Source organism: Hemibagrus wyckioides, linkage group LG02 (assembly GCF_019097595.1).
Source record: "Hemibagrus wyckioides isolate EC202008001 linkage group LG02, SWU_Hwy_1.0, whole genome shotgun sequence".
Lineage (NCBI taxonomy): Eukaryota > Metazoa > Chordata > Actinopteri > Siluriformes > Bagridae > Hemibagrus > Hemibagrus wyckioides.
In genome coordinates, this window is record NC_080711.1 from 26,260,645 (window position 1) to 26,508,201 (window position 247,557).

General features: G+C 37.9%; 2 protein-coding genes, 1 long non-coding RNA gene, 5 pseudogenes and 31 gene segments (V, D, J or C); all 39 read right to left on the reverse strand.

Moving 5' to 3' along the window:
• Positions 1 to 6,241: 6,241 nt before the first annotated feature.
• LOC131364714 (immunoglobulin heavy variable 3-66-like) lies at positions 6,242 to 7,481 on the reverse strand. The segment is given in 3 exon segments: positions 6,242 to 6,561; positions 7,243 to 7,377; positions 7,469 to 7,481. Coding segments are annotated over 3 exon segments (468 nt in total).
• Positions 7,482 to 9,557: 2,076 nt separating this feature from the next.
• Positions 9,558 to 9,942, reverse strand: LOC131342224 (immunoglobulin heavy variable 3-11-like). The segment is given in 2 exon segments: positions 9,558 to 9,778; positions 9,900 to 9,942. Coding segments are annotated over 2 exon segments (264 nt in total).
• Positions 9,943 to 17,478: 7,536 nt separating this feature from the next.
• Positions 17,479 to 18,078, reverse strand: LOC131342786 (Ig heavy chain V region PJ14-like). The segment is given in 2 exon segments: positions 17,479 to 17,786; positions 17,880 to 18,078. Coding segments are annotated over 2 exon segments (408 nt in total).
• Positions 18,079 to 19,984: 1,906 nt separating this feature from the next.
• Positions 19,985 to 21,812, reverse strand: LOC131364724 (immunoglobulin heavy variable 1-3-like; annotated as a pseudogene).
• A 637-nt stretch (positions 21,813 to 22,449) lies between these two features.
• LOC131344393 (immunoglobulin heavy variable 1-46-like) lies at positions 22,450 to 22,929 on the reverse strand (the record flags this gene model as incomplete). The annotated part of the segment is given in 2 exon segments: positions 22,450 to 22,745; positions 22,831 to 22,929. Coding segments are annotated over 2 exon segments (336 nt in total), but the record flags the coding sequence as incomplete, so codon positions are not given.
• Positions 22,930 to 24,217: 1,288 nt separating this feature from the next.
• On the reverse strand, positions 24,218 to 24,723 carry LOC131364730 (immunoglobulin heavy variable 4-61-like). The segment is given in 2 exon segments: positions 24,218 to 24,597; positions 24,681 to 24,723. Coding segments are annotated over 2 exon segments (423 nt in total).
• Positions 24,724 to 33,112: 8,389 nt separating this feature from the next.
• On the reverse strand, positions 33,113 to 33,687 carry LOC131342870 (immunoglobulin heavy variable 3-30-like). The segment is given in 2 exon segments: positions 33,113 to 33,420; positions 33,514 to 33,687. Coding segments are annotated over 2 exon segments (408 nt in total).
• A 399-nt stretch (positions 33,688 to 34,086) lies between these two features.
• On the reverse strand, positions 34,087 to 36,424 carry LOC131364735 (immunoglobulin heavy variable 2-5-like). The segment is given in 3 exon segments: positions 34,087 to 34,094; positions 35,987 to 36,298; positions 36,382 to 36,424. Coding segments are annotated over 3 exon segments (363 nt in total).
• A 4,895-nt stretch (positions 36,425 to 41,319) lies between these two features.
• On the reverse strand, positions 41,320 to 41,825 carry LOC131364744 (Ig heavy chain V region 914-like). The segment is given in 2 exon segments: positions 41,320 to 41,636; positions 41,735 to 41,825. Coding segments are annotated over 2 exon segments (360 nt in total).
• Positions 41,826 to 70,724: 28,899 nt separating this feature from the next.
• On the reverse strand, positions 70,725 to 71,187 carry LOC131364749 (Ig heavy chain V region 914-like; annotated as a pseudogene).
• Positions 71,188 to 74,200: 3,013 nt separating this feature from the next.
• On the reverse strand, positions 74,201 to 77,447 carry LOC131364754 (Ig heavy chain V region 36-65-like). The segment is given in 5 exon segments: positions 74,201 to 74,277; positions 74,673 to 74,763; positions 76,122 to 76,282; positions 76,989 to 77,318; positions 77,405 to 77,447. Coding segments are annotated over 5 exon segments (702 nt in total).
• Positions 77,448 to 82,025: 4,578 nt separating this feature from the next.
• LOC131344262 (immunoglobulin heavy variable 3-30-3-like) lies at positions 82,026 to 82,465 on the reverse strand (the record flags this gene model as incomplete). The annotated part of the segment is given in 2 exon segments: positions 82,026 to 82,330; positions 82,420 to 82,465. Coding segments are annotated over 2 exon segments (351 nt in total), but the record flags the coding sequence as incomplete, so codon positions are not given.
• Positions 82,466 to 87,356: 4,891 nt separating this feature from the next.
• Positions 87,357 to 88,014, reverse strand: LOC131343597 (uncharacterized). The gene is made up of 3 exons (XR_009203154.1): positions 87,877 to 88,014; positions 87,616 to 87,733; positions 87,357 to 87,492 (listed from the first exon to the last, which is right to left on the reverse strand). It is a non-coding gene; the product is annotated as an uncharacterized LOC131343597 (long non-coding RNA).
• Positions 88,015 to 98,485: 10,471 nt separating this feature from the next.
• LOC131364759 (Ig heavy chain V region 914-like) lies at positions 98,486 to 98,950 on the reverse strand. The segment is given in 2 exon segments: positions 98,486 to 98,805; positions 98,911 to 98,950. Coding segments are annotated over 2 exon segments (360 nt in total).
• A 4,633-nt stretch (positions 98,951 to 103,583) lies between these two features.
• LOC131343536 (Ig heavy chain V region 914-like) lies at positions 103,584 to 104,144 on the reverse strand. The segment is given in 2 exon segments: positions 103,584 to 103,917; positions 104,011 to 104,144. Coding segments are annotated over 2 exon segments (408 nt in total).
• Positions 104,145 to 107,915: 3,771 nt separating this feature from the next.
• LOC131370855 (Ig heavy chain V region 914-like) lies at positions 107,916 to 108,369 on the reverse strand. The segment is given in 2 exon segments: positions 107,916 to 108,232; positions 108,322 to 108,369. Coding segments are annotated over 2 exon segments (363 nt in total).
• Positions 108,370 to 117,152: 8,783 nt separating this feature from the next.
• On the reverse strand, positions 117,153 to 117,750 carry LOC131342423 (Ig heavy chain V region 914-like). The segment is given in 2 exon segments: positions 117,153 to 117,479; positions 117,573 to 117,750. Coding segments are annotated over 2 exon segments (408 nt in total).
• A 3,845-nt stretch (positions 117,751 to 121,595) lies between these two features.
• On the reverse strand, positions 121,596 to 122,495 carry LOC131344541 (Ig heavy chain V region MC101-like). The segment is given in 2 exon segments: positions 121,596 to 122,304; positions 122,403 to 122,495. Coding segments are annotated over 2 exon segments (360 nt in total).
• An 818-nt stretch (positions 122,496 to 123,313) lies between these two features.
• On the reverse strand, positions 123,314 to 125,474 carry LOC131364763 (uncharacterized). The gene is made up of 3 exons (XM_058408093.1): positions 125,376 to 125,474; positions 124,992 to 125,290; positions 123,314 to 123,661 (listed from the first exon to the last, which is right to left on the reverse strand). The coding sequence occupies exons 1-3, from the start codon at positions 125,413 to 125,415 to the stop codon at positions 123,314 to 123,316; spliced, it is 687 nt and encodes a 228-aa protein (XP_058264076.1). The 5' UTR covers positions 125,416 to 125,474.
• Positions 125,475 to 128,562: 3,088 nt separating this feature from the next.
• On the reverse strand, positions 128,563 to 129,538 carry LOC131342431 (Ig heavy chain V region 5A-like). The segment is given in 2 exon segments: positions 128,563 to 129,152; positions 129,246 to 129,538. Coding segments are annotated over 2 exon segments (534 nt in total).
• A 6,548-nt stretch (positions 129,539 to 136,086) lies between these two features.
• On the reverse strand, positions 136,087 to 136,650 carry LOC131363486 (Ig heavy chain V region 5A-like). The segment is given in 2 exon segments: positions 136,087 to 136,388; positions 136,482 to 136,650. Coding segments are annotated over 2 exon segments (402 nt in total).
• Positions 136,651 to 136,967: 317 nt separating this feature from the next.
• LOC131364767 (immunoglobulin heavy variable 3-7-like) lies at positions 136,968 to 138,014 on the reverse strand. The segment is given in 3 exon segments: positions 136,968 to 137,036; positions 137,587 to 137,882; positions 137,963 to 138,014. Coding segments are annotated over 3 exon segments (417 nt in total).
• A 298-nt stretch (positions 138,015 to 138,312) lies between these two features.
• LOC131364773 (Ig heavy chain V region 5A-like) lies at positions 138,313 to 139,365 on the reverse strand (annotated as a pseudogene).
• Positions 139,366 to 139,404: 39 nt separating this feature from the next.
• On the reverse strand, positions 139,405 to 140,820 carry LOC131364779 (immunoglobulin heavy variable 1-69-2-like). The segment is given in 3 exon segments: positions 139,405 to 139,491; positions 140,352 to 140,692; positions 140,769 to 140,820. Coding segments are annotated over 3 exon segments (480 nt in total).
• A 4,817-nt stretch (positions 140,821 to 145,637) lies between these two features.
• On the reverse strand, positions 145,638 to 146,073 carry LOC131363806 (Ig heavy chain V region 914-like; the record flags this gene model as incomplete). The annotated part of the segment is given in 2 exon segments: positions 145,638 to 145,930; positions 146,022 to 146,073. Coding segments are annotated over 2 exon segments (345 nt in total), but the record flags the coding sequence as incomplete, so codon positions are not given.
• Positions 146,074 to 147,193: 1,120 nt separating this feature from the next.
• Positions 147,194 to 147,871, reverse strand: LOC131343422 (Ig heavy chain V region 5A-like). The segment is given in 2 exon segments: positions 147,194 to 147,569; positions 147,663 to 147,871. Coding segments are annotated over 2 exon segments (408 nt in total).
• Positions 147,872 to 155,189: 7,318 nt separating this feature from the next.
• Positions 155,190 to 155,687, reverse strand: LOC131343039 (Ig heavy chain V region 5A-like). The segment is given in 2 exon segments: positions 155,190 to 155,497; positions 155,591 to 155,687. Coding segments are annotated over 2 exon segments (351 nt in total).
• Positions 155,688 to 156,726: 1,039 nt separating this feature from the next.
• LOC131342189 (immunoglobulin heavy variable 3-7-like) lies at positions 156,727 to 157,169 on the reverse strand (annotated as a pseudogene).
• Positions 157,170 to 158,080: 911 nt separating this feature from the next.
• Positions 158,081 to 158,517, reverse strand: LOC131344568 (immunoglobulin heavy variable 4-39-like; the record flags this gene model as incomplete). The annotated part of the segment is given in 2 exon segments: positions 158,081 to 158,391; positions 158,475 to 158,517. Coding segments are annotated over 2 exon segments (354 nt in total), but the record flags the coding sequence as incomplete, so codon positions are not given.
• Positions 158,518 to 158,811: 294 nt separating this feature from the next.
• LOC131364785 (immunoglobulin heavy variable 1-3-like) lies at positions 158,812 to 160,014 on the reverse strand. The segment is given in 3 exon segments: positions 158,812 to 158,829; positions 159,531 to 159,871; positions 159,963 to 160,014. Coding segments are annotated over 3 exon segments (411 nt in total).
• A 1,757-nt stretch (positions 160,015 to 161,771) lies between these two features.
• On the reverse strand, positions 161,772 to 164,119 carry LOC131364791 (Ig heavy chain V region AC38 15.3-like). The segment is given in 3 exon segments: positions 161,772 to 162,111; positions 163,652 to 163,967; positions 164,051 to 164,119. Coding segments are annotated over 3 exon segments (708 nt in total).
• A 2,924-nt stretch (positions 164,120 to 167,043) lies between these two features.
• On the reverse strand, positions 167,044 to 167,483 carry LOC131342625 (immunoglobulin heavy variable 3-74-like; annotated as a pseudogene).
• A 2,578-nt stretch (positions 167,484 to 170,061) lies between these two features.
• Positions 170,062 to 175,581, reverse strand: LOC131364797 (uncharacterized; the record flags this gene model as incomplete). Its single annotated transcript, XM_058408167.1, has 4 exons — positions 175,531 to 175,581; positions 175,122 to 175,441; positions 173,500 to 173,869; positions 170,062 to 170,354 (listed from the first exon to the last, which is right to left on the reverse strand). Coding segments are annotated over exons 1-4 (1,029 nt in total), but the record flags the coding sequence as incomplete, so codon positions are not given.
• Positions 175,582 to 190,393: 14,812 nt separating this feature from the next.
• LOC131371034 (Ig heavy chain V region 914-like) lies at positions 190,394 to 193,105 on the reverse strand. The segment is given in 3 exon segments: positions 190,394 to 190,798; positions 190,892 to 191,068; positions 193,039 to 193,105. Coding segments are annotated over 2 exon segments (408 nt in total).
• A 15,723-nt stretch (positions 193,106 to 208,828) lies between these two features.
• On the reverse strand, positions 208,829 to 209,493 carry LOC131344611 (Ig heavy chain V region 5A-like). The segment is given in 2 exon segments: positions 208,829 to 209,207; positions 209,301 to 209,493. Coding segments are annotated over 2 exon segments (408 nt in total).
• Positions 209,494 to 212,336: 2,843 nt separating this feature from the next.
• On the reverse strand, positions 212,337 to 212,782 carry LOC131343828 (Ig heavy chain V region 3-6-like; the record flags this gene model as incomplete). The annotated part of the segment is given in 2 exon segments: positions 212,337 to 212,641; positions 212,731 to 212,782. Coding segments are annotated over 2 exon segments (351 nt in total), but the record flags the coding sequence as incomplete, so codon positions are not given.
• A 22,581-nt stretch (positions 212,783 to 235,363) lies between these two features.
• Positions 235,364 to 236,029, reverse strand: LOC131343162 (immunoglobulin heavy variable 1-69-2-like). The segment is given in 2 exon segments: positions 235,364 to 235,735; positions 235,829 to 236,029. Coding segments are annotated over 2 exon segments (408 nt in total).
• Positions 236,030 to 236,487: 458 nt separating this feature from the next.
• LOC131364806 (immunoglobulin heavy variable 2-26-like) lies at positions 236,488 to 240,312 on the reverse strand. The segment is given in 4 exon segments: positions 236,488 to 236,525; positions 237,074 to 237,241; positions 239,862 to 240,185; positions 240,270 to 240,312. Coding segments are annotated over 4 exon segments (573 nt in total).
• A 292-nt stretch (positions 240,313 to 240,604) lies between these two features.
• LOC131364811 (immunoglobulin heavy variable 1-3-like) lies at positions 240,605 to 241,815 on the reverse strand. The segment is given in 3 exon segments: positions 240,605 to 240,622; positions 241,347 to 241,687; positions 241,764 to 241,815. Coding segments are annotated over 3 exon segments (411 nt in total).
• Between the last annotated feature and the right edge of the window lie 5,742 nt (positions 241,816 to 247,557).

Consider the following 247,557-nt stretch of genomic DNA (forward strand, 5'->3'; position numbering starts at 1 on the left):
CGCCCTTTAACTGACCGCACTATCGCTGATCTGCATCAGTCAAGTTCTTGTGTTTCTCTGCGTGTTTAGTTGCATAGTCGTAATTCAAAATGTAATTAAAAACAGCAATCTGTATTTCATCTGACTTCAGTAAATAAATACTTAGGAGTCCTTAACTTGTTACATGAGCTGACATTTTTGAGGGCTAACAGCTAACTCAGCATCTGTGAAGGTGTGTAGACACACATGTACATAAATTAAATAAATGATCAGTTGCCTTAAAAATAATAGCAATGCAGCTGTATGGTAAATGGGATTTCTGTGATTGCAATAGTTTTTAAGCAAATGAATCAGTGGTCATTTAAGTAATTTATAACCATGTCTTTATGATGGAGGTTGTTGTCACACAACAGCCTGGGCCAGAACACCAGAGGGAGCCCTCGCCCGAATATTAACTATCTCTGGCCACTTCCGGTACAGAGGCATATTTAAGCAGCGCGCCACCTCAGCCTCATTGCGAAGCATTGTTTCCGTTTGTGTCACTTGCCAAGCCTTTATTCAGTTATTGTCTAGTTACCTCGTGTATGACCTTGCCTGTTTATTTCTTGACTTCGAGTTTCGGATTTGTGTTTTGGATTAGTTTTCTGAGTGTTAGCCTTCTGGTATTTGACCCTTTGCTTACGTTATCTTGACCATGATTTCTGCCTACCGTCCTTTACTAAATCTGCACATGGACTCTAACACTCCCCCGCCTGACGAGGCGTTACAGAATGCTTTGCCAGAAATGAGTCCAGCGGATATGCGAGCGGCGTTATGGCGACAACGAGCCCTCCTTCGTGCTTATCAGGAAGAGGTTGACTCGCTGAAAGCCGCAAATCAACAACTTCAGCAACAGCCGCAAGAACAAGCAGCCGCCACGGCGTCGGCATTCCATGTACGCAGCGAACTTCCTCGTTTTGCCTTACCCGAAAAGTTCGATGGATCCGCCGATCGCTGCAGGGGTTTCCTTCGTCAATGTGATAACTATTTCGCTCATCAGCCAGAGGCATACAGCGACGAGAGAACCAGGTGCGCCTTTATATTATCTCTGCTAACCGGAAGAGCGCTAGATTGGGCTGCAGCGGTTTGGGACTCAGACCCCCAAGTCAAAGCGTCCGCGGATTATTTCGCCAAGGGAGGGACACGGCCGCGGATTATGCCATTAAATTCCGTACGTTGGCCGCTCGGTCTGGATGGAATGCGACAGCTCTCATGGCGGTGTTCCGTGAGGGACTCAACCCAGAATTACAAGCGGAAATGGCCTGCCGCGACACCAGCATGACGCTATCCCAATACATCTCCACCGCCATTCGTCTAGACAACCTGCACCGTCAACACCGTCCTGCAGCCACCAGTTCACGTGCCATGCCACGACGCATGATGGATGTCCAGCAACACACAGAGGATCTAACCGAACCGATGCTACAACCCAGGTAGAGAATATTGAGCATTTATCCAAGGTTTCTCTTCCTGCTTTCTTGCTCATTGCTAATTCAAAATTCTGTGTCACAGCGCTGATTGACTCGGGCTCGGCGGTTAACCTCATAGACGCTAATCTGGTGCACGAACTTCACATCCCCACGGTCCCATGCGTGCCCCCGCTCCATGTGACCGCCATTAACGACCAACCCATCGGAGGGGGCCTCATTTCTCATCACACACAACCCATAGACTTCCAACTCGGGTTATTCCATCGTGAGCGATTATCATTCTTTGTCATCTCTTCCCCACCTAACCCCATAGTATTGGGCTTCCCCTGGCTGCAGCTTCATGACCCCGATATCTCCTGGAAGAACGGTGACATCTGCAGGTGGGCCCCTTCCTGTATAAAAAACTGCTTTCAGGAACACACTCCTCGTCCATGCCTCGCTACGTCCATAGAAAGCCCAGGTTCAACCAGTCTAATATTGCTCCCTCAGGAATATTCCGACCTGCAGGAGGTATTCAGTAAAGAGAACACGACCAGGCTCCCGCCACACAGACCATGGGATTGTACCATAGAACTCCTGCCTAACACCACACCACCCAAGAGTTGAGTTTACCCTCTTTCCATCCCTGAGAAAAAGGCCATGGAGGACTACATCGAAGAGGCCCTCACTGCCGGATATATCCGACCCTCTACATCGCCGGCAGCTGCGGGTTTCTTCTTTGTGGAAAAAAAGGATGGAGGGCTCCGGCCATGCATTGATTATCACGGTTTGAATGCCATCACTGTGCCTTACCCCTATCCACTCCCTTTAGTCCCGGCTGCCCTCGAACAGCTACAAGGAGCGAAAATATTCACTAAGCTCGATCTGCGCAGTGCTTACAATCTGATTCAGATACGGGAAGGAGATGAATGGAAGACAGCCTTTCACACCACGAACGGACACTACGAGTACTTAGTCATGCCATATGGACTCACCAACACCAAAGCGGTTTTCCAATCCATGATAAATGAAGTGTTCAGAGACATGCTCCACAGTCACATTATAGCTTACATAGACGACATACTGATTTATTCATCCAACTATGAGCAACACGTTTCCCACGTTCGTGACGTACTTCACCGTCTAGCAGCCCACAACCTCTTCGTAAAATTGGAAAAGTGTGAGTTCCATCGTTCCTCCATAACGTTCCTGGGCTATGTGATATCTCACAAGGGAATAGAAATGGATCAGTCCAAGGTATCAGCGATCACATCCTGGCCGGAGCCCACCAACATTAAGGGCTTACAGCGATTTCTGGGGTTTGCTAACTTTTATCGTCGATTCATTCGGAACTATAGCACCATAGCCGGTCCCTTGACCTCGTTACTAAAGGGGAAGCCACGTAAACTCAGATGGACTGACCAAGCCAGCAATGCCTTCAGTAAGCTCAAGCAAAGCTTCTCGTCTGCCCCCATACTCCGGCACCCCCGACCAGACTTACCGTTCACAGTAGAGGTGGATGCCTCTAACAGCGGCCTCAGGGCGGTGCTCTCTCAACGCCAGCCAGAGTCAGGCAAATTACACCCATGCGCCTTCTTCTCTCGTAAGCTAACCCCGACGGAAATGAACTATGACGTGGGTAACAAGGAACTACTGGCCATGAAGGCTGCTCTGGAGGAGTGGAGACATTGGCTGGAGGGGGCAGTTCACCCATTCCTAATTCTCACAGATCACCGTAACCTAGCCTATCTACGGGAGGCCAAGTGTCTGAACTCACGCCAAGCCAGGTGGGCATTGTTTTTCTCGCGATTCAAATTCACGGTCACCTATCGTCCTGGGTCCAAAAACGGAAAAGCAGATGCGCTCTCTAGAATTCATGAAGTCTGCGAATCCTCCGTTCACCCGGACACCATCCTTCCGCCTTCTGTGCTGGTTGCTCCCATACGTTGGGATTTCATGAGTGAGATCGAACGGGCCTGCACCTCCGAGGCACCCCCCCCAAACTGTCCACCCTCCAAGCGGTTTGTGCCCACGACACTCCGTCACAGACTGATTAAGTGGACCCACGAGAGCCCCAGCACCGGCCACCCAGGTATGCACCGCACTACTCAGCTACTGTGCCGGACCTTTTGGTGGCCCTCTCTAAATCAGGATGTTGAGGGGTTTGTACGTTCCTGTCCCGTGTGCACCCAGTCTCAAACCGACCGCCATTTGCCTGAGGGCCTGTTGGAACCTCTACCCGTCCCACGACGCCCCTGGTCGCACCTCTCTATAGACTTTCTCACAGACCTCCTCGAGTCGCAGAGCTTCACCACGATCATGGTCGTCATAGACCGGTTCTCGAAGGGGTGTAAACTCATCCCTATGAAAGGCCTACCCACGTCTATGGAAACCGCCGTAGCTATTTTTCATAACGTGTTCCGAAATTTTGGCATCCCTGAGGACATAGTATCAGACCGAGGGCCACAGTTTACCTCTAGAGTATGGCAGGAGTTCTGTAAGCAATTGAGGATCAACATCAGTCTGAGCTCGGGGTACCATCCCCAGTCCAACGGACAAGCCGAATGCCTGAATCAAGAGCTGGGGAGGTTCCTGCGAGTATACTGCAGCAAGGAGCAACATAGATGGAGTGAGTTCCTCTCGTGGGCCGAATATGCCCAGAACTCCTTAACCCATTCCTCTACGGGGCTGACGCCGTTCCAATGTGTACTAGGCTATCAACCACCTTTATTCCCATGGACCGACGAACCCTCTGATGTCCCCGCAGTGGACGACTGGGCTAGACGTAGCCAAGAGACTTGGGAGCGAGCCCATGTCCGACTTCAAAGGGCAGTACGAAGACAGGTAATTCAGGCCAATCGCCGACGTCAGCCTCACCCAGCCTACCAGGTGGGTCAGAGAGTTTGGCTATCCACGCGTAATTTGAAACTCAAACCACCCTGTCGCAAACTCAGCCCCAAATTCATCGGTCCCTTCAAGATCGTTCGTCAGGTTAATCCTGTCTCATATCGCCTGGAACTGCCTGCCTCTTATCGTATCTCGCCCACTTTTCATGTATCTCTGCTCAAGCCCTATCATGAACCTCAAACCGCGCGCTCTGATACCCATGAACCACCTCCTCCCCTGGACATCGACGGCTCCCTCGCTTATCGTGTTTGCACCATTCTCAACTCACGTCGACAGGGTGGCCGCCTCCAATACTTGGTGGACTGGGAGGGGTATGGCCCGGAGGAGCGCTGCTGGGTCAATAGGCAGGACATCCTGGACCCTGCACTCATCGAAGAATTTCACCTGAACTTTCCCCACAGACCGGCCCCTCGCCCGAGGGGGCGCCCACGGCGAACACCTGGAGGTGTCCCTAGATGGGGGGGTTCTGTCACACAACAGCCTGGGCCAGAACACCAGAGGGAGCCCTCGCCCGAATATTAACTATCTCTGGCCACTTCCGGTACAGAGGCATATTTAAGCAGCGCGCCACCTCAGCCTCATTGCGAAGCATTGTTTCCGTTTGTGTCACTTGCCAAGCCTTTATTCAGTTATTGTCTAGTTACCTCGTGTATGACCTTGCCTGTTTATTTCTTGACTTCAAGTTTCGGATTTGTGTTTTGGATTAGTTTTCTGAGTGTTAGCCTTCTGGTATTTGACCCTTTGCTTACGTTATCTTGACCACGATTTCTGCCTACCGTCCTTTACTAAATCTGCACATGGACTCTAACACTCCCCCGCCTGACGAGGCATCAGTGTCCAACTCTAAAGTCATCTGAAGAAAAAAATTAAGACTGTAAAGATATATGAAGTTAATAAATTCACGTACTTATTAAAATGTTCTTTGGTGCTTAAATTAGTTTGTATTTATTTAAGACTGAATATCTACTGTAAGTTCAATTTAGTAAGTAAATGCTGTTTAATTGTGAACTCTGAGAAAATGTTTTTCAGTCTTAATGTTTTTTAATACAAATATGTAGATTATGAAAATATGAGTTCAGTGTATGATTACAGTACACATGTGTTTTTGTAATGACACTTAAGTGTGGCCAGGTAGCAAAATTGAACACTATGTCTGGTGTATGTATAATTAAATAAATTGTGTGTCCCCCCTTTAAGAGGTTTCTGTGTACGTGCGTGACACTGTTCATGTGTGTTGCATGTGCACAAATATTTTACCTGTGTAGAAAGAGCTCCGTGTGTAACGCTCGCGGTAACCAAAATTTCGCAGGTGGAAACGTTGTTCTTCTTGGTAAGATTTCTTTATCTCCTTTAATATGTACTACTAAGTTGTGTAATGGAGTCTTAAAGAATATTTGGTATATAAATTTTGGCAGATGCAGTGGAATCACGTGGCAACGAGTGGGCCTAGGGGATAAAGCTAACTGATTGGGTATGTAAGTTTTGTGATTAAACTGTTCAATACTGTGTTTGAGATAATTGATGTCTATCGTTGATTTTGTCTAATATATTTGTTAAGTGACTGATGTACATGTGATAAATTTTTCATGTGATAAATTTTTCATGTGATAAATTTGAAACTCATGGTTCACATGGAGAGCATATGTACAGTGTCTTTGTTAATATGCTTTTTATTCTTCTTTGTACCTTAGCCACTGCTGTATTCCAGTAGTTGTTGTTTTTTTTTATTTCTGTTCTGAGTAATTTGTTTTTTATACAGTTGGATTGTACTTAACTCCACTAGATTTGAGTTAAACAAGATGTCAGTTTCCAAAAACAGCCGTCAGATTAAAACCCAGCTAAAAAGAAACATACTTGTGTTCTGGTGTATTCTTCCCTGTGTACACCCAGCTACATAAGGAAATGCATCAGTGTGGTCTCCGTGCACAGTAATACACAGCTGTGTCTTCAGTCTGCATGTTCTGTCCTCTCAGAGTCACCGTGCTGCTGGAGGCATCTTTAGAAATACTGAACTTGCTTTTTAGAGACTCTTTATGATACATGCTTCCACCCCCCCAAATGTGGTTTATCCATTCCAGAGTTTTCCCTGCAGGTTGTCGAATCCAAGCTGTGGCGTAGCTGTTATCAGTAACTGAGTAACCGGATACTTTACAGCTGAGGGTTAAAGAATCTCCAGGCTTTAACATCACTGAGGTGTCCTGAGTGAGCTCTACTGCACATTCCACATCTGAAAAAAAGAGATGTCACAGTTTCAGTAAAAATGTATGTACAGTAGGTTATAACTGCAGTAATTTACTAGCAGCTCTGAGTTCATTACTGAAGTGAAACTCACAGGATGAAGCTGCCAGCAGCAGCAGAACTGGAAGGAACATCTTTTATCTAAAAGCAGTGCTAAACTCTCCAGAGCCCACAGTGACCGTGGCTGATATTTCTCTATATGTAGCTGTAAGGAGAACATTTTGCATATTCATTTACATATTGTTATGATGGTGTTCTGCAGGTTTTAATAATCATAGTGGAAATGTTCTTTGGTGTTTAAATTTGTTTATATTTTTTTACAACTGAATGTATAAGATAAATGTTAGTGTATAGTATGTAAATGACTTTTATCCTCTGATTTTAAATGTTTCCATAGTTCTCACTCTGTCACACTGTGAAATATTTCTGTGATTAAAACAGATTATAGGGAAAAATTTTATACTGTCTGGATCTCATGTTGTGTTTGTTGTGTTATATTTTCTTCGACTAAATTCAGAAGTGAAATGTCACTGTGGATCACGGGCGCAGTAATAAACTGCAGTGTCTTCTGTCCTCATGTTGCTCATCTGCAGATACACCTGCTTCTTACTGTTGTCTCTGGAGATGGTGAAGCGGCCCTGAAAATCACTGGAATTATATTTGCTACTACTGTGGATTCTTGCAACCCATTCCTGTCCTTTTCCAAACACCTGTCTGATCCAAGCCATGTAATGGCTACTAAAGTCAAATCCATCAGGCTTGATGATCACTGGATCAGACTCGATCAGTATCTGACTGCAGGAATCTGCAAGATCACACAAAGATAGGTGTTAAAGTTAAAAAAGAAAGTAAGAAATATCCTTAAAATATTTTGTGAAATAAATAATAATACTAACATTGAATAAACATTTCGAGAGTAAAGTAACTCAAAACACTGCCTAGTCCCATCTCAAAGAATTAAAATGATTCCTGCTGCTGTAAATGAACACAAACTGCTGGTATGTTGTTGGGCTGAATGTTTCAGCATAAATGGTTCAAATGCAGGATTTCATTTGCATGACACGCCCACTAGAGATATAAAAACATTCACAGAGGAACAGCTGAGATGAGAAAAAGCTTCCTGTAAGACTCTGGGTGTGTTTCATGCTGTCAGGTTCATCACTGCTCTTTACTCATTGGATCTCACTTTAAAGTCCATCACTATGTATCACTGTAATACCCAAAAGAACATTCAGCTCTGTTCAGAACCTGCCTTTTTCATCTGTATGTCTTATAAAAAGTGTAATTAATTAAAGAAATAATTCAGGTCACAAATCATCACTGATTCATTCAGTCAAGGGCTCATGCCAACAATTTGTCTGTTAAATCTTTGTGAATGATGGAATAATTTAAAGCATATGCTTGTTGAGATGAGCTGAGATGAGAAAAAGCTTCCTGTAAGACTCTGGGTGTGTTTCATGCTGTCAGGTTCATCACTGCTCTTTACTCATTAGATCTCATGACTTTTTAGTCCATCACTGTGTATCACTGTAACACCCAGAAGAACGTTCTGGTCTGTTTCGAAACTCGAGTCATTTTTCATGTGTGTGTCTAATAGAAACTGAATTTAATTTAATTAATAATTAATAATTCAAGTCACAAATCATCACTGATACATTTAGTCAGGAGCTCATGCCAACAACTTGTCTGTTGTAAATTTTTTGTGAGTAATGGAATAATTTTTCACTTAATAAATCTGCAAATCTCAAACCTAGCAGAGGTTTAATATATAACACAAATTCTCCTAAAGGATGAAAAATAAATCAGATATTTGTCCAATAGTGAGTGATACTGAATGAATCTCATACAGAATGCAGTTTTTCAATTCACTTTTTGAATTTTTTTTTCATCTCTTTTGTCTTTTATCTTGGATTTGTTTATCTGCTGATGATGGGAGGAGAATATATCTGATATGTATTTAAATCATGAGGAGAAGATTCATCTGATGGAGGATGTGTGGGTTTATAAAGGGGAAAAAACTCTTTTGTCTAATAAAAGTCTTCTATATGAACTTTATAAACCCCACTAACAAAAATATTTTATATTTGGAACTTTCTCTTTTTCCCACAATGTTCATGTCCACAGTAATTCACCTAAAACTGTGATTTTATTTGTTAGTTTATTCAACCATCCATTATATGTTCTCAAACAGTATATAATGTGATTAGAAAGGATGGATCTCTTCAAAGTACAGTATAAACTGTAAAGATTGAACTTAGAATAAATATCACACATATGTTTAGTGATGTGGCTAAACTCTTATATGGTTAAAATGTCAGTCAAGGTCATTTCCTTACACAGCAATGGCACACTGTGATCAAGTGTTTGGATAGTTACATAGCAATAGTTACATAGTCCTAGTGAACACACCAGCTTAATCAGTTCAGTTTGTAATCTTATACTGGATGTCAAATTGTCTGCGATGCTTCTGCACCATAATCAGAATGAAATCTTGAAAAACTAGAACTTTATTTGAGGTTGAGAGACATAGAACATACTTCAGGAAAGGAAAGTCTGTATTTTTCAGATTTATTTATACTAGAGAAAGTTGACCACATGAAATCTTGTCCAGGTCAACACACATTTATTTAAATGTAATAATAAATAAACTGCAAACGTAAATTTAGTAGAATGACTGTGAGCTAAGTAGCATGTTATGTATCACTTGTGCAGGATCTATACTGTATGTGTTCGGATATACAGAATTTCAATTTTATTTTATTTCCTGGTAAATCAAGCAACCACGCAAAGGTTTAAAATACAATGGTCAATCTTCAGTCAGGTCTTTGTCCAATGTTATTTATAGGATATGTCTAAATGCAGACTAAAGGGAGCTCCACACAGTATGACCCTGGTTTTTGTACAGCTGCACCAGTACTCTGAATGACTGTGGCTCTCGTGTGCAGTAATACACAGCTGTGTCCTCCGTCTGAAAGTTTTGCCCCTTTAAACAGAGAAACTGATTTTGTTCTTGAGTGAGTCCTTTACATTCGAGCTGCTGCTACACACATATCCAATATATTCCAAAGTCTTGGATGGTGTTTGTCGAATCCAATTCGGACAGTAGCTGGATATTGAAAACCCAGAGAATTTACAGGAGATTGTAAACACCTCTCCAGGTCGTACCACTATATTATCTGACTGAGTAAATTCAACTGAATCCACACCTGTAAAGAGCAACACAAGATCAAATGCTGTATTTTATAATACAGTCAATACTTTTTCATATCTGTAAGAGATGCAGAATGAAACAGAAAAGTCATTTCAGTGAGTGAGAACTGCACTTACAGGACACAGCTGTCAGAAACAGCAGGAGACAGATGGAGCTCATGGTGATATGTCTCAGTTCTTCAGACTTGATGTGAAAAAGGGAGGAGACTCAGAGTAACATGCAAATTTCACATAATATATTTTAGAGGTTTGGGCAGTTTGGCGTGTACTCCATACATACCTGATAAAACTGATAGAGCATTTTTAGAGTCTTCAGCTTCTTAGTAGCAACGGTATGTCTTGTTTCGTTCCATGATACTTTTTGGGACGCAGGTCTTTCTATTATTATCATATAATTATTATAGTTTTTAGACACATATATATGAAACTTCATGAGTGCATGAGGCAAACACTTTCTATGAAACAGTTTTCACGAATTTGGAAATCTGGTTAACTGCTTAACAAATATTGCAACCGTTATACTCTATAAATAACAAGTACATCATTTCCCTGTGTATATCCCATCATCTGTTAGATAGCAGCACTTTTCTTGTGCAAGTAAAGTAATAGTGAACATACTGAGAGCTTACACATTCAAAGTCCAAAGAAATTCAGAAACATCAACATTTACAGCAAATCAATGAAAATGTCTAAATATAAATAATTTTAATAATTTTAATTGTATGATGATTTTAAAGAATAGATCATGTTTAATAAAGTCAAGACAAATCAGGAATAAATTCTTTTAATGTCATTAAACTGAAAGGGTTTAATAGTGAAATGCTTAACTATATACTAATTTATCATTTCCTATAATTATGTAAAAGTCAATCCCACTGGACAAGGAACAATGATTCAGAGGCCTGCAGGACAGTAATATGGTCATGATCCAATCTGAATCATAACTCACTTATAATGAGATGTAGATATTATGCTTTATTTAGTAGATTTTAGCCGGTGTTTTCTTCTCACACTTCTGAGAAACGTAGAAGGTAAAACATGGACATAAGACACTGTTTCTGCCTCTAACAGTCTTCTGTTCTGGGCGTCTTTGTTGATTTGTCTCACTGTGAGTTACAAACACAGTAATACACAGCTGTGTCCTCTGTCTGAAAGTTGTCCTGTCTTGCCCAATCAGCGGTAAAAATTCCATTCACAAAATATACCTACCATTTCCATTTTGTCTGATTTGTTATTGGGTTTTCTGATTTATTTTGTTTTGCACTTCTCAGCCACCGTACTGTATACTTTGGATGTGTCAGGGAGTTACTGCTACAAACCTGAAGATTATTATTTTCCAATATTCAATGCCACTAATTATAATCACTGTTCCTTTTATACAGCAGCAGTCTGTGAACGGTTACGATTTATTTGTTAATTAAAGAAGAATGCAGTGAACTCATGCAGTGTTTGTTTAAAGTTAACAGTTAATATTGTGGAACTTTTGTGAAATGTATGTATTCATTCAAGTCGGCAATTTTTCTGTGAATGTCATTTTTTTCTCTTTTTGTATCTCTGTAGGAATTTGACTTTAAGAGACAGTCTCAGTTTTCAGTGTCTCACAAAAACACATAGAAATTGTGTAGTATCTAGCCCTGACTGAGGATATGAGAATATGTTGTACTTATGACCACTTTAAAGTAACCTACAATATAACAATAAATTTGTTAAGCTCTAGCGCCACCTGCAGATCTTGTGAAAATGCCCTGTATATTGAATGCACTTTTCTCTTTTACCACATCTGTGGGAGGATTTTGGACGGCTGATTAAGATGTTTGACACAGAGTCCTGTGTACTCAAACCAGTCAGCTGCAGATGCACCATGTTTCTGGAGCTGTCTCTGGTAATTTCCAACGTCCCTCAGTGTTTGTCATAAAGTGGGTAAAATAAGTATTGAACAGGTCAGATTTTTTCTCAGTAAATATATCTCTAAATGTGCTATTGACATGGATTTTTCAGTAGATGTTGGTAACAACCCATGTAATCAACAGATGCAAAGAAGCAAAATCAAACCATAGATGTCCATAAATTAAGATATGTGTAATAATGTGAAATAACACAGCGAAACTATTGAACGCTTACTGATATTTAATACTTAGCACAAAAGCCTTTGTTGGTAATGACAGCTTCAACACGCCTCCTGTATGGAAAAACTAGTTGCATGCATTGCTCAGGTCTGATTTTGGCCAATTCTTCCACACAAACAGTCTTCAAATATTTTATGAACTCTTCTGTGGGCCTTTTTCTATGATGTTTAGATCTTTCCATAGGTTTTCATTTGGATTCAAGTCAGGTGATTGGCTGGGCCATTCTAGCAGCTTCATTTTCTTTCTCTGAAACCAGTTGACAGTTTCCTTGGCTGTGTGTTTGGCATTGTCTTGCTGAAATGTCCACCCTCGTTTCATCTTCATTATCCTGGTGGATGGCAGCAGATTTTTACACTGTGCTCACTGGAATATTCAGAAATTTTGAAATCCTTCTTTATCAAATGCCATCAGTTTTGCAGCAATAAGGTTGCGAATGTCTTGAGAGAGCTGTTTGCTTTTACCCATCATGAGATGTTTCTTATGTGACACCTTGGTAATATGTCACATTTTTATAGGCCATCAGTTGGGACTGAAGCAGCTGATGTTAATTTGCATTGATAAGAGGCAAGATGTCTTTCTAATTACTGATAGATTGATTTCAGCTGGTGTCTTGGCTTTCAATGTCTTTTCGCACCTACCTTTCTTCATATTTTCAATATGTGGTGCCAAAGGGGGGTGGGTGACTGACTCAAGTGTAGATGAGGTAGTTTATTACCAAGCCAACCTCCAACTGGAATCAATTTAGTTACAGATGAGAAACAACCTTAAATTGCCGACTACGCCACTTGGGCACTGCCTAAGAAAATAAACTGATCCCAACAAGGCTCACACAGGTTCACTTGTCACACAGGGTCAGAAGCAGTGGGTTCCCATATAAAAATAAATTTTCATTCATTCATTCATTCACCCTACGCACCCAAACATCTAAGAGTGCATCTCTTAATAATTAGTTAGACAAGGACAGGCTCTTGTTTTCAAGTAGGATAGGACAATTCACTTTCTGTAATTCACCCAGTGCACTCACACAACCGTCTCCCAAGGAGCACGACAACCGTGAAGGGAGCACTGCACCAAGGAAGAGCCTTGGTTCCTGCCAACACAAGAGATATCACTTAAAACAAAATAAAACAAAGAAAATCAAAACAGTTCCAGCTTGTGGATTCCAATTAGTTGTCCACCCCAAAATTAACTAATAACAGGAAATGAACAAAAACCAAAGTTCAGTTAATAACTCAAAATAAACCAACAATGAAAAAAGATACAATATATATATATATATATATATATATATACACTATATTGCCAAAAGTATTCGCTCACCTGCCTTGACTTGCATATGAACTTAAGTGACATCCCATTCCTAATCCATAGGGTTCAATATGACGTCGGTCCACCCTTTGCAGCTATAACAGCTTCAACTCTTCTGGGAAGGCTGTCCACAAGGTTTAGGAGTGTGTTCATGGGAATTTTTGACCATTCTTCCAGAAGCGCATTTGTGAGGTCACACACTGATGTTGGACGAGAAGGCCTGGCTCTCGGTCTCCGCTCTAATTCATCCCAAAGGTGTTCTATCGGGTTGAGGTCAGGACTCTGTGCAGGCCAGTCAAGTTCATCCACACCAGACTCTGTCGTCCATGTCTTTATGGACCTTGCTTTGTGCACTGGTGCACAGTCATGTAGGAAGAGGAAGGGGCCAGCTCCAAACTGTTCCCACAAAGTTGGGAGCATGGAATTGTCCAAAATGTCTTGGTATGCTGAAGCATTCAGAGTTCCTTTCACTGGAACTAAGGGGCCAAGCCCAGCTCCTGAAAAACAACCCCACACCATAATCCCCCCTCCACCAAACTTTACACTTGGCACAATGCAGTCAGACAAGTACCGTTCTCCTGGCAACCGCCAAACCCAGACTCGTCCATCAGATTGCCAGATGGAGAAGCGCGATTCGTCACTCCAGAGAACGCGTCTCCACTGCTCTAGAGTCCAGTGGCGGCGTGCTTTACACCACTGCATCCGACGCTTTGCATTGCACTTGGTGATGTATGGCTTGGATGCAGCTGCTCGGCCATGGAAACCCATTCCATGAAGCTCTCTGCGCACTGTTCTTGAAGTAATCTGAAGGCCACATGAAGTTTGGAGGTCTGTAGCGATTGACTCTGCAGAAAGTTGGCGACCTCTTCGCACTATGCGCCTCAGCATCCGCTGACCCCGCTCCGTCAGTTTACGTGGCCTACCACTTCGTGGCTGAGTTGCTGTCATTCCCAAACACTTCCACGTTCTTATAATACAGCTGACAGTTGACTGTGGAATATTTAGGAGCGAGGAAATTTCACGACTGGATTTGTTGCACAGGTGGCATCCTATCACAGTTCCACGCTGGAATTCACTGAGCTCCTGAGAGCGACCCATTCTTTCACAAATGTTTGTAAAAACAGTCTGCATGCCTAGGTGCTTGATTTTATACACCTGTGGCCATGGAAGTGATTGGAACACCTGATTCTGATTATTTGGATGGGTGAGCAAATACTTTTGGCAATATAGTGTATATATATATATATATATATAACTGAATTTGTCTACAAAGAGACACCCCCCCCCAAAAAAAAAAGAGAAACACAGAATATAAGTTCAAAGAAAAATAATTAACACAATCTTAACCATGAAAATAACAAAAGGAAAGAAATATGTAGAGCAATCAACACACTGGAAATAAAAGCACATTAAAAGAATGTTAAAACTTGTTAAAGCTACTAGTTATTAAAGATAAGACAAACAGACTGAGTTCGCTTTTTAAAGCTGATGTGCTAATTCACATTTGTTTATCGAGAACGTTAAATTTGAAGATCATACTCAATCAGAGAGTCAGTTAGATAGCAATGCTTGTACTAACTTCTAAACACTTCTAAAGAACGCTCAGAACACTGGTGTAGAACCCTTATGTAGAATCTAGAATGCAGAACATAGAATGCAAAATGTAGAACGCAGAACGTAGAACACAAAGCGTTAGAACGCAGGACATACAAGCCCCCTAAAATAAAATAAAATGAGCATGCAGTAAGCATCTGATTAATTTAATTTGAAAGGGGGAAACCACAGCACAGTGCCATAATGTCTCTCGTGTCAACCAGCGATTTCCAGTACAATAACTATATGATGACATCACGGTCCACCAATAATAACGCATATGAAGCCACATATGCTTCCAGTTTTTATACCCTCCAATGCATCTTTGGATTGGATAAACTTAACAAGGAGAGTAGTCACCTCTCCTGCCCTGTGTCATTCCACATTATTACACATAACTTAATTTATGGACATCTCTGGTTTGATTTCTTGATTTTGTGTTCAATACTTATTTTACCCACTGTATATTGTTTTACTGGCATCAAACTAGATAACCCCAATCCATTCCAGAGCTTTTCCAGCTTGTTGTCTGAGTTAAACCCAGATCTTTTACAGAAAAGACTCAGAGTTTCTCCAGTTTTTTTTCATCACTGTACCAATGGGAATAGACTCAAGAGTTTGACCATGAATACCTGCCACATAAAATAGAAGACATTAGTTTATTAAAAAAAATAATAAAAAAAAATAATGTAAAATATATTTGAGATTCAGCATTAGAACTCATCGATGAGGCTGCACAAATGACCTGAAGGGGAAAGCCTCTAACCAGAGCCCCTAGTGGAGTGAGCCCTAACACACAGAGGTGAGGCTATACTGCGTGCCTCATAGGCCTGGGTGATAGCCACCACTACCCTGTGCACAAGGTGCTGCTTGGAGACTAGATTGCCTTTGTTCCGGCTCCCAAAGCAGACAAATAGGAAAGAGGACTCATGTCACGAGCTCAAGTGGTCAAAGCCCTAACTGGGCAACCTCTCCTGTTCCACCAACTCATGGGGCGGAGGACAGAGAGCCAGCAGAATGAATATACAACTGGCCATCATGGGCATGGGGTGAAGTATAGCCTTTGTCATACCTGGTGCAAACTCTAAGCAGGTGGAGGGTGATTGTCAGAGACTGCAGATCTCCTACATTTTTTAGGGAGGCCAACACTAAAATTAGAGCCATAAACTTCTCAAAGGCTGACTCCATAGGCTCAAAGGCAGTTTAAAGTAACCCCTCCAGGACCACTGAGAGGTCCCAGGAGGGGTATCATGGCATGCATGACCATAGGGTGCCTCCCCAAGGAGTCCCTGAGAACAGGTACCTGGATTGCAGTAATGATGGCTGTGTAGACCTTTAATGTAAAGGGAGACAGAGCCTCAGAAAGCATTGTGCTGACTGGGCAGTGAACTGGGTGCTGATGGTGCCAGCCACACCAAAGGCTAAAGAGCTTTCACTTCAGGGCATACAACCTTCTAGTGGAAGCCTTAGCATTCAAAAGAGTCTGATCCCTCTCCAGGGCCTGACCCATAGCCTCCATTATGGCTGGGTGAGAGAAGGAGAACCACAGGGGACAGTGAGTTAACTCCTCTGAGGCAAACAGGTCCACTTTCACCTGTGCGAAAATCTGGCAAATGTGTTCCAACATCTATGGGTGAAGGCGCCATTTGCAGGGTCTCAGCACCTGCCTTTACAGGAAGTCTGCTTCCTGATTTACACACTTTAGAACAACATCTTTAGAGCCTGATTCAGACAACATCATATCCTTATCCAGGTCAGGAGAAGTCTCAGAACGAGCTCTCAAAACTGAAACGGGGAAATCGAACCCTGTCAGACATCTAATCCTGTCTTCTTCATGTAGAGGACAAAAAGGGGATCACCAGTCTCTTGTTCCTCTTCTGCTAACTCAACCTGCGACCTGACAGGAATTGTCCTAGTAATTCCTGACATGTGTCCACTATAAAAGTAATTAACAAAATGCAATATTGCAAATATTATGCTCCATAAATAATATGTACACCACTTTCCTGCGTACATCATATCACCCGTTAGATAGCAGGATTTTTCTTAGGCATGTTAGTAATAGTGAACATACTGAGAATTTACACATTACAGGAGACATGAAGAATTCGACAGTCTAAAGTTCAATAAAAAGGCATTCAAAAACCTCAACATTAAATCAATGGAAACATCTAAATAATAATAATGGTAATAGTTTAATTTTATGACACTTAATAAAGAATAAATCCAATTTAACAATGTCAATACAAATCAAGCCAAAACTTTGATTTTACTAAACTGAAACATTTAATAATGAAATGCATATCTATATACCAATTTATCATCTCCTACAATTATGTAAAAGTAAATCCCACTCGTAAAGAACAATGATCCAGTGTACTACAGGACAGTAATATGGTCATGATCCATCTGAATCATAACTCATTTACAATGTGATGCAGAGATGTCATGATTTATTTAGTACATTCAAAAGTATACATTTAAAATATATTTGTAGTCTGAAAGTTAACACTACAATCTCATCAAATCAACTGACTGAAAGCTAGCTGACGTCATCTTCTCATACTTCTGAGAAACTTAAAAGGTAAAACGTTTAGATAAGATACTGTTTCTGACTCTAATAGTCTTCTTTACTGGGTGTTTTTGTACAGTGTCTTTGTTGATCTGTCTCACTGTGAGTTACTAGCGCAGTAATACACAGCTGTGTCTTCAGTCTGCATGTTTTGTCCTCCAATTGTTATTGTGTTAGTAGAAGTGTCTCTGGAGATGCTGAACTTATTTTTCAGTTTGTCACTGTAAGCTGTATCCCCATCAGAATAGATGTATCCAATCCACTCCAGAGCTTTTCCTGCAGATTGTCTGATCCAAGCTGTTCCATAGCTTGTAACTGAATATGAAACCTTGCAGTGGATGGAGAGACTCTGGCCTGGCTGGACTGTCATGGAAGCAGGCTGAGTCAGTTCCACACCATGTACATCTGTGGAGGAAAACACATGGTGATATCTCACACAATATCTGCTGCACCTTTATTCTTCATCTAGTAAATGAATGAATTTGATAAAGCACTCACAAGAAGCAGCTGCCAGCAGGAGCAGTAGAGATGTAGAGAACATGGTGTGTGTTGTTTGTACTGGAGTCTTCTCTGTTCTCCAAAGTTTAACAGACACCATCACATCATATAAATAGAGTGAGATCCAGCTCTGATGCTTGGATTTGCTTATCTGCTGATGATGGGAGGAGAATGTATCTGAAATGTATTTAAATCATGAGGAGGAGATTCATCTGATGAAGGATATGTGGGTTTATAATAGAATAGAATCTTCTTCATCAAATACTTTACTTTCCTTCTCAAAAAACTAAGCATATAGTATCAAAAAACTGATACTATAAAGTATCAGTGAAATAGGCAACACATATTTATATAAATATTTAATACATCAAAATAATTGTTCTGTATACTTGAGAATCCTGGGATTATGAAAATTGATATGTATAAACTATAAATTAATCAAAAGTTTAATGAGGTATTTATTTGTATAAAATTAGACAACTGATTGTCTCACTTGTTTGACTTCATATGAATTTTCCACAGAAATCAGTGTTTCTATAACTAAGAACCTTATTTACTGATCAGTACAAAACAAGTCAGTAAGAGGCTTTATGTAGTTGAGTTTAATCTGAGTGTCATGATGGTGGAGTCATAACAGAATGTGAAAAGAGAGATTGCCTAAATGTACAGATGGAAACACATTGAGATGGTTGAGTTTGTACAGACTGCCGTCTAGAGGCACAAAAGACCTGTTTCCAAATGATCCAGATCTAGAAAGAGTCATTTAGGAGAAAAAGATTATAATTTTCTTACTTTAAAAAAAGTCTCACATGGAGCAACAATTAAAATGATTAAAGATGGGTTAAAAGAAAGAAAGCGCTCAGATACAGTATCAGTGGTAAAGTAAATCTAGTGGTTTAACCAATAAGTTAATTGAGAAATCAACATTAATCACAATGATTATGGTACTGAGCTCAATTTCCTAGCTTTGTGAACAACAGCTTTCATAGTTCTCTGTCTGTGACATTGTGAATTTATGCAATATATATTACATATGTTCAAAGAATAAAAAAAATATTACATCAGGATAAATGTCCAGAAACTGTGAGCTTCTCATGTGACTATAGCAAGTATGTGTTTTTGTACTGATGTCTAAGCGGATGTATCCCTGTGTGTTCTTCAGGCGCAGTAATAAACTGCAGTGTCTTCTGTCCTCATGCTGTTCATCTGCAGATACACCTGCTTCTTACTGTTGTCTCTGGAGATGGTGAAGCGGCCCTGAACTGCACTGGAGTAAAACTTTCTAACACTATTATACTTGATAACTGCAACAAATTCCAGTCCTTTTCCAGGCGCCTGTCTGATCCAAGCCATCCAGTAGCTACTAAAGTCTAATCCAGAGGCTGTGCAGGTCAGTTTATGAGACTGATCAGGTTTGATGATCACTGGATCAGACTCGATCAGTGTCTGACTGCAGGAATCTGAAATAGAAGAATACAAAAAGACAGGTGTTAAGTTAAATAAAAAAAGAAATAATAAAAGAAGATATTTTTGATAAAACTATGTAACAAATAATAAAACATTGAACGAAGATTACTAGAGTAAAGTAACTAAAACCATCTCAAAGAAAGGAAAAAAAGGTTTCCTGCTGCTGTAAATGAACACAAACTGCTGGTATGTTGTTGGGCTGAATGTTTCAGCATAAATGGTTCAAATACAGGACTTCATTTGCATGACACGCCCACTAGAGATTATTTAATTAAAGAAGTGAATAGTGATGAGGTTTTTGTGCAGCACTGCAGCTTGTCGTGTCACTGTGTGGATCACGAGCGCAGTAATACACAGCTGTGTCTTCAGTCTGCATGTTCTGTCCCCGTAAGGTCACTGTGTGGCCTTCCAATAACACTGGATAACAATAACAACAATAACACTGTGTGTTATTGGAAGTGTCTCGAGAGATGACAAACTTGTCTTTAAGTGAATATTTCCATCATAATAAATGGTGTTGATCCATTCTAAAGCTTTTCCTGCAGGTTGTCAAATACAAGCTGTTCCATAGTGGCTGCTGCTATCAGTGATAGAAGCTCCAGACACTTTACAGGTGATGGTTAAAGTCTCTCCTGGCTTTATAAGCAGTGAGTCTGGCTGGATGAGCTCAGTAGCACAGAACACATCTGTGAAAAGAGAAAAAGAAAAGGTTGACATGTCGAACTGAAAGGATCAGATAAAATAATGAAGCTTCCATTCCAGAGAGGCTGTGTAGAGTGCAGCTCTGCAGCTGTTAATCACACTCACACCCCATTTTGTCTTAATATGAATTTAATGTGGAAAATAATTCTGTTGTTTCTTCTTATTGTAGATAGAAATTACTTCACATGATACATAATTAATACTATCTATTAATTAAATTATTATTAATAAATTAACAAAAGCTTTAATTACGCATGGCATATGTATATTTAAGAAGAAGTTAGAATAACTGGGGCACGTAGCCAAGTAAGAAACAAGTACCACATTTCATTTCATACAGAGATTTGTTGAGGGTCCCTAAAATACTGCTTCCAAATGTCTGTCTAATGTCCGAATATCAAACTAACTTCATCGCGGTCATAAATAAAATCTATGGACATTAACAAAAAAATACTCATTTTAACGTAAGAGATATAAAAGGAAACGATAAATCCAAATGTAGGCCTCTGTTCAGTTAACTTCATCTGTTGCGATTTGAGTCTCCAGCTGATGACGTAGCTTCGACGGAGGCCTGCTTACCACGCCCCAATACCTTGATTCCACCCCCACGTCAAAAACAGTGCCAGAAAGTCAAACGCAAAGAAACGTGAAGCGCAAAGAAAAAACGGAATCGCAAACTCACATTTCACTGAAACGCTAAATAAAAGCAGGGTCACAAATAAATTTAAGTCAATTTTTTATTTTTGTTTTGCAAAACGTATTTTTTCTCTCGCATATTTCATTTTTTCGTTTGCAAAACCTTATTTTCTTTTGCAATGCATGAATTCTTTTGCGAATATATGTGGCATTGAATTGACTCCATAGTAATCTCTAGTGAGCAGAAGGCAAAGCTGAAAACTAATATTTATCAACAGCTAGACATTAAAATGATTCACTTCCAATAATGAAATCAGGAGTGAAGCAGGTGACTCCTCCTCTTCTCTAAATTGCCCCTAGGTGTGAATAAGTGTGTGAATGTGTAACATATCCAGACTGTACACTCAGTGTTCCTGAAATGGACTCTAGAGCCAGCACTCTGACCCGAATACAAAATAAGTAAAAAAAAAACGAAAACATTAAATAATACACATTCAATTATTTCTGGATTGTAATATAATCAAGTGTAAACAAAATATAATTGAGGTTTTTAATAACTATAGAACATAATAGATAAATGATAACAATACATGTGACTTGTTCAAAATAAACACAGTGTAAAAATATGTGTCTGGTTTTAGTACAGCTGCTTCCTCAGATCCAGTCACTGTGGCTCTTCGGGTGCAGTAATAAACTGCAGTGTCTTCTGTCCTCAGAGTCTTGGTCTCTAAGTACTGTGTGCTTGCTGAGACGTCTTCTGTTAAGGTGAGCTGGTTCTTCACAGATTCTGCATAGGTTCATCGATTATTTCCTGTACTCATGAAGCCAAGCCATTCCAAAGCTTTCCCTGGTTTCTGTCGTATCCAGTGTAGGTTGCGGCTTGTCATTGAATATCCACTTATCTTACAAGAGATCTTCACAGTTTCTCCAGGTCTCTTTACCACAGCAGGAGACTGGTCCAGTCTGATCTCATCACTGCTGACACCTAGCAGATAAAACATAACAATCAAAGATCATCATCAACACAGTCAAGATATTCTGATTGAAGAAATATACAGTAAAGAAGTCTCGGGTACCTTTGGTTAACATTATAACAAAGATGTAGTACTGAGTGACCCTCAGCTCCATCATCAAGCTCTTTGATTCAGTCGTGTGAAATGAACTTGGGGTAAGTATGATTTTATTTTATATAGCAGGGTAAATTTGCATAAAAAAATCCTTCAGCTGTTAGATTTCATAGTTTCATGAATCCTTCTTGAAAACAAGTGTGCTGCTGCCCCCTACAGATGATTTTTATATTTAGGAGTTTGTAGTAAGGATGCTGCAGAAAACATGTACATTTTGTTGGATCTCTTGTCAGATGCTGTTCTGCTGAACAGACTCTGTGTTTCTAACTTCAGGAAATTAATCATTCACCTGTAGTTTTCTTGCAGCTGGTTTCACAAATAAGAGGAATGAAAGCATGATTTGTACAGTATATAGTCACAACAGAATCATTGTTCTAGAGCTGATTTGCCTCGAGTCAAATATGTAAAGACATCATAATGTAATTGTGATACATAACATAGGGATTCTTATTATTAATATTAATAACTGCTAGAAGATATATAAAGATGAATAGAGAGGAAGAGTAGAGTGCTGAGTTTGAATGGAATATAATAAACATCTCTGGGGTATAGCTTCCTGAGGGAATATTTACAGCTCATGAGGACGTGCTTGAGTAAGTTTTTGTACAGCTCTGGAGTCTGTTGTGTCAGTGTGAGTCTCGTGCACAGTAATAAACTGCCGTGTCTTCAGCTTTCAGACTCTTCACTTCTAGGTACAGCATGTTTTTATTGGTGTCTTTAGTGATGGAGAACTGGCCCTGCAGTGACTGAGCGAATCTAGTGCCAGTGGCACTATAAATGTATCCGATCCACTCCAGTCCTTGTCCTGGTTTCTGACGGATCCAGTGCATGTTATAGCTCATTGAGAATCCGGATACAGTACAGGACAGAGTGACCGACTCTCCAGGTCTCTTCACCACAGAAGCAGAGGAAGTCAGGGACTGTCCATAAGAATCTGCAAGAGACAAATAGAACTATGTAATGTTATCTTATAATGATTATAATACTAATAATCTTTACATGAAAAAACATAAACTTACATGAAATAAGTACCAGTAAAATACACTGTCCTAAAATCATCCTTCTCTGAGTTCTGCTTCACCCAGATTTAAAGTGTATGGGAGTGTTATCTATCACAGAGCTCACTGGAAACTAGAGCAGTCAAGAACATGCTGTTTATACACGACTCTATTTGAATAGGGAGTGTCCATGACCACTATGGAGGTGTTCAATCCACAACCACATGCTGCTCACTGTATAGATGTGTGGATGATAAGGTACTTGGTAAATCCCTACAACAGAATGTTTCTCTATCAGAAAGGGAACCAAGTCAAATCATTTTTAGAAGATGCCTTACTTATATAATGAACACATTAGGAAACATTCAAGAACCTGTTTTACTAAATGAAGATTTTATAACACAGAGAGAATGAGGAGCAGCTTCATCCTGCAGGTCATTCAGGCCCTCAACCAGGAGAACACCTAGAGCCTGGACTATTCCCAACAGTCTATTCTCTACATTTCATAGCTTTTCTATTGGTTGCGCTGCTTCCAGTAGTGTATCTTTATGATAAGAGTATTTATCCAATCATATTTCAACCAGTGGCTGACATCATGTGTTGCCAGGGTGAAAGAAATCTGCCTTAAGGCCTTCAGAATCAATAATGCAGGCGCCCGTAGCTTAAAATAAGTGGCAATGAATCTGTTCCATTAACCAATCAGATTTCAAGTTGGCGTCACTGGGGCCATCCAGCAGGCATACGATTACGTCAGCAATTTCCCATCTTTTGATTGGATAATTGGAGTAGTCAGAGGCAGCGAACCGCACAAACTAAATAAAATATATATATTTTAACTCACAATGGCTGACAGAGGAGAAGAAATCGATTTGGTTGTGGACTTTCTTACAAATGCATTTTCAAGGCGGACTTTTCAAGAAAATCATTTTGATTCTTCAGAATAGTTGGTAAGCTTTTTCAAGAACCATTTATACTTTTGGGTTTTCTTTTTCATAAAACAAACAGTTTGCCTTTATTCCAGATCCCTGGGGTGGATTGTGGGTTATTTTTTTTTTTTATTTTTTTTTTTGCTGCAGTGAAAGGAAACTTGTGAGACTGAATTGTGTTAATTTGTTTTTTTTTGCTATATGTAATGTAAATTTATTCATGTTCTCTACAAGAGCCTGTGACACAGCGCACTGTTATACAGTGTTTCTATATTCACTGTGTCTCATTTCGGATGCTGCGTCCTGCAGATGGAATGTTAACTGGACATTCAGATGCTTTTCAGTTCAAACAGCAAAATATTCTTCATAACAATGAACTGAGTAAATTTTGTTTTAGTTTTTGTTAAATAATTATCTAAGCATTTAGACTGTAAGTGTTTGTAATGTGGGGATCAGTTACTTGGGAAGATGTGTTTGTTTAATTAAAGAAGTGAATAGTGATGAGGTTTTTGTGCAGCACTGCAGCTTGTCGTGTCACTGTGTGGATCACGAGCGCAGTAATACACAGCTGTGTCTTCAGTCTGCATGTTCTGTCCCCGTAAGGTCACAGTGTTACTGGAAGTGTCTCGAGAGACAACAAACTTGTCTTTAAGTGAATCTTTCTTATGAATACCCCCATCATAATAAATGCTGTTGATCCATTCTAAAGCTTTTCCTGCAGGTTGTCGAATCCAAGCTGTTCCATAGTGGCTGCTGCTATCAGTGATAGAAGCTCCAGACACTTTACAGGTGATGGTTAAAGTCTCTCCTGGCTTTATAAGCAGTGAGTCTGGCTGGATGAGCTCAGTAGCACAGAACACATCTGTGAAAAGAGAAAAAGAAAAGGTTGACATGTCAAACTGAAAGGATCAGATGAAATAATAAAGCTTCAATCCAAACACTCACAGGGGGCGAGAGCCAGCAGCAGCAGTGGAGCTGAAGCTAACATGTTTGTGTTGAAGGAAGACTAATGAGAAGTGTTTCCTCTCTAGATCAGCACGCTGCTAATATTACAAGAGGAGATGCAGATTTGCATAAACATTCCAGAGAGGCTGTGTTGAGTGCAGCTCTGCAGCTGTTAATCACACACACACTGTTTTAATCAATATCAATTTAATGTGGAAAATAATTAATTTGTTTGTTATTATTATTAATGATATGAAAGTTCTGTGATGTAATTAACAGTTCCTGTGATGATCAGAATGAAAACTGATCTATTTCCAGTTACCTCAAATTTATCTGGCTCTCCACCATAATACATAAAATAATAATAATTAGATAAACAATCCTTTATGTCATTATCAGTCATGTGAAGGTGTTGAAATAACTGCTGTGAATAACTGACATGGTGACATGGTGTGAATAAATGACATGGTGAAATACTGCAGTGTTTTCTGAACAGCATGAATTATATTTAACATTATAATCAAACAGAACATGATGATCATTCTTTAACTGATGAATCCAGTTTTGTTTTGTTTTCAATTTTTTGTCTTTATATCAATTTAATGAGGAAAATAATTCAGTTCTTTGTTATTATTACTAATGATATGAATGTTCTGTGATATACAGTAATAAATGGTTCATGTGACGGTCACAATGTAAACTGAACTATTTCTAGCTCAATTAAAATAACAACAATTAGATAAACAGTCCTTTATGTAATTATTAGTCATGTGTAGGCTGTCTACCTGGTGTAGAGCCATCAACCTCTCCCTGAACGTCGACAAGACTAAAAAGATGGTTGTTGGCTTCAGGAGAGCACAGAGTAGCCATTCTCCGCTGTTCATCGACGGATCCTCTGTGGAGATCATCAAGAGCACCAAATTCCTTGGTGTTCATCTGGTGGAGAACTTCACCTGGTCACTCAACACCAGCTCAATCAGTAAGAAAGCCCAGCAGCACCTCTACTTCCTGAGGAGGCTGAGGAAAGCCCATCTCCCTTCCCCCATCCTGACTGTGTTCTACAGACGGACCATCGAGAGCGTCCTGAGCAGCTGCATCACTGCCTGGTTTGGGAACTGCACCATCTCGGATAGCAAGACCCTTCAGCGGATAGTGAGGACAGCTGAGAAGATCATCGGAGTCTCTCTCCCCTCTATCACTGACATTTACTCTACACATTGCATCTGCAAAGCTAACAGCATTGTGGCTGACCCCACACACCCCTCACACACACTCTTCACCCTCCTGCCATCTAGAAAGAGGTACCAGAGCATTCGGGCCCTCACAACCAGACTGTGTAACAGTTTCTTTCCTCAAGCCATCAGGCTCCTCAACACCCAGGACTGAACTGTTCTACACTCTCTCACACACACACACACACACTCTTTCTTTCATCTACGTGGACACACACACACACACACACATAACTTATAATGTTTACTACTTATTACTTATTGCACTACCTCAACTCTTTTAATACTTCATTCCGCTGCTATGGTTATATTTATGTTTATGTTTATGTTTATGTTTATTTCTATTTGCACTACCTCAACCGCTGCTACTGTATTTTTGCACATTATGTGTTGTCAGACATATGTGTTGTAATAACATATATATATATATATATATAAATATATATATATATATATATATATATATATATATATATATATATATATATATATATATATATATATACATATATATTATATATAGAGGCAAATAGAGTACCTGGTTTTTCTACTGTTTCTCAAGCTGCACATCATTTCATTTTATTTTAGTTCATTGCACATGATCTTTTTCTTTTTCGGCGCTAAGTGTCCAGTTTTTTGTGTTGTCTTTTTGTACGTATTTTTTTTTGCACTGTTTGCACCTAGCTGCACACTCTGCACTTTATGTGGCTAGGACAAAAACTTTGGTCCTAGCTCTGTGTTGTTGTTTTTTTGTATTTGATCTTAATGTTGTATGTTTATGTAGCACCAGGTCCTGGAGAAATGTTGTTTCATTTCACTATGTACTGCGTCAGCTATATGTGGTTGAAATGACACTAAAGCTTCTTGAATCTTGAATCTTGAAATACTGCAGTGTTTTCTGAACAGTATGAACTACATTTAACATTATAATCAAACCGTTCAATAGAACATGATGTTCATTCTGGTATAGTCTGCACTCTAGAGGCTTTAACTGATGAATCCAGAGAGAAATAGCTGAGAAGATTCTAGATCAGGTGTTTTTAAATTCTGAAGAAGAATTGTAATCTCTAGTGAGCAGAAGGCAAAGCTGAAATCTAATATCTATCAACAACTCAACAGTGAAACTATTCTCTATACTTCATCTACTTTATTATTCAAAAGTTTAAAATGATCTTCTTCAGGAAATTGAATCAGGAATCAAGGGGGTGACTTGTCTTCTATAAATTTCCCCTAGGTGTAAATGAGCATGTGAATATGTAACATGTGTACGCTCAGTGTTCCCGAAATGGACTCTGGATCCAGCACTCTGACTCGAATAAAATACTTCCTAAAGATGAACGAGTGACACATTATAGTGAGTAGAATATAATGATTATTGTCTCATGATATTAAGCAATTAGATTTTTATTTACAGTATATATATCCTTACACCTCTAATTCCTGTAGTTTTGGTTCTCTATTTATGAGAGCACAGACATTTGTTCTCTTGTGGACTCCTGAACACATAAAACCTGCAGATGCAGACGGAGAAATTTAGCTGCAATTTATTTAGTGTCATTTAGAGAACCAGAAAATGAACATTGTTGAAGCTGTTAAAGCCAAACTTACAGTATAAAAGTACAGATATAATGGGTGATCAGAAATGGTATCACTTGATCTTTAGGAAGTCTGAATGCTGTGCTAAGATTTTCAACATTTCAAGAAAACATTAAAGTGTTAAAAAATATAACTGAGCTCTTTAATTAAAGCATAGAAAATAATAGATAAATGATAACAGTACATGTGACGTGTTTAAAATAAATGTTGTGTGAAAATGTGTCCACTCGAGTCACTGTGACTTATCGGGCGCAGTAATAAACTGCAGTGTCCTCTGTCCTCAGACGCTTGGCCTCTAAGTACTGTGTGCTTGCTGAGACGTCTTCTGTAAAGGTGAGCTGCTTCTTGACAGATTCTGCATGTGTTCTTCGATCATTGCCTGTACTCATCTCTGTCGTATCCAGTGTATGTTGTGGCTTGTCATTGAATATCCACTTATCTTATAAGAGATCTTCACAGTTTCTCCAGGTTTCTTTACCACAGCAGGAGACTGGTCCAGTCTGATCTCATCACTGCTGACACCTAGCAGATAAAACATAACATAACGACCCTCAGCTCCATCATCAAGCTCATTGATTCAGTCGTGTGACACAAACTTCCGGAGGCTGATTTTATATATAACTGGATGAATTTGCATAAAAATCCTTCAGCTGTTAGATTTTAATAGTTTCATGAATCCTTCTTGAAAACAAGTGTGCTGCTGCCCCCTACAGATGATATTTATATTTAGGATCTAATAGTAATGATGCTGCAGAAAACATGTACATTTTGTTTGATCTCTTGTCAGATTCAGGAAATAACCATCGATCTGTAGTGTTCTTGCAGCTGGTATCACAAATAGGAGAAATAAAAGCATGAATAGTACAGTATATAGTCACAACTAGTCATCAGAAACTTTGTCCTAGAGCTGATTGGCCTTGAGTTAAATAAGTAAAGACATCATAATGTAAATGTGATACATAACATGGGGATTATTATGAGTCTGTTGTGTCAGTGTGACTGTGTGACTCTGTTAGGTACAGCATGTTTTTATTGGTGTCTTTAGTGATGGAGAACTGGCCCTGCAGTGACTGAGCAAATATAGTACATGTACCATCATCAATACACCTGATCCACTCCAGTCCTTCTCCTAGTTTCTGATGGATCTAATGCATGCAGTAGATTCCAACTGAGAATCCAGAGACAGTACAAGACAGAGTGACCGACTCTCCAGGTCTGTTCACCACAGAAGCAGAGGAGGTCAGAGACTGTCCATAAGAATCTTGAAGAGAAGAGTAGAACTAGGTAATGTTATCTTATAATGATTATAATGATAATAATCATAACATAAAAAACATAAACTTACATGAAATGAGAAGCAATAAAATAAACTTTCCTAAATCATCTTTCTCTGAGTTCTGCTTTACCCAGATTTAAAGTGTATGGGAGTGTTAGGAGAGCAGGGGAGCAACATCATCCAAACACCTTAGCTTAGCACCAAAACACTCTATGCCAATGAACCCTTCAAATCTGCTCCTTTACCTAAGAAAAACTATTCATGAAAAGCATGACTTAATAAATGTGTTTTCAGCATGGACACTGAACACTAAGACTGTGTCTGAGTCTGGAACAATAATTGGAAGGCTGTTCCATAACTGCAGGGCTTTGTAAGAAAAAGCTCTGCTGCCTGCTATGACTCTGCTCTCTGAGGTACCAACAAATAGCCTGCACCTTTTGATTGAAGTAGGTGCTGCTGCAGTACTGTGGCACGAGATCATTCAGTGATTTATTGGTCGGTAATAGTCTTTTAATAATCAATGTGATTTGACTGGAAGCCAATGCAGTGTAAATAAAATAGGAGTGATATATTCATATTTTCTGGTTCTAGATTGTTGCTGCCTTCTGGACGTATCTCTCTGGAATATCCAGACAGTAGGATATTAAAATAATCTGACCTAGAGGTCTCAAAAGAATAAAATAGTATTTCTGCACCACTGTACTGACATTATATTTCTTATCTTAGGAATATTTCTGATATAAGAAAGGCTACCTTAGTTATGTTATCTACATGAGCTTCAAATGGTCTTTACTTTACTGAAGGTCTTTTACTGCTACACATGATGAAACAGAAAGGCCATCCAGAGTTAGTCTGTAATCAGAAAGCTTACTTCATATATATACATATAACTGTTTGTCACCAGAATAACAGTGGAAGTAAATACCATGTTTAAACGTAACCATAGTATACATGGAGAAGTCACAGTTTATATCTACAAACTGATAACAATCTGTCAAATATGACCTGAGCAAGGAAGGGCCTGTGCCCTTAAAACCAGTACCATTTTGTAGCCTATCAAGTAAAATAGTGTGATCAGTGGTGTCAGAAGCAGCACTAGGGTCAAGCAAAACCAGCAATTAGACACAACCCTGATCAGAGGCCAGTAGTAGGTTATTTACCACTTTAACCAGTGCTATCTCTGTGCTATGATGAGGCCTAAATCCTGACTGAAACACTTCATGGATGTTATTTCTATGTACGTAGGAGCATAACTGCTGTGCTACAACCTTTTCTAGAGCCTTGGAGATAAAGGGGATGTTCAGTATTGGCCTATAGATGGACCGATGACAGGGGTCAAGAACATTTTGATGAAGAAATTACATTGGTCATTTAAAGGTGAGTGAAACAAGCACTGATCTGATATAGCGTAATATTGTAATAGTAATATGGTTATTTGCCTGATATTCTCAATTTTGCTTTTGAAATAGTTCATGAAGTCAACGCTGCTGCATATTGATGGAGTGCATTTTTCTACAGTGGTTTTATTTCTAGTTAATTTTGCTAGAGTATTAATTAAAAATTGTACAGATCTTTACAGTTATCATAAATTAGGGTGGAGAAATACAATGATCTAGCAGCACTAAGAGAATTTCAGTAGATCAGGAGGCTTCCCTTCCATGCTACTTGAAATGCGTTCAATTTATTTTGATGCCAGTCATGTTTTAATTACCTAGTGGTCTACTTTATGGTGCATGTGTGGTCATTATATCATGGTGCTAGTTTTTTTCTCTCTAATATTTTTCTTCTACGTGAGCTACAGTACCTAGGGTGGATTATCTAGGGTTCATTTCAACCAGTTAAACAAGATAATATATATTTTATATATTACTTTTTAACTAACCTTTATACTATTTTTTGCTAAATGCCAATCAAGGTGTCAATGCTGAAGTGTTTGTAATGTGGGGAGTAGTTACTCAGTAAAATGTAGTTTGTCTGCTGATTCTCAGTGGACTCTCAGAGCCGGGTCATAGACTGATTCAGCTGATTCTCAGTGGACTCTCAGAGCCGGGTCATAGACTGATTCAGCTGATTCTCAGTGGACTCGTGGAGCCGGGTCATAGACTGATTCAGCTGATTCTCAGTGGACTCACAGAGCCGGGTCATAGACTGATTCAGCTGATTCTCAGTGGACTCTCAGAGCCGGGTCATAGACTGATTCAGCTGATTCTCAGTGGACTCGCGGAGCCGGGTCATAGACTGATTCAGCTGATTCTCAGTGGACTCGCGGAGCCGGGTCATAGACTGATTCAGCTGATTCTCAGTGGACTCACAGAGCCGGGTCATAGACTGATTCAGCTGATTCTCAGTGGACTCTCAGAGCCGGGTCATAGACTGATTCAGCTGATTCTCAGTGGACTCGCGGAGCCGGGTCATAGACTGATTCAGCTGATTCTCAGTGGACTCTCAGAGCCGGGTCATAGACTGATTCAGCTGATTCTCAGTGGACTCTCAGAGCCGGGTCATAGACTGATTCAGCTGATTCTCAGTGGACTCTCAGAGCCGGGTCATAGACTGATTCAGCTGATTCTCAGTGGACTCTCAGAGCCGGGTCATAGACTGATTCAGCTGATTCTCAGTGGACTCGCGGAGCCGGGTCACATAGAGAAGCTTACGTTTAGTCTCAGCACCTCCAAAGTGCGTGAGCTGACCTTCTTAAATGCCAATTTATAGGCAAAGCACTTTATGTATATAGTTATACTTTTTGCACATTTTGCATTTTTATTCAGTTTGGTTGTTTTATTTATTATTTAAGATACTCATTTTTATTCCATTTGAATACTTTTACATTTAACATTTTTGGTTAACATTACTGATTTAAACATTTTTCTGATTTGCTGATTTTCATTTTTATATTTGTGTGTGTGTGTGTGTGTTTGTGTGTGTGTTTGTGTGTGTGTGTGTATTTGTGTGTGTTTGTGTGTGTGTGTGTGTGTGTATTTGTGTGTGTGTGTGTGTGTGTGTTTGTGTGTGTGTATTTGTGTGTGTTTGTGTGTGTGTGTAATTTTGTGTGTGTGTGTGTGTGTGTGTATTTGTGTGTGTTTGTGTGTGTGTTTGTGTGTGTGTGTGTATTTGTGTGTGTTTGTGTGTGTGTGTGTGTGTGTATTTGTGTGTGTGTGTATTTGTGTGTGTGTGTGTGTGTGTTTGTGTGTGTGTATTTGTGTGTGTTTGTGTGTGTGTGTAATTTTGTGTGTGTGTGTGTGTGTGTGTGTGTGTGTGTGTATTTGTGTGTGTGTGTGTTTGTGTGTGTGTGTGTGTGTGTGTGGATTTTTGTTGCACTGGTATGGTAAGTCTTGATTCTTGTTAATTTACACAGGGACATGTTTATTGCCCCTGTCAGTGGGGGAACAAGCGCACATCGCACCCTGGGGCAAACATGAACGTTCGGTTGGTTACCCATCATGCAATAGTCAAAGATTTTCTAAAAACTTGCATTTACTATTACATACACGCCATAACACAACAGTACATAACTATACTCATTAAATTATTATAGCGTATAATCACCTGCATTAATCCCACCATTCAATTATTATAGGGTGAAAAAATCCACCACTATTTCCCAACATGATTAGAGTTTGTACAGGAAACGAGGGCTATAAAAGAATCACTGACTCGCTGACTCAAAAGGAATCACTGACTCGATTCATTTCAGTGAGTGACTCAACGAAACCTGACTCTTTAAAAAGAATCGTTTTTACCATCACTGGCTTAAACGCAGTCACAAACCCCGGAAGTGTTCCTCATGGGTGGTGTCAAAACTGGGTCGAGGGCTCCCTCTGGCGGACAGATGCCGGTAGTAACGCTACACGTTTTCACAGCCACACGAGGAGGAACCGCTAAAAAACATTGCGGATAAACCATCAACAAAATTATAAAGTTGGGTGCAGAAGGGGACAAGAAAATTCCTACCTTATAACCCAAAAGCTTTACCCCTTAGCCTCAACATTTGAACGTTTGAACAGCCCCAAACCATACCTGCTACAAAGGCCTTAGTGATTTGATTATAATAATGCTTATAATTTACAGCAATGTTAGAGCAATGTAAATATTTTTAAAAATGTATTTAATTAAACTCTTTGTTGTCATTTGTGTAATTCGTTTTTCTTCTACTATTTCTTCTCCTTCTTCTTCTTCTTCTTCTTCTTCTTCTTCTTCTTCTTCTTCTTCTTCTTCTTATTATTATTATTATTATTATTATTATTATTATTATTTTTAAGAATTGTGGACATTCTATTGTAATGAACACTGGATGAGGAGTTTTTGTACAGGGATGTTGTTTATTTGTCTCACTGTGGTTCCCGAGCGCAGTAATACACAGCTGTGTCTTCAGTCTGCATGTTCTGTCCTCTTAATGTCACTGTGTTGCTGGACGTGTCTCTGGAAACCTGAAACCTGCTTTTCAGTTTCTCACTGTAGTAAGTGTTACCATCATAACCCATAAGTGAGACCCACTCCAGAGCTTTTCCTGCAGGTTGTCGGATCCAAGCTGTACCATAGCTCGTAACTGAATATGAAACCTTGCAGTGGATGGAGAGACTCTGGCCTGGCTGGACTGTCATGGAAGCAGGCTGAGTCAGTTCCACACCATGTACATCTGTGGAGGAAAACACATGGTGATATCTCACACAATATCTGCTGCACCTTTATTCTTCATCTAGTAAATGAATGAATTTGATAAAGCACTCACAAGAAGCAGCTGCCAGCAGGAGCAGTAGAGATGTAGAGAACATGGTGTGTGTTGTTTGTACTGGAGTCTTCTCTGTTCTCCAAAGTTTAACAGACACCATCACATCATATAAATAGAGTGAGATCCAGCTCTGACGCTTGGATTTGCTTATCTGCTGATGATGGGAGGAGAATGTATCTGAAATGTATTTAAATCATGAGGAGGAGATGCATCTGATGAAGGATATGTGGGTTTATAATAGAATAGAAGCTTCATCAAATACTTTACTTTTCTTCTCAGAAACTCAAAGTCTCAGTGAAATAGGCAACAAGGAATAAATATTAAATACATCATAATAATTGTTATGTATTCTTGAGGATCCTGGGATTATGAAAATTGACATGTGTAAGCTATAAATTAATCAAAAGTTTAATGAGGTATTTATTTGTATACAATTAGATAATCGATTGTCTCACTTGTTTGACTTCATATGAATTTTCCACAGAAATCAGTGTTTCTATAACTAAGAACCTTATTTACTGATCAATACAAAAGTCAGTAAAACACTTTATGTAATTGAGTTTAATCTGAGTGTCATGATGCTGGAGTCATAACAGAATGTGAAAAGAGAGATTGCCCAAATGTACAGATGGAAACACATTGAGATGGTTGAGTTTGTACAGACTGCCCTCTAGAGGCACAAAAGACCTGTTTCCAAATGATCCAGATCTAGAAAGAGCTTTAAAAAAAAAAGAGAGTCTCACATGGAGCAACAATAAAAATGACTAAAGATGGGTCAAAAGAGAGAAAGCTCTCAGATACAGTATCAGTGAAAAAAATTTAAATCTAGTGGTTAAATCAAAAGTAATCAATTGAGAAATCAATCTTATTCTCAATGATTATGGTACTGAGCTTAATTTCATAGATTTGTGAACAACAGCTTCCATAGTTCTCTGTCTGTGGGTGAATTTATGCAATATATATTACATATGTTCAGGGAAACAAAAAAAAAAAAATTACATCAGGATAAATGTCCAGAAACTGTGAGCTTCTCATGTGACTATAGCAAGTATGTGTTTTTGTACTGATGTCTAAGGGGAAGTATCACTGTGTGTAGTATCCACCTCGAGCGCAGTAATAAACTGCAGTGTCTTCTGTCCTCATGCTGTTCATCTGCAGATACACCTGCTTCTTACTGTTGTCTCTGGAGATGGTGAAGCGGCCCTGAACTGCACTGGAGTAAAACTTTCTAACACTATCATACTCTATAGTTGCAACAAATTCCAGTCCTTTTCCAGGCGCCTGTCTGATCCAAGCCATCCAGTAGTCACCAAAGTTAAATCCAGAGGCTGTGCAGGTCAGTTTATGAGACTGATCAGGTTTGATGATCACTGGATCAGACTCGATCAGTGTCTGACTGCAGGAATCTACAAGAACACACAAAGATAGGTATTAAAGGTAAAAAAGAAGAAAATAAATGCATAAAATGTTTATCTGTATGAAATAAATAATTATACTAACATTGAATGAAGATTGCTAGAGTAAAGTAACTCAAAACACTGCCTAGTCCCATCTCAAAGAATTAAAATGATTCCTGCTGCTGTAAATGAACACAAACTGCTGGTATGTTGTTGGGCTGAATGTTTCAGCATAAATGGTTCAAATGCAGGATTTCATTTGCATGACACGCCCACTAGAGATATAAAAACATTCACAGAGGAACAGCTGAGATGAGAAAAAGCTTCCTGTAAGACTCTGGGTGTGTTTCATGCTGTCAGGTTCATCACTGCTCTTTACTCATTACATCTCATGTCTTTTTAATCCATCACTGTGTATCACTGTAACTCAAGCTGAATGTGTATTAATGAGCAGTTAAAGATGGTTTCATTCACACAGACTGTCCTCTCAAGGCTTTTCAGTAACTTGGTCCTGTATTGAGGATAATTTCACAGTTCTGCTAAAAGACATGAAGACCTGGACCTTACATACAACAGAATCAGAAGAGCGCAGAGAGAGATTGAGAAGGAATAAAACATAGGGAGGCATGATATTACAGGAAAATAATAGGACAGGGTGATGGTATTACAGTAGCATGTGTGGATGTGTTTTGTTCCTCTAATACCTCTCTCTGTGTCGTGTATTGAATCAAAATTATTGGAGGAATTATTGTGAGTATCATTTGAACTCAGTTATCTGAAGTAAAAACTGCTTCCAAACATGTGAAACAGGTGGAATGTTAACTGGACATTCAGGTGCAACATATTCACAATAATTCTGAAATGAGTCAATGTTTATAATAGTTTTTGTTAAATAATTATCTATACATTTAGGCTGAAGTGTTTGTAATTTTTGGATTAGTTAATCAGTAAAATGTAGTTGTTATTTAATTAGAAAAGTGAATTGCAATGAGGCTTTTGTGCAGCACTACAGCTTGTTGTGAGGATGTGTGTAACATGTCAAGAGGAATCCACTATTCTGTCTCACTGTGAGTCACGAGCGCAGTAATACACAGCTGTGTCTTCAGTCTGCATGTTCTGTCCCCCTAAGGTCACAGTGTTACTGGAAGTGTCTCGAGAGATGACAAACTTGTCTTTAAGTGAATCTTTTTGACGAATATTTCCATCATAATAAATTATATTGATCCATTCTAAAGCTTTTCCTGCAGGTTGTCGAATCCAAGCTGTTCCATGGTGGCTGCTGCTATCAGTGATAGAAGCTCCAGACACTTTACAGGTGATGGTTAAAGTCTCTCCTGGCTTTATAAGCAGTGAGTCTGGCTGGATGAGCTCAGTAGCACAGAACACATCTGTGAAAAGAGAAAAAGAAAAGGTTGACATGTTGAACTGAAAGGATCAGATAAAATAATAAAGCTTCAATCCAAACACTCACAGGGGGCGAGAGCCAGCAGCAGCAGTGGAGCTGAAGCTAACATGTTTGTGTTGAAGGAAGACTAATGAGAAGTGTTTCCTCTCTAGATCAGCACACTGCTAATATTACAATATTAATCAATATCAATTTAATGTGGAAAATAATTCAGTTGTTTCTTCTTATTATTAATGATGTTTTGTGATGTAATTAACAGTTCCTGTGATGGTCAGATTGAAAACTGATCTATTTCCAGTTCAGTCAAATTAATCTGAATCTAAGGTTAAATACATGAAAATAATAATAATTCAAAAAACAATCCTTTATGTCATTATCAGTCATGTGTAAGCTGCACTCTCGAGAATTACATTAACACAGAAATGATTCTCTTGTCATATTTGACCCTCACATGGTGAAATACTGCAGTGTTTTCTGAACAGCATGAACTACATTTAACATTATAAATAAACTGTGCAAAGGAACATGATGATCATTTTGGTATAGTCTGCCCTCTAGAGGCTTTAACTGAGGCACAGGCTCCCCGTGACCTGAGGAGAGATCGGATAAGTGATACAGACAATGAAATGGAAAAAAATAATAGCTGAAAAGATTCTAGATCAGGTGTTTTTAAATTCTGAAGAAGAATTGTAATCTCTAGTGAGCAGAAGGCAAAGCTGAAATCTAATATCTATCAACAACTCAACAGTGAAACTATTTTCAATACCTCTCCTTCTTCTTTCTTGAAGATCTTCTTTAAGAAGATCAGGAATAAACCAGGTGACTTGTCCCCTGTAAATTGCCCCTAGGTGTGAATGCGAGTGTGAATGTGCAACATGTGTGTGCTTAGTGTTCCTGAAATGGACTCTGGATCCAGCACTCTGACCCGAATAACACACTTCCTGAAGATGAACGAGTGACTGAATACATTATCATGATTATTGTCTCATGATATTAAGAAAGTAGATTTTTATTTACAGTATAAACATCCTTACACCTCTAATTCCAGTAGTTTTGGTTCTCTATTTATGAGAACACAGACATTTGTTCTCTTGCGGACTCCTGAACACATAAAACCTGCAGATGCAGATGGAGAAATTTAGCTGCAATTTATTTAGAGTCATTTAGAGAACCAGAATATGAACATTGTTGAAGCTGTTAAAGCCAAACTTACAGTATAAAAGTACAGATATAATGGGTGATCAGAAATGGTATCACAGTCTTAATGCTGCAGCAAAGGTTGCGGCTTGTCATTGTATATCCACTTATCTTTCAAGAGATCTTCACAGTTTCTCCAGGTCTCTTCACCACAGCAGAAGACTGGTCCAGTCTCATCTCAGCACCTGCCATATAGAATGATAAAAGATAGTCATTAATGCATTAAATCTTACACTGAGTGGGTGTATGATTAAGTCTCAGATACCTTGTGTTAAAAGGAGTATAAAATGCACTGCTGAATGACAATGAGCCCCAAAACTTGGTGATAGTTCTGTAATTTACTTGGGTGATTATGAGCTTCAGCTGAGCAACAAGCCCAGATTTTTTGTATAGACATCCTTTTAACCAATAGACTCAGGTGTGTATTTTGGACATTTACAGGCTGGTTTTGGAGGAGCTGAGGATGAAAACACTGTCACATTTTTACAGTTTGCCAGGTCAGCTTAGTGGCTGTGTTTAATAACTGGTGTACATTCAAAATCAATTCAATTCAAAATTTATTTATATAGTACCTAACAACTACCATGTAGAACCTAGGTGCTGAACAAAGTGCAAATGTGCAAATTGCAAATTATAGTAATAAATTTAGAGATAACATAAAAAGTAGAAAATAAAAAGAAAACACTAAAAAGCAGGAAACAGGAGACTAAGCAGACCCTCTACTACAAAACAAAGGCTTTGGTGAATAAATATGTCTTTAGTTTAGATTTGAAGTTCAAGAAATCCCTTTCAGAAGTAAGATCAGGAGGGAGGGAATTCCAAAGATTAGGAGCTGCCACAGAGAAAGCAGTCGCCACATGATTTTGATCGATCTTGTTCTGGGCACTTGGAGAAGTACATGATTAGAGGACCTCAGAGTTCGGCCATGGGTGTGCAGTTGGATAAGTTCATTTAAATAGGATGGGGCCATACCAGACAGAGATTTAAAAACAAATATCAAGATTTTATATTGAATTTTGTAAGGTACTGGGAGCCAGTGGAGAGAAGAAAGGACCGGGGTGATGTGTGCACGCTTATTGGTACCAGTTAAAAGCCATGCTGCAGCGTTCTGAACCAGTTGTAGGCGATGAAGGCTAGGTAATGCCTAAATAAAGAGCGTTACAGTAATCCAATCTGGAGCTTATAAAAGCGTGAATGGCTTTTTCCATGTCTTTCATCGAAACAAAAGGTTTCACCTTTGATAATAAATGGAGCTGAAAGAAGCTTGTTTTGACCACTGAAGTTACTTACTTCGCAAAATGCAAAATGTTGTCAAATATGACACCCAGGTTGCAAACCTCGTTTTTAAAATCAAGATCCCTAAGGTTAAGATTGGACTGCTCATGCGAACCAAATAATATGCATATTTCATTTTAATTCTTATCATTAAGAAAATTACTAGCCAGCCAGTGTTTAATGTCAGATAAACAGCTGGGCAAGGACTGGACTGCACTAAGTGAATCTGGTTTTAAAGGAACATATTATTGGATGTCATCAGCATAGAAGTAAAATGAAATATCATATTTCCGGATGATATTACCAAGAGGTAGCATATATAGAGAGAACAACACCTGGCCAAGTATCAATCCCTGAGGTACACCATAGATTTGAGGGATGCTCGAAGATCATATGTCACCCCATCTCACAGAAAAACTCCTGTTTGACATGTAAGACTTGAACCAATCAAGCACTGTACCCCGGATTCCAACCAGGTTATTTAGATGGGGTTTTTTTAAGAGTGTAGTGACAATAGCATGTTTAAAAGCATTAGGCACATGACCCAACCTAAGACAATCATTAAAAAAGGCTACTAGGCAAGGACCCATGCAACAAAAAACCTCTTTTAGTAGTCTGGTCAGTACTACATCTAGAGGGGATGATGTCGGCCTTAAGGAGAAACCAATGTCAGAGAGAGTGGAGAGAGAAACGGGATCGAAATGTTCAAAAACAGCTGAGTACAGAGGAGCCTCGGAGCTCTCAGGGATCTGTCCTATGAGGCCCTGTCTCACTGATGCTATTTTGTCATTTATGCTATTTATGAAAATATTTCATAAATGTTTCACAAGAATCTTGGAAATCATGGCAGGACGAGTTAGTTGAGGGTGAATTACAGAACTTATTACATTGAAAAGCACTTGTGGGCGGTGACAGTTACAGTTGATCATTGTCGACAAACACTCAGATTTTGCTGTTTTTACGGCGTACAAAGAATTCCGAAGCATTTACGTTCTGCTTTCCTGCAGTGTCTCCTTAGGGTGCGAAGATTGTCATTCATCCATGGGGCATGTGATGATCTCTTTGTCTTTAATTTCATGGGTGCAATTTTGTCCAGAATGTTAGAGCATGTAGAGTAAAATAACGATATAAAATCATCTGGATTCAAGAACAAATCCAAGTTAGTGTAATGAGCCAAAGAGTTGTTCATAAAGGCGTCTGAGAAACCACCTGGAAGTTGTGATGAAATAATACGGCCATACTGAGCAGATAGAGTCGAAATGCTGGGTGAAGAGTGAGAAATGACATCGAACAGAACTGGGAAATGGTCCGAAAAGCATGAATCACCCACATCCCTGATAATGGGAAGGAGGCCTAATGAAATCACTAGGTCCAAGGTGTGTCCCATTAAGTATGTTGGCACTTTAACTGACTACTTTCTAAAGTTGAAAGAGTCCAATAAATTATTAAAATCAACAGAAAAGCTATTATTCGGACAGCATGCATGAATGAAATCAGAGGAATATTTAGGCGCCCGGTAAATGAGAGCAAGAAAAATCATTAATGACAGAAACTAACAGCTCAAAGCTCACATACACACGACTCATGGTTGCTGTACCACATTTGTAGCCACTTTTTCGCCCACTGTGTCAATCCACCTGGAAGCTGTGTTAGAGGGCAGAGCGATGAGGATGATCTCAGGTAAGATTTTAGTCTTACCAATACTCCTCCTCGCTTGCCTTGGCGGTGATGTCGTCTCCTCCTTAGATCAACTGCAGACAGATGCAAGGGGTGAACCGGCAGGTTCGTGAATAGTGGCAGCGGTGTTCCTGAACACATATGTGTGAGAGCCGGTGGAAAATGCTCTATGGTAGAGCGAATATTTAGCAGGGTTAGCCAATCGTATGTTATTAGAGAGTCTAGTAGATGAATAAAAAGAAAAAGAAGTGTAGGGAGCAGCAACGCGAGGAAAAACAAACACAGACGCAGGTATAGACGGCAGGCTTGATGCAGTGGCGCCATCTTGGAATCCATGATCACCTTTTTCACATGCAAGCAAGAGTTGAGAGTTCTTATAACTTAGTCATTAATGATGGATATTAATTATTAATGAACATAAAGTATTTTATTTAATGAATAAATCAATGAATGAATAACCTCAGAATGTTTGGTTGAACACTTTTTTATTCCACATGGGAATGCTTAATATAAATGATCCAATTTGCCAGATTTTTTTTTGCTCAGTTTTACTTCAGTAGAAGTGAACTGCTGCCCTCAATAGGTGCAAACAATATTTTTACACGTTGTTTCTCTTTTTTCGTTTCTCTTTTTTCTTCTATCACTGATACCAACATCCACTTCAACAACCTGCACAACTGGATTGGTGTAGTATTAATGATGGATAAACTGTGTATTCACTTTATCTCAACAATACATTAAATTATTGTTAATTAAGATGGGTCTTAGCTCTGCTCGCTCATATGTACCACAGTCCCTGGGGACAAGTGTACAGAAGAGAAAGGAAAATGAGCAGGGATGTTTTTGTACAGGGCTTCAATGACTTTGTAGTGTTGTGTCTCTGGCACAGTAATACACAGCCGTGTCCTCGACCTGAAAGTTTTGTCCTCTTAAATAAACCGTGCTGATGGATTTGTCCTGGCTGAGACTGATCTTGCTCTTCATTGTGTCTTTGAGATCAGTGCTACCACCACTACAGAGATACCCGAGCCATTCCAGAGCTTTTCCAGCAGGTTGCCGTATCCAGGTAATACAATAACTGGATTCTGAGATCTTACAAGAGATGGAGAACGACTCTCCAGGCTTCACTAGCACAGAGGCTGTCTGAGTGAGCTCCACACCGCCAACACCACCTGTAAAAAACAACAACAGAACATCATCAAAAGTCATCAAGTCATTTTCACAAACATGGAATAAAATCTAAATTCATTCAGCTAACAAGGAGACTTACAGAACGAAGCTGAAAGCAGCAGCAGCACCGATAATGAGAGCATTGTTGTTTGAAAGTGAAGTGAAGTAAAATGCTCAGCTGCTCTCCTTCTCCTCACCACACACACTCACACACACACACAGACCTCTCTAATGTAAGAGAGATGAGTGGAGGATTTGCATAAAATGTGGGCTTTTTTCCACTGTTTCCAGGAGCAAAGTGATAGTTTTCATGTATATTCTTAAGAAACAATTCTAGTTAAGGCCACACCTACTTTAGGGTTATATCCAGATACATTTTTTATCTGTTTTATTTAATGTTTCTGTAGTGTTTTAGGTCATGAGACTATTCCAGCAAACTTTAAGTAATTTTCCAAGGGAACTGATTATACTTATTTTAATTATATTTTTGTTTGTTTGTGTATATTGCTGTTGATGTTATTATAATATTGTGGGTAATTGTATTTTTGTTTTAAAATAATACATTGAGTTTTATATTTGAGTGATGTCTCAGGTGCCTTTGGTTATCATTATAACAAATATGTAGTACTGAGCGACCCTCAGCTCCATCATCAAACTCTTTGACTCTACGACTCTCATTGTCGTACAGCTGATTTGCCTCGAGTCAAATAAGTAAAGACATCATAATGTAAATGTGATACATAACATGGGGATTATTAATATTAATAACTGCTAAAAAACATTGTAATAAAGAGGAAGATCTGAGTGCTGAGTGTGAATGGATGTTGTTCTTTATAATAAATGTCTCTGGGGTGCAGCTTCCTGCTGAGGGAATATTTACAGTTCATGAGGACGTGCTTGTGTAAGTTTTTGTACAGCTCTGGAGTCTGTTGTGTCAGTGTGAGTCTCGTGCACAGTAATAAACTGCCGTGTCTTCAGCTTTCAGACTCTCTCAAAAGTCAAATGATTGATATGTAATTAAAAAGTAATTAAAAAGTAATTAGCAAAAAGGTCAAAGATCAATGACTAATGAGTGTGTAATGACTTCTACATGGTGGTCAACACAGTGGTCAACAAAAGTGCTACGGAATCAGGAAACAAATATAACTTGAATACCCCCAATACAGAGACACCTAATGATTAATGATATGTCATTAAAAGTCTGAACAGTGGTCATATAATCAAATAATAATCCGGATTTCCGGTTAAAAGTCATAGAGGTCTTAAGTCATTACTTTAATTGATTTTACAGCCAAACACACATACACACATACACATACACACACACACACACACAGAGAGAGACAGACAGACACACACACACACAGACACACATACACATACACACACACAGACACACACACACACAAAATTTGAAAAATAAAGACACACCCACCATTTTTCCCTTGAAATACTCTGTCTCTACTTGTGAAATATTGGTGGGTTTTTTTGAGCACAACTATGGCCACTTGTCCTGATGCACCAAAGAAGCTGAAATCTACTTTGGGGAGATTTGCAAATATTTTACAGCATAAACATATTCAGTATTGGTCATTGTCAAACGGTTGTACAGGTTTTTTTTCAATGTGGAATCAGCAGACGTAGCGCTTTTCAGGTTATCTGAACCGGGGCACATCCACTGGAGGAGCGCTACTGAAATCGTAACTTTTGATCAGTGTGACTGGGAAAAGTTTCGTAAATGGTGTAAGGACTTTGAGTACATTATTAGAATGGATTTCTTTTCACCAGAGGCCTACAAACGGAAATGGACAAACAGTACATCTCCGCAACAGATGTACCTCATCAGATCAACAAATTTCTCCAAGGACCAGGTTTTACTGCATATTTCCACTTCTACTACCAGCGACTGCCCGCCTGATAACAGATAAGAGAACTGCGGAGTGAGATATGATCGGGTCAGCTGGCATGATCTACAATGTTACTTTAAACAAATCGATGAATTATTCCAAGAAGTGAAAGGAACGGATGAAATAAGAGTAAAACTAGAAGATCTCTTTTGACATTATGTTTTACTAATCTTTCAAGACTGAGCAGAAACCATACCTTCTCCCCGACTCCACCCAAACGGTGTATATATGAGACAGACTACATATCTGAGTTAAAACATTCTGAGCATCGACAAACATTATGTCGGCAAGCAATAAGTAATACAAGCCTTATTTTTACAGCTCGGTCGCTACCACGGATAAAGATGCGACCTGTTCTGTATGTAAAGATGATGAAAACACTGGTGAATCCCTAGGAAAAAGAAATCTGACCTATCTGCCTATGAATGAAGAAGTTGATGGATGCATATCAAACACCATGCTAACTATCATCCGTGCTGTGACGGGAGAACTGCTGGACAGAATCATTGATCAAGTTGTCTCAAAGACAACTGCAACGGGTGTGCGATTGATCACCTGAGTCAACTCCAACACTCGTGCTTATTCAATCCCGATGAGTACTATCTGCACATGAACTCCTACAGATTGATGAAAAAGCTATTTAAACCGTGGTTGAAATACACGGTGGCTAGAGGACTGAAAATGTGCGGTATCAAGCAAACTCCATCCTTGGAAAAAATTCAGGCATTCGCCGAGGCAGCTGTTTGTGATTGGAAAGATGAGCCTTACATCAAAACTGTTCTGAGTGAGGCTAAAGAGTAAACGAAGGAAATCTGCGGTGACCAGGTGTACGAAGATGTTGTGGACAATTGACCTTTCGTTCATCTCTGGAACCCCCTGACCCGGCACATACATGGGAAACCTCAAAGCACACCACGTCGATTCTGACCCCAAGAAAGATCAAAAGAGTGAGATCGTCTCTGCTCTCCAACAAATCGTTGAACTGAGAGTCAATGACTCAAGAATTTTTACTAACCATCTTCCCGTCGATAAAGAAGTTGTTTTTCGACTAGAAATGTTCATGAATAAAGTGCAAGATTTTAGTAAAAATTGGGAATCTTTGTGTGACATAAATACTGTTGTTCCTTTCTACACTCATGTGCAAGGATTTTTATCCGCTATGTTTGCTGAACCATTCGATTGTAAAACTAGTCATGTATTATGCATCTTAACCTATGTATCAGATATTTGTGTTTTATAATTGCTTAGAAAGGAAAATGTTGATATAGTAAAAGTCTTTGGTTATCTGATTGAATATTTGATGTGTAAAAATGTAAACCTTACTCACGTGATAAGTGTCCTGAAATAAAATCAATAATCCATATCTGTCAGGAACTGCTGGACTGTTCCCTGCCAGGCCTGAGGAAGGCGCTGGCAGGAGAACCCGACAAGCCTGCTTGTTTGTGTGTCTTGTGATTACCTGTCCTATTGTTCTCTCCCCTGATTGTCTTATCTGTACCCAGTTTACCTTAATGTCTAGACCTATAAATAGGGATCCTTTTGTGCCTGTCTTTGTCCATGATTGTTTACTGTTATTCGTTCCATGGTTCCAGTCTGTCTATGCTCCTGAGTTGATCTTGTTACCTGTTCCGTCTTTATTTTCCTTTTTTTAACCATGCCATGTCTCATATCCTGTTTGTCTTCCTATGTCGTGTCTTTGTGTGAATAAAAGCAGCACTTCGCTGAATCCTGTGTCTGGGTCTGCATTCAGCTGTGTGCTGGCGTGGGCACACACACCACGGACGGCCGGGTTCGAGCCCCGCCTAGGGCGAGGGTCCTGGCCATGACAGAATCACGGACCGCCAATGAGACCCAGAAGGATTCCCAGCTAGTTCCTGTGTCTGGTGAGGATCAGCAGTCTGCAGGCTCGAGCCCTGACTACCGGTGGATGGCATCCGGCGACCCCTTCTCCATCCCTCCAGGGAGATGTCCCCATCTTCTTCTTCTTCTCGGTCGAGGACATCGCTCCTGCTCTGTATCTCCGCTGAGGACATCGCTCGACACCAACCCGGGGGGCACTCCCTTTTTATCTGTCCCACTGGAAGCGGGCTTCCACCATTCTCTGGCCGAGGACGTCGCTCCACGATGAAGGTTCCGTGGAGGACGTCGCTCGGCATCGCCAGGTGGAAGGTGCTTCCCCCCCGTCTTCTTTCAGGCCGGATGTCGTTGAACCCCAGTGACCTGGGGCATGGCCACAGACTGCAGTCGTGGATGTTGGGCGCTTTGGGAGCCACGCCGTGGAGAGGGGGGTTCTGTCAGGAACTGCTGGACTGTTCCCTGCCAGGCCTGAGGAAGGCGCTGGCAGGTGAACCCGAGAAGCCTGCTTGTTCGTGTGTCTTGTGATTACCTGTCCTATTCTCTCCCCTGATTGGCTCACCTGTACCCAGTTTACCCTAATGTCTAGCCCTATAAATAGGGATCCTTTTGTGCCTGTCTTTGTCCGTGATTGATTGCTGTTATTGCTGGTTCCAGTCCGTCTATTGAGAGTTTGCAAAGAGCTATCGTTCAGTCATTTTGGAGTAACGGAACAAAAATGGTCAAATGCAGATACGGATTATTGATTTTATTTCAGGACACTTAATTATATATTATGATTATGATGCTAGTACTTATCAAATAAACATACTTGAAATGAGTAGTAATAAAATACACTGTCCTAAAATCATCCTTCTCTGAGTTCTGCTTCACCCAGATTTAAAGTGTATGGGAGTGTTATCTATCACAGAGCTCACTGGAAACTAGAGCAGCCAAGAACATGCTGTTTATACATGACTCTATTTGAATAGGGAGTGTCCATGACCACTATGGAGGTGTTCAATCCACAACCACATGCTGCTCACTGTATAGATGAGTGGATGATAAGGTACTTTGTAAATCCCTACAACAGAATTTTTCTTCATCAGAAAGGGAACCAAGTCAAATAATTTTTTGACTTTTGTATTTCTTTATTCCAATTTTCCACCATATTTATCCTATATATTTCCTATATGCCCTGTATGTTCTACTTTATTTTATTTTATCTTATTTGAGTATTATTTGTATTCTTTTAATCTAGTGTTAATTGTCTCTATTTTTATATCAAAGACAGTCATAAAAAGCATTTCACTTCGTGTCATAATGTGTATGATTGTGTATGTGACAAATAAAATTAAAATTTAATGGTTTATTTAAGAGTGTGTTTGTGTCCTGCGATGGGTTGGCACTCCGTCCAGGTTGTATCCTGCCATGATGCCCGATGACGTTTGAGATAGGCACAGGCTCCCCGTGACCTATAGATTAGATGAGCGGTACAGACAAGAAAAAAAAAAATAGTTTATTCACTCAGACTGCCTTCTCGTGGTTCTGTATTAAGAATAAATTGCTGTTACTTACTTTGAGCTTTACATAAACAAACACAAGCAAAGCTCAGTGCCAGTAAATAAGGAATACTGTAAAACATTGGGGAGGTTTTGTTATAGAGAAATAATCAACAATGAATCAAAGCAGAGTTCCAGGTTTCACCAAAGGTTTCCATACAAGTCCTGAAGTCTTTTATGTATCAGCACTAACCATTTTCCTTTTTTATTATTATTATTTTCTATTTTATTTTATATAATCTTCTAATTACATTTTCACAACAGTGAAATGATGTCTACTTTTTATAATAAAAAATAATTTGTAATTTAAATTAGCAATTATTTGAGATAATATTTGAAATGATGTATGAAGTAAAAAAAAATAATAATCATATTTTATTATTAACTTTGAACTAAATAATTGTATTATATTTTGGTAAATGCTTTATTGTAATGTGGGGATTAGTTATTGTGTAAAATGTAATTGTTATTTCATCAAAGAAGTGAACTGTGAAGATGAGGTTTTTGTGCAGCACTGCAGCTTGTTGTGTCACTGTGTGGTATACGAGCACAGTAATACACAGCTGTGTCTTCAGTCTGCATGTTCTGTCCTCTCAGAGTCACCGTGCTGCTGGAGGCATCTTTAGAAATACTGAACTTGCTTTTTAGAGACTCTTTATAACGTATGGTTCCACCCCCCCAAATGTGGTTTATCCATTCCAGAGTTTTCCCTGCAGGTTCTCGAATCCAACCTGTGGCATAGCTGTTATCAGTAACTGAGTAACCGGATACTTTACAGCTGAGAGTTAAAGAATCTCCAGGCTTTAACATCACTGAGGTGTCCTGAGTGAGCTCTACTGCACATTCCACATCTGAAAAAAAGAGATGTCACAATTTCAGTAAAAATGTATGTACAGTAGGTTATAACTGCAGTAATTTACTAGCAGCTCTGAGTTCATTACTGAAGTGAAACTCACAGGATGAAGCTGCCAGCAGCAGCAGAACTGGAAGGAACATCTTTTATCTAAAAGCAGTGCTAAACTCTCCAGAGCCCACAGTGACCGTGGCTGATATTTCTCTATATGTAGCTGTAAGGAGAACATTTTGCATATTCATTTACATATTGTTTTGATGGTGTTCTACAGGTTTTAATAATCACAGTGGAAATGGTCTTCTGGGTTTAAATTAGTTTGCATTTCTTTAAGAATGAATATGTGAGATAAATGTTAGTGAATAGTATGTAAATGACTTTCAACATATGATTTTAAAATGTTTTCATAGTTTTCACTCCATCACACTGTGAAATATTTCTGTTTGAAAAAATATGTAGTGAAAAATTTTATACTGACTGAATCTCATTACACAGACTCCTGAAGGAGTGTAGGAAAGTCACACTGTTGTGTGTGTAAGTCAGAGACACTGTAAATAGTTTGGTTCTTTGACCTCGATGAATCTGAAAATGTGGGTTTGTCATGTGACTATAGCAAGTATGTGTTTTTGTACTGATGTCTAAGGGGAAGTATCACTGTGGTCCACGGGCACAGTAATAAACTGCAGTGTCGTCTGTCCTCATGCTGTTCATCTGCAGATACACCTGCTTCTTACTGTTGTCTCTGGAGATGGTGAAGCGGCCCTTAATAGCGCTGGAGTAATATATGCTACTACCGTGGATAGTTGCAAGAAATTCCAGCCCTTTTCCAAAAAGGGCGCCTGTCTGATCCAAGCCATGTAATAGCTACTAAAGTCAAATCCAGAGGCTGTGCAGGTCAGTTTATGAGACTGATGTTTGTTTGACTGTTTGATGATCACTGGATCAGACTCGATCAGTGTCTGACTGCAGGAATCTGCAATAACACACAAAGATATGTTTTAAAGTGATCAAAAATGTATGAGAAATCTTTAAAATGTTCTCAGTATGAAATAAATAATAGAAAACATGGTGTGTGTTCTTTGTACTGGAGTCTTCTCTGTTCTCCAAAGTTTAACAGACACCATCGCATCATATAAACAGAGTGAGATCCAGCTCTGACGCTTGAATTTGCTTATCTGCTGATGATGGGAGGAGAATGTATCTGAATGTATAGTTTATTCATCTGATGGAGAATATGTAGGTTTATAATGGGGAGAAAACTCTTTTGTTTGACAAAAGCCACTTTTATAAACTTTATAAAGCTCATTATCAAAAAAGATTTTATATTTGGAACATTGTCTGAAATGTACCTGAAATGTATTCAAATCATGAGGAGGAGCTTCATCTGATGGAGGTTATGTGAGTTTATAATGGAACAGAAGCCTCTTCATCAAATACTTTTTCTAAAAAAAAAATCTTTTTCTAGTCTCAGTGAAGCCAGCTATGTAACACAAATATTGTGTAGGAAATTTTGCATAATAATTATTATGCATGCTTGAGGATCCTGGGATTATGATAAATTATATGTGTAAGATCTAAATAAAAAATGTAATTGTTTTCATTTGTATAGACAAGCAATGTCTCACTCAAGAATTTTCCATGAAATCAGGTTTTCCATAATAAAAGAGCTTTATTTCCAGATCAACACAACACAGGTCGCTAAGATACTTTATGCAATTGAGTATAATTCAAGTGTCATGATGCTGGATGCATTCAGAGCAGAATGTGAAAAGAGAGATCTACAGATGGAAACAAATTGAGATGGTTGTGTTTGTACAGACTGCCCTCTAGAGGCACAAAATACTTCTTTTAAAATGATCCAGACCTAGAATCTATGAGAAAAAGATAATAATTTTCTTGATGTTAATAAAAAAAGTCCCACATGGAGCATTTCTCTCAGCATGGTTTACAGTATCAGGGGTAAAATAGTAAACCAAGTGGTTTAACCAATCAATTTCCCAGCTTTGTGAACACTGCTTCCATAGTTCTCAGTCTGTCACATCATGAATATATGCAATATACATTAATCAGGCATAACATTATGACCACCTGCCTAATATTGGGTTGGCCCCACTTTTGCTCCCAAAACAGCACTGACACGTTGATGCATGGACTCCACTAGATCCCTGAAGGTGTACTGTTGTATCTGGCACCAAGATGTTAGCAGCAGATCCTTTAAGTCCTGTAAGTTGCGAGGTGGGGCCTAAGTGGATCGGACTTGTTTGTCCAGCACATCCCACAGATGCTTCATTGGATTGAGATCTGTGGAATTTGGAGGCCAAGTCAACACCACAAACTCATTGTTGTGCTCATCAAACCATTCCAGAACCATTTTTGTGGAAGGGCTTTATTCTGCTGAATGAGGTCACAGCCATCAGGGAATACCATTTCCGTGAAAGAGTATACATGGTCTGGAACAATCCTTAGATAGGTACGTGTCAAAGTAACATCCATACGGATGTCCACACAAGGTTTCCTTGCAGAACATTGCCCCAAGCATGACACTGCCTCCACTGCCTGGCCTTCTTTCGACGCATCCTGATGTCTAAGGGGAAGTATCACTGTGGTTCAGCTAATGAGCTGAGCTAATTTAATGAATCAACCATCTCCTTTTTTTCTTTTCATCCATGATGACATTAAAGTCATCTGTTGCCGTGATACCTGTTCATTACACCTTTCAGTGAGAGAGTGTTAGAGTGTGCACTTGATGTTCTTGGACGCGGACACGCGCATCGACACAAACAGACTGTGAGTACTCTGAGTACTACTGCTCCTCCGTGGCGACGACGGCGCGCTTAAAAAATCATAACAAACAAATTTAAAAAGTATGTGTGGGGGGGTGGGGGGCAGGAGGGGCACAAACAGGATTTTGAAAAGTGTGGGGGGGGCATGTCCCTCCTGTCCCCAGTGGACATTACGCCCCTGGCTGAATGACACTGAGCCCCAAAACTTGGTGATAGTTCTGTAATTTACTTGGGTGATTATGAGCTTCAGCTGAGCAACAAGCTGATTTTATGCAGAACAAAAAGACATCCTTTGCATAGACATCCTTTTAACCAATAGACTCAGGTCTGTATTTTGGACATTCACAGGCTGATTTTGGAGGAGCTGAGGATGAAAGTGGTGTCGCATTTTTACAGTTTGCCAGTTCAGCTTAGTGGCTGTGTTTAATAACTGGTGTACATGTGTGGTGAGAGAGAGTTCATTGTGTGCTCACCTTTACATTTCCAGTCATGCTCCTGGTACTCATTATTGGGCATTAGTTTTTTTGGGGGGTGCCTCTGTTCACGAAGTGTGGTGTGGAGTGGTACTACATTTTACTGGTGTGTGATTTGGTGCATGTTTGAGTACTTAATTTTTACAGGCATTATTGCAGCCTTGTACCTAGCCTGTCTCTCTATTGGTATGCCCCAGCTCCACTTGCTTTGTTGTTTGTTCTCTCTTTCTGGCCATTTTTAATGGTGATTTTAAATTGTTGCCTTGATAACATTTTGTCTATTGATTATTGCATTGGATAATTGTCTTGGTGTAATAAAGATTTATAAATATTTTTGTTATAAAATATCCACGCCTCTTTGTCCTTGTTGGGAGAATTCAAACCTGTGTGTCTTGGTCTTTTCCCGGGTAATCAATCCCGGGTGGCATAGTCGGTATTTGCTATAAGTTCTTTAAGGTTTATTAAGGGAAAATTTTAATATTTCCCGCATGGCAAAAAATAAACCACACCACCCCTCCACACATGCAAGCAAGATTTGAGAGTTCTTGTAACTTAGTCATTTGCGTCACTTTAATAATGGATATTAATTATTAATAAGCACAAAGTATTTTATTTAATAAATAAATGAATGAATGAATAACCTCAGAATGTTTTGTTGAATACTTTTTCATTCCACATGGGGATGCTTATTATAAATGATCCAATTTGCTCAGATTTTTTAAGGCACCTTCTGCAGTCACTGTTTTTCTGAACACAAATGATTTTTCTGTACCTTAACTAGAAAGCAGCCTAATTTTTCCCCCCCAAAGGCCCCTACATTACATTTTTTCACTTTTATTAAAGAGAACATACAGCATTGTCACCAGGGAAATTTTACTAAACTAAACTGTGTTCTTGTAATTACGTCTCATTTAATTCATTCTATTGATTGTAATGTTACAGGTGATGATACTAATCAATTCAATTCAAGAGCTTTATTGTCATATGTACTGGTACAATGAAATTCTTACTTTGTGGTGATAAATTGTCCGTGTAAAGTCTAGTGTTTAAATTGTCCATGATTATCCGTTATGAGTGCATGATGGTTCAGCAGGTAAAGTGCCACTGAACAGACTGAACTGACCCTGATGATACAGGTGGAAGTGGCAGTGGGTTTGGACTATTTATCAATCTAATGGTCTGATGATATAAACTGTTCTGGAGTCTGGATGTTCTGGCCGCAGTGCTCCGGTACCGCTTGCTAGACTTCATTAAGGTGAGGAAATTGTGGATGGGATGGGTGGTGTCCTTGATGATGTTTCAAGCCCATTTCCTTTTATTGTAGATGTCATGCAGTGAGGGGAGATCTGTCCCTGGGATTTTCTGGATCAGCTTGATCACCCTCTGTAATGCCTTTCTGTCATGTCAGATTCGTAGCATCTGAAATGGATTTAGTAAGGAATATAATTCTGTAAATCAGAGACTCATGTAAATAACGCAGTATCATGAATCTAAGCAGTGTTTCTGCCACTACTGTTTACTTCACATTCATTTAACATCATTTCACTTCAGTACAAAAAGATCAGTATTTGTGTTTGAAGATGGCGTCATGTACAAATCCACTGTTAAATATTAGGTTCTAGTATATAACACAGAGATGGAGTTAAACACCGTATTGCCATAGGGGACAGGAGGCTCTATATGAGATTGATTTAATTTTCATCATGTTGACTATGAACTCAATGTTTCTTTAATAGATTTTTGTTTTAATCTAAATAAAGTGTTAATTCCACAGTCAGTAGAAAACAAGTCTTTCTTTTCTAGGAGGAAAAAGTCTCAGATTGTTTCTAGTTACATTTCAACCCCAACATTCATCAGAAACATTCAGAAAAACTGGGAATGATCACAAAAACCTCAAATATGAGAAATTTTTATTAGGATTTAATTAAAATATAATAAATAGAACTACAATAAAAGATGTAAAAGGTTATTAATAAAAAGTATAATGAACAGATAAATCTATTAAAAATACAAAAATTAAACAAAATCTTAAATGTCTAATAAATAGTAAAATACAGAAAAATCTTAAACCTATAATAAAGATAAATGTCTTAATGAGTAATGTATATAATAAAAAGTTAAACTAAAGATGGAGACGCTTATCGGAGCTGCAGATGTTGATGTGGTCCGTTGGTCAGAGGGCACTAACAGGTGTTGATGTTAGAGGTCAGTGATGTTGTGTCCAGCTGCTCAGGGAGAGAAGAAAAGCAAGACAGGTTTAAATCTGCAGAAAATAAAAGACAGTAATAAGTATTTTTCTTGAGCAAGTGGAGAGAGAAAGAAAGGGAAAGAAAAGAGATGTGTTTAAAGTATGACCAGGACATTTATTATTTTATTCAAATTTTGGGGGTTGCTTAATCTTATAAATTAGTTACAAGTAATCTATCATCAAACAAAATGGAGAGCAAAAGCAGTTCTACAAATGAATGGGCAAAAGTGCAGAGTTTAATCTTAGTTTTATATTCTAATGACCACTGAATAGCCAACAATAGATTTCCTAAAATGTCCTGATCACTCTAAGTTGGCTGAGATAGAGAGGTGTGTGTGTGTGTGTGCGTGTTAGAGGAGTGTTGCTCAGACTCCCTCCATGGCCTTCAGCATCTCCTGGACATGCTCCTTCATGAGGCGTAACACAACAGTGGACATCCAAATGGCTAAATAAGAAAAAAACGGAACATTTATTCAACAATATATTTGTTTATATATACAGATTTGTTTATTTATTTCTTCCTTTCTTTATGTAAGTGAGGGTGAGAGTCTTCAACAGATCCACCTACACTCAGATCCTTCACTCAGGTCCACCAGATGTAAACCACTGATGGCTGAGGATTTCTTCAAACGTGGGCCGACATTCAGGTTCCGGGTCCAGACACCAATTGATCAGATTGTGGCAACCTGTGTGTGCAGCGATGAGATATTATAGATAGTGCTTTGACATTTCAGATATATATTAATATTATTAAAAAATCTATTAATCTTGTAATGCCAGTTTTACATCTTCAGCTGTTCTAAATGGTGATGCTTCTACATTTTCTCACCTTCAGACAGGCCGGGAGCGAAGTCCATCTTCCTGTAAACGATCTCATCCTCATTACAGAAGGGCAAGTGTCCACAGACAAGATGAAACAGGAGAACTCCCAGACCCCACATGGTGGCAGGAAAACCCAAATACTCTCCATCACACACCCACTCAGGTGGAGAGAAACACCAAGTGCCTGAGCAAAAGAGAGAAGGAGCACCATCAGCACTGTTGCAAAAAAAACCTCCAATGCAGTGTCTTTGATTCTGTCTGGTACCTATTATACACTTACCTTCATATTCTGTATAGGGTGTGTCAGAGAGCAAATCTCCACAGCCGAAGTCAATTAGCTTAACTTCCAGTGTGTCAGGGTTGATTAGAAGGTTCTCCGCCTTGATGTCACAATGAAGAACACCGGCGTTACAGCAGTGGTGAGCAGCTTTAACCACCTGGCTCATGATTTTTTGAGCCAGTGCTTCTGACAGTCGGCCGTCGTGATGGTCAAGGAACTGCTGGACGTCCATACAGGGGCTGGGTCGCTCCAGGACCAAGATGAAGCAATCGGTCATCTCAAAGCATTGGAGCATCTCCAACACGTTCTCACAAAGAAGTGGCTTGGAAACCATCTTCATCAGTGCCACCTCTACAGGAAGGCTCTGTGTCTCTCCAGGCTGAAATACGAACAGATACAGTTAGCCCTGGATTGGAGTGAATTCTTCTAAACTACTGGATCACAGATGATACAATACGAAGTTTTGAACTGGTAATGATTCAGATATCGATTATGGATGATAGGGAATACAATCTAAATGTGAACTCTAATTTGAAGGTAAATTGTTTAGGATTATTTTAGTAGGACTGAGTAAATGGACACATCATTTGATCTATCAGGTGGTTGTTATTTGGACCCTATGTCTTCTCTGCAGAATCTCAGAAGTAGAAGTTTACTTACAATGGTGATGAATCTATCGTCTGGAGTTTTCCCCACATATTTGAGTGCAACCTGTTCAGATATAAAACACATGAACATTCTTATTGTAAAACATGAACAGAGCATATACAATTCATAATTTGTACACAGTTATGATCAGAAATAAAATGAAACTATTTCATTGGGGAATAAGGCTTCAGACTTGCTTAGCCTCATACTCCCATTCTGGGAAGAATTAGACCAATTTTCAGCATTTGGTGAAGATTAAACATTAAAATAAATCAGAGTGATATCAATTACATTGTTCAGTTACTAAACAGTTCCCTGCAAAAACTATGATTTTTCATTCTGCTGTTCTGACATAGCGTTTTCCTTTGCCCCAAATAATCAGGCAAGTGTTATTGCTTAACCCTGTGATTGTACCTCAGGGACATTGATCATTTTTAATGCTTTACAATTCCTGCATTTTGTTACTAAGTGTAAATGACCTGTAGATGTCGTGTGCAGTCATATGACCTGCTTGCCATCAGCATTACAGACTCCTGCACAGACTGTCCCGAAGCCTCCTTCACCCAGCAGCTCTCCCGGAGTGTACAGTGACTCAAACACCGCTGTTAAACAGACAGACAATCATTCATATCAAGCTGAAATAAGAAAATCCACAGTACATTTTTACCAAGTTATACATTCACTAGCAACACATTACAGCAACATTTTTGGAAATGGTGGATTCTAACATACCCCATGGTGTAATGATGCTCTCCAGAAGAGGACACTGAGGAGCAGGTGCCTCAGTATTTGCTGGGTTCTGTACATAAGTATTGTACATAATTAATTCACATGTCATTAATATGATTTATTATCATACTGGATATGCCTAATGTTTGACTACATGTAATGCAAGCACATCTTCAGAAATGAATTAAATATAAACAGCCTTCACTTCACAAACAGAAATGTTCCAGTACAAAGGCTTGGATTAGTAATGACTTAGGAGTCTATTAGGAATTCATTATTATGTTAACAGAAACAATTCAACTGACACATAATTCTACACATAACTTCTGTGCAAAATCTCAGAAGTGAAGGAAGTTGTGACATTAATACAGTGCACACACACACACACACACACACACACACCTGTTAGAAATGAACAGCTAATATATTTTAAATTGTTGTATATAGTATTTTATCTGTACTACTTTTTACTGACACATACCTCTGTGACTACTGTAACTTCACGAATAAAAAAGTGATACAAGCTGATTAAATGGTTCATATCATGAGATATGAGTTCATAGTGTTCACTGCATGTGAGAGTTAAATGTAAATTACTGTAAACTAACTCAAACATTCTGAGTGGCTACAAGCGTCGTCTTTAAAAGAAATTCCCAAGAGGAGGATTATCCAGCGAGAATTACTTCATATTTGGATTTACAAGCATGGACAGTGACAAGGCCAAACAAAAACAAAAACAAAAACAAAAAGGTCGGGAAACATTTCACTGAAAAATGTCTGAAATATAAAATTACCAGAATGACAGCTGACTTCTGAGGGTCAAGGCTGGTGCTCCGGAGCTGGATATTTATCTCAGTGACCTGAATAAAGCACAAAGATTAAAATTTGCTGTTTCAACCAAAAGCACCTAAAGAATACACTAAAAATAACAGAAATATAAAATTACCAGGGCATCAGCTGACATCTGAGGGTCGTGTTCAGAGCAAAGGAGCTGGACGCTTGGATCAGTGACCTTAATACACACACACACACACACACCAGTTAAAAATGAAAAACTAATATATTTGATATTGTAGTATATAATATATTAATCCTAGTCCTTTTTTCCTGACACATACCTCGGTGGTCTCGGCTTCCTCCACATCATCAACAACAGATCCTGGAAAACATTTGACACATTTAACCACATCAGTATGTCACGGAGATGACAAATTTCATCAGTGGAAACTGACATTCATGTAGGAAAGAAAATATTTCAAGAAGACACACTCTCATCCCCTTCATGTCTTTAATCAGAGTGTTATATTAGTGATCAGTAAGGAGAAACGAGTCTTATTGAAGAGGAAGGGAAATAAAAAGGCGAGTTGGTGAGGGACTGACTCTTTACAGCTGCTACAATGATGCGCTAACAGGAACTCACTCATTACCACAACATTCACTCTAACTATTAACACATCAGAAGAAACAATGCCGAGACCAAGAAGAGAAATAAAACACTTCAACGAGAATAATAATAATAATAATAATAATAATAATAATAATAATAATAATAATAATCCCGGTGCTAACAGTAACTCCGCTTCATGTCAGGCTTCGTGACTCCGCCCTGTACTTGATTATTTTCCTAAAACTTCAAGACTATTTCTAAAAGTCATGATGTTGTGCCTCGAAATGTTTTAATCCACACAATTATCACTTTTATACTTTAAAATGCTCTTGATATGAGCCATGTAGCATCGCCGGCTAATGTTAGCTCAGTCACGCGCCTTAGCTTTCGGCTAGCTCTGTTAGCTAAACTACACAGGAGATTTGATCCTGTTTGTCCTCTGTACCGATTAAAGTCATTCATTTTCCACACACACTCTCTTTGTAAGTTCTAAAGCGATTAGAAACACACAGACTGAGTAAAAAGTGAGCTTTTCTCACCGTGAGCAGCTTGAAGTTCAGCAGCTTGAAGATCGCTGCTCCTCTTCAGCCAGCGATACGCGCAGTATCCCGCGGAGGTGAGCGCGAGCATCCCGGCGGCGCAGGCCAGGCCCCGGCCTGTCCATCTACCTAGGAAGGGAAGATACTTACCTAAATCCATCATTTCTCTCCAAGAAAATCTGCTGTTTATCCTTGAAATATCTCCAGGTAATCCGCAGTGTCGCTGTCTCCGTCGTTTTCTTTTGAAATCTCTTTTAAAAGCCTTCTAGATGACGCAAGCACGCGCTCTGGACTTTTAAATGAAAACCACAAAAGGCGCGGGACTTTCAAAAAACAACAACATGGCGCGTTATATTTTTTATATACATTTCTTAATATTCTATTTAAGCATTAATTAAGGCTATAATGCATGATGATTATGTTTCAATAAAATCTGATAATAAATGGTTAATAAATACACTTTCCTGTCATAACAGCTTGTCATATTCACTTATATCAGGAGGCAGTAGAGGGCGCCGCTGTGATATTATACAGACACGTCAATTCCTCCGCCATGTTGGAAAGGTCGACGTTCTGTTGGAAACCAGCAGAGGTTTTATATGCAGTATATGGTCGACCCTCATAAAATTATGCTGTAACTCGCTCTGTTTTTAGATTAGTTTTTCCTTTAACAGCTTGGTTTTAATTACAGCAGGATTTATCTACTTAGTTATTTTAGCTGTCAGACTTCTTACAGGCCTGAGCCCAACCACTAAAAAACAACACCAAAACCATTTGAAGGGGTGTCCCAGAACTTTTGGCAATATTGTGTATTTCATACAAGAGTGAGGTCAGCTTCCCAAAAAGAAAGTTGCACGTTTAATGTAACTTAATTCCACAATATATTTTTTTAAATCGTCATTTAAATAGTTTAAAGTAGCTCCCACACTGTAAAAAATGTATGTGAAAATTACAGTAAAATACTGTGAAATAGCAACGGTAAAAGACTGTAAAGTCAAAAATAGTATATCACCGTAGTACATACATCAGATTACCGTAAAAAAAGAAACAGTATGTACTTTCATTTTTACTGTCCTAATATGTAAAAAATACACATTGTTACTGTGAAAATAGAAAATTTTGGTAAAATTAACGGTAAAGTGCTGTAACTTCATAAACAAGTAATTACCCTAAAATCAAAGGTATTACTCTGTCTAAATTACAGATTTTGCTGATATGTTTATTTAAATTTATGATATAAAACCTTTCCCCATTCAGCAAAAATATACCTTCATTTCTACAGAAACAAGATGTTAAAAATATGGAATGTGTTTGTTAAATTAGGTTGATTTTAAATTAAAATATGTTTAAATATGGGTTGAATCTGATAATTAATGTGCTATATCCAATGAAAATGATTATAGGCTGTAATTGTTTGGGTGTTTGTGGTTGTTTTGTGTTTATTTGGGTCTGATTTTGCCCAGGTTTATTTTTATTGCTGCAACTTGTACTTCATTGAAGGCTTCACAGAAATGAACCACATTGTTGATTTAAGTGTTTTGGAGATGGTTACAAACATATCTTGTAGATATCTATCGTTTAATGCCCATTAAAGCCTGAGTTTATTTAAGGAAGTGTTAGGTGAAATGCTCTATTATCTTTTAAAGTGCTAGTTGAAGTTGTTTCCCACCCGGTGAATGGAGCAGAATCACAATCAGTGGCGGCTGTTAACAATCTGCTGAGTACTAATGAGACTCGTTGAGAATGCTCCAATCACATGAGAGGCCAAATATATAAAAACAAACTTGATTCGCTAACGACACTGGGAGGGTTCAAGGACGATTTAAAACAAGCCAATCGGAGCGCAGCCTCAAGTCACGTGCTTTTCAAAATTTCACGGACCAAAACACTCGTTTGTCCGGTGTCGCGCGCGCACACACGTCAACGGAACATAGTTTTGTTTTTTTATTTTAAAGAAGTTGTTAAAATAAAAAGAATTTGAAGTATTTCATTTCTGCAACATTTCATGTATACATTTAAACTCCTGAGCGGTTATAGAGTTGGAGGAAACAACGTGCTGCCCGCTGTGATGACCAGGAACATGGTGAGATTCTAAACTCTTTATACAAGAAGCAAACCATTTTTATTTATTTTTTTTGGCATTTTTGTTTTTTTGGCCAGTGGCAGTAAAAACACAGTGGAGAGAGATGGGATGATTTGCAGCAAAGGGCTGGATCTGATGCTTGACTGCCTGAATAACAGTACAGTATGAGGTACGTGTTCTACCAGGTGAGGCACTTGATTAGCCATTTATTTATTTAATATAGTTATTTGATTGTAGTTTACACCCTACATCGATATGCTTGAGATGATTTTACTTTCAATTAAGGCGATATATTTCTTACTGTCTTTGTTGCTCTCATCTGCCAGCAGTTGTTCTTGAAATGGACCTCATCAATCTCTTTCCTGTTCTCCAAATCATCCCTTTTGATCAGATGCTGGTCTTGTCCAGGATAAAATGGTTGTACATTTGACAGGTTACTGGTCAGTGTTTGGAGTAAATTCGATTACTTCAGTGGAGGCAACTGTGTTTAGACTTCATGTCAACAGACAAAATAAATGCTTATGATGACTTGTATGAAATGTTTATGAAATGAGAACTTTCTCCTTGAGACCATCAGTTATAAAAATGACCTGTAAAACTAATAAATATTGCCTTCGTTAATGTATAATTCATTGGAGCAAAGTTGAACATATTTGCACCACTTATTGGACAACTAAGGCTGTTTCTCTGTATAGGCATCATGCTCAAACACTGCATCAATCTAACCTTTGCTTTGTGTATGTTTTCTGTCTGCAGAGAGGATCATGTTGGCCCACAGTGGACAACATGCAAGTCCTCAAGCTGAACTAGTGACCGTACATGCTGTAGCTTCCAGTTTCTTGAATATCATGTCCAAGTCTGTCCCATGTCTTCACACAAGTCTGGACTCGGAGACTTATTCCTCTTGTTCAGCCAGGGCAAGTAAGCCCTGATACATAATGTTTTTCACCATGGATTATCCATCATATGGACATGTGCTGTTTTTTCAAGATTTCATTACTAATTTGTGAGTATTGGACAAGGTATTTGATCAATTTAAACTGTTTACAACACTGAATATGTACATGTCTTGCTTTAGTCTGACAATATTTGTGCCTTGGTTTACAGTGGACCTTATTCACTTAGTAATTTATCATAAGTTGTTGACAGTAAAATCTAAGCAAACCAACTGTAATGCATTGTGTTGTACTGTGTTTTTATGGTAAAATTCCAGCATCCACAGCTGCCAGTAATTTACTGTAAATTTGAACTTTACAATAAAATACCATATGATTATATGGTTGTGGTTTTTATCTGAGACTGTAATTAGGTTTACAGTATTTATTTTACAGTAGTTTACCGTAAACAGGTTTACAATCTGTCTCTTTTTTTTAAACAGTAATTTGTTGTAAAAGTTCTCAACTGTGAATACACGAATTAAGCATACTGATCCTGAACAAATGTCAGCTCTGAGCTCATTACTGAAGTGAAACTCACAGGATGAAGCTGCCAGCAGCAGCAGAACTGGACGGAACATTTTATCTAAAAGCAGTGCTAAACTCTCAGTGACAGTGGCTGATATTTCTCTATATGTAGCTGTAAGGGAAACATTTTGCATATTCACTTACATATTATGATGGTGTTCTACAGGTTTTAATAATCACATTGAAAATAATCACAATGTTCTTTGGTGCTTAAGTTACTTTTTATTAAGTTTTTTATTTGTTATATATATATATATATATATATATATATATATATATATATATATATATATATATATATATATATATATATATATATATATATATTTAAAACTAAATAGGTAAGTTAAATTTTGTATATAAATGACAACTGTCTAATAGAAACTGAAATTAATTAAAGAAATAATTCAGGTCACAAATTATCACTGATTCATTTAGTCAGGATCTCATGCCAACAACATGTCTGTTATTAAATCTTTGTGAATGATGGAATAAGCATCTGCTTCTCTTTTTTTTTTTTTTTTTTACCTATGTTTTCAATATTCCAAAAGGAGCAAAACCCTTTATCCAGTAGACTTTGACAGGATTTCTCTGTTTTGGCCTTCAATGTTTCAAATAAACCCATAATATGAAATGTCAACATTTAACACCTGCAAAAGAAATTAAAGTATTCACATAATCAATTAATCTGTAAAACTCAAATCTAGCAGAGGTTTCACATCATGATAATGAACAGAGGAGGATAGAATGTATTTTTTTTATTCTGTTTTTATAAAATACTTCATATCTAGTGTAAATATGGTAATATGTAGCACAAATTATCCTAAATTATGAAAGATAAATCAATACTTGTCTGATGAGTGATAGTGAATGAGTCTCATACAGAATGCAGTTTGTGGATTCACTATTTCCACTTTATTTGTTAAACTCTGCTGCCTCCTTCAGTTGTTTCAATTATTGCACCTCACACTGTGAGAACAGACTGTGTGTTAAACAACACACTGCTGGAAACATGCTGTATTATTCCTGAATCCACTCAGTAAACACTGATTTGAAATATTGGGGATTAATTATAGTTCAGAATAAACTATAAAATCTTTTAATAATGTTTTCTTTTTTATTTAAAAATGACTGTGTGACTGTGTTTAAAATGCTGCAAACTATTATGACTTCATTCCAATGGAAGAAAATGAAAGTGTGACTGAGATGCCCAGACAATGTTCACAACATTTGTGAATAAATTGTAACAAGTGGTAACATGTAAGTCAAAGAGAACTGAAATATTTTCTTTCTTTCACCTCCATGTATCCACTGCTTCTGAAAAACTGGGTTTGTCATGTGATTGTAGTAAATATGTGTTTTTGAATTGATGTCTAATGGAAGTATCATTGTGGTGTGTAGCAGTGTCTTCTGTCCTCATGCTGGTCATCTGCAGATACACCTGCTCTTTACTGTTGTCTTTGGAGATGGTGACCCGGCCCTGAACTGCACTGGAGTAATATTTGCTACCACTGTCATGTGTTATAGTTGCAATCCATTCCAGCCCTTTTCCAGGAGCCTGTCTGATCCAAGAGGCACCAAAATTAATTTCAGAGGTTGTGCAGGTCAGTTTATGAGAGTGATCAGGTTCACTCTCAGGGATCTGTATTAATAAACAGTTAAAGATCACACAGACTGCCCTCTAAAGGCTTGTAGACATCAGTAACTTGGTCTTGTATTGATAATAATTCAACATTTCTGCTAAAAGTCATGAAGACCTGGACCTTTATCTAAAATACAACAGAATCAGAAGAGTTCAGTGACCGACTGAGAAGGAATAAAACACATGGAGGCATGGTGTTATAGGAAAATAATCAAGGACAGGGTGATGGGATACAGTAGCATGTGTGGATGTGTTTTGTTCCTCTAATACCTCTCTCTGTGTTTTGTTGTTTATTGACTCAACATTATTGGAGGAATTATTGTGAGTATCATTTGAACTCAGTTATGTGAAGTATAAACTGCTTCCAAACATGTGAAACAGGTGGAATGTTAACTGGACATTCAAACGCTTTTCAATTCTAACAGCAACATATTCATAATAATTACACTATGTAACAATTTTTTTACTTATTTCTTGTTCCTGGGAAATAAGTGTTATTTCCCCATTCTTTGTAACCCATAATGAGAAAAATCCTATCTTAGCCATGAAAGTTTTGGTTTGAACCCTGGGCAATGGGATTCTCAAATTCTCATATTTCTCTAAACATGTGAAGAGCTAAATTATACTTTCCAAAAAACCTCTTGAATTGCAATGAAATTTTAAATGTACTATAACTACCTTTATAATGAGGTAAAACTCTATGGAATGTTTCTGATAGCCACCCATTTTTCTAGAATCATCCATTGAAGTTCTTGGAATAAACAAGAAATTTCCTTTTTCTGGAATATTCTAGAACTTTGTGGCATGTTTTTAGAGCAATTTAGATTTTTCAAGAACTTTCTAAATTATTTGGAATGTTCTGGACAGAATATTCCAGAATTTTCTATTAATTTCTGTAACTTGGGCTAATGGGCTAATTTTGAGGTTTTCGTTCTCTTAAAAGCCCAAACCCAAACTTCAAGGGGCTTAATGGCTATTTTTTTTATTATTATTATTATTTTCCATGAAGCTGTAATTGGAAAATGTCATTCACTACCCAGGAACAAAAATTGTTACATAGTGTTATGAATTGAGTAAACTTGTATTTGTTTTTTGTTTAATTATCATCTAAACTTAGTTTAGACTGTAAAGTTTAGACTGTAAGTGTTTGTAAGGTGAGGATTAGTTACTTGGTAAAATGTTTGTTATTTAATTAAAGAAATGAATAGTGATGAGGTTTTTGTGCAGCACTGCAGCTTGTCGTGTCACTGTGTGTAACGAGTGCAGTAATACACAGCTGTGTCTTCAGTCTGCATGTTCTGTCCCCGTAAGGTCACAGTGTTACTGGAAGTGTCTCAAGAGACAACAAACTTGTCTTTAAGTGAATCTTTCTTCTCAATATTTCCATCATAATAAATGCTGTTGATCCATTCTAAAGCTTTTCCTGCAGGTTGTCGAATCCAAGCTGTTCCAAAGTGGCTGCTGCCATCAGTGATAGAAGCTCCAGACACTTTACAGGTGATGGTTAAAGTCTCTCCTGGCTTTATAAGCAGTGAGTCTGGCTGGATGAGCTCAGTAGCACAGAACACATCTGTGAAAAGAGAAAAAGAAAAGGTTGACATGTCGAACTGAAAGGATCAGATGAAATAATAAAGCTTCAATCCAAACACTCACAGGGGGCGAGAGCCAGCAGCAGCAGTGGAGCTGAAGCTAACATGTTTGTGTTGAAGGAAGACTAATGAGAAGTGTTTCCTCTCTAGATCAGCACGCTGCTAATATTACAAGAGGAGATGCAGATTTGCATAAACATTCCAGAGAGGCTGTGTTGAGTGCAGCTCTGCAGCTGTTAATCACACTCACACCCTGTTTTAAACAATATCAATTTAATGTGGAAAATAATTCAGTTTTTTCTTTGTATTATTAATGATATGGATGTTTTGTGATGTAATTAACAGTTCCTGTGATGGTCAGAATGAAAACTGATCTATTTCCAGTTCATTCAAATTAATCTGAATCTGTGCCATAATACATGAAAATAATAATTAGAAAAACAATCCTTTATGTCATTATCAGTCATGTGTAGGCTGCACTCTATAGAATAACATTAACACAGAAATGATTCTCAGGTCAAATTTAACTCTCCCATGGTGAAATATTGCAGTGTTTTCTGAACAGCATGAACTACATTTAACATTATAATCAAACATTATAATCAAACCGTTCAACAGAACATGATGTTCAGAACCAAAAAACTTCCTAAAGCTGAACAAGTGACTGAATACATTATCATGATTGTCTCATATCAAGCAATTAGATTATTATTTACAGTATATATATCCTTACACCTCTAATTCCAGTAGTTTTGGTTCTCTATTTATGAGAACACAGACATTTGTTCTCTTGTGGACTCCTGAACACATAAAACCTGCAGATGCAGACGGAGAAATTTAGCTGCAATTTATTTAGAGTCATTTAGAGAACCCAAATATGAACATTGTTGAAGCTGTTAAAGCCAAACTTACAGTATAAAAGTACAGATATAATGGGTGATCAGAAATGGTATCACAGTCTGAATGCTGCAGCAAAGATTGCGGCTTGTCATTGTATATCCACTTATCATACAAGAGATCTTCACAGTTTCTCCAGGTCTCTTCACCACAGCAGAAGACTGGTCCAGTCTCATCTCAGCACCTGCCATATAGAATGATAAAAAATAGCCATTAATGCATTAAATCTTACACTGAGTGGGTGTATGAGTAAGTCTCAGATACCTTGTGTTAAAAGGAGTATAAAATGCACTGCTGAATGACACTGAGCCCCAAAACCTGGTGATAGTTCTGTAATTTTCTTAGGTGATTAAGAGCTTCAGCTGAGCAAGAAGCTGATTTTTATGCAGAACAAATAGACATCCTTTTAACCCATAGACTCAGGTCTGTATTTTGGACATCCACAGGCTGATTTTGCATGAGCTGAGGAGCTTAGTGGCTGTGTTTAATAACTGGTGTACATTCCAAATCAATTCAATTCAAAATGTATTATATAGTACCTAACAACTACCATGTGCTGAACAAAGTGCAAATTCCAAATTACAGTAATAAATTTTCAGATAACAAAAGTAGTAAATAAAAAGAAAGCACTAAAAAGCAGGAAACAGGAGACTAAGTAGACCCTCTACTACAAAACAAAGGCTTTGGTGAATAAATATGTCTTTAGTTTAGATTTGAAGTTCAAGAAATCCCTTTCAGAAGTAAGAGCAGGAGGGAGGGAATTCCAAAGATTAGGAGCTGCCACAGAGAAAGCAGTCGCCCCACGATTCAAGATTTTATATTGAATTCTGTAAGGTACTGGGAGCCAGTGGAGAGAAGAAAGGACCGGGGTGATGTGTGCACGCTTATTGGTACCAGTTAAAAGCCGTGCTGCAGCATTCTGAACCAGTTGTAGGCGATGAAGGCTAGGTAATGTGTAAATAAAGAGCGTTACAGTAATCCAATCTGGAGCTTATAAAAGTGTGAAGAAGCTTGTTTTGACAACTGAGGTTACTTGCTTCACAAAATGCAAATTGTTGTCAAATATGACACCCAGGTTGTGAAAGGTTAAGATTGGACTGCTCATGCGAACCAAATAATATGCATTCATTCATACTTATTCTCATTAAGACTTAGAAAATTACTAACCAGCTAATATTTAATGTCAGATAAACAGCTGGACAAGGACTGGACTGCACTAAGTGAATCTGGTTTTAAAGGGACATAATTGGATGTCATCAGCATAGAAGTGAAATGAAATATTGTATTTCCTGATGATATTACCAAGAGGTAGCATATATAGAGAGAACAACACCGGGCCAAGTATCGATCCCTGAGGTACACCATAGAGTTGAGGGATGCTCAAAGATTATATGTCACCCCATCTCACAGAAAAACTCCTGTTTGAAGTGTAAGACCTGAACCAATGAAGCCCTGAACCCCGGATTCCAACCAGGTTATTTACTGTAGATGGGGTTATTTAGAGGTTATCAAGATGGGTTTTTTTAAGAGTGTAGTGACAATAGCATGTTTAAAAGCATCAGGCACATCACCCAACCTAAGACAATCATTAAAAAAGCCTACAAGGCAAGGATCCATGCAACGAAGAACCTCTTTTATTAGTCTGGACAGTAAAACATCTAAAGGGGATGATGTCGGCCTTAAGGAGGAAACAATGTCAGAGAGAGTGGAGAGAGAAACGAGATCGAAATGTTCAAAAACAGCTGAGTACAGAGGAGCCTTGGAGCTCTCAGGGACCTGTCCTATGAGGCCCTTTCTCACTGATGCTATTTTGTCAACAAAATATTTCATAAATGTTCACGAGAATCTTTGGAAATCATGGCAGGACGAGTTAGTTGAGGATGAATTACAGAACTTCTTTAAATTGAAAAGAACTTGTGGGCGGTGACAGTTACAGTTGATCATTGTCGACAAATACTCAGATTTTGCTGTTTTTACGGCATCCTGGTACTGTGCCAAAGTGAGAAATGACATCGAACAGAACTGGGAAATGGTCCGAAAAGCAGGAATCACCCACATCCCCACACCGACGTCACTAGGTCTAAGGTGTGTCCCATTACGTATGTTGGCACTTTAACAGACTGAGTTAGTGTAACAGGCATGCCAGCCCCAGCAGCACTTTCCCGCTCTCAGTCACCTGACTATTAAGCGTGCCACCTGCACCCAATCTTCCCGGCGTCTATTTAAAGCCCTCACCCGCCAGTGGTCAGCGGCGAGCATTAAGACTGTTAGACGTATGCGCCGTAAGTCAGTTTCTTGCCTTTGCGAAACGGCACATTTTGCCTGGCTGCATTAGTTTTGTCTTTGCCTGAGTTACGTTCTACCTTCTGCCTGCGTTGTCTTAATGAAGTGGCTTTTGATTTTCTCTCTGCCTACCGAGTGCTTCCCTTACAGTAAGGTTGAAAGAGTCCAATAAATTATTAAAATCAACAGAAAAGCTATTATTCGGACAGCATACAAGAATATTAAAATCCCCACAGATAATCAGTTTATCATAATTTATAGTTGCATTAGATCAAAAATCAACAAACTCCTGAATGAAATCGGAGGAATATTTAGGCGGCCGGTAAATGAGAGCAAGAAGAATCATTAATGACAGAAACTAACAGCTCAAAGCTCACATACTCACGACTCACGGTTGCTGTACCACTTTTGTAGTCACAGCGGAAGCGCATCCGAGTCACTCAGCACAGGCTAAAGACAACGATAGCTACAGCCTAGGGATGAGGGGTGAATGAATTTCTCCCACTGTATCAATCCACCTGGAAGCTGTGTTAGAGGGCAGAGCGATGAGGACGATCTCGGGTAAGATTTTAGTCTTACCAGCACTCTTCCTCGCTTGCCTCGGCGGTGATGTCGTCTCCTCCTTAGATCAACTGGGAAGAGAGTTTCAGCCTGCATAATTGTTTAATTAATTCCCACCCTCACTCGGAACAGCTTTGGACATGAGCGAGGCAGGTATGTTGCAAATGGGTTCTGTAGTAAAGTGCTAAAATGTAGCAGATTAAGTTAAGGTTTTGGTTAATATCTGTGGACAACATGTTTTTATGTTGGACTAAGTCACATAATGTGCTTAATTGTTGCTAGTTGTATGTATATTTAGAGTTTAGTGTTAATGAGCTGTATTAATTCTACACCAGTTGCCGCAGGTATATTTGTCGCAACCTGACAGATGTAACGGCAGATCCGTGACTGTGTGAAAGTCCCCAGGTGGCTCTGTCCACGGCTGTCTCCTGGTCACAGGCTGTCCACACAAATCCATCCACAGCATCCACAGTGAGCAACACCAAGCAATGAGACTCAGACCAGGGGTAGAGCCAGTGGTCACACTGGAACTTGGAACACTTGGAGCTCGGGAGTGGGACATATAGCTCAACAGAGAAAGACAAAGAAGTTTCAGGTACTTTTGGTTATCATTATTACAAAGATGTGGTACTGAGTGACCCTCAGCTCCATCAAATTCTTTGATTCAGTCGTGTGTGACACACTTCTGGTGAGCAAGAAACCGATAGCAGGGTAAATTTGCATAAACATCCTTCAGCTGTTAGATTTCATAGTATCATGAATCCTACTTGAAAACAAGTGTGCTGCTGCCCCCTACAGATGATTTTTATATTTAGGAGTTTGTAGTAGAGATGCTGCAGAATGCATGTTACATTTCGTTTGATCTCTTGTCAGGTTCTGTGCTACTGAACAGACTCTGTGTTTCTAAATTCAGGAATTAACCATTGACCTGTAGTGTTCCTGCAGCTGGTATCACTTATAGGAGGAGTAAAAGCATGAATAGTACAGTATATAGTCACAACTAGTCATCAGAATCATTGTCCTAGAGCTGATTTGCCTCGAGTCAAATAAGTAAAGACATCATAATGTGATGTATAACATGGGGATTATTAATTAATAACTGCTAGAAAAATTGAAATAAAGAGGAAGATCTGAGTGTGAAAAGATATTCTTCATAATAAATGTCTCTGGGGTGCAGCTTCCTGCTGAGGGAATATTTACAGCTCATGAGGACGTGCTTGTGTAAGTTTTTGTACAGCTCTGGAGTCTGTTGTGTCAGTGTGAGTCTCGTGCACAGTAATAAACTGCCGTGTCTTCAGCTTTCAGACTCTTCACTTCTAGGTACAGCATGTTTTTACTGGTGTCTTTAGTGATGGAGAACTGGCCCTGCAGTGACTGAGCGAATGTAGTGCCAGAGCCAGTGTCAATGTATCCGATCCACTCCAGTCCTTGTCCTGGTTTCTGACGGATCCAGTGCATGTAGTAGCTGCTCATTGAGAATCCAGACACAGTACATGACAGTGACCGACTCTCCAGGTTTCTTTACCACAGAAGCTGAGGACGTCAGGGACTGTACATAGGAATCTGGAAGAAAAGAGCACAACTAGGTAATGTTATCTTGTAATGATTCTAATGCTAGTAATCGTCACATGAAAAAACAAACTTACATGAAATGAGTATCAATAAAATCATCCTTCTCTGAGTTCTGCTTCACCCAGATTTAAAGTGTATGGGAGTGTTATCTATCACAGAGCTCACTGGAAACTAGAGCAGCCAAGAACATGCTGTTTATACACGACTCTATTTGAATAGGGAGTGTCCATGACCACTATGGAGGTGTTCAATCCACAACCACACACTGCTCACTGTATAGCTGAACTATATTATATTTAAGTCTGCATTTTGATTTTTCTTTCCAGAAAATTATAGCAAACAGGGTTTAGATGATGGCAAACAAGGGCTAGATTATGGCCGCCCTTTAACTGACCGCACTATCGCTGATCTGCATCAGTCAAGCTCTTGTTTCTCTGCATGTTTAGTTGCATTGTCACAATTCAAAATGTAATTTATAAAAACAGCAATCTGTATTTCACAAACAAAGCACAGTGCTTTACATCTGACTTCAGTAAATAAATGCTTAGGAGTCCTTAACTTATGTGAGCTGACACTTTTGAGGGCTAACAGCTAATCAAATGAATCAGTGGTCATTTAAGTCATTTATAACCATGTCTTTATGATGGAGGTTGTTCTTTACTGTGTCCAACTCTGTCATCTGAAGAGAAAAATTAAACCTCTTCCAAAAATACTGTATATGTGAAGTTAATAAATTCACATACTTATTAAAATGTTCTTTGGTGTAAAATTAAATTTGGTCTTAAGTTAAATTTATAAGTAAATGCTGTTTAATTGTGAACTGGTGAGAATGTTTTTCAGTCTTAATGTTTTTTGTACAAATACATAGATTATGAAAACATGAGCTCAGTGTATGATTACACTACGTGTTTTTGTAATGACACTTGTCTTGGAAATGCATCAGTGTGGTCTCCGTGCACAGTAATACACAGCTGTGTGTTCAGTCTGCATGTTCTGTCCTCTCAGTCACCGTGCTGCTGGAGGCATCTTTAGAAATACTGAACTTGCTTTTTAGAGACTCTTTATGAATAATGATTCCACCCCCCCAAATGTGGTTTATCCATTCCAGAGTTTTCCCTGCAGGTTGTCGAATCCAACCTGTGGCGTAGCTGTTATCAGTAACTGAGTAACCGGATACTTTACAGCTGAGGGTTAAAGAATCTCCAGGCTTTAACATCACTGAGGTGTCCTGAGTGAGCTCTACTGCACATTCCACATCTGAAAAAAAGAGATGTCACAATTTCAGTAAAAATATATGTACAGTAGGTTATAACTGCAGTAATTTACTAGCAGCTCTGAGTTCATTACTGAAGTGAAACTCACAGGATGAAGCTGCCAGCAGCAGCAGAACTGGAAGGAACATCTTTTATCTAAAAGCAGTGCTAAACTCTCCAGAGCCCACAGTGACCGTGGCTGATATTTCTCTAGATGGAGCTGTAAGGGGACCATTTTGTATATTCATTTACATATGATGGTGTTGTACAGGTTTTAATAATCACAGTGGAAATGGTCTTCTGTTTTTAAATTAGTTTGCATTTGTTTAAGAATGAATGTTTAAGTTAAATGTTTAGTCTATAGTAGGTAAATGACTTTCAACATATGATTTTAAAATGTTTCCATAGTTCTAAGTGTGTGTGTGTGTGTGTGTCGAATTCTCGATGAAAATGTGGGTTTGTCATGTGACTGTAGCAAGGATGTGTTTTTGTACTGATGTCTAAGGGTAAAGTATCACTGTGTGTCACGGGCGCAGTAATAAACTGCAGTGTCTTCTGTCCTCATGCTGTTCATCTGCAGATACACCTGCTTCTTACTGTCGTCTCTGGAGGTGAAGTGTCCCTTAACAGCGCTAGAGTAATGTCACTACTGCCACTTGAGATATATGCAACAAGTTCCAGTCCTTTTCCAGGCACCTGTCTGAGCCAAGAGATGTAATAGCCACTAATGTCTAATCCAGAGGCTGTGCAGGTCAGTTTGAGACTGATCAGGTTTGATGTTCACTGGATCAGTGTCTGACTGCAGGAATCTGAAAAAGAATAGGAGACATTAATGTTAAAAAAAGAATGAAAGAAAAAGATGTTTTTTTTTTTAAAATAATGTAATAATACTAACATTGAATGAAGATTGCTAGAGTAAAGTAACTCAAAACACTGCCTAGTCCCATCTCAAAGAATTAAAATGATTCCTGCTGCTGTAAATGAACACAAACTGCTGGTATGTTGTTGGGCTGAATGTTTCAGCATAAATGGTTCAAATACAGGATTTCATTTGCATGACACGCCCACTAGAGATATAAAAACATTCACAGAGGAACAGCTGAGATGAGAAAAAGCTTCCTGTAAGACTCTGGGGGTGTTTCATGCTGTCAGGTTCATCACTGCTCTTTACATCTCATGTATTTTTAGTCCATCACTGTGTATCATTGTAACTGAAGCTGAGTGTGTAATAATGAGCAGTTAAAGATGGTTTCGTTCACAAAGACTGTCCTCTCTATGCATCAGAAATCAGTAACAGTCCTGTATTGAGAATAATTTCACCTTTATCTAAAAATACAGCAGAAGCAGAAGACCTCAGTGACAATAGGTAAGGAATAAAACACATGGAGGCATGATGTTACTATATGAAAATAATCAAGGACAGGGTGATGGGATACAGTAGCATGTGTGTTTATTAACTCAACATTATTGGAGGAATTATTGTGAGTATCATTTGAACTTAGTTATATGAAGTAAAAACTGCTTTCAAACATGTGAAACAGGTGGAATGTTAACTGGACATTCAGACGCTTTTCATTTCAAACAGCAACATATTCATAATAATGAACTGAGTAAACTTTTGTATTAGTTTTTGTTAAATTATTAGCTAAGTGTTTAGACTGTAAGTGTTTGTAATGTGGGAATTTGTTACTAGGTAAATGTTGTTTGTTTAATTAAAGAAGTGAATAGTGATGAGGTTTTTGTGCAGCACTGCAGCTTGTCGTGTCACTGTGTGTAACGAGCGCAGTAATACACAGCTGTGTCTTCAGTCTGCATGTTCTGTCCCCGTAGTGTTACTGGAAGTGTCTCGAGAGATGACAAACTTGTCTTTAAGTGAATCTTTCCGATAAATATCCCCATTATAATAAATTATATTGATCCATTCTAAAGCTTTTCCTGCAGGTTGTCGAATCCAAGCTGTTCCATAGTGGCTGCTGCTATCAGTGATAGAAGCTCCAGACACTTTACAGGTGATGGTTAAAGTCTCTCCTGGCTTTATAAGCAGTGAGTCTGGCTGGATGAGCTCAGTAGCACAGAACACATCTGTGAAAAGAGAAAAAGAAAAGGTTGACATGTCGAACTGAAAGGATCAGATGAAATAATAAAGCTTCAATCCAAACACTCACAGGGGGCGAGAGCCAGCAGCAGCAGTGGAGCTGAAGCTAACATGTTTGTGTTGAAGGAAGACTAATGAGAAGTGTTTCCTCTCTAGATCAGCACGCTGCTAATATTACAAGAGGAGATGAAGATTTGCATAAACATTCCAGAGAGGCTGTGTTGAGTGCAGCTCTGCAGCTGTTAATCACACTCACACCCTGTTTTGCCTCAATATCAGTTTAATGTTTAATAATGGATTTAATAAAGGAAATTGGTTCATTTGTTTGATATTATTACTAATGATATGTGTTGTGATGTAATTATTGGTTTCTGTGATGGTCAGGTTGAAAATCTCTGCCATAATACATGAAAATAATAATAATTAGATAAACAATCCTTTATGTCGTTATCAGTCATGTGTAAGCTGCACTCTAGAGAATTACATTAACACAAATTATTCTCATGTCAAATTTGACTCTCACATGGTGAAATACTGCAGTGTTTTCTGAACAGTATGAACTACATTTAACATTATAATCAAACCGTTCAATAGAACATGATGTTCATTCTGGTATAGTCTGCCCTCTAGAGGCTTTAACTGATGAATCCAGAGAGAAATAGCTGAGAAGATTCTAGATCAGGTGTTTTAAAAAAGAAGAATTGTAATCTCTAGTGAGCAGAAGACAAAGCTGAAATCTAATATCCATCAACAACTCAACAGTGAAACTGTTTTCTATACTTCTTATTATTCAAAAGACTAAAATGATTTACTTCAAGAAATTGATTCAGTAATCAAACAGGTGACTTGTCTTCTCTAAATTGCCCCTAGGTGTGAATGAGTGTGTGAATGTGTAACATGTCCAGGCTGTACACTCAGTGTTCCTGAAATGGACTCTGGCTCCAGCACTCTGACCCGAATAACACAGTTCCTAAAATATGAACGATGAATATATAAATCATGATTATTGTCTCATGATACTAAGAAATTATATTTTTATTTACAGTATATATATATCCTTACACCTCTTATTCCTGTAGTTTTGGTTCTCTATTTATGAGAGCTGAGACATTTGATCTCATGTGGACTCCTGAACACATAAAACCTGCAGATGCAGAGGGAGAAATTTATCTGCAAATTATTTAGAGTCATTTAGAGAACCAGAATATGAACATTGTTAAATTCAAACTTACAGTATAAAAGTACAGATATAATGGGTGATCAGAAATGGTATCACTTGGTCTTTAGAGAGTCTGAATGGTGGGTAAGAATAATACACATTTATTTATTTCTGGATTGTAATATAATCAATTGTAAACAAAATCTAACTGAGCTTTTCAATAACCTTAGGACATAATAGATAAATGATAACAGTACATGTGACTTGTTCAATATAAGCACTGTGTGAAAATGTGTGTCTGGTTTTAGTACAGCTGCTTCCTCAGATGCAGTCACTGTGGCTTCTCGGGCACAGTAATATAGAATATCCACTTATCTTACAAGAGATCTTCACAGTTTCTCCAGGTCTCTTTACCACAGCAGGAGACTGGTCCAGTCTGATCTCATCACTGCAAAAACCTGCCGTATAAAACTATCAAAAGTAATTATTAATGCTTTAAATCTTACACTGAGTGGAAAATGTATGAGTAAGTCTCAGATACCTTGTGTTAAGAGGAGTATAAAAATGCTCTGCTGAATGATTCTGAGCCCCATAATCAAACTTGGTGATGGTTCTGTAATTCACTTGAGCTTCGGCTGAGCAACAAGCTGATTTTTATGCAGAGCAAATAATATTGATTTTTTTGCAGAGCAAATAAGATTTGCATCAACATCTTCTTAACCAATAGAGTCAGATCTGTAATCTGGAGCTCCACAGGCTGGTTTTGGAGGAGCCGAGGAAAAAAACGCTGTCACCTTTTACAGTTTGCCAGTTCAGCTTAGTGGCTGTGTTTAATAACTGGTGTACATGCAAGTAAGAGATGAGAGTTCTTGTAACTTTTGCGTCACTTTGAATATTAATATTAATAGAAATAGAAAATTTAATTATTAATTAATTAATTATTTAATTATTAATAAACAAAGTATTTTATTTAATGAATAGATCAGTGAATGATTAACCGTTCATTCCACATGGGAATGCTTAATATAAATGATCCAATTTGCTCAGATTTTTTTAAGGCACCGTCTGTATAGGTTATCAATTACAAATGCTCTTTATGTCTACATAAATCGTTCAAACTGATATATCGTGTGTGTTATTGCTGTTGTTATTTAGAGGATTCCTCTGCTCCTAGTTTTTTTTTTTTTTTAGATAAAACCCATGTCTTTTCTTGTTCCAGAAAAAGTTTCCTGTAAAATCAAGTTGATGAGTTTTTAGTAGAAGTGAGCTGCTGCCATCAACAGGTGCAAAAAATATTATAATAAAAATGTTTTCTCTTTTTTTGTTTCTCATTTTTGTGTTTTGTACTGAGCTGAGTGTGTGGAGCTTCTACAACTGATACCAATATCCACTTCAACAACTTGCACAATTGGATCCTGCGCTTCATTTTGTCTTTGAGATTAGTGCCACCACCATCACACATACACTACTCACAAAAACTTAAGGATATTCAGCTTTCGGGTGAAATTTCAGGATGCACCTAAAATGCACTATAACCTTTACAGGTGAACTTAATTTGACCTTCTCTACACTTTTGAATGCACATGTCCAACTGTTGACTGGAAGAGTCACAGAAAGTCATAGAAGTGGACGTCCTTTGGCCACATCCCACGCTGATGACCGCTTCATTGTGAACAGTGCCCTGCGAAACCAGATGATGAATGTCACTCAACTCCAGGCACATTTAAGGGAGGTGAGAGGCAACCAAGTGTCACGTCAGACCATTCGAAACCGTTTACATCAGCGTGGTCTGCGTGCTAGACGACCTGCATGGGCCAGGGAGCATTTACGCTAGACGAGGGGCCAGTGGATCCACTGCAGTCCATGTCCTGGTTTTGGATCCAGTGCAACCAGCTAAGGGAGAGTCCAGACACGGTGCAGGACAGAGTGACCGATTCTCCTGGTTTCTTCACCACAGAAGCAGATGAGGTCAGGGACTGTCCATAAGAATCTGAAAAGAAGGGAGTTATGAATTAAATGTTATATTGCTGAGAGAAACAGTATTGAGAAAATATTTAAATTTCCTAGTGAGGATCATGTGAAACGTACATGATATTAGCGCAAATAAAATACAGTATCCTAAAATCATTCTCACAGTTCGCATACACACAATTTTAAAATGTATAAGTGTTATCAAAGAGCACACTGATGACCAGACCATCCACGAACATGCTGTTTATACCTGAATCTATTTGAATAGGGCGTGTCCATGACCACTATAGAGGCAATAAATCCTGAGACTCAAGATAAAGATGCACTAATCAGTGTAATTACTGAGGGAAATGTGTCAAGTGGTGTGTGACTCTTTTAATTTTGTAAAAATGTGTTTATATATTTTTATTTATTAGGTTTTGGAGTGGATGAAAACTGACATGACGTGTTGCTTAGTTTAGTTAATCTTGCCAATGTAATAATCCATGAGACACCAAATATTATTTACATACATCTTTATATTAAGCACAAAATAAAACACAGTAAAAATGTTAGGTGTGTATAATATATTGCAGTGTTGACTTCTAGAGGCTTTACATCTGTTTGACTTTTGAGTTTGAGACTTTGTTTTGAGTTTTGGTGAAAGAGAGGGTTTTTCCCCATTATAATGTATTACTTGTTAATTTGATCATCCTTGCATTTTTATTGATGATGTTTTTGTACACCTCTAGCACTGAGCTGTACAGCTGTGTCTGTCTTTGCACAGTAGTAAACAGCCGTGTCCTCTGACACCAGGCTGCTGATATCTAAGTAAAGCACATTGTTGCTCGTGTCTCTGGAGATGCTGAAATGAGTTTTAAAGGAAGCTCCATAGTTTATGCTTCCACCACCCCATATGGTCCCGATCCACTCTAAGCCTTTTCCTGGAGCTTGCTTGATCCAGACTGTTCCATAGTCAGTGAGGGCATAGCCAGAAATCTGACAGGACAACTTCACGGAGGCTCCGGGAGGTTTAACCTCATCAGGAGACGAGGTCAGACTGATGCAACACACATCTGAAAAGAGGAGAGTGGACTCAACACAGACTGAAATATTTATCATATAAAAAGCTGAGTATGATGTTAGAGACATGTTTACTCACAAGGAACAAAGGATATCAGAAGAAGAAGAAAAGACCAGCTCATGATTCCTCTGCTGTACGCAACTAAACACAGAGGCTGCCATGTACATGCAGTGTATTTATATCTGCCTGGGAACTGGGAAATTTGCATGAATTTTATGTTTTTTTTTACTAGTTATTATGGCAGTCTTCCTATAGTACATAATTTCTTTAAACATTTTTCATCAAATTGTGTAAACAAATGAACAAATAAATGATTTAACAAATGTAACCAGAATATATTGAGCCCACTTGCAAAGGAAAGAAAAGTTTATCACCATTTATTATCATTTTGCTTTCATTTTTGTCTTCAGCCTTAATCACCAGCCAGAGATAATTAAAAGAAAAGGGCTGAGAATTTTTGAATGAGAACTAATGAGAGTTAGTTAAGTTTGAGAAAAGATGAAAAGAAACTGAGAACTAAAATATCTAATAAATGTCTCTGGGGTGCAGGTCCCTGCTGAGGGAATATTTACAGCTCAGGAGGATGTGCTTGTATACGTTTCTGAAGTCTTTTGTGTCAGTGTGGCTGTCGTGGACAGTTATATCTGTCCATCACTGAACATAAACAGGTTAAAATTTGGGTTGTTGTGTCACAGTAACTCGTCTTGGAGCACATGGCCCGCTAAAGCCCCTTCCTGAAACAGACACTGACACTGAGCACAACTGATAAAAGAAACCAATTTGTTTTGTGGTTGTTTCATAACATTTCTTCTATAAAGAATAAAAAGTACAAAATGTTGTCTTGAATTCGTGAAAATGTAATTATTTTCAAAATGCTGTGATAAAGGAGTAAAACACATCGGGACATGCTGTCATTGTTACAGGACAGTTCAGAATATACAGGCAAGATCAAGCTTTAGAGAAGGGTTTGAGTGTTTTTGTGCACTTTTGAAAAATTTGCACAATTGATTCTTTGTCTTATTTTCTTTCTTTCTTTTCTTTACTCGGCCGTGCCTAAAATATATTTCCCATTTATTCCTTCACTTTCTTTCTGCTTTTGTTTTCAGTTCCATTTTTAAAAAATGCATATCTGCCTAACATATGATACAAGTCCTGTATAAGGGGATGTGACGATGGGGTTCTTGGCAGGTGCCCGGAGAACTCTGGGCAGCCGACTCCTCCCACACGGCCGCCCTCACTATACACCGCTGTCGCCCTCTGCTGGCCACAGGAAATGTAGCGCAACCTCTCGACGGCATCGTCGACGATGCCAATCATCTTTTTACTCTTTGAAAGCGTTTTTATAAATGAAATTATATTGTAGCAACATAGAAAAAAATATGTACACACGGTAGACGGTTGTCTTTCCAAAAAGTTTGTTATTAAATTAATGTTAAAAATAAAAAAACAAAGGTATGTCAAATTCTCGTCTCCACACTAGCCGAAGCCCCGCCCCCGCACTTAGAGCTCCATTCACATGCAGGATGTATGTAAACGACTCTATTCAGATGGAAGTAAATGATAATTGCTGTGTTGTTTGGGGGGAGTGATGTGCTGATGCTGTGTTCCAGTCATCATATACTCAGATCCCCCAAAAAATAGCACGATATGAACAGCTTTATTTCAGTCATAAACTGAAATAAAATGAATGAATCATAAAAATGAATCATAAACTTTCAAAATGTAAAACAAATAATATAATAGTACCCCAGAAAAACAACATAGTTGTCTGTGAATGGCTGGAATGTGGTTGTGAATATGCCTTTTAGCAAATGTTCCAAAAGAATTGCATTTCAGTGAAAATTTCAGAAACCATGCTTTATTTTTTGTTTCTCTCAACAAAACCTGGCCTCAGTGTAGCGTGTTTTTGTAGGAGGAATCTGAATGTATAGGTGTGAACAGCTGAGACAACAATAGGAGTCCTGGGGAAACCTGGTGTCACCTGAGCCAGGTGTCAATAGGTCTTAATATTCGTGAATAGTCATGGATTATTCAGTGAAACAGAGGCTCTGCTAAAAAAAGTTAGGCACATCAGTCACTTTACCCCAAATAAAAGGTCTTTTTGAGTGTTATAATTTAGCTGTTTTTCTATGAGCCCACACCCAAGACTTTCATGAACTCAGTACTGTGTTCAAAACAACCTACCAGGTTTGTTTATTCTCCATTTTCACTGTTTTTCTGCTAGAGTTCAAAATTCTATATTCATGTATGTGTCCTTTGGCATAAGCTTAAAAGTCACATATGAATCAGATTATGAAAGCCCAGTTTGTGCTCTATGTAAATAAGTTGAAATGTATTAGCAACTACATTGGTAAAGATTTGAAATTTACACAAATTTAAGAGATCTGATTCACTGCAGGTCTTCAAAAAGGCCTCAGACCCCAGAGGGTTATAGGAACATAACCTCATAGTGAAGAGTAACTCAGCAATGCTTCACTGATTAATGTCAGCATTAAAGTCTATTTCCTTAATATTTTAAAAAGAGCTGCCACCAGGAGTGGCTTTATACTATAACAAATAAACTCCTTAATAATATGTTCTAAAGTGACTAGGTTATGCAAACAACTTGTCTGTTGTTAAATTTTTGTGAATGATGAAATAATTTAAAGCATCTGCTTCTCTTTTTTCTCTATCCTTTTTGAAGAAACGACAAAGGGCAAAGTCCTTCATCCAGAAGACTTTGAGTAGATTTCTTAGAATTTCTCTAACATGTCTTAGCCTTCAATGTCTCACATAAACACAAATCTAAAGGGATAAAGGAGGATAGAATGAATTTTTATATTCTGTTTTTTATAAAATGCTATATATCTGGTGTAAATCTCAGGAAATATGTGACACAAATAATCCTAAACTATGAAAAATAGATGGATATTTGTCTGATAATGAGTGATAGTGAATGAGTCTCATACAGAATACAGTTTGTGGATTCACTTTTTTCACTTTATTTGTTAAACTCTGCTGCCTCCTTCAGTTGTTTCAATTATTGCACCTCACACTGTGAGAACAGACTGTGTGTTAAACACAACACACTGCTGGAAACATGCTGTATTATTCCTGAATCCACTCAGTAAACACTGATTCAACTGTTGGATAAAAATCCTGTAAAATGAAGGGATTAATAATGGTTTAGAATGAACAGTCTTTCAATAATGTTTTCTTTTTATTTAAAGTGACTGAGATGATTTATTAGTTGCATTGAGAGGATGTGTGTAACATGTCTCATAAGGTTTTTGTAAGAGGAATCCACTATTCTGTCTCACTGTGTTTAACAGTTTCTTTATACAGTTATACTTTTTACATTTTTATACATTTTTACATATTTATACTTTATTTTATTTTTATTTTATTGTAAAATAAATTTCATTTTGTTATATTTTATATTTTTATATCTTATATTTTATCTTTCCAGTGGGCATTTTGCCTCCTTATTTCCTTTTTCTTTTTTCAAGGTCAAACAGTTGTGTAATCATTTCACTGCATATCACTGTGTATCGTTCTGTATGTGACATAAAAATCTGAATTTAACTGCATAAGGTGAATAGTTTCTATAAAATTCTTCTAACTTTGCACTCCAGTTAACTGCTTTGATGTAGATGTAAGTGTTTAGGCTTTAGGAAGACATGAGGCATTTCCTGAAAATGTAAAAACATACACATTCACAAATTATTAGTTACTTACTATTTATTTACTATGTAGTTAATCAAACTGTGTGGATGAAGCAGCCTGGTTTAATGAGACACTGATATAATGGAGCTGTAATGTCTTAGCTTCATAACAATGCTGTAGTTAGAGTTTATGACTTTGATGTAAATCCCAGGAGAACATGTTCTCATATTTATGACACACCCTCAGTCCTTTAAACCTCAAAATGTTGGGTAGATGTTGTGTGAATAATGTTGAAACATTTCTAATGTGTGCAGGTTAAATATACAGTATACAGTTCAAGACCAAAGGTTGAGTAAACTTAAGTTTAAACTGTGTGTGTGTGTGTAGTGTGTGAATGTTCTCCCTGTGCTTGGTGGGTTTCCTCGTGTCCGTGTGTGTGTGTGCCCTGCGATGGTTGGCCCTCTGTCCAGGGTGTATCCTGCCTTGATGCCCGATGACGCCTGAAATAGGCACAGGCTCCCTGTGACCGGAGGATAGATCGGATAAGCGGTACAGACAATGAAATGGAAAAAATATATATATATATATTTAAATCACAAGGAAGAGATTCATCTGATGGAGGACAAGTGGATCATATGTGGAAAATGGAAACAGGCATCAGAGATTAAATACTAAATTTAGCTTTGAGGATTATTGTCATAATGGAAAAATTGTACATCTCAAAAGTCATGTCAAAATGCTTTTACACATGATCACACTAATTCTAATTTGTTTAGGTGATTATTGTTAGCCAAAGACACTACAGTATATAGAGTTCAGGATAGTAATATGATTATATTAGTGTTTATGATGTGCAGCAATATTAGAGATAATATTAAGGTTTTAAATCAACATTACTGACTTTAAACGTAAAACTCTTTGATCTCATTTGTGGGATTATTGTTTTTATATTAAGACTTCTATAGATCAGTGCTGTGTCTTTTGGACATTCTGTTATAATGAACACTGGATGAGGAGTTTTTGTACAGGGATGTTGTTTATTTGTCTCACTGTGGAGACGAGCGCAGTAATACACAGCTGTGTCTTCAGTCTGCATGTTCTGTCCTGTTAATGTCACTGTGCTGCTGGACGTGTCTCTGGAAACCTGAACCCTGCTTTTCAGTTTCTCACTGTAGTAAGTGTTACCATCATAACATATACATCCGACCCACTCCAGAGCTTTTCCTGCAGGTTGTCGTATCCAGTGTGTACAGTAGCTAACAGTTAATGAATATCCAGACACTTTACAGTTCAGAGTCAGTGACTGACCAGGAGTTAATACTGTGGATCCAGTCTGGATCAGCTCAACACAGTGAACACCTGTTAAAGAAAAGTTATTTTAATGATGGAAAACTGAAAAGCTTTAAGGAACCAAAACTGTATTCCATGTCAAATGTAAAAACACTTACAGTGTACGGCTGCCAGCAGCAGCAGCAGTAGGGATGTAGAGATCATGGTGTGTGTTGAAGCAGAAGAAGTAAAAGCTCTTGGTCTTTGTTGCTTAAATATATAACAGGGAAGGACATTTGCATAAAGACACTCCTTATCTTAGGGAAAAAATGAGATGGATTCCTTTACACAGGAAATCCTCCTCATCTCATGACCATCTTTAATCTGTTATTATAAATCGATAAAATTTGGAACATTAAGAGACTTTTTCAGGTAAATTTATCTGAAGAGAATGCACTCTTCATATCAGCATATTCATTATAGATTAAAACACTTGGCGGTTTGTTCTTATAGGAAAATAATCAAGGACCAGGTGTTGTGATGTCAGGAATCATAAAAGGTGGTGGATGTAGGTGACAATAATTTATTTTGTAAAGTAACAAAAAAAAAGGATCGTGTAGTTCTACTCACTTTGGTTCAACAGTGTCATGGAGTTACTGCTACAAACCTGAAGATCATTTTTTTCCAATAAATAATGCCACTGATTATAATCATTATTCCTCTTATACAGCAGCAGTCTGTTACTGTTACAATTTATTTATTAATTAAAGAAGAATACGGTGAACTCTGTGTTTGTTTATAGTTACAATTAATGTTGTGGAACTTTTGTGAAATGTATGTATTCAGTAATCACTGGTTAAAAGTTGGCAATATTTCTGTAAATGTTATTTATTTCCCTCTTTGTATCTCTGTAGGAATTTGACTTTAAGAGACAGTCTCAGTGTTCATTGTCTCACAGAAAGACATAAAAATTATGGAGTATCTAGCTCTGACTGAGGATATGATTATATGTTGTACTTATGACCACTTTAAAGAAACATAAAATGTTATAATGTTAAGCTCTAAGCCAAATATACAACATTGTAATAAGTTCTTGTTAGTGATATGATGATTATAGTGTTTATCAAATTCAAATTTTATTTGTCACATACATATACATACACAGTACAACATGCAGTGAAATGTTTTTTCACGACTGTCCGGCATGTAAACATTTATAAAAAGTATGTGAGAAAGAGATCCATAAAAAATAAAGATAAAAATAAACTAGAGTATCTTAAAAGTATAAAAATAGAAAATAAAGTAAAATAAAATATAATATAGATAAATAAAAATATAATATAAATAACAAATAAAAATATGAAAATAGGTGTAAAAATATGAAAATATAGCTGTAAATATACGTACATACATACATATATACATACATTACATATATATATATATATATATATATATATATATATATATATATATATATATATATATATATATATATATATATATATATACACTATATTGCCAAAAGTATTCGCTCACCTGCCTTGACTCGCATATGAACTTAAGTGACATCCCATTCCTAATCCATAGGGTTCAATATGACATCGGTCCACCCTTTGCAGCTAAAACAGCTTCAACTCTTCTGGGAAGGCTGTCCACAAGGTTTAGGAGTGTGTTTATGGGAATTTTTGACCATTCTTCCAGAAGCGCATTTGTGAGGTCACACACTGATGTTGGACGAGAAGGCCTGGCTCTCAGTCTCCGCTCTAATTCATCCCAAAGGTGTTCTATCGGGTTGAGGTCAGGACTCTGTGCAGGCCAGTCAAGTTCATCCACACCAGACTCTGTCATCCATGTCTTTATGGACCTTGCTTTGTGCACTGGTGCACAGTCATGTTGGAAGAGGAAGGGGCCAGCTCCAAACTGTTCCCACAAAGTTGGGAGCATGGAATTGTCCAAAATGTCTTGGTATGCTGAAGCATTCAGAGTTCCTTTCACTGGAACTAAGGGGCCAAGCCCAGCTCCTGAAAAACAACCCCACACCATAATCCCCCCTCCACCAAACTTTACACTTGGCACAATGCAGTCAGACAAGTCCCGTTCTCCTGGCAACCGCCAAACCCAGACTCGTCCATCAGATTGCCAGATGGAGAAGCGCGATTCGTCACTTCAGAGAACGCGTCTCCACTGCTCTAGAGTCCAGTGGCGGCGTGCTTTACACCACTGCATCCGACGCTTTGCATTGCACTTGGTGATGTATGGCTTGGATGCAGCTGCTCGGCCATGGAAACCCATTCCATGAAGCTCTCTGCACACTTTCTGTGAATGTTATTATTTCCCTTTTTGGGAATTAGACTATAAGAGACAGTCTCAGTTTTCATTGTCTGACAGAAAAACACAGAAATTGTGTAGTATCTAGCCCTGACTGAGGATATGAGAATGCATTGTACTTATGACCACTTTAAAAAAAACCTACAATGTAACAGTATATTTGTTAAGCTCTAGCGCCACCTGCAGATCTTGTGAAAATGTAAAATCTAATATCTATCAACAACTCAACAGTGAAACTATTCTCTATACTTCTTTCTTATTCAAAAGTTTAAAATGATCTTCTTCAAGAAATTGAATCAGGAATCAAACAGGTGACTCTAAAATGACCCTAGGTGTGATTAGATAGATAGATAGATAGATAGATAGATAGATAGATAGATAGATAGATAGATAGATAGATAGATAGATAGATATTCAGCAGCAATAGAGACAGTAATATAAAGACAGGTTGTAGATTGCACACTGTATATCTTACATATAGTCAGTATACACAGGGTAATGTGATAACTGACCAGAAGTTACTAGTGCAATGTTAAGAACAAAAACTACAGCTATATAAGAAACATATAAATAAAGCATATAAATCACAGTTTAAAAGGGCATGTGTAACATGTCCAGGCTGTATAAAAAAGACGTCTTACTTTCTTTATTGTTTAATAGGGCCCGATCCCTAAGACTTGAGAGAATAATTTTATAAAGTCAAAAATGTTCACCATTAATGTTTTGTGTGTGAATAAAATGTAAATAATGTGAGACTCAATTTCCTTTGTTAAACTAACTTTTATTTTAAACTAACTGCTGTACCAGAAAATGTAAAATAAATGACTTGTTGTACAGGACGTCTGTCAGACAGCAGCAACATTAATATGGAATTATATGAAAATGTTGATCATTACTTTAATAATTGTCTCTCATGCAAAAACAACCATCCTTAGTTAATGAACAAATTAAAATATTTACATTCCTGGTGCTAACTTTCTGTGCAGCACAAATACCTAAAGTAGATCATTTTTATGCCTCCAACACTGTATTATAGCAGGGTAGAAAGTAATGATCTGTAATCCTTTCTTCTGTAATAAAAAAAAGGATGGAAAATTGATAACACAATAGATACACTACTTATTTGGTACACAGGATGCAAGATTGCACACAATCTAACAAACGTAAAAAAATATAAAGAACATTGTCCTCCATCTATCCATTCAATCCCATCTCTCCATGTATCCTAACTGTCCACCTCATCTGTCCTCTGATATGAAAACCACTGAGTTATGATCATATTGAGTCTAAAATTAAACTAGCATCCAGAGTCATACATTGCTGAGAGAAAATGTGTTGTTTAAAGTGAACTCGTTTTCATGGTACACAGAATCTTCATGAAAATCTGATTATTAATGAATGAATAACTGTTAATGAATGAATTTTGTTGAATACTTTTTCATTCCACATGGGAATGCTTAATATAAATGATCCAATTTGCTCAGATTTTTTTAAGGCATCTTCTGCAGGCACTGTTTTTCTATAAACAAATGATTTTTCTATACCTTAACTAGAAAGCAGCCTAATGTCTTAGGCTGCCTTTCTGTTGTGTGTTGTGCTCTTGCCAAATTCAGAGTCAGATTCATGAATGGATTTAGTAAGGAATATAATTCTGTAAATCAGAGACTCATGTAAATAACGCAGTATCATGAATCTAAGCAGTGTTTCTGCCACTACTGTTTACTTCACATTCATTTAACATCATTTCACTTCAGTACAAAAAGATCAGTATTTGTGTTTGAAGATGGCGTCATGTACAAATCCACTGTTAAATATTAGGTTCTAGTATATAACACAGAGATGGAGTTAAACACCGTATTGCCATAGGGGACAGGAGGCTCTATATGAGATTGATTTAATTTTCATCATTTTGACTATGAACTCAATGTTTCTTTAATAGATTTTTGTTTTAATCTAAATAAAGTGTTAATTCCACAGTCAGTAGAAAACAAGTCTTTCTTTTCTAGGAGGAAAAAGTCTCAGATTGTTTCTAGAGTTACATTTCAACCCCAACATTCATCAGAAACATTCAGAAAAACTGGGAATGATCACAATGAAACCTCAAATATGAGCTAATAAATTATTAGGTTTTAATTAAAAATGCAATATAATAAATAGAACTACAATAAAAGATGTAAAGCTATGATAAAAGGTTATTAATAAAAAAGTATAATGAACAGTAAAGTCTATTAAAATACAACAAAATCTTAAATGTCTAATAAATAGTAAAATACAGAAAAATCTTAAACCTATAATAAAGATTAAAGTCTTAATGAGTAATGTATATAATAAAAAGTTAAACTAAAGATGGAGACGCTTATCGGAGCTGCAGATGTTGATGTGGTCCGTTGGTCAGAGAGCACTAACAGGTGTTGATGTTAGAGGTCAGTGATGTTGTGTCCAGCTGCTCAGGGAGAGAAGAAAAGCAAGACAGGTTTAAATCTGCAGAAAATAAAAGACAGTAATAAGTATTTACTTACCTGTGGAGATCTTGAGCAAGTGGAGAGAGAAAGAAAGGGAAAGAAAAGAGATGTGTTTAAAGTATGACCAGGACATTTATTACTTTATTCAAATTTTGGGGGTTGCTTAATCTTATAAATTAGTTACAAGTAATCTATCATCAAACAAAATGGAGAGCAAAAGCAGTTCTACAAATGAATGGGCAAAAGTGCAGAGTTTAATCTTAGTTTTATATTCTAATGACCACTGAATAGCCAACAATAGATTTCCTAAAATGTCCTGATCACTCTAAGCTGGCTGAGATAGAGAGGTGTGTGTGTGTGTGTGTTAGAGAAGTGTTGCTCAGACTCCCTCCATGGCCTTCAGCATCTCCTGGACATGCTCCTTCACGAGGCGTAACACAACAGTGGACATCCAAATGGCTAAATAAGAAAAAAACGGAACATTTATTCAACAATATATTTGTTTATATATACAGATTTGTTTATTTATTTCTTCCTTTCTTTATGTAAGTGAGGGTGAGAGTCTTCAACAGATCCACCTACACTCAGATCCTTCACTCAGGTCCACCAGATGTAAACCACTGATGGCTGAGGATTTCTTCAAACGTGGGCCGACATTCAGGTTCCGGGTCCAGACACCAATTGATCAGATTGTGGCAACCTGTGTGTGCAGCGATGAGATATTATAGATAGTGCTTTGACATTTCAGATATATATTAATATTATTAAAAAATCTATTAATCTTGTAATGCCAGTTTTACATCTTCAGCTGTTCTAAATGGTGATGCTTCTACATTTTCTCACCTTCAGACAGGCCGGGAGCGAAGTCCATCTTCCTGTAAACGATCTCATCCTCATTACAGAAGGGCAAGTGTCCACAGACAAGATGAAACAGGAGAACTCCCAGACCCCACATGGTGGCAGGATAACCCAAATACTCTCCATCACACACCCACTCAGGTGGAGAGAAACACCAAGTGCCTGAGCAAAAAAGAGAGAAGGAGCACCATCAGCACTGTTGCAAAAAAAACCCTTCAGTGGTCTCGGCTTCCTCCACATCATCAACAACAGATCCTGGAAAACATTTGACACATTTAACCACATCAGTATGTCACGGAGATGACAAATTTCATCAGTGGAAACTGACATTCATGTAGGAAAGAAAATATTTCAAGAAGACACTCTCTCATCCCCTTCATGTCTTTAATCAGAGGGTTATATTAGTGATCAGTAAGGAGAAACGAGTCTTATTGAAGAGGAAGGGAAATAAAAAGGCGAGTTGGTGAGGGACTGACTCTTTACAGCTGCTACAATGATGCGCTAACAGGAACTCACTCATTACCACAACATTCACTCTAACTATTAACACATCAGAAGAAACAATGCCGAGACCAAGAAGAGAAATAAAACACTTCAACGAGAATAATAATAATAATAATAATAATAATAATAATAATAATAATAATAATAATAATAATCCCGGTGCTAACAGTAACTCCACTTCATGTCAGGCTTCGTGACTCCGCCCTGTACTTGATTATTTTCATAAAACTTCAAGACTATTTCTAAAAGTCTAAAAGTCATGATGTTGTGCCTCGAAATGTTTTAATCCACAAAATAATCACTTTTATACTTTAAAATGCTCTTGATATGAGCCATGTAGCATCGCCGGCTAATGTTAGCGCCTTAGCTTTCGACTAGCTCTGTTAGCTAAACTACACAGGAGATTTGATCCTGTTTGTCCTCTGTACCGATTAAAGTCATTCATTTTCCACACACACTCTCTTTGTAAGTTCTAAAGCGATTAGAAACACACAGACTGAGTAAAAAGTGAGCTTTTCTCACCGTGAGCAGCTTGAAGTTCAGCAGCTTGAAGATCGCTGCTCCTCTTCAGCCAGCGATACGCGCAGTATCCCGCGGAGGTGAGCGCGAGCATCCCGGCGGCGCAGGCCAGGCCCCGGCCTGTCCATCTACCTAGAAAGGGAAGATACTTACCTAAATCCATCATTTCTCTCCAAGAAAATCTGCTGTTTATCCTTGAAATATCTCCAGGTAATCCGCAGTGTCGCTGTCTCCGTCGTTTTCTTTTGAAATCTCTTTTAAAAGCCTTCTAGATGACGCAAGCACGCGCTCTGGACATTTAAATGAAAACCACAAAAAGGGGCGGGACTTTCAAAAAACAACAACATGGCGCGTTATATTCTTAATATTTTATATAAACATTAATTAAGGTTATAATGCATGATGATTATGTTTCAATTAAATCTGATAATAAATGGTTAATAAACACACTTCCTGTCATAACAGCTTGTCCTATTCACTTATATCAGGAGGCAGTAGAGGGCGCCGCTGTGATTTGTATACAGACACGTCAATTCCTCCGCCATGTTGGAAGGGTCGACGTTCTGTTGGAAACCAGTGGAGGTTTTATATGCAGTATATGGTCGACCCTCATGAAATCATGTTGTAACTCGCGCTGTTTTTAGTTTTTCTCTTAACAGCTTGGTTTTAATTACAACAGGATTTATCTCCTTAATTATTTTAGCTGTGAGATTTCTCAGAGGCCTGAGCCCAACCACTAAAAAACAACACCTAAAGACAATCATTTGAAGGGGTGTCCCAAAACTTTTGGCAATATTGTGTATTTCAAACAACAAGAGTGAGCTCAGCTTCCCAAAAAGATAGCTGCACGTTTAATGTAACTTAATTCCACATAGAAGAGCTGGTAAACAATAGTCAAATCCCATTGCACAATCATATTTCATATACGACAGCACCTTTCATTTTCATTTTTGGCCTAGGATGATTTTTCTATTCATTTTTGTCGTTTTTGTATTCATGTGTGGCAACCGTTCAATCCAGCAAATGAGTAATAGCCAGAAATGAACTTGATCTTGTATTATAGGTTAAAAAATATGGATATTTTAAATGTCCAACCCACAGGAGAGAATATACATCTATAGTATACATTTATCTCAAATTTGAACATATTTCATATTGTCTTCAATAATGAGCAAAAGTGTTAAAGTCAAATACAATATATAAATAATAATAAACCTACAAATCATGTTAATTATGTTTATAAAACATCTTAAGAATCAGTGGGATAAGGTAGACTGGGAAATTTAGAGCATTACTAATTACTAATTACTAATCACAGTACCCTGTTCATACACTTAACAAAAACCTTTTAGGGTTTACTTGAAAAAATCCTCATAGCGATGTGCACTAGCACTTTTTAAGTAAATATTTCTGCTGGAATAACAAGTACAACTCACTTAGGAGTATCAAGTAAAATGTACTTACCACTAAACATAACCTTCATGAAGATATCAAGTATTGTAGATATGTAGATCTCTATAAATGGAGAAAATTGTCACAGAGTTTAATTATCTTGGTTTAACGTTGGATTCAAAGCTTAGTTTCAAAAAGCATGTAAAGAAAATGGTGAGGACTATAAAATATAACTTGATAAATTTCAGACAAATTAGACAATGTCTTCCCACTGACGTAGCTACGACTCTCATGCATGCTACAATTTTTTCTCATTTGTCATATTGTGCGACATGTTGGGGTCAAGCAGGAGAAACAGTTATTAAACCTTTAAGATCTCTTTATAAACAGACTTTAAAAACTTTGGACAAAAAGCCTAACCAGTATCACCACTGTAGGGTTTTGGAGAAATATAATTTTTTGAGTTTCGATAATTTTAGACTTTTTACAAATTTGTGTATGGTATATAAAATTCTAAATGGTTTGGCCCCTCCCATACTTCGTGTTTTTGTGCACCTCCGCTCTGCAGATTTTTTAAGATCTACTAGATCTTTTCGGATGAAAATTAGCCTTTTGGCTAAATTCGGTGCATTAAATGGACACATTTATGTTTATAATTGTACATGGTCCCTTTTCAAATAAACCTCAATAAAAAAAAATAAAAATAAAAAAAAAATACTTAATTATATTTAAGTCATAAGTTCTATTTAATTAAACTAATTAAGTAGTCAAGTTTTTACAGACAGAAACATCACTTTCATCCACATATGAAGTAAATCTTAAATGTCTGTAGAATTTCCTGTTGTGAATTAAATAAGTAGATTTTATTATATTGTTTTCTGTTGGATATTTTTAAGTATTAATTTTCTTTTGATAAATGTCCAAATAAATATAATTATTATTTTTTCTCTGAAATTAAACACACACACACACACACTACAATTAAACTGTTTATTTTGTAAACATTAAACAGTAATAATTCATTAGTTTCTACATAGCTACCATCATCTGGTACAGTATTTAAGGTGTGTTCAATACCAGCTGATCATTATAAACTACAAAAATCTTGGGTGGGGCAAATGTACAGAGATCCAGAGGGACTGTGATTCTTATAAGAGAAAACACACCATTCTGTGTAAGTAATGTTCAAAAGATAGGGGGGGTGGGGCTGGGTGGGGGGTAGATTTGTAATAGCAACAGGTTCATTATATAATGTTCCCCTGATATTAGACAATATTTATGTCCCTAATAGGGACTATGTATTATTTACAAAAAAATTCTTAACTAGTTTTTCCAATTTGACTTCACCTAAACTAATCCTAGGAGGGGATTTTAACTGTGTGCTCCACCCCACTATGGATCGGTCTTCAAAAACACCCTACATCACTTCTCAAAGTCTGGACTCTGGTGAATAAAAGTGTGGATTTCCTACTTTTTATTAAACGCATGTCAGACTTGTAAATCATCTGTTTAGTTTTTTTTAATGTCTTTTTAATATGTTCCAAAGTGAAAGCGAAGGCAAGATATTAAAAGTTTTGTTTTTGACATTGTTGTCATGACATCTAGTGTGTGTATGACGTTTGACGTAATCGGGTGACACTTCACCACAGTGAATGGATGGGTGAGGATATCAGTTTCCAGGAAAAGAAAAGTTGGTGAAGAAAATAGAGTTATCAAAGGTAATTGGACAGAGAGGTATGCATTCATTTTGCCCAAATCCAACACAAAACCGTTCTGTTTGATTTGTAATGAGACAGTTGGAGTTGTGAAGAGTGGAAATGTCACACGCCACTACGAAACAAAACACAGACATTATGAATTTTTATGCATATAATCATTTTCAATTGTCAATAAAATGTAGGAGAAAATGTTATTATATGCATTTGGAAGTATTAACAGTTGTCATCAAAATCTACTTTCAACAGACTTAAACCATTTACATTTACAGCATTTACAAGGTGTTTGTGTTCACTTTATGAATATTTCTGCAACACAAAAGATCTCATATTTATTTCTTTGTTTGTTTGTTTATTTATTTATTTATTTTTTCTCTTACCAGGTAAATGCTGCTTATGATGACTTACTCCTCCATAACAATGTCAGGTGGCTGAGTAAGGGAAGAGTCTTGGAGAGGTTAGGGTCATCAGGAAAGATTTGGACATGGATTTGTCAAAGCCAGCCTTTACTTGGATTTTCTGAGGAATGATGATAGCATAGAGCTTGTGGCCTTTTTAGTGGACATAACATCTCAGCTAAATGAACTGAATCAGAGGCTCCAGGGCAAAGGCAACACAGTGTGTGATCTGATGGCAGCAGGACTCTCCTCTGAAAGGCGGCTGGAGATCTTTAAGAGTGACATCACATGGCCACATATCCACTTTCCAACTCTTCTCCAGCAGACTAATGGCAATCACCATCATCACCATCTTTCCTTTTTGGAGAAGCCTAGCTAAAAATTTCAAGGAGCGCTTTGAGGGCTTCAGTGTAGGCAGACTAGTGCTGCTCTGCATTCCATCTCCATTCCTGGTCAAGAATGTTGAGGAGTTGTCAAAAGAAACAAGAGCATCTTCCCATGGGCAAGCATGGCATCTCTGCAGACTGAACTCTGGGTCGACCTATCAGTGCGAGTCTTCTCAGTAATGAATGTTGTGAAGAACTTATACTGCAGCAGCTTGACTAATTAACATTTAGGCCAGTGTCCCCGTCTAGCAACCACTCCTTTTGTGCCATGGTTTAGGCAGCTGATGGAAGACAGACAGAGCCTTTTCTCACATTAGACTGCTCTCTATTATGTTATTTTTAGCCTGCCTCTTGAACACTTTAAATTATTTGTTTTGCCATTTGTTATTAATGTATTTTGAATGCAAAAGTCACTTTTTTCAATAATAGTGTTGATTTGTTATGCATGCTTGCTTTTTAAAACCAAGTTTTATGATAACTAATTGTTAAAAGCTGAGTCTCCTGGGCCTGAACACCTCTCTCTGCAACTGGATCCTGGATTTCCTGACTGGGAGACCTCAGTCAGTCCGGATCGGGAGCAGTATCTCCAGCACCACCACACTGAACACTGGAGCTCCTCAGGGCTGTGTGCTCAGTCCATTGCTGTTCACTCTGCTGACTCACGACTGTGCAGCAATGCACAGCTCCAACCACATCAAGTTCGCTGATGACACGACCGTGGTGGGTCTCATCAGCAAGAACGACAAGTCAGCATACAGAGAGGAGGTGCAACATCTAACAGCCTGGTGCAGAACCAACAACCTCTCCCTGAACGTCGACAAGACCAAAGAGATGGTTGTTGACTTCAGGAGAGCACAGAGTGACCATTCTCCGCTGTCCATCGACGGATCCTCTGTGAAGATCATCAAGAGCACCAAATTCCTTGGTGTCCATCTGGCGGAGAACTTCACCTGGTCACTCAACACCAGCTCCATCACCAAGAAAGCCCAGCAGCGCCTCTACTTCCTGAGGAGGCTGAGGAAAGCCCATCTCCCTTCCCCCATCCCGACTTTGTTCTACAGACGGACCATCGAGAGCGTCCTGAGCAGCTGCATCACTGCCTGGTTTGGTAACTGCACCGTCTCGGATCGCAAGACCCTTCAGCAGATAGTGAGGACAGCTGAGAAGATCATCGGAGTCTCTCTCCCCTCTATCATGGACATTTACACCGCACGCTGCATCCACAAAGCCAACAGCATCGTGAATGACCCCACACACCCCTCACACACACTCTTACACACCCCACACACCCCTCACACACACTCTTACACACCCCACACACCCCTCACACACACTCTTACCCACCCCACACCCCTCACACACACCCCACACACCCCTCACACACACCCCACACACCCCTCTCACACACCCCACACACCCCTCACACACACCCCATACACCCCTCACACACACTCTTACACACCCCACACACCCCTCACACACACTCTTACACACCCCACACACCCCACACACCCCTCTCACACACCCCACACACCCCTCACACACACCCCATACACCCCTCACACACACTCTTACACACCCCACACACCCCTCACACACACTCTTACACACCCCACACACCCCTCACACACACTCTTACACACCCCACACACTCTTCACCCTCCTGCCATCTGGAAAGAGGTACCGGAGCATTCGGGCCCTCACAACCAGACTGTGTAACAGTTTCTTTCCTCAAGCCATCAGGCTCCTCAACACCCTGGACTGAACTGTTCTACACTCTCACACACACTCTCACTCAGGACTGAACTGTATATCAACTCTCTGTCTCTCTCACACACAGATACACACATACTCTCTCTTGACTGTGTGGACGCACACACACGCACACACACAATTTATATTGTTCACACTTATTGCACTACCTCAACCTGTCATCCGCTGCTATAGTTATATTTATGTTTATTTCTATTTGCACTACCTCAACCACTGCTGTGTATTTTTGCACAATTATTTTTGTACAATACTTTTTTTTTTTTTTTTTTACATCATTTCACTTCATCTTATCTTATTTCACTTACATTCCAGTACACGTTCTTTTCTTTCTTTTCGGTGCTAAGTGTCCTGTGTTCTTTTGTGTTGTCTTTCTTGTATTTATTGTCTTTTGCACTGTCTTGTCTATGCTCTGTTTGCACCTAGCTGCACACTGTGGACTTTACGTGGCTAATGACAATCTTCTGTCCTAGCTCTGTGGTGTTGTTTTTATGTTGAACTTTGTTGTTGTATGTTTATGTAGCACCAGGTCCTGGAGAAACGTTGTTTCATTTCACTATGTACTGCGTCAGCTATATGTGGTTGAAATGACAATAAAGCTTCTTGAATCTTGAATCTTCCAGAACTTGGACATTGATTAAAATTCATATTTGGACCTTCAAATGTCCCTGCCCTACAAAATAACTAAATCCGCCATGTCTATTAATACTTTTTTGAGACATATACATTTCCTGATCTCTGACGTTTCTTATATCCAAGCCATAAGCAGTTCTCTTTTTTTCCCCAGTGCATCGTTCATATCCACTTTGGGAGTCTTTAAAAGGCTATATTATGGGGGAAATAATCTCATTTTCATCGAGGGAGAGGGGAAAAAAAGAAACCATCAACTAAATGATCTTTTAATCAAATTAAACAATTAGACTTGAAATGTGCAATTAAGCCCTCACCTGACATTTTTAAGGAAAGAACAAAGCTACAGACAGAGAGTGATCTAATAACATCTGAACAGACAGAAAGACTTTTGCTCCAATCTCGCTCTAAATTATAGAAACTTTCGGACAAATGTGGGAAAATTCTTGCTCAACAAATAAGACAGTACTTAACTACAAATACTATAACATCTATTCGTAGGGATGATGGCAGGATCACCAAGGATGAGTTGGAAATCATTTCGGTCTTTGAACAATTCTATACAGCCCTGTATTCGTCTGAAATTGATTATAACTGTTCTGAACTTGATTCTTTTTTTAATACCATTAAAATGCCCCAAATTCCCTCTGAGGATAATGCAGAATTGGAGAGAATTCTTAACCCTTTCATGCACAACATTGATATAAACAGTGGCGGGCCGTGCATTTCAGACCTAGGCCTTCACTGCTGTCCTAACTGAATTAATCCACCTTCATAGCATCACTATAGATACTAATCAACTATTAAATAACGAAGTAAAAAAGAAATTAGTCTACAGTATTTCACACCTCACAAGGAATAGTCAATTTTATTAGGGTTACTTTTCTCAAAAAAGTCATTCTTGATGCCGTATGCAGCAAACTGCAATCTCCGGAGGACGCAGCATCTGAAATGAGACACAGTGAATATAGAAACACTGTATAACAGTGCGCTGTGTCACAGGCTCTTGTAGAGAACATGAATAAAATTACATTACATATAGCAAAAAAAACACATTAACACAATTCAGTCTCACAAGTTTCCTTTCACTGCAGCAAAAAAAAACAAAACCACAGTCCACCCCGGGGATCTGGAATGAAGGCAAACTGAAAACCCAGAAAAAAAGAAAACCCAAAAGCATAAATGGTTCCTGAAAAAGCTTACCAACTATTTTGAAGAATCAAAAGGATTTTCTTAAAATGTCCGCCTTGAAAATGCATTTGTAAGGATGTCCGTGACCAAATCGATTTCTTCTCCTCTGTCAGCCATTGTGAGATAAAATATATATATTTTATTTAGTTTATGTGGTTCGCCGACCTCTGACTACTCCAATTATCCAATCACAAGACATGAAATTGCTGACGTAATCGTATGCCTGCTAGATGACCCCGTGACGCCAACTCGAAATCTGATTGGTTAATGGAGCAGTTTCATTGCCATTCATTTTAATCTACGGGCGCCTGCACTATTGATTCTGAAGGCCTTAGAGCTGGGCAACACATGATGTCAGCCACTGGCTGAAATATGATTGGATAAATACTCTTATTATAAATATACACTACTGGAAGCAGCGCAACCAAGAGAAAAGCTATGAAATGTAGAGAATAGACTATTGGGAATAATTTAATACACATTCATGGAAAAATATATTAAATATATTAACATACAAGTCAGTGATTCAGATCACTGCTGTTTGCTGGCCCTGATGGTCCGCCACTGGTATTGAGTGACCCTCAGCTCCCTCGGCTGATTTTTTTATATAATAGGGTGAATTTGCATAAACATCCTTCAGCTGTTAGATTTCATAGTTTCATGAGTCCTTCTTGAAAACAAGTGAGCTGCTGCCCCCTACAGATGATTTTTATATTTAGGAGTTTGTAGTAATGATGCTGCAGAAAACATGTACATTTCATGTGATCTCTTGTCAGGTTCTGTGCTGCTGAACAGACTCTGTGTTTCTTAATTCAGGAAATTAACCACTGACCTGTAGTGTTCCTGCAGCTGGTATCACAAATAGGAGGAATAAAATCATGAATAGTACAGTATATAGTCACAACTAGTCATCAGAATCATTGTCCTAGAGCATTGTCCATGTAAATGTGATAGATTACAATGGGGATTATTATTATTAATATTAATAACTACTAAAAAAAAACAAGATTGGAATAGAGAGAAAGATCTGAGTGCTGTAAAATACACTGTCCTAAAATGATCTTTCTCTGAGTTCTGCTTCACCCAGATTTAAAGTGTATGGGAGTGTTATCTATCACAGAGCTCACTGGAAACTAGAGCAGCCAAGAACATGCTGTTTATACACGACTCTATTTGAATAGGGAGTGTCCATGACCACTATGGAGGTGTTCAATCCACAACCACATGCTGCTCACTGTATAGGTCAACTATATTATGTTTAAGTCTGCATTTTGTGGTATTTGGTGTAGAATGTAATCAGGATTTCACAAGTGTTTAGAGATTTCAAACTGAAGAAACACTTCATCATTATAACATGTCATCCTCTCCCCTTAAAATCATCTTAAAATCAAACCCTTTAACTGACCGCACTGTCACTGCTTTGCATCAGTCAAGGTCTTGTGTTTTTCTGCATGTTTAGTTCTGTAGAGGCAATTCAAACTGTAATTTATAAAAACAGCAATCTGTATTTCACAAAGAAAGCATACAACTTTACATCTGTCTTCAGTAAATAAATACTTAGAAGTCCATAACGTGTTATGTGAGCTGACATTTTTGAGGGCTAACAGCTAACTCAGCATCTGTGAAGGTGTGTAGACACACATGTACATGAAATTTTAAAGTAATTGCCTTAAAAATAATAGCAATGCAGTTGTATGGTAAAGGGGATTTTTGTGATAGCAGCAATTTTAATCAAATGAATCAGTGGTCAGTTAAGTCATTTATAACCATGTCTTTATGATGGAGGTTGTACTTCACTCTCAGTGTCCAACTCTAAAGTCATCTGAAGAAAAAAAAAAAAGACTGTAAAGATATGTGAAGTTAATAAATTCACACACTTATTAAAATGTTCCTTGGTGCTTACATTAGTTTGTATTTATTTAAGACTGAATATCTAAGTTAAATTTAGTAAGTAAATGCTGTTTAATTGTGAAATGTTTTTCAGTCTTAATGTTTTTTTAGTGCAAATACGTAGATTATGAAAATATGAGCTCAGTGTATGATTACAGTACACACGTGTTTTTGTAATGACACTTGTCTTGGAAATGCATCAGTGTGGTCTTCGTGCACAGTAATACACAGCTGTGTCTTCAGTCTGCATGTTCTGTCCTCTCAGAGTCACCGTGCTGCTGGAGGCATCTTTAGAAATACTGAACTTGCTTTTTAGAGACTCTTTATGATACATGCTTCCACCCCCCCAAATGTGGTTTATCCATTCCAGAGTTTTCCCTGCAGGTTGTCGAATCCAACCTGTAGCGTAGCTGTTATCAGTAACTGAGTAACCGGATACTTTACAGCTGAGGGTTAAAGAATCTCCAGGCTTTAACATCACTGAGGTGTCCTGAGTGAGCTCTACTGCACATTCCACATCTGAAAAAAAGAGATGTCACAATTTCAGTAAAAATGTATGTACAGTAGGTTATAACTGCAGTAATTTACTAGCAGCTCTGAGTTCATTACTGAAGTGAAACTCACAGGATGAAGCTGCCAGCAGCAGCAGAACTGGAAGGAACATCTTTTATCTAAAAGCAGTGCTAAACTCTCCAGAGCCCACAGTGACCGTGGCTGATATTTCTCTATATGTAGCTGTAAGGGGAAGATTTTGCATATTCATTTACATATTGTTATGATGGTGTTCTACAGGTTTTAATAATCACAGTGAAAAATGTTCTTTGGTGCTTACGTTACTTTATATTTATTTAAAACTGGATAAGTAAAGTTAAACTCATGATATAAATGACTTTTAAACTCTTAACTGTTTACATAGTTCTCACTCTGTCATATTGTGAAATATGACACATGTTTATGTTTTAAACAGCATGTAGGGAAAATATTTATACTGACTGGATCTCATTACACAGACTCCTGAAGGATGCAGGAAAGCTACACTGTTGTGTGTGTTGCTTATATTTTTATTGCATGAATTCTGAATTGAAGTATGGAACTTTGCATCAGTGTAAATGTCCCGACAATGTTCACAACAATCCAGTAATCCAGTAAACTGACTCATTTAGATTAAACATTTAGATTGTTTGACCTCCATGAAAATGAAAATGTGGGTTTGTCATGTGACTATAGCAAGTATGTGTTTTTGTAGTGATGTCTAAGGGGAAGTATCACTGTGTGTAGTATCCACCTCGAGCACAGTAATAAACTGCAGTGTCTTCTGTCCTCATGCTGTTCATCTGCAGATACACCTGCTTCTTACTGTCGTCTCTGGAGATGGTGAAGCGGCCCTTAACTGCACTGGAGTAATATATGCTACTACTGTAGATGCTTGCAACCCATTCCAGTCCTTTTCCAGGCGCCTGTCTGATCCAAGCCAGGTAATAGCCACTAATGTCTAATCCAGAGGCTGTGCAGGTCAGTTTATGAGACTGATCAGGTTTGATGATCACTGGATCAGACTCGGTCAGTGTCTGACTGCAGGAATCTGCAAGAACATACAAACATTTATGTTCATGTTAAAAAAGCAAATATGAAAAATCCTTAAAATGATTCTCTATATGAAATGAATAATTATACTAACATTGAATGAACATTGCTAGAGTAAAGTAACTCAAAACACTGCCTAGTCCCATCTCAAAGAATTAAAATAATTCCTGCTGCTGTAAATGAACACAAACTGCTGGTATGTTGTTGGGCTGAAGGTTTCAGCATAAATGGTTCAAATACAGGATTTCATTTGCATGACACGCCCACTAGAGATATAAAAACATTCACAGAGGAACAGCTGAGATGAGAAAAAGCTTCCTGTAAGACTCTGGGTGTGTTTCATGCTGTCAGGTTCATCACTGCTCTTTACTCATTACATCTCATGTGTTTTTAATCCATCACTGTGTATCACTGTAACTGAAGCTGAATGTGTATTTATGAGCAGTTAAAGATGGTTTCGTTCACACAGACTGTCTTCTCTATGCATCAGAAATCAGTAACTTGGTCCTGTACTGAGAATAATTTCACCTTTATCTAAAATACAGCAGAAGCAGAAGACCTCAGTGACAGAATAAGTAAGGAATAAAACACATGGGGCATGATGTTGTATGAAAATAATCAAGGACAGGGTGCTGGGATACAGTAGCATGTGTGGACGTGTTTTGTTCTTCTAATACCTCTCTTTGTATCTTGTTGTTTATTGACTCAACATTATTGGAGGAATTATTGTATCATTTGAACTCAGTTATATGAAGTAAAAACTGCTTTCAAACATGTGAAACAGATGGAATGTTAACTGGACATTCAGACATTTTTCATTTCAAACAGCAACATATTCTTCATAACAATGAACTGAGTAAACTTTTTATTAGTTTTTGTTAAATAATTAGCTGAGTGTTTAGACTGTAAGTGTTTGTAATGTGGGAATTAGTTACTTGGTAAAATGTTGTTTGTTATTTAATTTAAGAAGTGAATTGCACTGCAGCTTGTCGTGTCACTGTGTGGATCACGAGCGCAGTAATACACAGCTGTGTCTTCAGTCTGCATGTTCTGTCCCCCTAAGGTCACAGTGTCACTGGAAGTGTCTCAAGAAACCACAAACTTGTCTTTAAGTGAATCTTTCTTATTAACACTGCCATTATAATAAATGTTGTTGATCCATTCTAAAGCTTTTCCTGCAGGTTGTCGAATCCAATCTGTTCCATAGTGGCTGCTGCTATCAGTGATAGAAGCTCCAGACACTTTACAGGTGATGGTTAAAGTGTCTCCTGGCTTTATAAGCAGTGAGTCTGGCTGGATGAGCTCAGTAGCACAGAACACATCTGTGAAAAGAGAAAAAGAAAAGGTTGACATGTCGAACTGAAAGGATCAGATGAAATAATAAAGCTTCAATCCAAACACTCACAGGGGGCGAGAGCCAGCAGCAGCAGTGGAGCTGAAGCTAACATGTTTGTGTTGAAGGAAGACTAATGAGCAGTTGAAAACTGATCTATTTCCAGTTCACTCAAATTCATCTGAATCTCTGCCATAATACATGAAAATAATAATAATTAGATAAACAATCCTTTGTCATTATCAGTCATGTGTAAGCTGCACTCTAGAGAATTACATTAACACAGAAATGATTCTCATGTCAAATTTGACTCTGACATGGTGAAATATTGCAGTGTTTTCTGAACAGCATGAACTACATTTAACATTATAATCAAACCGTTCAATAGAACATGATGTTCATTCTGGTATAGTCTGCCCTCTAGAGGCTTTAACTGATGAATCCAGAGAGAAATAGCTGAGAAGATTCTAGATCAGGTGTTTTTAAATTCTGAAGAAGAATTGTAATCTCTAGTGAACAGAAGGCAAAGCTGAAATCTAATATCTATCAACAACTCAACAGTGAAACTATTCTCTATACTTCATCTACTTTATTATTCAAAAGTTTAAAATGATCTTCTTCAAGAAATTGAATCAGGAATCCTCATAGGCCCATGGTTACTGTTGTAGATAGGACATTATTTACACTTACATTATTTACTGTCCAGTGTCACCCAAATGAGGATGGGTTCCCTTCTGAGTCTGGTTCCTCTCAAGGTTTCTTCCTCATTTCATCACAGGGAGTTTTTCCTTGCCATTGTCGCCTCAGGCTTGCTTATTAGGGATAAATAGGGATAAAATAGTTTAATAATTTCATTTAATATTTCTTTTTTTTCTCCTTTCTGTTTCTCTACTTTTGTAAAGCTGCTTTGAGACAATGTTCATTGTAAAAAGCGCTATGCAAATAAATTGAATTGAAAAATTATCTTCTAATAACATTATAAATATTGAAACAGTTTACATCTAATACACTAAGAAAAGAGTTAAAATCTAATTTGTAATTTTAATTATTACCATTTATTTGAGATAACATTTGAAATAATAAATGAAGAAAAAAAATATTACTAAATATCAACTAAGTAAACACTTGTATTATTTTTTGATAAATGCTGATCTAGTTGTTTAAGCTGAGTTTATGATAATGTGGGGATTAGTTACTGTGTAAAATGTAGTTGTGACGGTGGCTGATATTTCTCTATATGTAGCTGTAAGGTGAACATTTTGCATATTCATTTACCTATTGTTTTGCTGGTCTTCTACATGTTTTTATAACCACAGTGAAAAATGTTCTTTGGTGCTTAAGTTACTTTATATTTATTTAAAACTGAATAAGCAACTTAAATTTAGTATATAAATGACTTTCAACCTCTAAACTGTAACACCCAGAAGAACATTCTGGTTTGTTCAGAAACTGTCATTTTTTCTTCTGTGTGTTTAAAATAAACTGAAATTAATTAAAGAAATAATTCAGGTCACAAATCATCACTGATTCATTTAGTCAGGAGCTCATGCCAACAACTTGTCTGTTATTAAATCTTTGTGAATGATGGAATAATTTTAAGTATCTGCTTCTCTTTTTTTACTTATCCGTTTCAAATAAACCACATGGAGGAAAACCCTTTACCCAGTAGACTTTGAGAGGAGTTCTCTAATATGTTTTAGTCTTCAATGTTTCACATAAACCCATAATATGAAATGTTAACATTTTAAACTTGCAAAAGAAATTAAAGCATTCACTTAATCAATTAATCTGTAAAGCTCAAATCTAGCAGAGGTTTCACATCATCATGATAATGACTGAGGGACGAAGTAGGATAGAATGTATTTTTTTATTTTGTTTTCATAAAATGCTACATATCTGGTGTAAATATGGTAATATGTAGCACAAATCATCCTAAATTATGAAAAATCAATACGTGTCTGATAATGAGTGATAGTGAATGAGTCTCATACAGAATGCAGTTTGTGGATTCACTTTTTTCACTTTATTTGTTAAACTCTGCTGCCTCCTTCAGTTGTTTCAATTATTGCACCTCACACTGTGAGAACAGACTGTGTGTTAAACACAACACACTGCTGGAAACATGCTGTATTATTCCTGAATCCACTCAGTAAACACTGATTCAACTGTTGGTTAAAAATGTAAAATAAAGAATTAATAAAGGTTCAGAATGAACACTCTTTCAATAATGTTTTCTTTTTTTATTTGAAAATTACTTTGTGACTGTTTTAAAATGCTGAAAATGATCACAACTTCATTCCAGTGAAAGAAAGTGAAAGTGTGACTGAGATGATTTATTAGTTGCATTGAGAGGATGTGTGTAACATGTCTCATAAGGTTTTTGTAAGAGGAATCCACTATTCTGTCTCACTGTGTGTAACTAGCGCAATAATACACAGCTGTGTCTTCAGTCTGCATGTTCTGTCCTCCAATTGTTATTGTGTTAGTAGAAGTGTCTCTGGAGATGCTGAACTTATTTTTCAGTTTCTCACTGTAAGCTGTATCCCCATCACTATCGATGTCTCCAATCCACTCCAGAGCTTTTCCTGCAGGTTGTCGGATCCAAGCTGTAGCATAGCTCGTAACTGAATATGAAACCTTGCAGTGGATGGAGAGACTCTGGCCTGGCTGGACTGTCATGGAAGCAGGCTGAGTCAGTTCCACACCATGTACATCTGTGGAGGAAAACACATGGTGATATCTCACACAATATCTGCTGCACCTTTATTCTTCATCTAGTAAATGAATGAATTTGATAAAGCACTCACAAGAAGCAGCTGCCAGCAGGAGCAGTAGAGATGTAGAGAACATGGTGTGTGTTGTTTGTACTGGAGTCTTCTCTGTTCTCCAAAGTTTAACAGACACCATCACATCATATAAATAGAGTGAGATCCAGCTCTGACGCATGGATTTGCTTATCTGCTGATGATGGGAGGAGAATGTATCTGAAATGTATTTAAATCATGAGGAGGAGATTCATCTGATGGAGGATATGTGGGTTTATAATGGGGAGAAAAACTCTTTTGTTTAAAAGTCTTTTTTATGAATTTAGTAAACCCCAATTACAAAAAGATTTTATATTTGGAACTTTCTCTTTTAACCACAATGTTCATTTTATAAATAATCTGAATGAATGTCGCTTTTGTGCACAGTAATACACAGCTGTATCCTCTGTCTGAAAGTTTTGCCCCTTTAAAAACACTGTGCTGCTGGAGACGTATGCCAGACAGCAAAATAGGTCTGGCCCAAATCTGGCCCACACAGTGCACTTACACTCGGCCCACATACCACAAAGAATGATCACCCTTGGGTGGCCCATATCTGGTTTGCCACAGGTGGGCCACGCATGGGCCAGCACAAGTCCAGCACTGGGCCACACTGTTTGCTCAGAACAGGGACAGCACTGGGCCATACTGCTGACCCAGATTTGGCCCACAGAAAACATAATTGGGCCACATCTGGCATGCCATCATATAAAGAGTGCCATCATTGTCAGACCTGGTCTGCATCTGGTTGACATACCACTTGCCATGCCATCACTCAGCAAGCAGTGCCAGCTTAATGCCAGATCTGGCCCAGACCCTTTGCTATGTGTTATAACACACATATATATAAAACTTCATATCGAGGAAAACACTTTCTATGAAACATTTTTCACAAATATGCAAAAATCTGGTTAACTGCTTAATAAATATTGCAATCATTATACTCTATAAATAACAAGTACATCATTTTCCTGTGTATATCCCTTCACCTGTTAGATAGCAACACTTTTTTTAAACAAGTAAAGTAATAGTGAACATACTGAGAGCAGGCAAATTCAAAGTCCAATAAAAAGACATTCAGAAAACCTCAACATTCACAGAAAATCATTGAAAATCTCTGAATATAAATCATTTTAATTGTATGACAATTTAAAAAAATAAATCTTGTTTAATAAGGTCAATACAAATTAGGAAAAAAAACTCTGATTTTACTAAACTGAAAGGGTTTAATATTGAAATGTTTAACTATATACTGATTTATCATTTCCTAAAGTTATTTAAAAGTCAATCCCACTGGACAAGGAACAATGATTCAGTGGCCTGCAGGACAATAATATGGTCATGATCCAATCTGAATCATAACTCAGTTCTAATGAGATGTAGAGATGTCATGCTTTATTTAGTAGATATAATCTGGTGTTGTCTGCTCACACTTCTGAGAAACACAGAAGGTAAAACATGGAGATAAGACACTAACAGTCTTCTAACAGTCTTCTGTACTGGGTGTTTTTTTAAAGCGTCTTTGTTGATCTGTCTCACTGTGAGTTACGAGTGCAGTAATACACAACAATCTCTTCAGTCTGAAAGATTTGCCCGTGTAAAGTCACAGTGTTGTTAGAGGCTTCAGTTGAGAAAGTGATCTTGTTTTTTAGTGAATTTATGCTGGCAGTATCACTTGAGCTGCAGTACCAGCCGATCCATTCCAGCAGTGGCGGGCTGTGCATTTCAGATCTAGGCCTTCACTGGTGTCCTTCCTGAATGAATCCACCTCTATACCATCATTATGACGCCACCATGGGCGTCACTAGGCCATTTTCTACTCAGCCCTCCTAAAATTCTGCGATTCTCCATAAACTCTACACAAATTGGTGATCTCCTCAGTCCACTTTAAATTTCATATGAAAACAGCGGCAGACTTCAGCTCCTCCCCGTCTTTCAGCACGTTCTTCAATCCACAGACCGAGGATCAGAGGACAAGTGTGTGTGTGTGTGTGTCTGTGTAAGTGTGTGTGTGTATGTGTGTGTGTGAGTGTGTGTGTGTGTGTGTGTGTATCGGTGTGTGTGTGAGTGTGTGTGAGTGTGTGATCAGGAAGACTCGTATTTGGCTTGTTCAGTACTCAAATGTTATACACATCTATGCCATACAGTGGAATGCTGCAATACGTTTACCATCATAACCTGTTAGTCAAACCTTTATTTTATTTATTTATCCATTTATCTATTACTATTATACCCTCACTGGTTGCTGAGCCCCACTTAAATGAAAATTCTAGAATTGCAACTGGACACCACGGCAACAGATACTAATCAACCGTTAATTAAAAACAAAGTAAAAAAGAAAATAGGCTACAGTATTTCACACCTCACAAGGAACAGTCAATTTTATTACGGTTACTTTTCTCAAAAAAGACATTCTTGATGACGGACGCAGCAAACTGCAATCTCCGGAGAACGCAGCATCCAAAATGAGACGCAGTGAATATAGAAACACTGTATATGGGCGGGTCGCTGCCTCTGACTACTCCAACTATCCAATCAAAGGACGGGAAATTCCTGACGTAATCGTATGCCTGCTAGATGGCCCCGTGACGCCAACTCGAAATCTGATTGGTTAATGGGACAGTTTCATTGCCACTTATTTTAAGGTACGGGCGCCTGCACTATTAATTCTGAAGGCCTTAAGACCGGGCAACACATGATGTCAGCCACTGGCTGAAATATGATTGGATAAATACTCTTATTATAAATATACACTACTGGAAGCAGCGCAACCGAAAGAAAAGCTATGAAATGTAGAGAATAGACTATGTAGATGTATAGATGTAGCTGTTAACAGCAGGAGTAGAAGTGTAAAGAACATGGTTTGAGCAGAACCTGAACCCAGATCCTCACTTCTCCTGAGAACACCTCTAATCATTTATAAAGGGGTTTGATTTGCATGTAAGTGTTTAGGCTTTCAGAAGACATGAGGCATTTCCCGAATATGTAAAAACATACACATTCACAAATTATTAGTTACTTACTATTTATTTACTATGTAATTGATCAAGCTGTGTGGATGAAGCAGCCTGGTTTAATGAGACACTGATATAATGGAGCTGTAATGTCTTAGCTTCATAACAATGCTGTAGTTAGAGTTTATGACTTTGATGTAAATCCCAGGAGAACATGTTCTCATATTTATGACACACCTTCAGTCCTTTAAACCTCAAAATGTTGGGTAGATGTTGTGTGAATAAGGAAAAAACAACCATCACAGGCCTTAAATCTTAACAAAAAGTATAATGTTCAAATATTTCTAAAGTGTGTGCAGGTTAATTATACAGTATACAGTTCAAGACCAAAGGTTGAGTAAACTTTTTCAGGTGAATTGTCAGTAAAAATGGAACATAATTTGCACAACTGTTCAAATGTTTAGAATTTTTAAACATTTTTCCTTCCATTTTTGTATGTAATCATTTATTATTTCATTACGGAGGTTATTAAACGTAATGGAAAATAAAATGGATGTGTGTGCTGGTCTGGGAAAACTCATCAGATGCAGGTGAAGGACAATTTTGGAGGTAAAAAACTCCACAGTGTGAAGAAACCATGCATGAAAATGTGTGTAAGAAGCGAATTCAACAAACAGTCAGTCAGTCTGAAGATTTGTAAAATCTTGCAATAAGTGTCATTTCCTCGCACAAAGGTGAATGTCAGATATTGATAGCTGTGCATCAGAGTGAAATGAACATGAGCCTAATCAATTCAATGTAATCAGAAACCGACTGTCAAATTGTTCATGAGGCTCCGGTGCTGTAGTCAGAACTGGTATCATTATTATTTATTTTTTAATGAAGGAGGATGTTGGGAGCTAGCACTGTTTCAGTTTACTTGGAGTTTTTGTACAGGGACGTTGTTTATTTGTCTCACTGTGGTTCACGAGCGCAGTAATACACAGCTGTGTCTTCAGTCTGCATGTTCTGTCCTGTTAATGTCACTGTGCTGCTGGACGTGTCTCTGGAAACCTGAAACCTGCTTTTCAGTTTCTCACTGTAGTAAGTGTTACCGCTACCACATATCTCTCCGATCCACTCCAGAGTTTTTCCTGCAGGTTGTCGTATCCAGTTTGTACAGTAGCTGCTATCAGTTAATGAATATCCAGACACTTTACAGGTCAGAGTCAGTGACTGACCAGGAGTTAATACTGTGGATCCGGTCTGGATCAGCTCAACACAGTGAACACCTGTTAAAGAAAAGTTATTTTAATGATGTAAAAGCGAAAAGATTTAAGGAACCAAAATTGTATTACATGTCAAATGTAAAAACACTTACAGTGTACGGCTGCCAGCAGCAGCAGCAGTAGGGATGTAGAGATCATGGTGTGTGTTGAAGCAGAAGAAGTAAAAGCTCTTTGTCTTCATTGCTTAAATATATAACAGGGAAGGACATTTGCATAGAGACACTCCTTATCTTAGGGACAAAATGGGATGGATTCCTCTACACGTGAAAATCTCCCCTTCTCATGAACGTCTCTAATCTGTGATTATAAATCTATAAAATTTGGAACATTAAGAGACTTTCTTAGGTCTCTGAATTTATGTGAAGAGAACACACTCTTCATATGAGCATATTCACAGAGCCGGATTCACTGCAAATCCTCACATCCCCGTTCCTCTTAACCACTGGCATGACAGGCATGGCCCATTCACTGCATAACACTGGGGGGATGACCCCCAGCTCCAAGAGTTCATTCATAATACATGAAAATAATAATAATTATCAGTCATATGTATGCTGCAATGTAGATAATTACATTAACACAGAAATTATTCTCATGTCTACAAATTTCCAGGTTTCTGTGTTAAAATAACAGTGTGAATAACTCCTTCCATATTTGACTCTCACATGGTGAAATACTGCAGTGTTTTCTGAACAGTATGAACTACATTTAACATTATAATCAAACCGTTCAATAGAACATGATGTTCATTCTGGTATAGTCTGCCCTCTAGAGGCTTTAACTGATGAATCCAGAGAGAAATAGCTGAGAAGATTCTAGATCAGGTGTTTTTAAATTCTGAAGAAGAATTGTAATCTCTAGTGAGCAGAAGGCAAAGCTGAAATCTAATATCTATCAACAACTCAACAGTGAAACTATTCTCTATACTTCATCTACTTTATTATTCAAAAGTTTAAATTGATCTTCTTTGAGAAATTGAATCAGCAGCAGTGTTAGGTAAGTTACTACAAAAAAGTTATTAATTACTAATTACACCATCAATGCTGTATTTAAAATGTGTTTCTAATTACTCTGTCTGCAAAGTAATTTAATTACTCAATAAGTAATTTAACTCATTATTAATTACTTCCTAAAATCCCTATAAACCTTGACTGGTAGCCTGCAATCATTTTTTTAGCTCACCTTTGGACATTTTCTACACTCCTGATGTAAAATCAAGTTTTGCCTGCTTAACATTTGTACTGTCGATGAACATGGATCACTCAAAAGTGTTTGTCGATGCTGCCTTGTCAAGTGCTTCAGTAAATTACTCGTGGTATTGACAGGGGCCGATAGTTTTTTTCACCAGGACATAGCTTACATTTCACGTTAATGTTCTTGTCTACCTGGGCCAAAAAAGAGAAGTAATTGGAATAGTTCCATTTGGAATAGTTCCAAAACAGCCACTTGCTCCTGCTACTAAGTAATGCATTACACCCAACAGTGATCAAGATCAGTGATCTTCATTAAAATTGCCCCTAGGTGTGAATGAGTGTGTGAATTTATAACATGTCCAGGTTGTACGCTCAGTGTTCCTGGGATGGACTCTGGATCCAGCACTCTGACCCAAATAAAACACTTCCTAAAGATGAACTAGTGACTGAATACATTATAGTGATTATTGTCTTGTGATATTAAATGATTATATTTTTATTCCTAACAAATAGACCTCACATATCCTCAACCCTCATCCTGAACACCGGCATCCCACAAGGCTGCGTGCTGAGCCCACTGCTCTACTCCCTGTTTACCCATGACTGTGTTCCATGGCATAACTCCAACATCATCAAATATGCAGATAATACCACAGTTATTGGGCAAATCAGCAACATTGAGGAATCGGCCTACAGGGAGGAGATCCAAAGCCTGTCAGCATGGTGTTCCATGAACAACCTCACCCTCAATGCCAAGAATACCAAAGAGCTCATTGCGGACTTCCGGACATCTAACAGCAGCAGACACTCACCTATCTACACCAACGGGTCTGAAGTAGAGCATGTCTCCAGCTTTCAGTTCCTGGGCGTCCACATCTCTGAAGATCTGGCGTATGAGAAACCACCTGGAGTTTGAGATGAAATAATACGGACGTATTGAGCAGGAAGTGTTGACATGCTGGGTGAAGAGTGAGAAATGACATCGAACAGAACTGGGAAATGGTCCAAAAAGCATGAATCACCCACATCCCTGATAGTGGGAAGGAGGCCTAATGAAATCGCTAGGTCCAAGGTGTGTCCAATTACAAGTGTTGGCACTTTAACTGACTGAGTAAGGTTGAAAGAGTCCAATAAATTATTAAAATCAACAGAAAAGCTATTATTCGGACAGCATGCATGAATGAAATCAGAGGAATATTTAGGTGCCCGGTAAATGAGAGCAAGAAAAATCATTAATGACAGAAACTAACAGCTCAAAGCTCACATACACACGACTCACGGTTGCTGTACCACATTTAGAGGGCAGAGCGATGAGGATGATCTCAGGTAAGATTTTAGTCTTACCAATACTCCTCCTCGCTTGCCTCGGCGGTGATGTCGTCTCCTCCTTAGATCAACTGCAGACAGATGCAAGCGGTGAACCGGCAGGTTCGTGAATAGTGGCAGCAGTGTTCCTGAACACAGATGTGTGAGAGCCGGTGGAAAATGTTCTATGGTAGAGCGAATATTTAGCAGTGTTAGCCAATCGTATGTTATTAGAGAGTCGACTAGATGAATAAAAAGAAAAAGAAGTGTAGGGAGCAGCAACGCGAGGAAAAACAAACACAGATGCAGGTATAGATGGCAGGCTTGATGCAGTGGCGCCATCTTGAAATCCATGATCACCTTTTTCACATGCAAGCAAGAGTTGAGAGTTCTTATAACTTAGTCATTAATGATGGTTATTAATTATTAATGAACATAAAGTATTTTATTTAATGAATAAATCAATGAATGAATAACCTCAGAATGTTTTGTTGAACACTTTTTTATTCCACATCAGAATGCTTAATATAAATGATCCAGTTTGCTCAGATTTTTTTTTGATGAGTTTTACTTCAGTAGAAGTGAACTGCTGCCCTCAATAGGTGCAAAAAAATATTTACACGTTGTTTCTCTTTTTTCGTTTCTCTTTTTTCTTCTATCACTGATACCAACATCCACTTCAACAACCTGCACAACTGGATTGGTGTAGTATTAATGATGGATAAACTGTGTATTCACTTAATTAACAATAATTTAATGTATTGTTGAGATAAAGATGGGTCTTAGCTCTGCTAGCTCATATATACCACAGTCCCGGGGTACAAGTGTACAGAAGAGAAAGGAAAATGAGCAGGGATGTTTTTGTACAGGGCTTCAGTGAGTTTGTCGTGTTGTGTCTCTGGCACAGTAATACACAGCCGTGTCCTCGACCTGAAAGTTCTGTCCTCTTAAATAAACCGTGCTGATGGATTTGTCCTGGCTGAGACTGATCTTGCTCTTCATTGTGTCTTTGAGATCAGTGCCACCACCACTACAGAGATATCCGAGCCATTCCAGAGCTTTTCCAGCAGGTTGCCATATCCAGTGAATACAGTAACTCGACACTGAGATCTTACAAGAGATGGAGAACGACTCTCCAGGCTTCACGAGCACAGAGGCTGTCTGAGTGAGCTCCACACCGCTAACACCACCTGTAAATAACAACAACAGAACATCATCAAAAGTCATCAAGTCACTTTCACAAACATGGAATAAAATCTAAATTCATTCAACTAACAAGGAGACTAACAGAACGAAGCTGAAAGCAGCAGCAGCACCGATAATGAAAGCATTGTTGTTTGATTTAAAAGTGAAGTGAAGTAAAAGGCTCAGCTGCTCTCCTCCTCACCACACACACACTCACACACACACACACACACACACACACACACTCACACACACACACTCACACAGACCTCTGTAATGTAAGAGACATGAGTGGAGGATTTGCATAAAATGTGGGCTTTTTTCCCACTGTTTCCAGGAGCAAAGTGATAGGTTTCATGTATATTTTTAAGAAACAATACTAGTTAAGGCCACACCCACTTTAGGGTTATATCCAGATACATTTTTTATCTGTTTTTATTTAATGTTTCTGAAGCGTTTTAGGTCATGTGACTCTTCCAGCAAACTTTAAGTAATTTTCCACGGGAACTGACTATACTTATTTTAATTATATTTTTGTTTGTTTGTGTATATTGCTGTTGATGTCATTATAATATTGTGGGTAATTGTATTTTTGTTTTAAAGTAATACATTGAGTTTTATATTTGAGTGATGTCATTTCTGCGGTGTAATTGTTTAGTTAATTCTCGCCCTCGCTCAGAACAGCTTTGGACATGAGCGAGGCAGGTATGTTGCAAATGGGTTCTGTAGTAAAGTGACTAAGTCACATAATGTGCTTAATTGTTGCTAGTTGTATATTTGGAGTTTAGTGTTAATGAGCTGTATAAGTTCCGCTCCAGTTGCCGCAGGTATATTTGTCGCAACCTGACAGATGTAACGGCAGATCCGTGACAGTGTGAAAGTCCCCAGGTGGCTCTGTCCACGGCTGTCTCCTGGTCACAGGCTGTCCACACAAATCCATCCACAGCATCCACAGTGAGCAACACCAAGCGACGAGACTCAGACCAGGGGTAGAGCCAGTGGTCACACTGGAACTTGGAGCTCAGGAGTGGGGCATATACCTCGACAGAGACAGACAGAAAGAAGTCTCGGGTACCTTTGGTTATCATTAAAACAAAGATGTAGTACTGAGTGACCCTCAGCTCCATCATCAAGCTCTTTGATTCAGTCGTGTGACACAAACTTCTGGTGAGCAAGAGGCTGATTTTTTATATAGCAGGGTGAATTTGCATAAACATCCTTCAGCTGTTAGCTTTCATAGTTTCATGAATCCTTATTGAAAACAAGCAACCTGCTGCCCCCTACAGATGATTTTTATATTTAGGAGTTTGTAGTAGAGATGCTGCAGAATGCATGTTACATTTCGTTTAATCTCTCGTCAGATTCTGTGCTGCTGAACAGACCCTGTGTTTCTAAATTCAGGAATTAACCGTTTACCTGTAGTGTTCCTGCAGCTGGTATCACTTATAGGAGGAATAAAAGCATGAATAGTACAGTATATAGTCACAACTAGTCATCAGAATCATTGTCGTAGAGCTGATGTGCAGCTTCCTGCTGAGGGAATATTTACAGCTCATGAGGACGTGCTTGTGTAAGTTTTTGTACAGCTCTGGAGTCTGTTGTGTCAGTGTGAGTCTCGTGCACAGTAATAAACTGCCGTGTCTTCAGCTTTCAGACTCTTCACTTCTAGGTACAGCATGTTTTTTATTGGTGTCTTTAGTGATGGAGAACTGGCCCTGCAGTGACTGAGCGAATCTAGTGCTAGTGCCAGTGTCAATACGCCTGATCCACTCCACTCCAGTCCTTGTCCTGGTTTCTGACGGATCCAGTGCATGTTGTAGCTTCCCATTGAGAATCCAGAGACAGTACAGGACAGAGTGACCGACTCTCCAGGTCTCTTCACCACAGAAGCTGAGGAGGTCAGGGACTGTCCATAAGAATCTGGAAGAAAAGAGTAGAACTAGGTAATGTTATTTTATAATGATTTTAATGCTAATAATATTCACATAAAAAACATAAACTTACATGAAATGAGTAGTAATAAAATACACTGTCCTAAAATCATCCTTCTCTGAGTTCTGCTTCACCCAGATTTAAAGTGTATGGGAGTGTTATCTATCACAGAGCTCACTGGAAACTAGAGCAGCCAAGAACATGCTGTTTATACACGACTCTATTTGAATAGGGAGTGTCCATGACCACTATGGAGGTGTTCAATCCACAACCACATGCTGCTCATTGTATAGATGTGTGGATGATAAGGTACTTTGTAAATCCCTACAACAGAATGTTTCTCTATCAGAAAGGGAACCAAGTCAAATAATTTCTCGAAGATACCTTACTTATCTAATGAACACATTAGGAAACGTTCAAGAACCTGTTTTACTAAATGTAGCTTTTTAATTTTTATACCCTACAAATTCATAGGAATCATTGTGAGGTAGATTACAACAGTAAGACGGTTTACCTAGAGGAGATTAAAAATCAGGAGAACAATCTCCTGAACATCAGCAAGACAAAGAAGTTGATAGAGGACTTCAGCACAAAGCAGGAGGGGAACTACCAGTCACTCATGATCATCGGGAGCCAAGTGGAGAGAGTGGACAGTTTCTGGTACCTTGATGTTCACATCATACGGAACCTGACATCTCTACAGAGGGTGGTGCAATCAGCTGAGTGTACACTGAGCTCCCTAACACAGTGAGAATGAGGAGCAGCTTCATCCTGCAGGTCATTCAGGCCCTCAACCAGGAGAACACCTAGAGCCTGGACTTTTCTAGACTTATACCATAACATCAATGACCCCAGCTGGACTAAAGCACAATTGCACAATAGTAAAAAAACTGCACTACATGCGCTTTACCAATAAATACAACATTCTATATTTATATTCATCATTCCATTCATACCACATCACTGTATCTTATACAAATCCAATCATTGTATCTTATACAAATCCAATCACTGTATCTTATACAAATCCAATCACTGTATTCAGATATTTCGGTACTTTTCTTTACTCTTCCACCAAAGTTCCCCTATAAATGGTTTATTCACTCAGACTGCCTTCTAGTCATCCTGTATTAAGAATAAATTGCTGTTTACTTACTTGGAGCTTTACATAAACAAACACAAGTGGAGAAGCTCAGTGCCAGTAAGTAAGGAATAAAACATTGGGGAGGTTTTGATATAGAAAAATAATCAACAATGAATCAAAGCAGAGTTCCAGGTTTCACCAAAGGTTTACATATTAGTCCTGAAGTCTTTCATGTATCATCATTAACCATTTTTATTTCTTTTTTATTATTATTTATTTATTTATTTTGTTCATTTAAAGTCAAACAAGTTATTTCCTGTGACTATGCGCATTATTACAACTAGAAACAGTCCTTCCCTCACCACCTGTCCTGTTACTGAGAAAAACTCCTCTGTCCTGAAGACTTTCCCATACTGAGAATGAAGTCACCTTTAACCCTGACCTAGCTCTGATACTGGAGACTTCTTCCAACAACTCAAAAATAAACATCACATTACAGAAAACGTATTCATATCAACAAATGTTTTATCTTCTAATTACATTTTCTCAAAGAGTGAAACAGTTTATCATGTCTACTTTTTATATAAAAATGTAATTTGTAATTCAAATTATTAGCAGTTAATTGAGACAATATTTAAATCAATATATGAAGTAAAAAAAATAAAAATAATTATATTTTATTAACTTTGAACTAAGTTAATACTTGTATTATTTTTTGGTAAATGCTGATCTGTCTAAGCTGAATTTATTGTAATGTGGGGATTAGTTACTGTGTAAAATGTAGTTGTTATTTCATCAATGAAGTGAACTGTGAAGATGAGGTTTTTGTGCAGCACTGCAGCTTGTTGTGTCACTGTGTGGTATACGAGCACAGTAATACACAGCTGTGTCTTCAGTCTGCATGTTCTGTCCTCTCAGAGTCACCGTGCTGCTGGAGGCATCTTTAGAAATACTGAACTTGCTTTTTAGAGACTCTTTATGATACATGCTTCCACCCCCCCCAAATGTAGTTTATCCATTCCAGAGTTTTCCCTGCAGGTTGTCGAATCCAACCTGTGGCGTAGCTGTTATCAGTAACTGAGTAACCGGATACATTACAGCTGAGGGTTAAAGAATCTCCAGGCTGTTTTGCATATTCATTTACATATTGTTATGATGGTGTTCTACATGTTTTATAACCACAGTGAAAAATGTTCTTTGGTGCTTACCATATGGTACTTTATATTTATTTAAAACTGAGTAAAAAAGTTAAATTTAGTATGTAAATGACTTTCAACCTCTAAACTGTAACACTAACTGTCTAATAGAAACAGAAATTAATTAAAGAAATAATTCCGGTCACAAATCATCACTGATTCATTTAGTCAGTAGCTCATGCCAACAACATGTCTGTTATTAAATCTTTGTGAATGATGGAATCATTTAAAGCATCTGCTTCTCTTTTTTTACTTATCCGTTTTGAATAAACCAAAAGGAGCAAAACCCTTTATCCAATAGACTTTGACAGGATTTCTCTAATATGTTTTGGCCTTCAATGTTTAAAAAAAAAACATAATATGAAATGTTAATATTTTACACCTGCAAAAGAAATTAAAGCATTCACATAATCAATTAATCTGTAAAGCTCAAATCTAGCAGAGGTTTCACATCATCATGATAATGAATGGAGGAGGACAGAATGTATTTTTTTATTCTGTTTTTATAAAATACTTCATATCTGGTGTAAATATGGTAATATGTAGCACAAATTATCCTAAATTATGAAAAATAAATCAATACTTGTCTGATAATGAATGATAGTGAATGAGTCTCATACAGAATGCAGTTTGTGGATTCACTTTTTTCACTTTATTTGTTAAACTCTGCTGCCTCCTTCAGTTGTTTCAATTATTGCACCTCACACTGTGAGAACAGACTGTGTGTTAAACACAACACACTGCTGGAAACATGCTGTATTATTCCTGAATCCACTCAGTAAACACTGATTCCAAATTTTGGTAAAAAAAAAAATCCTGTCAAATGAAGGGATTAATAATGGTTTTGAATGAACACTCTTTCAATAATGTTTTCTTTTTATTTCATACTAACTTTGTGTGACTGTGTTTTAAAATGCTGCAAAAGATTCTGACTTCATTCCAGTGGAAGAAAGTGAAAGTGTGACTGAGATGATTTATTAGTTGCATTGAGAGGATGTGTGTAACATGTCTCATAAGGTTTTTGTAAGAGGAATCCACTATTCTGTCTCACTGTGTGTAACTAGCGCAGTAATACACAGCTGTGTCTTCAGTCTGCATGTTCTGTCCTCCAATTGTTATTGTGTTAGTAGAAGTGTCTCTGGAGATGCTGAACTTATTTTTCAGTTTGTCACTGTAAGCTGTACTCCCACCACTACTGATGTATCCAATCCACTCCAGAGCTTTTCCTGCAGGTTGTCGGATCCAACCTGTATCATAGCTCGTAACTGAATATGAAACCTTGCAGTGGATGGAGAGACTCTGGCCTGGCTGGACTGTCATGGAAGCAGGCTGAGTCAGTTCCACACCATGTACATCTGTGGAGGAAAACACATGGTGATATCGCACACAATATCTGCTGCACCTTTATTCTTCATCTAGTAAATGAATGAATTTGATAAAGCACTCACAAGAAGCAGCTGCCAGCAGGAGCAGTAGAGATGTAGAGAACATGGTGTGTGTTGTTTGTACTGGAGTCTTCTCTGTTCTCCAAAGTTTAACAGACACCATCACATCATATAAATAGAGTGAGATCCAGCTCTGATGCTTGGATTTGCTTATCTGCTGATGATGGGAGGAGAATGTATCTGAAATGTATTTAAATCATGAAGAGGAGATTCATCTAATGTTGGTTTATAATGTAACTAGGTTGAAAAGCTGATGTCATTCGTGAGACTGGTTATCTGAGTCTTGGTTTAAGTGTACTGCACATTAAGTGTGTATTATTGCGATTCCCATACATTACTGAAATATTGCTGGCCATTTAAGAATTGTAACTGTGTTACTGGCGGGAATTGTTGTGATTTTCAATGGTGATCAGCACGCTTCACAACGTGACTTGTGCTCATGTGTTGGAAAATTTAAGCCATCAAAGCAGAAATAACAAAAATAAAAAAGGTCAATTTAAATCAGGAAAAAAACCTTTCATTTTAATAAACTGAAAGGGTTTAATATTGAAATGCTTAACTACATACTGATTTATCATTTCCTATAATTATGTTAAACTCAATCCCACTGGACAAGGAACAATGATTTAGTGGACTGCAGGACAGTAATTACCAATTACCATGAGATATATGCTTTATTAAATACATTTAATCTGGTGTTGTCTTCTCACACTTCTGAGAAACACAGAAGGTAAAACATGGAGATAAAACACTGTTTCTGCCAGTTTTTGGGTGTTTTTGTAAAGCGTCTTTGTTGATCTGTCTCACTGTGAGTTACGAGTGCAGTAATACACAGCTGTGTCTTCAGTCTGAAAGTTTTGCCCGTGTAAAGTCACAGTGTTGCTGGAGGCTTCAGCTGAGAAACGAATCATGTTCTTTAGTGAATTTATGCTGGCAGTATCACTTGAGCTGCAGTACCAGCCGATCCATTCCAGTACATGTCCTGATTGACGTATCCAGTTAGTGCAGGAGCTAGTGGCTGAGTATCCAGTGATCTTACAGGGGACTGAAAATAATTCTCCAGGCTTAACCACCATGACTGCAGGCTGAACCAGTTCAATACATTTAATACCTGTGAACAACAATCATGCAATTATTCAGTGAGGCCACTTACAAGAAAGGTAACTATCCATAGGATTTTCAGGAGGCATCACTGGAAAATCCGAAAAAAGTGACATAACAAAATCTTTTACTTGCAAGACTCTAAAGAAATCAGATTTAATAAGACCAAAATGAGATACTAACTGTTCGAAAGAAGCAAATAAATTATCAGTAAATAAATCTTTGAAGCATTTTATCCCCTTGTCAGCCCATCTCCTAAACATCCCATCCTGCATTGAAGGCAAGAAGAGGTGATTACAGGCAACAGGCCAAGAAGAGGAGGATCCTTAAAACCAAATGATTTCCTAAACTGGGTCCATATCCTCAACGAATGTTTAACCACTGGGCACTCGACAGAGGTATAAGAAGTTAACTGTAATTTGGTTGCTAGAAGTGCTGGAAGGGAAATTTGCTTATGGGCATGTATTTCCATGTCCATCCAGGGTGGTTTATTAGGTAGAAGGTGATAATGCCACCAATACTGTGTATTTCATACGTTAGCTGCCCGGTAATAAAACTTAAAATTAGGCAATGCCATACCACCATCTCGTCTAGACCTTTGAAGGTATGTTTTACGCAAACAAGGATGCTTACCATTCCAAATATAAGTAGAAATAACAAGGATTTAAAAAATAATTGAGGGATATACAGCGGTAAAGACTGAAAAAGATAAAGAAATTTGGGGAGAACTACCATCTTAATGGAATTAATGCGTCTGATAAGAGAAATCTTTAAAGGGGACCATTTAGAAAGATCTTTCTTAATCCGTTCCAAAAGCATACCAAAATTATGTTTAAAAAGGTGTTTATGATGGTGAGTAACACAGACACCAAGATAAGTAAATTTGTTTTTTACTGGCTTCAATGGTATATTGGAGTACTGTAATTGCATAAAATTCACTCTTATCCAGATTAAGCCTGTAGCCAGAAAACCTCAAGCATGGTTAAAGCTACAGGTAAAGAAGTCTGTGGATTAGAGATAAAAAGTAGTAAATCGTCTGCGTATAAAGTTACTTTATGCACGGCCTCACCACATGTAATTCCAGTAATCTGCTGACATTCACGTGGAGCAATTGCTAAGGGTTCAATAGCTAGGGCAAATAATAATGGGCTTAACGGACAGCCCTGGCGGGTTCCATGCAAATTAAATGGTTGAGAATAAAGACCACTGGTCAGAACTACAGCAGAAGGAGCGCTATAAAGCAACTTAATCCAAGAGAGAAAGGCTGGACCAAATCCAAATTTTTCTAAAACTAAGAAAAGATATTCCCACTCTACCCTGTCGAATGCCTTCTCAGCATCCAAAGAGACAACACATTCTGGAATGGACTGATGCTGAGAATATACCACATTAAGCAAATGGCGGATATTAAAAAAAGACTGACGATTCTTTATAAAACCTGTTTGATCAGGAGAAATGATGGCAGGGAGAGCATCTTGAAGTCTCGAGGCAAGCACCTTCGCCAAAATTTTTAACATCACAGTTAAGCAAAGCAATGGGCCTGTATGAAGAGCAATACAACGGGTCTTTATCTTTTTTAAGCAATAAAGAGATACATGCTTGATTTAAAGTTGTGGGGAGAGTTCCTTTCTCAAAGGCCTCTGAAAAAACAGTAGTCAAAAAAGGGGCGAGCTATATCAAGAATTTTTTATAAAACTCTGATGGAAAACCATCGAGTCCCGGGGATTTCCCAGATTGTAGGGAAGCAATAGCAGCTTTCACTTCCTTCGAGAGATGGGAGCTTCTAAATCCGGAATGGGAAATCTCATTAGCAAGAGATGCTTGCTTTTCTCTGGCACGCTTTCTTTTAGTAGTGGCATACGAAATAATTTGGCCTCTCATATATGCCTTAAGAGCCTCCCACACTACTGAGTTTGAAACATCCACTGATTTATTAACACTTAGGAAAAAAGAAATCTGGTCAGCAGCAAAGGAAATAAAATTCTCATCTCCCAAGAGTGAAGTATTGAAACGCCAGTTTGTCCTAAGGGAAGGCAAGTCTGAAAAGGTCAAATCAAGGATAAGAGGGGCATGATCCGATATGATAATACTTTGATATGAGCAGGATTGAAATCTAGAAATTAAAGCTTTATCCAAGATGAAATAATCAATCAGAGAGTAAGAATGATGAACATTTGAAAAAAAAGAAAATTCTCTTTTTGGGGGGTTCAAAAATCACCATACATCTGATGGCCATATTTAGAAAAGAAACTATTTAGGTAAATAGAGGATTTGCCTGGGGTGCATTGCTTAGATGACAAGCGGTCTAACACTGGGTCAAGACAGCAATTAAAGTCTCCCCTGAGTACAAGAGAGTGCGAATTTAAATCAGGAACAAGAGAGAGTGTGTGTTTAAAGAAACTGACATCATACATTAGGGGAATAATGATTAGCTAAATTTATATTCTCATTGCATAAAGTGCCCGAAACAATTATATAGCGACCATTCTTATCTGAGGTAATATTATTTGGCGCAAAGGGTATATTCTTATCAATCAAGATAGCTACACCTCTTGCCTTTGCCTGAAATGAGGAATGAAAGATCTGCCCGTCCCACCCACGGTTGAGGCGAGAATGGTCTACACTGCATAAATGAGTTTCTTGCAAAAAGACAACCTCTGCTTTCTGCTGTCGGAGATGAGCAAGTACTTTGTTTCTCTTCACCGGATGATTTAAACATTCTAACATTCTAGCTCAAAAATCTTAAATCTCTACCCATTGAGATATACAACAGAGGATTGTGATTGAATACAAAAAATTACAAAAATGAAAGCAAAAAACAACAAAAGAACACCAAAAACAGAATATACAATGCCAGCATAGTGCCACCCCGTAAAAATCCCCCACCCTCCCACCAAATCAACCCACCCCTTAGAGATCACCACAGCAACCAAACCCCCAAAACAACAACTAAATATATCACCCACTTCCTTATCTCTCCTTACCTTATATACTCTCAGTTCCATAAGATAAGATATATCCTCGGTATGAAATATGAAACACCCAGTAGTAGGTTTAACATATGAGCAGAACTATGACAATCCATAATTCACTGTAAGCATTATAGCTATAAAATAATCACAGGGAAAACCATAATAGATGAGAGTGCAGAAAGAAACAAGAACCTTCCCTAAGAGTAATAATGATTGTAATCAGAAACAGTAATTATAGCATAGAAGAAGATCAGAAATACATACTATAAAGAACGTATAACATATCTTGCTCAACAGGACAGATCAGATCAAATGCAACACCAAGTCAATAAGAGTGCAAGGGCTTCAGTGAGTTTGTCGTGTTGTGTCTCTGGCACAGTAATACACAGCCGTGTCCTCGACCTGAAAGTTCTGTCCTCTTAAATAAACCGTGCTGATGGATTTGTCCTGGCTGAGACTGATCTTGCTCTTCATTGTGTCTTTGAGATCAGTGCCACCACCACTACAGAGATATCCGAGCCATTCCAGAGCTTTTCCAGCAGGTTGCCATATCCAGTGAATACAGTAACTCCACACTGAGATCTTACAAGAGATGGAGAACGACTCTCCAGGCTTCAAGAGCACAGAGGCTGTCTGAGTGAGCTCCAGACCGCCAACACCACCTGTAAATAACAACAACAGAACATCATCAAAAGCCATCAAGTCATTTTTACAAATGGGGAATTAAATCTAAATTCATTCAGCTGACAAGGAGACTTACAGAATGAAGCTGAAAGCAGCAGCAGCACCGATAATGAGAGCATTGTTGTTTGATATAAAAGTGAAGTGACGTAAAATGCTCAGCTGCTCTCCTTCTCCTCATCACACACACACTCACTCACACACACAGACCTCTCTAATGTAAGAAACATGAGTGGAGGAGTAAAATGCATCATCAACTGCATGATCTTGAAGTCTCAGGTTTACTCATTTACTCATTAATGTTCTTCCTCTTTGAAGAATTTGTCTTAGCCTGAAATGAACAAAACACTAACGTATCTCTGTGATTAACTGACCGAACATCTTCATTTAACAATCATTTAAAATGAACCTTTCACAATAAAGTATAGTTGCTGTGTTTAGAAGGTCTTAGTTACGTTTCTACTACAGTGGATCTGACAGGATGTCCAGCTGCAAGCTTTACAGAGAGGTCATCATTCTCTGTAGTTTTTGTATGTTATAGATTTCTGTTTTCTATCCTTTACACCAGACCATATATACTGGACAAGCCACACAAATGTGTAGCATTGTTGATATGGTGAAGTTGTAAAGTTGTAATGTGTTCTGAACAGATAATAATACACACAGGAGGTTTGTTTTTAGAAATCCTGCAGGAGATCTGCTTGAGACTAGAGGTGTGTATTGGGACTGGGATGTCTGTTAGTTTGTTGGTTGAGGAAAAGTCAGAACCACATTCACACATGCTGACAGAGCTGCCATTTCTACCTGTGGGCATTTTCCATTGCTTCCAGGAGCAAAGTAATAGGGTTCATGTATATTGAAAAAAAAAAAAAAATCCAGTTCAGGCCACGCCCCTATTTGGGGTTATATCCAGGTACAATTATGTTGAATTGGAGCAGTAAATAAATACAGACTGTGTTTATCTGTGTATGAATTACAAGTGAAGCAAATTTAGTTACAATGTGTGTCTGGTTTTATTACAGCTGCTTCCTCAGATCCAGTCACTGTGGTTTCTCGGGCGCAGTAATAAACTGCAGTGTCCTCTGTCCTCAGACTCTTGGCCTCTAAATATTGCATGCTTGCTGAGACGTCTTCTGTTAAGGTGAGCTGGTTCTTCACAGATTCTGCATATATCGTCTGATTTTTGCCAGCATCCATCCGGCCAAGCCATTCCAGAGCTTTCCCTGGTTTCTGTCGTATCCAGTGCATGTAGTACTCAGTCATATCAAAGCCATGTATCTTACGAGAGATCTTCACAGTTTCTCCAGGTCTCTTTACCACAGCTGAGACTGGTCCAGTCTGATCTCATCACTGCTGACACCTAGCAGATAAAACATAACAATCAAAGATCATCATCAACACAGTCAAGATATTCTGATGGAATATACAGCTCTGGAAAAAAATAAGAGACTACTGCCCAATCTCCAGATTTGAACCCTATTGAAAACCTCTGGAATGTCATCAAGAGGAAGATGGATGGTCACAAACCATCACGTAAAGCTGAGCTGTTTGCTTTTTTGCAAAAAGAGTGGTATAAAGTTCCCCAACAGCAATATGAAAAACTGGTGGAGATCATGGAGCCAAAACGCATGCAAATAGGGGTTATTCCACCAAATACTGATTTCTTAATGTTATTTAGCCAAAGCATTTACACAATTTGTTTACAAATGATTTGCATTGCGTTTTTATTTGAGTTATTAAAGCTCTGCAAATACTGCATGATCTTGGGTTATTTTAATGTGTTGTCATTTCCTTTAAATATACACGCTAAATAACAATAGTTATATTTTAAATTTTGGAGAAATATTGTCAGCAATTCACAAAAAATGAAACAAAACTGTTCATCTCACCAATACATGAACCTGTAAGAAAAAAACATAAGAAACTGATTATTTTGCAGTGGTCTATTATTTTTTTCCAGAGCTGTATATACAGTAGTGTATAGAAGTCTCAGGTACCTTTGGTTAACATTAAAACAAAGATGTAGTACTGAGTGACCCTCAGCTCCATCATCAAGCTCTTTGATTCAGTCGTGTGACACAAACTTCTGGTGAGCAAGAGGCTGATTTTTTTATATAACAGGATGAATTTGCATAAACATCCTTCAGCTGTTAGATTCCATAGTTTCATGAAACCTTCTTGAAAACAAGTGTGCTGCTGCCCCCTACAGATGATTTTTATATTTAGGAGTTTGTAGTAATGATGCTGCAGAAAACATGTACATTTTGTTTAATCTCTCGTCAGATTCTGTGCTGCTGAATTCAGGAATTAACCACTGACCTGTAGTGTTCCTGCAGCTGGTATCACAAATAGGAGGAATAAAAGCATGAATAGTACAGTATATAGTCACAACTAGTCATCAGAATCATTGTCCTAGAGCTGATTTGCCTCGAGTCAAATAAATAGACATCATAATGTAAATGTGATACATAACATGGGAATTATTATTATTAATATTAATAACTGCTAGAAGAGAGTAAGATCTGAGTGCTGAGTGTGAATGGATGATGTTCTTCATAATAAATGTCTCTGGGGTGCAGCTTCCTGCTGAGGGAATATTTACAGCTCATGAGGACGTGCTTGTGTAAGTTTTTGTACAGCTCTGGAGTCTGTTGTGTCAGTGTGAGTCTCGTGCACAGTAATAAACTGCCGTGTCTTCAGCTTTCAGACTCTTCACTTCTAGGTACAGCATGTTTTTACTGGTGTCTTTAGTGATGGAGAACTGGCCCTGCAGTGACTGAGCGAATGCAGTGCCAGTGCCAGTGTCAATACGTCCGATCCACTCCAGTCCTTGTCCTGGTTTCTGACGGATCCAGTGCATGTAGTAGCTGCTCATTGAGAATCCAGAGACAGTACAGGAAAGAGTGACCGACTCTCCAGGTCTCTTCACCACAGAAGCTGAGGATGTCAGGGACTGTCCATAAGAATCTAAAAGAGAAGAGTAGAACTAGGTAATGTTATCTTACAAAGATTTGTTTTCCTATTAATCATCACATTAAAAACATAAACTTACATGAAATCAGTATCAGTAAAATACACTGTCCTAAAATCATCCTTCTCTGAGTTCTGCTTCACCCAGATTTAAAGTGTATGGGAGTGTTATCTATCACAGAGCTCACTGGAAACTAGAGCAGTCAAGAACATGCTGTTTATACACGACTCTATTTGAATAGGGAGTGTCCATGACCACTATGGAGGAGTTCAATCCACAACCACATGCTGCTCACTGTATAGCTGAACTATATTATATTTAAGTCTGAATTTTGTGGTATTTGGTGTAGAAAACCATTTGAATAATTTTATTATAATGTCATCCTCTCTACTAAATCAAATTAAAATCAAATTTGAGAATTAAAAAAAACAATATTGGTTTCAAATACACACTGCTTTAGATGATTAATCAAACTACAAGAAGATTTTTCTGTCCAGAAAATTATAGCAAACAGGGGTTAGATGGATTAGATGATGGTAAACAAGGACAGGTCAGGACAGGTTCCACTCAGATTGGACCTCGCCATGGTCCAGCAAAGAAGTTGAGTGCACATGCTCAGAGTCATATCTGGAGGTTGTCTTTGGGAAATAGATGTATGAGTGCTGCCAGCATTGCTGCAGAGGTTGAAGAGGTATGGGGTCAGCCTGTCAGTGCTCAGACCATACGCCACACACTGCATCAAATTGGTCTGCATGGCTGTCGTCCCAGAAGGAAGCCTCTTCTAAAGATGATGCACAAGGAAGCCCGCATACAGTTTGCTGAAGACAAGCAGACTAAGGACATGGATTACTGGAACCATGTCCTGTGGTCCGATGAGACCAAGAGAAACTTATTTGGTTCAGATGGTGTCAAGCGTGTGTGGCAGCAACCAGGTGAGGAGTACAAAGACAAGTGTGTCTTGCCTACAGCATGGTGGTGGGAGTGTCATGGTCTGGGCCTGCATGACTGCTGCCAGCACTGGGGAGCTACAGTTCATTGAGGGAACCATGAATGCCAACATGTACTGTGACATACTGAAGCAGAGCCTCTCTTCAGAGACTGGGCCGCAGGGCAGTATTCCAACATGATAACGACCCAAAACACACCTCCAAGACGACCACTGCCTTGCTAAAGAAGCTGAGGTGATGGACTGGCCAAGCATATCTCCAGACCTAAACCCTATTAAGCATCTGTGGGGCATCCTCAAACAGAAGGTGGGGAAGTGCAAGGTCTCTAACATCCACCAGCTCTGTGATGTCATCATGGAGGAGTGGAAGAGGACTCCAGTGGCAACCTGTGAAGCTCTGGTTAACTCCATGCCCAAGAGGGTTAAGGCAGTGCTGGAAAATAATGGTGGCCACACAAAATATTGACACTTTGGGCCCAATTTGGACATTTCCACTTAGGGGTGTATTCACTTTTGTTGCCAACAGTTTAGACATTAATGGCTGTGTGTTGAGTTATTTTGAGGGAACAGCAAATTTACACTGTTATACAGGCTGCACACTCACTACTTTACATTGTAGCAGAGTGGCATTTCTTCAGTGTTGTCACATGAAAAGATATAATAAAATATTTACAAAAATGTGAGGGGTGTACTCACTTTTGTGAGATGCTGTAAATAGAGTGAGAGCCAACTCTGACGCTTGGATTTGCTTATCTGCTGATGATGGGAGGAGAATGTATCTGAAATGTATTTAAATCATGAGGAGGAGATTCATCTGATGGAGGATGTGTGGGTTTATAATGGAGCAGAAGCCTCTTCATCAAATGCTTTTCCAAAGCAAATGTTAAAGTCTTGTGAATGCAAAAAGAATAAATATTAGATTTAGCATAATAATAATTATGCATGCTTGCAGATCCTGGGATTATGATGATTGATATATGTAAGTTCTGAATTTAATCAGGTGATTATTTGTATAAAACTTGGCAATTGATCTTGCTCATTCAACTCCCTAAGAATTTTCTGTGAAATCAGGTTTTCCAAAAAAAAAAGAGAGTTATTTGTTGATCAACACAACACAGGTTGCTAAGATGCTTTATGTAATTCAGTTTAATCTGAGTGTCATGATGCTGGATGCATTCAGAGCAGAATGTGAAAAGAGAGAATGCCTAAATGTACAGATAGAAACAGACTGAGATGTTTGAGTTTGTACACACTGCCCTCTAGTGGCAGAAAAGACATGTTTTAAATGATCCAGATCTAGAAAGAGTCATAGAGGAGAAAAAAAAGATGCTGTCAATAAAAAAGATCTCATGTAAAGCAGCAATAAAAATGAATGAATAAGGAATTCAGAATTGCAGCATATCTCTCAGCATGGTTTAAAAGATACAGTATCAGAGGTAAAATACTAAATCAATTAGTTTAACCAATCAGTTAATTGGGAAATCTATATTAGTCTCAATGAGCTCAATTCTCTAGATTTGTGAACACTGCTTCCACAGTTCTCAGTCTGTCACATCATGAATATATGCAAAATATATTACATATATTCAGGGAATTAAATAAATATTACATCAGGATAAATGTCCAGAAAATGTGGGTTTGTCATGTGACTATAGCAAGTATGTGTAAGGGGAAGAATCAGTGTGTGTCACGGGTGCAGTAATAAACTGCAGTGTCTTCTGTCCTCATGCTGTTCATCTGCAGATACACCTGCATCTTACTGTAAGACTCTGGGTGTGTTTCATGCTGTCAGGTTCATCTCTGCTCTTTACTCATTAGATCTCATGTCTTTTTAGATTTTTATCTGTGTGTCTAATAGAAACTGAATTTAATTAAAAAAGTAATTCAGGTCACAAATCACTAATTTATTTAGTCAGGAGCTCAGGCTAACAACTTGTCTGTTGTTAAATCTTGGGAATTTTGTGTGAATGATGAAATAAAGCATCTGCTTCTCTTTTTTACGTATCCTTTTTGAATAAACCACAAGGAGCAAAACCCTTAATCCAGTAGACTTTGAGATGATTTCTCTAATATGTTTTAGCCTTCAGTATTTCACATAAACCTATTATATGAAATGTAAACATTTCACACCTGCTAAAGAAATTAAAGCATTCCCTTAATGAATTAATCTGTAAAACTCAAACCTACCAGAGGTTTCACATCATCATGATAATGACTGAGGGATAATGGAGGATAGAATGTATTTTTTATTCTGTTTTCATATCATACTACATATCAAGTGTAAATTTGGTAATATTCAACACAAATAACACACTGCTGGAAACATGCTGTATTATTCCTGAATCCACTCAGTAAACACTGATTCCAACTGTTGTTAAAATCCTGTAAAATGAAGGGATTAATAATAGTTTAGAATAAACTGATGTTTTATTTTTTATTTAATAAAGATTTTGTGTGACTGTGTTTTAAAACACTGCAAACTATTCTGACTTTATTCCAGTGAAAGAAAGTGAAAGTGTGACTGAGATGATTTATTAGTTGCATTGAGAGGATGTGTGTAACATGTCTCATAAGGTTTTTGTAAGAGGAATCCACTATTCTGTCTCACTGTGAGTCACGAGCGCAGTAATACACAGCTGTGTCTTCAGTCTGCATGTTCTGTCCTCCAATTGTTATTGTGTTAGTAGAAGTGTCTCTGGAGATGCTGAACTTATTTTTCAGTTTGTCACTGTAATAAGTACTCCCACCACTACTGATGTATCCAATCCACTCCAGAGCTTTTCCTGCAGGTTGTAGGATCCAAGCTGTACCATCGCTTGTAACTGAATATGAAACCTTGCAGTGGATGGAGAGACTCTGGCCTGGCTGGACTGTCATGGAAGCAGGCTGAGTCAGTTCCACACCATGTACATCTGTGGAGGAAAACACATGGTGATATCTCACACAATATCTGCTGCACCTTTATTCTTCATCTAGTAAATGAATGAATTTGATAAAACACTCACAAGAAGCAGCTGCCAGCAGGAGCAGTAGAGATGTAGAGAACATGGTGTGTGTTGTTTGTACTGGAGTCTTCTCTGTTCTCCAAAGTTTAACAGACACCATCACATCATATAAATAGAGTGAGATCCAGCTCTGATGCTTGGATTTGCTTATCTGCTGATGATGGGAGGAGAATGTATCTGAAATGTATTCAAATGTTGTCAAGTTATCGAATCCAAGCTGTTCCATAGTGGAAAAGAATTTGGTTGTTTGTTGTTATTATTATTAATGATATGGATGTTTTGTGATGTAATTAACAGTTCCTCTGATGGTCAGATTGAAAACTGATCTATTTCCAGTACACTTAAATTAATCTGAATTATTACATAAAATTAATAATAATTATATAAACAATCATTTACATCATTATCAGTCATGTGTAGGCTGCACTCTAGAGAATTACATTAACACAGAAATGATGCTCATGTCATATTTGACTCTGACGTGGTGAAATATTGCAGTGTTTTCTGAACAGCATGAACTACATTTAACATTATAATCAAACCGTTCAATAGAACATGATGTTCATTCTGGTATAGTCTGCACTCTAGAGTCTTTAACTGATGAATCCAGAGAGAAATAGCTGAGAAGATTCTAGATCAGGTGTTTTTAAATTCTGAAGAAGAATTGTAATCTCTAGTGAGCAGAAGACAAAGCTGAAATCTAATATCTATCAACAACTCAACAGTGAAACTATTCTCTATACTTCATCTACTTTATTATTCAAAAGTTTAAAATGAAGAAACTTTTCAAGAAATTAAATCAGGAATCAAACAGGTGACTTGTCTTCTCTAAATTGAAACTAGGTGTGATAGACAGACAGACAGACAGACAGATCTAAGAACAAAAACTACAGCTATATAAGAAACATAAATGAAGCATATAAATCACAGTTTAAAAGGGCATGTGTAACATGTCCAGGCTGTACACTCAGTGGTCCTGAAATGGACTCTGGATCCAGCACTCTGACCCGAATAACACACTTCCTAAAAGATGAACAAGTGACTGAATACATTATCATGATTATTGCCTCATGATACTAAGCAATTATATTTTTATTTACAGTATATATATATATCCTTACACCTCTAATTCCAGTAGTTTTGGTTCTCTATTGATGAGAGCACAGACATTTGTTCTCTTGTGGACTCCTGAACACATAAAACCTGCAGATGGAGAAATTTAGCTGCAATTTATTTAGTCATTTAGAGAACCAGAAAATGAACATTGCTGAAGCCAAACTTACAGTATAAAAGTACAGATATAATGGGTGATCAGAAATGGTATCACTTGGTCTTTAGAGAGTCTGAATGCTGCAGAACAAAAAGACATCCTTTGCACATCCTTTTAACCAATAGACTCAGGTCTGTACTTTGGACATCCACAGGCTGGTTTTGGAGGAGCTGAGGATGAAAACGCTGTCACATTTTTACAGTTCATCAGTTCAGCTTAGTGGCTGTGTTTAATAACTGGAGTACATGCAAGCAAGAGTTGAGAGTTCTTGTAACTTAGTCATTTGCGTCACTTCACAAACAGAAATGTTCCAGTACAAAGGCTTGGATTAGTAATGACTTGGGTGTCTATTAGGAATTATTCATTATTATGTTAACAGAAACAATTCAATTGACACATAATTCTACACATAACTTCTGTGCAAAATCTCAGAAGTGAAGGAAGTTGCGACATTAATACAGTGCACACACACACACACACACACACCTGTTAGAAATGAACAGCTAATATATTTGATATTGTAGTATATAATATATTAATCCTAGTCCTTTTTTCCTGACACATACCTCGGTGGTCTCGGCTTCCTCCACATCATCAACAACAGATCCTGGAAAACATTTGACACATTTAACCACATCAGTATGTCACGGAGATGACAAATTTCATCAGTGGAAACTGACATTCATGTAGGAAAGAAAATATTTCAAGAAGACACTCTCTCATCCCCTTCATGTCTTTAATCAGAGTGTTATATTAGTGATCAGTAAGGAGAAACGAGTCTTATTGAAGAGGAAGGGAAATAAAAAGGCGAGTTGGTGAGGGACTGACTCTTTACAGCTGCTACAATGATGCGCTAACAGGAACTCACTCATTACCACAACATTCACTCTAACTATTAACACATCAGAAGAAACAATGCCGAGACCAAGAAGAGAAATAAAACACTTCAATAATAATAATAATAATAATAATAATAATAATAATAATAATAATAATAATAATAATAATAATCCCGGTGCTAACAGTAACTCCGCTTCATGTCAGGCTTCGTGACTCCGCCCTGTACTTGATTATTTTCATAAAACTTCAAGACTATTTCTAAAAGTCTAAAAGTCATGATGTTGTGCCTCGAAATGTTTTAATCCACAAAATAATCACTTTTATACTTTAAAATGCTCTTGATATGAGCCATGTAGCATCGCCGGCTAATGTTAGCGCCTTAGCTTTCGACTAGCTCTGTTAGCTAAACTACACAGGAGATTTGATCCTGTTTGTCCTCTGTACCGATTAAAGTCATTCATTTTCCACACACACTCTCTCTGTAAGTTCTAAAGCGATTAGAAACACACAGACTGAGTAAAAAGTGAGCTTTTCTCACCGTGAGCAGCTTGAAGTTCAGCAGCTTGAAGATCGCTGCTCCTCTTCAGCCAGCGATACGCGCAGTATCCCGCGGAGGTGAGCGCGAGCATCCCGGCGGCGCAGGCCAGGCCCCGGCCTGTCCATCTACCTAGGAAGGGAAGATACTTACCTAAATCCATCATTTCTCTCCAAGAAAATCTGCTGTTTATCCTTGAAATATCTCCAGGTAATCCGCAGTGTCGCTGTCTCCGTCGTTTTCTTTTGAAATCTCTTTTAAAAGCCTTCTAGATGACGCAAGCACGCGCTCTGGACTTTTAAATGAAAACCACAAAAAGGGGCGGGACTTTCAAAAAACATCAACATGGCGCATTATATTCTTAATATTTTTATTTAAGCATTATTTAAGGTTATAATGCATGATGAATGTGTTTCGATAAAATCTGATAATAAATGGTTAATACATACACTTTCCTGTTATAACAGCTTGTCCTATTCACTTATATCAGGAGGCAGTAGAGGGCGCCGCTGTGATTTGTATACAGACACGTCAATTCCTCCGCCATGTTGGAAAGGTCGACGTTCTGCTGGAAACCAGCGGAGGTTTTATATGCAGTTTGCTGTTTTTAGATTAGTTTTTCTCTTAACAGCTTGCTTTTAATTACAGGAGGATTTTTCTGCTTAGTTATTTTAGCTGTCAGACTTCTCAGAGGCTTAAAAAACAACACTTAAAAAAGCTTAACAACACTTAAAAACAACACCAAAACTCAATTATTTGAAGGGGTGTTTTTGAGTGAGCTCAGCTTCCCAAAAAGAAAGCTGCATGTTTAATGTAACTTAATTCCACAATATATTTTTTTTTAAGTCTTCATTTAAATAGTTTAAAGTAGCTCCCAGAAGAGCTATTAAACAATAGTCAAATCCTATGGCGCTACCTGAAGAACGATAGTCAATTGCATGTTCGTTTTTATTCATTTAATTATTGTATATTATGATTTAATTATTATTCAATTCAACATGCCGAATTTAACTTTCACAGATTTTTGATTACAGAAGCCTCAAAAATCTCGTAAGGCCATGGCAGTTTTCCAGCACAGGTGTGTGGCCCTCTGCAGCTGGGGACAGACCTGCTTCTCAGCAGAAGGTATGCATAGAAAAGACATGAATCCATACCATGAAATCTATAGGCTGCGTGCCAACTGACAGTGTTTTTTTAATGTTACAGATAAGTAAATGTCCAGTGCAGGCCTGTGGACACTCATCACTTTTTTTCAGATTCTACCACTTAAGTTATTGAGGAGAATTTGGTATGTAAATATCTCAGTATATTATATCTGAAATATCTCACCTAAACTCTTTACCCATTGCTTAAATTCTACTGCCATATACGTAGACTACTAATGATTATTTTTTTCATCATGTTGTTTTAGGCATACTGGCGCAAGCCAGTGCTGTTCCCAATGGGCCCAGCATTTCTATCAAGCATGGTCCCCACGCCGAACCCACATTCGGACCCTGGACATGGACCCTGGAGCCTCAGCAACCAGCACTCCCCAGCCCAGCAGCACTCCACCCTACATGATGGTCCATCAGCCAAGCCATGTTCCTCCAACAGCATTTCAACCACCTGTGCCATACATTAGGTGAGTGGAAGGCCGACACTTGCAGAAAGAGTGGTCATTCTAGGACATCAGCAACTGGACATAGCCAGGACATGGCCAGAATTTATTGTCCAGTGACAGAGACGATGACAAAATAGCAGGTGCTCAAAAAATAAAGAAAATATAGATATGTTGCATATAGTGCTTGTATTCTTACAAAGTTCTATGTATATTTTATATTTAAATATTTGATGTTTAAATAGCATTTTTCTTTTTTGTTTATAGTTTAATATATTGCTATTTTATAATTTGTCACTTGTATTTATTGTTAGGGTACATGTGATGTATTATTTGAATTGTATTTGCACATTATCCAAGTCTTTTGTCTTGCACTGTTTCTGTCCTTAGCTCTGTGGTGTTTTGTAATTATATGTTGTTATGTTGTTTATGTAGCACCAGGGTCCTGGAGAAACGTTGTCTCATTTCACTGTATACTGTGTCAGCTATATGTGGTCAAAAGGACAATAAAAGCTTCTTGACTTGACTTGATTTGAATGTATTCTTTGTTTAATCATTATTTATAAGTTTTGGGAGGTTACTGCATATTTAGGTGTGTGCTTTAACATATATATTTAATAATATAAATATTGGTAGTTTTTTGTTTATAGATTTCTATACTTTGTTAATATTTTATAATAATTTAGCACTTATGTATATTGTTATGGTGTGTGTTTTGTGCTGTATTATTCTCATCTATGTAAAAAAAAAAGACAATATTTCTAACAGTAGGTTGTACTGAGAAGCCATATTTTACATATAATTAAATAATCGAAGTCAACAGGAATGTTTCTGTAGACTAACAATTGCCATTTCAAAACTGAATTAAATCATATTAATTAATTTAATCCTTGTCTGAGGTGGGATTCGAACCGGGTCAGTGTGAATTTTTTGTGATTTTTTTGTAAAAAGCACATTTTTTAAAAAAAAATTGCAAAACAGGTGCATATAAATCACACGTGGCACTCTGTCTCTCTTTTGCTTTCTTCCTTTCTTTCTTTTCTTCTCTTTTCTCTCTTTTCTTCTTTCTTCCCCTTCTTCCCCATTTTTTTCCATTCTTCCCCACCCGAAACAGACTATTGTTCCCCAGCTTGTCTTCTGTCTTCATGCTGTTCATCTGCAGATACACCTGCATTTTACTGTTGTCTCTGGAGATGGTGAAGTGACCCTTTACTGCATTAGAGTAATATATGCTACCACTGGTGTGTGAGATAGTTGCAACCCATTCCAGTCCTTTTCCAGGCGCCTGTCTGATCCAAGCCATCCAGTAGCTACTGAAGTCAAGTCCAGAGGCTGTGCAGGTCAGTTTATGAGACTGATCAGGTTTGATGATCACTGGATCAGACTGGATCAGTGTCTGACTGCAGGAATCTGAAATAGAAGAATACAAAAAGATAGGTGTTAAGTTACATAAAAAACAGAAATAATGAAAGAAGATTTTTTTGATAAAAGTGTACAACAATAAAACCAACATTGAATGAACATTGCTAGAGTAAAGTAACTCAAAACACTGCCTAGTCCCATCTCAAAGAATTAAAATGATTCCTGCTGCTGTAAATGAACACAAACTGCTGGTATGTTGTTGGGCTGAATGTTTCAGCATAAATGGTTCAAATGCAGGATTTCATTTGCATGACACGCCCACTAGAGATATAAAAACATTCACAGAGGAACAGCTGAGATGAGAAAAAGCTTCCTGTAAGACTCTGGGTGTGTTTCATGCTGTCAGGTTCATCACTGCTCTTTACTCATTAGATCTCATGTCTTTTTATTCCATCACTGTGTATCACTGTAACACCCAGAAGAACATTCTGGTCTGTTCAGAAACTTTCATTTTTCATCTGTGAGTCTAATAGAAACAAATTTTAATTAAAGAAATAATTCAGGTCAAAAACCATCACTGACTCGATCAGTCAGGAGCTCATGCAAACAACTTGTCTGTTGTTAAATTTAAAGAATTTACTTCATCTACTTCTTCATCCAGAAGCCTTTGTGAAGATGTGTCTAGTATGTCTTAGCCTTCACTGTCTCACATGAACACATAAATATAAACTGTGAACATTTCACACATGCAAAAGAAAATGCTACAGAGTAGGTGTAAATCTCACGTAATATGTAATAATCCTAATTTATGAAAAATAATCAGATATTTGTCTGATAATGAGTGATAGTGAATGAGTCTCATACAGAATGCATTTTGTGGATTCACCTTTTTTCTCAACTTTATTTGTTAAACTCTGCTGCCTCCTTCAGTTATTTAACTTATTGCACCTCACACTGTGAGAACAGACTGTGTGTTAAACACAACACACTGCTGGAAACATGCTGTATTATTCCTGAATCCACTCAGTAAACACTGATTCCATCTGCTGGTTAAAAATCCTGTAAAATTAAGGGATTAATAATAGTTCAGAATGAACACTCTTTCAGTAATGTTTTCTTTTTAAAAAAAAATGAAAAAAGTGCATGAGTGACTGAGATGATTTATTAGTTGCATTGAGAGGATGTGTGTAACATGTCTCATAAGGTTTTTGTAAGAGGAATCCACTATTCTGTCTCACTGTGGTTCACGAGCGCAGTAATACACAGCTGTGTCTTCAGTCTGCATGTTCTGTCCTCCAATTGTGTTAGTAGAAGTGTCTCTGGAGATTCTGAACTTATTTTTCAGTTTGTCACTGTAAAGTGTATTCCCATTAGAATAGATGTATCCAATCCACTCCAGAGCTTTTCCTGCAGGTTGTCGGATCCAAGCTGTATGATCGCCCGTAACTGAATATGAAACCTTGCAGTGGATGGAGAGACTCTGGCCTGGCTGGACTGTCATGGAAGCAGGCTGAGTCAGTTCCTCACCATGTACATCTGTGGAGGAAAACACATGGTGATATCTCACACAATATCTGCTGCACCTTTATTCTTCATCTAGTAAATGAATGAATTTGATAAAGCACTCACAAGAAGCAGCTGCCAGCAGGAGCAGTAGAGATGTAGAGAACATGGTGTGTGTTGTTTGTACTGGAGTCTTCTCTGTTCTCCAAAGTTTAACAGACACCATCACATCATATAAATAGAGTGAGATCCAGCTCTGACGCTTGGATTTGTTTATCTGCTGATGATGGGAGGAGAATGTATCTGAAATGTATTTAAATCATGAGGAGGAGATTCATCTGATGGAGGATATGTGGGTTTATAATAGAATAGAAGCTTCATCAAATACTTTAATTTCTTTATCAAAAAACTCAAAGCCTATATACATCATAATAATTGTTATGTATGCTTGAGGATCCTGGGATTATGAAAATTGATATGTGTAAGCTATAAATTAATCAAAAGTTTAATGAGGTGTTTATTTGTATAAAATAAGATAATCGATTGTCTCACTTGTTTGACTTCATATGAATTTTCCACAGAAATCAGTGTTTCTATAACTAAGAACCTTATTTACTGATCAATACAAAGCAGGTCAGTAAGATGCTTTATATAACTGAGTTTAATCTGAGTGTCATCATGCTGGAGTCATAACAGAATGTGAAAAGAGAGATTGCCTAAATGTACAGATGGAAACACATTGAGATGGTTGAGTTTGTACAGACTGCCCTCTAGAGGCACAAAATACCTGTTTCCAAATGATCCAGAACTAGAAAGAGTCATTTAGGAGAAAAAGATTATCATTTTCTTGCTGTCAAAAAAAAAAAAACTCACTTGAAGCAACAATGAAAATGATTAAAGATGGTTTAAAAGAGAGAAAGCACTCAGATACAGTATCAGTGGTAAAGTAAATCTAGTGGTTTAACCAATAAGTTAACTGAGAAATCAATATTAATCTCAAATTAATAATCATTAATTAACATTAAATAACAGCTTCCATAATCATTGAGATTAATATTGATTTCTCTGTGACAATGGGAATTTATGCATAATATTTTACATATATTCAGGGAATCAAAAAAAATTTTACATCAGGATTAATGTCCAGACAATGTGAGCTTCTCATGTGACTATAGCAAGTATGTGTTTTTGTACTGATGTCTAAGGGGAAGTATCACTGTGTGTCACGAGCGCAGTAATAAACTGCAGTGTCTTCTGTCCTCATGCTGTTCATCTGCAGATACACCTGCTTCTTACTGTTGTCTCTGGAGATGGTGAAGCGGCCCTGAACTGCACTGGAGTAATATTTGCTAGCACTATCATACTCGATAGTTGCAACAAATTCCAGTCCTTTTCCAGGCGCCTGTCTGATCCAAGCCATCCAGTAGCTACTAATGTCTAATCCAGAGGCTGTGCAGGTCAGTTTATGAGACTGATCGGGTTTGATGATCACTGGATCAGACTCGATCAGTGTCTGACTGCAGGAATCTGCAAGAACACACAAAGTAAAAATAAAAGTATGAAAAATATATCAATATTTTTGTCTATATGAAATAAATAATACTAACATTGAATGAAGATTGCTAGAGTAAAGTAACTCAGAACACTGCCTAGTCCCATCTCAAAGAATTAAAATGATTCCTGCTGCTGTAAATGAACACAAACTGCTGGTATGTTGTTGGGCTGAATGTTTCAGTATAAATGGTTCAAATACAGGATTTCATTTGCATGACACGCCCACTAGAGATATAAAAACATTCACAGAGGAACAGCTGAGATGAGAAAAAGCTTCCTGTAAGACTCTGGGTGTGTTTCATGCTGTCAGGTTCATCACTGCTCTTTACTCATTACGTCTCATGTCTTTTTAATCCATCACTGTGTATCACTGTAACTGAAGCTGAATGTATATTAATGAGCATCAGCAGTTAAAGATGGTTTCATTCACAAAGACTGTCCTCTCAATGCAACAAACATTAGAAACTAGGTCTTTTATCTAAAATACAACAGAAGCAGAAGAGCTCAGTGACAGATTGAGTCAGGAATAAAACACATGGAGGCATGATATAGGAAACTAATCAATGACAGGGTGATGGGATACAGTAGCATGTGTGGACGTGTTTTGTTCCTCTAATACCTCTCTCTGTGTCGTGTATTGAATCAAAATTATTGGAGGAATTATTGTGAGTATCATTTGAACTCAGTTATCTGAAGTAAAAACTGCTTTCAAAAATGTAAAACAGATGGAATGTTACCTGGATATTCAGATGCTTTTCATTTCAAACAGCAACATTTTCATAATAATTATGAACTGAGCAAATGTTTATTATAGTTTTTGTTAAATAATTATCTATATATCTAGACTGAAGTGTTTTTAATTGGGGGATTAGTTAATCAGTAAAATGTAGTTGTTATTTAATTAGAAAAGTGAATTGTGATGAGGCTTTTGTGAAGCACTACAGCTTGTTGTGAGGATGTGTGTAACATGTCTCATAAGGTTTTTGTAAGAGGAATCCACTATTCTGTCTCACTGTGAGTCACGAGCGCAGTAATACACAGCTGTGTCTTCAGTCTGCATGTTCTGTCCCCGTAAGGTCACAGTGTTACTGGAAGTGTCTCGAGAGATGACAAACTTTAAGTGAATCTTTCTTATAAATATCACCATTATAATAAATTATATTGATCCATTCTAAAGCTTTTCCTGCAGGTTGTCGAATCCAAGCTGTTCCATAGTGGCTGCTGCTATCAGTGATAGAAGCTCCAGACACTTTACAGGTGATGGTTAAAGTCTCTCCTGGCTTTATAAGCAGTGAGTCTGGCTGGATGAGCTCAGTAGCACAGAACACATCTGTGAAAAGAGAAAAAGAAAAGGTTGACATGTCCAACTGAAAGGATCAGATGAAATAATAAAGCTTCAATCCAAACACTCACAGGGGGCGAGAGCCAGCAGCAGCAGTGGAGCTGAAGCTAACATGTTTGTGTTGAAGGAAGACTAATGAGAAGTGTTTCCTCTCTAGATCAGCACGCTGCTAATATTACAAGAGGAGATGCAGATTTGCATAAACATTCCAGAGAGGCTGTGTTGAGTGCAGCTCTGCAGCTGTTAATCACATTCACACTGTTTTAATCAATATCAATTTAATGTGGAAAATAATTCACCTGTTGAAAACTGCTCCATTTCCAGTTCCCTCAAATTCATATGAATCTCTGCCATAATACATGAAAATAAAAATAATTAGATAAACAATCCTTTATGTCATTATCAGTCATGTGTAGACTCTAGAGAATTACATTAACACAGAAATGATTCTGCAAATTTCCTGGTTTATGTTTTTGAGAACTTAATAATAATTGCTGTGAGTAACTGATTCTATATTTGACTCTGACATGGTGAAATACTGCAGTGTTTTCTAAACAGCATGAACTACATTTAACATTATAATCAAACCGTTCAATAGAACATGATGTTCATTCTGGTATAGTCTGCAGTCTAGAGGCTTTAACTGATGAATCCAGAGAGAAATAGCTGAGAAGATTCTAGATCAGGTGTTTTTAAATTCTGAAGAAGAATTGTAATCTCTAGTGAGCAGAAGGCAAAGCTGAAATCTAATATCTATCAACAACTCAACAGTGAAACTGTTCTCTATACTTCATCTTCTTTCTTATTCAAAAGTCTGAAATAATGTGCTTCAAGAAATTGAATCAGCAGGTGATTTGTCTTTTCTAAATGTGAAGGAGTGTGTGAATGTGTAACATGTCCAGGCTGTACACTCAGTGTTCCTGGGATGGACTCTGGAGCCGGCACTCGAATACAAAAAAAAAGATTATTGTAATATAATCAATTGTAAATAAAATATAATTTATCTTTTTAATAACCTCAGAACATAATAGATAAATGATAACAGTACATGTGACTTGTTTAAAATAAACTCTGTGAAAATGTTTGTCTGGTTTTAGTACAGCTGCTTCCTCAGCTCCAGTCACTGTGGCTCTTCGGGTGCAGTAATAAACTGCAGTGTCCTCTGTCCTCAGACTCTTGGCCTCTAAGTACTGTGTGCTTGCTGAGACGTCTTCTGTTAAGGTGAGCTGGTTCTTCACAGACTCTGCATATATTGCTTGATTATTGCCTGTATTCATCCGGCCAAGCCATTCCAGAGCTTTCCCTGGTTTCTGTTGTATCCAGTGTATGTAGTTGCTTGTCATTGAATATCCACTTATCTTACAAGAGATCTTCACAGTTTCTCCAGGTCTCTTTACCACAGCAGGAGACTGGTCCAGTCTGATCTCATCACTGCTGACACCTAGCAGATAAAACATAACAATCAAAGATCATCATCAACACAGTCAAGATATATACACAAAAGAAGTCTCAGGTACCTTTGGTTATCATTATAACAAAGATGTAGTATTGAGTGACCCTCAGCCCCATCATCAACTCTTTGATTCAGTCGTGTGACACAAACTGGAAAGCAACAGGCTGATTTTTTATATAACAGGATGAATTTGCATAAACATCCTTCAGTTGTTAGATTTCATAGTTTCATGAAGCCTTCTTGAAAACAAGCGTGCTGCTGCCCCCTACAGATGATTTTTATATTTAGGAGTTTGTAGTAATGATGCTGCCGAAAACATGTACATTTCGTTTGATCTCTAATCAGATTCTGTGCTTTTGAACAGACTTTATGTTTATAAATTTAGGAAATTAACCACTGACCTGAAGTGTACCTGCAGCTGGAATCACAAATAGGAGGAATAAAAGTGTAACTCTCGTGCACAGTTATAATCTGGAAAATAATCTGGAAGATGTCCCCCTCTGAGTGGACACATTACAGGGTGGTTCTGAAGACTTCTCTAATTACCCATTATTACCAAATACTTACAAAACTTTACTAATCTATAAAAATAAAATAAAGAAACTTCTCCAGGCGTGGTTGAGAAGAAGCAACCGGCTTTACTGCAAAAAACAATAACACCAAAATTGGCACTCAAAATACACAGCTTCAGGCCTGATGTGGTCAAGTGCACACCCCCCGTACAAAAACCCCCTCTGTTTGTACTGGTATCTTTACCCCTCCTATTGCTATTGCTACGCCTCCTATTTGTCTCATAAGTGTTTTGACGTAAGGAATTTTTTTCTGCTAATTAATATGCCCTATAATAACAACCCCTCCTTCCCTTTAGTGTTTATCTATACTGATGACCCTGTGGATACCAACTGCTGGCCTTTAAGTCAGGCCTAGGGCTGTTTATCATAGTTCGGCTTTAACAAGTGTTAGTATTTGCTAAAATTTAGGCATTACTAAATACACCATGTATTGTATTTAAGGAATGTATTTATTATTATTGTATCCTATACACTTGTGTACTTGTGCACTTGCTTTGTGAGGATCATTGTGGTTGCCTGGCATTTAATTAATTTCCCCAACTCTTAAGGGATGGTGCTATCCTTATTTACTTACTTGCTTAGTTTTGCTTATTGCCTAGTGGCTAACTTATTTGCTCTGTTTATAGTTTAGTTTTGTTTAGTTTAATTTAGGTTAGTTTGGTCTAGTTTTTAGTTTATTTCCCTCCCATCATTCATGCATATTTCACCTGTACCTCACATCTATGCTCGACTGCCATTCGGTGCTTTTGCCGTTTTTTCACTTGTTTTAGTTATTACCAGCCACTAGAATGGTTCTTTTTTTATACACAGCTTACGGGCCTACATAAGCATCATATCTCTTTAGCTTCTCATCACTCTGTGATGTCCGCCTTTACCGTGCTTCTGCATTATGTTTGTATATTGTGTATGAATTTTGCTTCTAATTTTAACTCTGGTTGTTTTGCACCCTCATGCTGTCATATGAGTCTCATATCTTATTGTTTTCATATCTGTGGCCTGTTATGCCCTTCTTCTCTCCTATGCTCAAGGCATACTCTGTTCCTAGCTCCCTATATAGTTAGTGAGGACATATATACGCAGGTCAGACCTTTCTGACCTGCTTTCCTTTCTCGAATTTGCTAGAAACATGGACATTAGATGAGGTCATTATATATACTATTTTATACTTCTGGTAAACTTTTGTCATGGCTGATAACTCATAATTATATTCCTGAAGCACATATTAAGATAAGTGAGATTAATATATGTAAATCAAAATAAGTAAAGATTAAAATTAAAATTAACTTCAGATAGATATAGAATAGATAAATGATAAGAGTACATGTGACTCGTTCAATATAAACACTGTGTAAAAATGTGTGTTTGGTTTTAGTACAGCTGACTGAGTGTTCAGAAGGTGTTAGTTACATTTCTACAAAAGCTGCTATGACACGGTTTCCAGCTGCAGGGTTTACAGAGAGGCCATAGGTCTCTGTAGTTTCTGTATGTTATGATTTCTGTACTAGATGAGCCACATAAACGTGTGGTATTGTTGATATGGTGAAGTTGTAGTGTGTTCTGAGCATGCACTAATACACACAGGAGGTTTGTTTTTAATCCTATTAGTCTGTTAGTTTGTTGGATGAGGAACAGTCAGAACCACATTCACACAGCATGCTGACAGAGCTGCCATTTCTATCATGGGCATTTTTCCACTCTATCCAGGAGTGAAATAATTTAATAAAAAAAAATTGTTAGTATTTTTAGTATGTTTAAAAAAAATGTGGTTTAGCCCACTCCCACTTTAGGGTTATATCCGGGTACAATTATGGATAATTGGAGCAGTATCTAGATACAGGCTGTGTTTATCTGTGTATGAATTACAAGTGAAGAAAATTTAGTTAGTTCAGTTACAATGTGTGTCTGGTTTTAGTACAGCTGTAGTAATAAGCGCAGTAATAAACCCCAGTGTCCTCTGTCCTCAGACTCTTGGCCTCTAAGTACTGTGTGCTTTCTGAGACATCTTCAGAGAGGAGAAAATGCCTTTTCATGGAGTCTGCATATGGGGGTTCATCTGTTGTACCAGAGTTCACATATCCAACCCATTCCAGAGCTTTCCCTGGTTTCTGACGTATCCAGTGCATGTAGTACTCAGTCACATCAAAGCCATGTATCCTACAAGAGATCTTCACAGTTTCTCCAGGTCTCTTTACCACAGCAGGAGACTGGTCCAGTCTGATCTCATCACTGCTGACACCTAGCAGATAAAACATAACAATCAAAGATCATCATCAACACACTCAAGATATTCTGAGGGAAGAAATATACAGTAAAGAAGTCTCAGGTACCTTTGGTTAACATTATAACAAAGATGTAGTATTGAGCAACCATCAGCTCCATCATCAAGCTATTTTATTCAGTTGTGTGAAATGAAGTTGGGGTGAGCAATAGGCTGATTATATATATATATATATGGGTGAATTTACATGAACATCTTTCAGCTGTTAGATTCCATAATTTCATGAATCCTTCTTGAAAACAAGTGTGCTGCTGATTTTCATATTTAGGAGTTTGTAGTAATGATGCTGCAGAAAACATGTACATATCACGTGATCTCTTGCCAGATTCTGTGCTGCTGAACAGACTCTGTGTTTCTAAATTCAGGAAATTAATCATTTACCTGTATTGTTCCTGCAGCTGCTATCACAAAGGAGGAATAAAAGCATGAATAGTACAGTATATAGTCACAACTAGTCATCAGAATCATTGTCCTAGAGCTGATTTGCCTCAAGTCAAATAATTAAAGACATCATAATGTAAATGTGATACATAACATGGGGATTATTATGATTAATATTAATAACTGCTAAATTAGATTGGAATAAAGAAGATCTGAGTGCTGAGTGTGAATGGATGTTGTTCTGCATAATAAATGTCTCTGGGGTGCAGCTTCCTGCTGAGGGAATATTTACAGCTCATGAGGACGTGCTTGTGTAAGTTTTTGTACAGCTCTGGAGTCTGTTGTGTCAGTGTGAGTCTCGTGCACAGTAATAAACTGCTGTGTCTTCAGCTTTCAGACTCTTCACTTCTAGGTACAGCATGTTTTTACTGGTGTCTTTAGTGATGGAGAACTGGCCCTGCAGTGACTGAGCGAATGTAGTGCCAGTGCCATAATCAATGTATCCGATCCACTCCAGTCCTTGTCCTGGTTTCTGACGGATCCAGTGCATGTAGTAGCTGCTCATTGAGAATCCAGAGACAGTACAGGACAGAGTGACCGACTCTCCAGGTCTCTTCACCACAGAAGCAGAGGAGGTCAGGGACTGTCCATAAGAATCTGGAAGAGAAGAGTAGAACTAGGTAATGTTATTTTATAATGATATAATGCTATTAGTCACAACAGAAAAAAACATAAACTTACATGAAATGAGTACCAGTAAAATACACTGTCCTAAAATCATCCTTCTCTGAGTTCTGCTTCACCCAGATTTAAAGTGTATGGGAGTGTTATCTATCACAGAGCTCACTGGAAACTAGAGCAGTCAAGAACATGCTGTTTATACACGACTCTATTTGAATAGGGAGTGTCCATGACCACTATGGAGGTGTTCAATCCACAACCACATGCTGCTCACTGTATAGATGAGTGGATGATTATAAGGTTCTGTGTAGAAAAGCAACAACTAAATGTTTCACTCTCACTATTTATTAGAATCGGAGAAGCCGTAATTATCCACTTTACTTTAGATCATTTTTAATATTACTTTCTCTGAAAGAAAAAAAAATTCACATGCAGAGAAATTCACATTTCATATAAAGGTTTAATCAGGTATTTATTTGTATAAAATTAGACAATAGATCAACCCAGGGTACTAAGACACTTTATGTAATGATTGTGTGGTTGAGTTTGTACAGACTGCCCTCTAGAGGCACAAAATTCCTCTTTTCAAAATGATCAATAACTAGAATGAGTTATTTATGAGAAAAAGATTATAATCTTCTGGCTGTCAATAAAAAGCATCTGACTTGGAGCAGCAAAAAAACATAAAGTAGGAATTCAGAAGTGGAGCATTTTTATCAGCACAGTTTAAAAGAGAGAGAAAGCACTCAGATACAGTATCAGTGGTAAAAATAGTAAATCTATTGGTTTAAATAATTAATCAATTTGGAAATCAATATTAGTTAAGATATTTTAAAGAAATATTTAGAACAATCCAGTAAAAATCAGCAAGTGGTAACAGGTAAATCAGAGAGAATCAAAGTATTTTGGTTCTTTGACCTCCATGAATCCACAGCTTCTGAAAATGTGGGTTTGTCATGTGACTATAGCAAGTATGTGTTTTTGTACTGATGTCTAAGGGGAAGTATCACTGTGTGTCACGGGCACAGTAATAAACTGCAGTGTCTTCTGTCCTCATGCTGTTCATCTGCAGATACACCTGCTTCTTACTGTCGTCTCTGGAGATGGTGAAGCGGCCCTTAATAGCGCTGGAGTAATATATGCTACCACCGTGGATAGTTGCAAGAAATTCCAGCCCTTTTCCAGGTGCCTGTCTGATCCAAGCCATCCAGTAGCTACTAAAGTCTAATCCAGAGGCTGTGCAGGTCAGTTTATGAGACTGATCAGGTTTGATGATCACTGGATCAGACTCGATCAGTGTCTGACTGCAGGAATCTGCAAGAACACACAAAGATATTTTTATGTTAAAAAAAAGAAAGCAAAAAAATCCTTAAAATCTTTATAATAAATAAATAATAATACTAACGTCGAATGAAGATTGCTAGAGTAAAGTAACTCAAAACACTGCCTAGTCCCATCTCAAAGAATTAAAATGATCCCTGCTGCTGTAAATGAACACAAACTGCTGGTATGTTGTTGGGCTGAATGTTTCAGTATAAATGGTTCAAATACAGGATTTCATTTGCATGACACGCCCACTAGAGATATAAAAACATTCACAGAGGAACAGCTGAGATGAGAAAAAGCTTCCTGTAAGACTCTGGGTGTGTTTCATGCTGTCAGGTTCATCACTGCTCTTTACTCATTAGATCTCATGATTTTTTAATCCATCACTGTGTATCACTGTAACACCCAGAAGAACATTCTGGTCTGTTCAGAAACTGTTGTTTTTTCTTCTGTGTGTCTAATAGAAATTGAAATTAATTAAATAAATAATTCAGGTCACAAATCATCACTGATTCATTCAGTCAGGAGCTCATGCCAACGACATGTCTGTTGTTAAATCTTTGTGAATGATGGAATAATTTAAAGCAACTGCTTCTCTTTTTTCCCTTTTTTTCCCAATTTGGATGCAAGTCACAAAGACATTAAAGTATTCAATTAAACAATTAATCTGTAAAACTCAAACTTAGCAGTGGTTTCAGAAAAGTGTTGATGAACGATGGATAAAGGAGGATGTAATGTATTTTTTTTTATATTTATTTTTTGTTTATTTGTACTGTATTTTATTTTTATGTCATGTGTAATCTCAGGTAATACGTAATTAAAATAATCCTAAATTATGAAAAATAAATCAGATGTTTGTCTGATAATGATTTGTACTGAATGAGTCTTATAGTGAATACAGTTTATGGATTCTTTTTTTTTTTTTCACTTTATTTGTTAAACTCTGCTGCCTCCTTCAGTTGTTTCAATTATTGCACCTCACACTGTGAGAACAGACTGTGTGTTAAACACAACACACTGCTGGAAACATGCTGTATTATTCCTGAATCCACTCAGTAAACACTGATTCCAACTGTTGGTTAAAATCCTGTAAATTGAAGGGATTAGTAATGGTTTAGAATGAACACTCTTTCAGTAATGTTTTATTATTTATTTAAAAATGACTTTGTGTGACTGTGTTTTAAAATGCTGCAAACGATTCTGTCTTCATTCCAAAGGAAGAAAGTGTAAGTGTGACTGAGATGATTTATTAGTTGCATTGAGAGGATGTGTGTAACATGTCTCATAAGGTTTTCGTAAGAGGAATCCACTATTCTGTCTCACTGTGAGTCACGAGCGCAGTAATACACAGCTGTGTCTTCAGTCTGCATGTTCTGTCCTCCAATTGTTATTGTGTTAGTAGAAGTGTCTCTGGAGATGCTGAACTTATTTTTCAGTTTGTCACTGTAATCTGTACCCCCACCAGTATAGATTATTCCAATCCACTCCAGAGCTTTTCCTGCAGGTTGTCGGATCCAAGCTGTTTCATAGCTTGTAACTGAATATGAAACCTTGCAGTGGATGGAGAGACTCTGGCCTGGCTGGACTGTCATGGAAGCAGGCTGAGTCAGTTCCTCACCATGTACATCTGTGGAGGAAAACACATGGTGATATCTCACACAATATCTGCTGCACCTTTATTCTTCATCTCGTAAATGAATGAATTTGATAAAGCACTCACAAGAAGCAGCTGCCAGCAGGAGCAGTAGAGATGTAGAGAACATGGTGTGTGTTGTTTGTACTGGAGTCTTCTCTGTTCTCCAAAGTTTAACAGACACCATCACATCATATAAATAGAGTGAGATCCAGCTCTGACGCTTGGATTTGCTTATCTGCTGATGATGGGAGGAGAATGTATCTGAAATGTATTTAAATCATGAGGAGGAGATTCATCTGATGGAGGATATGTGGGTTTATAGTGGGGAGAAAAATTCTTACAAAGAAGACTTTTTTATAAACCTACCTCAAAACAAGATTTTATATTTGGAACATTTTCTTCTTCCCACAATCTTCATGCTTTTTTATCCATCCATCCATTATATGCTTTCAATCTGTATATAATGTGATTAGGATTTGACAACTTTGACAATTATTTTCTATGACTGATGATACTGGGATTATGGTAATAGAAAAAAATCTACCTCTCTGAAGTCATGAAAAAATGCCCTCACACTTCTCACATTTTTAATTTAAACAATATGTGAGAAAGTGTGAGAGCATTACACATGATCTCACATTCTAATTTGTCAAGGTGATTATTGTTAGTCAAAGACACTACACTAGATAAAGTTCTGGATAGTGATATGACTATAATAGTGTTTATGATGTGGAGCAATATTACAGATAAAATATTATGGTTTTAAATCAACACTATTGACTAAAAAATAACTGGATTGAAACACTTTCTTCTCATTTGTGGTATATTTTGTGTTATTTTGACTTCTATAGATCAGTGTTGTGTCTTTTGGACATTCTGTTATAATGAACACTGGATGAGGAGTTTTTGTACAGGGATGTTGTTTGTCTCATTGTGGTGACAAACGCAGTAATACACAGCTGTGTCTTCAGTCTGCATGTTCTGCCCTGTTAATGTCACTGTGCTGCTGGACGTGTCTCTGGAAACCTGAAACCTACTTTTCTCACTGTAGTAAATGTTTTTTCTCACTGTAGTAAATGTTACCGCTACCACATATACATCCGATCCACTCCAGAGTTTTTCCTGCAGGTTGTCGTATCCAGTTTCTATATCCAGACACTTTACAGGTCAGAGTCAGTGACTGACCAGGAGTTAATACTGTGGATCCGGTCTGGATCAGCTCAACACAGTGAACACCTGTTAAAGAAAAGTTATTTTAATGATGGAAAAGCGAAAAGCTTTAAGGAACCAAAACTGTATTACAGGTCAAATGTAAAAACACTTACAGTGTACGGCTGCCAGCAGCAGCAGCAGTAGGGATGTAGAGATCATGGTGTGTGTTGAAGCAGAAGAAGTAAAAGCTCTTGGTCTTTGTTGCTTAAATATTGTATCCACAGACTCGGGAGACAGAGAGAATCCAAAATCTCCTCTTTATTTCTTTAAATATCTGAGGTTGCAGAGGAAGAAACGAAACACAAACAAACTCAGGCAAATAGGTAGGCAGGTAACATAACATAGGCAACAGGAAACGCAGGCAGACAGAACTGAAACACGCACGTCACTACTAAATAGTGTTAATACTCACCGCTGTCCTCGGCGAGTAAGTGCTTTAAATATGTGCTGTGAGAGAGTGCAGGTTGAGGTGATTAAAAGGTCAGGTGATTGTGAGCACGGGAGCGTGGTTGAGGTTGGCGTGCCCATGACCGTAAACACCCCCCCCCCACGGGCGTCTCCAGACGTCCAAGAGCAACGACGGGGGCGAACGCGGCCTCTGGGAGCGGGTGGATCTGGGCAGTGCTGATGGAACTCGGCGAGCAGCGCTGGATCGAGGATGTTCCCTCAGTCCACCCAAGATCTTTCCTCGGGACCATACCCCTCCCAGTCGATTAGATATTGCAGACAGCCGCCACGTCGCCTGGAGTTCATAACCTCTCGGACCTGGTAGACAGAGCTGTCTGCGTCGATCTCGGGCGGCGACGAGATCTCGGGCTCTGTGGGAGGAGAGAGAACAGGGTTAGAATAAGGTTTGAGAAGAGAAACATGGAACGTGGGAGAGATCCGGTAGCGCGCAGGGAGGACGAGCTCATACAAGACGTCATTAATACGCCTCCAGACATCGAAGGGACCGATGTAGCGGGGACTAAGCTTTCTACATGGGAGTTTGAGGCGGAGGTCCCGCGTAAAAGCCAGACTCGATCGCCCGGCAGGTATTGGTTCCAATCATGTTGGTGGTCACGGCAGTACGCTCTGAGGTATGCTCTCTAACCCTAGTGCCCAATCTCTTGGATCTTTCTCTCCGTTTGGCCGTTAGATTGCAGATGGTAACCTGAAGATAAGCTCACTGATACCCCTAGCTGTTTTAGGAACCCACGCCACACCCTGGAGGTGAATTGGGGCCCTCTGTCCGAAACAATGTCCTCAGGGATGCCAAAATGTTTGAACACTTGGTGGAAGAGGGCTTTAGCTGTCTCCATGGCTGTGGGGAGGCCCTTAAGGGGTATGAGCTTGCATGCCTTAGAGAACCGATCTACCACAACGAGGATGGTGGTGAAGCCGTCTGATTTGGGTAGATCGCTGATGAAGTCAACTCCTAGGTGAGACCATGGTCGGTGGGGAATCGGGAGTGGCATGAGTTTCCCTTCCGGTAGATGGCGCGGCGTGGAAATGACGGCGCAAACGGAGCATCCTTTCATGAACCGGTTAATGTCACTGATCATGTTTGGCCACCAATACCTGTTTTGGAGGAGTGAGACGGTGCGCTGTCTGCCTGGATGGCCAGAGCCTGGTGAAGCGTGTACCGCGTCCAGGAGAGCAAGACGAAGTGATGGTGGAACATACATTTTGTCTTCTGGACCTCCCAGCAGAGCAGGTCCTGCGGTGGCGGTGGCACGAATGTCCTCATCCAGCACCCAAAGGATGGGACATACAAATAAGTCTGGTGGGAGTACTGGTTCATGTTCCTCTGGTTGGGGGTCCGGTGAGTACATCCGGGAAAGAGCGTCAGCCTTGGTGTTTTTATTGCACTTTATTGTTTTAAAAATAACAAATATAAAATTACCAGGGCATCAGCTGACATCTGAGGGTCGTGTTCAGAGCAAAGGAGCTGGACGCTTGGATCAGTGACCTTAATACACACACAAGTTAAAAATGAAAAACTAATATATTTGATATTGTAGTATATAATATATTAATCCTAGTCCTTTTTTCCTGACACATACCTCGGTGGTCTCGGCTTCCTCCACATCATCAACAACAGATCCTGGAAAACATTTGACACATTTAACCACATCAGTACGTCACGGAGATGACAAATTTCATCAGTGGAAACTGACATTCATGTAGGAAAGAAAATATTTCAAGAAGACACTCTCTCATCCCCTTCATGTCTTTAATCAGAGTGTTATATTAGTGATCAGTAAGGAGAAACGAGTCTTATTGAAGAGGAAGGGAAATAAAAAGGCGAGTTGGTGAGGGACTGACTCTTTACAGCTGCTACAATGATGCGCTAACAGGAACTCACTCATTACCACAACATTCACTCTAACTATTAACACATCAGAAGAAACAATGCCGAGACCAAGAAGAGAAATAAAACACTTCAACGAGAATAATAATAATAATAATAATAATAATAATAATAATAATAATAATAATAATAATCCCGGTGCTAACAGTAACTCCACTTCATGTCAGGCTTCGTGACTCCGCCCTGTACTTGATTATTTTCCTAAAACTTCAAGACTATTTCTAAAAGTCTAAAAGTCATGATGTTGTGCCTCAAAATGTTTTAATCCACAAAATAATCACTTTTATACTTTAAAATGCTCTTGATATGAGCCATGTAGCATCGCCGGCTAATGTTAGCTCAGTCACGCGCCTTAGCTTTCGGCTAGCTCTGTTAGCTAAAGTACACAGGAGATTTGATCCTGTTTGTCCTCTGTACCGATGAAAGTCATTCATTTTCCACACACACTCTCTCTGTAAGTTCTAAAGCGATTAGAAACACACAGACTGAGTAAAAAGTGAGCTTTTCTCACCGTGAGCAGCTTGAAGTTCAGCAGCTTGAAGATCGCTGCTCCTCTTCAGCCAGCGATACGCGCAGTATCCCGCGGAGGTGAGCGCGAGCATCCCGGCGGCGCAGGCCAGGGCCCGGCCTGTCCATCTACCTAGGAAGGGAAGATACTTACCTAAATCCATCATTTCTCTCCAAGAAAATCTGCTGTTTATCCTTGAAATATCTCCAGGTAATCCGCAGTGTCGCTGTCTCCGTCGTTTTCTTTTGAAATCTCTTTTAAAAGCCTTCTAGATGACGCAAGCACGCGCTCTGGACATTTAAATGAAAACCACAAAAAGGGGCGGGACTTTCAAAAAACATCAACATGGCGCGTTATATTCTTAATATTTTATTTAAGCATTATTTAAGGTTATAATGCATGATGAATGTGTTTCGATAAAATCTGATAATAAATGGTTAATAAATACACTTTCCTGTCATAACAGCTTGTCCTATTCACTTATATCAGGAGGCAGTAGAGGGCGCCGCTGTGATTTGTATACAGACACGTCAATTCCTCCGCCATGTTGGAAAGGTCGACGTTCTGTTGGAAACCAGTGGAGGTTTTATATGCAGTTTGCTGTTTTTAGATTATTTTTTCTCTTAACAGCTTGCTTTTAATTACAGGAGGATTTTTCTGCTTAGTTATTTTAGCTGTCAGACTTCTCAGAGGCCAAACACTTAAAAACAACACCAAAACTCAATTATTTGAAGGGGTGTTTTTGAGTGAGCTCAGCTTCCCAAAAAGAAAGCTGCATGTTTAATGTAACTTAATTCCACAATATATTTTTTTTAAGTCTTCATTTAAATAGTTTAAAGTAGCTCCCAGAAGAGCTATTAAACAATAGTCAAATCCTATGGCGCTACCTGAAGAACGATAGTCAATTGCATGTTCGTTTTTATTCATTTAATTATTGTATATTATGATTTAATTATTATTCACTTCAACATGCCGAATTTAACTTTCACAGATTTTCGACTACAGAAGCCTCAAAAATCTCGTAAGGCCTTGGCAGTTTTCCAGCACAGGTGTGTGGCCCTCTGCAGCTGGGGACAGACCTGCTTCTCAGCAGAAGGTATGCATAGAAAAGACATGAAGCCATAACATGAAATCTATAGGCTGCGTGCCAACTGACAGTGTTTTTTTAATGTTACAGATAAGTAAATGTCCAGTGCAGGCCTGTGGACACTCATCACTTTTTTTCAGATTCTACCACTTAAGTTATTGAGGAGAATTTGGTATGTAAATATCTCAGTATATTATATCTGAAATATCTCACCTAAACTCTTTACCCATTGCTTAAATTCTACTGCCATATACGTAGACTGCTAATGATTATTTTTTTCATCATGTTGTTTTAGGCATACTGGCGCAAGCCAGTGCTGTTCCCAATGGGCCCAGCATTTCTATCAAGCATGGTCCCCACACCGAACCCACATTCGGACCCTGGACATGGACCCTGGAGCCTCAGCAACCAGCAATCCCCAGCCCAGCAGCACTCCACCCTACATGATGGTCCATCAGCCAAGCCATGTTCCTCCAACAGCATTTCAACCACCTGTGCCATACATTAGGTGAGTGGAAGGCCGACACTTGCAGAAAGAGTGGTCATTCTAGGACATCAGCAACTGGACATAGCCAGGACATGGCCAGAATTTATTGTCCAGTGACAGAGACGATGACAAAATAGCAGGTGCTCAAAAAATAAAGAAAATATAGATATGTTGCATATAGTGCTTGTATTCTTACAAAGTTCTATGTATATTTTATATTTAAATATTTGATGTTTAAATAACATTTTTCTTTTTTGTTTATAGTTTAATATATTGCTATTTTATAATAGCAATATATTCTCTCTTATTATATTCTGTCTTATTCTCTCTTATTCTATATTCTATATTATATATAATATAATATATATATATATATATATTATATTATATATATTCTGTCTCTCTTTTGCTTTCTTCCTTTCTTTCTTTTCTTCTCTTTTCTCTCTTTTCTTCTCTTTTTTCTCTTTTTTCCTTTCATCCCCACCCGAAACAGACTATTGTTCCCCAGCTTGTCTTCTGTCCTCATGCTGTTCATCTGCAGATACACCTGCATTTTACTGTTGTCTCTGGAGATGCTTTACTGCATTAGATTAATATATGCTACCACTGGTGTGTGAGATAATTGCAACCCATTCCAGTCCTTTTCCAGGCGCCTGTCTGATCCAAGCCATCCAGTAGCTACTGAAGTCAAGTCCAGAGGCTGTGCAGGTCAGTTTATGAGACTGATCGGGTTTGATGATCACTGGATCAGACTGGATCAGTGTCTGACTGCAGGAATCTGAAATAGAAGAATACAAAAAGATAGGTGTTAAGTTACATAAAAAACAGAAATAATGAAAGAAGATATTTTTGATAAAAGTGTACAACAATAAAACCAACATTGAATGAAGATTGCTAGAGTAAAGTAACTCAAAACACTGCCTAGTCCCATCTCAAAGAATTAAAATGATTCCTGCTGCTGTAAATGAACACAAACTGCTGGTATGTTGTTGGGCTGAATGTTTCAGCATAAATGGTTCAAATGCAGGATTTCATTTGCATGACACGCCCACTAGAGATATAAAAACATTCACAGAGGAACAGCTGAGATGAGAAAAAGCTTCCTGTAAGACTCTGGGTGTGTTTCATGCTGTCAGGTTCATCACTGCTCTTTACTCATTAGATCTCATGTCTTTTTATTCCATCACTGTGTATCACTGTAACACCCAGAAGAACATTCTGGTCTGTTCAGAAACTGTCATTTTTCATCTGTGAGTCTAATAGAAACAAATTTTAATTAAAGAAATAATTCAGGTCAAAAACCATCACTGACTCGATCAGTCAGGAGCTCATGCAAACAACTTGTCTGTTGTTAAATTTAAAGAATTTACTTCATCTACTTCTTCATCCAGAAGCCTTTGTGAAGATGTGTCTAGTATGTCTTAGCCTTCACTGTCTCACATGAACACATAAATATAAACTGTGAACATTTCACACATGCAAAAGAAAATGCTACAGAGTAGGTGTAAATCTCACGTAATATGTAATAATCCTAATTTATGAAAAATAATCAGATATTTGTCTGATAATGAGTGATAGTGATTGAGTCTCATACAGAATACAGTTTGTGGATTCACCTTTTTTCTCAACTTTATTTGTTAAACTCTGCTGCCTCCTTCAGTTATTTAACTTATTGCACCTCACACTGTGAGAACAGACTGTGTGTTAAACACAACACACTGCTGGAAACATGCTGTATTATTCCTGAATCCACTCAGTAAACACTGATTCCATCTGCTGGTTAAAAATCCTGTAAAATTAAGGGATTAATAATAGTTCAGAATGAACACTCTTTCAGTAATGTTTTCTTTTTAAAAAAAAATGAAAAAAGTGAAAGTGTGACTGAGATGATTTATTAGTTGCATTGAGAGGATGTGTGTAACATGTCTCATAAGGTTTTTGTAAGAGGAATCCACTATTCTGTCTCACTGTGGTTCACGAGCGCAGTAATACACAGCTGTGTCTTCAGTCTGCATGTTGTGTCCTCCAATTGTTATTGTGTTAGTAGAAGTGTCTCTGGAGATGCTGAACTTATTTTTCAGTTTGTCACTGTAAGCTGTATCCCCATCACTATAGATGAGTCCAATCCACTCCAGAGCTTTTCCTGCAGGTTGTCGGATCCAAGCTGTGTTACTGCCCGTAACTGAATATGAAACCTTGCAGTGGATGGAGAGACTCTGGCCTGGCTGGACTGTCATGGAAGCAGGCTGAGTCAGTTCCACACCATGTACATCTGTGGAGGAAAACACATGGTGATATCTCACACAATATCTGCTGCACCTTTATTCTTCATCTCGTAAATGAATGAATTTGATAAAGCACTCACAAGAAGCAGCTGCCAGCAGGAGCAGTAGAGATGTAGAGAACATGGTGTGTGTTGTTTGTACTGGAGTCTTCTCTGTTCTCCAAAGTTTAACAGACTCCATCACATCATATAAATAGAGTGAGATCCAGCTCTGATGCTTGGATTTGCTTATCTGCTGATGATGGGAGGAGAATGTATGAAATGTATTTAAATCATGAGGAGGAGATTCATCTGATGGAGGATTTGTGGGTTTATAATAGAATAGAAGCTTCATCAAACACTTTAATTTCTTTATCAAAAAACTCAAAGCCTATATACATCATAATAATTGTTATGTATGCTTGAGGATCCTGGGATTATGAAAATTGATATGTGTAAGCTATAAATTAATCAAAAGTTTAATAATGGTGTTTATTTGTATAAAATAATAAGATAATCAAGATAATCGATTGTCTCGCTTGTTTGACTTCATATAAATTTTCCACAGAAATCAGTGTTTCCATAAATAAGAACCTTATTTACTGATCAGTACAAAACAAGTCAGTAAGACACTTTATGTAACTGAGTTTAATCTGAGGGTCATGATGCTGGAGTCATAACAGAATGTGAAAAGAGAGATTGCCTAAATGTACAGATGGAAACACATTGAGATGGTTGAGTTTGTACAGACTGCCCTCTAGAGGCACAAAAGACCTGTTTCCAAATGATCCAGATCTAGAAAGAGTCATTTAGGAGAACATTTATCATTTTCTTGCTGTCAAAAAAAAAAAAATCTCACTTGAAGCAACAATAAAAATGATTGAAGATGGTTTAAAAGAGAGAAAGCTCTCAGATACAGTATCAGTGGTTAAATAGTAAATCTAGTGGTTTAACCAATAAGTTAATTGAGAAATCAGTATTAATCTCAAAGATTATAGAACTGAGATCAATTTCCTAGCTTTGTGAACAACAGCTTCCATAATCATTGAGATTAATATTGATTTCTCTGTGACAATGGGAATTTATGCATTATATTTTACATATATTCAGGGAATCAAAAAAAATATTACATCAGGATAAATGTCCAGACAATGTGAGCTTCTCATGTGACTATAGCAAGTATGTGTTTTTGTACTGATGTCTAAGGGGAAGTATCACTGTGTGTCACGAGCGCAGTAATAAACTGCAGTGTCTTCTGTCCTCATGCTGTTCATCTGCAGATACACCTGCTTCTTACTGTTGTCTCTGGAGATGGTGAAGTGGCCCTGAACTGCACTGGAGTAAATCTTTCTACTTTCTATCACTATCATACTCTATAGTTGCAACAAATTCCAGTCCTTTTCCAGGCGCCTGTCTGATCCAAGCCATCCAGTAGTCACCAAAGTTAAATCCAGAGGCTGTGCAGGTCAGTTTATGAGACTGATCAGGTTTGATGATCACTGGATCAGACTCGATCAGTGTCTGACTGCAAGAATCTACAAGAACACACAAAGATAGGTGTTAAAGGTAAAAAAGAAGAAAATAAATGCATAAAATGTTTATCTGTATGAAATAAATAATAATACTAACATTGAATGAAGATTGCTAGAGTAAAGTAACTCAAAACACTGCCTAGTCCCATCTCAAAGAATTAAAATGATTCCTGCTGCTGTAAATGAACACAAACTGCTGGTATGTTGTTGGGCTGAATGTTTCAGCATAAATGGTTCAAATGCAGGATTTCATTTGCATGACACGCCCACTAGAGATATAAAAACATTCACAGAGGAACAGCTGAGATGAGAAAAAGCTTCCTGTAAGACTCTGGGTGTGTTTCATGCTGTCAGGTTCATCACTGCTCTTTACTCATTAGATCTCATGTCTTTTTAATCCATCACTGTGTATCACTGTAACTGAAGCGGAGTGTGTATTAATGAGCAGTTAAAGATGGTTTCATTCACACAGACTGCCCTCTCAATGCAACAAACATTAGAAACTAGGTCTTTTATCTAAATACAACAGAAGCAGAAGAGCTCAGTGACAGATTGAGTCAGGAATAAAACACTTGGAGGCATGATATAGGAAACTAATCAATGACAGGGTGATGGGATACAGTAGCATGTGTGGACGTGTTTTGTTCCTCTAATACCTCTCTCTGTGTCATGTATTGAATCTAAATTATTGGAGGAATTATTGTGAGTATCATTTGAACTCAGTTATCTGAAGTAAAAACTGCTTTCAAAAATGTAAAACAGATGGAATGTTACCTGGATATTCAGATGCTTTTCATTTCAAACAGCAACATTTTCATAATAATTATGAACTGAGCAAATGTTTATAATAGTTTTTGTTAAATAATTATCTATACATTTAGGCTGAAGTGTTTTTAATTGGGGGATTAGTTAATCAGTAGTTGTAGTTGTTGTTTAATTAGAAAAGTGAATTGTGATGAGGCTTTTGTGAAGCACTACAGCTTGTTGTGAGGATGTGTGTAACATGTCTCATAAGGTTTTTGTAAGAGGAATCCACTATTCTGTCTCACTGTGAGTCACGAGCGCAGTAATACACAGCTGTGTCTTCAGTCTGCATGTTCTGTCCCCGTAAGGTCACAGTGTTACTGGAAGTGTCTCGAGAGATGACAAACTTGTCTTTAAGTGAATCTTTCTTAGAAATATCCCCATTATAATAAATTATATTGATCCATTCTAAAGCTTTTCCTGCAGGTTGTCGAATCCAAGCTGTTCCATAGTGGCTGCTGCTATCAGTGATAGAAGCTCCAGACACTTTACAGGTGATGGTTAAAGTCTCTCCTGGCTTTATAAGCAGTGGGTCTGGCTGGATGAGCTCAGTAGCACAGAACACATCTGTGAAAAGAGAAAAAGAAAAGGTTGACATGTCGAACTGAAAGGATCAGATGAAATAATAAAGCTTCAATCCAAGCACTCACAGGGGGCGAGAGCCAGCAGCAGCAGTGGAGCTGAAGCTAACATGTTTGTGTTGAAGGAAGACTAATGAGAAGTGTTTCCTCTCTAGATCAGCACGCTGCTAATATTACAAGAGGAGATGCAGATTTGCATAAACATTCCAGAGAGGCTGTGTTGAGTGCAGCTCTGCAGCTGTTAATCACACTCACACCCTGTTTTAATCAATATCAATTTAATGTGGAAAATAATTCACCTGTTGAATACTGCTACATTTCCAGTTCCCTCAAATTCATCTGAATCTCTGCCATAATACATGCAAATAATAATAATTAGATAAACAATATTTTATATCATTATCAGTCATGTGTAGGCTGCACTCTAGAGAATTACATTAACAAAGAAATTATTCTCATGTCCACAAATTTTCTTGTTTCTGTTTCTGAGAAGTTGTTAAAATAACAATGTGAGTAACTGCTTCTATATTTGACTCTGACATGGTGAAATATTGCAGTGTTTTCTGAACAGCATGAACTACATTTAACATTATAATCAAACCGTTCAATAGAACATGATGTTCATTCTGGTATAGTCTGCCCTCTAGAGGCTTTAACTGATGAATCCAGAGAGAAATAGCTGAGAAGATTCTAGATCAGGTGTTTTTAAATTCTGAAGAAGAATTGTAATTTCTAGTGAACAGAAGACAAAGCTGAAATCTAATATCTATCAACAACTCAACAGTGAAACTATTCTCTATACTTCATCTTCTTTCATATTCAAAAGTCTGAAATAATGTGCTTCAAGAAGTTGAATCAGGAGTGAAGCAGGTGACTCGTCTTTTCTAAATGTGAAGGAGTGTGTGAATGTGTAACATGTCCAGGCTGTACACTCAGTGTTCCTGGGATGGACTCTGGAGCCAGCGCCCGAATACAAAATTAAAAAGATTATTGTAATATAATCAATTGCAAATAAAATATAATTTTTCTTTTTAATAACCATAGAACATAATAGATAAATGATAACAGTACATGTGACTTGTTTAAAATAAACACAGTGTAAAAATGTTTGTCTGGTTTTAGTACAGCTGCTTCCTCAGCTCCAGTCACTGTGGCTCTTCGGGCGCAGTAATAAACTGCAGTGTCCTCTGTCCTCAGACTCTTGGTCTCTAAGTACTGTGTGCTTGCTGAGACGTCTTCTGTTAAAGTGAGCTGGTTCTTCACAGACTCTGCATGTGTTCTTCGATTATTGCCTGTATTCATCCAGCCAAGCCATTCCAGAGCTTTCCCTGGTTTCTGTCGTATCCAGTGCATGTAGTAGCTTGTCATTGAATATCCACTTATCTTACAAGAGATCTTCACAGTTTCTCCAGGTCTCTTTACCACAGCAGGAGACTGGTCCAGTCTGATCTCATGACTGCTGACACCTAGCAGATAAAACATAACAATCAAAGATCATCATCAACACACTCAAGATATTCTGAGGGAAGAAATATACAGTAAAGAAGTCTCAGGTACCTTTGGTTAACATTATAACAAAGATGTAGTACTGAGTGACCCTCAGCCCCATCATCAAGATCTTTGATTCAGTCGTGTGACACAAACTTCTGGTGAGCAAGAGATTGATTTTTTTTTATATAAATGGATGAATTTGCATAAACATCCTTCAGCTGTTAGATTTCATAGTTCATGAATCCTTCTTGAAAACAAGTGTGCTGCTGCCCCCTACAGATGATTTTTATATTTAAGAGTTTGTAGTAATGATGCTGCAGAAAACATGTACATATCAGGCAGTGGAGGGCCGTGCATTTCCTGAATTATTCCACCTCTATAGCATTATTATGACGCCACGGCAATAAATACTAATCAACCGTTAAACAGCAAAGTAAAAAAGAAATTAGGCTACAATATTTCACATATTGTATTTGTAAGGATATCTGCGACCAAACAGATTTCTTCTCCTCTGTCAGCCATTGTGAGTTAAAATATATATATATATGTATATTTTATTTAGTTTGTGTGGTTTGCTGCCTCTGACTACTCCAACTATCCAATCAAAAGACGTGAAATTCCTGACGTAATCGTATGCCTGCTAGATGGCCCCAGTGATGCCAACTCGAAATCTGATTGGTTAATGGAACAGTTTCATTGCCACTTATTTTAAGGTACAGGTGCCTGCATTATTAATTCTGAAGGCCTTAAGGCCAGGCAACACATGATGTCAGCCACTGGCTGAAATATGATTGGATAAATTCTCTTATCATAAATATACACTACTGGAAGCAGCGCAACCGAGAGAAAAGCTATGAAATGTAGAGAATAGACTATTGGGAATAATTTAATACACATTCATGGAAAAATATATTAAATATATTAAAATGCAAGTCAGTGATTCAGATCACAGCAGAGAAGGCCTTGCTGACCCTGATGGCCCACCACTGACATCACGTGATCTCTCGTCAGATTCTGTGCTGCTGAACAGACTCTGTGTTTATGAATTCAGGAAATGAACCATTCACCTGTAGTGTTCCTGCAGCTGGTATCACAAATAGGAGAAATAAAAGCATGAATAGTACAGTATATAGTCACAACTAGTCATCAGAAACATTGTCCTAGAGCTGATTTGCCTTGAGTCAAATAATTAAAGACATCATATTGTAAATGTGATACATAACATGGGGATTATTAATATTAATAACATTGCTGAGAGAAACAGTATTGAGAAATATTTAAATTTCCTAGTGAGGATCATGTGAAACGTACATGATATTAGCGCAAATAAAATACAGTATCCTAAAATCATTCTCACAGTTCGCATACACACAATTTTAAAATGTATAAGTGTTATCAAAGAGCACACTGATGACCAGACCATCCACGAACATGCTGTTTATACCTGAATCTATTTGAATAGGGCGTGTCCATGACCACTATAGAGGCAATAAATCCTGAGACTCAAGATAAAGATGCACTAATCAGTGTAATTACTGAGGGAAATGTGTCAAGTGGTGTGTGACTCTCTTAATTTTATAAAAAATTTATTTGTATATTTTTATTCATTAGGTTTTGGAGTGGATGAAAACTGACATGACGTGTTGCTTAGTTTAGTTAATCTTGCCAATGTAATAATTCATGAGACACCAAATATTATTTACATACATCTTTATATTACGCACAAAATAAAACACAGAAAAAATGTTAGGTGTGTATAATATATTGCAGTGTTGACTTCTAGAGGCTTTACATCTGTTTGACTGAGTTTTGGTGAAAGAGAGGGTTTTTCCCCATTATAATGTATTACTTGTTAATTTGATCATCCTTGCATTTTTACTGATGTTGATGTTTTTGTACACCTCTAGCACTGAGCTGTACAGCTGTGTCTGTCTTTGCACAGTAGTAAACAGCCGTGTCCTCTGACACCAGGCTGCTGATATCTAAGTAAAGCACATTGTTGCTCGTGTCTCTGGAGATGCTGAAACGAGTTTTAAAGGAAGCTCCATAGTTTATGCTTCCATCACCCCATATGATCCCGATCCACTCGAAGGCTTTTCCTGGAGCTTGCTTGATCCAGACTGTTCCATAGCTAGTGAGGGCATAGCCAGAAATCTGACAGGACAACTTCACGGAGGCTCCGGGAGATTTAACCTCATCAGGAGACGAGGTCAGACTGATGCAACACACATCTGAAAAGAGGAGAGTGGACTCAACACAGACTGAAATATTTATCATATAAAAAGCTGAGTATGATGTTAGAGACATGTTTACTCACAAGGAACAAAAGATATCAGAAGAAGAAGAAAAGACCAGCTCATGATTCCTCTGCTGTACGCAACTAAACACAGAGGCTGCCATGTACATGCGGTGTATTTATATCTGCCTGGGAACTGGGAAATTTGCATGAAGATTTTTATGTATTTTTTCCTAGTTATTATGGCAGTCTTCCTATAGTACATAATTTCTTTAAACATTTTTCATCAAATTGTGTAAACAAATGAACAAATAAATGATTTAACAAATGTAACCAGAATATATTTTGAGCCCACTTGCAAAGGAAAGAAACTTTTATCACCATTTATTATCATTTTGCTTTCATTTTTGTCTTCAGCCTTAATCACCAGCCAGAGATAATTATAAGAAAAGGGATGAGAATTTTTGAATGAGAATTATTGAGAGTTAGTTAAGTTTGAGAAAAGATGAAAAGAAACTGAGAACTAAAATATCTAATAAATGTCTCTGGGGTGCAGGTCCCTGCTGAGGGAATATTTACAGCTCAGGAGGATGTGCTTGTATACGTTTCTGAAGTCTTTTGTGTCAGTGTGGCTGTCGTGGACAGTTATATCTGTCCATCACTGAACATAAACAGGTTAAAATTTGGGTTGTTGTGTCACAGTAACTCGTCTTGGAGCACATGGCTCGCTAAAGCCCCTTCCTGAAACAGACACTGACACTGAGCACAACTGATAAAAGGAAACAATTTGTTTTGCGGTTGTTTCATAATATTACTTTCTATAAAGAATAAAAAGTACAAAATGTTGTCTTAAATTCATAAAAATGTCATTATTTTCAAAATGCTGTGATAAAGGAGTAAAACACATCGGGACATGCTGTCATTGTTACAGGACAGTTATATACAGGTAAGAACAAAGGTTTGAGTGTTTGTGTGCACTTTGTGCAATTTGTGATTCTTTGTCTTATTTTCTTTCTCTTTACCTGGCCATGCCTAAAATCTTTTCCCCCTTTTATTCCTTCACTTTCTTTCAGCTTTTGTTTTCAGTTCCACTTTTTAAAAAAATGCATATCTGCCTAACATACGATACAAGTCACCCCTGTACAAAGGGATGTGACAAGGGGCTGCCATATTCTTCCTGGGAGGTGCAGGCAATCCAGATTAATGATCCCGGAGAATTCTGGTTAATTATACACCGCTGCTGCCCTCTGCTGGTCGCAGGCGTTGTAGCGCAACCTCTTCAGTTACAGGAACATAACCTCATGGTGATGAGTAACTCAGCAATGCTTCATTTATTAATGTCAGCATCAAAGGCTATTTCCTTAATATTTTAAAGAAAACTGACATCAGGAGTGTCTTTCTATTATAATAAATGTAATAAATTCCTTCATAATATGTTCTAAAGTGACTAGGTTAGAAAAAAACAATGCTTCCATATTATGAAGGGGTTTGTGTACAGCTCTGCAGCCTCATGTGTCACTGTGGTTCTCTAGTGCAGTAATAAACTGCAGTGTCCTCTGTCCTCAGACTCTTGGTCTCTAAGTACTGTGTACTTGCTGAGACGTCTTCTGTAAAGGTGAGCTGGTTCTTCACAGATTCTGCATATGTTCCTCGATTATTGCCTGTATCCATCCATCCAAGCCATTCCAGAGCTTTCCCTGGTTTCTGTCGTATCCAGTGCATGTTGTTGCTTGTCATTGAATATCCACTTATCTTACAAGAGATCTTCACAGTTTCTCCAGGTCTCTTTACCACAGCAGGAGACTGGTCCAGTCTGATCTCAGCACTGCAAAAACCTGCCGTATAAAACCATCAAAAGTAATTATTAATGCATTAAATATTACACTGAGTGGAAAATGTATGAGTAAGTCTCAGATACCTTGTGTTAAGAGGAGTATAAAAATGCTCTGCTGAATGATTCTGAGCCCCATAATCAAACTCGGTGATGGTTCTGTAATTCACTTGAGCTTCGGCTGAGCAACAAGCTGATTTTTATGCAGAGCAAATAATAAGAGGATGGATTTGCATAGACATCTTCTTAACCAATAGAGTCAGATCTGTAATCTGGACATCCACAGGCTGGTTTTGGAGGAGCCGAGGAAAAAAACGATGTCACCTTTTTACAGTTTGCCAGTTCAGCTTAGTGGCTGTGTTTAATAACTGGTGTACATGCAAGTAAGAGATGAGAGTTCTTGTAACTTTTACGTCACTTTAATGATGGATATTAATTATTAATAAACACAAAGTATTTTATTTAATGAATAGATCAGAATGTTTTGCTGAACACTTTTTCATTCCACATGGGAATGCTTAATATAAATGATCCAAATGCTTAGATTTTTTTCAGTCTGGATAGGTTATCATTTACAAAGACTCTTTATGTCTATAGAAGTCGTCCAAACTGATATATCAGGTGTGTTATTGCTGTTGTTGTTTAGAGGATTCCTCTGTTCCTAGTTTTTTTTTTTTTTTAGATAAAACTTGTGTCTTTTCTTGTTCCAGAAAATGTTTCCTGTAAAACCAAGTTGATGAGTTTTACTTCAGTAGAAGTGAGCTGCTGCCATCAATAGGTGCAAAAAATATTTACATGTTGTTTCTCTTTTTTTTGCAGAAGTGTGTTTTGTACTGAGCTGAGTGTGTGGAGATTTCCTGTTATCTTTGAACCACAGAAGGGTCTTAGCTCTGCTAGCTCATATATACCACACCCCCTTTGGGCGTGGACAAGTGTACAGCAGAGAGAGGAAAATGAGCAGGGGTGTTTTTGTACAGGGCTTCAGTAAGTAGTGTTGTGTCTCTGGCACAGTAATACACAGCCGTGTCCTTGACCTGAAAGTTTTGTCCTCTTAAATAAACCATGCTGATGGATTTGTCCTGACTGAGACTGATCTTGCTCTTTACTGTGTCTTTGAGATCAGTGCCACCACCACTACAGAGATATCCGTTCATTCAGCTGAAAAGGAGACTTACAGAATGCAGCTGAAAGCAGCAGCAGCACCGATAATGAGAACATTGTTTTTTGATCTAAAAGTAAAGTAAAATGCTCAGCTGCTCTCCTCACCACACACACACACACACACACACACTCACACACACAGACCTCCCTAATGTAAGAGACATGAGTGGAGGATTTGCATAAAATGCATCATTAACTACTGCATGATCTCATGATCTTGATCTCTCGGGTATACTCGTTTGTTTATTAACATTCTTCCTCTTTGAAGAATTTGTCTTAGCCTGAAATAAACAAAACACTAATGTATCTCTGTGATTAACTGACCTGAACATGTTCATTCAACAATTGTCTAATTGTCTAACAGTTAACTATAGTTGCTGTGTTCAGAAGGTCTTAGTTACATTTCTACAACAGCAGCTCTGACAGGATTTCTAACTGCAAGGTTTACAGAGAAGCAATGGTGTTTTTGGTATTTTCTGTATGTTATTTCTATTTCTGACAATTTACACAAGGACTTATTTACTGAACAAGCCACAAAAAAGTGTAGAGTTGTTGATACGGTGAAGTCATAACGTTGTAATGTGTACTAAACAGATACTAATACACACAGGAGGTTTGTTTTTAGAAATCCTGCAGGAGATCTGCTTGATACTAGAGGTTTGTATTGGGACTGGGATGTCTAATAGTTTGTTGGTTGAGGAAAAGTCAGAACCACATTCACACATGCTGACAGAGCTGCCATTTCTACCTGTGGGCTTTTTTCCATTATTTCCAAGAGCAAAGTAATAGGGTTCATGTATATTTAAAAAAAAAAAATCTAGCTTAGGCCACAACCACTTTAGGGTTATATCCATATAATTTTTTTATCTGTTTTTATTTTTAAAAATATTTATCTGTGTATGAATATTAAGTGAAGCAAATTCAGTTAGTTCAGTTTTAATGTGTGTCTGGTTTTAATACAGCTGCTTCCTCAGCTCCAGTCACTGTGGCTCTTCAGTACTGTGTACATCCAGTGCATGTAGTACTCAGTCATATCAAAGCCATGTATCTTACAAGAGATCTTCACAGTTTCTCCAGGTCTCTTTACCACAGCAGGAGACTGGTCCAGTCTGATCTCATCACTGCTGACACCTAGCAGATAAAACATAATAATCAAAGATCATCATCAACACAGTCAAGATATTCTGAGGGAAGAAATATACAGTAAAGAAGTCTCAGGTACCTTTGGTTAACATTATAACAAAGATGTAGTACTGAGTGACCCTCAGCTCCATCATCAAGCTCTTTGATTCAGTTGTGTGACACAAACTTCAGGTGAGCAAGAGGCTGATTTTTTATATAACAGGATGAATTTGCATAAAAATCCTTCAGCTGTTAGATTTCATAGCTTCATGAATCCTTCTTGAAAACAAGTGTGCTGCTGCCCCCTACAGATGATTTTTATATTTATAATGTAGTAGTAATGATGCTGCCGAAAACATGTACATTTCATGTGATCTCTCGTCAGATTCTGTGCTTTTGAACAGATTCAGTGTTTACAAATTAAGGAAATTTGCCATCTACCTGTATTGTTCCTGCAGCTGCTATCACAAAGGAGGAATAAAAGCATGAATAGTACAGTATATAGTCACAACTAGTCATCAGAATCATTGTCCCAGAGCTGATTTGCCTTGAGTCAAATAATTAAAGACATCATAATGTAAATGTGATACATAACATGGGGATTATTAATATTAATATCTGCTAGAAGAGATTGGAACAAAGAGGAAGATCTGAATGCTGAGTGTGAATAGAAGTTTTTTTTTTATAATAAATGTCTCTGGGGTATAGCTTCCTGCTGAGGGAATATTTACAGCTCATGAGGACGTGCTTGTGTAAGTTTTTGTACAGCTCTGGAGTCTGTTGTGTCAGTGTGAGTCTCGTGCACAGTAATAAACTGCCGTGTCTTCAGCTTTCAGACTCTTCACTTCTAGGTACAGCATGTTTTTACTGGTGTCTTTAGTGATGGAGAACTGGCAGTGACTGAGCGAATATAGTGCTAGTGCCATCATCAATACGCCCGATCCACTCCAGTCCTTGTCCTGGTTTCTGACGGATCCAGTGCATGTAGTAGCTGCTCATTGAGAATCCAGAGACAGTACAGGACAGAGTGACCGACTCTCCAGGTCTCTTCACCACAGAAGCAGATGAGGTCAGGTACTGTCCATAAGAATCTGCAAAAGAACTAGATCTAGAACTAGAACTAGGTAATGTTATTTTATAATGATATAATGCTATTAGTCACAACAGAAAAAAACATAAACTTACATGAAATGAGTACCAGTAAAATACACTGTCCTAAAATCATCCTTCTCTGAGTTCTGCTTCACCCAGATTTAAAGTGTATGGGAGTGTTATCTATCACAGAGCTCACTGGAAACTAGAGCAGCCAAGAACATGCTGTTTATACACGACTCTATTTGAATAGGGAGTGTCCATGACCACTATGGAGGTGTTCAATCCACAACCACATGCTGCTCACTGTATAGGTCAACTATATTATATTTAAGTCTGCATTTTGGGGTATTTGGTGTAGAAAGTGTTTAGAGATTTCAAATTGTTTGTAGGACCAGTTTGAATCCTCAGTATAACATGTCATCCTCTCTCCTAAATCACCTTAAAATCAAATTTGAAATAAAAAAATAACAAATTGGTTTAAACACACACAGGATTTAGATGATGGCAAACAGGGGCTAGATTATGTTCGCCCTTTAACTGACTGCACTGTTGCTGCTCTGCATCAGTCAAGTTCTTGTGTTTCTCTGCTTGTTTAGTTCTGTAGAGGCAATTCAAACTGTAATCTTTAAAAACAGCAATCTGTATTTCACAAACAAATCACACGGCTTTACATCTGACTTCAGTAAATAAATACTTATTATGTGAGCTGACACTTTTGAGGGCTAACAGCTAACTCAGCATCTGTGAAGGTCCGTAGACAAACATACATAAATAATTTAAAAAAAATCAGTCACCTGTAAAATAAAAGCAATGTAATTGTATTTGATGTAAGCAATGTAATATGGATTAGATTATGGCAAACAGAGGTTGGATTATGGTAAATGGTGGGTGGGTGATGGCAACAGTTTTTAATCAAATGAATCAGTGGTCAGTTATAACCATGTATTTATGATGTTGACTCTCAGTGTGCTAATCTAATGTCATTTGAAGAAAAAAATTAAGACTCTTCCAAAAATATACGTAAAGTTCATAAATTCAAAAAGATATGTTAACATATTAAACTCACATATTTCTTAAAATGTTCTTTGGTGCTTACATTTGTTTAAATCAGTAAACAGATACTTTACAGCTGAGGGTTAAAGAATCTCCAGGCTTTAACATCACTGAGGTGTCCTGAGTGAGCTCTACTGCACATTCCACATCTGAAAAAAAGAGAGTCACAATTTCAGTAAAAATGTATGTACAGTAGGTTATCTTCTTCTTCCTCTTTCGGCTTTTCCCTTCAGGGGTCGCCACAGCGAATCATCTCTCTCCACCTATCCCTATCTTCTGCATCCTCAACACTTACACTCACTAGCTTCATATCCTCATTTATTACATCCATATACCTCCTCTTTGGCCTTCCTCTTTTCCTCCTGCCTGGCAGCAGTGGACTGAGCACACAGCCCTGAGGAGCTCCAGTGCTCAGTGTGGTGGTGCTGGAGATGCTGTTCCCGATCCGGACTGAATGGGGTCTCCCAGTCAGGAAATCCAGGATCCAGTTGCGGAGAGAGGTGTTCAGGCCCAGCAGGCTCAGCTTCTCAATCAGCTGCTGAGGGATGATTGTGTTGAATACTGAACTGAAGTCTATGAACAGCATTCGTACATATGTCTTTACAGTCCAGGTGTGTGAGCGCAAGATGGAGGGTTGTGGTGATGGCATCGTCCGTGAAGCGGTTAGGACAATACGCAAACTGCGAGGGGTCCAGTGAGGTTGGTAGCTGTGTTTTAATGTGCCTCATGACGAGCCTCTTGAAGCATTTCATCACGATTGGTGTGAGTGTGATGGGACGATAGTCATTGAGGCAGGAAACCGTAGACTTTTTTGGCACAGGGACGATGGTCGTTGTCTTGAGGCACATAGGGATGATGGAGCTGCTCAGTGAGATGTTGAAGATGTCAGTGAAGACATCTGCTAGCTGCTCTGCACACTCCCTGAGCACTCTGCCAGGAACGTTGTTTGGTCCAGCAGACTTCCGTGGGTTAAATCTGCATAGAGTTCTCCTCACATCAGCCATGGTGAGACAGAGCACCTGGTCCTCTGGAGGAGGGATGGTCTTCCTCGCTGTTGTGTTGTTCTGTGCCTCAAACCAAGCATAGAAGTCATTCAGCGCGTCTGGGAGGGAGACATCACTGTCACAGGCAGGTGAAATTGTCCTGTAGTTCGTGATCTACGAACTCGTGCTCTGCCATGCCCATGCATATTGTTTTGATGGTGTTCTACAGGTTTTAATAATCACAGTGAAAAATGTTCTTTGGTGTTTAAATTAGTTTGTATTTCTTTAAGACTGAATATTTAAGTTAAATGTTAGTGTATAGTGGGTAATTGACTTTCAACATCTGATTTTAAAATGTTTCCATAGTTCTAACTCTGTTAAACTGTGAAATATTTCTGTGTTTGAAAAAAAATATGTAGTGAAAAATTTTGTACTGACTGAATCTCATTACACAGACTCCTGAAGGAGAGTAGGAAAGTCACACTGTTGTGTATATTGATTATATTTTTATTGCCTAAATCCAGAAGTGAATTAAGTAATCTAACATCAGTATAATTATCCAGACAATGTTCACATTTTGGTTGTTTGACCTCCATGAATCTGAAAATGTGGGTTTGTCATGTGACTATAGCAAGTATGTGTTTTTGTACTGATGTCTAAGGGGAAGTATCACTGTGTGTCACGAGCGCAGTAATAAACTGCAGTGTCTTCTGTCCTCATGCTGTTCATCTGCAGATACACCTGCTTCTTACTGTCGTCTCTGGAGATGGTGAAGCGGCCCTGAACTGCACTGGAGTAATATATGTAACTACTGTAGATGCTTGCAACAAATTCCAGTCCTTTTCCAGGCGCCTGTCTGATCCAAGCCATCCGGTAGCTACCAAAGTTAAATCCAGAGGCTGTGCAGGTCAGTTTATGAGACTGATCAGGTTTGATGATCACTGGATCAGACTCAATCAGTGTCTGACTGCAGGAATCTGAAATAGAAGAATACAAAATAATATGTTATATTATTAAAAAAAGAAATAATAAAAGAAGATATTTTTGATAAAAGTATGCAACAAATAATAAAATGTACTGTAAATAATAATACTAACATTGAATGAACATTGCTAGAGTAAAGTAACTCAAAACACTGCCTAGTCCCATCTCATAGAATTAAAATGATTCCTGCTGCTGTAAATGAACACAAACTGCTGGTATGTTGTTGGGCTGAATGTTTCAGCATAAATGGTTCAAATGCAGGGTTTCATTTGCATGACACGCCCACTAGAGATATAAAAACATTCACAGAGGAACAGCTGAGATGAGAAAAAGCTTCCTGTAAGACTCTGGGTGTGTTTCATGCTGTCAGGTTCATCACTGCTCTTTACTCATTAGATCTCATGTCTTCTTCCAGACCATCACTTTTTATCACTGTAACACCCAGAAGATCATTCTGGTCTGGTCCTGGTCCTGGTTCTGGTCATTTTTCATCTGTGAGTCTAATAAAAACTGAATAATTCAGTTCACAAATCATCACTGACTCAATCAATCAGGAGCTCATGCCAACAACTTGTCTGTTGTTAAATCTTTGTGAATGATGGAATAATTTAAAACATCTGCTTCTCTTTTTTTGAAGAAGCCAGAAGATGTTGAGAAGATTTCTCTAACATGTCTTAGCCTTAATTGTCTCACATAACCACATAAATATAAATTGTAAGCTTTTTACTGTATCATTTAATCAGCTGAGGCATAAAGGAGGATAGAATGTATTTTTTATTCTGTTTTTATAAAATGCTACAAATCCTGTGTAAATCTCAGGTAATACATAAGACAAATAGTCCTAAATTTTGAAAAATTAATCAGATATTTGTCTGATAATGAATGATAGTGAATGAGTCTCATACAGAGTACAGTTTGTGGATTCACTTTTTCCCTATTTTATTTGTTGAGCTCTGCTGCCTCCTTCAGTTGTTTCAATTATTGTACCTCACACTGTGAGAAGAGACTGTGTGTTAAACACAACACACTGCTGGAAACACACAATGTTGTATTATTCCTGCATTCACTCATTAAACATTGATTTCATATATTGGTTCAATATGAAGGGATTAATAATGATTGAAAATAAACACTCGCAATAATGGGTTTTTTTATTATTTAAAAATGACTTTGTGTAACTGTGTTTTAAAATGCTGTAAACTATTACGACTTCATTCCAGTGGAAGTGAAAATGTGACCAGATGTCCAGGCAATATTCCCAACAATCTTCATACAGTAAAAGTCAGCAAGTGGCAACAGGTAAGTCACAGACGGTCAAAATATTTTGGCACCAAACAACATTATTGGATGGTCCAGTCCCACAAGTCTTGTGAGCTATAACAGAAAGAGTTAAAGAGCACCAAAAGCTTATATAAACACACTGCAGGGAATCCGGTACTAGTGCTGTGCTGATGGCCTGGTCCAGTCGGACAACCACACCAGCCAGTCTCACGCTGTCCTGATGATCATTTACGAAAGAGAAGATAAGTCTCTTTCATTCAGAGTTAGTGTGGAATCAGAAAGCTTACTTCTGGCTGCATGTGGTTCTAGTACAAGCACTTCTGTTTGTAAGCGTCAACTGTCTAATGTCTTTTACACATTCTTCAATCTTAATAAACTGTTGAATCTCATTTGGTTTTGCTGAAAGAGTGGAAGTTAATTCAGTGTTTATGAATAATTGTACAAAGAGATAGCATGTATAAGGAGAAAAGCAGTGGGCCTAAAACAGAACCTTGTGGAACACAGATCATAATAATAGTATGCACTGAGAAGTCATTATTTACATCTACAAACTTATAACAATCAGTCAAATAAGACCTAAGCAAGAAAAGGGCTGTCCCCTAAACACCAACAACATTTTGTAGCCTATCAAGTAGAATTGTATGATCAGTGGTGTCAAAAGCTGTACTAGGGTCAAGTAAGACCAGCAAGGAAACACAACCCTGATCAGAGGCCAGTAGTAGGTCATTTCCACTTTAAACAGCACTATCTCTGTGCTATTATGAGGCCCAAATCCTGACTGAAACACTTCATGAATGATATTTCTATGTAGGTAGAAGCATAACTGCTATGATACAAGTTTAGAGACTCTGCCTTCAGAATAGGGGACAAGATGGCCTTAAGAACAACAAGAACCAAACTGTCCTGAGCCATCAGAGAAGCAAAGCATGCACACTTTTAGAAAATCCACAGCCACTTCCAGGGGAGAGGAGACCCCCAGCTCATGTGGCAGGGCATCCAGGTGATCACGAACTACAAGAAAACTGTCTTGCCTGTGACAGTGACACCTTCCACCCAGATGCACTGAACGACTTCTGTGCTCGGTTTGAGGTGCAGAACAATGATCACTGGAGTCTCTCTCCCCTCTATCATGGACATTTAAACCACATGCTGCATTTGCAAAGCCAACAGCATTGTAGATGAAATCACACACCCCTCACATTCACTTTTCACCCTCCTGTTTGCACTGTCTTTTGTCTTGCACTGTTTGCACTAGGTTGCACACGATGCACTTCATGTGGCTAGGACAAGTTACTTTAGGTCCTTAGCTCTGCCGTGTCCCAAGTTGCTCTATGCTGTTTTATGTAGCACCATGGAGAAATGTTATTTCATTTCACTGTGTACTGTGTCAGATATATATGATTGAAATGACAATAAAAGCTTCTTGACTTGAATTGAAGTTTAAAATCTGAAGAAAGAAATTTGAAGAAACAAATCTTTATAAACTTTATAACCCTAAACATAATTTTAGATGGAACATTCTCTTCTTCCCACAGTGTTTATGAGATAATTCACCTAAAACTGTGATTTTGCTTCTGCACCACAATCAGAAAACAATCTTAAAATCCTAAAATGTGCTTAAGCTTGAGGGACATGAAAAGAGAAACAGAATACAAGAAAGGAAAGTCTGTAATTTTGAGATTTATTTATACTAGACAATGTCAAAATTTGACCAGATGAAGATCATATTTATTCAAGTGTAAAAATAAATAAACTGTAAACATAAATTTGTTTGCATTTATGTGAGTTAAGTAGTATATCATGTAGCTAACATTTGTTTAGGACTGGTACTGTTTGTTGCTTGAATATACGAAATACGATATAAGATTTTGTACAGCTGCACCAGTAATCTGAATGACTGTGTCTCTCGTGAACAGTAATACACAGCTGTGTCCTCTGTCTGAAAGTTTTGTCTGTGTAAAGTCACAGTGTTGATGGAGACATCTGCTGAGAAACGGATCTTGTTCTTTAGTGAATTGCGGCTGCCAGTATTACTGGAGCTGCAGTGCCAGCTGACCCATTCCAGAGCTTGTCCTGATAAGTGTCGAATCCACTTACTAGTAGTTGAGTTTCCAGTTAGTACAGGAACTAGTGGCTGAGTATCCAGTGATCTTACAGGGGACTGAAAATGATTCTCCAGGTTTACCCACCATGACTGCAGGCTGAACCAGTTCAATACATTCAATACCTGTGAACAACAATCATGCAATTATTCAGGTGAAATCTATCAACAGGAAAAATGTACACAATGATCTGTATCTCTCCAAAATTCTCCACACACTTACCAGATGTGGCTGTTAACAGCAGGAATAGAAGTGTAAAGAACATGGTTTGAGCAGAACCTGAACCCAGAACCTCACTTCTCCTGAGAACACCTCTAATCATTTATAAAGGGGTTTGATTTGCATGTAAGTGTTTAGGCTTTCAGAAGACATGAGGCATTTCCTGAAACTGTAAAAACATACACATTAACAATTACTTACTACAAGTTACAAGTTACTTACTAGTAAGTAACAAGTTACTTACTATTTATTTAATATGTAGTTGATAAAATGGTGTGGATGAAGCAGCCTGGTTTAATGAGACACTGATATAATGTCATTAAGCTGTAATGTCTTCATAACAATGCTGTAGTTAGAGTTAATGACTTTGATGTAAATCCCTTCTCATATGTTCTCATATTGATGACACACCCTCAGTCCTTTAAACCTCAAAATGTTGGTTAGATGTTGTGTGAATAAATAAAGAGCGACCATCACAGGCCTTAAAGCTTAAAGAAAAAAGCATATTCAAACATTTCTAATATGTGTGCAGGTTAAATATACAGTATACAGTTCAAGACCAAAGGTTGAGTAAACTTTTTCAGGTGGACTGTCAGTAAAAATGGAACATAATTTTTCAACTGTTCAAATGTTTAGAAATGTTATACATTTTCCATCCATTTTTGTATGTAATCATTTATTCATTATGGAATATATTAAATGTGATGAAAAATGAAAATGGATGTGTGTGCTGGTCTGGGAAAACTCATCAGATGCAGGTGAAGGAGAAAGTTGGAGAAGAAAAAAACACCTCAGTGTAAATGAGCCATGCATAAAAATTTTGACTGTGTAATGTTTCAACCAGGTATGTTCCTGTAAAAATCATGTGTGAGGAGTGAGTTTAGCTAACAGTCTGCCTGAAGTTTTGTAAAACCTTGCTGTAAGTGTGATTTCTTCACAGAGTGTATGTCAGATATTGATAGCTGTGCATCAGAGTGAAATGAACATGAGCCTAATCAATTCAGTTTGTAATCAGATACCGACTGTCAAATTGTCCATGAGGCTCCGGTGCTGTAGTCAGAATTGTTATCATTATTATATATTTTTAAAGAAGGAGGATTTGGGGAGCTAACACTATTTTAGTGTTCTTGGAGTTTTTGTACAGGGACGTTGTTTATTTGTCTCACTGTGGTAACGAGCGCAGTAATACACAGCTGTGTCTTCAGTCTGCATGTTCTGCCCTGTTAATGTCACTGTGCTGCTGGACGTGTCTCTGGAAACCTGAACCCTGCTTTTCAGTTTCTCACTGTAGTAAGTGCTACCATCACCACATATAAATCCGATCCACTCCAAAGTTTTTCCTGCAGGTTGTCGTATACAGCCTGTACAGTAGCTGTTATCAGTTAATGAATATCCAGACACTTTACAGGTCAGAGTCAGTGACTGACCAGGAGTTAATACTGTGGATCCGGTCTGGATCAGCTCAACACAGTGAACACCTGTTAAAGAAAAGTTATTTTAATGATGTAAAAGCAAAAAGCTTTAAGGAATCAAAACTGTATTACATGTCAAATGTAAAAACACTTACAGTGTACGGCTGCCAGCAGCAGCAGCAGTAGGGATGTAGAGATCATGGTGTGTGTTGAAGCAGAAGAAGTAAAAGCTCTTGGTCTTTGTTGCTTAAATATATAACAGGGAAGGACATTTACATAAAGACACTCCTTATCTTAGGGTCAGAATGGGATGGATTCCTGTACACAGGAAATCCTCCTCATCTCATGACCATGTTTTATCTGTTATTATAAATCTATAAAATTTGGAACATTAAGAGACTTTTTCAGGTAAATTTATCTGAAGAGAATACACTCTTCATATCAGCATATTCAGTAAGGATTAAAACACTTGGAGGTTTGGTTTTATAGGAAAATAATCAAGGACCAGGTGTTGTGATGTCAGGAATCATAAAAGGTGGTGGATGTAGGTGCCAATAATAAAGCATTGTGTAGTTCTACTCACTTTGGTTCAACAGTGTCATGGAGTTACTGCTACAAACCTGAAGATAGTTATTTTCCAATAAATAATGCCATTGATTATAATCATTATTCCTCTTATACAGCAGCAGCCTGTTACTGTTACAATTTATTTATTAATTAAAGAAGAATATGGTGAACTCTGTGTTTGTTTATAGTTACAATTAATGTTGTGGAACTTTTGTGAAATGTATGTATTCAGTAATCACTGGATAAAAGTTGGCAATTTTTCTGTAAATGTTATTATTTCCCTCTTTGTTTCTCTGTAGGAATTTGACTTGAAAGAGTTTTCAATGTCTCACAGAAAGACATAAAAATGATGGAGTATCTAGCTCTGACTGAGGATATGAGACTATGTTATACTTATGACCACTTTAAAGAAACATAAAATGGTACAGTATATTTGTTAAGCTCTAGCGCCACCTGCTGATCTTGTGAAAATGCCCTGTATATTGAATGCACTTTTCTCTTTCACCACATCTGTGGGAGGATTTTGGACGGCTGATTAAGATGTTTGTACCACTGTGGTGTCTAGCACAGTAATACACAGCAGAGTCCTGTGTACTCAAACCAGTCAGCTGCAGATACACCATGTTTTTGGAGTTGTCTCTGGTAATTTCCAAACGTCCCTCAATGTGTTTGGCATATATAGTTTTACTGGCATCATACCAGATAACCCCAATCCATTCCAGAGCTTTTCCAGCTTGTTGTCTGATCCAGTGCATGCCATAGCCACCAAAGTTAAACCCAGATCCTTTACAGGAAAGACTCAGAGTTTCTCCAGGTTTGTTTATTACTGAACCAGTGGGGATAGACTCAAGACTTTGACACTGAATACCTGCAATATAAACAAGAAAATATTAGTGTATAATAAACAATGAAAAAGATATTTGAGATTCATCATGAAAACTCACCATTGAGGCTGATAAGTAGCAGGAATAAGGGATCCATGAAGGGATCTTCATGGTGAGTGTTGATGAGACTCGATCGCTCCACTCAGCTCAGCTGCACATAAATACTGCATGGACACACAGCAATCTGGATTTGCATCATGATGTCATGATAGAAAACATGTGGGAGTCATGATGCTGTAACAGAGAGGAACAGCAACTAAACCTTGATCTAATCTGTCTAATCTGCTGATGTGATTATTTTCAGCCAAATATACTACATTATAATAAGTTCTTGTTAGTGATATGATTATTATAGTGTTTATCATGTGCAGTAATGTTAGAGATGGTATTTTGGTTTAAAATCTACACTACAATATTTATTTATTTATTTATTTATTTATTTATTTATTTATTTATTTATTTATTTATTGTTGTGTGTGTTGTATAGTCAAGAGATATTGGGACAGTTCCTTGGGTATTGGCAAGTGGTTTATTTATTATTGTGTTATTCCTGTGTGGGCGGTGCCACGCCCTTTCCTAATGTGTTTTCCTGCTTTCTCACCTGTCCCTTGTTTTCCACTGATGTGCTGCTTTATATTCCTTTGTCCTTCTGTCATTATGTTTATATATGTGTTGACGTAGCGGTGTATGTGTGCTGTAAGGCCGGACACCGTGTTATTTAGGCTTTTATGTTATAGTCATGTTTTGTTGCGGTTATTTAATTTTCCATGTCATATTTATGTTTAATGTAGATGTATTTAGTTTTGTTAAATAAAAGCAGTGCACGTACTGGATCCCTGCGTTTGGGTCTGATCTGCTACTGTGGGTGACAGAGCTTATGGCAATTATTTGGGTTTGATCTCTGCCATCAGCCGATTCGTCCCCGTTCATTACATGTATCTTGTGGGCATTCTGTTATAATGAACACTGGATGAGGAGTTTTTGTACAGGGATGTCACAGCTGTGTCTTCAGTCTGCATGTTCTGTCCTCCAATTGTTATTGTGTTAGTAGAAGTGTCTCTGGAGATGCTGAACTTATTTTTCAGTTTGTCACTGTAAGCTGTATCCCCACCACTATGGATTATTCCAGTCCACTCCAGAGCTTTTCCTGCAGGTTGTCGGATCCAACCTGTAGCATAGCTCGTAACTAAATATGAACCTCTGCTGATGATGGGAGGAGAATGTATCTGAAATGTATTTAAATCATGAGGAGGAGATTCATCTGATGGAGGATCTGTGGGTTTATAATGGAGCAGAAGCCTCTTCATCAAATGCTCTTATCTTTTTCCAAAGCAAATGTTAAAGTCTCAGTGAAGCCAAAAAGGAATAAATATTAGATTTAGCATAATAATTATGTACACTTGCAGATCTTGGGATTATGATGTGTGTAAGCTCTGAATTTAATCAGGTGATTATTTGTATAAAACTTGACAACTGATCTTGCTCATTCAACTCCCTAAGAATTTTCTGTGAAATCAGGTTTTCCAAAAAAAAAAGAGAGAGTTATTCACACAACACAGGTTGCTAAGATGCTTTATGTAAGTGAGTTTAATCTGAGTGTCATGATGCTGGATGCATTCAGAGCAGAATGTGAAGAGAGAGATGGCCTAAATGTACAGAAGGAAACACATCGAGATGGTTGAGTTTGTACACACTGCCCTCTAGAGGCGCAAAAGACCTGTGTCCAAATGATCCAGAACTAGAATGTCATTTAGGAGAAAAAGATTATAATATTCTTGCTATCCAAAAAAAAAAAAAAGTCTTATGTGACACAACAATAAACGTGATTAAAGATAGTTTAAAAGAGAGAAAGCAGTCAGATACAGTATCAGTGGTAAAATAGTAAATCTAGTGGTTAAACCAATCAGTTAACTATGAAATCATTGTTAATCTTAATGATTATGGCACTAAGCTCAATTTCCTAGCTTTGTAAACAACAGCTTCCATAGTTATCTGTCTGTGACATTGTGAATTTATGAAATATATATTACATATATTCAGGGAATTAAATATATTCCATCAGGATGAATGCCCAGACAATGTGAGCTTCCCATGTGACTATAGCAAGTATGTGTTTTTGTAATGATGTCTAAAGGGAAGTATCACTGTGTGGTCATCGAACATTGTAATAAACTGCAGTGTCTTCTGTCCTCATGCTGTTCATCTGCAGATACACCTGCTTCTTGTTGTCTCTGGAGATGGTGAAGCGGCCCTGAGTAATATATGATACCACTACCATATGAGAGATATGCAACCCATTCCAGTCCTTTTCCAGGCGCCTGTCTGTTCCAAAACATGTCATACCTATTAAAGTCAAATCCAGAGGCTGTGCAGGTCAGTTTATGAGACGGATCAGGTTTGATGGTCACAGGATCAGTGTCTGACTGCAGGAATCTGTAAAAGAATAGGGGACATTAACGTTAAAAAAAGACCAAAAGAAATTTTTTTTTTTTTTTTTTAAATAATGTAATAAATGATACTATGAATGAAGATTGCTAGAGTAAAGTAACACAAAACACTGCCTAGTCCCATCTCAAAGAATTAAAATGATTCCTGCTGCTGTAAATGAACACAAACTGCTGGTATGTTGTGTGTGTGTATATATATATATATATTATATATACATACAGGTATATACACCTAGTTGCACATTTTGCATTTTATGTGGCTAGGACAAAGTTCTGTCCTAGCTCTGTGTTGTTTTTGTGTTTAAATGTATGTATGTTAACGTAGCACCAAGGTCCTGGAGAAACGTTTTCTCATTTCACTGTGTACTGTGTCAGCTATACGTGGTTGAAATGACAGTAAAAGCTTCTTGACTTGACTTGAAACAACATTATTGGAGGAATTATTGTGAGTATCATTTGAACTCATGTAGCACTCTACACCTGTAAAATAAGTGTGCTGTGGGTTCGACACTATGCTTGTAACTGAAATGGCTTAAGACCCTTGTGCAGATTACGGCAAACCAGGGTGTCTAAGTAAAGCAACTAGAAGAACAACCAGATGGAAAAAACAAATAACACTTGACTTTATTATATCAAGTTAAATTATATATTTATTATTTATAATTTAAATTATATATTTATTATTTTTATTTTCTCTGTTAATGAAATGGTGTATAACATTAATGACCAGTAGAATATAAAAATAATCAAACGAAAATGAAGTGTCAACTATTAGGAGTTAAGCAGTTGAAGTCGGTATTAAAACTTTACTTAACTAAAGAAACTGAAATTCAGTCATCAGCGTACAAAGTCACAGAAAACAAAAGGGTACAATTGGTGCTACTCAGTATTCAGTATATTCATTTGAATAAACTGGGCCCGGAACTTCTGGTATGCATACAACACTAAATAAAACAACTAAAATAGAAATAGATAATTAAACAAGGAAAAAGCACTTTCTGGAGCCTGTATCCAGTGAAACCGAAACTAAAAGCTGTCAAAAGTTAGTAGAAAGTTTTCTTTTCCAAAGCGACACTACAGCACCTTGTTTCTTTCTTGTGCTCACTCAATATCCGACACAAGTCCCGCCCCAACCATCTCAGGCGTCATCGGGCATCAAGGCAGGATACACCCTGGACAGAGTGCCAACCCATCACAGGGCACACTCAGTCACTCACACTATGGGCAATCTAGAGACTCCAGTCGCCTAGAAGCATGTCTTTGGACTGTGGGAGGAAACTGGAGCAAACCCACTCTGGAGGTGTGAGGTGAACGTGCTAACCACTAAGCCACCGTGCCGCCCCGATCACATTTATAAGAAACAAAATTAAATAGATAATAACCCAATGGGCTAACAAGATCCATTAGTGACTCTCTAGCAAGATAAGGTTTAACTCAAATGACAGTGCTCATACACACACATACTTAATAAAGAAATATACATATATACATATGCATATGTACATAACTTTAATATGTACACAAAGGAAAGAAAGAAACAAAAAAAATTCAATGTTATGTGCCCTGAAATCAAAACTTTCAAACACCCAAAGCTGGTGGAATATTAACTGGACATTCAGACACTTTTCATTTCAAACAGCAACATATTCTTAATAACTATGAACTGAGTAAACTTTTGTATTAGATTTGGTTACATAACATACATAAACATACATGTTACACAGTCTTTTACACACAAAGAGGACTTGTGCACATCTGCACCTTAAAGATAGACAATACTGCTCTCATCACCTCATCACCTTATTCCACTTCGTGACCACCCCGTACTGCTGTTGTCTGCACCTTGGGCACTATTGCACACTATCCAATCTGTTCCATAGTGGCTGCTGCTATCAGTGATAGAAGCTCCAGACACTTTACAGGTGATGGTTAAAGTCTCTCCTGGCTTTATAAGCAGTGAGTCTGGCTGGATGAGCTCAGTAGCACAGAACACATCTGTGAAAAGAGAAAAAGAAAAGGTTGACATGTCAAACTGAAAGGATCAGATGAAATAATAAAGCTTCAATCCAAACACTCACAGGGGGCGAGAGCCAGCAGCAGCAGTGGAGCTGAAGCTAACATGTTTGTGTTGAAGGAAGACTAATGAGAAGTGTTTCCTCTCTAGATCAGCACGCTGCTAATATTACAAGAGGAGATGAAGATTTGCATAAACATTCCAGAGAGGCTGTGTTGAGTGCAGTTCTGCAGCTGTTAATCACACTCACACCCTGTTTTGTTATGTGGAAAATAATCCTTTTTTTATTATTATTTCTAATGATCTGTAAATTTTGTGATGTAATTAACAGTTCCTGTGATGGTCAGAATGAAAACTGATTTATTTCGTTCCCTAAAATTCCATCTGAATCTCTGACATAATACATGAAAATAATGATAATTAGATAAACAATCCTTTATGTCATTATCAGTCATGTGTAGGCTTCACTCTAGAGAATTACATTAACACAGAAATTATTCTTATGTCTGCAAATTTCCTGGTTTATGTTTTTGAGAATTTGGTAAAATAAATGCTGTGAATAACTGCTTCTATATTTGACTCTGACATGGTGAAATACTGCAGTGTTTTCTGAACAGTATGAACTACATTTAACATTATAATCAAACCGTTCAATAGAACATGATGTTCATTCTGGTATAGTCTGCACTCTAGAGGCTTTAACTGATGAATCCAGAGAGAAATAGCTGAGAAGATACTAGATCAGGTGTTTTTAAATTCTGAAGAAGAATTGTAATTTCTATTGAGCAGAAGGCAAAGCTGAAATCTAATATCTATCAACAACTCAACAGTGAAACTATTCTCTATACATACTATTCTCTATATATTCTCTTCTTCTTCTTTATTATTCAAAAGTTTAAAATGATCTTCAAGAATTTGAATCAGGAGCAGTGCTGGGTAAGTTACTTCAAAAAAGTAATGAATTACAAATTACACCACCAATGCTGTATTTAAAATGCTTTTCTAATTACTCTATCTGAAAAGTAATTTAATTACTTAGAATGTAATTTAACTCATTATTAATTTCTTCTTAAAATCCCTATAAACCTTGACTGGTAGCCTGCAATCATTTTTTTAGCTCACCTTTGGACACTTTCTGCACTCCCGATGTAAAATCAAGTCATGTCTGCTTAACATTTGTTGCCACAGTGTTATCTGTCGATGAACATCGATCACTCAAAAGTGTTTGTTAATGCTGCCTTGCCAAGTGCTTCAGTAAATTAATAAATTACTTGTGGTATTGATAGCTAGTGGCGGACTGGGACAAAAATTCAGGCCGGGAATTTGACTCCATCCCAGGCCACCTTTGCTGCTGCCGTCACTGCCAAACTGTTCATGCAATCCACCAGACTGCTAATCTTGCAGGTTAACCCTATTAGTTGATGTAAATGAATAAATAGACCTAAATAGACCTCAAATATATATATATATATATATATATATATATATATACACTATATTGCCAAAAGTATTCGCTCACCCATCCAAATAATCAGAATCAGGTGTTCCAATCACTTCCATGGCCACAGGTGTATAAAATCAAGCACCTAGGCATGCAGACTGTTTTTACAAACATTTGTGAAAGAATGGGTCGCTCTCAGGAGCTCAGTGAATTCCAGCGTGGAACTGTGATAGGATGCCACCTGTGCAACAAATCCAGTCGTGAAATTTCCTCGCTCCTAAATATTCCACAGTCAACTGTCAGCTGTATTATAAGAACGTGGAAGTGTTTGGGAACGACAGCAACTCAGCCACGAAGTGGTAGGCCACGTAAACTGACGGAGCGGGGTCAGCGGATGCTGAGGCGCATAGTGCGAAGAGGTCGCCAACTTTCTGCAGAGTCAATCGCTACAGACCTCCAAACTTCATGTGGCCTTCAGATTAGCTCAAGAACAGTGCGCAGTGAGCTTCATGGAATGGGTTTCCATGGCCGAGCAGCTGCATCCAAGCCATACATCACCAAGTGCAATGCAAAGCGTCGGATGCAGTGGTGTAAAGCACACCGCCACTGGACTCTAGAGCAGTGGAGACGCGTTCTCTGGAGTGACAAATCGCGCTTCTCCATCTGGCAATCTGATGGACGAGTCTGGGTTTGACGGTTGCCAGGAGAACGGTACTTGTCTGACTGCATTGTGCCAAGTGTAAAGTTTGGTGGAGGGGGGATTATGGTGTGGGGTTGTTTTTCAGGAGCTGGGCTTGGCCCCTTAGTTCCAGTGAAAGGAACTCTGAATGCTTCAGCATACCAAGACATTTTGGACAATTCCATGCTCCCAACATCTTCCAACATGACTGTGCACCAGTGCACAAAACAAGGTCCATAAAGACATGGATGACAGAGTCTGGTGTGGATGAACTTGACTGGCCTGCACAGAGTCCTGACCTCAACCCGATAGAACACCTTTGGGATGAATTAGAGCGGAGACTGAGAGCCAGGCCTTCTCGTCCAACATCAGTGTGTGACCTCACAAATGCGCTTCTGGAAGAATGGTCAAAAATTCCCATAAACACACTCCTAAACCTTGTGGACAGCCTTCCCAGAAGAGTTGAAGCTGTTATAGCTGCAAAGAGTGGACCGACGTCATATTGAACCCTATGGATTAGGAATGGGATGTCACTTAGGTTCATATGCAAGTCAAGGCAGGTGAGTGAATACTTTTATATATATATATATATATATATATACAGTGAGGGAAATAATTATTTGATCCCCTGCTGATTTTGTACGTTTGCCCACTGACAAAGAAATGATCAGTCTGTAATTTTAATGGTAGGTTTATCCGAACAGTGAGAGGCAGAATAACAACAAAAGAAAATCCAGAAAAATGCATTTCAGAAAAGTTCTACATTGATTTGCATTTTAATGAGTGAAATAAGTATTTGATCCCCTATCAATCAGAAAGATTTCTGGCTCCCAGGTGTCTTTTGTACAGGTAACGAGCTGAGATTACAGTAGGAGCACTCTCAGGGAGTGCTCTTAATCTCAGCTTGTTTACTGTATGAAAGACACCTGTCCACAGAAGGAAGCAATCAATCTGATTCCAAACTCTCCATCATGGCCAAGACCAAAGAGCTGTCCTACACAAGGCTGGAATGAGCTACAAGACCATCGCCAAGCAGCTTGGTGAGAAGGTGACAACAGTTGGTGGTGCGATTATTCCCAAATGGAAGGACCTTACTCGGTCTGGGGCTCCATGCAAGATCTCACCTCATGGAGTTTCAATGATCATGAAAATGGCAAGGAATCACCCCAGAATTACACTGGAGGATTTTATCAATGATCTCAAGGCAGCTGGGACCATAGTCACCAAGAAAACAATTGGTAACACACTACGGCGTGAAAGACTGAAATCCTGTAGCGCCCGCAAGGTCCCCTGCTAAAGAAAGCACATGTACAGGCTCATCTGAAGTTTGCCAGTGAACAGCTGAATGATTCAGAGGAGAACTGGGTGAAAGTGTTGTGGTCAAATGAGACCAAAATCCAGCTCTTTGGCATCAACTCAACTCGCCGTGTTTGGAGGAGGAGGAATGCTGCCTATGACCCCAAGTACACCATCCCCAGGTGACAGGACAACTGCATCGCATCAAAGGGACAATGGATGGGGCCATGTACCGTTAAATCTTGGATGAGAACCTCCTTCCCTCAGCCAGGGCATTGAAAATGGGTCGTGGATTGATATTCCAGCCTGACAATGACCCAAAACACACGGCCCAGGCAACAAAGTAGTGGCTCAAAAAGAAGCACATTAAGGTCCTGTAGTTGCCTAGCCAGTCTCCAGACCTTAATCCCATAGAAAATCTGTGGAGGGAGCTGAAGGGTCAGCCACAAAACCTTAATGACTTGGAGAGGATCTGCAAAGAGGAGTGGGCCCAAATTCCTTGAGATGTGAGATGTGTGTAAACCTGGTGGCCAACTACAAGAAATGTCTGACGTCTGTGATTGCCAACAAGGGTTTGCCACCAAGAACTAAGTCATGTTTTGCAAAGGGGTCAAATACTTATTTCACTCAATAAAATGTAAATCAATGTATAACTTTTTTTGAAATGTGTTTTTCTGGATTTTTTTGTTGTTATTCTGTCTCTCACTGTTCAGATAAACCATTAAAATTACAGACTGATCATTTCTTTGTCAGTGGGCAAACGTACAAAATCAGCAGGGGATCAAATAATTTTTTCCCTCACTGTACATATTGTCATGCTGATCTTTAACACATTTTAATATTGACAGCTAAAAATGTTCTTTGGTGTTTAAATTATTTTGTATTCATTTAAGACCGAATATTTAAGTAAAATGTTAGTGTATAGTATGTATATGACTTTCATCCTCTGATTTTGAAATGTTTCCATGGTTCTGACTCTGTTACACTGTGAAATATTTGTGTTTGAAAAAAATACATTGTGAAAAATTTCATACTGATTGAATCTCATTACACAGACTCCTGAAGGAGTGTAGGAAAGTCACACTGGTGTGTGTGTTGATATGTTTATTTTTAAGTGAATTAAGTAATCTAACATCAGTATAAATGTCCAGACAATGTTCACAACAATCCAATCAGCAAAAGTCAGCAAGTGGTAACATAAGTCAGAGACACAGTAAACAGTTTCATTCTTTGACCTCCATGAATCTGAAAATGTGGGTTTGTCATGTGACTATAGCAAGTATGTGTTTTTGTACTGATGTCTAAGGGGAAGTATCACTGTGTGTCACGGGCGCAGTAATAAACTGCAGTGTCTTCTGTCCTCATGCTGTTCATCTGCAGATACACCTGCTTCTTACTGTCGTCTCTGGAGATGGTGAAGCGGCCCTGAACTGCACTGGAGTAATATATGTAACTACTACTGTAGATGCTTGCAACCCATTCCAGTCCTTTTCCAGGCGCCTGTCTGATCCAAGCCATCCAGTAGCTACTAATGTCTAATCCAGAGGCTGTGCAGGTCAGTTTATGAGACTGATCAGGTTTGATGATCACTGGATCAGACTCAATCAGTATCTGACTGCAGGAATCTGAAATAGAAGAATATAAAAAAATAGGTTTTAAGTTATATAAAAAATAATAATAAAAGAAGATATTTTTGATAAAAGTATGCAACAAATAATGAAATGTAAATAATAAAACTAAGACTGAATGAAGATTGCTAGAGTAAAGTAACTGAATACTCTGCCTAGTCCCATCTCAAAGCAAGTAAAAAAAAGCTTCTGCTGTAAATGAACACAAACTGCTGGTATGATGTTGGGCTGAATGTTTCAGCATAAATGGTTCAAATGCAGGATTTTGTTTGCATGACACGCCCACTAGAGATATAAAAACATTCACAGAGGAACAGCTGAGATGAGAAAAAGCTTCCTGTAAGACTCTGGGTGTGTTTCATGCTGTCAGGTTCATCACTGCTCTTTACTCATTAGATCTCATGTCTTTTTAGTCCATCACTGTGTATCACTGTAACACCCAGAAGAACATTCTGGTTTGTTCAGAAACTGTCATTTTTCATCTCTGTGTCTAATAGAAACTGAATTTAATTAAAGAAATAATTGAGGTCACAAATCACTAACTCATTTAGTCAGGAGCTCATGCCAACAACCTGTCTGTTGTTAAATCGAAAAATAAATAAATAAATAAATAAAAAAAATTGAATTTTGTGTGAATGATGGAATAAAGCATCTGCTTCTCTTTTTTACGTATCCTTTTTGAATAAACCACAAGGAGCAAAACCCTTAATCCAGTAGACTTTGAGAGGATTTCTCTAATATGTTTTAGCCTTCAGTATTTCACATAAACCTATTATATGAAATGTAAACATTTCACACCTGCTAAAGAAATTAAAGCATTCCCTTAATTAATTAATCAGTAAAACTCAAACCTACCAGAGGCTTCACATCACCATGATAATGACTGAGGATAACATAGGATATAATGCATTTTTATTCTATTTTTTATAAAATACTACATATCAAGTGTAAATTTGGTAATATGTAACACAAATATTTATAATGAGTGTTTGATATTTGATAATGAGTGATAGTCTCATACAGAATATAGTTTGTGTATTCACTTTTTTTAAACTTTATTTGTTGAGCTCTGCCGCCTCCTTCAGTTGTTTCAATTACTGCACCTCACACTGTGAGAACAGACTGTATTATTATTGAATCAACTCATTAAACACTGATTCCAACTTTTTGTTTATAATCCTGTAAAATGAAAGGATTAATAATAGTTCAGAATCAACATTCTTTCAGTAATGTTTTATTTTTTATTTAAAAATGTGTTTGTGCGACTGATTTAAAACACTACCAACGATTCTGACTTCATTCCAGTGGAAGAAAGTGAAAGTGTGACTGAGATGATTTATTAGTTGCATTGAGAGGATGTGTGTAACATGTCTCATAAGGTTTTTGTAAGAGGAATCCACTATTCTGTCTCACTGTGGTTCACGAGCGCAGTAATACACAGCTGTGTCTTCAGTCTGCATGTTCTGTCCTCCAATTGTTATTGTGTTAGTAGAAGTGTCTCTGGAGATGCTGAACTTATTTTTCAGTTTGTCACTGTAAGCTGTACCCCCACCAGTATAGATTATTCCAATCCACTCCAGAGCTTTTCCTGCAGGTTGTCGGATCCAAACTGTATCATCGCTCGTAACTGAATATGAAACCTTGCAGTGGATGGAGAGACTCTGGCCTGGCTGGACTGTCATGGAAGCAGGCTGAGTCAGTTCCTTTATTTATTTGTCACATATACATTACAGCACAGTGAAATTCTTTCTTCGCATATCCCATCCTTGGAGGTTGGGGTCAGAGCGCAGGGTCAGCCATGATATGGCACCCCTGGAGCAGAGAGGGTTAAGGGCCTTGCTCAAGGGCCCAACAGTGGCAACTTGGCGGTGCTGGAACCCCTGATCTTCCGGTCAACGACCCAGAGCCTTAACCACTTGAGCCACCACTGGCCATGTACATCTGTGGAGGAAAACACATGGTGATATCTCTCACAATATCTGCTGCACCTTTATTCTTCATCTAGTAAATGAATGAATTTGATAAAGCACTCACAAGAAGCAGCTGCCAGCAGGAGCAGTAGAGATGTAGAGAACATGGTGTGTGTTGTTTGTACTGGAGTCTTCTCTGTTCTCCAAAGTTTAACAGACACCATCACATCATATAAATAGAGTGAGATCCAGCTCTGATGCTTGGATTTGCTTATCTGCTGATGATGGGAGGAGAATGTATCTGAAATGTATTTAAATCATGAGGAGGAGATTCATCTGATGGAGGATGTGTGGGTTTATAATGGAGCAGAAGCCTCTTCATCAAATGCTCTTATCTTTTTCCAAAGCAAATGTTAAAGTCTCAGTGAAGCCAAAAAGGAATAAATATTAGATTTAGCATAATAATAATGTACACTTGCAGATCTTGGGATTATGATGTGTGTAAGCTCTGAATTCAATCAGGTGATTATTTGTATAAAACTTGACAACTGATCTTGCTCATTCAACTCCCTAAGAATTTTCTGTGGAATCAGGTTTTCCAAAAAAAAAAAACACAACACAGGTTGCTTTATGTAATTCAGTTTAATCTGAGTGTCATGATGCTGGATGCATTCAGAGCAGGATGTGAAAAGAGAGAATGCCTAAATGTACAGATAGAAACAGACTGAGATGTTTGAGTTTGTACACACTGCCCTCTAGTGGCAGAAAAGACATGTTTTAAATGATCCAGATCTAGAAAGAGTCATAGAGGAGAAAAAAAAGATGCTGTCAATAAAAAAGATCTCATGTAAAGCAGCAATAAAAATGAATGAAAAAGGAATTCAGAATTGCAGCATTTCTCTCAGCATGGTTTAAAAGATACAGTATCAGAGGTAGAATACTAAATCAATTAGTTTAACCAATCAGTTAATTGGGAAATCTATATTAGTCTCAATGAGCTCAATTCTCTAGATTTGTGAACACTGCTTCCACAGTTCTCAGTCTGTCACATCATGAATATATGCAAAATATATTACATATATTCAGGGAATTAAATAAATATTACATCAGGATAAATGTCCAGAAAATGTGGGTTTGTCATGTGACTATAGCAAGTATGTGTAAGGGGAAGAATCAGTGTGTGTCACGGGCGCAGTAATAAACTGCAGTGTCTTCTGTCCTCATGCTGTTCATCTGCAGATACACCTGCATCTTACTGTAAGACTCTGGGTGTGTTTCATGCTGTCAGGTTCATCTCTGCTCTTTACTCATTAGATCTCATGTCTTTTTAGTTTTTTATCTGTGTGTCTAATAGAAACTGAATTTAATTAAAAAAGTAATTCAGGTCACAAATCACTAATTTATTTAGTCAGGAGCTCAGGCTAACAACTTGTCTGTTGTTAAATCTTGTGAATGATGGAATAAAAATCTGCTTCTCTTTTTTACGTATCCTTTTTGAATAAACCACAAGGAGCAAAACCCTTAATCCAGTAGACTTTGAGAGGATTTCTCTAATATGTTTTAGCCTTCAGTATTTCACATAAACCTATTATATGAAATGTAAATATTTCACACCTGCTAAAGAAATTAAAGCATTCCCTTAATGAATTAATCTGTAAAACTCAAACCTACCAGAGGTTTCACATCATCATGATAATGACTGAGGGATAATGTAGGATAGAATGTATTTTTTATTCTGTTTTTATATCATACTACATATCAAGTGTAAATTTAGTAATATTCAACACAAATATTCCTAAATTATGATAAATGAGATGTTTGATAATGAGTCTCATACAGAATACAGTTTGTGGATTCACTTTTTTCACTTTATTTGTTAAACTCTGCTGCCTCCTTCAGTTGTTTCAATTATTGCACCTCACACTGTGAGAACAGACTGTGTGTTAAACACAACACACTGCTGGAAACATGCTGTATTATTCCTGAATCCACTCATTAAACACTGATTCAACTGTTGGTTAAAAATCCTGTAAAATGAAGGGATTAATAATAGTTTAGAATAAACTGATATTTTATTTTTTATTTAATAAAGATTTTGTGTGACTGTGTTTTAAAACACTGCAAACTATTACGACTTTATTACAATAGAAGAAAGTGAAAGTGTGACTGAGATGATTTATTAGTTGCATTGAGAGGATGTGTGTAACATGTCTCATAAGGTTTTTGTAAGAGGAATCCACTATTCTGTCTCACTGTGAGTCACGAGCGCAGTAATACACAGCTGTGTCTTCAGTCTGCATGTTCTGTCCTCCAATTGTTATTGTGTTAGTAGAAGTGTCTCTGGAGATGCTGAACTTATTTTTCAGTTTGTCACTGTAATAAGTACTCCCACCACTACCAATGTCTCCAATCCACTCCAGAGCTTTTCCTGCAGGTTGTCGGATCCAAGCTGTACCATAGCTTGTAACTGAATATGAAACTTTGCAGTGGATGGAGAGACTCTGGCCTGGCTGGACTGTCATGGAAGCAGGCTGAGTCAGTTCCTCACCATGTACATCTGTGGAGGAAAACACATGGTGATATCTCACACAATATCTGCTGCACCTTTATTCTTCATCTAGTAAATGAATGAATTTGATAAAGCACTCACAAGAAGCAGCTGCCAGCAGGAGCAGTAGAGATGTAGAGAACATGGTGTGTGTTGTTTGTACTGGAGTCTTCTCTGTTCTCCAAAGTTTAACAGACACCATCACATCATATAAATAGAGTGAGATCCAGCTCTGATGCTTGGATTTGCTTATCTGCTGATGATGGGAGGAGAATGTATCTGAAATGTATTTAAATGTTGTCGGGTTGTTGAATCCAAGCTGTTCCACAGTGGAAAAGAATTTGGTTGTTTGTTATTATTATTAATGATATGGATGTTTTGTGATGTAATTAACAGTTCCTCTGATGGTCAGATTGAAAACTGATGTATTTCCTGAACACTTAAATTAATCTGAATTATTACATGAAAATAATAATAATTATATAAACAATCCTTTACGTCATTATCAGTCATGTGTAGGCTGCACTCTAGAGAATTACATTAACACAGAAATGATTCTCATGTCAAATTTGACTCTGACATGGTGAAATATTACAGTGTTTTCTGAACAGCATGAACTACATTTAACATTATAATCAAACCGTTCAATAGAACATGATGTTCATTCTGGTATAGTCTGCACTCTAGAGGCTTTAACTGATGAATCCAGAGAGAAATAGCTGAGAAGATTCTAGATCAGGTGTTTTTAAATTCTGAAGAAGAATTGTAATCTCTAGTGAGCAGAAGACAAAGCTGAAATCTAATATCTATCAACAACTCAACAGTGAAACTATTCTCTATACTTCATCTACTTTATTATTCAAAAGTTTAAAATGAAGAAACTTTTCAAGAAATTAAATCAGGAATCAAACAGGTGACTTGTCTTCTCTAAATTGCCACTAGGTGTGATAGACAGACAGACAGACAGACAGATCTAAGAACAAAAACTACAGCAATATAAGAAACATATAAATAAAGCATATAAATCACAGTTTAAAAGGGCATGTGTAACATGTCCAGGCTGTACACTCAGTGGTCCTGAAATGGACTCTGGATCCAGCACTCTGACCCGAATAACACACTTCCTAAAAGATGAACGAGTGACTGAATACATTATCATGATTATTGTCTCATGATACTAAGCAATTATATTTTTATTTACAGTATATATATCCTTACACCTCTAATTCCAGTAGTTTTGGTTCTCTATTGATGAGAGCACAGACATTTGTTCTCTTGTGGACTCCTGAACACAAAACCTGCAGATGGAGAAATTTAGCTGCAATTTATTTAGTCATTTAGAGAACCAGAAAATGAACATTGCTGAAGCCAAACTTACAGTATAAAAGTACAGATATAATGGGTGATCAGAAATGGTATCACTTGGTCTTTAGAGAGTCTGAATGCTGCAGAACAAAAACACATCCTTTGCACATCCTTTTAACCAATAGACTCAGGTCTGTATTTTGGACATCCACAGGCTGGTTTTGGAGGAGCTGAGGATGAAAACGCTGTCACATTTTTACAGTTCATCAGTTCAGCTTAGTGGCTGTGTTTAATAACTGGAGTACATGCAAGCAAGAGTTGAGAGTTCTTGTAACTTAGTCATTTGCGTCACTTCACAAACAGAAATGTTCCAGTACAAAGGCTTGGATTAGTAATGACTTAGGAGTCTATTAGGAATTATTTATTATTATGTTAACAGAAACAATTCAACTGACACATAATTCTACACATAACTTCTGTGCAAAATCTCAGAAGTGAAGGAAGTTGTGACATTAATACAGTGCACACACACACACACACACACACACACACCTGTTAGAAATGAACAGCTAATATATTTTAAATTGTTGTATATAGTATTTTACCTGTACTACTTTTTACTGACACATACCTCTGTGACTACTGTAACTTCACGAATAAAAAAGTGATACAAGCTGATTAAATGGTTCATATCATGAGATATGAGTTCATAGTGTTCACTGCATGTGAGAGTTAAATGTAAATTACTGTAAACTAACTCAAACATTCTGAGTGGCTACAAGCGTCATCTTTAAAAGAAATTCCCAAGAGGAGGATTATCCAGCGAGAATTACTTCATATTTGGATTTACAAGCATGGACAGTGACAAGGCCAAACAAAAACAAAAACAAAAACAAAAAGGTCGGGAAACATTTCACTGAAAAATGTCTGAAATATAAAATTACCAGAATGACAGCTGACTTCTGAGGGTCAAGGCTGGTGCTCCGGAGCTGGATATTTATCTCAGTGACCTGAATAAAGCACAAAGATTAAAATTTGCTGTTTCAACCAAAAGCACCTAAAGAATACACTAAAAATAACAGAAATATAAAATTACCAGGGCATCAGCTGACATCTGAGGGTCGTGTTCAGAGCAAAGGAGCTGGACGCTTGGATCAGTGACCTTAATACACACACACACACACACACACACCAGTTAAAAATGAAAAACTAATATATTTGATATTGTAGTATATAATATATTAATCCTAGTCCTTTTTTCCTGACACATACCTCGGTGGTCTCGGCTTCCTCCACATCATCAACAACAGATCCTGGAAAACATTTGACACATTTAACCACATCAGTATGTCACGGAGATGACAAATTTCATCAGTGGAAACTGACATTCATGTAGGAAAGAAAATATTTCAAGAAGACACTCTCTCATCCCCTTCATGTCTTTAATCAGAGGGTTATATTAGTGATCAGTAAGGAGAAACGAGTCTTATTGAAGAGGAAGGGAAATAAAAAGGCGAGTTGGTGAGGGACTGACTCTTTACAGCTGCTACAATGATGCGCTAACAGGAACTCACTCATTACCACAACATTCACTCTAACTATTAACACATCAGAAGAAACAATGGCGAGACCAAGAAGAGAAATAAAACACTTCAACGATAATAATAATAATAATAATAATAATAATAAAAATAATAATCATCATCCCGGTGCTAACAGTAACTCCGCTTCATGTCAGGCTTCGTGACTCCGCCCTGTACTTGATTATTTTCATAAAACTTCAAGACTATTTCTAAAAGTCTAAAAGTCATGATGTTGTGCCTCGAAATGTTTTAATCCACAAAATAATCACTTTTATACTTTAAAATGCTCTTGATATGAGCCATGTAGCATCGCCGGCTAATGTTAGCTCAGTCACGCGCCTTAGCTTTTGGCTAGCTCTGTTAGCTAAACTACACAGGAGATTTGATCCTGTTTGTCCTCTGTACCGATGAAAGTCATTCATTTTCCACACACACTCTCTTTGTAAGTTCTAGAGCGATTAGAAACACACAGACTGAGTAAAAAGTGAGCTTTTCTCACCGTGAGCAGCTTGAAGTTCAGCAGCTTGAAGATCGCTGCTCCTCTTCAGCCAGCGATACGCGCAGTATCCCGCGGAGGTGAGCGCGAGCATCCCGGCGGCGCAGGCCAGGCCCCGGCCTGTCCATCTACCTAGAAAGGGAAGATACTTACCTAAATCCATCATTTCTCTCCAAGAAAATCTGCAGTTTATCCTTGAAATATCTCCAGGTAATCCGCAGTGTCGCTGTCTCCGTCGTTTTCTTTTGAAATCTCTTTTAAAAGCCTTCTAGATGACGCAAGCACGCGCTCTGGACTTTTAAATGAAAACCACAAAAGGGGCGGGACTTTCAAAAAACATCAACATGGCGCGTTATATTCTTAATATTTTATATAAACATTAATTAAGGTTATAATGCATGATGATTATGTTTCAATTAAATCTGATAATAAATGGTTAATAAATACACTTTCCTGTCATAACAGCTTGTCCTATTCACTTATATCAGGAGGCAGTAGAGGGCGCCGCTGTGATTTGTATACAGACACGTCAATTCCTCCGCCATGTTGGAAGGGTCGACGTTCTGTTGGAAACCAGTGGAGGTTTTATATGCAGTATATGGTCGACCCTCATGAAATCATGTTGTAACTCGTGCTGTTTTTAGTTTTTCTCTTAACAGCTTGGTTTTAATTACAACAGGATTTATCTCCTTAATTATTTTAGCTGTGAGATTTCTCAGAGGCCTGAGCCCAACCACTAAAAAACAACACCTAAAGACAATCATCTGAAGGGGTGTCCCAAAACTTTTGGCAATATTGTGTATTTCAAACAACAAGAGTGAGCTCAGCTTCCCAAAAAGATAGCTGCACGTTTAATGTAACTTAATTCCACATAGAAGAGCTGGTAAACAATAGTCAAATCCCATTGCACAATCATATTTCATATACGACTGCACCTTTCATTTTCATTTTTGGCCTAGGATGATTTTTCTGTCGTTTTTGTATTCATGTGTGGCAACCGTTCAATCCAGCAAATGAGTAATAGCCAGAAATGAACTTGATCTTGTATTATAGGTTAAAAAATATGGATATTTTAAATGTCCAACCCACAGGAGAGAATATACATCTATAGTATACATTTATCTCATTTGAATATGTTCAAATTTGAACATATTTCATATTGTCTTCAATAATGAGCAAAAGTGTTAAAGTCGAATACAATATATAAATAATAATAAACCTACAAATCATGTTAAGTATGTTTATAAAACATCTTAAGAATCAGTGGGATAAGGTAGACTGGGGAATTTAGAGCATTACTAATTACTAATTACTAATCACAGTACCCTGTTCATACACTTAACAAAAACCTTTTAGGGTTTACTTGAAAAAAATCCTCATAGCGATGTGCACTAGCACTTTTTAAGTAAATATTTCTGCTGGAATAACAAGTACAACTCACTTAGGAGTATCAAGTAAAATGTACTTACCACTAAACATAACCTTCATGAAGATATCAAGTATTGTAGATATGTAGATCTCTATAAATGGAGAAAATTGTCAGAGTTTAATTATCTTGGTTTAACGTTGGATTCAAAGCTTAGTTTCAAAAAGCATGTAAAGAAAATGGTGAGGACTATAAAATGTAACTTGATAAATTTCAGACAAATTAGACAATGTCTTCCCACTGACGTAGCTACGACTCTCATGCATGCTACAATTTTTTCTCATTTGTCATATTGTGCGACATGTTGGGGTCAAGCAGGAGAAACAGTTATTAAACCTTTAAGATCTCTTTATAAACAGACTTTAAAAACTTTGGACAAAAAGCCTAACCAGTATCACCACTGTAGGGTTTTGGAGAAATATAATTTTTTGAGTTTCGATAATTTTAGACTTTTTACAAATTTGTGTATGGTATATAAAATTCTAAATGGTTTGGCCCCTCCCATACTTTGTGTTTTTGTGCACCTCCGCTCTGCAGATTTTTTAAGATCTACTAGATCTTTTCGGATGAAAATTAGCCTTTTGGCTAAATTCGGTGCATTAAATGGACACATTTATGTTTATAATTGTACATGGTCCCTTTTCAAATGAACCTCAATAAAAAAAAAATAAAATAAAAAAAAAATACTTAATTATATTTAAGTCATAAGTTCTATTTAATTAAACTAATTAAGTAGTCAAGTTTTTACAGACAGAAACATCACTTTCATCCACATATGAAGTAAATCTTAAATGTCTGTAGAATTTCCTGTTGTGAATTAAATAAGTAGATTTTATTATATTGTTTTCTGTTGGATATTTTTAAGTATTAATTTTCTTTTGATAAATGTCCAAATAAATATAATTATTATTTTTTCTCTGAAATTAAACACACACACACACACTACAATTAAACTGTTTATTTTGTAAACATTAAACAGTAATAATTCATTAGTTTCTACATAGCTACCATCATCTGGTACAGTATTTAAGGTGTGTTCAATACCAGCTGATCATTATAAACTACAAAAATCTTGGGTGGGGCAAATGTACAGAGATCCAGAGGGACTGTGATTCTTATAAGAGAAAACACACCATTCTGTGTAAGTAATGTCCAAAAGATAGGGGGGGTGGGGAGGGGGGGGTAGATTTGTAATAGCAACAGGTTCATTATATAATGTTCCCCTGATATTAGACAATATTTATGTCCCTAATAGGGACTATGTATTATTTATAAAAAAATTCTTAACTAGTTTTTCCAATTTGACTTCACCTAAACTAATCCCAGGAGGGGATTTTAACTGTGTGCTCCACCCCACTATGGATCAGTCTTCAAAAACACCCTACATCACTTCTCAAAGTCTGGACTCTGGTGAATAAAAGTGTGGATTTCCTACTTTGATAAACGCATGTCAGACTTGTAAATCATCTGTTTAGTTTTTTAATGTCTTTTTAAAGATGTTCCAAAATGAAAGCGAAGGCAAGATATTAAAAGTTTTGTTTTTGACATTGTTGTCATGACATCTAGTGTGTGTATGACGTTTGACGTAATCGGGTGACACTTCACCACAGTGAGCGATTGGATGGGTGAGGATGTCAGTTTCCAGGAAAAGAAAAGTTGGTGAAGAAAATAGAGTTTTCAAAGGTAATTGGACAGAGAGGTATGCATTCATTTTGCCCAAATCCAACACAAAACCATTCTGTTTGATTTGTAATGAGACAGTTGGAGTTGTGAAGAGTGGAAATGTCACACGCCACTACGAAACAAAACACAGACATTATGAATTTTTATGCATATAATCATTTTCAATTGTCAATAAAATGTAGGAGAAAATGTTATTATATGCATTTGGAAGTATTAACAGTTGTCATCAAAATCTACTTTCAACAGACTTAAACCATTTACATTTACAGCATTTACAAGGTGTTTGTGTTCACTTTATGAATATTTCTGCAACACAAAAGATCTCGTATTTATTTCTTTGTTTGTTTGTTTATTTATTTATTTATTTTTTCTCTTACCAGGTAAATGCTGCTTATGATGACTTACTCCTCCATAACAATGTCAGGTGGCTGAGTAAGGGAAGAGTCTTGGAGAGGTTAGGGTCATCAGGAAAGATTTGGACATGGATTTGTCAAAGCCAGCCATTACTTGGATTTTCTGAGGAATGATGATAGCATAGAGCTTGTGGCCTTTTTAGTGGACATAACATCTCAGCTAAATGAACTGAATCAGAGGCTCCAGGGCAAAGGCAACACAGTGTGTGATCTGATGGCAGCAGGACTCTCCTCTGAAAGGCGGCTGGAGATCTTTAAGAGTGACATCACATGGCCACATATCCACTTTCCAACTCTTCTCCAGCAGACTAATGGCAATCACCATCATCACCATCTTTCCTTTTTGGAGAAGCTAGCTGAAAATTTCAGGGAGCGCTTTGAGGGCTTCAGTGTAGGCAGACTAGTGCTGCTCTGCATTCCATCTCCATTCCTGGTCAAGAATGTTGAGGAGTTGTCAAAAGAAACAAGAGCATCTTCCCATGGGCAAGCATGGCATCTCTGCAGACTGAACTCTGGGTCGACCTATCAGTGCGAGTCTGTATTCTCAGTAATGAATGTTGTGAAGAACTCATACTGCAGCAGCTTGACTAATTAACATTTAGGCCAGTGTCCCCGTCTAGCAACCACTCCTTTTGTGCCATGGTTTAGGCAGCTGATGGAAGACAGACAGAGCCTTTTCTCACATTAGACTGCTCTCTATTATGTTATTTTTAGCCTGCCTCTTGAACACTTTAAATTATTTGTTTTGCCATTTGTTATTAATGTATTTTGAATGCAAAAGTCACTTTTTTCAATAATAGTGTTGATTTGTTATGCATGCTTGCTTTTTAAAACCAAGTTTTATGATAACCAATTGTTAAAAGCTGAGTCTCCTGGGCCTGAACACCTCTCTCTGCAACTGGATCCTGGATTTCCTGACTGGGAGACCTCAGTCAGTCCGGATCGGGAGCAGTATCTCCAGCACCACCACACTGAACACTGGAGCTCCTCAGGGCTGTGTGCTCAGTCCATTGCTATTCACTCTGCTGACTCACGACTGTGCAGCAATGCACAGCTCCAACCACATCGTCAAGTTCGCTGATGACACGACCGTGGTGGGTCTCATCAGCAAGAACAACAAGTCAGCATACAGAGAGGAGGTGCAACATCTAACAGCCTGGTGCAGAACCAACAACCTCTCCCTGAACGTCGACAAGACCAAAGAGATGGTTGTTGACTTCAGGAGAGCACAGAGTGACCATTCTCCGCTGTTCATCGACGGATCCTCTGTGAAGATCATCAAGAGCACCAAATTCCTTGGTGTCCATCTGGCGGAGAACTTCACCTGGTCACTCAACACCAGCTCCATCACCAAGAAAGCCCAGCAGCGCCTCTACTTCCTGAGGAGGCTGAGGAAAGCCCATCTCCCTTCCCCCATCCCGACTTTGTTCTACAGACGGACCATCGAGAGCGTCCTGAGCAGCTGCATCACTGCCTGGTTTGGGAACTGCACCGTCTCGGATCGCAAGACCCTTCAGCGGATAGTGAGGACAGCTGAGAAGATCATCGGAGTCTCTCTCCCCTCTATCATGGACATTTACACCGCACGCTGCATCCACAAAGCCAACAGCATTGTGGCTGACCCCACACACCCCTCACAAACACTCTTACACACCCCACACACCCCTCACACACACTCTTCACCCTCCTGCCATCTGGAAAGAGGTACCGGAGCATTCGGGCCCTCACAACCAGACTGTGTAACAGTTTCTTTCCTCAAGCCATCAGGCTCCTCAACACCCTGGACTGAACTGTCCTACACTCTCACACACACTCTCACTCAGGACCGAACTGTATATCAACTCTCTGTCTCTCTCACACACAGATACACACATACTCTCTCTTGACTGTGTGGACGCACACACACGCACACACACAATTTATATTGTTCACACTTATTGCACTACCTCAACCTGTCATCCGCTGCTATAGTTATATTTATGTTTATTTCTATTTGCACTACCTCAACCGCTGCTGTGTATTTTTGCACAATTTTTTTTGTACAATACTTTTTTTTTTCTTTTTTATTTCACTTCATCTTATCTTATTTCACTTACATTCCAGTACACGTTCTTTTCTTTCTTTTCGGCGCTAAGTGTCCTGTGTTCTTTTGTGTTGTCTTTCTTGTATTTATTGTCTTTTGCACTGTCTTGTCTATGCTCTGTTTGCACCTAGCTGCACACTGTGGACTTTACGTGGCTAATGACAATCTTCTGTCCTAGCTCTGTGGTGTTGTTTTTATGTTGAACTTTGTTGTTGTATGTTTATGTAGCACCAGGTCCTGGAGAAACGTTGTTTCATTTCACTATGTACTGCGTCAGCTATATGTGGTTGAAATGACAATAAAGCTTCTTGAATCTTGAATCTTCCAGAACTTGGACATTGATTAAAATTCATATTTGGACCTTCGAATGTCCCTGCCCTACAAAATAACTAAATCCGCCATGTCTATTAATACTTTTTTGAGACATATACATTTCCTGATCTCTGACGTTTCTTATATCCAAGCCATAAGCAGTTCTCTTTTTTTCCCCAGTGCATCGTTCATATCCACTTTGGGAGTCTTTAAAAGGCTATATTATGGGGGAAATAATCTCATTTTCATCGAGGGAGAGGGGAAAAAAAGAAACCATCAACTAAATGATCTTTTAATCAAATTAAACAATTAGACTTGAAATGTGCAATTAAGCCCTCACCTGACATTTTTAAGGAAAGAACAAAGCTACAGACAGAGAGTGATCTAATAACATCTGAACAGACAGAAAGACTTTTGCTCCAATCTCGCTCTAAATTATAGAAACTTTCGGACAAATGTGGGAAAATTCTTGCTCAACAAATAAGACAGTACTTAACTACAAATACTATAACATCTATTCGTAGGGATGATGGCAGGATCACCAAGGATGAGTTGGAAATCATTTCGGTCTTTGAACAATTCTATACAGCCCTGTATTCGTCTGAAATTGATTATAACTGTTCTGAACTTGATTCTTTTTTTAATACCATTAAAATGCCCCAAATTCCCTCTGAGGATAATGCAGAATTGGAGAGAATTCTTAACCCTTTCATGCACAACATTGATATAAACAGTGGCGGGCCGTGCATTTCAGACCTAGGCCTTCACTGGTGTCCTAACTGAATTAATCCACCTTCATAGCATCACTATAGATACTAATCAACTATTAAATAACAAAGTAAAAAAGAAATTAGTCTACAGTATTTCACACCTCACAAGGAATAGTCAATTTTATTAGGGTTACTTTTCTCAAAAAAGTCATTCTTGATGCCGTATGCAGCAAACTGCAATCTCCGGAGGACGCAGCATCTGAAATGAGACACAGTGAATATAGAAACACTGTATAACAGTGCGCTGTGTCACAGGCTCTTGTAGAGAACATGAATAAAATTACATTACATATAGCAAAAAAAACACATTAACACAATTCAGTCTCACAAGTTTCCTTTCACTGCAGCAAAAAAAAACAAAACCACAGTCCACCCCGGGGATCTGGAATGAAGGCAAACTGAAAACCCAGAAAAAAAGAAAACCCAAAAGCATAAATGGTTCCTGAAAAAGCTTACCAACTATTTTGAAGAATCAAAAGGATTTTCTTAAAATGTCCGCCTTGAAAATGCATTTGTAAGGATGTCCGTGACCAAATCGATTTCTTCTCCTCTGTCAGCCATTGTGAGATAAAATATATATATTTTATTTAGTTTATGTGGTTCGCCGCCTCTGACTACTCCAATTATCCAATCACAAGACATGAAATTGCTGACGTAATCGTATGCCTGCTAGATGACCCCGTGACGCCAACTCGAAATCTGATTGGTTAATGGAGCAGTTTCATTGCCACTCATTTTAATCTACGGGCGCCTGCACTATTGATTCTGAAGGCCTTAGAGCTGGGCAACACATGATGTCAGCCACTGGCTGAAATATGATTGGATAAATACTCTTATCATAAATATACACTACTGGAAGCAGCGCAACCAAGAGAAAAGCTATGAAATGTAGAGAATAGACTATTGGGAATAATTTAATACACATTCATGGAAAAATATATTAAATATATTAACATGCAAGTCAGTGATTCAGATCACTGCTGTTTGCTGGCCCTGACAGTCCGCCACTGGTACTGAGTGACCCTCAGCTCCATGATAAAGATCTTTGATTCAGTCATGTGACACAAACTTCAGGTGAGCAAGAGGCTGATTTTTTATATAATAGGGTGAATTTGCATAAACATCCTTCAGCTGTTAGATTTCATAGTTTCAGGAGTCCTTCTTGAAAACAAGTGTGCTGCTGCCCCCTACAGATGATTTTTATATTTAGGAGTTTGTAGTAATGATGCTACAGAAAACATGTACATTTCATGTGATCTCTTGTCAGGTTCTGTGCTGCTGAACAGACTCTGTGTTTCTAAATTCAGGAAATTAACCACTGACCTGTAGTGTTCCTGCAGCTGGTATCACAAATAGGAGGAATAAAAGCATGAATAGTACAGTATATAGTCACAACTAGTCATCAGAATCATTGTCCTAGAGCATTGTCCATGTAAATGTGATAGATTACAATGGGGATTATTTTTATTAATATTAATAACTGCTAAAAAAAAAGATTGGAATAGAGAGAAAGATCTGAGTGCTGAGTGTGAATGGATGTTTATAATAAATGTCTCTGGGGTGCAGCTTCCTGCTGAGGGAATATTTACAGCTCATGAGGACGTGCTTGTGTAAGTTTTTGTACAGCTCTGGAGTCTGTTGTGTCAGTGTGACTCTCGTGCACAGTAATAAACTGCCGTGTCTTCAGCTTTCAGACTCTTCACTTCTAGGTTCAGCATGTTTTTACTGGTGTATTTAGTGATGGAGAACTGGCCCTGCAGTGACTGAGCGAATGCAGTGCTAGTGCCACTGTCAATGTATCCGATCCACTCCAGTCCTTGTCCTGGTTTCAGACGGATCCAGTGCATGGTGTAGCTGCTCATTGAGAATCCAGAGACAGTACAGGACAGAGTGACCGACTCTCCAGGTCTCTTTACTACAGAAGCAGAGGAGGTCAGGGACTGTCCATAAGAATCTGGAAGAGAAGAGTAGAACTAGGTAATGTTATGTTATAATGATTAGAATACTAATAACCTTCATATGAAAAAACATAAACTTACATGAAATCAGTACCAATAAAATACACTGTCCTAAAATCATCCTTCTCTGAGTTCTGCTTCACCCAGATTTAAAGTGTATGGGAGTGTTATCTATCACAGAGCTCACTGGAAACTAGAGCAGCCAAGAACATGCTGTTTATACACGACTCTATTTGAATAGGGAGTGTCCATGACCACTATGGAGGTGTTCAATCCACAACCACATGCTGCTCACTGTATAGGTCAACTATATTATATTTAAGTCTGAATTTTGTGGTATTTGGTGTAGAATGTAATCAGGGTTTCACAAGTGTTTAGAGATTTCAGATTGTTTAAATCATCAGTATAACATGTCATCCTCTCCCCTTAAAATCATCTTAAAATCAAATTTGATATTTATAAAAACAGTTTGGTTTAAAACACACATTTTTTAGATGATTAATCAAACTACATGAAGATTTCTGTATCCAGAAAATTATAGCAAACAGGGTTTAGATGATGGCAAATGGGCTAGATTATGGCCGCCCTTTAACTGACCGCACTGTCGCTGCTCTGCATCAGTCAAGTTCTCGTGTTTTTCTGCATGTTTAGTTGCATAGTGGTAACTCAAACTGTAATTTATTAAAACAGCAATCTGTATTTCACAAACAAAGCATACAACTTTGCATCTGACTTCAGTAAATAAATACTTAGAAGTCCATAACTTGTTACGTGAGCTGACATTTTTGAGGGCAAACAGCTAACTGTCATCTGTGAAGGTGTGTAGACACACATGTACATAAATTTTAAAAAAGTAATTGCCTTAAAAATAATAGCTATGCAATTGTATGGTAAAGGGGATCTTGGTGATAGCACCAGTGTTCAAGCAAATGAATCAGTGGTCAGAACCCTTGTATGCTGGTCGGGTCTGTGGGACCCGTTTTCATTATTTATCAAAAGAAAAATGATACGATTAATTATTTTTTCAAACTCAAACTCATTGGCCTTGGGTCATTTTTTGTGAAGAACATATATCAGAACACATTTTCAATGACCACACACTGTACACCCCCCCTACACATTTATATTATATACGGGATGTTTGGGTCCACTGGACCCGGGGCTAATAAATGTGTGGAAATTGGTCCTGTGTACGTACACTGTCCTCCTCCTGTCTGGGCCTGCTGTTTCTATGTGTGTGTGTGTGTGTGTGTGTGTGTGTGCCTAATGTCACAAGTGATGAGCAGCTGATGCCATTTTGGGGCTGTTGCCCCTTTTAGGCAGTATATACCATCTAAACCTGCAAAATATGGTGTAAAGATCTGGGCTGCCTGTGATGCCACTTCCTCATATGCTTGGAACTTCAACAAATCTACACAGGGAAACCTGATGGAGAAGCCGCTGAGAAGAGTCAAGGAATGAGAGTTGTCCTGGACATGACTCAGTGGACACAACATCACATGCGACAATTTTTTACATTGCTCAAACTGGAACAGGAACTCCTAAAGAGGAAGCTGACCATGGTGGGAACGATACGAAAAAACAAGTCTGATCACCCATCACCAACTGCTGACAAAGACCAAGCCTGTCAACTGTACACGTCTGACACATCCCTGGTATCCTATGTTCCAACGAAAGGCAAGAATGTGGTACTCATAAGTGTGCTGCACAGGGATGGGAGAATCTGTGGCCAGGAGCATCAAAAACCAGAGATCATCATGGATTATAATGCCACAAAAGGTGGGGTGGACAACATGGGCAAGCTGGTGACTGCCTACAGCTGCAAACGGAGGACCCTATGCTGGCCACTGGTGATATTCTTTGACATATTGGACATCTCAGCGTACAATGGTTTTGGCAACTTGATGGCGCTGAACCCAGAGTGGAACAGATGGAAGCTCCAGAGGAGACGCCTCTTTTTTGAGGAACTGGGAAAGGCAATTTTGGTGAGAAAGGTGAGACCTCAAATCCAGAGAAGACAACATGTTCCAAGAACCCCAGCATCTGCAGCCATCATAAGGAGGATTCAGGAGAAGAATGCTGGTGCCCCATCCACCCAATCTACAGAACCACCATCAGCAGAGCCTGAAGTGTGTGTGTGTGTGTGATGCTAACACACATGCCTTGCAATTGTGAGGTGTTAATGTTAGGTGTTCCTGATCTTTTCAGCGTTCTAGGGTGCAGCCAGCAAACAACAAAAAGAAGCGCTGTGAAGTGTGTGGACCCAAGATGGACAGAATAACACAATATGCATGCATCAAGTGCAAAAAGTGTATATGCAACACACACAGTAAAACTCTGCCCCTCATGTGTTGTATAGGATGGTATGAAAAGGCAATGTGTTCAATGGGGCTGATGTGTTGTCTAGACTGACATGGTTACTGTATTCAGCTAATGTTGTGTTAACTGACCTGAATGGGTTACAGTTCTAATGAACTTCAAATAAATAAGAATCAATAGTTATGAAAAACCTTGCTTCATTTGTAAATTTGTTGAATTGTTTTGTCATATCCTGTTTATAATTGATATTCCTTTTTTTTAATTACATTTTATTAAAAAACCAAAATAAAAACAAGCAGCAATGTATTTCATTAATGTGATCTAACAAAGGGAAAGGGCAAATATTAACCATATATGTTGTTTATATTGCTTGTAATTGGGATAAAGTAAACATCTGTTGAGTATTTTAACATAAAATTGTGTGATTGTGTTAAATTAAAGACCCAAAAAATTCAGAGAGTCCACCAGACCCACGAACATTGGCTGAGTAACAAAAATATGAACACCATACAAGGGTTAAGTCTTTTATAACCATGTCTTTATGATGGAGGTTGTTCTTCACTCTCAGTGTCCAACTCTGAAGTCATTTGAAGAAAAAATTAAGACTGTAAAGATATGTGAAGTTAATAAATTCACATACTTATTAAAATGTCCTTTGGTGCTTAAATTAGTTTGTGTTTAGTTAGTTGAGTGAAAATCTAAGTTAAATTTAGTAAATTTAGTAAAAGTAAATGCTGTTTAATTGTGAACTGGTGAGAAAATGTTTTTTCAGTCTTAGTGTTTTTTAGTACAAATAGATTATGAAAATATGAGCTCAGTGTATGATTACAGTACACGTGTGTTTTTGTAATGACACTTAAGGAAATGCATCAGTGTGGTCTCCGTGCACAGTAATACACAGCTGTGTCTTCAGTCTGCATGTTCTGTCCTCTCAGAGTCACCGTGCTGCTGGAGGCATCTTTAGAAATACTGAACTTGCTTTTGAGAGACTCTTTATGATATATGTCTCCACCCCCCCAAATGTAGTTTATCCATTCCAGAGTTTTCCCTGCAGGTTGTCGAATCCAAGCTGTAGTGTAGCTGTTATCAGTAACTGAGTAACTGGATACTTTACAGCTGAGGGTGGGGCAGTGGTGGCTCAAGTTAAGGCTCTGGGTCGTTGACCGGAAGATCAGGGGTTCAAGCCCCAGCACCGCCAAGTTGCCACTGTTGGGCCCTTGAGCAAGGCCCTTAACCCTCTCTGCTCCAGGGGCGCCGTATCATGGCTGACCCTGCGCTCTGACCCCAACCTCCAAGGATGGGATATGCGAAGAAAGAATTTCACTGTGCTGTAATGTATATGTGACAAATAAAGGCTGATTCATTCATTCATTAAAGAATCTCCAGGCTTTAACATCACTGAGGTGTCCTGAGTGAGCTCTACTGCACATTCCACATCTGAAAAAAAGAGATGTCACAATTTCAGTAAAAATGTATGTACAGTAGGTTATAACTGCAGTAATTTACTAGCAGCTCTGAGTTCATTACTGAAGTGAAACTCATAGGATGAAGCTGCTAGCAGCGCTGAGTTCATTACTGAAGTGAAACTCACAGGATGAAGCTGCCAGCAGCAGCAGAACTGGAATAAACATCTTTTATCTAAAAGCAGTGCTAAACTCTCCAGAGCCCACAGTGACCATGGCTGATATTTCATTGTAGCTGTAAGGGAAACATTTTGCATATTCATTTGCATATTGATATGATGATCTTATACATGTTTTATAACCACAGTGAAAATGTTCTTTGGTGCTTAAGTTACGTTATATTTATTTAAAACTGAATAAGTACATTAAATTTAGTATGTAAATGACTTTCAACCTCTAAACTGTTTACATAGTTCTCATTCTGTCAAACTGTGAAATATTTCTGTATTTAAAACAACATGTAGGTAAAACATTTATATTGAGTGGATCTCATTACACAGAATCCTGAAAGGGTGCAGGAAAGCTACACTGTTTTGTGAGTTGCTTATATTTTTATTGCCTAAATTCATCATAATCTAAAATCAGCATAAATGTCCAGACAATGTTCACATTTTGGTTCTTTGACCTCCATGAATCTGAAAATGTGGGTTTGTCATGTGACTATAGCAAGTATGTGTTTTTGTACTGATGTCTAAGGGGAAGTATCACTGTGTGTCACGGGCGCAGTAATAAACTGCAGTGTCTTCTGTCCTCATGCTGTTCATCTGCAGATACACCTGCTTCTTACTGTCGTCTCTGGAGATTGTGAAGCGGCCCTGAACTGCACTGGAGTAATATATGCTACTACTGTAGATTCTTGCAACAAATTCCAGTCCTTTTCCAGGCGCCTGTCTGATCCAAGCCAACCAGTAGCTACTGAAGTCAAATCCAGAGGCTGTGCAGGTCAGTTTATGAGACTGATCAGGTTTGATGATCACTGGATCAGACTCGATCAGTGTCTGACTGCAGGAATCTGCAAGAACACACAGATTGGTGTTAAAGTTAAAAAAGAAAGTAAGAAATATCCATAAAATATTTATGTTAAATAAATAATAATACTAATACTGAAAGAACATTGCTAAAGAAAAGTAACACAAAACACTGCCTAGTCCCATCTCAACGAATTAAAATGATTCTTGCTGCTGAAATGAACACAAACTGCTGGTATGTTGTTGAGTTGAATGTTTCAGCATAAATGGTTCATAAATACTGTAAATAATCACAGGACTTCATTTGCATGACACGCCCACTAGAGATATAAAAACATTCACAGAGGAACAGCTGAGATGAGAAAAAGCTTCCTGTAAGACTCTGGGTGTGTTTCATGCTGTCAGGTTCATCACTGCTCTTTACTCATTACATCTCACCTCTTTAAAGTCCATCACTGTGTATCACTGTAACACCCAGAAGAACATCCTCGTCTGTTCAGAACCTGCCTTTTTTCATCTTTGTGTCTTATAAAAAGTGAAATTTATTAAAGAAATAATTCAGGACACAAATCATCACTGATTCATTCAGTCAGGGGCTCATGCCAACAACTTGTCTGTTAAATCTTTGTGAATGATGGAATAATTTAAAGCATAGGCTTTATGATGGATGAAGGTGCAAAGCTCTTCATCCAGAAGCCTTTGAGAAGATGTCTCTAGTATGTCTTAGTGACATGAACACATAAATATAAACTGTAAACATTTCACACATGCAAAAGAAAATACTACATACTAGGTGTAAATCTCAGGTGACATGTAACATAAATAATCCTAATTTATGAAAAAAATTAAACTATTAAATTAAGTTATTTTTGATAATGAGTCTCATACAGAATGCAGTTTGTGGATTCACTGTTTTCACTTTATTTGTTAAACTCTGCTGCCTCCTTCAGTTGTTTCAATTATTGCACCTCACACTGTGAGAACAGACTGTGTGTTAAACACAACACACTGCTGGAAACATGCTGTATTATTCCTGAATCCACTCAGTAAACACTGATTCAACTGTTGAAATTGGAATCAGTGAAAACGATTGAAAATCCTGTCAAATGAAGGGATTAATAATAGTTCAGAATGAACACTTTTTCAATAATGTTTTCTTTTTAATTTAAAAATGATTTTGTGTGACTATATTTTAAAATGCTGCAAAACCTTACGAATACATTCCAGTGAAAGAAAGTGGAAGTGTGACTGAGATGATTTATTAGTTGCATTGAGAGGATGTGTGTAACATGTCTCATAAGGTTTTTGTAAGAGGAATCCACTATTCTGTCTCACTGTGTGTAACGAGCGCAGTAATACACAGCTGTGTCTTCAGTCTGCATGTTCTGTCCTCCAATTGTTATTGTGTTAGTAGAAGTGTCTCTGGAGATGCTGAACTTATTTTTCAGTTTCTCATTGTAACCTGTACTCCCACCACTAGCGATGTATCCAATCCACTCCAGAGCTTTTCCTGCAGGTTGTCGGATCCAAGCTGTGTTACTGCCCGTAACTGAATATGAAACCTTGCAGTGGATGGAGAGACTCTGGCCTGGCTGGACTGTCATGGAAGCAGGCTGAGTCAGTTCCTCACCATGTACATCTGTGGAGGAAAACACATGGTGATATCTCACACAATATCTGCTGCACCTTTATTCTTCATCTAGTAAATGAATGAATTTGATAAAGCACTCACAAGAAGCAGCTGCCAGCAGGAGCAGTAGAGATGTAGAGAACATGGTGTGTGTTGTTTGTACTGGAGTCTTCTCTGTTCTCCAAAGTTTAACAGACACCATCACATCATATAAATAGAGTGAGATCCAGCTCTGATGCTTGGATTTGCTTATCTGCTGATGATGGGAGGAGAATGTATCTGCAATGTATTTAAATCATGAGGAGGAGATTCATCTGATGGAGGATATGTGGGTTTATAATAGGGGAAAAACTCTTTTGTTTAACAAAAGTCTTTTTTTAATGAACTTCATAAACCCCAATTACAAAAAGATTTTATATTTGGAACTTTCTCTTTTTCCCACAATGTTTATTTTTATCAGTAATCTGAATGAATGTCGCTTTTGTGCACAGTAATACACAGCTGTATCCTCTGTCTGAAAGTTTTGCCCCTTTAAAAACACTGTGCTGCTGGAGACGTATGCCAGATAGAAAAATAGGTCTGGCCCAAATCTGGCCCACACAGTGCACTTACACTCGGCCCACATACCACAAAGAATGATCACCCTTTGGTGGCCCATTTCTGGTTTGCCAGAGGTGGGCCCTGCATGGGCCAGCACAAGGCCAGCACTGGGCCACACTGTTTGTTCAGAACAGGGACAGCACTGGGCCATACTGCTGACTTAGATTTGGCCCACAGATAACATAATTGGGCCACATCTGGCATGCCATCATATAAACAGTGCCATCATTGTCAGACCTGGTCTGCATCTGGTTAAAATACCACTTGCCATGCCATCACTCAGCCAGCAGTACCGGCTTAATGCCAGATCTGGCCCAGACCCGTTTGCTATGTGTTATAACACACATATATGTGAAACTTTATATAGAAGCAAAACACTTTCTATGAAACATTTTTCACAAATATGCAATCTGCTTAACTGCTTAATAAATATTGCAATCATTATACTCTATAAATAACAAGTACATCATTTTCCTGTGTATATCCCTTCACCTGTTAGATAGCAACACTTTTTTTAAACAAGTAAAGTAATAGTGAACATACTGAGAGCAGGCAAATTCAAAGTCCAGTAAAAAGACATTCAGAAAACCTCAACATTCACAGCAAAGCATTGAAAATGTCTAAATATAAATCATTTTAATTGTATGACAATGTTAAAGAATAAATATTGTTTAATAAGGTCAATACAAATAAGGAAAAATCTTACTAAACTGAAAGGGTTTAATATTGAAATGCTTAACTATATACTGATTTATCATTTCCTAAAGTTATTTAAAAGTCAATCCCACTGGACAAGGAACAATGATTCAGTGGCCTGCAGGACAGTAATATGGTCATGATCCAATCTGAATCATAACTCAGTTCTAATGAGATGTAGAGATGTCATGCTTTATTTAGTAGATTTAATCTGGTGTTGTCTGCTCACACTTCTGAGAAACACAGAAGGTAAAACATGGAGATAAGACACTAACAGTCTTCTAACAGTCTTCTGTACTGGGTGTTTTTTTAAAGCGTCTTTGTTGATCTGTCTCACTGTGAGTTACGAGTGCAGTAATACACAACAATCTCTTCAGTCTGGAAGATTTGCCCGTGTAAAGTCACAGTGTTGTTAGAGGCTTCAGTTGAGAAATGAATCATGTTCTTTAGTGAATTTATGCTGGCAGTATCACTTGAGCTGCAGTACCAGCCGATCCATTCCAGCAAATTTCCTAATTGTCGTATCCAGTTAGTACAGGAACTAGTGGCTGAGTATCCAGTGATCTTACAGGGGACTGAAAATGATTCTCCAGGCTTAACCAGCATGACTGCAGGCTTTACCAGTTCAATACATTCAATACCTGTGAACAACAATCATGCAATTATTCAGGTGCCTTCTATCAACAGGAAAAATGTACACAATGATCTGCATCTCTCCAAAATTCTCCACACACTTACCAGATGTAGCTGTTAACAGCAGGAGTAGAAGTGTAAAGAACATGGTTTGAGCAGAACCTGAACCCAGAACCTCCCTTCTCCTGAGAACACCTCTAATCATTTATAAAGGGGTTTGATTTGCATGACAGTGTTTAGGCTTTCGAAAGACATGAGGCATTTCCTGAAAATGTGAAAGCATGAATATTTACAAAATATTAGTTACTTACTATTTATTTAAAATGTAGTTTATCAAACAGTGTGTATGAAGCAGCCTGGTTTAATGAGACACTGATATAATGGAGCTGTAATGTCTTAGCTTCATAACAATGCTGTAGTTAGAGTTTATGACTTTGATGTAAATCCCAGGAGAACATGTTCTCATATTTATGACACACCTTCAGTCCTTTAAACCTCAAAATGTTGGGTAGATGTTGTGTGAATAAAGAAAAAACAACCATCACAGGCCTTAAATCTTAACAAAAAGTATAATGTTCAAACATTTCTAATGTGTGTGCAGGTTAAATATACAGTATACAGAATGGAAATGGAACAAAATTTGCACAACTGTTCAAATGTTTGGAATTTTTAATTTTCTTTCATTTTTTATGTAATCATTTATTATTTCATTAAGGAAGTTGTTAAATGTGATGAAAAATGAAAATGGATGTGTGTGATTTTCTGGGAAAACTCATCAGATGCAGTTAAAGGAGAATTTTGGAAGTGAAAAAAACCTCAGTGTTAAGAAACCATTCATGAAACTGTTTCTATTGACTGTGTAATACAGGTTCAGATATGTTAATGTAAAAATCCTGTGTAAGGAGTGAATTCAACAAACAGTCAGTCTGTCTGAAGATTTGTAAAACCTTGCTGTAAGTGTGATTTCCTCACAGAGTGAATGTCAGATATTGATAGCTGTGCATCAGAGTGAAATGAACATGAGCCTAATCAATTCAGTTTGTAATCAGATACCGACTGTCAAATTGTCCATGATGCTCTGGTGCTGCAATCAGAATTGTTATCATTATTAATTATCTTTTAATGAAGGAGAATGTTGGGAGCTAGCACTGTTTCAGTTTACTTGGAGTTTTTGTACAGGGATGTTGTTTATTTGTCTCACTGTGTGTAACGAGCGCAGTAATACACAGCTGTGTCTTCAGTCTGCATGTTCTGTCCTGTTAATGTCACTGTGCTGCTGGACGTGTCTCTGGAAACCTGAAACCTGCTTTTCAGTTTCTCACTGTAGCCAGTGCCACCAGTATGAGTTATATATCCGATCCACTCCAGAGTTTTTCCTGCAGGTTGTCGTATCCAGTGTGTCCAGTAGCTGCTATCAGTTAATGAATATCCAGACACTTTACAGGTCAGAGTCAGTGACTGACCAGGAGTTAATACTGTGGATCCGGTCTGGATCAGCTCAACACAGTGAACACCTGTTAAAGAAAAGTTATTTTAATGATGGAAAAGCGAAAAGCTTTAAGGAACCAAAACTGTATTACATGTCAAATGTAAAAACACTTACAGTGTACGGCTGCCAGCAGCAGCAGCAGTAGGGATGTAGAGATCATGGTGCGTGTTGAAGCAGAAGAAGTAAAAGCTGTTGGTCTTCGTTGCTTAAATATATAACAGGGAAGGACATTTGCATAGAGACACTCCTTATCTTAGGCCAAAATGATTTTGAATTCTTTTATAGGAGAAAAGCTTTTCTTAAACATTTCTAATCTTTCTTATTTTAAATACCTAAAAGTATGGAAACCACATAATATAGTAGAAATAAGATAACAGAAAGAAGGGATAAAAAAAGTTTGGTGTGTGCTGTTACAAGAAAATGATCAGTGACAGTGCCGTGATGTCAGAGCTCACACCTTGAAGTTATTTTTTTTTTTCCTAATACAACCTAAATCAGCGTTTTTACTTTAATTATAATATCCCAGTTGTATTAAGTGCTGAACAATATGCTGTATATTATTTTGTTCATAATTATATTCTATTATATTGTGAAATGTCTGTAAAACATTTAATTTCCCATTATCACTTATGTTATAGCAGCTATATACAGTTGCTTCTTCACTAGACTCTCTCTTTTCTCTTTCTTGAAGTTAATAAGACAATTTGTTATTGAGAATCCACAAATAGCAAAGCTCTCCACTTTGTTGTGCTTGAAAACTTGACTGATGTTTTTTTTTATTTGATTACTGATTTGCAGTGGCGGGCCGTGCATCTCGCACCTAGGCCTTCACTGGTGTCCTTCCTGAATTAATCCACCTCTATACCATCATTATGACGCCACCATGGACATCGCTAGCCCATTTTAGGGGGGCTTTAGTCCCCCTAACATTTCTACTCAGCCCTCCTAAAATTCGGCGATTCTCCATAAACTGTACACAAATTCTTGATTGCCTCAGTCCCCTTTAAACTTCATATGAAACGGCGACAGACTTCGGCTCTTCCCCGTCTTTCAGCACGTTCTTCAATCCGCAGACCGCAGCGTCACAGCGAGAGGATCAGAGGACAAGTGTGTGTGTGTGTGTGATCAGGAAGACTCGTATTTGGCTTATTCAGTGCTCAAATGTTATACACATCTATGCAATACAGTGGAATGCTGCATTAAGTTTACCATCCTACCCTGTTAGTCTTTTATTTATTTAATTATTTGTTTATTTTTTACTATTATACCCTACAGCCCCCCTTAAATAAAAATTCTAGAATCGCTCCTGGATGCCACAGCAATAGATACTAATCAACTGTTAAATAGCAAAGTAAAAAAGAAATTAGTCTACAGTATTTCACACCTCACAAGGAATAGTCAATTTTAAGCAGCAAACTGCAATCTCCGGAGGACGCAGCATCCGAAATGAGATGCGGTGAACATAGAAACAATACATATGGCTGACTACTCCAATTCTTCAATCAAAGGACGGGACATTGCTGACGTAATCGTATGCCTGCTAGATGGCCCCAGTGACGCCAACTCAAAATCTGATTGGTTAACGTAACAATTTCATTGCCACTTATTTTAAGCTCCAGGCGCCTGCACTATTGATTCTGAAGGCCTTAAGGCAGATTTTCACTCTGGTAGCACATGATGTCAGCCACTGGCTGAAATATGATTGGATAAATATTCTTATCATAAATATACACTACTGGAAGCAGCGCAACCAAGAGAAAAGCTCTGAAATGTAGAGAATAGACTATTGGGAATAATTTAATACACATTCATGGAAAAATATATAAAATATATTAAAATGCAAGTCAGTGATTCAGATCACTGCTGTTTAGGCCAGCAGAGAAGGCCTTGCTGACCCTGACGGCCCACCACTGCTGATTTGTTTTCAGTAGTGTTGGATATGTTCAGTAATCAGTGACTGAAACTATTTATTTATGGTATTTTTTTCCATTTGTTGGTCCTCTATGAGAATTTGACTATAAGAGATTCAGTGTTTGATGATATTTGTTAAATTGAAGTGTGTGATGCTTCAGGAGAGACAACACACAAGAGTGCTGCTTACTGTTTGATAGTTTGAATAGAGTTTTTCAATGTTAATATTGAAATTGTTTAAATTAAAGACACAATGAAAATTTTCTAAGGAAACTTGCAATGGAGAAGTAATTGCATCACTGCCTTGAAACCCACAAATGTGTGTGTGAGAGATATCTGATATCCCCAGATCAAGCCACATATCAAACCCCATAGTTTCATTATTGAGCTATTTGTAGAAATTCAGTTCTCTTCAGGTTTTAGTGGAAGACAAAAGTACAAAATGCATTTGATGTTAATGAAAGACTACTAAATGTTTGCATTCTGTCATAATTACTAAAAGTAATAAGAAATAAATGAATAATTTAAACATTTATCATCTAATTTTTAATGATCATTTTTATTATCCTTCCATGAAAAAGCATTTATGCAACATTTATTATCTATATGAAATAAATGAGGAAATCATAAACCCTTATTTAAACAATGCTGCTCTGGAGATTCATTATTTAAATAGAAGAGATGGTTTGATCTCTGAAACCTATTGGCCAGATGAAATGAATCAGCAGCAATGCTAGTGTTTTTGTACAGTGTTTCCTCACATTTCTGCTACAGTGCTCTTCGGGCACAGTAATACACAGCTGTGTCTTCTGCTGTCACCCCAGAGAGTTTCAGATACACCATGCTGTTGGAATTATCTCTGGTGATTTCTGTTCTCCCTTCAAAAGATGTACTATATCCAGTTTTACTGCCATCAGTATAGATGTACCCCATCCACACCAGTGGTTTGTTTGCCTGCTGTCTGATCCAGTGCATTTGGTAGCTGCTAAAAGTGAATCCAGATCCTCTGCAGGAGAGACTCAGCGTGTCGCCAGGTTTCTTCTGCATGGTTGTTTGTAATGACTCAAGACTTTGACATTTCACACCTAGTAGAGTAAGGAAAATATTAGATTAATCAATATTTAATACAGATACCTGCAAATAAACAACTTAATCAAAGGTTAATTAAGAAACTCACTAATGAGGCTGATTAGTAGCAGGAATAAAGAGAGTGGGATCTTCATTCATGGCGAGTGTTGATGAGACTCAATTGCTCCACTTGGCTCAGCTTCACATAAATACTGCAGTGACACTCAGCAATCTGGATTTGCATCATGATGCCAGAAACCATTGACGTTGATGAGCATTCTCTGTCAGAAGCTCATTGGAGCAGTTCCAGGGTCAGTGAGGTGGTAACTTTGGTACAGTGACTTGACTGAAAACTTCTGTGAGGTCAGTATTGAAAGTGAAGTGTTGAAATCTTCACTTTGTTCTGGGTTTTAGGGCCTTCTACATGATTGGCTTGAGAAGAAAGAGACAGATAAGGTTTAAGCAGGCTGGGTTCTAAGACACAACCTCACCTTTTTTTTCCAAGGAATAATGGGTTAGCCAGCCATGGGGAAGCTAAGACAATATTAATGGGGTTATTTGGTGAACTGGTGACCATGAATGACTGAGTTTCCATGTTTAATATATTCATGTGCATCTGAAGGAGATGGTGCATTGAGTTCCCTCCCCTCCTCTCAGTGGGGTGTCATGTTGCCTTGTTCCAGCCATTAATAACCTGCATTTGTCTTTAGTTACTTATTAAGAGTAATCTGTTATACAGCCCTTGAAAAAAATAAGATACCACTGCCTTGAACCCTACTGAAAACCTCTGGAATGTCATCAAGAGGAAGATGGATGGTCATAAACCATCAAGCAAAGCTGAGCTGTTTGCTTTTTTGCAAAAAAAGAGTGGTATAAAGTTCCCCAACAGCAATGTGAGAAACTGGTGGAGAGCATGGAGCCAAAACGCATGCAAATCAGGGTTATTCCACCAAATACTGATTTCTTAATGTTATTTAGCCAAAGCATTAACACTTTTTTTTTTTTTTTTACAAATTATTTGCATTTTGTTTTATTTGAGTTATTAAAGCTCTGCAAATACTGCATGAGTTATTTTGATGTGTTGCCATTTCCTTTAAATATCCACTCTAAATAACAATAGTTATATTTTGAATTTAGGAGAAATATTGTCAGCAGTTCACAAAAAATGAAACAAACCTGTTCATCTTACCAATACATGACCCTGTAAGAAAAAAACATAAGAAACTGATTATTTTGTAGTGGTGTCTTTTTTCCAGAGCTGCAGGTCACTTTCAAAAGACTAAGTTGGAACAGGTAATAAGAATTAGTTCTAGGCAATTAAATAAAATAAATTAAAATGATGCAATTAAATAAAATAAACAAATGATATAAATATATGAATTTGTTTTTCATATTTCTTTTGTAAATCATTTTATGGTAGTTTCACTGTAAGAAACCACAGGCAGCAGGGCAGCTAAAAGAACAGGTGCATCCTGTTTGTATAACAATCATTAAACTGTAATGCAAATAATTTTCATAAATGTATTTAAGTTTGTCAACCTTCTGGAATTATAAGGGCATCTGCATGAACTGTAAAATGTCTGATCTTCAATTAAAAAGCAAACAAATAACTACACTTGTTAAAGTCAGTACACTCTGTAAACAGCCAGCATAATCTCTCCACTGTGCAAATGGACAATGGGTTTTAAACACTACTGATGTCCTTGTAGTGGCCAGTCACCTGCAGCTTAATTCAATGTAATTAATGACTCTAGGACTCTTTTTAAGCATTTAAATTGATAAAAACCTTTCAGTTCAGAGTCCAGATCTTTAACTAATTGATATGCAGTAACTAATTATTAAGGAACTCAGTGTTTTTAGGGCAGGATGGCCTACAATTCCTCTTCATCATGAAAATCACAACAAGAACGTTATTAGTCAAGGTTATTAATGATTAAATAAGATACCTACTGCATTGTGTGTTAGTGATAGGTTACAGTTAGACTATTTGAAATGCACATTTTCCTGGGTAAAGTTCCTGTTCATAGTTTCTAATCTCTTACCCCAGCTGTAAGTATCAGAGCATAACATACAAATACACTCCAAAACCCACATGAAAATCAAGAATTGAACTTTTCTGCATTGCTAAACAAATCAACCCAAAATATCTCCACTATGCAAATGGACAATGGGTTTTAAACCCTACTGACATCCTTGTTAAATAAATTGTGAAAATTAAAATCCTAATTCATATATACTGTAGCATCTATGTATGTTTCTTGAAGTTGAATAATCTTGCAGATTATTATAACCTCAAATGTGTGTGTGAGAGAGAGAGAAATTGTCAGATTATGCCCTCTGCTGACTATGTGGTTAATTGCAAATAATTAAATGAATATAGCAAACTAATCCGAGTCTGAGAAATCAGACACATAGATCAGGATTTACTGACATATTTTACCATGTAAAGCACCAAGCTATGATGCCAAAGTGGTGCAAATTCAGCGTTCTATATATCCACGAATGAACAATGACTATTAATAAATAGATGCTTTCATCACTTAATTGTAACGTACCATTTCAGTTTCATAGTTCTATGAGAAAGATAACATTGAGGTTGTGGATGAGGGGGTCCCACTGGGTGAAGGTATCAATGTCCAAACACACTCCATACACTCCTTCATTAATTCAATGAACACAATGTATTTTGTCACCCCACCCATGCCCATCTGAACACCTACCATGAAGGGATGCCATGATCTCATCTACTCCCACATGCCATGACCGGTATTATCATATAACTCCTGCAACATAAAGACCAATGGAATACCAGGCTTTTTTGTTTGAATAAGATTAATCACATTAAACCATATTAACATGTATAACACAGTACCAAACAGTGGGACTAATATCTTGTAATATAGAGTGACACAAATGTTTAGAATAAAAAAATCTTGTAAAATCTGGAGTAATAAAATTAAGTAAGACTGAGGGACAACATGAGATTGTACAATAGGTCCCCTACATACGAACATGTTCTGTTACGAGAGCTCGTTTGTAAGTCCAATTTGTTCATAAGTTCAAAAAACATTGTCTAGGTACAAGGATACTAACGCAATTGGCTATAGAGTATATTACAAAAAAAGAACGAGCAAAAAAGAAAAGATCGAGCAATGTCTGAAAAGATCGAGCAATGTCTGCCATCTTTTCACCTCACTCCATTCTCTCTATTCTCTCTTTCACTTTTGTCTCCATCATTATTGCTTGCCGCTTCTTAGCAGTACCAGCTTCAATCCCGCTGCTTTTACGCTTGCTTCCGAACATCCTGGGTTTGCAGAGGATGCACGCTGCATGTACGTGACAAAGTACTCCGAACATGTGATCTAACTTTCACGATTGAACATGCACGAATGCATGTTCGTATCTTCGAAAGTTTGTAACTTGAATGTTTGTATATAGGGGACTTACTGTATTATGACTTGAGGGAAATTACACAGTCGGATGCAATGTAATGATGTGAAAACTTTATTTGACCTATCATTAAAAGCACCAATATAAAAGTACTTGCCATTCTCTGAGTTGAGGGTAAACGCATCTCTTCATCCCTGGAATTTTGAAAAATGAAAAGGACACAGAGCTGTGAATGACAATAAAACACAAAGAAAACATGTCTGAGAGAGTACACAGCAAACAGCTATGATATGCGGAAGTATAACTTACAATGTCAGGATGTTGTGGACTCCCTATGTTTGTGGCGTCATCAGAACTGTGGTGATGATCAGGAGATGATGCCACGGGTAACAACTTTTGTAGCTGCTGTTGTGTGCATTTCCTGGATAAAAATGTTTATAAAGTAAAAAAAAAAATAAAATTCTCAAACTTTGTTTCTTGTATCTTTGATTGCTTGTCTCAGTACCACACCTGTTGATATTTGCATTATTATAAAGCACTTTGCACCACACAACATAAAATTTAGCCAACTGCACAGGAAAGCTTACACCATCATTAAGTTGTGGCCTTTCATCGTCAGAACTGATGTGGTGATCTTGTGTGGATATGGCCCTCTTCTTTGAAAGGGAAGTCTTCAGGTTTTGTATCACCTGGCCCTTGGCTGCCTCTTTAATTCTGGCTTGCACTGCCTGCCAGAAAATGTGTACTGTATAGTTTAAAAAAGAGAGAAAATATGGACAAGAATATATTCACAATGTGAAAGAAATCCTCATGCATTTTGGAGAGGCGTGCTTAGTGGGTGTGATTATGTCTTTGTCCCACGGAGAAAAACGCCTTACTCATACTGGACTCCAACTTCAGAGTACAAGAAAGCATTAACTTTCTGCTAGCTAACATTACCTGCATTTCCTAGCATGTAAGCATGTACAGTACCACACATATTGTACATAAAACATGTCTAAAACTGGACTGTCAAATTGAAAACATGGCGTTTGTCGAAATTATTCATATCCACTCACCACTCTGGCCTTTTTAGGCTCCACCATGTTGTTGGCTTGGTCTGTATTTTGTTTTTTCATGCGTGCGCCTCTGCTTTCCTCCTCGGTCCAAATATCTTTACCCAAAATATACAAATTCTTTTTTGTGAGGAGTTCTTTGAAAGAATCTAATATAAAAGAGCAAAACAACCTTTATGGGAACTTTTTATACAAATAAACAAATTGCTTATAAGTTAGCTAAAAAACACTAACCCCCAAATAGCAGGACTTTAGCTGGCACTGTCTTTTCTGGTTCTTTTCTGCTGGGCCATTTTATTTCATGCCAATTATCGTCGCTGTCAAGGTCTGGCTCGGATGTCACTTGGTTAATTTGTTAGTCAGAATAACCAACAATGTGCGACGTACTTTCCACCTTTACCGTTTTATTAAAGAGGTAAAAAATAGCGAACTGGAACGACATTTCGACCGCTAGCACCGCGCACCTACATTCAAGTGAAACGAGCAAACACGCGTGGTATAAATTTCGTCCCCAACTCTGATTGGCTGACAAGGAAAATCAGGAAACACTTCACCCAGCAATTCAAAAGTTTCAATTTAATTTAGAATCATGACAGCAGAAATTTTCAAGTCAAACGTCATCATGGCATCAAAACGAAAACTGAAGAATCATTTGAATGATGATGATGATGATGATGATGATGATGATGACCCACAACCGACTCTTAACAACAAAATATAGAAGACTCCCGCAAAAACAGGTAAGATGACTGTCATCATGTGAATGTTATATATTATATGATTGATTTGTACAGGACTTATTACCAATTATTTTTATACAGGAGTAATTCTCTGATTATTGTCATGATTTCTTTTTATTGTTTGTTCTGTAAAGAAAATCAGGGAATGTTTGTTTAATTGCAAGGTTTGTTTTGTCCAAACAACCAACCAACAGTCAAAAACTCCAAAGAAGTTAAATAAAACAAACAAACAAATATCAAACAAATATATATATATATATATATATATATATATATATATATATACAAATCTCATGTTTGAGAATAGATCCACAAAATATTTTACACATAAAGGTAATCTACTTAATTTCAGCTACATGTGGGCAGGGGTGTGTTGGTGATGCGGGGTAGGGGGGATTAAGCAGGGAAGTTGTTTTGTTGTTGTTGTTAATGCTAGTAAAAGGCTTTAAACATTTTAAGATAGCCCTCTCATTTGATTGGCACAAGTTCTTATAATAAACTTCTTTTTTTCTGAGCTTGACACCCCTACTTTAGTGGCCCTAATTGTAGTGCCCTGACAGTCATAAGGCCACAAGTCTCCATAAAGGATTCTATTGAAAACTTTTAAAACATAAATTTCAAATTCAATAGTATGAGTCTTTATTTGTTTTCATCATATTGTCATAAAACCTGTTGGTTAAAAAACACATTTTTCTAATGGATAGATCATTGTTTTTCTGTTTTGTTTTTTTTAACAAGTTTTGACTGCAGTGTACAGTATCTGCAGAAACTGAGGCCCTGTCCACACGAACACGGGTATTTTTAAAACCGCAGCTTTTTTTATGCGGTTTGGCCGTTCATCCACATGCAAACGCAGCATCAGGTCTCTGAAATCGAACATTTTTGAAAACTCCTGCCAGGGTGAAGTTTTTTAAAAACTCCGGTTTCAGTGTTATCGTGTAGACAGAGAAACCGGAGATTTTTGGCTTGTGACGTCAGTGTACGCGCCGTTGTTTCCTTTGTTTGATGTCAGATTGTGCGCCACTGTCTTCTTTGTTTACATGAAACAAGTCTGTGCAATGGCGGATGTAGCCAAAATATTGCTGCTGATAACTGCGCTAACAGGGCTTCTAACATGTATTCAGATACATGCCCAGTTTTTCCATTACATTGCGGAACAGAGATGTCAGAACGCAATCCTACGCCGGTCACTGCTTATGACAACTCTCCCTCGACACCCATCTCGCCGCCATCGTCGCCGGTTTTGAACTCTAGTTGGTGGGAGAAGTTCGAGAATGAAATGGTCATTTCTGAAAAATGGCGAGAGAATTTTCGCATGTCAAGGACATCGCTGTTGTCTTTGAGTGAGCTGCTTCACCCACACATTGAAGAAAAGACAACTGTAATGAGATCACCTGTCAGCGTTGTAAAAAAAGTTAGCTGACATGGGGAGATTACGGAAGACGGCAAACGCCTTTGGATTGTCAAGACAGGTGGTGTCAAAAATAGTAAGGCAAGTGTGTGAAGCTATTACAGTCCATTTGGGCCCTGTCTATATACAATTACCTGTCACTGAGTCCAAAGTAGAGGAACTTGAAGCAGGCTTTCACCGAGCCCATGGCATCCCTCAGTGCATCGGTGCTGTGGATGGGACTCGTGGAAATAAGACAGCCATCCACAAATGCTATGGATTACTTGAACAGAAAGGGGAGATTCTCTCTTAACATTCAGGCTGCGTGTGACTACAAGTGTTCATTTTTTGATGTCATTGTGAAATGGCCGGGTAGTGTCCACGATGCCCGTATTTTTGCAAACTCCATACTCAACACACATTTGAAAAATGGCACAATCCCTTCCTCAAAAAAACAAATTCTAGAACATGAGGAATCCATTCCAGTTTTCCTTCTTGGGGACCCAGCATATCCTTTGCCTAGGCATATCCCTACCTGATGAAGGAGTATGAAAATGGGGGGAGCATTGTTCAGGAACAGTATTTTGGACTGTCCTTATGTCAAGCTAGAATGTTCATTAAATGTGCTTTTGGCAGACTGAAAGCACGGTTTGTGTTGGACAGGGAGATGGACATTAATCTAAATGACCTTCCCTTTGTCATCTGTGCCTGTTTTGTGCTCCATAACTATTGTGAGGCCACTAAGGAGATGATGGGCGAGAACATCAAGTCAATTCAGCATGACAAGGACAACCAGCCAGACACACAGACTTATTTCAGAGCCGACTGCATCACAGGAGAGGGGAAGAGGGTCAGGAGAGTGCTTACAGAATTCCTTGATCCATAAAATGACTTCTTTCTGTTGGCTGCTTATACCAGTTTCTCTGCACTGTATGTGTGTGTTACATGCCAGTCAAACCTGAACATGTAAAAAAGTGTGTTAAGTTAAACGTTTTTTTTTTTCCATTCCCACAGGTAATCATTGTTAACACAATTTTATTTAAAATGAAAGCTGTATGTGGTTGTCATGTTCTTGAGATTACAGCACTTATGGCACAGAGCATTAATCTTATGTTAAATAATAACATGGACATCTGTACAGTTTTTGAACTTTTTTTTTTTTATTGAATAAATTTTTGATATTGTTGGCACTGAAACAGCCACTGCACAAAATGTCATAACTTGCCTGAATACTGTTTCAGCACAATTTAACAAATGAACTTAATGAGCATTGTCAGCTCATTTTGGTGTCACCAACAACCACTTAAAATAAAATAAAGTAGCATAACCTGACCTCATAACCTAAAATTGAGGGTTAAATAAAGTAGGTGGCAAAATCATGTTGTTGGCGGGCCAAGACAGCAACTAAGAAACAAAATCAAAAACCCATGTAATGAGGAAGGCACTTGCAAATTACAAGATAGTACAAAATGAGCTGTCTTTACAGAAAAACTTTTGTACAACAAAATTTAAAAGGTCTGACAGCCCATTAAAGACTTCTTATATTCCAGTGCTAGCTGTTTTGTATATAGAATATCGGAGCTGCCTAACAGCTAACACAACACATTCAACAACTCAAGAACAGGTGGATTTCAGCAACAGTCTTTAAACACAAAGTTTTACTTAGTCATGACTCTAAAGTATATTAATAATAATAAAAAAACAATAAATAAAAATGAATAAAATACAAAGATGCAGCTCAAACCATAGCCTTCTAATGTTTTGTGGCAAGAATTTCAAATGTCATCCTGAAAAAGGGCTTGTGTGATGGAAAACTGCCCGTATCTCTGTACAGGTGAGGTAGAGCCAGGTGTGTGTGGTGATAGACTTATAGTAGTGTTTGGTGGAAATGTGGAAGGTGTAGTGTTGGGTGGAAATGTGGCAGCTATAATGTTGAGTGGTGGTGAAGATGCATAGATGTGTCCATAAGGGCCCCTGGTTTGGTATGGTGGCACGTTGAATGGTTGTGGTAGTGGATGCATTATAACTTGTCTCAGTAGTGAAAATCCATCTGCAATTGACTCTCAAGACTAGTAGATAATTTCCTGAAATTTTCAGAAGCATGCCTCTCCGATGTCTCCATCATGTCCAAAATTCTCTTTTTCATCTGGATGTCTTCCTCGACTGCATACAGCAACTGTGTCTCAGCTGGAAGCTTTCTTTTAAGTCTGTCCTGTTTGTGTGCTTTGAGTTTTGCCTTGAAAAGAGTAGATTAAAATAATTTTTTCAAGCTAGCATACATAATGTTAAAACTACATAGGCAAGAATGACAATATACATTACAACGAATAAGTTAGCCACATAACTACATGTGTTGTGGTTCACAACAACACCATTGGTGGAATATAACTAAGTATATTTACTCAATTACTGTACTTAAAGGGAGAGTCCACCCAAAAAACACAATTCTGTCATCATTTACTCACCCTCATGTTGTTCCAAACCTGTATGAGTTTCTTTGTTCTGCTGAACACAAAAGAAGATATTTTAAGTAATGTTGGTAACCAGAGAGTTGACGGCACCCACTGACTTCCATTGTATTTTTTCCTTCTATGGGAAGTCAATGGGTGCCATCAGCTGTTAGGGGACTTTTTCAAAATATCTTATTTTGTGTTCAACAGAACAAAGAAACTCATACAGGTTTTGAGGGTGAGTAAATGATTTTGCATTTTTGGGTGAACTATCCTTTTAAGTACAGTTTTGAGGTAATTATATTTTGGGTATTTCCATTTTGTACTACTCTATTTTGAAGGCAAATATTGTACTTTTTACTCCAGTAAATTTATTTGATAACTCAGTTGTTACTTTGCAGATTCAGAATATTAATACTCAACAGTATAAAAAGTAAGATGAGCCCTACCTTTACCAAATGTTTCACTAAAGAGATGAGCACATTAATACAACAATACTTAAAATCCAGTAAAAATAAAAATCTGTTATTCTAAACGGGGCCATTCTGCACTTTTACTTTTACTGATATTTATATTCTTCTACACAGTACTGGTAGGCATATAGAGTTAGTCTGCAGTTTACTTTTATAAACATATGCATTTGCTTAATGATCAACGATTAAACGCTAAAATACATGAAGTAGCTCTCTTCTCTCCTTCACCACCGAGGGGGCCAAATTGCTGCCGTCAGACTCTTGAAGTTTATCAGACACAGAAGACATTTCCACAAACGACAAGTCAAGTGTAGATGAAGATGCAGAATCCGATCTGCAATGAGAAGCCGTAATAACATCTGTCGTTTCTATACCAGATGAAATGGTAGTCGTTGCTGGTGAACCACCCCTTATCAGCTCACATACTTCAAAGTAGAGTAGAACCACTCTGCCGTGACTGCTTTTCCGACCGGAGTCCACCGCTTGCCTGTATTTCCCCCGTATCACCTTTAGCTTGTTGGTGATGATGGCCCTGGTTATATCCTCTTTGCGATGAGGAAATTCTGTGGACGTCTCAGGAGGGTACTGCTCAAGGAAAAGAGCTAGGACGTCAGCGTACTTGGACTGACAAGACTCCCAGTCCACATTTTCCTGTGTTTTGGTATTTTTATATTCAGTTGTGACGTTAAGAAATAATTTTACTTCATTATCAGTCCACACATATGATTCTCCCCTTCCTCGGTGTGCCATGTTGTTAGCCTAGCGGAACCGGTAATAACATTTTTCTCAGGCTTCTGATTGGCCAACATGGCTTTACGGTTGAGATTATATTGCCACCTGTTGGTTTGGCATGCTCTTGACAGTGCTTCAGACTGCGTTTTTGCGTTTTCATGTGGACAAGATTTTTTTTTAAAAATGAAGGAGGAAAAACTCTGTTTTTAAAAATACCCGTGTACATGTGGACTAGGCCTCAGTCTATGACCCGGCTCCACGAGTCCGCTGAGAATCAGCTGAATCAGTCTATGACCCGGCTCCACGAGTCCACTGAGAATCAGCTGAATCGGTCTATGACCCGGCTCTGAGAGTCCACTAAGAATCAGCTGAATCAGTCTATGACCCGGCTCCACGAGTCCGCTGAGAATCAGCTGAATCAGTCTATGACCCGGCTCCACGAGTCCACTGAGAATCAGCTGAATCAGTCTATGACCCGGCTCCACGAGTCCGCTGAGAATCAGCTGAATCAGTCTATGACCCGGCTCCACGAGTCCGCTGAGAATCAGCTGAATCAGTCTATGACCCGGCTCCACGAGTCCACTGAGAATCAGCTGAATCAGTCTATGACCCGGCTCCACGAGTCCACTGAGAATCAGCTGAATCAGTCTATGACCCGGCTCCACGAGTCCACTGAGAATCAGCTGAATCAGTCTATGACCCGGCTCCACGAGTCCACTGAGAATCAGCTGAATCGGTCTATGACCCGGCTCTGCGAGTCTGCTTTTTCTCTGCTATGTTTAAGAACTGCAATAATGTTAATGTATAATATATAATGTTCTGTATTGTTTCATAAAAAAAAACCTTGGACTCATGAATCATGAGTTAATATGCAGAATCGGATCATTTAACTGGGGTGAGTCAGTCAGGTCCCATCTCAAAGAATTAAAATGATTCCTGCTGCTGTAAATGAACACAAACTGCTGGTATGTTGTTGGGCTGAATGTTTCAGTATAAATGGTTCAAATGCAGGATTTCATTTGCATGACACGCCCACTAGAGATATAAAAACATTCACAGAGGAACAGCTGAGATGAGAAAAAGCTTCCTGTAAGACTCTGGGTGTGTTTCATGCTGTCAGGTTCATCACTGCTCTTTACTCATTAGATCTCATGTCTTTTTAATCCATCACTGTGTATCACTGTAACTCAAGCTGAATGCGTATTAATGAGATGTTAAAAGATGATTTCATATACACAGACTGCAGACACACAGGGAAATCAAACACCATTTTGTTCCTTTGACCTCCTTGGATCTGAAAATGTGGGTTTATCATGTGACTAGAGCAAGTATGTGTTTTTGTACTGATGTCTAAGGGGAAGTATCACTGTGTGTCACGGGCACAGTAATAAACTGCAGTGTCTTCTGTCCTCATGCTGTTCATCTGCAGATACACCTGCTTCTTACTGTCGTCTCTGGAGATGGTGAAACGGCCCTTAAAAGTGCTGGAGTAATATATGTAACTACTACTACTGTAGATGCTTGCAACCCATTCCAGTCCTTTTCCAGGCGCCTGTCTGATCCAAGACAGGTAATAGCTACTAATGTCTAATCCAGAGGCTGTGCAGGTCAGTTTATGAGACTGATCAGGTTTGATGATCACTGGATCAGACTCGGTCAGTGTCTGACTGCAGGAATCTGCAAGAACATACAAACATTTATGTTCATGTTAAAAAAGCAAATATGAAAATCCTTAAAATGATGCTCTATATGAAATGAATAATTATACTAACATTGAATGAACATTGCTAAAGAAAAGTAACTCAAAACACTCCCTAGTCCCATCTCAAAGAATTAAAATGATTCCTGCTGCTGTAAATGAACACAAACTGCTGGTATGTTGTTGGGCTGAATGTTTCAGTATAAATGGTTCAAATGCAGGATTTCATTTGCATGACACGCCCACTAGAGATATAAAAACATTCACAGAGGAACAGCTGAGATGAGAAAAAGCTTCCTGTAAGACTCTGGGTGTGTTTCATGCTGTTTCGTTCACACGAGAGAAAGCTGTCCTCTCTATGAATCAGAAATCAGTAACTTGGTCCTGTATTGAGAATAATTTCACCTTTATCTAAAATACAGCAGAAGCAGAAGACCTCAGTGACAGAATAAGTAAGGAATAAAACACATGGGGGCATGATGTTGTATGAAAATAATCAAGGACAGGGTGCTGGGATACAGTAGCATGTGTGGACGTGTTTTGTTCTTCTAATACCTCTCTCTGTATCTTGTTGTTTATTGACTCAACATTATTGGAGGAATTATTGTATCAATTTGAACTCAGTTATATGAAGTAAAAACTGCTTTCAAACATGTGAAACAGATGGAATGTTAACTGGACATTCGGACATTTTTCATTTCAAACAGCAACAAATTCTTCATAACAATGAACTGAGTAAACTTTTTATTAGTTTTTGTTAAATAATTAGCTGAGTGTTTAGACTGTAAGTGTTTGTAATGTGGGAATTAGTTACTTGGTAAAATGTTGTTTGTTATTTAATTTAAGAAGTGAATTGCACTGCAGCTTGTTGTGTCACTGTGTGGATCACGAGCGCAGTAATACACAGCTGTGTCTTCAGTCTGCATGTTCTGTCCCCCTAAGGTCACAGTGTTACTGGAAGTGTCTCAAGAAACCACAAACTTGTCTTTAAGTGAATCTTTCTTATTAACACTGCCATTATAATAAATGGTGTTGATCCATTCTAAAGCTTTTCCTGCAGGATGTCGAATCCAAGCTGTTCCATAGTGGCTGCTGCTATCAGTGATAGAAGCTCCAGACACTTTACAGGTGATGGTTAAAGTCTCTCCTGGCTTTATAAGCAGTGAGTCTGGCTGGATGAGCTCAGTAGCACAGAACACATCTGTGAAAAGAGAAAAAGAAAAGGTTGACATGTCCAACTGAAAGGATCAGATGAAATAATAAAGCTTGAATCCAAACACTCACAGGGGGCGAGAGCCAGCAGCAGCAGTGGAGCTGAAGCTAACATGTTTGTGTTGAAGGAAGACTAATGAGCAGTTGAAAACTGATCTATTTCCAGTTCACTCAAATTCATCTGAATCTCTGCCGTAATACATGAAAATAATAATAATTAGATAAACAATCCTTTATGTCATTATCAGTCATGTGTAAGCTGCACTCTAGAGAATTACATTAACACAGAAATGATTCTCATGTCAAATTTGACTCTGACATGGTGAAATACTGCAGTGTTTTCTGAACAGTATGAACTACATTTAACATTATAATCAAACCGTTCAATAGAACATGATGTTCATTCTGGTATAGTCTGCCCTCTAGAGGCTTTAACTGATGAATCCAGAGAGAAATAGCTGAGAAGATTCTAGATCAGGTGTTTTTAAATTCTGAAGAAGAATTGTAATCTCTAATGAACAGAAGGCAAAGCTGAAATCTAATATCTATCAACAACTCAACAGTGAAACTATTCTCTATACTTCTTCTTCTTTCTTATTCAAAAGTTTAAAATGATCTTCTTCAAGAAATTGAATCAGGAATCAAACAGGTGACTTGTCTTCTGTAAATTGTACAACTGTACACTCAGTGTTCCTGAAATGACATTTGTTCTCTTGTGGACTCCTGAACACATAAAACCTGCAGATGCAGACAGAGAAATTTAACTTTCATGTAGAGTCATGTAGAGAACCAGAAAATGAACATTGTTGACGCTGTTAAAGCCAAACTGCCAGTATAAAAGTACAGATATAATGGGTGATCAGAAATGGTATCACTTGGTCTTTAGAGAGCCTGAATAGTGGGTAAGATTTTCAACATTTCAAGAAAACATTAAAGTGTTTAATACACATTTATTTATTTCTGGATTGTAATATAATCAATTGTAAACAAAATCTAATTGAGCTTTTCAATAACCACAGAACATAATAGATAAATGATTACAGTACATGTGACTTTTTCAAAATAAACACTGTGTGAAAATGTGTGTCTGGTTTTAGTACAGCTGCTTCCTTAGATCCAGTCACTGTGGCTTCTCGAGCGCAGTAATAAACTGCAGTGTCCACTGTCCTCAGAGTCTTGACCTCTAAGTACTGTGTTGTACTTAGAGGTCAAGACTTGCTGAGACGTCTTTTGTAAAGGTGAGCTGGTTCTTCACAGTCTCTGTATATATTGGTTGATTTTTGCCAGCATCCATCTGGCCAAGCCATTCCAGAGCTTTCCCTGGTTGCATGTAGTACTCAGTCATATCAAAGCCGTGTATCTTACAAGAGATCTTCACAGTTTCTCCAGGTCTCTTTACCACAGCAGGAAACTGGTCCAGTCTGATCTCATCACTGCTGACACCTAGCAGATAAAACATAACAATCCAAGATGATCATGAACACAGACAAGATATTCTGAGGGTAGAAATATAAAGTAAAGTAGTCTCAGGTACCTTTGGTTATCATTATAACAAAGATGTAGTAGTGAGTGACCCTCTGCCCCATCATCAACCTCTTTGATTCAGTCGTGTGACAAACTTCTGGTGAGCAAGAGGCTGATTTTTTTTTTTTTTTATAATACAGGACAAATTTTCATAAAAAAACTTAATGTATTAGATTTCATAGTTTCATGAATCCTTCGTGAAAACAAGTGTGCTTCTGCCCCCTAAAGGTGATTTTTATATTCAGGCGTTTGTAGTAGAGTACCTGACAAGTACATTTCGTTTGATCTCTCATCAGAGATCTCAATGATCTCTCATTCTGTGCTGCTGAATAGACTCTGTGTTTCCAAATTCAGGAATTAACTATTGACCTGTAGTGTTCTTGCAGCTGGGCATAAGAAATAGGAAGAATAAAAGCATGAATAGTACAGTATATAGACAACTAGTCATCAGAATCATTGTCCTGGAGCTGATTTGCCAAGACATTATAATGTAAATGTGATAAATAACATGGGAATTATTATTAATATTAATAACTACTAGAAGAGATTGGAATAAAGAAGAAGATCTCAAAGCTGAGTGTAAATAGATGTTGTTCTTTATAATAAATGTCTCTGTGTCTTTATTGATGGAGAACTGGCCCTGCAGTGACAGAGTGAATATAGTGCCATAGTGCCATTGTCAATACATTGACAATCCACTCCAGTCCTTGTCCTGGTTTCTGATAGATCCAGTTCATGTAGTTGCTTCCCACTGAGAATCCAGAGACAGTACAGGACAGAGTGACCGACTCTCCAGGTCTCTTCACCACAGAAGCAGAGATCAGGAACTGTCCATAAGAATCTGGAAGAGAAGAGTAGAACTAGGTAATGTTATCTTATAATGATTATAATTCTAGTAATTATCTTACATAAAAAAACTTACATGAAATGAGTAGTAATAAAATACACTGTCCTAAAATCATCCTTCTCTGAGTTCTGCTTCACCCAGATTTAAAGTGTATGGGAGTGTTATCTATCACAGAGCTCACTGGAAACTAGAGCAGCCAAGAACATGCTGTTTATACACGACTCTATTTGAATAGGGAGTGTCCATGACCACTATGGAGGAGTTCAATCCACAACCACATGCTGCTCACTGTATAGCTATCTGAATGATAAGGTAACTTTATAAATCCCTACAACAGAATGTTTCTCTATCAGAAATGGAACACAAGTCAAATAATTTTTGAAGATGCCTTACTTATCTAATGAACACATTAGGAAACATTCAAGAACCTGTTTTACTAAATGTAGCTATTTAATTTATATATCCTATAAATTCATAGGAATCATTGTGTGGTAGATTACAACAGTAAGAGGGTTTATCGAGAGGAGATTAAAAACCAGGAGAACAATCTCCTGAACATCAGCAAGACAAAGAAATTGATAGAGGACTACTAGTCCTGAGTGCCTGAGTCACTTATGATCAACGGGAGCCAAGTGGAGAGAGTGGACAGTTTCTGGTTCCTAGGTGTTCACATCACCCAGAACCTGACATCTCTACAGAGGGTGGTGCAATCAGCTGAGTGTACACTGAGCTCCCTCACTTGGAGTCTACAGCAAGTGGTGCTGGACCAAGGGCAGGAAGATAGTGAAAAACCTCAGCCATCCCAACAATGGTCTCTTTTCTCTCATGAGTTCAGGGAAACACTTCCACAGCTTCATCCTGCAGGTCATTCAGGCCCTCAACCAGGAGAACACCTAGAGCCTGGACTTTCCTAGACTTATGCCATAACATCCACTACCTCAGCTGGACTAAAGCACAATTGCACAATAGTAAAATTGCACTACATGCGCTTTACCAATAAATACAACATTCCATATTTATATTTATCATTCCATTCATACCACATCACTGTATTTTATACAAATCCAATCACTGTATTCAGATATATCTGTACTTTTCTGTACTTTTCCACCATAGTTCCCCTCTATATTCCCTATATGCCCTATATTTTCTATTTTATTTTATTGTATCTCATTTGTATTATCTTTATTGTTTTACTCTAGTGATAGTTATATTAGTGTTAATTAATTTTTAAGGACAGTCCTAAAAAGCATTTCACTACATGTTGTATTGTATATGATTATGAGTGTGACAAAAAAAAAGTTTGAATGTGAAAATTGTAATTTGAATGGTTTATTCACTCAGACTGCCTTCTCATTGTCTTGTATTAATAATAAATTGCTGTTACTTACTTGGAGCTTTACATAAACAAACACAAGTGGAGAAACTCAGTGCCAGTAAGTAAGGAATAAAACACTGGGGAGATTTTGTTATAGAGAAATAATCAGCAATGAAGTTATTTCTTGTTATTTCAAACATTATTTCAGCTAGAAACAGTCCTTCCCTCACCACTTGTCCTGCTACTGAGTAAAACTCCTCTGTCTTGAAGACTTACCCATACTGAAAATAAAGTCACAGCTTTAACCCTGACCCTGATACTGGAGACTTCTTCCAACAACTCGATATAAACATCTCTTTACAGAAAACGTCCTCATATCAACAAATGCTTTTGACACCACTGACCACACTATTCTACTTGATAAGGTAGAACATGTTGGTGTTAAAGGAACAGCCCTCTCAGGTCTTAATTGACTGACCGTTATCAGTTTGTAGATCTAATTGGTGACTTCTCTATGCATACCAAGGTTATGTTCTGTGTTCCACAAGGTTCTGTCTTAGGCCCACTGCTTCTGTCCTTATATATGCCACCCCTTGGTGCAATTATTCGTAAACATGGTATTAGCTTCCACTGTTATGCCGAAGACACATAGCTATATGTTTCAGCTAAGTCAGATGAGAGACACCAGCTCATTAAGATTGAAGAATGTGTAAAAGACATTAGACAGTGGATGCTTACTAACTTCCTCCTGCTTAAATCTGACAAGACAGAGGTCATTTACTTGGACCACATGCAGCTAGAAGTAAGCTTTCTGATTGCAGAGTAACAGTGGATGGTCTTTCTGTTTCATGTCCAGCAGTAAAAGATCTTGGTGTGATTATTGACTCTGGTCTTTCGTTTGAAGCTCATGTAGATAATATCACTAGGGTAGCCTTCTTTCATCTTAGAAATATTGCTAAGATAAGAAATATGTTGTCACTTCATGATGCAGAAAAACTAGTTCATGCTTTTGTTAGGTTGGATTATTGTAATGCCTTACTGTCTGGATGTTCCAGTAGTGCCCACTGATGCTGTGGATGGATCTGTGTGGACAGCCTGTGACCCAGGAGACAGCCGTGGACAGAGCCATTTGGGGACTTTAACACCATCACAGATCGCCCGTTACATCTGTTAGCTTCTGATAGCAAGGAATTAGTGTCTATAATGAACTCAGAAACTACACTGACTTAATAGTTCCTCATAGGCCCATGGTTACTGTTGTAGATAGGACATTATTTACACTTACATTATTTACTGTCCAGTGTCACCCAAATGAGGATGGGTTCCCTTCTGAGTCTGGTTCCTCTCAAGGTTTCTTCCTCATTTCATCACAGGGAGTTTTTCCTTGCCATTGTCGCCTCAGGCTTGCTTATTAGGGATAAATAGGGATAAAATAGTTTAATAATTTCATTTAATATTTCTTTTTTTTCTCCTTTCTGTTTCTCTACTTTTGTAAAGCTGCTTTGAGACAATGTTCATTGTAAAAAGCGCTATGCAAATAAATTGAATTGAAAAATTATCTTCTAATAACATTATAAATATTGAAACAGTTTACATCTAATACACTAAGAAAAGAGTTAAAATCTAATTTGTAATTTTAATTATTACCATTTATTTGAGATAACATTTGAAATAATAAATGAAGAAAAAAAAATTATTACTAAATATCAACTAAGTAAACACTTGTATTATTTTTTGATAAATGCTGATCTAGTTGTTTAAGCTGAGTTTATGATAATGTGGGGATTAGTTACTGTGTAAAATGTAGTTGTGATGGTCGCTGATATTTCTCTATATGTAGCTGTAAGGTGAACATTTTGCATATTCATTTACCTATTGTTTTGCTGGTCTTCTACATGTTTTTATAACCACAGTGAAAAATGTTCTTTGGTGCTTAAGTTACTTTATATTTATTTAAAACTGAATAAGCAACTTAAATTTAGTATATAAATGACTTTCAACCTCTAAACTGTAACACCCAGAAGAACATTCTGGTTTGTTCAGAAACTGTCATTTTTTCTTCTGTGTGTTTAAAATAAACTGAAATTAATTAAAGAAATAATTCAGAATTAAAGAAACTGATTCATTTAGCCAGGAGCTCATGCCAACAACTTGTCTGTTATTAAATCTTTGTGAATGATGGAATAATTTTAAGTATCTGCTTCTCTTTTTTTACTTATCCGTTTCAAATAAACCACATGGAGGAAAACCCTTTACCCAGTAGACTTTGAGAGGAGTTCTCTAAAATGTTTTAGTCTTCAATGTTTCACATAAACCCATAATATGAAATGTTAACATTTTAAACTTGCAAAAGAAATTAAAGCATTCACTTAATCAATTAATCTGTAAAGCTCAAATCTAGCAGAGGTTTCACATCATCATGATAATGACTGAGGGACGAAGTAGGATAGAATGTATTTTTTTATTTTGTTTTCATAAAATGCTACATATCTGGTGTAAATATGGTAATATGTAGCACAAATCATCCTAAATTATGAAAAATCAATACGTGTCTGATAATGAGTGATAGTGAATGAGTCTCATACAGAATGCAGTTTGTGGATTCACTTTTTTCACTTTATTTGTTAAACTCTGCTGCCTCCTTCAGTTGTTTCAATTATTGCACCTCACACTGTGAGAACAGACTGTGTGTTAAACACAACACACTGCTGGAAACATGCTGTATTATTCCTGAATCCACTCAGTAAACACTGATTCAACTGTTGGTTAAAAATGTAAAATAAAGAATTAATAAAGGTTCAGAATGAACACTCTATCAATAATGTTTTCTTTTTTTATTTGAAAATTACTTTGTGTGACTGTTTTAAAATGCTGAAAATGATCACAACTTCATTCCAGTGAAAGAAAGTGAAAGTGTGACTGAGATGATTTATTAGTTGCATTGAGAGGATGTGTGTAACATGTCTCATAAGGTTTTTGTAAGAGGAATCCACTATTCTGTCTCACTGTGGTTCACGAGCGCAGTAATACACAGCTGTGTCTTCAGTCTGCATGTTCTGTCCTCCAATTGTTATTGTGTTAGTAGAAGTGTCTCTGGAGATGCTGAACTTATTTTTCAGTTTGTCACTGTAAGCTGTATCCCCATCACTATCGATGTATCCAATCCACTCCAGAGCTTTTCCTGCAGGTTGTCGGATCCAATGTGTATTATAGCTTGTAACTGAATATGAAACCTTGCAGTGGATGGAGAGACTCTGGCCTGGCTGGACTGTCATGGAAGCAGGCTGAGTCAGTTCCTCACCATGTACATCTGTGGAGGAAAACACATGGTGATATCTCACACAATATCTGCTGCACCTTTATTCTTCATCTAGTAAATGAATGAATTTGATAAAGCACTCACAAGAAGCAGCTGCCAGCAGGAGCAGTAGAGATGTAGAGAACATGGTGTGTGTTGTTTGTACTGGAGTCTTCTCTGTTCTCCAAAGTTTAACAGACACCATCACATCATATAAATAGAGTGAGATCCAGCTCTGACGCTTGGATTTGCTTATCTGCTGATGATGGGAGGAGAATGTATCTGAAATGTATTTAAATCATGAGGAGGAGATTCATCTGATGGAGGATTTGTGGGTTTATAATAGAATAGAAGTTTCTTTATCAAATACTTTAATTTCCTCTCAAAGTCTCAGTGAAATAGGCAACACGGAATAAATTTTAATTATATCATAGTAATTATTATGTATGCTTGAGGATCCTGGGATTATGAAAATTGATGTGTAAGCTATAAATTAATCAAAAGTTTAATGAGATGTTTATTTGTATAAAATTAGACAATCAATTTTCTCACTTGTTTGACTTCATAAAAATTTTCCACAGAAATCAGTGTTTGCATAACTAAAAACCTTATTTACTGATCAATGAAGTCAGTAAGAGACTTTATGTAATTGAGTTTAATCTGAGTGTCATGATGCTGGAGTCATAACAGAATGTGAAAAGAGAGATTGCCTAAATGTACAGATAGAAACACATTGAGATGGTTGAGTTTGTACAGACTGCCCTCTAGAGGCAGAAAAGACCTGTTTCCAAATGATCCAGATCTAGAAAGAGTCATTTAGGAGAAAACGCTTATAGTTTTCTTGCTATCCAAAAAAAGTCTCATGTGACACAACAATAAACATGATTAAAGATTAATTTTAAGAAAGTTTAAAAGAGAGAAAGCACTCAGATACAGTATCAGTGGTAAAATAGTAAATCTAGAGGTTAAACCAATCATTTAACTGTGAAATCATTGTCTTAATGATTATAGCACTAAGCTCAAAACTACAAAACAACAACTTTGTGAATAACAGCTTCCATAGTTATCTGTCTGTGACACTGTAAATTTATGCAATATATATTATATATATTCAGGGAATTAAATATATTCCATCAGGATGAATGCCCAGACAATGTAAGCTTCTCATGTGACTATAGCAAGTATGTGTTTTTGTACTGATGTCTAAAGGGAAGTATCACTGTGTGGTCATTGAACACAGTAATAAACTGCAGTGTCTTCTGTCCTCATGCTGTTCATCTGCAGATACACCTGCTTCTTGTTGTCTCTGGAGATGGTGAAGCGGCCCTGAGTAATATATGATACCACTACCATTTGAGATATATGCAACCCATTCCAGTCCTTTTCCAGGCGCCTGTCTGATCCAAGCCATTTCATAGCTACCAAAGTCAAACCCAGAGGCTGTGCAGGTCAGTTTATGAGACGGATCAGGTTTGATGGTCACAGGATCAGACTGGATCAGTGTCTGACTGCAGGAATCTGAAAAAGAATAGGAGGCATTAACATTAAAAAAAGACCAAAAGAAAAATATATTGTTTTTTTAAATAATGTAATAAATGATACTAATTATGAATGAAGATTGCTAGAGTAAAGTAACTCAAAACACTGCCTAGTCCCATCTCAAAGAATTAAAATGATTCCTGCTGCTGTAAATGAACACAAACTGCTGGTATGTTGTATACAGCATACAGAGAAGAGGCGCTCAGTATAGAGAGGAGGTGCAGCAGCTAACAGACTGGTGTAAAGTCAACAACCTCTCTCTGAACGTCAACAAGACTAAGGAGAGGTTGTTGGCTTCAGGAGAGCACAGAGTGACCATTCTCCGCTGTTCATCGACAGATCCTCTGTGGAGATCGTCAAGAGCACCAAATTCCTTTGTGCTCATCTGGCATAGAACTTCACCTGGTCACTCAACACCAGCTTCATCACCAAGAAAGCCCAGCAACGCCTCTACATCCTGAGGAGGCTGAGGAAAGTCCATCTCCCTTCCCCACATACTGAATGTGTTCTACCATCGAGAGCGTCCTGAGCAGCTGCATCACTACACGCTGCATCCGCAAAGCAAACGGCATTGTGGATGACCCCACACACCCTCACAACCAGACTGTGTAACATTTTCTTCCCTCAAGCCATCAGGCTCCTCAACACCCAGGACTGAACTGTACAAAACTCTCTCACACACACATACACACACACACACACACACATAATAAGAGGTAGTACCAATAAGATGTACTTATGTACCTCAATCACTGCTATTGCATTTTGCACAATACATATTGTCATGCTGCTATATATATATATATATATTACAATCATGTTATTTGTAACCTGTTTTTTTACAGTCTCTCAAAGTTGAACATCATTGCATTTTATTTCATTTCATTGTACATGTTCTTTTTCGGCACTTTGTATACTGTTTTTTTTTTTAGTTGTTTTTTTGTACTTATTGTTTTTGCACTGTTGTGTTGTCTTTGCTCTGTTGGCACCTAGTTGCACACTTTGCACCTTATGTGGCTAGGACAAACTTCTGTCCTAGCTCTTTTTGTGTTTAAATGTATGCATGTTAACGTAGCACCAAGGTCCTGGAGAAACGTTTTCTCATTTCACTGTGTACTGTGTCAGCTATACGTGGTTGAAATGACAGTAAAAGCTTCTTCACTTGACTTGAAACAACATTATTGGAGGAATTATTGTGAGTATCATTTGAACTCATGTAGCACTCCACACCTGTAAAATAAGTGTGCTGTGGGTTCGACACTATGCTTGTAACTGAAATGGCTTAAGACCCTTGTGCAGATTACGGCAAACCAGGGTGTCTAAGTAAAGCAACTAGAAGAACAACCAGACGGAAAAAAAAAACACTTGACTTTATTATATCAAGTTAAATTATATATTTATTATCATACAAGACTTTTCTCTGTTAATGAAATGGTGTATAACATTAATGACCAGTAGAATATAAAAATAATCAAACGAAAATGAAGTGTCAACTATTAGGAGTTAAGCAGTTGAAGTCGGTATTAAAACTTAACTTACTTAAACTAAAGAAACTGAAATTCAGTCAACAGCGTACAAAGTCACAGAAAACAAAAAGGGTACGATTGGTGCTACTCAGTATTCAGCATATTCATTTGAATAAACTGGGCAAAGAACTTTTGGTATGCATACAACACTAAATAAAACAACTAAAACAGAAATAGATAATTAAACAAGAAAAAAAAAAACGTAGCAGGCCTGAGTGATGCTTGTGAGCATGGTGGCACAAATCTGCCTCGCCCCTTGCCCGACCAAATGTGTCTAGTAGACCGAAGCATTTTCTGGAACCTGTATCCAGTGAAACCGACCAACTAAAAGCTGTCAAAAGTTAGTAGAAAGTTTTCTTTTCTGGAGCGACACTACACTTCCCTTTGTTTCTTTCTTGTGCTCACTCAGGTGTCAGGCAGGATACACTCTGGACAGAGTGCCAACCCATCGCAGGGCACACTCAGCCATTCACACACTATGGGCAATTTAGAGAATCCAAATGGACTGTGGAAGGAAACTGGAGCAAACCCACTCTGGAGGTGTGAGGTGAACGTGCTAACCACTAAGCCACCGTGCCGCCCCGATCACATTTATAAGAAACAAAATTAAATAGATAATAACCCAAAGGGCTAACAAGATCCATTAGTGACTCTCTAGCAAGATAAGGTTTAACTCAAATGACAGTGCTCATACACACACATACTTAATAAAAATATGTACATATACAGTATGAATATGCATATGTACATAACTTTAATATGTACACAAAAGGAAAGAAAAGAAACAAAAAAATTTCAATGTTATGTACCCTGAAATCAAAACTTTCAAACACCCAAAGCTGGTGGAATATTAACTGGACATTCAGACGCTTCTCATTTCAAACAGCAACATATTCTTAATAACTATGAACTGAGTAAACTTTTGTATTAGTTTTGGTTAAATAATTATCAAAGTACAGTATTAAGGCTGAAGTGTTTGTAACCTGTGGATTAGTTACTCAGTAAAATGTACTTTAATTAAAGAAGTGAATAGTGATGAGGTTTTTGTGCAGCACTGCAGCTTGTCGTGTCACTGTGTGGATCACGAGCGCAGTAATACACAGCTGTGTCTTCAGTCTGCATGTTCTGTCCCCCTAAGGTCACAGTGTTACTGGAAGTGTCTCGAGAGATGACAAACTTGTCTTTGAGCGAATCTTTTTGTTGAATAACCCCATTATAATAAATTAAATTTATCCATTCTAAAGCTTTTCCTGCAGGTTGTCGAATCCAAGCTGTTCCAAAATGGCTGCTGCTATCAGTGATAGAAGCTCCAGACACTTTACAGGTGATGGTTAAAGTCTCTCCTGGCTTTATAAGCAGTGAGTCTGGCTGGATGAGCTCAGTAGCACAGAACACATCTGTGAAAAGAGAGAAAAGAAAAGGTTGACATGTTGAACTGAAGGGATCAGATGAAATAATAAAGCTTCAATGCAAACACTCACAGGGGGCGAGAGCCAGCAGCAGCAGTGGAGCTGAAGCTAACATGTTTGTGTTGAAGGAAGACTAATGAGAAGTGTTTCCTCTCTAGATCAGCACGCTGCTAATATTACAAGAGGAGATGCAGATTTGCATAAACATTCCAGAGAGGCTGTGTTGAGTGCAGCTCTGCAGCTGTTAATCACACTCACACTGTTTTAATCAATATCAATTTAATGTGGAAAATAATTCACCTGTTGAAAACTGCTCCATTTCCAGTTCCCTCAAATTCATCTGAATCTCTGCCATAATACATGGAAATAATAATAATTAGATAAACAATATTTTATGTCATTATCAGTCATGTGTAGGCTGCACTCTAGAGAATTACATTAACAAAGAAATTATTCTCATGTCCACAAATTTCTTTGTTTCTGTTTCTGAGAAGTTGTTAAAATAACAATGTGAGTAACTGATTGCATATTTGACTCTGACATGGTGAAATATTGCAGTGTTTTCTGAACAGTATGAACTACATACTAACATTAACATTATAATGTTACTAACTAACTAACATTATAATCAAACCGTTCAATAGAACATGATGTTCATTCTGGTATAGTCTGCACTCTAGAGGCTTTAACTGATGAATCCAGAGAGAAATAGCTGAGAAGATTCTAGATCAGGTGTTTTTAAATTCTGAAGTAAAATTGTAATTTCTATTGAGCAGAAGGCAAAGCTGAAATCTAATATCTATCAACAACTCAACAAGTGAAACTATTCTCTATACTTCATCTTCTTTCTTATTCAAAAGTCTGAAATAATGTGCTTCAAGAAATTGAATCAGGAGTGAAGCAGGTGATTTGTCTTTTCTAAATGTGAAGGAGTGTGTGAATGTGTAACATGTCCAGGCTGTACACTCAGTTTTCCTGGGATGGACTCTGGAGCCAGCGCCCGAATACAAAAAAAAAGATTATTGTAATATAATCAATTGTAAATAAAATATAATTTTTCTTTTTAAAAACCATAGAACTTAATAGATAAATGATAACAGTACATGTGACTTGTGAAACACTGTGAAAATGTGTGTCTGGTTTTAGTACAGCTGCTTCCTCAGCTCCAGTCACTGTGGCTCTTCGGGTGCAGTAATAAACTGCAGTGTCCTCTGTCCTCAGACTCTTGGCCTCTAAGTACTGTGTGCTTGCTGAGACGTCTTCTGTTAAGGTGAGCTGGTTCTTCACAGACTCTGCATATATTGCTTGATTATTGCCTGTATCCATCCGGCCAAGCCATTCCAGAGCTTTCCCTGGTTTCTGTCGTATCCAGTGTAGGTTGTGGCTTGTCATTGAATATCCACTTATCTTACAAGAGATCTTCACAGTTTCTCCAGGTCTCTTTACCACAGCAGGAGTCTGGTCCAGTCTGATCTCATCACTGCTGACACCTAGCAGATAAAACATAACAATCAAAGATCATCATCAACACAGTCAAGATATATACACAAAAGAAGTCTCAGGTACCTTTGGTTATCATTATAACAAAGATGTAGTATTGAGTGACCCTCAGCCCCATCATCAAGATCTTTGATTCAGTCGTGTGAAACAAACTGGTGAGCAAGAGGCTGATTTTTTTATATAACAGGATGAATTTGCATAAACATCCTTCACCTGTTAGATTTCATAGTTTCATGAAGCCTTCTTGAAAACAAAGCGTGCTGCTGCCCCCTACAGATGATTTTTATATTTAGGAGTTTGTAGTAATGATGCTGCAGAAAACATGTACATTTCGTTTGATCTCTAATCCAGATTCTGTGCTTTTGAACAGACTTTATGTTTATAAATTTAGGAAATTAACCACTGACCTGAAGTGTACCTGCAGCTGGAATCACAAATAGGAGGAATAAAAGTGTAACTCTCGTGCACAGTTATAATCTGGAAAATAATCTGGAAGATGTCCCCCTCTGAGTGGACACATTACAGGGTGGTTCTGAAGACTTCTCTAATTACCCATTATTACCAAATACTTACAAAACTTTACTAATCTATAAAAATAAAATAAAGAAACTTCTCCAGGTGTGGTTGAGAAGAAGCAACCGGCTTTACTGCAAAAAACAATAACTTACCGAAATTGGCACTCAAAATACACAGCTTCAGGCCTGATGTGGTCAAGTGCACACCCCCCGTACAAAAACCCCCTCTGTTTGTACTGGTATCTTTACCCCTCCTATTGCTATTGCTACGCCTCCTATTTGTCTCATAAGTGTTTTTGACGTAAGGAATTTTTTTCTGCTAATTAATATGCCCTATAATAACAACCCCTCCTTCCCTTTAGTGTTTATCTATACTGATGACCCTGTGGATACCAACTGCTGGCCTTTAAGTCAGGCCTAGGGCTGTTTATCATGGTTCGGCTTTAACAAGTGTTAGTATTTGCTAAAATTTAGGCATTACTAAATACACCATGTATTGTATTTAAGGAATGTATTTATTATTATTGTATCCTATACACTTGTGTACTTGTGCACTTGCTTTGTGAGGATCATTGTGGTTGCCTGGCATTTAATTAATTTCCCCAACTCTTAAGGGATGGTGCTATCCTTATTTACTTACTTGCTTAGTTTTGCTTATTGCCTAGTGGCTAACTTATTTGCTCTGTTTATAGTTTAGTTTTGTTTAGTTTAATTTAGGTTAGTTTGGTCTAGTTTTTAGTTTATTTCCCTCCCATCATTCATGCATATTTCACCTGTACCTCACATCTATGCTCGACTGCCATTCGGTGCTTTTGCCGTTTTTTTCACTTGTTTTAGTTATTACCAGCCACTAGAATGGTTCTTTTTTTATACACAGCTTACGGGCCTACATAAGCATCATATCTCTTTAGCTTCTCATCACTCTGTGATGTCCGCCTTTACCGATGCTTCTGCATTATGTGCTTCTGCATTATGTTTGTATATTGTGTATGAATTTTGCTTCTAATTTTAACTCTGGTTGTTTTGCACCCTCATGCTGTCATATGAGTCTCATATCTTATTGTTTTCATATCTGTGGCCTGTTATGCCCTTCTTCTCTCCTATGCTCAAGGCATACTCTGTTCCTAGCTCCCTATATAGTTAGTGAGGACATATATCACGCAGGTCAGACCTTTCTGACCTGCTTTCCTTTCTCGAATTTGCTAGAAACATGGACATTAGATAGAGGTCATTATATATACTATTTTATACTTCTGGTAAACTTTTGTCATGGCTGATAACTCATAATTATATTCCTGAAGCACATATTAAGATAAGTGAGATTAATATATGTAAATCAAAATAAGTAAAGATTAAAATTAAAATTAACTTCAGATAGATATAGAATAGATAAATGATAAGAGTACATGTGACTCGTTCAATATAAACACTGTGTAAAAATGTGTGTTTGGTTTTAGTACCAGCTGACTGAGTGTTCAGAAGGTGTTAGTTACATTTCTACAAAAGCTGCTATGACACGGTTTCCAGCTGCAGGGTTTACAGAGAGGCCATAGGTCCTCTGTAGTTTCTGTATGTTATGATTTCTGTACTAGATGAGCCACATAAACAGTGTGGTATTGTTGATATAATTGGTGAAGTTGTAGTGTGTTCACAGGCATGCACTAATACACACAGGAGGTTTGTTTTTAATCCCTATTAGTCTGTTAGTTTGTTGGGTGAGGAACGGAGTCAGAGACCACATTCACACAGCATGCTGACAGAGCTGCCATTTCTATCATGGGCACATTTTCCACTCTATCCAGGAGTAAAAATAATTTAATAAAAAAAAAATTGTTGAAGTATTTTTAGTATGTTTAAAAAAAATGTGGTTTAGCCCACTCCCACTTTAGGGTTATATCCGGGTACAATTATGGATAATTGGAGCAGTATCTAGATACAGGCTGTGTGTTTATATCTGTGTATGAATTACAGAGTAGAGAAAATTTAAGTTAGTTCAGTTACAATGTGTGTCTGGTTTTAGTACAGCTGTAGTAATAAGCGCGTAGTAATAAACCCCAGTGTCACTCTGTCCTCAGACTCTTGACCTCTAAGTACTGTGTGCTTTCTGAGACATCTTCAGAGAGGGAGAAAATGCCTTTTCATGGAGTCTGCATATGTGGAGTTCATCTGTTGTACCAGAGTTCACATATCCAACCCATTCTAGAGCTTTCCCTGGTTTCTGGCGTATCCAGTGCATGTAGTACTCAGTCATATCAAAGCCATGTATCCCTACAAGAGAGATCTTCACAGTTTCTCCAGGTCTGCTTTACCACAGCAGGAGACTGGTCCAGTCTGATCTCATCACTGCTGACACCTAGCAGATAAAACACCTAACAATCAAAGGTCATACATCAACAAAGTCAAGATATTCTGATGGAAGAAATATACAGTAAAGAAGTCTCAGGTACCTTTGAGTTAGCATTATAACAAAAGATGTAGTATTGAGGAAACCATCAGCTCCATCATCAAGCTATTTTATTCAGTTATTGTGTGAAATGAAGTTGGGGTGAGCAATAGGCTGATTATATATATATATATGGGTGAATTTACACTGAGCATCTTTCAGCTGTTAGATTCCATAGTTTCGCCACTTGAATCCTTCTTGAAAACAAGTGTGCTGCTGATTTTCATATTTAGGAGGTTTGTAGTAATGATGCTGCAGAAAACATGTACATATCCTGCGTGATCTCTTGCCAGATTCTGTGCTGCTGAACAGACTCTGTGTTTCTAAATTCAGGAAATTAATCATTTTACCTGTAGTGTTCCTGCAGCTGCTATCCACAAAGGAGGAATAAAAGCATGAGAATAGTACAGTATATAGTCACAACTTAGTCATCAGAATTGTGTCCTGAAGCTGATTTGCCTCGTCAGAATAATTAAAGACATCATAATGTAAATGTGATACATAACATGGGGATTATTATGATTAATATTGATAACTGCTAAATTAGATTGGAGATAAAAAAGAAGATCTGAGTGCCTGAGTGTGAATGGATGTTGTTCTGCATAATAAATGTCTCTGGGGTGCAGCTTCCTGCTGAGGGAATATTTACAGCTCATGAGGGCGTGCTTGTGTAAGTTTTTGTACAGCTCTGGAGTCTGTTGTGTCAGTGTGAGTCTCATTTTGCACAGTAATAAACTGCCGTGTCTTCAGCTTTCCAGACTCTTCACTTCCTAGCTACAACATGTTTTTTACTGGTGTCTTTAGTGATGGAGAACTGGCCCTGCAGTGACTGAAGCGAATGTGAGTGCCCAGTGCCATAATCAATGTATCCCGATCCACTCCAGTCCTTGTCACTGGTTTCTGGCGGATCCAGTGCATGTAGTAGCTGCTCATTGAGAATCCAGAGACAGTACAGGACAGAGTGACCGACTCTCAGGTCTCTTCACCACAGAAGCCCAGAGGAGGTCAGGGACTGTCCATAAGAATCTGGAAGAGAAGAGTAGAACTAGAGTAATGTTATTTTATAATGATATAATGCTATTAGTCACAACAGAAAAAACACTAAACTTACATGAAATGAGTACCAGTAAAATACACTGTCCTAAATCATCCTTCTCTGAGTTCTGCTTCACCCAGATTTAAAGTGTATGGGAGTGTTATCTATCACAGAGCTCACTGGAAACTAGAGCAGTCAAAGAACATGCTGACATTTATACGACTCTATTTGAATAGGGAGTGTCCATGACCACACTATGGAGGTGTTCAATCCACAACCACATGCACTGCTCACTCTGTATAGATGAGTGGATGATTATAAGGTTCTGTGTAGAAAAGCAACAACTAAATGTTTCACTCTCACTATTTATTAGAATCGCGGGAAGCCGTAATTATCCACTTTACTTTCAGATCATTTTAATATTACTTTCTCTGAAAAGAAAAAAAAAAAATTCACATGCAGAGAGAAATTCACATTTCATATAAAGGTTTAATCAGGCATTTATTTGTATAAAATTAGACAATAGATCCCAACACAGGAGTACTAGAGACACTTTATGTAATGATTGTGTGGTTGAGGTTTGTACAGACTGCCCTCTAGAGGCACAAAATTCCTCTTTTCAAATGATCAATAACTAGAATGAGTTATTTATGAGAAAAAGATTATAATCTTCTGGCTGTCAATAAAAAGCATCTCACTTGGAGCAACAAAAAAAACATAAAGTAGGAGCATTTTTATCAGTACAGTTTAAAAGAGAGAGAAAGCACTCAGATACAGTATCAGTGATAAAAATAGTAAATCTATTGGTTTAAATAATTAATCAATTTGGAAAACAATATTAGTTAAGATATATTAAAGAAATATTTAGAACAGTCCAGTAAAAATCAGCAAGTGGCAACAGGTAAATCAGAGAGAATCAAAATATTTTGGTTCTTTGACCTCCATGAATCCACAGCTTCTGAAAATGTGGGTTTGTCATGTGACTATAGCAAGTATGTGTTTTTGTACTGATGTCTAAGGGGAAGTATCACTGTGTCGGGCGCAGTAATAAACTGCAGTGTCTTCTGTCCTCATGCTGTTCATCTGCAGATACACCTGCTTCTTACTGTTGTCTCTGGAGATGGTGAAGCGGCCCTGAACTGCACTGGAGTAATATATGCTACCACCATTGGATAGTTGCAAAGAAATTCCAGCCCTTTTCCAGGTGCCTGTCACAGTCCAAGCCATCCAGTAGCTACTAAAGTCTAATCCAGAGGCTGTGCAGGTCAGTTTATGAGACCCAGTCAGGTTTGATGATCACTGGATCAGACTCGATCAGTGTCTGACTGCAGGAGTCTGCAAGAACACACAAAGATATTTTTATGTTAAAAAAGAAAGCAAAAAATCCTTAAAATCTTTATAACCAAATAAATAATAATACTAACTTTGTCGAATGAAGATTGCTAGAGTAAAGTAACTCAAAACACTGCCTAGTCCCACATCTCAAAGAATTAAAATGATTTCCTGCTGCCAATAAATGAACACAAACTGCTGGTATGTTGTTGGGCTGAATGTTCCAGTATAAATGGTTTCAAATACAGGATTTCATTTGCATGACACGCCCACTAGAGATATAAAAACATTCCACAGAGGAACAGCTGAGATGAGAAAAAGCTTCCCTGTAAGACTCTGGGTGTGTTTCATGCCCTACATCCAGGTTCATCACTGCTCTTTACTCATTAGATCTCATGATTTTTAATCCATCACTGTGTATCACTGCCCAACACCCAGAAGAACATTCCTGGTCTGTTTCAGAAACTGTTGTTTTTTTCATCTCTGTGTCTAATAGAAAGTAGGGAATTAATTAAATAAATAATTCAGGTCACA

Coding starts and splice junctions, on each gene's coding strand:
- LOC131364763 (XM_058408093.1), bottom strand. CDS start 125,415: ATGATTTTAGGACAGTGTATTTTACTGATACTGATTTCAT. Junction 125,291..125,375: donor TTTACTGATACTGATTTCAT/GTAAGTTTATGT, acceptor CTTCTCTTTTAG/ATTCTTATGGACAGTCCCTG. Junction 123,662..124,991: donor CAGTTTATTACTGTGCACGA/GACTCACACTGA, acceptor TGATGAGATCAG/ACTGGACCAGTCTCAGCTGT.